The 288,358-nt window shown below is 36.4% G+C and overlaps 1 protein-coding gene across 2 annotated transcripts; it reads left to right on the top strand.

Annotated features, from left to right (window-relative positions):
* Nucleotides 1-128,484: 128,484 nt before the first annotated feature.
* RECQI1 (RECQ helicase l1) lies at nucleotides 128,485-279,842 on the top strand. Of its 2 annotated transcripts, none has more exons than XM_089813278.1 (10): nucleotides 128,485-128,781; nucleotides 157,919-158,358; nucleotides 209,778-210,068; nucleotides 210,413-210,576; nucleotides 224,419-224,515; nucleotides 224,685-224,728; nucleotides 224,922-225,036; nucleotides 225,148-225,501; nucleotides 251,247-251,471; nucleotides 279,548-279,842. In XM_089813278.1, the coding sequence occupies exons 1-10, from the start codon at nucleotides 128,670-128,672 to the stop codon at nucleotides 279,656-279,658; spliced, it is 1,953 nt and encodes a 650-aa protein (XP_089669404.1). In that variant the 5' UTR covers nucleotides 128,485-128,669; the 3' UTR covers nucleotides 279,659-279,842. The 2 variants fall into 2 exon arrangements, with proteins under 2 accessions (XP_089669404.1, XP_089669403.1); XM_089813277.1 differs by having other exon boundaries at nucleotides 128,530-128,781; nucleotides 157,919-158,364.
* Nucleotides 279,843-288,358: the final 8,516 nt, after the last annotated feature.

The following is a 288,358-nucleotide window of genomic DNA, read 5'->3' as shown; positions in this document are numbered from 1 at the left end:
CTACTTTGCACCCTACAGTGCCTAACGGTGAGACACTTAACAAATTGTAGTTTAGTCCTTCAACATAATATGTATTATCACATGAAATTTGCTCTGTAAGCTTAATGGAACCTTTTCCTTTGATTTGACATGGAGCATCATTACCAAATCTAACACTATTTCCATCATACTGAGTAAAGTTAACAAACTTACTTTTATCTCATGTCATGTCATGTGAGCATCCACTATCTATGATCCATCTGTCATTCTTTTTCATACATGTTACCAGTGCTATAGGGTCTTCTTCATCAAATTGGTCCTTCATGGCCACCTTCCTTGTATTCCTTTTTCTATGTACACCTTGTAGCAATATGTCCTACTTCATTGCAATTGAAACAAATGATAGGCAGCTTACCTTTGAATTTTCCTTTGCCTCTGTGAAATCTTCTAGCTAGTAGAGCTTCTAATTGATCCACATCTTCCTCATCAATGCTATTGTCACTAGATACATATTTCATCTTTCTTCCCTTCTTTGATTTCACTTGATCAGCATCTTTCAGTGATAGCTTGGCCTTGAAAGCAGATTCAACATTCTCAGGTCTGTAGTTGTCAAAGTTAGATAACTCAAATGTAGTGAGTCCACCCACTATACCTTCAAAACTTAGATTGTTTCCTGGCACACATCTTAGCTCTTGTATAACTGATACTCTAATAGCATAGATAGGGAGAAAGGTTCTTAAAAACTTACTATTAATAGTATCATCATCTAATTGACCATTCAAACATCTTATTTCACTTACCACTTCCTTTATTCTAGAGGCATACTGAACAGCATTCTCACTTTCTTGCATTTTCATATCATCAAACTTTCCTCTGAGGCTTTCTCTTTTTTCTCTTTGGACATTCTGATCTCCTCCATAAATGCCTGATAGGGCTTTCCACATCTTGAATTTAGTGTCACATTCTTTGATATCATCAAATTCAGCATAGTTGAGTGCAAAAGCAATTTCCAGTATTGTCTGATTGTGTTCCTATTTATTTTTCAAATCTTCTGTAGTAAGAGTACCAGTTGGATCAACATGTTCAGTAACAATTGAATTTTGGGCATAATCTCCTATGGATCCAAGATGTAGCTTCATCAAGCTTTTCCATGCAACAAAGTTGTCTTTGTTGAGCTTGGGAACTTCTCTCTTAGGCATTTTGATCTTTTCTACTTCTAGTCCCTTTGAACGAAGTCAACAGCAACACTCTGATACCAATTGTTATAATTCTTTAGAATAACTGAGAGGTGGGGGTGAATTAGTTATCAAAGTTCCAATGCCACTTTTTCTCCAAATCCTTAATAGCACATAACTAAAACTATCATGCATGAAATTTGAACATTTAAGCAACTATGAAAAGTAAACATGCATCACACCATAACACTAAGAATTTGATAACTCAAAAACCCTCTAGGAATAAGAAGGTAAAACTGGAGTGGGATGATACCCACAAAATAACTGCGCAATTGATTTCAACTACTTTTGATGGTCTACCCTGTTAAAAGCCTGCCCTATTAAAAGCTATGACACATTGTTAAATGTGACCTTGTTAGAGGATTTCACCATACTATTAGGAATGGGCCTGGTTAAAGGACTTTGGAACATTCACTTGGAATGTCACCCTATTAAAGGATTTACAACATGGCTATTAAACCAACCTAAGTCCATAGGATTTATCTTAACTATTACAATTGCTAGAGAGTAACAAAAATGGCTTTTGATCTGATACAACTTACAACATATCTTGCAGATTACAGATCACATTTTAGTTCAATCCTTTGCAGATAAGTGTACACCATTTTCACACTTGCTAAAGAAGAATGAGAACTTCAAGTGGGATCTTTTATGTCAGCGCAGCTTCGATCAGCTCAAGCAGTATCTCACCAATCCCCCTATCTTGGTTCCACCAATTCCTGGTCGTCCCTTGATCTTGTATATATCAGCAACACCTACTGCTCTAGGGGCACTTCTAGCACAACATGATGATTATAGCAGAGAGAGAGCCATCTACTATATCAGTAGAACCCTAGTTGGTTATTAACTCAATTACACTCCTATGGAAAAAGCTTGTTTGGCAGTTGTTTTCTCAACTCAAAAGCTTTGCCACTACATGCTAAGTCATACCATCCAACTAGTCTCTAAGATTGATCCTCTCAAGTATATGCTCTCTAGAACAGCACTCACAGGTCGGCTAGCAAAGTGGGTTATGCTACTAAGTGAGTTTGACATCCAGTATGTGGATAGAAAGGCAATCAAAGGGCAAGCTATAGCAGATCACCTAGCTGATGCACCTCTAGTAGATGCATATCCTTTGCTCACAAAATTTCCAGATGAGCATATCTGCCTAATTGAAGAACAGCCCCCATGGAAGCTTTATTTTGATGGCTCATACACCTCTCATGGATCAGGGGCAGGAATATTATTAGTTACACCTCAAGGAGATTACATTCCAAAAGCCTTCAAGCTACAATTCCCTAGCACCAACAATATAGCAGAATATGAAGCTCTTGTAGCAGGATTAAAGATAGCTACAGAATGGAATATCACTGAGTTAGAAATCTTTGGCGATTCCCAACTCATCATCAAACAAGTCTTAAATGAATATCAAACCAAAGATGAAAAGCTATTACCCTACAAAGAGCTAGTTGATCAGCTGACCCAGCATTTTACAAAGCTTCAGTTTACACAAGTGCCTCGAATGCAGAATAAGGCAGTAGATGCCATGGCCACTATCGGCTCGCTCTTGGAAATTCCCCAAGAAGCTACGCAGTATGAATTTTTAGTTGAGCAGCTCCTCACACCCGCTTATGCGAATGAGGATTCAAACCGTATTTGTATCTTGGTTGGTCCCCAATCCCCTTGGTACCATGAAATTCACACTTATCTTAACGATGGTATCATATCCCCTCACCTCACACGCACCCAACGCCAAAACCTTATTTGAAAATCATCCTGCTATGTTATCATAGCCAATACCCTATATCGTCGAGGTTATCATGATACCCTCTCTCGATGTTTAGATGAAAATGAAGCCATGATGGCATTAAAAGAAGTACATTCCAGACTCTGCGGTGCCCACACGAGTGGTATTGTCCTAGCACGACAAATCCTTAGAGCAGGCTACTATTGGCCTACCATTGAAGAAGACTCTTGTGACTTTGTTAGAAAGTGTCTCCCATGTTAGCAGCATGCAAATCTTGTGCACGCTCTAGCACATGATCTACAGCCTATTGCACCACCTTGGCCTTTTGCTTGTTGGGGCCTTGATCTAGTTGAAACTATCACACCTCTCTCATCTGATGGACATAAATGGATAATAACAGCTACAGACTATTTCACTAAGTGGGTGGAAGTAGTCCCCCTAGTCTCAACTACAGGAGTTCAAGTCTCCAAGTTCATCTTGTACCACATTGTTTGCCACTTCGGCATCCCATCCACCATCTTCACTGACCACGGAGGTAATTTTGAAAATCTCAACATGGAAGAATTATGCACTTCCCTCCACATCCATCATAGCTTTTCTAGCCCATATTTCCCACAAGGTAATGGCCAGGCAGAGGCAACTAATAAAACCCTCCTCAAAATCCTAAAGAAAGTTGTCAATGATTCCGGCCGTGATTGGCACCTCCAAATAAATCTAGCTCTATGGGCCTATCGAACTTCCTTCCGTACATCCACAGGCACAACTCCATACTCCCTAGTCTATGGTGCCGAAGCGATATTACCTATAGAAGTTGAACTTCCCTCACTACGCATATCTTTGCGAGGGCAAATCTCAGATGAAGAATACAGAGTAGCTTGACTCACCCAGCTAGATCTCTTAGACGAGAAGAGATAACAAGCCTATGACCATCTCATAGTCTATCAAACTCGTCTCAAAAGGAATTTCAACAAGAAGGTGCTCCCACGACACTTTCAGCCAGGTGACATGGTCCTCAAAGAAAATATGAAAGTCCAAGCAGATCGAGAAAAGAAAGGCAAGTTTGAACCTACATGGCTTGGTCCCTATGTGGTTACTGCCTCCTTTGGCTCCGGAGCCTATCAATTATCTACACCAGAAGGAGAACTCTTGAATGATCCCACTAACTTCATTCATCTCAAGAAGTTCTATGCTTGAAGATCCTTGGTATACCTAGCTTTTGAAAAATACAAAAAAAAAAAATAGTAAAAAGAAATAAGCATCCAATGGTGAAAACTTGGCAATTCAAGCGCCTTGGACAGGTACCTTGGTGAAAACCTGGTAATTCAGGCGCCTTGTGCACTAAAGACTAATCCATTATCTATCACTATCCTATCCCTCATCCATCCACCCACCATCCCATAAAACACCTGCTTGTTCCCTTGGTGTTCCAATCAAATATCCAAAATCTGATGGAGCTTGTCAATACCTCTTGTATAGCTTGTAAATCTTGTACCAAAGCTTGTATTATACCTTGTAAATCTTGTACCATACCTTGTATATATCCAAATCTTGTCCAAAACTTGTATCATATTCCAGCTTGTAAATAATCTTGTATCCTAGCTTGTATCCTATCACATGTACACACAGAATCCCATTTTCCTTAAGCTTTTCACAAACCATCTACCTATCCACCTATCAACTATTATAGACATCCCATCCTTCACAAACATTTCCATCTCACAAAAAAAAAAACATGAACAAACTTGTACATTTGTAACATATCTTGGTTCGTCAGCTTGTACATCCTCTTTATCTTAGTATCATTGTATCTATCCGGCTTTCATGTTAGTTCATCCTTGGTCAACATCTTGCACACATTGCACACCTTGGTTAGCTATTCCAATGCATCCTTTAGCTAGATCTCATGTCACCAAAGTGTTATCCTTCTTAGTTCAGCTTGCCAGATGCATTACTCATCCCGATCCATCAGCTTAGGTGCTCTCTGATAGGTCCTTACAGGATATAGCTTTCCTCATGTCTGATCTTGGTCCGTTAGTAGCTCGTCCTACCCATCTCGTTGGCAAACAGTTCTCTTTTGGATTTTTGCTTTCTTTTGATTTGGGATCTTCCCTTTTGGGTCTTGAAATATCTTTTCCAAGCAATCTCCTTGTTCCCTCCTCAAGGTTGCCACGATCTTCCATATCATGGTATGCTGTGAATGGGGCAATTAGAGTATAAGGTCTTGATCAGGTCTTTTGCTAGTTTTCTTTTTTTGCTTGTGGGTTACCTAGTGTCGTTTCCACACTGCTTCCTCTGGGATTCATGTGTGATACTGGGGCAATCCTTGCGTGTTTGTTTTGAGTCAGTTCATCAGTCCTCTGGACGGTTGGTAAAAAGGCCTTGATGTTCTTGGTAACCCTGGCAATTAACCAACAGTCCTATAGCAAATCTAGTGCTCAACTACATGGTGGTACTTCTCTTTGAAGTATCCCCCCACTCAAAAAGCTTCAATGGATTCCCTTCATCTCCATCATCCCCCATCCATATCCAACACCTATCCCAGCTTATGCATCAGTATCTCTTTGAATCACTCCTCACGCTTAGCTTTAGGGATCCACAATCCTAGTCATAAGGATCCACCAATCAAATCAATCCACCAAGCCTCATCTTTCGAGATCCACAATCCTAGTCCTAGGGATCTCCGAAACCCATCTTTCGCCAATCTGACTCTTTGAAATCCTGTTGCATTAGCTTTATCATTCTATCATTCATCTCCCTACCATGGATTCCTTTTATAGCGCTCTGCTCCTCCATCTCCCCCCCCAATCCTGGAAAGTCTTAAGCTTGCTTTACTTGTGTGCCTCTAATTTCCTTTTATCATTCTCTCGTAGTGAGAGTTTGAGCTAATTCAGCCCCTTCTCTTTGCCAACCGGTGTCTTAGCTCATCTCAATTTCTTGTACTTTTCAAGAAGTCGTCAAGCCTCATTTCTCTCCCCGTCGCCTTCTTGAGGGGGCATCATCTAAGTCTAGTCTCTCCTCTTCTTATCTGAGACTGGGGCAACCTTGTTGCTAAAACATCTTCCTCGTGTCGTCTTCATTCAAACTTCTTTGAAATAGTGTTGTCTCAACACTATGTCAAAGAGGGGCAAAATGTAGACACCTAAATTTGATTACACTATTTTAGTAATCCTATTTAGTTATCTAAAAAGGGCATTATTAATTAAATTTCTATTTAATTAATCCTTTGTCATCCCCTAGTTGATTAATTTAATTAATGATCTATAGTCCTAATTGATAAATCAAATAATATATTATTTATCAATTAAATCCTATTCTTCTATCTAATTCCAAAAATCCCCATTTATTAAATAAATCTATTTGATAAATGAAATCCTCAAATTCAAAAACCCCTAACCTATCTCTAATCCTCCATTTAGCCTAATCCACCCCATCCACCCATACTAACCAAGCTTAGCCACTAACTCACCCAACCTCATTAATGCCATCCACTTGCACATCTCTAACATCTCTAATCTAATCCTAAACCCAAGCCTAATCCACCCCCTAATGTTGTCACATTCCTTAAACAAGTTTAAGACTTTCTTAATCCAAACCAAAGTCTCCCCTCAAAAATCCCAACCACTAAGTCATGAGTGCTCTTACAAAACATAAAAGACTCTTACAAGCCCACTCATGACTCTTACACCCATCTTCCACACTCTTCCCTCTTCCACACTCATTCCTCTTACATCCCTCTTACATACTCAACCCCACTCATCATGCCTTTAACCAACCCTTTACCCTACCCTCTCACACTCATCCTCCTTGTGACAAGTGTCACCTTCCCATTGGTGCTAAACAAGCACAATCCATGTGCTCTCCTTTGAGTGCATCCTAGCCCTCCTTAACCCTTCATCCATCCTTGCATCTAAGCCCTCCATCCCTCTACCCCTTAGCCTATAAATTGAATCTCATCCCAAGACATTTCATCAACAATCTTTGAGCTAAAGTTACCATGCTATTTTGAGAACCAAAGCCATCAATCTTACCCTTATAATGCCAAATTGAGAGCTCACAAAGCTACCAATTTGCCATTACCCATCTCCATTGAAGCAGATTTTGAGCATCTTGAGCATACATCTACAGCAAAAGGACACATCTACAAAATCAAGAAAGCATGGAGTGTTTTCTCTTGTGAAGTTTGCACTTCTTGTTTGCTTTCTTTGTCTAAACATATATGTGAATTTAGTTTTTGGTTTGTGAATGTTTACTTTATTTGTTAATGTTCTTTGCATACTAAATCTTGTTCTACACGTCCAAGGGTGGAAGCACTATAGAAGGAACAATTTAGTGTCCTAACACCTTTTTGAGACATGACACATGAAAAACATTATGGACTCTTCTCTCTGCTAGCAAATCTAACTCATAAGCCACCTCTCCAACTCTCGTAATCACCCTAAATGGCCCATAATAATGTGACTTAAGTTTTTTAGCACCACTCTTCTTGAGAATGGACTGGTGGTAAGGTTGTAGCATCAAATATACCATATCACCTACCTCAAAACTCCAATCAATCCTCTTCTGATTAGCATACTACTTTTTTTTATTTTGTGCCTTAGTGATATTATCCTTAAGAGTCTTCACAATGTCCTGGCTCTCGTATACTTTATGTGGAAACATAATAGATTTAGCAATACATTTGACATAATGATTTATGTGGAAACTCAATTTGGAAAAAACCACTAGCAATATACTACCTTTTTCACTCTTCTAAAGTGATGCCTTATTAAAGGTTACAATACACATTGTTGAATGTGACCTTGTTAAAAGATTTTAATCACACTATTAGGAGTGGACCTTTTTAGAGGAATTTATACCATTCACTTGGAATGTCACTTGGTTAAATGATTTACAAATGATTGTTAGGTCAACCTTAATCCAAAAGATTTACCCTAGACTGATACAATTATTAGAGAGTAACAATAAGGCTTGATATGATAACAACTTACAACTCCATTTTCAGATTATAGATCTTTATTTTAGTCCTCCATTCTACTTGGGCTTCACACATTTCAGCTCTAACAACTTGTTCACCCTTCAAGCATTCATACCCTTAAGCCTTCTAGCTTAACATGTCATTGTAGACTCTTCTCTTAGGTCACTTGACGAAGCAAAACCCATGACTTCTTGTCTTCCTTAGGTTCTCATACATGACAACCTTTGCTTCTTACTAGTCATTCCTATATATGAAATTAAGAACTTTTTCCACTCATTCTCCATCATCCAATTTAGGGTTAGGATAGATGATCCGATGGATATTTTCAGTGAAAATTGAAGTGTCTCATTTCTCTCCAAAAATCTGCACCATGAGAAAGATCTCATCATCTTGATTCCAATGCAACTTGAACGGACAAAAATGGAATCCGAATGGAGAAGTTACGCTCGGTCAAAGTTTTGGTCAACAGGCAGACCAAAGGGCTAGATAAGAGGCAAAATCAGACCATCTCGAAAGTGGTCAACAATGTATTTCAAAATAAAGAGCCTGATTAGAGCTTTCCAATGGTGTTCATTTTGTTAAAAACGGAGCTCGTATGAAGAAGTTATGGCAATTTGAATTTTGGAGGCAAAAGTTTAAAATGGTGACATTAGCATGATGTCACAAAATCATAAAGAGAGGGGAAACATTCAAATTCAAATTAAAATGGATATTTAATTCGAATTAAAGGAATGAGATAATGGGAGTTGAACTCCTAACCATTGGCCTCCTAAAATTAAGGCCAACCAATGGGCTATTTATGGCATATGCAATATTAAGAGAAGAGTTGTTATCTATGCATAACAAATCCGCCCAATCTTAGTTAATTAAGGGTATTTGTTGAAAACAAACCCTTAATTTTGGTATGAGATCATAACAAAATAATGGTAAAAGGGGCAAATTCGAAAATATGTAATCAAAATAGGGGATTATGTTTGTTAATTGTTTTAGCCCATTTTTGGCTAAATTTGATGTATAAAATGGGGGTAGTAGACTTTGGAAAGGCATTCAGATGGTGAGAACAGGAGAATGTTTAAGAGATTTTTGAAGACTATTCTGCACGTCGAGGGCATGCTATGATGATGTGTTTAAGGGAATAATCTTGGTGCATTTGTAATTTATTTTGGAGATTAATCGGATCGGTCGTACTCTATTGGAGCCGACTCAGAGACGTAGTCACGTTTGTGGCGAACTCCGAAATCAAACTCTGTTTGCATCTTCTTATCTTCTCTCTCAATTCTGTTTCTCATCTTAAGTTTTGATTTCATTGATAGTAAATGAATTAAGACTTCCGCTAAGTTGTGATTTATTTAATTTGATTTTATTAAGCATTTATTACTGCAAATAGTCTAGATCCGTTATTCAGATCAAGTGGTATCAGAGCCCAGTTGACTATTATTGCCGTTATTTTCTTCAAAGCTAACAAGATCCAGGATTCAGAAGGGCGAAGGCAAGCTTGAAGAATTTAATCCTGAGATCAGGAAGCGAAGAACATTTTCGAAGATGTCTATTTCTGGAATGGAGGTTCCTGATGAGATTAGTGAGCAAGAATTTCGAAGATCATTCCTCGAGATGAAGGCTAAGGTGGACATACTTTTTCAAGAAAGACAAGAGCGGAAAGAACGTGAAGGCAAAAAAGGGAAAGATCATGGAGATGGTGATAAGAAACCAGATCCACCCTCTTCTTCTTCTCCTCCCTCTTCTCCTTCTTCTCCATCTTCTCCTCATTCTACTTCTTCTAATCCTTTCAAGAGTGGGTATAAGCCTAAGATCAAACTGGATGTAAAATTTGAATTGCCTAAGTATTGTGGTGAACTTAATGCTGAAAAATTGGATGATTGGATTCAGCAAGTAGAAGTCTACTGTAGAGTCCAAAACCTATTAGATGATGTTGATAGGATTCAATTAGCTACTCTTCGGTTAGGAGGTACAGCTTTAACTTGGTGGGAGAGTAAGACTAAGGCAGAAGTTTCACGGCATGGTAGAGTCAGTTTAACTTGGGAAGAGTTTGTTAATGCTCTTAAGAAGCAGTTTTATCCCCTAGGACATATGCAACAGTTAATGATGGACTGGCAAATGTTTAGGCAAGGGAAAGGACAAACTGTACAAGAGTACACCCATGAATTTAGGAAAAGGGCTATTGCTTTGAATGTTCCTTTGTACACCCAGGATACTTTGTTGAAGTACATAGGAGGTCTACATTCCTACCTTAGACATTCTACTTTGGTATTAAACCCTTGTAATTTGGATGAAGTGTCAGTTCAAGCTACACACTTAGAGTCAAGGGGTAAAGGATCTTTTATTGATAAGTTTGATAATGATGTAAAGAAATCTTCTAAGAATGCTGAGACAAAGAAAGGAAAGAAGGCAGCTACAGTTAAGAAGGATGAGAAGCTTTCTTGCACTCATTGTGACAAGAAGGGTCATGATGAAGAGCATTGTTGGCAGTTGCATCCTGAATTGAAGCCTAAGTGGGCTCAGAGACAGAATCAAAAACAGAAAGGTAAGGAGAAAGCCATGAATGTTGTTATGGATCTTGGTTCAGATTCAGATGATGAGACTAAGATAACAGCTATGGGTGTAAAAGGTAAAGCTCCTATCTCTAGTGTTTCTGTTTATAGTTGTGCTTCTTCATCTAAAGTTAATGATTTCCCTGAAGATAAAAAAAGGAATGAGTTGTTTCATTTAAGGGTTGTTGCTAAGAACACTAAAATTGATGCACTCATAGATAGTGGTTCTCAAGTGAACTTGATTTCTGAAAGTGTTGTAAGGAACTTGGGATTGAAAACTATATTACATAAGAAACCTTATCCACTAGGCTGGATTTGTGAAAATGATAAGTTGTAAGTAACAAGACAATGCACCTTAAGATTCACAATCACTAGTAAATTTGTGGATGAAGTACAGTTTGATGTGGTTCCACTGGATATTTGTGGGATAGTGCTTGGTAGCCCTTATCTTTATGATAGAAAAGCAAGTTTCTATAGGGAAAAGAATCATTATCACTTGTTTAAAGATGGCATTCAGTATATTGTACATTCTCACATGATTAAGACTGGTCGTTCTTTTGCAAACCCAAGGTAGTTAAAGAGGGTAATTAATGCAAGTAAAGAGTTAACTATTATGTCTGTCAGTATAGGTGGTTCTACACTTGAACTTGGAGTAGCTAACCAGGGTCAGATGTTGCAGGATGCACCCACAGTACAACATGAGGGAATGATGATTGAAAGCATTGATGGTTCTTTGGGTAAAAATGTTCCTGTTGTTAAGGATCGATATGTTGTTGACTTATTCTCTTTCATTTCTGCATTATTGTTCAGCTTGATGCTAGTCAATGTTTGTTGGTTAGTGGCTATGACAACTGATGCAGATGCTTATGGAAGTGATAGAATAATGTTTATGATCAACAATGTGGTTGCAGTCTTCATTGTGCTTGTGAGCCAGGTATTTAAATGTACAGATGATACAGGACAAGTGGGGAGGCCAAGTCCTCACTTTATGTTAGAGTAAATGTCACTTTTGGAGGTCCAAAAGGTCTTCAGTGGGGAGGCCTAATCCGATGGATATTTTCAGTGAAAATTGAAGTGTCACATTTCTCTCCAAAAATCTGCACCATGAGAAAGATCTCAGCATCTTGATTCCAATGCAACTTGAACGGACAAAAATGGAATCCGAATGGAGAAGTTACGCTCGGTCAAAGTTTTGGTCAACGAGCAGACCAGAGGGCTAGATAAGAGGCAAAATCAGACCATCTCGAAAGTGGTCAACAATGTATTTCAAAATAAAGAGCCTGATGAGAGCTTTCCAACGGTGTTCATTTTGTTAAAAAGGGAGCTCGTATGAAGAAGTTATGGCAATTTGAATTTTGGAGGCAAAAGGTTAAAATGGTGACATCAGCATGATGTCACAAAATCATAAAGAGAGCGAAAACATTCAAATTCAAATTAAAATGGATATTTAATTCAAATTAAAGGAATGAGATAATGGGAGTTGAACTCCTAACCATTGGCCTCCTAAAATTAAGGCCAACCAATGGGCTATTTATGGCATATGCAATATTAAGAGAAGAGTTGTTATCTATGCATAACAAAACTGCCCAATCTTAGTTAATTAAGGGTATTTGTTGAAAACAAACCCTTAATTTTGGTATGAGATCATAACAAAATAATGGTAAAAGGGGCAAATTCGAAAATATGTAATCAAAATAGGGGATTATATTTGTTAATTGTTTTAGCCCATTTTTGGCTAAATTTGATGTATAAAATGGGGGTAGTAGGCTTTGGAAAGGCATTCAGATGGTGAGAACAGGAGAATGTTTAAGAGATTTTTGAAGACTATTCTGCACGTCGAGGGCATGCTATGTTGATGTGTTTAAGGGAATAATCTTGGTGCATTTGTAATTTATTTTGGAGATTAATCGGATCGGTCATACTCTATTGGAGCCGACCCGGAGACGTAGTCACGTTTGTGGCGAACTCCAAAATCAAACTCTGTTTGCATCTTCTTATCTTCTCTCTCAATTCTGTTTCTCATCTTAAGTTTTGATTTCATTGATAGTAAATGAATTAAGACTTCCGCTAAGTTGTGATTTATTTAATTTGATTTTATTAAGCATTTATTACTGCAAATAGTCTAGATCCGTTCATCAGATCAATAGATTAGGTAGGATACAATGAATCTACCCCATATTTCATATCTCTTCTAGAAACTTCTCCTTCAATTCTCTTTAAATTCACCTCAAAAATAGTTTATCTTGAATTCTATGCCACCAGCTCATCAATCTTATCTTCCACCTAGTTCACACAATCCAAGAAAACAAATTTGTTGACTTAGATTCATTGAATTCACAATTTGTCAAATAATGCATCCACTTGGCATTAACTTGCTCCTAATGCTTGGCACATACTACGTTGATTAGCATCCTCTGTAAAATCACTTGGCACAAAATAAAATTTACTAGTCTTTGGCACCAAGTAAACTTTACTCAACATCCACTATTTTGATTGGCATATACTAGAATAGACTTTTACTCAGCTCTAACTAATTTTTTGCTTGGCTTGCATTGACTTTTCTCGGCACCTACTATCCACTCGGTCAATCTTGGCATAAAAACTTTGTTTAACTTGTTCTTCTATACTTGCATAGTGTAACAAGCCTTTGTAACCTTAAGTAGATTATTAGTTCATCATGTTATCACTATCTTAATTGATTCTTGTACTCCTTTACATATAACAACACAACCTTTCCTCTAGGTGTTATTGTTAAATCTTTTGATCAAATCCTCTTCATCAATCAAATAAGTGATAGTACTTAAATCATATACCAGTTGTCTTACTAGAAAATAGAAGGTTTGACATCAATGACAAAATAATGATTATTGATCATACTTGTGTCAATATGTTCTCAGCAAACTCTTTCTTCAACAATCTCCCTCTTTGGCATTGATGGCAAACCAAACTGATCAACCAAACTAACTAAGTTAAAACAGTAGGACCAACAAAATACCAAAAATAAAATAATTCATTGTATTAAAATCTCTCCCTCTATTAGAAACTTTCATCTTTTGAATAGGTCACAAAACTCCTTTATGTCATCCTTATAACTCCCTTTGAATTTCTTGCTATACCTCCCTCTTACTAGGTAGATGTTAGGATTTCTCCATCTTTGTTAAATCTCCAACCTCTTGTATATCTCCTAATCAATAACTATCTCTCTCTTTCTTGTATTTCCCTTAATCAATAATTATCTCCTTCTTTGACAACAATGCCAAAGACTTTTCATCTTAACATGCAGATATAAACTTCTTCAGTTTCTTCCTTTGTCACCTTGCTTGTAACTAATTTGTAGTGTCAGTTCTTTGATTACTTTAGGTAGCCCCTAAAGTAAGATCCTTTGCATCAATGTGTAACATATGAAAATTAGTTTGTTTGATGAAAGGAACTCCTTTTGTTACTTAGATAGCCTTTGATAGGGGTATAACCCCTAGTTTACCTCCTATATACTCATAAACGTCCTTAAGTAATTCTATTGTGAAGATATCAGCAATTTGCTCTTTTTTGTTAACATATTCCATCTTCACCTCTTTATCTTGAATTAATTCTCTCAAGTAATGATACTTGATTGCAATGTGCTTAGTCTTTGTGTGCATCATAGTATTCTTTGATATGTTTATAGCACTTGTATTATCACAATAAAGTGTCATTAGTTTTGTGTTCTCTTCCTTCATACCTTTGAGTAACTATTTGATCCACACAATGTTTGTACAATTTACAGTAGCAGCAACATATTCAACTTTAGTAGTAGATTGTGAAGTGTTGTTTTATTTCTTCCTAGTCCATGTAACCAGCCTCTTACCTAAGAAAAATGCTCCTCCACTGGTGATATTTCTGTCATCAATGTTTCCAACCTAATTAGCATCAATATAGGCTCTTAATTCAAATTTCTCATTTTAAATATAGTATAGACCATACTCCTCTATTCCTTTTAGATATCTCATTATTCTCTTTATAGCCATTAAATGATTCTCCTTGAGATTAGTAGAGAATCTTGCAACTATTCCTACAAATAATGCACTATCAAATCTACTATTACTACATATTGTAATTTACCAATCATAGACATGTACAATTTTCGATTCACCTTAGCTGAATCATCATTCTTTGAGAACTTGTGTCCTATCACCATAGGTGTACTTACTGGTTTGGAATCCTCCAAACCAAAAGATTTCAATATTTCTTTGACATATTTTGACAGAGTTATGTATATACCATATTTCATCTAATATACTTGCAAACCCACGAAGAACTTGATCTCTCCAAACATAGACATCACAATTTCTTGCTTCATTTCATTTGCAAAAGCATTAAATAAAGCATCTTGACCTCAAAATATGATATCATCAATAAAAATTTCAGATAACAAAATACCTTTGCCTTTTTCTATCTTCATGTACAGATTTTTGTTATCATTAGTCCTTTCAAATCCAATCCTCACAAGATAATTATGAAGTCTTTCATACCATGCTTTTGGTTCTTATTTCAAACCATATAGAGCTTTGTGTAATCTACATACCATGTTCTTATTGTTAACATCAACAAATCCTTTTGGTTGTTCTATGTAATTTTTTTCCTCTAATATTCCATTTAGAAATGCAGATTTAATATCCATTTGATAATCTTTGAAACCTTTGTATGAAAAATAAGCAAGTAAGGTTCTTACTCCTTGCAATCTAGCAACAGGAGTAAATTTCTCTCCATAGTCAATTCCTTCTTCTTGTGCATATCCTTTGCAAACTAATCTTGCCTTGTTCCTTGTGACTTCACCATTTTCATCTAGCTTATTTCTGAATAGCCACTTGGTGCCAATCACATTTTTGTCCTTTGGTCTAGGCACTAGAGTCCATGTTTTTTTTTTCTCAATTTGTTTAATCTCTTCCTCCATGGCTTTACTCCATTCTACATCTTGCAAGGCATCTCTTACTGGTTTGTGCTCCTTCATGCTGAGTAAACATGTATCATTTCTTAATCTATTTCTTTTCATTGCTTTAGCACCTTTGTCTCCAATAATTTGTGTAGCAGGATGGTGTCTCTTGATATATTTGGACAATCTTGGTTCAACTCTAGTTTCTTCATTTGGTCTTTCAACTTCAGAGTCACTGTGTACATCTCTATCAAGTAGCTCAGCATATCTATTAATCTTAGAACCAAAATGTGCTTCAACTCCATTTTTTAACTTAGCATATGGATGTAGCTCATTTCCTAAATGCAACTTGGAATTCATAGTATGTGACTTAGTAGTCACTGAAACTTGTTATTGGTCTGTAGCTTGATTTGTAGCATCTTCTTCAACAGGCATACCTTCATAAAATTATACAAATGGTTTGTATTCTTCTAGTTCTTTCATAGGTTCAGCCTCATATACTTTTGTATATTCATCAAAATTTACATTTTCACTTTCCACAACTTTGTTATTGTTAGCATTAAAACACTTATAAGATTTAATTCTTGTAGAATAGCCTAGGAATATACCTTATTCACTTTTCACATCTAGTTTACCATTCCTAAAGTCTTTAAGAATGTAATATTTGTTTCCAAATACCTTAAAATATTTTACATTGGGTGAGTATCCATACCATTATTCAAAAGGTGTTGAATGAGTACCTTTCTTGACTTGTACATGGTTTAAGATATAGATAGCTATACTTACAACTTCTCTCCGGTATTTTAAAGTAACAGTTTTCTCCATCATGAGTGTTCTAGCATAGTCCATTATAGATCTATTCCTCCTTTTAGTAATTCCATTTTGTGGAGGAGTTCTAGGGATAGATATTTTTCTTTTGATTCCTCTGTTATTACAAAACATCTCAAACTCATTTGATGTAAATTTTCCTTCTCTTTCAGATCCCAAACACTTTAGACTTTTACCTATTTCCTTCTCAACTCTTGCTAAGTACCACTTAAACATTTGGAAAACATCAGATTTTTTGTTTTAGAAACATAACTATCATCATTCTAGAATAATCATCAACAAATAGTATAATGTACTTATCTCCTTTGTAGCTTTGCACATCAATTGGTCCACACAAGTTAGTATGAACAATCTCTAGTATTTCTTTGGAGGTATAAGCTTTACTCTTAAAACTTGACTTTGTCATTTTTCCTAACTGACATTGTTTGTACATTATATTATCAGGCTTCTTCAACTTAGAGAAAACCTCTAACTTTTATCATGTTACTAATACTAACCAAGTTATCAAAATTAACATGAAATAACCTCTTGTGCCATAGCCACACATCATAAAATTTTACAACTATACAAGTAACATCCTCTATGTCAAGGTAGAATAGATTACTCCTAGTTTGATCACCCTTGCAATCAATTTTCCATTTGTGTCATATAACTTAGCAATCTTATTTTCAAACTCAATATTACATCCTAAATTATTCAGTTGTAACACACTCAAGAGATTATAGTTAAGTCTTTCAACATAGTAAGTATTGTCATGTAAAATCTTATTTGTGAGTTTGATAGAACCTTTCCCTTTTTATCAAACATAGTGCATGATTACCAAATCTTACACTATTTCCATCATAAAAATTTAGGGTAATGAACTTACTTGCATCTCCAGTTATGTGATGTGAACACCCAGTGTCAATGATCCATCTATGGTTCTTGTTCACACAAGTCACAAGTGCAATTGCCTCATCTTCATCAGATTCATCCTTCATTGCAACATACACCACTTCATCATCATGTTTAATAGATTCATCTTTTATTTTCTCTTCAGCAATGTAGTAAGACCTTTTGCCTTTGTCTTTATAATCCTTGTTGACTTCATCTCTTCTACTTTTGTATTTATCACCACCTCTGTAGTTCTTCTTCTCTAGACATCTAGCAGCAATATGACCAACCTCATTGCAATTGAAACAAATGACAGATAGTTTACCTTTGAACTTGCCTTTACCTTTGTGGAATCTTCTTGCTAGTAGTGCTTCAAATTGTTCTATATCCTCCTCATTTGTATCACTATCATTGGATACATACTTTATCTTCTTCTTCTTCTTCTCGTTAGATTAATTCAATGACACCTTAGCTTTGAAAGCAAATTCAATATTCTCAAGTTTGTAATTATCAAAGTTAGATAGCTCAAAAGTAATGAGTCTACCTACTAGACCTTCAAGTAATAGATTATTTCCTAGTATACATCTTAGTTCTTGAATTGTAGAAAATCTAATAGCATATATGGGTAGTAGTTCTCGTATCATCAAATAATAGCAAAAAGTCTAATTGCAATTCTCATATCATCAAACTTACCTCTAAGATTTTTAGCTTTGGCTCTTTGAACATTAGTGTTTCCTCCATAGATAGTGGTTAAGGCATCCCACATTTTCTTTGCACTATCAAGACCTTTGATATCATCAAATTCAGCATAACTTAGGGTAGGGGCAATCTCAAGCATTTATTGGTTATTCTCTTTCTTCTTTTTCATATCCTCAGTAGTTCGAGCTCTAGCAAGATCAACATGCTTAGTAGTAATAGTAGATTGTGCATGATCTCCAAGTCCTCTAAGGTGTACCTTCATCAAACTTTTCCATGCAATAAAGTTATCTCTATTAAGTTCGGGTACTTCTCTTTTTGACATCTTGATTTTTGTGCTTCTAGTACTTTCAAACTAGTCCTCTTAAGTAGATGGCTCTAATACCAATTGTTGGAATACTTTAGAATAACTAGGGGGGTTGAATTAGTTACCCAAGGTCTAGATGTATAAATAAAACTTTTCATAGCTTAGTGAACCCATAAAACATTTATCATCATGCATGCTTCCATAAGATTATGCAATCACTTAAAAACTTGTAGGTTACTATCAAATCAATTTGCAGAAATATAAACATGAAACATAATAGATTCAGCAACATATTTGACACAAAGATTTATGTGGAAACCCAATTTGAAAAAAACCATCAGTAACATGCTACCCTTTTTCACTCTTCTGAAGTGATGCTCTGTGAAATGCCAACCCTGTTAAAGGTTACAATACTTATTTTTAAATGTGACCCTGTTAAAGTATTTCAATCACTCTATTAGGAGTGATCCTTAGGAGTGAGCCTTCTTAGAGAACCATTCACTTCGAATGTCACCCAGTTAAAGGATTTACAAATGACTGTTAGGTCAACCTTAATCCAAATGATTTATCCTAGATTGATACAATTATTAAAGAGTAACAGTAAGGCTTGATCTGATAACAACTTACAATTACATTTACAAATTACAAATCTCTATTTTAGTCCTCCATTCTTCTTGGCCTTCACACATTTCAATTTTGACAGCTTGTTCAGCCTTCAAGCATTCATATGCTTAAGCCTTCTAGCTTAACATGCCAATGTAGACTCTTCTCTTATGTCACTTAATGAAGAAAAAATCTTGACTCCTTATCTTCCTTAGGTTCTCGCATATGAAAACATTTTCTTCTAACTAGCCATTCCTATAAATAGAAAATTAAGATCTTTTTCCTCTCATTCTCCATTGTCCAATTTAGGGTTAGGAAAAATTAGATAGGATACAATTAATCTACCCCATATTTCATATCTCTTGTAGAAACTTCTCCTTTAATTCTCTTTGAATTCACATCAAAATGGGTTTATCTTGAATTCTTTGCCACCAACTCATCAATGTTATCTTCCACCTAGTTCACACAATCCAAGAAAACAAATTTATTGGCTTAGATCCATCAAATTCACAATCTTTCAAATAATGCATCCACTTAGCGTTAACTTGCTTCTGATGCTCAGTACATACTGTGTTTCTTAGCATCCTCTATAAAATCACTCAGCACGAACAAAAATTTGTTGGTGCTTGGCATCAACTAAACTTTACTCGACATCCAGTGTTTTGCTCAGCATACACTAGAATAGACTTTTGATCAGCTCCAACTAATTTTCTACTCAGCTTGCACTGACTTTCCTTGACACCTACTATCCACTTGGTCAATCTTGGCAAACAAAATTTCTTTAATTTGTTCTTCTATACTTGCTTAGTGTAACCAACCTTTGTAACTTTAAGTAGATTATCAATTCATCATGTTATCATTGTCTTAACTAATTCTTGTACTCCTTCACATATCATAACTCAACCTTTCCCCTAGGTGCTATTGTTACATCTTTTGATCAAGTCCTCTTCATCAATCAAATAAGTGATAGTACTTAAATCATATAAGAAATTTTCTTACCAACAAATAGAAGGTTTGACATCAGTGACAAAATAATGATTATTGATCACAATTGTTTCAATTTATTCTCAAAAATCTCTTTCTTCAACATAATGTCATGAATGGTGACATCTAGATAGACATGTCATAAATGGAATTATAAAAATGTTCACATGGATATATCCACTTAACCCAAGCCTTTTACTACCCTACTATGTAATTCTAGAGGTATCCTTTCACCCATTTGTTTACTATCTCTACTTGACCATCTGTCTGGGGTGGTAGCTAGTACTCAAAGTGAGCTCTGTGCTACACAATCTGAACAACTCTAGCTAGAATTGACTCATAAACCTATTGTCCCTATTGATAATGATGCTCCAAGGTAAGCCATGCAATCTGAATACCTCTCTGAAGAATAAATTTGTCACCTATGTAGTAGTGTATGTAGAAATGATCGAGAAAAAGTGGGCAAACTTCATAAGCTGATCAACAACAACATATATAATCTCTGCCCTAGGCTCTTAGTAGTCCTTTAATGAAGTCTATGGACAAACACTCCCACTTCCTATTAGGAATCAAAAGTGGGTTAAGTAAGCAGCTAGGTAAGAGTTCTCATGTTTATGCTACTAACAAGTAGGACACTCTCTAACATATTGCAATACCTTAGCTTTGAGCCCTTTCTAAGATAAATGCTCACGAATCTATTGGTAAGTTTTGTAAAAACCTAGATGTCCTTCCATATGTGAATCATGATAAACTCTCAACACCATCCTCCTCACCTCTGACCTTTGCACCAAATAAATATACCCTTTGTAAATGATGATCTCATTCACAAGGGTGAAATTACTATTTTGGATTGATCCATCTATGAATCTCAATGCCCATGTATCCTTTGCATACTCTACAAGGATAAAATGTCTCCAATCCTCTGATGTATTTTTCATCAAGCTCAAGTGGGGTCTTCGTGACAAGGCATCTACTACTACATTCTAGGTCCCCTTAAAATAGGTAATATCAAAATGATATTCCTGTAATTTACATACCTATTTCTGATGCCTATTATTAAGATCTCATTGCCCCAAGAAATATTTCAAGCTATTGTGGTCAATTTTTATGCTGAATTTGCTACCCACTAAATACTACCTAAATTTGGCCAAAGCATGCATTATGGCCGACATTTCCTTATCATAAATGTTGAAGCTCCTCTTGGGCCTCTTGAGCTTCCTACTCTCACAAGCAATTGGGTGCTTCTCCTACACAAGCACCACTCCAAAACCTTTTCCAAATGCATCACAATGCAGCTCAAAAGGTTTTCTAAAATATGGTAATGCTAGAACTAGACAAGAAGTCATCAACTCCTTGAATTTATGAAAACATTCCTATGCCTCAAGATTCCATAAGAAAGCCCCCTTTCTCATCAAGTTCATCAAGGGTGCTACATGCCTAGAATATCCACTAACAAACCTCCTATAGTACCCACACAACCCAAAAAATCCTCTCAACTATGTTAGGTTCACTAAATTAGGCCACTCAATAATAGCATGAATCTTTTCAGGATCCATGCGTACTCCCTAAGCACTCATAATGTGACCCAGATATAATAACTTTGATAATTCCAAATCAAATTTGGACTCCTTTACATACAAGGACTCCCTACTCAAAATTCTCAACATAGTGTCTAAGTGCCACACATGCTCATCCCATGTCCTACTATACACCAAGATGTCATCAAAGAAGACTAACACAAATTTCCTCAGCTGATGCTAAAAAACCTTGTTCATTGTGGACTAAAAATTAGTTTGAGCATTAGTTAGTCCAAATGGCATAACTACAAACTATAAATGGCCACAATGATAGTTGACTTAGATCTAATGATAGCCTAATCTTAAATAAAATTTGGAGAAGAAACATTCTCCATGTAGCTCATCTAATAACTCATCAATCAATGGGATGGGATATCTATTTTTTTATAGTCTTCTTATTCAGGGCCCTATAAGCTATGCACATCCTAAGAGTGCCATCCTTCTTCTTCACCAAAACCATATTAAAAGTGAAAGGAGACTTACTTGATCTAGTGTGCCCCATAGCAAGTAGTCCCTTGCTGGTTTTCTCAATCTCATCCTCCAATCTCTTTGGATGCCTATAGGGTGTGATCATTATGGATTTAGCACCCTCCTCCAACTCAATAATATGCTCAATACCTCTATCTAGAAGTCTACCTGGTGGTATTTCACTAAAAACCTTATAGGGCTTGATTCTCAATTCATGTATGTCTAGGTGATAATCTAATATTTGCTACCCCTGTGATGTCATTAAAGTGCAATGGGCTACCAACTCAACCTGGTGATATCTCAACAAGCTCTCCATGCATCTGTAAGACATCATCCTAAACCCACTATCATGGATGGCCTTAAGTATATGGGTCTTCCCTTCTGAATGAAACCTCATCTCCATATCTCTCAAATTGAGAGTGAACTCCCCTATATCATATAACCAAGTCATGCCAAGAACTAAATGTGTATCACTCATTTTAACAACATAAAAATATGCTTTGAAATCAAACTTGTTGATCTTTAGGCGTAGACCTGTAATCTTCTGGTCACATTTGAGAATGTAGCCATTAGCTACCCTCACTCTTAGACCCTCAAACTATTATGTTTGTATACCATGCCTCTCAATCAATTTGGAATTTAAAAAATTGTGAGTAGCACCTGTATCAAGAAAAGTAATAACTTGCTAACCAACCAATACCCCTCTCATCTTGAATGATCCATCTTGTTGTAAACTAGTGAGATGGGCCTTCTTAATTCTACTCTTAGTCATCTCATCACCTATATCATCTATGTCTTCCTTTTCTTCAATTGATTCCTCATTTTTAGATTATCAATCTAAATTTTTAGAATTAGAATCCTCATAATAAGCCTATATAACCCTATTTTCTTCCTCCTTTGGCCTCAAAGGACAATCATGGTTCATGTCATAAGGTCATTTACAATAAAAATAGATTTTTTTCTTCCCTAAATCATTCAATGTCTCTCTATCCAAAGGAGCAAATGATTTATCTTTATTTTCAGCCTTTGTTTCATTCCTCTCAGGTTTCTTGAAGAATGGTTTGTCTTTGCTAGATGATGCAACCTTTGATTTAAATTTATTTACTAGGGCTTCTTGCTCCATACTTCTAGCCTTATAATTGCTTCTTGCAAATTGAATGGATCAAAGGCTTTTACCCAACCCTTCAATAGTTCTAATAATCCCTCTGTGAACAAAATAACCAATCTCTTATCTGATATATATGGCACCATAATGGATAGCCTCTAAAATTCACTAATGAAATACTCCAATCTACCTATTTATTTCAATTGTGCAATCTCCCTGAAGTAGACTTCTAGATCCTTCTTATCAAACCTCTCTACCAACCTATCCACGAAGTCCTGATATGAAGTCACTTGATTATGCTAAAGGTTAACCACCCCATGGTACCACCAATCATGTGCAGCTCCCTCTAAATATAGTGTGGCATATTTTATTGCCTCTACTTCTATCATAGGTCTCAGTGCTAAGAAGGTATCAAGCTTTTGAATCCAAGCTTGTACTGTCATTATGCTACTCCCATCAAATGTAGTCAAGGAAAGCTTCCCTATAGCATGCTTTAATTAATTATCTTCACCATGAGGTCTCCTATTCTATCTGATTACATGTTAGTGTTCTCTTCTTTAGTTTACAAACCTCTCAAAATAATTCTTTCTCATATATGTGGTGCTAATAATTTCCATTCATCATTAGTAGACATAAGGATATTTGAAAATGTCTCATCCTTTGCTTCCTCTGCTAGCTCCTATACTAGTTCCTCTCTAACAAAGGTAGGACATGTGTGTTTGTCTACTATTTTGGAAAGAGTTCTATGAGCTCTAGGTGATCCCACTGCACTACTGTAATCCCCTTGTTCTTGATTCTACCTGTCCTGTGGGTTCATGCACTCAACCATGGTGGTGATTGCCTACAAAGCCTAAGCCATCTTCTCTTGTCCTATAACTATTGCTTTGAAAAATTCTATTATTTCCTAATCCTCATTCCTATTATCTCTTGGTGGGCTATGATCTTGCCTATCACCCATGGTGTCTGGCTACCTATCAAAATCTTGTTCCCTATCAAACAAAGCTCACCTACAAGTGTAAAATCCATAAGAGCCAACCTTAGGTGGTTGCATGTGATTACTAAGCCCTTAGGATGGAAGGATTTAGCTTTGATACCAATGTAATAACCCCAACTGATTATAACTTTTTCAAACATCAAATTCTTCTCTAATTTAGTTGTTTGACATTTTGTCAAGCACTTTGCAAGCAAGCTTGTATACCATTGTAAGATCATGTGCAATTCTAATTTTATTTCTTGATAGCTAACTTGAGAATTTTTTCAAACACTTTACACACAAGGGATATATACATTACAGATCTAAAGTTTGATTACTTTCTAAATGCCAAACTTTAATTGATATACTTGTAAAACTCCAAACAACCAACAACAAATGTTTTTATATTTTTTTTAAACATAGAGCATTGACTATGATCCAAGTGGATCTAGTGAGCCTAAAATTTTCATAGTCTCAAAATCTCTCAAATTTGGTATTTGTACAAAGAGCTTTAAAAATTGTACCTGATGTAGTTTGAATGGGTGAAAAAGGAGCTCATGTGCAAAAGTTATGCTTCGTCAAAGTTCATGTCAAATAGGTGAAATAGGGGTTGACCAAAAAGGTAAAATTTGACCATCTCAAAAGTAGTCAACAATGGGTTCTAAATTGAAGAGATCATCAAGAGCTTTCAAATGGTGTTCATTTTGTCAAAAATAGAGTTCGTATATGAAAGATATGCTCATTTGAAGATAGTAAAGAAATCAAGTCAAAATGATGATGTCAGCATGACTCAGCTATTGGATGACATGGACCAGTACTATTTTGACATGTGGTAACAAGTTTTTGAGTTTTAAAAAAACCCCTTTCTTAGAGATTCAAACTCATAAGCTCCTATATCAAAATTAGCCCCTCCACCAATACACTAATCATGGCTTTTTAGATTTGAAAAGGAGAAGCCAATGTTTGTTATGTTATGAAATAGATAAGGTAAAATCCACATACGTGTATGGGGTGTGGGACCCAAGCCAATCTCCCATACATGGACTATAAAAAGGCAAATTTTGTTTGTTTTTGTTGGAAATTTGATTGAACAGCTCATTGTTGAAGATCAAAGAGGGAGATTATTGCAAAGAAGGAAGATTGTTGTAAAAGAATGTTTTCAATCATTGTTTTGTCATTGATGTCAAACCTGCTATTTGTAGGGATGATATTTGCTTATAAGATCCAAGTACCATCACTTAGTTGATTGATGAAGAGGATTTGATCAACAAGATGTAACAAGAGAACCTAAGGGAAAGGTTGAGTTATGATGTTGTAATGAAGTGCAAGGATTAGTTAAGACAATGGTTAAATGATATATTGATGACACACTCAAGAATATAGAGGTTGGTCACACTTAGAAACATTGGAGGAAGAAGTTGTAACAAGGTAGAATGCAAAGCCTAAACTAAGATCATTAGTGGGTGCCGAGTAAGTTAGTTGAAGCCGAGCAAAATTCTCAGTAGAAGTTGAGTAATAGAAAATTCTAGTGTGTGTTGAGTGATCTTCAAGTACTAAGTGAAGATTAGGTGTTGAGCATCAAAAAAAATTTAGTTGGTTTCAAGTGATCTTCAGGTGCTAAGCATCAGGAAAAACACAGTTGATGCCAAGTAACACAGTATGTGTTGAGCACCCGTATTTCAATAGTGTCGAGCTACTACATTATTTCAAATGGTGAAGATTTTCCAAATCTGAGCCAATATATTAGTTACATTGAATTTTGTGAATGAGTTGGAAGATAAGGATGATGAGTTGGTGGCACAGAATCCTATGTAAACTATTTTTGAGAAAATTCTAAAGGATTATTCAAGAAGTTTCTAGAGGAAACAGAATATGGGTTAGATGCAATGAACCCTACCCAATCCATGCAAATTAAAATTAAAGAATGGAATAATTGAGTAGGAAAAGGTAATCTAAGACTTCTATTTAAGAATTCATAGACCAAGAAGCAAAGACTTGCTAATATTGTTGCTGCTGAAGAGCCAAATTTGCGAAGTGGTTAGAAGGGTGCAAGGGGAAAGACATCTAGCAGAAGGAAGAGCACAGAGGCTCTGCTTCTATGAGTGTTCATGAACAGATGATTGCACTAGTAAATTGAGTATGGAGACTCAAGGAGACTAAGCTTGAAAGGAGGGCAAGCTATCAAGAGTTGCAAAGATTGAAGGCCAAGCAAGGATATGAGCTGAGAAGTGATCTGAGATCTACAAGATAAGTTGTATGTTGTAGTTAGGTCAAGATTTTCTAATACTCTCTAGAAATTGTATTAGATCTTAAAATCCTATGGATTTAGGGTGGCCTAATAGCCATTTGTAAATCCTTTAACAAAGTGGCATTCCAAGTGAATGTCCTAAAGTCCTCTAACTAGGCCCACTTCTAACAAGGTGGTTAAATCCTCTAACAAGGTCACATTTGACAGTGTGTTGTAAGCCTTTAACAGGGCAAGCCTTTCATAAGGCATCACTTCAAAAGAGTGAGAATTGAATAGCATGTTACTAGTGGCTTTTCCCAAATTGGGTTTCCACGTAAATCATTGTGTCATGAGTTGATTTCTTATGTGTCATGCTTGCATGTTGATTTACAGTGACTTGTTGATTAGAAAAATTAAAGCTTGGATGAATAAATGATTGATTGGGCTCACTACACTTACTGAAAAGTTTGAATAGGACATCTAGACCTTCAATAATTGATTCACCCCCCCCCCCCCCCACCCCACCCTCAGTTATTCTAAAGAAATTCTAACAATTAGTATTAGAGCCATCTGCTGATTTAGTTTCAAGGTACTAGAAGTAGGAAGATCAAGGTGTCCAAGAGAGAAGTTCCCAAGCTCAACAAAGACAACTTTTCTATATGGTAGAGTCTGATAAAATTGCACATTAGATCAATAGGTGACTATGTACAAACCTCAATTGGAATAGAACGTGTAACTCTAGTAGGACCTCTCACTGCAGATGATTTGAACAAAAAGGAGTGCAACCAAGCAATGTTGGAGATTGCCTCTGCACTTAACTATGCAGAATATGATGACATCAAAGATTATGAAACTACATTCAAGATGTGGAAAACCTTATCAAAAATCTATGGAGGAGATCAAAATGTCCAGAGAGCAAAAAGAGAAAGCCTAAGAGGAAAGTTTGATGACATGAAGATGGAGGAAGGTGAAAATGTTGCCCAGTATGCTGCTAGAATGAAAGAAGTGGTAAGTGCAATAAGAAGTCTAGGTGGACAATTGGAAGAAGAAACAGCCATCAAAAAATACTTAAGAACTCTGCTTCCCATCTATGCTATTAGAGTTTCAGCCATCCAAGAGCTAAGGTGTGTACAAGGGAACACATTAACCTTTGAAGAAATAATGGGGAGACTTACTGCATTTGAGCTATCCAATTTTGACAATTATAGACCTGAGAACCTTGAATCTTCTTTCAAGGCCAAGATGACAATAAAAGACACTAAGGAGGACACATCAAGAAAAAAGAGAAGAAAAGGAAAACATACATTCAATAATAGCAGCATAGATGAGGAAGATGTGGAATAGTTAGAAGCACTACTGGCTAGGAGATTCCATAGAGGTAAGGAAAAATTCAAAGGTAAGCTCCCTATCATATGTTTCAATTGCAATGAAGTAGGTCATATTGTTGCAAGATGTCCATAGAAGAACTAAAAAGAAGGAAGCAAGTACAAGAACAAAAGAGAAGATGACAGCAAAGATTACAAAGAGAAAGGCAAGAGATGCTACATTGTTGAAGAAGACTTTGATGAGAATGATGATGAAGTAGTCTATGTAGCCATGAAGGATGAATCAAAAGAAGATGAAGATGAAGCAATATCATTGGTTACCTATGTGAATAAGAATGATAAGTGGATCATAGATAGTGGATGCTCACATCACATGATAGGAGATAAAAGTAAGTTCATTACCTTTACTCAATATGATGGAAATAGTGTTAGATTTGGTAATGATGCCCCATGTCAAATTAAAGGAAAAGGCTCTATCAAACTTACAAAGAAAATTTCATGTGATAATGCATATTATGTTGAAGGATTAAACTACAACTTGTTGAGTGTATCACAGTTAGGCAATGTAGGTTGACAAGTTGAATTTGGAAATAAAACTACCAAGATCTATGACATTGATAGAAATCTGATAGGAAAAGGTGAACAAACTAAGAGTAATCTATTTTACCTAGATATAGAAGATGCAACATGTCTTATTGTTACACTTGATGATGTGTGGTTGTGGCATAAAAGGTTGTGTCATGTTAACTTTGATATTTTGATTAGTATCAACAAGAAAAAGAAGGTCAAAGGATTGTCCAAGTTGAAGAAACCTAAAAACACAATGTGTAAACAATGTAATTAGGGAAGATGACTAAGTCTAGTTCCAAAAGAAAAATATACACTTCCAATGAAGTACTAGAGTTAGTCCATATAGACTTATGTGGCCCAATAGAAGTGCAAAGCTACCTAGGAGACAAATACATAATGCTATTTGTAGATGACTACTCTAGGATGATGACTGCTATGTTCTTAAAGAAAAAATCTAATGCATTTCAAATGTTTAAGTGGTATTTGGCAAAAGTTGAGAAGGAAAAATGAATGAACTTGAAATGCCTAAGGTCAAACAGAAGAGGTGAGTTCACATCAAGAGAGTTTGAAATATTCTACAATGACAAAGGTATCAAAAGGCAAACATCAGCACCAAGAACTCCACCATATAATGATATTGCTAAAAGGAGGAATAGGTTAGTGATTGATTGTGCTAGAACCTTGATGATGGAGAAAAATGTTGCACTAAATTACTGGAGAGAAGTTTTAAGTACTACAGTCTACACACTGAATAGAGTTCAAGTCAAGAAAGGTACAAATGCAACACCTTTTGAATTGTGGTATGGTCACTCACCCAATGTTAAACATTTCAAAGTATTTGGTTGTAAATTCTATATTCTAAAGGATACTAGAAATGGCAAGTTTGATGCAAAAAGTGATGAAGGCATATTCTTTGGATACTCCACTAGAAGTAAGGCATATAAGTGCTTGAATATTAACACTAACAAGATTGTGGAGAGTGCAAATGTAAATTTTGATGAGCATGTAGAATTTTAGATTGATGAGTCAAAGAAAATAGAGGATTATAGATCCTTTCTATACTTCTATGAAGGAATGATAGTTGAAGACAATGCTACAAATCAAGTTGGGAATCAGCAAAAAAATTCAATATCTATCGAGTCTCAACTAGTGAATGTTGAGCTGCATTCAGAAGGCGAGTTGCAGAATGTAAAAAATAAAAATTCTAACTCTGAAAATAGTACACATGAAAGGAATGATGAAGTGCCTAATGAAGAAGAATGAAATGACTTAGAATCTGAAGGATCAAACATGGAAAGAAGGACTAAACCTAGATTAGCCAAGTATGTGAGAAGATATCACCTTGCAGAACAAATCATTGGTGACAAGGATGCAAGACCAATGACAAGGAATAGGCTCAGGAATGAATCATGTCTATTAAGCAAGGTTGAACCTAAAATAGTGAAAGATGCACTACAAGATGATGACTAGTATAAATCCATGGAAGAAGAAATAGATCAGATTGAGAAGAACAAAACATGGTTTGTAGTTCCTAGACTAGCTGATAAGAATGTGATTGCTACCAAATGGGTGTTTAGAAAAAAACTTGATGAGAATGGTGAGATAAAAAGAAACAAAGCCAAACTAGTTTTCAAAGGCTATGCACAAGAAGAAGGACTCGATTATGGAGAGACATTTGCCCCTATTGCAAGAATGGAAGGAGTAAGAACATTACTTGCATATGTTGCATATAAAGGTTTCAAAGTGTACCAAATGGATGAGAAGTTTGCTTTTTTAAATGGTATACTAGAAGAGGAAGTTTACATAGAACAACCAAAGGGATTTTTTGATGAGAAGAATAAGGACATGGTCTAAAAATTGCACAAAGCACTTTATGGATTAAAGAAAACACCTAGAGCATGGTATGAGAGATTGCACAAATATCTTGTAAAGATAGGATTTGAGAGAATAGATGACAATAGAAACTTGTACATCAAAGCTGAAAAAGGTAAAGACATTTTGATATTAGAAATCTTTGTTGATGATATAATATTTGGAGGGAAAGATGTTTTATGCAAAGATTTTGCTGATCAAATGAAGCATGAATTTGAGATGTCAATGTTTGGAGAAATCAAATTCTTTATTGGATTACAAGTACATTAGTTGAAACATGGAGTATTTGTGACCCAATCCAAATACATCAAGGATATACTCAAAACATTTGGGTTAGAAGACTCAAAACTAGTTAGCACACCAATGGCAACTGGACATAAGCTATCCAAGAATGATGAGTCTGCTGAAGTAAATTAGACATTGTATAGGTCAATGATTAGAAAGCTACAATATGTTGTACATAGTGGACTAGACATTGTATTAGATGTTGGAATAGTAGCAAGATTTTTTGCTAATCCAAAAGAAAATCACTTAATGGTAGTGAAGAGAATATTGAGATACCTGAAAAGAACTGATGACTTTGGTTTGTACTACAAAAGGAGTGAGAAATTTGAACTAAGAGCCTACACTGATGCAGACTAGGGAGGTAACATTGATGATAAAAAAAGCACTAGTGGAGGAGCACTTTTCTTATGAAAGAGGTTGATTACATGGACCAGCAAAAAAAAAAGTTGCACCTCACAGTCCACTGTTGAAGCTGAATATGTGGCAGCTGCTATAAATTGCACCAATATTGTATGGATCAAACATTTGTTGCAAGGTATGAAGGAAGAAGTAAATGAGCCTGTGATACTTTATTGTGATAATACAAGTGCAATCAATATATCAAAGAATCAAGTAATGCATGCTAAAACCGAGCATATTGCAATCAAGTATCACTATGTAAGAGAGTTGGTGGAAGACAAACAAGTGAAGATGGAATATGTTAGCTCAAATGAACAGATTGCTGATATCTTTACAAAAGCACTACCTAAAGATGCTTTTAAGTATCTTAGAAGTAAGTTAGGGGTGATACCCCTAGCTAAGGCTACCTAAAGCAAAAGCAAGACTGCCCTACATCAAATGAACTGAATGTTGAATATATTACACATTGATGCAGAGGATGTTTACTTTGGATTCATGCCTAAAGTAGTTGATGTGCTAAAGTTCCAAATCAGTCATAAGTAAGGTAATAGAGGGAGAAATTGAATGAACCTGTAAGAGCTACACCTGCATATTAAGATGCTAATATGTCTTTGGCATTATTGTCAAAGAGGGAGAAGATGTTTGAAACTAATCAATAGCAAAAAGGATCAATAGGAGAAGTTGTGAGATATTGATCAAATGAAGATAGAAGGAGATGTTGATCAGAACAGTAGAAGAAGAGCAATATAGAGGGTGAAAGACAAAGAATAAGAATACAGTAGCAAAAAGGGAGAAGCTGAAATGAAGCAATCAAAATAGTAGAAGGAGATGTGATGATATAGTTTACTTTTTGGCATTTGACTTAATTCTAAAGGATTATTCAAGAAGTTTCTAGAGGAAACAGAATATGGGTTAGATTTAATGAATCCTACCTAATCCATGAAAATTGAAATTAAAGAATGGAAGAATCAAGTGGGAAAAGCTACTCTAAGACTTATGTTTAAGAAGTCATAGACCAAGAAGCAAAGAGTTGTTGATACTATTGCTGTTGAAGAGCCAAATCTGTGAAGTAGTTGGAAGGGTGCAAGGGGAAAGACATCTTGGAGAAGGAACAACCAGAGGCTCTACTTCTACGAGTGGTCATGAAGAGATTATTGCACTAGTACATTGAGTATGGAGACTCAAGGAGACTAAACTTGAAAGGAGGGCAAGTTGTCAAGAGTTGTAGAGATTGAAGGTCGGGCAAGGGTATGAGCTGAGAAGTGATCTGAGATCTCCAAGATAAGTTGTATGTTGTAGTTAGGTAAATATTTTCTAACACTCTCTAGAAATTGTATTAGATCTAAAAATCCTATGAATTTAGGTTGGCCTAACAACCATTTGTAAATCCTTTAATAGGGTGGCATTCCAAGTGAATGTCCTAAAGTCCTTTAACCAGGCCCACTTCTAACAAGGTGGTTAAATCCTCTAACAAGGTCACATTTGATAGTGTGTTGTAAGCCTTTAATAGGGTAGGCCTTTCACAAGGCATTACTTCAGAAGAGTGAGAATTAAGTAGCATGTTACTAGTGGTTTTTCCCAAATTGGGTTTCCACGTAAATCACTGTGTCATGAGTTGATTTCTTAGTAACTTGCTGATTGGAAAAGTTAAAGCTTGGATGAATGAATGATTGATTGGGCTCACTACACTTAATGAAAAGTTTTAATAGGACATCTGGACTTTTATAACTAATTCACCACCCCCCCCCCGTAACAAACAATATAAATACCTCCAAGTTAGAAAAGATAAAAATAAACTTTGTTAAGATTGCTAAAGAAAATCAACTTGAACCCTTATCAATTTTACAAACCAGCGTATAATAAGGGGTTGTTATCTGTGAAAATAAGGGGTTAGTTAGTTTTGTTTGGATTTTATTATTTGAGGAGTGTCATTGGTTTTTTTTTTGAATCGCTTAAAATTATAAAAGCTAAAAAGATTAATTAATTTGTTATTTGGTTATAAACCAAATAAGGAAATAAATTAGTATAAAAGGAGTGGTATTGTCCTTGGAAGGAAATTTAGTCTTGGAAATAAAATTCTTGGAGAGATTTTTTTTTTAGAATTTGCAAGGTGATATTTTACACCAACAATTGTAAAAGAAGAAAGAGACTGTGAAGGTCCGCTGATTGAGAAGTGGAACCAGAGATGTAGTCCTACCCAGATGAACTATGTATCAAATTATATGTGTCTCCTTATCCTCTTTCTTATTCTCTCATCCATTATTGTTCTCTTTTATGTGCATTAAATATATTATTTAATAAATGTTTTAAGCATAAATATTTTTGTAATTTCATTAGTTAAAACACATAGCCATGTAATTACTACCTGGATCGGGAATTAAATCTATAATTTGGATTATTAAGTTGTAAAATTGTAAATCCTAGTTTATAGATCAGACTATAAATGAGAAAATATGCATCTACATCAATAAGACATTAGGGCAACAATTCTGATATAAAACTCTTATATAAATCATATTACAATAGATTTTAGAAACACTAACAATGCCCTAAATATCTACTCTCAAATAATGCAAAATGTAGTAGATAAAATCCTGGAATTGCTCCAAAAATATGAATTTTCCTGTAGCAAATTACTATAGCAAATCACTATAGCGATGACAGTATAGCAGCATCACTATAGAAAAGTTACTATAGCATTGGTACTATAGTAGCAATATTGTAGTAGCAGTATTGTATAGAAAAGTTATTGTACCAATATCTAACTTATTCCTTACTCCACAAATTTAGCCCTAGGCCACAAATTTGGCACAATGAAAAGATTGATTTGTCTTCTCCAACAGTTGCAACTCTTCAGAAGATATTTAACCACCTTAGTTATGCAAATCAATGGGAGTGCCCACTCCCAACGATCAATGTAACAACTATAGAAACCCTTAGCTCCACAAGCTATCCAAAAGAGTAGATGGCAACACATTCGATGCTCAAGAATGAGGTTGCCCTCCCTATTTATTCTTTTCCTCCAATAGATGGACCTCCTTCTAGAAGATTTTTTTAATTTATTTAATTAACTTTAGTTACTTTTAATTAAATTCATTACATATAAAGTCACCTTTTAATTTTAATTTATTTAATGATTTTATAATAAATTAATTTAATCAATTTCTCCTTATTTCTCCACTTAACCTATAGAGAATGTAAAGGCTAAGAACTCCACTAAGAGGCTTAAAAGATGGGGACATTACACTTAGCCAAATGTCCAAATCAAAAACTAGATCCCTTCTACATTTCCTTGTTTATCAATGGAAATAGATTGAGTAACCACATCATAGATTTAGGATCCTCTAATAATGTAATTCCTTCTTCTATAGAAAAAGCTTTAGGACTTCCACTGACTAAAGCTTTTGGTAGATATTATTCAATGGATGCAAAAAAAGTGCCCTTGTTGCCTATCCTTCCAAAAGGCTATAACTCGCTATTCTAGTAGCAGATATCCCTATAATTTATGGCATTCTCCTAAGTAGAAGTTTCTCTAAAGACATATATGGGGAGATAAATCTATATTGGTCGTGTGCTACTATCCAAGTTGGAGATAAAAAGATAAAGCTAGAACTAGAAGAGAAGACAAAATTTAGAGTAGTGTTGACATCACCAAGTGGGGAAATGAATTACTTTTCTTATAAGTTAGATTTCAAAAATAATAACAATGTTGTAGAGTATGAATCCCTTATCCTTGCTATAATGTTAACAAAACAAAAAGGATTCAAGATACTCAAAGCTCAAGGAGATGCAGAGTTAGTGGTGAGACAAGTCAAAAATCAATATGTAGTAAAGAACTCAAGATTGAGAAGCTATCATAATAAGGTGTGGGATGAAATTGAGAGTTTGTATGCTTTATCAATTACATCAGTACCTAGAGAATTCAATTCAGTAGATAATTCTTTAGCAGTTTCTACATCATTGCTTCTACGACATCCTGATTTCAAAGATCAAGTTTATAAAGTAGAAGTTATATTTAGGCATGATGTCCCTGATAATGAAGATTCATGGAAGGTGTTTGAAGATAATAAACATATACTAAAATTCATTGAAGGGGAAGTTCCTTTTCAATGCTTGTATTTTGAAGGAAGCACTAATGCAAATGGTGATGATTCAATGATAAGTGATAAAAAGGAAATAGAGTCTGATATGGTTAAATTGAAAGGTAACAAAGTTCCACCTCATCTATTCTCTTTATAAAAACTTTTTGATAGGCATGATGCATACATAAAGAGAGAAAGAGATCAGAAAGGAAAAACTGATGGTGAATATGATGGAATCAATATAGGGACAGAAGTCAATCCAAACATGATAAAAATAGAAAATTGTTGCACACTAGAGGAGAGGGTAGAAATTAGGAAATTACTCATTAAATTTCAAGATGTATTTTCTTGGAGCTACGAAGACCTAAAGAATTTCATTGGTGGGAAGTTAGTGTATGAAATCCCTCTTAACCTAGAAGCAACAATGTCAAGGCAAAAACAAAGAAACTATAACCCTATAGTTGAAGGAGAAATATTCAAGGAGATTGACAAAATGTTGTAGGCCAAGATTATATACCCTATTCCTTATTCTACTTGGATTGCTAATATTGCACTAGTGAAGAAGAAGAATGGAGAGATAAGGATTGGTTTATATTTTACAAATCTAAATCAAGCCTCATTCAAAGATATTTTTGTTTTCCCTAATATGGATCATATTTTACAAACTATTGCAAGATTAGAAATTATGTCTATGTTAGATGGATTTTTAGGATATAATCAACTTTAGGTAAATGAAGCAAATTAGTTCAAAACTACATTTACCACACCATGGGGTAATTTTTCCTACAATAGAATGCCTTTTGGCCTAATTAATGCAAGTGCAAATTTTTAGTGTGGCATGAATTTGGCCTTTGAGGATTTGAAAGATAGAATTATTGTCATATACCTTCATGATTTGAGAGTCTTTTCCAAGAAGAGAAAAGATCATATCAGAGATCTAGAAAGGGTGTTACAAACATGTAAAGATCATGGTATCCCACTGAATCCAAAGAAGTTAGTATTTTGTGTTACAAAAGGAAAACTACTTGGCCATATTGTATCTCAAGGAGTGAAGATTGATCGAGACAGAGTTAAAGCCATCCAGCAATTAATTCTACCATTGAGAAAAATTGGAGTAAAATCCTTCTTTTGCCAGGTAAATTTCTTGAGGAGATTTGTGCCTAACTTCTCTGAAATAGTTAAATATATAGTTGATATGATGAAAGTAAATAAAACTTTTAAATGTAGTGTTGTTGGGAAAAAGGCTTTTGAAGATATCAATGGTGTCATTGCCAAAGCCCCTGTGCTTGTCCATCCCAACTACACTAAAGAATTCATCATTTATTGTTATGCCGCTAAAAATACTATGTCAGCTATATTAATGCAAGAAAATAAAGAAAGAATACAAGCTCGAACATCTTTTATGAGTATACCATTAAAGAATCAAGAATTGAGATACTCACAAACATGTTTATACAGTGGTGAGAGCCCTTAAAAATTTTAGATTTTATGTGTTTCATTCTCATCTAGTGATATATGTGTTGGAAGCATGAATAATGATGATATTTCTATGGGGTAGTATTGTAGAAATATGATTACATCATTATCATGATGATATGTTACATTCATGACTATGTTTGTCATTGATGTCAACATAGCAGTTTTCTATGGTGTCTGATAGAAGAACAACAGAAAGATCAAGTTGGTATGCATAGATAATTGAGAATTTTCACTAAGAAAGGTTAAAGGGAGATACTACTGAGTCTCTAGTATATACAGATAACCTTGAAAGCATAAGTTATTAAGTATGGAAGAAGTTATGCAAGTTTCAATGCAGATTGTTTTGAGATAGAGTTTACAAAGGCATATTTTGGTAAACTCGTTATATCTCTTAGAAAAGTTGTTATTCTAAGAAGCCGAAGTTAAAGATGTGAAGAAGACATTTTGAAGATGATGTAGCTAAGCTCGCTCATCATAATGATATGTGTATGGAAAGATATTCAAGTTACAAGGCTAAAGATTAATGTTATCGCTAAGTGTGACGTGTTCTTAATGTTGTCCTATGATAATTAATTGAGAAGGTGTAATAGTTAACTTAGGGAATTGTTTTATGTATTCAGTATAAAGAAAGGACATTTTCCTTTATCATAAATGAGGAAGAAGAAAATCATTGTAAATAGCACAAAGAGTAGAATGTGAAGTTAAGTAGAGCAAAGTGAAGGTGAAGGAAACTTTGTTGCCAAGGTTTTATTGTGTGATCCAAAGTTTGATACTTGGATCTAAGGTTTGTGACCTAGTCTATAAGGTTAGATAGTGATTGGTCTAGTTGACAAGATAGAGGAAAGAAGTTAAAGTACAATACATATAAATATTCTACAAGGAATAGTTAAGAGATTAGTTAGATAGTGAGTTTAGTGATCTTCACAAGAAGCTATTTGGACAGTGGATCCTTCTATCTTCTACAACTCCTAACAGGGTTGGCATCTTCTAACAAGGATTCAAAGTTTCCTAATAGGGACTCTTATGTACTAAATGTTGTAATAGACTACTAACAAGGTCCATCCTCTAACAAGGAATATTTATATTAGTACATCATCTTGTGGGCATCATTCCCATTGGGTTTTACCCTCTAATCAAGGGTTTCCCTAGTTAACATATTTGGTGTAATTATATATGTACATCTTTATATGGTTGTGATTATTAAAGGTGTATAAATATTTTAATTATTGGATAACTGATTACCCCCCTACTCTCAGTTATCTTGGTGGACTACTGTTTCTAACAATTGGTATCAGAGCATTAGGTCCTTGAAGATAAAGTTTAACAACTTTGTGAGATCCATGATGAACATATTCAAAAAATGATGCAAGGAGGGAATGGAAATAACCAAGGCCAAAGGCACAACTAGCTATCTAAACCAACCTTGTCTGGTTAACACCATAGAAGCAAACACAAAAAGAGGATAGCACCATGGAGAGAGAATGAATTATTTTATTGATTCATGAAATAATTAGCATACATCCCCAACTGTAAGGCCTTCTAGGTTATAGCCAAATACAATATACATTCAAGATCAAAGATCAAGCTTCAAATTCGCAACTCTAAACACATATACAAAAAACTTTTTGAACTTTATATTATTCTCTTAACTCCCTCTAATTTCCCTAACTCTAAGCCTAAACTCTCCATTTATAATTGCCAAAATGGCTTACAGATCATTCTAGAACATTACATAAGAGGAAGGCTGACCCAACAACAGTTTGGACACATCCCAAAAAAAAATATTAACATAAATTTTGTGATCAAAACAAATCCGCAAGTTAGCTCACACCAAAAATGTAGAAATCATGTACAAAATGTTGATAGTCAACATAAACAAGACAACTTGGCACATGAAGAGTCACTCGGCATACACTAGGTAACTCAACACATGATGGATAGCTTAGCACATGAAGAATAGCTCAGCACACACTATAGAGATGGGATAACACATGAACTCAAGTGTTAACATGACATGGGATAACCTAAACTTGGCTTAAACTATAAAATTACTGGCACTCGATAATTGTTGCAACTTGGCAATATCTAAAACTTGGCAACAATTGGGAAAATAAACACAAATGAGTAGGATAACATGTCAACCTAGGATGCTCCTACATTAGACAACTAGGGTAGAAAGAAATGATTCTCCTAAATCATGCAAGTTTCGTAACTTGAGATGAATCCAACTCAGATTGAGAAATCCATGTAGCATCTTCAACTGGTTTGTTCTTCCACTTCACCAAATATTCATAGTACTCTTTTCCTCTTGTGCTTTTAACAACTCTCTAATCCAATATTTATTCAACCTCTTCAATCTACTTCTTTGGATAATCATCAAGTACAACAACTTCATCATTCGACTCATGATACTTATACAGATCAGGAACATTGAATAGGAGATATATCCATGTCATCAGGTAACTCAACTTCATAAGCATTTTCACTGTCAAACTTCATCAAGATTTTACAAGGTACAAACTTCTTCATCTTTAGCTTATTGTATGTTCCAACTAGAAATCTTCCCTTCTTGAAATGAACCATCACCTCATCACAAACTTCAAAAAGATGATGTCTTCTAGACTTATCAGCATTCTCCTTGTACTTCTGATTACTTTGTTCCAACTTTAGCTTCACTTCCTTATGCAAAAACTCCATGAAATCAAAAAATTCTTCTCCTACATCACTTCTCTTCACTAGAAACATCCCTTAAATCTGATACTCCTCTAGGCTTCATTCCAATAAAAATCTCAAAATGTGTCTTTTGTGTACTTCTATTCACAGAATTATTATGTGCAAACTCATCTTGTGCCAATATCATCTCCTAATTATGTGTTTCATCTCAAACTAAGCACCTCAGCAAATTACCCAAGCTTTTATTCACAACCTTTGTCTATCCATCAATTTGTAGATAGAATGTACAACTAAACTTCAGCTCAATACCCATCTTCTTCCACAATGTCTCCAAAAATAACCAACAAATGTACTCTCTATTATAAATAATACTTCTCGATAATCCATGCTTTGATGAAAAGTTAAGCAACATGCTTAGCATCTAATGTCTTCTTACATGGAATAAAATGAGCCATTTTAGAAAATCTATCCACAACAACAAGTATAGAATCATACCACTTTGCTATTTTAGGAAATCCAAGAACAAAATCCATACTAATGTCACTCCAAAGTTTCTTAGGAATAGAAATAGGTGTATATAACCCAATATTCTAAATTACTCCTTTTGCAACTTGATAAACTCCATGACTCGTCACGAATTTCTAAACATCCTTATACATTTGTGGCCAATAATACTTCTTCTTAAGCAAACTCAATGTCTTATCAATTCCAAAATGTCTAGCCAATCCACCACTATGTTCTTTCTTAATTAGATTCAAACTCATATAACTTCTAAGAATACAAAATTGAATACCTTTGAATAGAATACCTTCTTGAATGAAATATGCATCATAATTACTTATGTGATCTATTAAATTTGGTGCTCTGCACTCTCTCCATGCCTTTAAAAAATCAGGATTAGCATCATACAACTCTTTCATTTCATCAAAACCAAGAACTTCAACCTTCATTTCAGTCAACAAAGAACATCTTCTACCCAATGAATTAGCAACTTGGTTAGTAATTCCACTCTTATTCTTAATCACAAATGTAAAACTCTACAAATACTCAACCCACTCCATATGTCTGTGATTCAATTTATGTTGACTTCCTAGCTATTGTAAAGCTTTATGATTAGTATACAACACAAACTCTTTATGAATCAAATAATGTCTCCACTTCTTCAAAGCTTGCACAATAGCATAAAATTCTTAATCATACACATAATACTTCCTTTTAGAATCATTCAAATTCTCACTAAAGAAAGAAATATGTTTACCTTCTTGACTTAATATAGCTCCTATTGCACTACCACTTGCATCACACTCAACTTGAAATACCTTATTGAAATCAGGTAAAGCCAATATAGGTAATTTAGACCTTTTGTTTTAGAATTTCAAAACTCTTATCAACTCCTTTCGTCCACTTGAATTCCTTTTTATCTCCCCTCATTGTCTTATTCATAGAATTACAAACAGTACTAAAATTATTTACAAACTTTTTGTAAAAGCTAGCCAAACCATGAAATTCTTACCTCACCCACATTCTCAGGTGTAGGCCACTCCAAAATCACTTTAACCTTCTCTGGATCCATTCTCAAACCATCAACTGAAATAACAAATCCCAAATACACAATCTCCTCATGCATAAAAGAACACATTTTTCATATTGATCGACAACTTATCCTCTTTCAATCCCAGCAATACTTGTCTAACATGCTCAAGATGTTCTTCCTTAGTCTTACCAAATATCAAAATATCATCCAAATAAACAATCACAAACTTACCCAAGGATTTTTTTAGAACTTAATTCATCAACCTCATAAAAGTACTAATTGCATTAGTCAAACCAAAAGGCATAATGAACGATTCATAAAAACCATCTTTTGTCTTGAAAGTAGTCTTCCATTCATCACCTTATCTAATTTTGATCTTATAATAGCCACTCTTCAAATCAATCTTGGTAAAATACTTTGCTCCACTCAAACAATCCATTATATCATCCATCCTCGGCATAGGAAACCTATATTTCATTGTCATCTTGTTAATAGCTCTAGAATTAGTACAAATTCTCTATTCTTTTTCGGTGCTAACATAGTAGGTACAGCACATGGACTCAAACTTTCTCTACTTAATCCCTTTTGTAGCAACTCATGCACTTGCCTATTAAGTTCTTCATTCTCTATAGGTGTCAATGTATATGGTCTAATTAATCCCTTTTGTAGCAACTCATGCACTTACCTATTAAGTTCTTCATTCTCTATAGGTGTCAATCTATATGGTGCTTTGTTCGAAAAACTAGCTCTAGGAATCAGATCCATACAATGACTTATACTTCTTACTAGTAATAAAGCATCAAGAATATCTTCAGCAATAGTATCCTTATACTCATTCAAAAATTCTATGATTTCTTTTGGTACTTGGCTACCACTAGTTATTGTCACTCGATCATTACCAGCTTCTGTTGTCACTCAACCATTATTGCCAACACTCGGTCCCCTGGGAACTATGGCAAAATAGACTTGATTTTTCTTCACTTCTTTTTCAAATTTTTTCTCATTAACCATGCAAACTTTTATTGTAGTACAACTGACCTCATTTGGATTTTCAATCAAAGGCAACAATATTTGCTTCTTCCTATTTACCCAAAGAGTATATTGATTCAATCTTCCATCATGTACAGCATATCTATCATATTGCCAATGTCTATCCAAAAAAATATGACAAAAATCCATAGGAATAATATCACACAACACTTCATCAAAGTAATGTCCAATCTTGAACTTCACAACACATTCTACACTTACCAATATCTTATGCTCATCTTTGATCCATGAAATATGATAGGGTTTGGGATGTTTCAGCCTCTGTTACTACAACTTTGTAACCAAATCTTCTAATGCCAAATTTTTAGAACTTCCACTATCTATGATCACCTCACAATATTTTCCAACCATCTTACATCTGGTCTTGAAAAGACTTCTTCTAAGAACAGGTTCCTCATTACTTCCCTTATTATACAAGGTTCTTCTCACCATTATATTTTCTCTAGCCTCGGGTCCACTTGGTGAACTCATAATGTCCTCTTGAATCACAACATTTCTATTATTTTTCCCACTTTCAGAAGATCTACATTCAAAAGATCTATGCCCCTCTTTACCACATCTAAAATAATTACCACAGAAACCACCTCTAGAATAAGAATTACCTCTTCATCGGTAAGAACTAGTACCTCCTCAGTAAAAACTACCACTTTTCCACTTAGTCTTGTCTTTTCCATCATTCTTCCATTTAGATTTGCCTTTATCTTGCACAAAACTATCAAATCTACCATCTTTACCATAAGATCTTCCTCTGCCTCTCTGGAATCTACCACCTCTACCTCTTTGTCTTTGTTGATACTTCTTTGTCAAGATTTCCTCAACTTTCAATGCACATTGATATGCTTCTTCTACACTATCCAATTTCACAAAATTTATTTCATCTTGAATTCTAGATCTCAATCCATTTATGTACCTTGCAATTTTCTCAACATCATCATCCACATGTCCAGATCTGATGTCCAATCTATAGAATTCCTCAATATACTTTTTTACAATCATGTCTTTTTGCTTCAAATTTTGCATCTTTCTCAATAAGCTAACTTGGTAATCAATAAGAAGGAATTTATTCTTTACCTTGCTCACCATTTTTTACCAAGTCTTGATCTTCTCATTTCCTCTCCTTTGTCTATCCATTTGCAAATGCTCCCACCATAGTGAAGCATGACCTTTCAACCTAGTAACTACAATCTTCACCTTTCTATTATCATGAGTATTTTCATACTCAAATAACTTCTCCATATCTAAGATCCAATCCAACACAGCATTGGCCTCCAACTTTCCATCATAAGGAAAAACTTCTATAGTAGGCTTTGAATGTGCCCTAGATAATACTCTTAGCAATATTTCCTCATCTTGATCTTCTTCCAATTATGGATTAGGATTTGGTGCTACCACTTTATCATCACTCACATCATCAAGATGCACTCCTCTCCTATGGGTTGTCTCTATAGCATCTAATCTAGCTACAATTTATCTTAATTGATCTAATATACTATTATCAAAATTTCCTCTACCACAGACCATCTTTTCCACAAGATTGTAACCCTCTACAAGTTATAGGTCAAATCTATAGATCTTGTAACGCCCCGCCAAGGGATCCAAAAGAATTAACCTAAAGTTTCACTAAGTTTGCTAAACATTTTTTTTTTTTTTTTTTTAAAGTAAGAAAGTATGACATACACATCAAACAAGTAGTAGCGGAAGCAATAACATGTAATCATCGACAAACATACATTGCAAGTTACATTTCTTAAAGATCCCAAGACGTTGAGTCACGTTTAAATTTAATTAATTCTAAGTCTAACAACTAACACATACATATAAAAGAATAATCAGAAACTCCAATGTCCATAATATACATTTGTTCCGAATGCTCCTTGGCAAATTAATTTTGGAATGCTCATTCATCCACTATACATGTCACAGGGTATGAAAGGCTTAAAAGAATATACATATGTAAGGGTCAAGATACAACATCCTCAAATCCATGATACAAAGTACAGTAAAAATATATGAAACTATTCACCATACATGATACATCCATACATCCATAATGATAAAACATCTATCATAAAATCTAACCATCCATCATACTAATCCAAGAACATAGTGTAGGTAAATGTCAATCACGAAATCTCCAGCCACGGTGACCACGGAATGGATCTCAATGGTAAGAGTAAAAGCACTACCACCCGACCGCGTGGAACCTAAATGGTCCACTCCCACCGCGCTGAGGAGATAGTCTCAAGTCCCAAATAGGATAACAAAACCTATAATCATAAATACTCTCTAAGTCCAGGAAATCCTATAAGTATGCTAACTCAAGGGTTCCTAAAAAGACCGACATCTAAATCCCAGAGGTACCACAAGACACGTAGGAAACCTAATATGCAAGCGGGAAAGTGTCATCGCAAAAGTCATGTAGAAGTTACCCGAGCAATCCCTTAGAAATCTCGGGTCCCTACTGATCCTGCAGCCACTAGTATCCTCTCGTACTGACGAGGCATAATATGGAATGCAAGGTCGTAACCAAGCGTCCTCTCTACCCCATCCTAGTCTGTACTAGCACTCATGGCATGGGAGAGAACATACAATTATCTTGTTAGGTTCATTTTCTCTCATTTAGTGTAAATGTTTTCACTTATTAAAAATGACTTACAATGGGTTTCTCAAGGCAGCCACTTAGGGCTCCGACCCCCATTGCAAGCCACTTCCCGACTCTACACATAGATAACCTACCCTAACTCATAAATCAAAGAATCATAATAAAACCATCTCAGTCCTATGCGAGCAACTGAAAATATCATAAAAAGATAATCCACAAAATATATCAGTTCTTCATGAGCAACAGATAACATCAAATAGTAATCAAGTAATCACGACAGTTCTCTATCAGCAACTGGAGGCATCAATGATAAGTCACAAAATCCAATGGTTCTCTAATGAGCAACCAGAAAGTAATACAAGTATAACTGATCGAGACTCAGAAATGGTTATCAAATATAACTGATCGAGACTCAAAAATGGTTAAGTTAGGTATTCTCAAATACATACATCTCAGCTTCACACAAGGAACTGGAAAGCAATCACAAACAGTAAACACAATCATGTCATAGAGCACTTCATCACATTACCATGGTCAGGTTAAGAAAGATCGAGACCAAATCATCAAGACATCACATTCACAAACTCCGAGCCTCTGGTAACAACCTGAACTGGTCAACGCTAAACCAACCCCAAAACATTCAAAGTACAAAGTCAACATCAAAGTCTCAGAGATTGGATCTGAAAGTATATTATTTAAATTAAGGTAAGGTTTGTGTTTTAGTTCAATGTCGAATTCAAGTAACAAAGTTTTCACAACTACCCTTTTTCGAATAACCCAGTTCTATAATAATTTACATTAAATCAATATCCAAATTTATAATTTAGTCAAATAACATTCCTTATTAATTAACTTAATTAAACTAATTTTAATTAAATTAATCAATATTTATTAGATCTAATTAATTATTTTAATCCAACTAATAATTGTTAATTTATTAATATTTAAGCAAAATTATTAATAAATTACAATTTACAACTATAACAATGCAATTAATATTTATTTATTAAATATTTAATAAATTTAATATATTATAAAAATTAAATATATTATAATTTTTTATTATTTAAAATTTTTAATTAAATAAAATTCATTTTTTTAATAATTAAAAAAAAATTTTAAAAAAAATTTTAAAAAACGAATTCCCAAACGTTTATAGCCCGTCGGCTTTGGCCGCAGGCCTGCGGTCGCAGGGCCTGCAGCGGCAGGTACTCTGTACCTGTCGTCGCAGTACCTGTGACGCAGGTACTATCGGCCTGCGCCGACAGTGGGGGCGGGTACGGGGTAATTCCCTCCCCCCCACTTTAATAAATTTAAATATATTTTTTTTTATTATTTTTTTTTTTTTTTATATGAATTTATTTTATTCTAATACCAATAAAATAAGTTTTTATTTTAAAAATTAATTTTGTTTAATTTTTTTTTTTTTTTTTGTAATAAAAACAATTTCTTCCAAAGGGGTAAATATGTAATATATAAATATATATATATTTATATATATATATATTTATTTATTTTTTTATTTTCTTATTTTTTTTTAATCCAGAACTTTTCAATTCATTAAAACAAAACCCTTATTAAATTAGATCTTAATTTCTAAATCAAGAAAACAATGGTTCTAGTTAATTCATCCAGTCTCCATGGATACAAAAATTATTGACGAATAATTAATAACTTCACAAGATTTGAAAGCTTAAAACTTTTATCACAGAGAATTCAGATCTACAAACCCCAGACACGAAGAAGACAGGAAGGGAATAATTGCAAATTTAATGGATAAAAAACACAAGACCCTACCTGATCCTGATGCTATTATGCAACCTTCAGAAAACTGTATGCGAATTCGCTCCTCTCAATAACCTTTCCCTTCGAGACTTTCTTCGTATCAGCCTTCTGAAATTTGCTTCCCAAAAATTGTCTTCCTCCTAATTCTCGTCCAAATTCGTATCCCCCAAAAATGAACCCCCAAAGTTGTGATAAGCAAATTCTCCTCAATTCGGGGCACTAATTGTGCGTTTACCCGAGAAGACTCTTTTTACAACTCAGTTAACTCAAATTAACTTTTATTATCTTTTCTAATTCTTTTGCATTTAACTTTCATGCACATTAAGTTGAATGATTAAATAACTTTATTTAAAATTTCACTTGACTTCAATTCTTAATTAATTTATTACTTTAAATCTTATGTGCACTTTTAAGAGATTAAAATAACATTATTAATTTTTATAATTTAATCTTTTAATTTAATTCTTATATTTAACTCATGATTAGATCATGCGATCTAGAATTCTTAATAAATTTATATCTTTCAACTTTTTAATTTATTTTAGAACTTAATTGATAACATATTTAATTAATTTAAATAACAATAATATTTAGCATTTATTTAAAAATGAACTCCAAATATATTATTATTAAATTAAATAAATATTATCCTATTCTAAATATATCTTAAACTTTAATTCTTTTATTTAATTAATTAATTAATTAATTAAATATAAAGATATCATAATTAATTCCTTATTAAATTAAATCATTAATTAGTCTTTTTAATTAGACTTAATTAATAGAAAATACACCAAGGACTCATAAAGCAACATACGAAAACCCATCATAGAAAAATACATACCAAATCAAACACAAGGGTTATAATCACCAAATTACATCATTTGATGCATTCGGAGGGTACTTAACTCAGATACTTGTCCTAATTATCAATTAGGACAATTTGCTAAAGGGTTTAGGATTTGGACTTAAGAGTTTATCTCCCCTCTCTTACCATTGAGACAGTGCGATAGGGTACGCTCATCCTGACAATTCAGGGAAGTCGATACCCGGTACCTGCAACCTGCATAAAATCCACGCATGTACAAACACAATATTCTAAGCTAAACAGGCAATGGCAGGAAGTGGTGCATCATGTAGATCCCGACTAGCAGGTGACTACGACTCCCTTCCTTAACCATATCAGAAACACCATACATAATTAAAACAACATGCACACCATACACATGCAGTATGGGGTAAGTATCCATAAGAGGCACATGAAATAATAAGCCATCTAACTAATCATCATCGATAACTAAAACCATTGAATAATCATCATACATGTACGAAATATAGTGTACCAAGTAATCTCATCATATAATAAACTGAGTGTAAACATCCTCTGATAATCTCTAAAATAATAATACTACTCATCAAACATAAATTGGCCTAAAAGAGTTTGGCAATCATATCATAAATGTAGCTCGAAAAAAATGTAAACTAGGGACAGGCACTACATCCACCCCCCCTAGACTTAGGCTTACTCCTGGAAGCCTATAAACAAATAGGGATATAAATCTCGTAATCTAGATGCATCCTCCCATGTAGCTGAAGAGTCGTCAGTAGGGTCCCATTGGACCCTTACCTGCTCTATGGTTCGACCCCTGAGGGTCAACTCTCGCTGCTCCAGAATACGTATTGGCTCCAAAGCCAGCTGCCCGTCCTCTACCTGTAAAGCATTCCAATCAAGAATATGTACAACATCAGGAATATACTGTCTAAGTACTGAAACATGGAAAACATCGTGAATGCGAGTAAGGCTGGGCGGTAAAGCAAGACGATAGGCAACTGGACCAATCCTCTCAAGAATATCGAATGGTCCCACAAAGCGAGGTGCTAGCTTCGAGCCCTTTCCATAACGGATCGGACTCTTCCGCGGACGCACTCTCAAGAAAACCTTCTCTCCCACAGCAAACTGCTTATCTGACCTATGAGCATCAGCATACTTCTTCTGCCTATCCTGTGCCATTGTCAAGTGCTCTCGGATACGCACCACCTGTTGCTCCATGTCACGAAGCATCTCTGGGCCCAACAGGATGCGATCCTCAAGGCTATCCCAACTCAAAGGTGTACGACAAGGGCATCCATATAAGGCTTGGAAAGGTGCCATGCCAATAGAACTGTGATACCCGTTGTTGTAAGCAAACTCCACTAGGTAGAGATAGTCCTCCCAATGAGTCTGCCTATCCATCACGTACATCCTCAACATATCCTCGAGAACCTGATTCACTCTCTCTGTCTGCCCATCTGTCTCTGGGTGATATGCTGAACTGAAGTTCAACTGCGCTCCAAGATCATGCTGTAGTGATGTCCAAAATGCGGAAGTGAAAACATGATCCCTATCCGAAATGATCTTTCAGGGAATACCATGTAGTCTCACAATGTCACGCATGAAGACATTAGCTACTGAAGCTGCAGTGTAGGAAGACCTGATTGGTGCAAAATGTGCCACCTTGGTCAACCGATCAACGGTGACCATGATAGCATCATGACGACGAAGAGTCATAGGTAATCCTACTATGAAATCCATAGAGATGATGTCCCACTTCCATGAAGGAACGAGATTTGGTTGCAAAAGTCCTGCCGGATGCTGGTGTTCTGCCTTGACTCTCTGACACTCAAGACATCTAGCCACAAAATCAGCAATGTCGCACTTCATCCCGGACCAATAGAATAAATGTCGCAAATCTGCATGCATCTTCTTGACACCTGGATGTGCCGAGTAAGGTGCACGATGGGCCTCTGATAGGATCAATATGCGAAGCTCATCCAGTAGCGGCACATAGATCCTTCCTGAAAGTCTCAAAAGGCCATCTGACTCTAGGACATAGCCTAAAAACTTTCCCTCCAAGGATCTCCCTGAATTGATCTCACTGCACACCTCCAGATACCATGAATCAGTGGGGAGTGCCTGAAGTATCTGACATCTCAAATCGACACTAAGAGTCATAGATGATATCACATGTTTCCTGCGACTCAAAGCATCAGCTACGACATTCTCCTTCCCCTGGATATACTTTACCTCAAAGTCATACTCGCACAAAAACTCCATCCAACACCTTTGCCTAGCATTCAGATTAGGCTGCGTGAATATGTACTGAAGACTACGATGATCGCTATGTAGTTCAAATCTGTGTCAGTAAGAAATGTCTCCATCTCACTAAGGCATGAACTACTGCTGCTAACTCAAGGTCATGTGTAGGATAATTCAACTCATGATCCTTGAGTTTGCGTGACTCATATGCAATCACTCAACCATTCTGCATTAGAACTGCTCCAATACCCTCGAGGGAAGTGTTTGTACACACCATGAACTCACCTTCTGGATCAGGTACAGTTAAGATCAGTGCACTGGTCAGAAGCTCTTTGAGTTTCTGAAATGCTTCTACACACTTTTCTGTCCAAAGAAACTTCTTTCCTTTCCTCTGAAGGGAGGTAATAGGGTGTGCTATTCTGGAGAAGTTTTGAACAAATCTGCGATAATACCCAGCTAGACCCATGAAACTACGAATCTCCGACACAGTAGTGGGTGCAGGCCAATCTACTATTGCCTGGATCTTCGCAGGGTCTACAGAGATACCTTCGCCTGAAATAACGTGTCCCAAATACTGTATCTCTGATTGAAATAAATCACACTTTGCCGCATTGGCATAAAGTTGATTATCTCTCAAGCACTGCAAAACTAAACTCAAATGTTCCTCATGTTCCTTTTGGGACTTAGAATATATCAGAATATCATCGAGGAACACAAGAACAAATCTATCAAGATAGGAACGGAACACCCCATTCATTAAGCACATGAAAACTGATGGAGCGTTCGTCAACCCAAAGGGTACCACTGTGAACTCATAATGCCCGTAGCGAGTTCGGAAGGCGGTCTTATGAATATCAGCCTCCTTGATGCGAAGTTGGTGGTATCCTGACTTAAGATCAATCTTAGAGAACACTGTAGCTCCCTTGATCTGATCAAATAAATCATCAATCCTAGGTAAAGGGTACCTGTTCTTTATTGTCACCTTATTCAGCTGTCTGTAATCAATGCAAAGGCGCAAAGAACCATCCTTCTTCTTCACAAAGAGCACTGGAGCTCCCCATGGTGATACACTAGGTCAAATACTACCCTTGGCCAAAAGTTCCTCTAACTGCAAACGCAACTCACTTAGCTCCTGAGTGGTCATACGATAAGGCGCTCTAGAGATAGGTTCCGCTCCTGGAGTGAGCTCAATGCTAAAATCAATGTCTCTCTTCAGAGGCATGCCTGGAATCTCACTCGGGAAGACATCAACATACTCCTGTAAAATAGGGTGATCTAGGGTCTTCCTCGTAGATTCTTCCTCATCAAGCTCATTTACCGAAACGGCAAATACTTGACACCCCTTACGAAAGCTTCGCTTAAGTTGCATAGCAGAGATCATCCGTAGGGATATAGGCCTCGGTATCCCCACAATCTCCACATCCTTCCCTTGGTCATCCTGACACAAAATGGTCTTCTTTCTGCAGTCAATACTAGCCCTATGAGAGCCAAGCCAATCCATACCTAAGACCACATCGTAGGAGCCAAGAGGAATAACTCGAAAATCAACTGAAGTCTCGAACCCTCCTATGCTAAGTCCACACTTGTGAACCACCGAATCTGTGGAAACTTTAGCACCTGAGGCTAGTTCCACTTGCCAACCATGATCTTGCTTAACCGACTCCAGCTTACACTTATCAACTAGAGATGGAGAAATGAAAGAATCTGTAGCACCTGAATCAAATAATACAGAGAGAGGTGTACCTCGGATAGCTCCTGTAGTCTCAACTACTATCCCCTGATGGTCTGCCTGACGGTGATCCACCGCTGCAAATACTCTATGAGATCCACCTATATTTCCGACTGTAGGCTCAGATGCTGCTGGCCTGGGTCCTGAATACTGAGATGCTCGCTGTGGGCAGTATGCTACAATATGACCAATCTGTCCACACGAATAACATCCCGTGCCTCTACCAGATCCTCTCCCTATAGGTGGTGCATTCGACCGCTGGTGGCTACCCCTGCTAGCAAAAGACTGGTTGCTCTGTGCAGGCCGAGATTGCTGATTCTGCCTATTACGTTGAGCATTGCGATTGATCCTAGGGTTGGATCCACCGCCACCACTCTGTGCCTGAGGGTAAAATCCCTTATGCTGCTGAGGCTGCTGCTGAGAATGCGGCTGAGAATACTGATTCCTCCTAGGGAAGGGAGGCTTCCTGATTCCACCGGAATTGTGGTTGCCCTTAGATCCTGCTATAGTAGGCGCTCCCACAAATCCTCCTTGCCCAAAGTTGACACTCTGCTCTACCAGGATAGCTCGATGTACCGCATCCTTGAGGGTCTTAGGCTCAAATACCTTAACACCCCCAATAAAATGGTTGTTCAAGCCTTGAATGAAATGTTGTGCCAACTGTGCTGGGTTGTCACTGAATCCCGAAAAAGGCATGAGCTCATAGAACTTGCGCTCATACTCTACAACGGTCATAGTGAACTGTCTCAGGTTATGGAACTCATCTGCTCTATGCTGCTTCCATTCCTCTGGTAGGAATCGCTCATGAAAACTCTCCAAGAAAATCTCCCAAGTGACACTACCCATGTCAATGCCCAACTTCTTCTCCTCAATAGTCCACCAGGTGGCTCCAAATAACTCTAGATTGGTAATAGAAAACCTCGCTTTGACATTACTGTCAAAGTCCTGCATAGCAAAAATCCTGTCAAGGGCAATAAGCCACTGCTCAGCTACATACCCAGAACCTTGCCCATTAAAGGGTTTGATCTTGGACCTCTGAAGATCCTTCATCTGAGAAGATACTATGAATCTATGTCGGTCCTTCTGAGGACTCCTAGATCTGCGTCTATGCTCATGTCCAACCTGGTGTGCTCTATCCTGCTCAAGAACAGGAGGTAAGCGATCAATAAGGGTTCGCATCATTTGCCTCAGATCAACCTCCTCAGAGTCGGCATGTCCCTCATCGTGGTTCTCTTCCTGATGCTCACTGACATGCTCTTCCCTATTCTCTTCCTGAATGGGGCTCTCATGGATAGACTCATGAACACTAACATCTCTGCCTCATCCACGACCTCTGCCACGGCCAAGGCTACGGCCCCTAACGGAAGATCTCGTCCCAGATACCATCCTACAATAATATCCAAGACACAAGATGCTAAAATAATCATGAAACATACTACTGAAATACATAGATAAAAGACACATGTTTTGCAAACAAGATATTTTCAATTTTCAGTTTACCTATAATTTCAGTTTAAGTATAATTTCAGTTTTGAAGTTTTGAGTGTTGAAGTATGAATAAAATAGGTAACTAATAGTTTATATATAGTTTCAGTTCAACTAGCTTCAAGTCTTAGTTTAAGGTTTGTATTTTTATTCAACTAGTTAACACTAGTGGCGTTCCAATATACCCAGAGCTCCCAATGTAGAAACTTGGGCTCTGATACCAGATGTAACGCCCCGCCAAGGGATCCAAAAGAATTAACCTAAAGTTTCACTAAGTTTGCTAAACATTTTTTTTTTTTTTTTTTTAAAAGTAAGAAAGTATGACATACACATCAAACAAGTAGTAGCGGAAGCAATAACATGTAATCATCGACAAACATACATTGCAAGTTACATTTCTTAAAGATCCCAAGACGTTGAGTCACGTTTAAATTTAATTAATTCTAAGTCTAACAACTAACACATACATATAAAAGAATAATCAGAAACTCCAATGTCCATAATATACATTTGTTTCGAATGCTCCTTGGCAAATTAATTTCGAAATGCTCATTCATCCACTGTACATGTCACAGGGTATGAAAGGCTTAAAAGAATATACATATGTAAGGGTCAAGATACAACATCCTCAAATCCATGATACAAAGTACAGTAAAAATATATGAAACTATTCACCATACATCCATAATGATAAAACATCTATCATAAAATCTAACCATCCATCATACTAATCCAAGAACATAGTGTAGGTAAATGTCAATCACGAAATCTCCAGCCATGGTGACCACGGAACGGATCTCAATGGTAAGAGTAAAAGCACTACCACCCGACCGCGTGGAACCTAAATGGTCCACTCCCACCGCGCTGAGGAGATAGTCTCAAGTCCCAAATAGGATAACAAAACCTATAATCATAAATACTCTCTAAGTCCAGGAAATCCTATAAGTATGCTAACTCAAGGGTTCCTAAAAAGACCGACATCTAAATCCCAGAGGTACCACAAGACACGTAGGAAACCTAATATGCAAGCGGGAAAGTGTCATCGCAAAAGTCATGTAGAAGTTACCCGAGCAATCCCTTAGAAATCTCGGGTCCCTACTGATCCTGCGGCCACTAGTATCCTCTCGTACTGACGAGGCATACTATGGAATGCAAGGTCGTAACCAAGCGTCCTCTCTACCCCATCCTAGTCTGTACTAGCACTCATGGCATGGGAGAGAACATACAATTATCTTGTTAGGTTCATTTTCTCTCATTTAGTGTAAATGTTTTCACTTATTAAAAACGACTTACAATGGGTTTCTCAAGGCAGCCACTTAGGGCTCTGACCCCCATTGCAAGCCACTTCCCGACTCTACACATAGATAACCTACCCTAACTCATAAATCAAAGAATCATAATAAAACCATCTCAGTCCTATGCGAGCAACTGAAAATATCATAAAAAGATAATCCACAAAATATATCAGTTCTTCATGAGCAACAGATAACATCAAATAGTAATCAAGTAATCACGACAGTTCTCTATCAACAACTGGAGGCATCAATGATAAGTCACAAAATCCAATGGTTCTCTAATGAGCAACCAGAAAGTAATACAAGTATAACTGATCGAGACTCAGAAATGGTTAAGTTAGGTATTCTCAAATACATACATCTCAGCTTCACACAAGGAACTGGAAAGCAATCACAAACAGTAAACACAATCATGTCATAGAGCACTTCATCACATTACCATGGTCAGGTTAAGAAAGATCGAGACCAAATCATCAAGACATCACGTTCACAAACCTCGAGCCTCTGGTAACAACCTGAACTGGTCAACGCTAAACCAACCCCAAAACATTCAAAGTACAAAGTCAACATCAAAGTCTCAGAGATTGGATCTGAAAGTATATTATTTAAATTAAGGTAAGGTTTGTGTTTTAGTTCAATGTCGAATTCAAGTAACAAAGTTTTCACAACTACCCTTTTTCGAATAACCCAGTTCTATAATAATTTACATTAAATCAATATCCAAATTTATAATTTAGTCAAATAACATTCCTTATTAATTAACTTAATTAAACTAATTTTAATTAAATTAATCAATATTTATTAGATCTAATTAATTATTTTAATCCAACTAATAATTGTTAATTTATTAATATTTAAGCAAAATTATTAATAAATTACAATTTACAACTATAACAATGCAATTAATATTTATTTATTAAATATTTAATAAATTTAATATATTATAAAAATTAAATATATTATAATTTTTTATTATTTAAAATTTTTAATTAAATAAAATTCATTTTTTTAATAATTTAAAAAAATTATTAAAAAAAAATTTTAAAAACGAATTCCCAAACGTTTATAGCCCGTCGGCTTTGACCGCAGGCCTGCGGTCGCAGGGCCTGCGGCAGGTACTCTGTACCTGTCGTCGCAGTACCTGCGACGCAGGTACTGTCGGCCTGCGCCGACAGTGGGGGCGGGTACGGGGTAATTCCCTCCCCCCCACTTTAATAAATTTAAATATATTTTTTTTTATTTTTTTTTTTTTTTTTATATGAATTTATTTTATTCTAATACCAATAAAATAAGTTTTTATTTTAAAAATTAATTTGGTTTAATTTTTTTTTTTTTTTTTTTAATAAAAACAATTTCTTCCAAAGGGGTAAATATGTAATATATAAATATATATATATTTATATATATATATATATATATTTATTTATTTATTTTTTTATTTTCTTATTTTTTTTTATCCAGAACTTTTCAATTCATTAAAACAAAACCCTTATTAAATTAGATCTTAATTTCTAAATCAAGAAAACAATGGTTCTAATTAATTCATCCAGTCTCCATGGATACAAAAATTATTGACGAATAATTAATAACTTCACAAGATTTGAAAGCTTAAAACTTTTATCACAGAGAATTCAGATCTACAAACCCCAGACACGAAGAAGACAGGAAGGGAATAATTGCAAATTTAATGGATAAAAAACACAAGACCCTACCTGATCCTGATGCTATTATGCAACCTTCAGAAAACTGTATGCGAATTCGCTCCTCTCAATAACCTTTCCCTTCGAGACTTTCTTCGTATCAGCCTTCTGAAATTTGCTTCCCAAAAATTGTCTTCCTCCTAATTCTCGTCCAAATTCGTATCCCCCAAAAATGAACCCCCAAAGTTGTGATAAGCAAATTCTCCTCAATTCGGGGCACTAATTGTGCGTTTACTCGAGAAGACTCTTTTTACAACTCAGTTAACTCAAATTAACTTTTATTATCTTTTCTAATTCTTTTGCATTTAACTTTCATGCACATTAAGTTGAATGATTAAATAACTTTATTTAAAATTTCACTTGACTTCAATTCTTAATTAATTTATTACTTTAAATCTTATGTGCACTTTTAAGAGATTAAAATAACATTATTAATTTTTATAATTTAATCTTTTAATTTAATTCTTATATTTAACTCATGATTAGATCATGCGATCTAGAATTCTTAATAAATTTATATCTTTCAACTTTTTAATTTATTTTAGAACTTAATTGATAACATATTTAATTAATTTAAATAACAATAATATTTAGCATTTATTTAAAAATGAACTCCAAATATATTATTATTAAATTAAATAAATATTATCCTGTTCTAAATATATCTTAAACTTTAATTCTTTTATTTAATTAATTAATTAATTAATTAAATATAAAGATATCATAATTAATTCCTTATTAAATTAAATCATTAATTAGTCTTTTTAATTAGACTTAATTAATAGAAAATACACCAAGGACTCATAAAGCAACATACGAAAACCCATCATAGAAAAATACATACCAAATCAAACACAAGGGTTATAATCACCAAATTACATCATTTGATGCATTCGGAGGGTACTTAACTCAGATACTTGTCCTAATTATCAATTAGGACAATTTGCTAAAGGGTTTAGGATTTGGACTTAAGAGTTTATCTCCCCTCTCTTACCATTGAGACAGTGCGATAGGGTACGCTCATCCTGACAATTCAGGGAAGTCGATACCCGGTACCTGCAACCTGCATAAAATCCACGCATGTACAAACACAATATTCTAAGCTAAACAGGCAATGGCAGGAAGTGGTGCATCGTGTAGATCCCGACTAGCAGGTGACTACGACTCCCTTCCTTAACCATATCAGAAACACCATACATAATTAAAACAACACGCACACCATACACATGCAGTATGGGGTAAGTATCCATAAGAGGCACATGAAATAATAAGCCATCTAACTAATCATCATCGATAACTAAAACCATTGAATAATCATCATACATGTACGAAATATAGAGTACCAAGTAATCTCATCATATAATAAACTGAGTGTAAACATCCTCTGATAATCTCTAAAATAATAATACTACTCATCAAACATAAATTGGCCTAAAAGAGTTTGGCAATCATATCATAAATGTAGCTCAAAAAAAATGTAAACTAGGGGCAGGCACTACAGATCTTTAACCCTACAACCAAATCCAAATCAAGGTTCTACACAATCCAAAGTCATGGTACAAACTGCCTCACACTTCGTCAATCTTCTTGCACACTCAAGAACAACTTCACTCTAATACCACCTAACGCAAGGAGGGCATGGAAATAACCAAGGCCAAAGGTACACCTAGCAATCTAAACCAACCTTGTTGAGTAAACACAATAGAAGCAAACATATAAAGAGGATAGCACCATAGAGAGAACAATATTCTTATTTTGATTCATGAAATAATCAGCATACATGCCCAACTATAAGGCCTTCTAGGTTATAGCTAGATATAATATACATTCGAGATCAAAGATTCAACCTCAAATTTGCAACTCCAAACACATATGCAACAAACTTTCTGAACTTTCACATTTTTCTCTTAACTCCCTCTAATCTCCCTAACTCTAAGCTTGAACTCTCTATTTATACTTGCTAAAATGGCTTACAAATCTATCTAGAACATTACATAAAAGTAAGGTTGACCCAACAATGGTCTATACACATCCCAAGAAAATATCTTAACATAAATGTCACGATCAAAAATAATCTCACAAGTCGGCTCGTACCAAAAATGCAAAAATCACATCCAAAATGCTGACACTGAGCATAAATAGGACAACTTGGCACATGAAGAGTCACTCGACATACACTAGGTAACTCGGCACATGATGGATCACTTGGCACATGAAGAAAAACTCAGCACACATTGTAAAGATGGGATAACATGCGAACCTAACTATTAACATGACATGGGATAACCTGAACTTAGCTTAAACTACAAAATCACTAGCATTGGACAATTGTTGCAACTCGGCAATGTCTAAAACTTGGCAACACTTGGCAAAATGAACACAAATGAGTAGGATAAAACGTCAACCCAAGATGTTCCTTCATTAAAAAGGATAGTCTAAAGTTTGATGGAACAAATTATGATAGTTGGAAGGAAAAGATGAAGATGCATCTAGTGTGTATGGGTCCAAGATATTGGATTTTGACATAATCAAAAAAGACAGTCATTGCTGAAAAAGATTTGGAAACTTGTACTAAGGAAGAAAGGGAACTCTTCATGTGTGACATGAGAGCTAGAGAAGCACTATTTTCTATACTTCCTAAAAATGAATACAACTAGGTAAAGTCACTTGTTACTTCTCATATGATTTGGAAAGATTTGGAAAATAATATTAAAGGTGATGAACATTCTAAGAAATTGAGGTTACAAAGCTGGATTTGTGTATTTGAAGATGCTAAATGATGGAAGATGAATCTATAAGGACATATGTAGGTAGTATATCAAAAATTATTGTAGGTATTAGATCTCAAGGAGGAACCAAAGAAAATGATGAGGTGATATGGAAGATATTAAAGAGCTTAACACCACCATTTAAGCCAATAGCTCAAATGATATAGTTGTTGATATCTTGTACCAAAGATTTCACAAAGGAAACATTACTTGGAAGATTTGAAGCAGTTGAGAATGAGGTTAGACAATCTAGAGAATTGACCAGAATAGAGATAGCTTTCAGTGCCTTGAATATTTGACCTAGTTTATCAAGGAGAACAAGTGCTAGAGGAGACTTTGATAGTAGTAGTAGATCTAATGAGGGAAAAAAGATAGAAGAAGGAGTAGCCCTTTGTGTAATAAGAGAAGAGGATGGTAAGAAAATATTTAAATGTCGGACTTGTAATGAATTTGGTCATTATGTATCTAAGTGTCCTAAAAGAGAGAAAAAGTATAGAGGAAATTTCAAACCTAGAAGAGATGGAGAATGTTTATGTGTGAATGAAGAAGATGATTCTAATGAACAAGCAGTAAGTGCTAATGATGATGAAATTGGATTTATAACTATTAAAGAAGAAAGTCCAAAGAAAATGGCTTTGGTATCATAGGTTGAAAAGAAATATGATTGGATAATTGATAGTGGTTGTTCATATCATATGACTAGTGATATGAACAAATTTGTTAACTTCAAAAGTCATGGTGGAGGCATTGTCAGATTTGGAAATAATGCAACATGCCAAGTTAAAGGTATTGGATCTATAACTCTTGATGTATATTTTGTTAATGGTTTGAAGCACAATCTTTTGAGTGTTGGACAACTAGTGGATAAAGGTTATCAGTTGCAATTCACAAAAAATATATGCATGATTAGAGACAAAGATGGAAAGGTAATTAGAACATGAACCAGATCTAGAGGTAATGTATTTCAGTTGAATCCTACTAAAATGACATGTTTGGTTACAAAGGTAGAAGATTTTTGGTTATGGCATCAAATGTTTTGTCATATAAACTTTGATAGCATTATGAAGACTAGTAGTATATTCGTAGTTAGAGATTTGCCTAAGATTGCAAAGCCTACTGACATAATTTGCAAGAAGTGTGCATTGGAAAATCATAACAATGCTTCTTTTCCTAGTACGAAGTTTACTACTATAAAAAAATTGGAGATTATACATGCAGATCTTAGTGGTCTTATGAAGAATAAAGGATTTAATGGTGAAATAACATGTTTGGTTGCAAAGGTAGATGCCAGTTGATTACGGCATAAGAGATTTTGTAATATAAACTTTGATAGCATTGTGAAGACTAGTAGTAAGTTTGTAGTTAGAGATTTTCCTAAGATTGTAAAGCCTGCTAACACAATTTGCAAGGAGTGTATATTAACAAAGCATAATAGAACTTCTTTTACTAGCAAGAAGTTTACTACTACAGCAAAATTGGAGATTATACATATAGATCTTAGTGGTTCTAAAAAGACTAAAGGATTTTGTGGTGAAAAGTATTTTATGATTTTAGTTGATGAGTTTTCTAGAATGATGTGGGTTGCATTTCTTAAAGAAAATTTTGAGGCATTTGATAAGTTCGAGATAGTCAAGAATAGAGTTGAGAATAAATCAAGTATGAAGATTAAATGTTTAAGATCAAAAAGAGGAGAATTTACTTCAAATGAGTTTAACATCTTTAGTTAAGTTAATGGAATGAAAAGAAAACTATCAGCTCCGAGAACACCTAAACAGAATGGCATTGTAGAGAGAAGAAATAGGTCTATAATAGAAGTAGCAAGAGCTATGTTAGCTGAGAATGATGTATCCAAGATGTTTTTGAGAGAAGCTATATTTACAACAGTCTACACTATAAATAGAGCACAAGTTAGGAAAGACACAAATAAGACCCCTTATGAACTATGGTTTGGTCACTCACCTACAGTCAACTATTTCATAATTTTTGGTAGTAAGTGCTATATGAAAAGAGATGATGATATTGGTAAGTTTGATGCTAGAAGTGATGAAGGTATGTTTCTTGGTTAGTGATTGATAAGCAAGGCTTATAGATGTTATAATCTAAGAACTAAGACTATTATGGAAAGTGCAAATGTGAGAGTTGATGAGAAATTTATAATACTTGAAAGAATAGTTCATTACAATTTAGATGATGAGAATGTTGTTACTAAACTAAGGAATGATGAAGTATTCTTTGAGACTAACAATGATTTACAGAATGAAGGAGAGCCAAGGTAGAAAAAAATCTCAAAACCTTCAATAGAGCAAAGAGCTGAGATAACAACTCCTACTTTAGGTGAGAGTATGACAAAGAATCATCCACCTGAGAAAATCGTCAGAAGCAAAGATAAAGGTGTGATGACAAGTAGTAAAATCAATGAAGAACTATGTTTGATATCCCAATTTGAACCAAATAATGCAGATGAAGCATGTAAAGATGACTATTGGAAACAAGCTATGAAAGAGGAATTGGATCAGATAGTAAAGAATGACACATGGGAATTGGTCCCCAAACCAGCAAACAAGAATGTGATTCGAACAAAATGGGTACTGGGGAACAAGATGAATGAACAAAGTGAAGTTGTAAGGAACAAAGCAAGACTAGAATATAAAGGTTACTCACAGCAAGAAGGAATAGACTATGAGGAGACCCATGCTCCTTAGGCAAGAATAGAAGTAGTATGATTATTCTTAGCATATGCAGCATATAGGAAATTCAAAGTATATCAGATGGATGTCAAGTCAATATTTCTAAATGGAGAACTTGAAGAAGAGGTATACATAGAACAACCTGAGGTTGTCCTTTGACAAATGACAAGGACATAGTATGCAGACTAAAAAAAGCATTGTATGGCTTAAAGCAAGCACCAAGAACCCGGTATGCAAGGTTGGATAAGCATTTGACAAAGCTTAGATATAACAAATGTATGAAAGATAGTAATCTATATTGGAAATAAATTGATGATGGATTGATGATCTTGGTAATATTTGTTGATGATATCATATTTGGAGGAAATGATGATGAAAGTGACTATAGAAGTTGAAAAAACCAACTTCACAATTCACCAAGAACACTTGCATGCAAATAACCTATTGTTGAAGGGAAACCAGAGAAGAAAAAAGTGTAGCTTGGAAATCTCAAAAAAGTGAGAACAAAATGTATTCCAAGATAATGAAAAAAAATTTACAAGAGTTCAACCTTAAAGGTGAATGAAACCCTAAAAGGAGAAAAGAAACTAGGTTGTGCATTATAATTAATATAAAATATTAATTATATGCACCTAAGAGATAGCTTAACTAAACTAGACTAATAAAAAAAGTTAATTAATTAAATCAAGATGATCTAATTAATAAGTGTAAAAGAAAAATTACTCTAACACCCCCCCTTAAGTGAATCTCAGGAGGTAAGCTAACCTAGCAAAGCTTTGAAAGCAGGAAAATGGGTCCTGGTAACAAGGCCTGATCAGGTACCCAAAACAAGGAGATCTCTGTAAACTAGAGACAAAGGAGAAAACCTAGTGGGAAAAACCCCTCTCCAAAAAGAGATAGAACAAACATGTTGAAAAATCATGAAGGAAGGAAGGACTCAACAAGACCCCCTAAGGACAACTTTTGTAACCCCAAGCATAGACCGTAACTAAAGATAGCGTGGTGATGCAAAAGGTTTGGTGAAGATGTTGGCAACCTGTGCATCAGTGGGAATATACTCCAAAGAGAGAAAACCATCCTAAATCTACTAACAGATGAAATGCATATGAAGCTCAATGTGTTTAGCACACTAATGCTCCACTAGGTTGCAGAAATATAAATAGCACTTTGATTATCACACCACAGAATAGTGGGACAATCAGGTGGAAAACCAAACTTAGTCATCAATTTTCGAAGCCATAAAATATCCTAACTAGCATGCACTATTGCTCTATACTCAGCCTCAATATATGAAAGTGTGTGAGCATGTAGCTTCTTGCACGACCAAGTGATAGGACTAGAGCCAAGATAGAAGACAAAGCCAGAAGTAGACTTCTGATCCTCAATATCACCAGCCCAATCTGAGTTAGTAAAGCCAATAATGTGAGGAGTCGCTAATGTATAATGAATGCCATACATAAGTCTACCTTGAATGTATCTCAAAATATGCTTGGCAACTTGCCAATGACTCTCATGAGGCTCATGTAAAAATTGAGAGACAAGACCAATTGCAAAGGAGAGATCAAGATGAGTACATGTCAAGTACAACAAGCTACCAACCAACTATTGATACAATGTGGGATCCACTGAAGGTGAAGTGCAAGAGGTAGACAAAATAAAACCTGACTTAGAAGGTGTGGGATTAGGCTTGAAATCAAGCATGTCAAATCATTGAAGCATATCAAGAGCATACTTTCACTGGTAAACAAAGATTTTAGTAGAGAACTGAACAATCTGTAGACCAAGAATAGTGTAACAAACCAAGATCATTCATCTCAAACTATTCCATCAATGCTCAATGAACATCCTAAATAATGGAGGATGAGTTACCTATGATAAGAAGATCATCAACATATAGCACAAGGATCAAAACCATAGCCTCAAGACACTAAATGTAGACTATAGGATTGGAATGGTAGCAAATGAAGCCTATAGAAAGCAGAAAAGAGTCCATCTTCTCATACCAAGCCTGACGAGCCTATTTGAGACCATACAATGAGCATCAAAGTTTGCAAACCAAGGAGGAATCTTGCACAAATTTCTAAGGCTACTCCATGTAAATCTCCTCAGTAAGATCACCGTGCAAGAATGCACTCTTCACATCCATCAAAAAAATGGGCCATCCCTGAGAAGCTGTGAGGGATAAGACAAGGTGAATAGAGTTCATCTTGGTTATAAGGGAAAATGTCTTAGTGTAATCAATACCCTCAATAGAACTATCTATAGCAAACTTAGTACGATATATCCATTTGTATCACACTAACTTTCTCCCCTTAGGAAGAGAACCAAGACCCCAAGTATGATTCTTCATAAAAGAAGAATACTCCTCCTCCATGGCACTATCCTAGATCAAATGTCTTGTCACTACTTTAAATGTCTAAGGATCATCACAAATAGCATGACTAAGAAGACTAGAACCCGCAGTATGAGATTGGGTGCAACAGGAAGTGGAAGGGCCAACAGCTAGAGATCTTGCAACCTCAACTATAATACAAGCCCATTTAGGCATCTATGGAGGATCCTGTGGTGGAGGCAAATGGGGATCACCAAGATCATCATCCTCATCATCTAGAAAAGAGACTAGAAAGGATGAGGGAGTAGTGGTAACTGAAGTAGACTCTAGAGGTAGGGTATCTACTACAAGAAGGCATTCATCAAACTGGACATCTCATCAAAATAGGACCTCTCTAGAATTAGGATCAAACAACCTATAAGCCTTAACATCCTTGCAGTAGCCAAAAAAAGTGAGGTTTCAGCTCTTCCACTTCATTGCTCTCCTTTGAGCATCTGGTACAAATGCCCATGCCTCACTACCAAAAACTCAAAATGAAGATACATCAGGCTTGAAATAAGACCAAGCCTCCTCAGGAGTCATATGTCAAACTACCTTGTGAGACATTTGATTCTAAATATAGTTGGCACAATTGATTACCTCTACCCAAAAAGACAAATCCATGGACTTGGACTAAATCATATAATTAGCCATCTCTCAAAGTGTTCTATTCTTTCTCTCTGCCACACCATTCTACTAAGGGGTGTAGGGCACTAAAAATTGATGTTGAAGACCATGTTCAAAGGAAAAATCTCTAAAAAATTAGCTCATACTCCCCCCATTATCTATGCATATCCACCAAATAGAAAGACCAAATTGCTTCTCCACAAATGTCTTGAAGTCTCAAAATGAATCAAAGACATTAGACTTGTACTTTAAAAAGTACACCCATGTGCACCTGGAGAAGTCATCAATGAAAGTAAGCACATATCTAGCACTGGAAAAAGGAGTGGGAAATGACATGAGGTCACTATGAATCAACTCTAATGGATCCAAAGCACAAGTAGCTCATCCATGTGGAAAAGGATCCCTATGTTGTTTGCCAAGAACACAACCCTAACAAACACCATCTATGTAGGAAATTTGAGGAAGCCCAAGAACAAGTGCCTGTGTGCTCATTTGCTAAAGATATATGTAATTGAAATGGCCCAAACACTCATGCCAAAGTCTGGTTACTAAATCTGCATGTGCTACAAGACAGGAACCTAAGCCATTAGAAGACTCAAATCCATCAAATCTATATAGGCAAGATGCAGAGTCAACACTCCTAGTAACCATAATCAACTCAGATTCATATAGGTCCTAAATAACCATATCATGTGGTGAGAACTTCACTGTCTTACCAGAGCCAGAGTGGAAAATTTGATAAATAGACAATAGGTTCATCAAGATGTTAGGGACAAAAGGAAAATCCTAAAGAGAACCCCTAGCTAATGCAATAGAACCAGAACCCAAGACTGAAAGATGTGATGAGTTCCTAATAGCAATTTGTGAAGTAGCACAAGGAGCAAGTGAGGTGATCAACTACTAAGTGTGAGTCATATGGTGAGAGGAACCAGAATCAAGAATCTAGGTAGGCCCAAAAGTTAGTGCTCATGTAGTAAGAGCATGACCTTTCCTTGTTGGGGAGCTGAAGACTTAGGAGCAAAAATGTGATGCTCCTGCATGGCTTCCTCTAAAGCCTCCACATGTTTCCAACACCTAGAAATGGGATGTCCATCCTTTCCACAAAAATTATAGGTCTCAATTGATTTCTTCTTAGTCATGGAGGAAGACTCAATAGACTTCAAAGAATATTTACCCTTGGAAGGGTTAGTTGGAGCTTTAGGATCATTTTTTGTTGTACCTTTGTTCAGTTTGGCATTAGGTTTTGGTTTCCCCTGAGAAGACTAAGCAACCAATGCTTGGCTGGAAGAGCCAAAAGTATCCACCTGTTGGATCTTTGTCTGTTCCCTTCTCAACTAATCCTAGAATGTCTCAAAAGAAGGCATTTGATGTATGTTGCCCAAAGCATCCATAATGGAGTAGAAAGTGGAAGAAGATCTGATACTGTCTTCTCAACTTTGAGAGTATCAAAAAAATACACTCATCATATGTCTTGTTTTTTCCACATCCCTACAAAACTATACACAGATATTTGAACTTCATCAAGAAGTCCTCAATGGTGGGAAAGCTAGTAGGTGTCAAAGAAGTCAACTCTGCATCAAGCTATAGTGCTCAAAACTCATTCACTATGCCAAGAAAGTTGTGAAACTTGGTCCAAAAGCCCAAGGAGTGGTCAAACCATCTAGATGAAACATGAGACTATCGAAGATGTTCAATTCAATTAAGCCCATGGCCTTATTCATTTTTTTCTATGCTAAAGAACCTCAAAAGGGCACTACTGTACAGGTTGATTCTCATCCAGACATGACCATAAGCCATGTGACATAAGAAGTCAAGTCATGTGTGCTTTCCAATTGTGGTAGTTGTGTGGTATTAGCCGGGCCATAGAGGGGTTCAACATTGAGAGAAGAAGATGGGAGTAGAAGGGTTGATTCTGAATTAAAATATCAAAAATAAAATGCACTCCTCACAATGTATAAATATATCCCTCATAAACCAAAGTAACAACTATGGAAAGCACAAAAACTAAGAAGAAAACCTGGATGCTAGATGTAGAGAGGGAGGAAATTGAAGCCTCTACTTCAATGCCAAAAATAGGATCTCAAATGGCTATGTCATAAAATGAAACCAACATCATCTTTGGAAAATTATAAACATTGGAAAAATTTGACAGCCATATGGCCATCAAATGGTTGTCTACCAAAGAAAAAATCTAGTTGCTAGAAAATGATGTAAGCACATCAGAAAATGATGTCAGCACCTACCAAAAAATCTGTTGGAAATTTTTTCCAATGACCGGGAGATGATGTCACCTAACAAAAATATGCTATCACCTGATTGAAAGGTGAAATCACCTTACACAGTGGTCACTAAGTAGTGAGACTATGGTGGTAGTGGTCACTAGGTGGTGTGGCACCAATGATAGCAAGAGGTGAGTGGTGAGTGGTGTGTCAGCAGCAGTTGGGCATGAACTAAGCTATGGTGGTGCACCAGCAAAGGCAAGGCTCTGGCAAAGCATGGGCAGCCCGTTGGTGGTGTGCAGGTGGCATACGGGTGGTCACTGGTTAAAAGTACTTTAAAAGCATTTTTTATTTTTTTGAATCTGTACGGCCCCTGGGAGGCCAATAAATATTTTACAGAGACTACTATGGATGAAATTCATAAATTTTATATGAATTTTGACTATATCAGGCCTCCTAAGCACGATGGCAGCATCCTTTTTCGCCCAAAGTGCACCAAAAAAAGGTGCCTCCTCCAAATTGAAGAAAAAACCTCAAAAAGTTGGGTTTTCTATCTTCGAATTGTGGCTTCAAGATCTCCAAACCAGGCAGCAATAGGAAAGCTCTGATACCATGTAGAAGTTGAGAAAACCAACTTCAAAATTCACCAAGAACACCTACCTACAAATAACTTGTTGCTGAAGGGAAACCAAAAAAGTATAAAAGCATAGCATGGAAATCTCAATAGAGTGAGAGCAAAATGTATTCCAAGATAATGAAAAAAAATTAGAAGAGTTCAACCTTAAAGGTGACTGAAACCCTAAAAAGGGAAAAGAAACTAGGATTCACATTATAATTAATATAAAATGTTAATTACATGCACCTTAGAGATAGCTTAAGTAAACTAGCATAATAAACAACTTAGATAATTAATCAAGATGATCTAATTAATAAGCATAAAAGAATAATTATTCTAATAGTGACAAGTTTGTAGAAGAAATGAAGGAATTTTAAATGACCATGACAGGAGAAATGAAATATTTTCTAGGATTACAAATTGTGTAGGACAAATGAGGAATCTTTATTTCTCAAACTAAGTATTTGAAAGATTTACTAAAAAGGTTTGGTTTGGAAACATGTAAACCCATTAGAACACCTATAGTAACTGGACACAAGTTATCTGCAAAGGATGAGACACCTACTAATGAATAGAAGAAGTACATATCTATGATTAGAGGATTACAATATCTGACTCACACAAGGTGGGATATAGTAAATGCAGTTGGAATTGTTGCAAGATTTCAAGTTGACCCCAGAGAAGCACATTATGTAGTAGTCAAAAGAATATTTAGATATCTAAAAGGAACACAAGAGTTCAAATTGTGGTATGATATATCTAATGATTTCACTCTATATTCTTATACTAATGTTGATTAGGTAGGTAGTATGGATGACAAAAAGAGCACTAGTGGTGAAGCCTTCTTTCTTGGAGGAAGATTGGTCTCTTGGCTAAGCAAGAAGCAAGATTGTACCTCACAAAGTACAACAAAAGAATAATATGTGGCAATAGCAAACAATTGTAATCAAGTTGTTTGGATGAAGAAAATGTTGAAGGATATAAGGATAGAATTTAATGAACCTATTGTCATACATCGTGAAAACACAAGCATAGTAAATATGTCTAAGAATCTAGTGTTGTATTCTAAAACTAAACACATTTCTATCTATTATCACATGTTGAGAAAAAAAGTTGTAGAAAAGGAAATTAGATTGGAGTATGTAAGCACTAAAGAGAATATTGCAAATATTTTCACTAAGCCTCTTCCCAAAGAGACTTTTGAGTATTTGTGAGGTATGTTAGGGGTTATACCCCTTCCTACATCAAAGTAGATGATTCAAGAGTGCATTAGTCTAGTGGAACAAAACACTATTATTTGTATAGACTAAATGTTTGATGCTTCCTATAGGGGGGAGTATCCATGATGGACAAAATCATATAGGACTCTTGTTGGATGTTGTTTATACAATGTCTTTGGACACTTGAGCAGGTCAGAGATAGTTATTGTAGAGATTGTTAGTTGTTGAAACCTTTGACATTGATGTCAATGGGGGAGAACTTTAGCATAAAAATAGTTTTAAAATGGTAAAAAAGTTTGGAAATAATTCAATAGAAGAGAAATAGCTGAGGAAAAGTATAGCAGGAGAAGTAAAGCATGAAAGACAGTTTAGCATGGAAAATAGTTTGGGAAAAGTACAACATGGAAGAATGATTGATGAAGAGGATTTGAAAAGAAAGGTTAATAGTCTTTTGCAGTTTGTATTCTTGGAACTAGATGTTTTTCATCTATGTTTCCATCAATGCCAAAGGGGGAGATTGTTGGTAGCATGAATGATGATGATATTCCTATGGGGGATTATTGTAGAAACATGATTAGATCATTACCATGATGATATGTTACATTCATGACTATGTTTGTCATTGATGTTAACATAGCAATTTTCTATGGTATCTAACAGAAGAACAACAAAAAGATCAAGTTGGTATGCATAGACACTTGAACATTTTCACTAAGTGAGGTTAAAGGGAGATAATACTAATTGTCTAGTATATGTAGCTAACCTTAGAAGCATAAGATATTATGTCTAGAAGAAGTTATGCAAGTTTTGGTGACGAGTGTTTTGAGATAGAGTTTATAGAGCTATGTTTTGGTAAACTTGTTATATCTCTTAGCAGAGTTAGTATGTTGAGAAGCAAAAGCTAAAGATGTTAAGAAGAAATTTTGGATGACATGGCTAACCTCACTCATCATAATGATACATGTATAGAAAGATATTCAAGTTACAAGGTGGAAGATTAATGGTATCACTAAGTGTAACGTGTTCTTAATGTAGTCCTATAATAATTAATTGAGAAGGTGTAATAGCTAACTCATGGAATTTTTTTATAGATTTGATATAAAGGAAGGACATTTCCCTTTATCATAAATGAGAAAGAAGAAAATGATTGTGAGAAGTACAAAGATTAGAATGCAAAGTTAAGCAAAGTAGAGTGAAGGTGAAGCAAACTTCATCATTGAGGTTTTATTGTGTGATCGAAAGTTTGATACCTGGTTCTGAGGTTCGTGACCTAGTTTACAAGGTCAGATAGTGATTGGTCTAGTTGACAAGATAAAGGAAAGAAGTCAAAGTATAGTACATACAATTATTCTACGAGGAATAGTTGAAAGATTAGTTGGACAATGATTTTGATGATCTTGCCCTAGAAGCTATTTGGACTGTGGGCCCTTCTGTCTTCTACAACTCCTAACAAGCTTGGAATCTTCTAAAAAGGATTCAAAGTCTCCTAATAGTGACTCTTATGTACTAAATGTTGTAATAGAATTCTAACAAGGTCCATCCTCTAATAAGGAAAATTAATATTAGTACATCATGTTGTGGGCATCATTCCCACCAGGGTTTTCCCTCTGATCAAGGGTTTCCCTAGTTAACATCTCTAGTGTAATTGTGTATGTGCATATTTGTATGGTTGATGTTTACTTTGTTTGAATGGTTAAGATTACTAAAGGTAGATAAATGTTTTAATTATTGGATAACTGATTCACACACCCCCCCCCCCCCCCCCTTTCAGTTATCTTGGTGGACTATTATTTCTAATAATATGTGCCTAATCTTGTAGTGAAAGTATTTTGAAACAACAAGAGGTTAGTTGTATTAATAGAGGAGTTTGGATAGAAAAAGTCCAAGAATATGATATAGAAATTAAGCTAACCAAACTTGTAAGAGGTAGTGCACTTTGTAAAGCCTTAGCAAAAGATCAACAATTCAAGGAAGAAGATACTCCAAAAGTTCTTACGATAAGTCTTCAGGATTCTTGGTTCTCAAACATTGCTTATTTTCTTACATATGGTGAATGCCCTAATGGATTGACTACTAATCAAAGAAGAGATCTAAAAACAAAAGCCTTGAAGTATGTGGTTTATGATGATGTCTTGTACAAGAGAGCAATTGATGGAACATTTTTAAGATGTGTGGATAAGGAGCAACAGGTAAAGTTGTTGACATTTTTTCATAATGAGGCATGTGGCAGACACTTCTCTTCTACTGTCACTACATTTAAAATTTTGAGGTAATGTCATTATTGGCATGACACATTTAAAGATGCATATAAGTGGGTTGCTAATTGTGAGAAATACATGATGTTTACTAGTAAACCTCAACTTACTACCCTACCTCTTAGGCCAGTGATAATTGAAGCTCCTTTTCATCAATGGGATTTAGATTTTATAGGCCCAATCAATCCACCTTCCAATCAAGGACATTCTTACACACTGACTGCCACAAACTATTTCAGTAGTTCTTGTAAAGATGATAATGGATAATGCATTTTATTTTTCTTCTTCATAAATTATTGAGTTTTTCTATGATAATGGTATTCAAGTTGGTCATTCCTCTGATTATTTTTCTTAAGGAAATGGATAGGTTGAATCTAGTAATAAGAATCTAGTTAATATTTTGAGGAAATTGGTCTTAGATAATCAGAAAAGTTGGCATAAGAAGATCTATGATGCTTTGTGGGATGACAGAACCACACCTAAAATGGTCATTGGTATCTCACCTTTTGAATTAGTCTTTGCAGTGGAAGCTAATTTTCCATTGCCTTTGGAGCTTAATTCTTGTAAATTAAAGACTATGATTGAAGAGGATGTTTTCAAAGATGGATTAGAGAAGAGGATCTTGTATCTTACCAAGCTATAAGAAGAAAGAGAAGAGATGGTTAGTAAAATCACTGAACACTAGGGAAGAGTCAAAAGGTATTTTGATAGAAGAGAAAGGCCTAGAAAATTCATGGAAGGTGATTTGGTGTTGCTATGGGATAAGAGACATGAGCCAAGAGGTATGCATTCTAAGTTTTAGTCTTTGTGAAAAGGGACTTTTTAGATCATACAAGTGGATTGAAATAATTTTTTCAAATTGGTATATCCCACTAGAGAAACCCTATCATGTTCATATAATGGGTAGGATTTGAAGTTGTATCAAATGCAAAATTGAAAGCAGGTAACCCCTACATAGTAGCTAGATAGGTAGGTTTTCCTTTCATGTAGTTTACTTTAGCTTACTTGCTTGCTTTCCTAGGTAGTTTATTGCTATTTTCCTAGTTTAGTCTATTCTTTTTGTTTCCAAGTTATCATCTTTTGTGAAAAACTAGAGATTGCTAGAGTTATTTCAAGCATTATCATGCTTAAATCCCCAGACAGAGCCAGTTATTGCCCAAGTTTCAATTCATATCAATTTTTTAGGGTTTTTAGTCAAGTCAAGTGTCAATATCTTGAGTCTGAGTCTAGATTTCTCATTGGTTGGCCTTTCTTCTCATCATTATTTTGAGCTAACCTAATGTAGGAAAACATATGAGAAATGCACTAGTCCAATGGCTAGGTTATTAGGTTTTGGAGGGTTTTTTATCTATTTCCTAGATGAGAAGAAGGTCTTGATATCTTAATGATCCATCTTTCTTTTTTCTTAACTATGTTGGAGACAAAGATCCATGCTATGTTGCAATTTTCATGAAAGACATTGTAGATGATCAAGATAGAATGCAAGAGAAGCAAATAAATCATCAAAAATGGTGAAAGAACCTAGTCAAAGGTCTCTATCTAAAGGAAGGACACATTTAAAAGAGATCACAAGAATATTTAAAGCAAATGGTATTGGAGAACATCAAAGACTAAGGCTAAAAGATGATATGTATATTGTAAGAACAAGCAAAAAATAATATTAGTTGAATTCAATGCAGAAATGGTGAAGAACATCGTAAAAGGTGGTAAAAACTAAGTTGAAATCAAATCAACAATCCAAAGCACATCTAAGAATCCATGTCATTGAGTTGAATAGTCAAGTCACCTTGGAAATAAGACCTTTTCCCATGATCATTAGATCTTCTAAGATCAACGCTCGTCATTATGTCATTATGGAGAATTGCTCGACTATTAATTATAGTGACATAATGACAGAGTGATGCATGTTCTTGTGGGCCATTTCCTTTTGTGGCTAGTCCAATATTAGACAAGATGACAAGTGTCTTTATTTGATTGGTTCTATATGAAATAGAGTTAGGATTATGAAGAGATTCTTTTCACCATCAAACTTTAGAGCAATCTATACTTATTATTATGTCACTATGGAAAGTTTCTCAATTGCTAATCATAGTGATATAATGACAGAACAACCTATGTCATGTTGGGCCCATCACATTCCATGAAACATAGTTAGAACCTAGTCATGAAGTGCCATGAAGCAAAGAAGGTCAATATCAGATTCTCCAAGCAATGAAATTGTGCCACATGTTTGCCACAGTGTGCATAGATAGAAAGTGGACCTACATCAAAATTAAACAAAGGGTTAAGATATTTTATTGCCACTATCAGATCAAAAAGATATCAACACTCATCATTATGTCACTATAAAAGTTACTTGAATGATAGTTATAGATAAATAGCAATGATTTGACATGTGTACCTAGGTGGACCCATAGAGAAAGTCATAAAGGGAAATGGTTAGGTTTTAATCATGATCATTGGTTTAAGATTGATGATCAGAATTCAAAACTACAGTGACCGTTGGAATATGAATTACATAGAATTGGCACCAAATAGCAGAATATGAAGAATCAAAGAGTTTAATGAGGTTTTTTGAAGCTGCATGAAGATTAATGGTTTTCGGGTGTTCTTAGAGGTGCTAGGGGATTAGGACATCGCTTGGAATGATGTCACACATCTATACTATGTTGAAGATTAGATATTTTTCATGTACTATTCATATTTTGTGACTGTTGCCCTACTAGAACTAATGGATGACAAAAAACTATAAATGTGTTTTCTTTTCATAAGAAAACTTATTGGTGAATTGGTCTATAATTCCATTTACCCTATTTTCTTGTTATGTTTTACAGCTCATGCATAGAGTAGTTTTGCATTAAGAGTTGAAAGACAATCATGTATGATTATGTGAATAATTAGATGAATTCCATTTCACTTTGATGTTTGCAATATAGTGATTCTATTTACTTTCTTCATATATGGTTTTGTTTCTTCTCTTGTTACTTTCATAACATGTTAGATAGTTTCATTGGGAAATGAAAGATAAATGTGTATGAATCTATTAGTTATTGGTTGGATTTCATTTCATTCAAGGTTGATAGTGAAAGCAATTCCATTTTCCTTCATGTGCATATCTTCTTCATTCCTCTTCTACATTTAGATGGTTAATCTACATTTAGAATAGAAGTAAGGGTTAGAAATATCAAGATAATCTACTATAGTCATTCCATTAAGTGTGATAGATTATTCAAGTCCATCTTGCCTGAATGGTTTGTGCCTACAAATAATTTGGTTATCCTTTACTACTCTCAAGTTAAAAAATTATAATGTCAAAACTTTTGATCTCATTAAAACATATTCATTGCATATCATTGCAAATCATAAGGAGTTGTACCTAATATTTTAGAGGGTAGTGATAGAATACATACACTGACCCTTTTATTGGTAAACATCCTTTTGTCTCTCCAAACATTGGGTACCAAAGAGTTAGGTTATAAAATCTAATAGGAGGACAAACTGTTAACCAACAAAATGCAGAGAACTTTGACATCTTGCCAAGAACTGTATGAACAAAGGAAAAATTGAAGATGAAAAGAAAGTTAATGCTGACAATATCAAAAAATAAATGAGGCAACAATGGGTGTAGAAATGTCTAGAGATTGTAAGCCAAATTCATGTTAACACCCAAGTCAATGAGTTGGGTGACTCAACCATTTCAACTTAGACATCTATGGAGATTACTAGAACTGAGACTTAGAAGAAGACATCTCATACTAGTTTCAATCAGCAAGAAAAAGATCCATATTAGCATTCAAGATGCACAAGCATCACTGGGTGAAGATGGAAGTTGAAGACCTTGCCAAGTAGGTCAAGATGCATAACCTTAAGAAGTTATGAATGTAGATGTCAAGTTGGAGACTTTACCGAGTTGAAGGTGTCTTATGAGCAATAAAGACCAAACCAAGTGGAGGATAGCCTGTCACTAGTCAAACATTTGTGCGAGGCATTAATGGTGATGGTAAAGACTAAATTTTGTTTAAAAGAGGAAATCAAATGTATTGTTTCACCATGAATTCTCAAAGCTTAGAGAAAAGAGCAATTTTAGAGCCCCTCAATGATTCAACTAGTTATTGTTGAAGATTTCTCCCATGATCAAAAGTTTAACGAAGCACAATGACATCTTCTAGCAGCAAGGTGAAAAGGGGTTCAGAGATGTTGGCTCGTAGACTTTATTTCAAGGCTCCTATATTCAAGTTGAGTCTAGCAATTATAGAGGCACTTGACCCTACTAGAGTGCAATCTTAGATTCCACCAAAGGTACTTCTCATTCATGACATTAGCTCATTTTATCACTACTCAATTCAAGAACTGGGAAACCTAGAGATGAACTAGGAATATAATGAGCTATGTGTGGATGGTATTTTGAAACCTGAGCATAAAAATTTGGAGACAAATAGTTTGATACATATTCTACATATGTCAAGGGATTTCCAAGGAAAATGGATCAAAGTCATCCTGAGTTGAGTCCATGAAATGAATTTTTGGTTGGATCATCTTATCTAGATTACAAAGAAGATGATACACAAGTTAATTGGGTTGTTGATGTTAAACAAGGCAAAGACCAAAAAAACCCTAGCTTGGGTTGAATTGGGTAAAAGAACTCTTATCGAATGGAATGGAGGAGGAATGAAGTTGAACGGTGTCATAGACATGAAGCTAAAGTTTTGAATCCATGTGATGGCACACAAGATATACAGCTCAGGCCATCTGAACAATGTATCATGCAAAGTTGTTGACCTAGTGCTAAAGTTGGTGAAGAATAACCTATCTTCTGACCTTGTTGAGCTAAAACTGAATCAATTTAGCAAGAACATGGACAACATCTGAGTCTCAAAGAAAAACCCATGTAGGTTTGGTTCTTTGTTGACTTGTTTATTCTTCTATGTACAAAATTTTTTCCCTTCAAAAGGAACTATGGTGTGGAAAAAGGATACACTAGTGTTATATCAAATAAATGAGTTTATAGCAGAGATGAGTGAAAATTTTGAAAGTATAATGGATAACTACTTTGAAACCTTCAAAGAGAAAATGCAGAATAGATTCAGAATACCAAGGAAGTTGGTAGAAGACTATGAGAAGGATATTTTTTTACTAGTTAATTGTGACAAGGTCTATATCCAGGCAGTAAGGCCAAGGGTTACATGGGTTAAACCTCTAGGATATGAGGTTAACATAGATGACACCAAGGACATCGTTGAGGCTCTCTTGAATGACCCAGTAGACCCAAAGGCACCTTATTTTGGCACCTATCAGGAGGCTAAGGTGAGAATTGAATTTGAAATCAAGTTACCTCAGGCAATGAAGAGAGGAAGGAAGAAGGTAGAGAAAATATTAAAGAACACAAAATAATCAAGTTCCCCTCTCATGCTAACTGAAGGAACAGGTGATGACCTTAAAGAAGAAGAAGGTGAGGAAGAAGATGCAGAGGAAGATGAACCTAAAGAGGAAGAGCCTTCCAAGAAGAAATAGAAGGTAATTATAAAAAAAACTACAAAATCATCCCCTATTGTGTTCACCAGAAGAGCAGCAAAATCAAGAAGGAAACTTAAGCTTGGAGAGGATGAAGATGAAGCCAAACAAATAATATTATAGAAGATTTCCCCTACATTTTTAGAGAGATTTAAAAAAATAGAAGAAGGAGGTGGTATGGCATATGTCAAGTCTCTAGGTATGACACTAGGAGTGTAGAGGCGAAGAAACAAATTGAGGATGCCCTAGTGGAAAAAATAGCAAAATGGAAATACTCTCCTGATGAGCTCAAAGCTCAAGTTCTTGATGTAATTCTCAAGGAAGTTGGACTAGTATGGGAAAATGTAGTAAATGTTGTAAGAGACATCGGATAACAAACCTTGAGACAGCTCATGTTGTGTCTCAATGATAAAGAGGTAAAGAAATCATTAAAAGAAAATGAAATATAGCTGACTCCAAATTCAACGCATTTCTAATCCTGTCAAAGGATATTGAGTCAATTGTGAAGTCTAACACCATAGCATGGAAGAACATCTATGGGTTGCACAAACCTAGTGAACAAGTTGTGCAAATTGATGACAAGGATGATGAAGAAGAAGATGTGGTAAATGATGATGAAGAAATTGATGTCATTGATAATGTTGATGTTGAAAATGAAAAAGAGAAAGAATCTATGGGAGGGGATCTTCCTAAGATTCATAGTATTCAGGAATCTGATGTAGTGAAGCTTGTAGTAGAGGTTATGGCCCCCTTTCCTCATTCTTCGAGAAAAGCCTTAGTGCAACCTAGCTCAAAGAAGGCTTCTACCACGTTGGTTGAGGTAAAAATTGCATTACTAAGTACCCAACCAATCTTTGGAGCAACATTATCAAGTATCATGATGAATGAAGCTTCCTTCACTTCATCTACTGAGTAGCAAGCTCCATTCTTTCCAACATCAAGATTTACCAAGAAACAACAAGGTATTCCTATTGTTATTATTATTTCTGCTACACTTATTGTTGTTTCTACTTATTCCACTATTGTTTCTTTATCGAGTCTATAATAAGTGCAATTATAGTTGAGGTTAAGCCTCAACCAAGCACATAAGTTTTGAGCAAAGGAAAAGAAATTTTTCCTTCTGCTATTTAGAAAGAAAAGGGTAAAGAGGTTAAAGCCTCATGGGAAGAGATTGATCTAAAGGAAGACATTGTGATACTATATTAGGATCTTTTGAATCTAACTCTTGATCAAATGGATACCTTCAGTGAGCTTTGGAAAATAGGGCCAAATAGTAAAAGCTTAGAGAAGAGAAGAAAAAGAAAAACTAGGTACTTGAAGACATCAAAGGCATATTTGTGGATGTTCTGAATATTGAGGTTGATGAGAAACAACCTATTTTGGATCAATTGGTTAAATTTGTTCACAAGTACAATGAGGACATAAATGAGCAAGATAAACTTCTACAGAGGGTAGATAGAAAATTTGAAAACAAATTTTTGGAGAGGGTAGCACAAAAGATAGCTATTGACCAAGTAGAATTATCTACTATTCTTGCTACACTTAAAACTTATGTAAATAATGTTGTTTCTTTATTTTTCAAGTGATACATCTATCTTCACTAAGGAAATAAAGGATAAACTATCCAAGATAGATGAGGACATGAAGGAAAGTGCACAACAATTGTCACTTAATCCCAATTGCACCTCTACACATTTTATGAAGATCAGGTACTTGATAGATCTTTAGGTAGAATTATTAAGGGAAGAAGCCAGGATTAGAGCCACACTTGTAGATATTCAAGGCATGATCCTTCCCAACATGGATACAATATAGAATCATATTGTACATGCAAAGACAGTGATCCATGACAATAATTTCTCCATTGCTAACCACATGATGGAACTTTCAGCAGAAATATAGATAGCCTCGCATTCATCTGAGGTATTGCAAGAGAATTGGAACAAGACCATGGAAATCATTTTGAAGGTACATAGTGATTTCTTGTCACATTTTGGTATTGACTTCTAAATAATTTTGCACCTTTGACATTTATGTCAAAAGGGGGGAGAAGATTATTGGTATAGAAGATGAATATTATCTTATTATCTTACTCCAGATATACGTATGGGGGAGAGATATATGTATGGGGGAGTAGTAATATGAAAGGAAACACATGTATAGATAGCAGAAAATATGTTTACAAAAGAAATTTTGAAAAATAAAAAATTAGAGTAAGAGGTTACCAAGCTACGGCAGTAGACATCAATCAAAACCGAGTTTAAGATTCAGATTGTTGACAAGGGGAGTTTTGACTTGAAATTTTGAGAATTTAGAATTTTGGTATGATAAGTGTTTTGGTCACTAATGCCAAAGGGGAGGATTGTTGACACTAAGGACAACTTTTCTATTAGTGACTTAACACTTAGTCAACTAGTTTCAGTTGCTACCAAGATAATCAATCAGACTACAGTATCTACCAAGCATCTAAGATAGTTTATAGTATTGCCTAAGTGTAGTAGAGTCTACTAAGCTTTCTAGTGTAAGTGATGAAGATCTTAGTGTTAATCAAGCTATGTAGTATTAGCTAAGTATATCAGTTTCTACTGAGCTCACAGCGTTATCAAAGTGAATTCAATGTTGACCAAGCCATGCAATGTCAACTAAGTAATTTAGTATCTACCAAGTTTCTCAATATTCATAGAGTCATACAGTGATGACCAATTTCCTACTACTTGAAGTAATCAATATGGACTAAGCTTCAACATCAATAGAATGCTAGAGTATGTCGAGTGTTGATAGTGTTTTTGGAGTGTTAGAACATCACTGAGTTATCTTTAGAACCTGAATTACAACAGTGGGCCAACTTTGTGAATTATGATGAATTTGTATTATAGTTGAATCCATAAGGTAATTACATGGATTGATATATATATATATATAGATATATATAAAATATCATATCAAATATTTAAGAGTAACAAGTGTGTGAACAAGTAAGAAGTAGATGAGTGTGAATTAAAGAAGGCTACAAGTAGTATAAAGAAAAGTAGAGACTTATCTATCATGGTTAGTTGATCAATGTAATTCAAGGAATCTCATTCAACAAATCAAAGTTCTAGATTAGAGATCAATCACTGATTCATCCTAATAGGTGCATTAGTCAAATCCTCTAAAAGGTGGACTTAACAATCTTATTCCAAATTTCCTAATAGAGTGCATGCTACATTGTATGTTTGTAAATCCTTTTACATTTTGGAACTAATAGTCCTTATTGCTCCTAATAGGGCAGATCCCCAAAAGTAGTCAATTGTAAGCCTTAATAGGCCAACTTTATACTATAGTCATAAAGCTTGTGGGTATCATCCCCACCCCAATTTTACTTTCTATTTTGGAAGGTTTCTAGGTTACCAATATTATGTCAAAGTGTTATGAATGTCTTATTTTTAGAAACAATAGCCCACCAATATAATTGAGAGGGGTGGGGGGGTGAATCAGTTATCCAATAATTATCAACCTTAAATAATCTTACCCATTCAATCAAAGTAAGTAACAACCATATAAAGACATATATACATAATTACACCAGATATGTTATTTAGAGAAACTATTGATCAGAGGGAAAATCCCAATGGGAATGATGCCCACAAGATGATGTACTAATATAAATATTCCTTGTTAGAGGATGGACCCTATTAGGAGTCTATTACAACATTTAGTACATATGAGTCCCTATTAGGAGACTTTGAATCCCTGTTAGTAGATTCGAACCCTATTAGGAATTGTGCCAACCCTGTTAGGAGTTGTGGAAGATAGAAGGACCCACTATCCAAACAACTTCTAGGACAAAATCACCAAACTCACTGTCCAACTAATATTTCAATTATTCCTTGTAGAATAATTGTCTATACTATACTTTAACTTCTTTCCTCTATCCTATCAACTAGACCAATCATTTTTAGACCTTGTAGACTAGGTTACAAACCTCATATCCAAGTATCAAATGTCGGATCTCACAATAAAACCTTGGCAATGAAGTTCTCTCCAACTTCACTCTGCTCTACTTATCTTTGCATTCCACTCTTCATGATTCTTGCAATCATTTATACATCTCATACATGATAAAGGAAAATGTCCTTCCTTTATATCAAATCCATAAAATAATTCCTTGAGTTGGCTATTACACCCTCAATTAATTATTATAGGACCTCATTAAGAACACGTTACACTTAGCGATAACTATTGATCTCATATTGGTTTTGACTAATGAGTGCCTACACACTTAAGTCATTTACTAAGTTCATGCCAAACAAGTAGTACATTCCAAATACAACATATATATAATAGTGCATGTTGAGTCCACAACAAGGGCTCAATCACTCAAGTGTCGAGCAAACAATGTATACCAAGTGATTTAGGAGTTGAGTAAACAAAGCATGTCAAGTGATATAGAAGTCGAGTCATAGTATAGAGACCACTATATGTCGAGCATCAAAGACTTTAGATGCCAAGTAACATAGTTTTGACATAGTTGCTTGTAATGGCACAAACAACTATGTAAACCATTTTTGAGTTGACATAAAGATTGAGTTATGATATGTTTGGAGATAAAGACAAATCTTAAATTGGATTCCCAATGCATTACATGTAGCCAATCAAGTAAAGGGAAGGATTAAGTGGCAAAATGGATGAATCATAGCCATTGATTCATACCTTACCCTATGTTGAACCTAAGTCTTCTTAAGGAGGAAAAACCCTAAACTTTTAAAGTTGTATGGAGTGAAGAGAGAAGTTTGTATGCAAAAAATAGAGCATTCATGGTGGCTAAGGAGTTATAATTTGAGATTACATTGTAGAATCAATTAAAGGAGAACAAAGTAAGGAAATAACATACAATAAAAAAACATATGATCAAGAAGGACCAAGAATACATCATTTTAGAAGTGATTTGTCATCAGGCATCCAAGTTCTAATCACAAGATCAATGTTGAGTCATTCTAGCAAGTGAATCAGTTAAATCTTTTAATGGAGTAGTCCTAACAAGCTATATTGAAATCCTTTAGTAGGGTGCTTACTTAATTGTGAGTTAAAGTCCTTTAATAAGGCACACTTTTAACAAGGTGAGACCTAACAGTCTTTATAAGCCTTTAATAGGGTAGACCTTTCATAGGGTAGATCATGTCTCATGATCAAACATTGTAACCTTCAATAGATACACTTTATTACTACAATATTGAAGATTTGTGGGTGTCATCTACACCCTAGCTTTACCTTCTCATTGGAGGGTTTTTGGGTAATCATATCTAGTGTCATACATGTGTGAATGTTTACTTATTTACATGTTTTAGATGTACATTCTTTACATGGTATTTTAGTTTACTTATTGAATGTATGAGATGGATGTGTGGTGAATGTTTAAACTACTAATTCACACCCCCCCCCCCCTCTCTCTCTCTAAGAATTTTACCTTTCCTATTGTAACTCCAACAATTGGTATTAGAGCCTCATTCTCTGAAAGAGAGCTTTGCAACTTTGAGGAAATATCTTGAAAATGGAAGTCTATAAGTTGGGAAAGATCATTAAGAACCAAGGAATTGAAATACAACTCATTCTACATCAATTGAATGAAGCAAGAGAAGAACTAAAGAAATATTTGAAGAGAAGGAAGGAAATTGCTATTGAAGAAAGTGGCATATAATATAGAGAAATGGACACTACTAATCTTTGCTAACAAAGACTCCAATAAATTTGATGCAACAGTTGTAGATCTAATGGAAAAGAATAGATTCCAAGCTGAAGAAATTAGGAATCTCAAGTTGGAGCAAGAATCACAAACCATACTGCTATATGAAGTAACTGAATAGAAGAAGAAAGCTATGGAAGATAAAGCCATGATTGAAGATGACAAAAGAATTTTGATCAACAGATTGGAAGAGAGGTCAATAGAGCTAACCAAGATTTCCAACATGCAATTGGATACTTTAAGTCAAATGATGAATACTAACTATGAATTGAATAGACCAATGACATTGAGATAACAACATTAAAATTATATAATGAGAAATTGAAGAGTGATCTAAAAAGGGAAAAGGAACTTGCTGAAAGTTTTAATAAACCTAATGAAGCCATCAAATACTTTGAGCAATTATTGAGATCCCCAAGATCCAACAATGCTACATCTGAATTGGGATAGACAAGTACTGAAGAAGGAGAATCATCCAAAAGTGTTGAGGAAAGGAGCAACAAAATTAAGAACTCTAAACCTACTTGTCGTAATTGTGGTAAAAAAGGACATACTACTAATGTTTGCAGGAGTAGGACTGAAAATCAGAATGTCAAGCATAAAAGCCTGGTTCACTGCCATAAGTGGAACAAACAAGGTCATCGAGCACATGAATGTAGAACTATGACTATGCAAACACAAATATTTGAAGGACATTGTTAAAACTGTCAAAAGAATGGACATAGAGCTTTTGAGTGTAGATTCAAACCCATGTGGTCATCATACAGGAAAACAAAGGTAAGGAATAATGGAAACTCTTATAACTAAGTTATAATACAAGATACAGTTGTCATTTTTGTCAAGAATATGGACATATTCCTGAAAATTGTATTAGAACACACTGCAGAGGTGACTACAAGAGGTGGTTGAGTCAAACCATATGTTTTAGTTGTTTAAATATTGGACACATCAGTCGATATTGTCCAACAAAGTTTGAGGCACCAAGTTGTGAGTTTGATAAAGGCAAAGGCAAGGCGGATGTTGAAAATGTCAAAAATGAAATGAACAAGACATGGAAGAAAAAGAGTGATTCCAACACATCAAATGGAGAAGGGATCACTTCACCCAGTGGTTCAAGTGATCACATCTCATCAAACTAAGAAATCAAGAGGTATATGGGACTGTAAGAATTTGTCTTAGGGAAAATTCACCCAAGATCAAGGAACTCAAGCACAAGCACAATAGTAAACAAAAGAGAGTATGATTAGAATGAAAATATATTCATTCAATATTCCATATGAAAGTACACTAGGAGTGCCTATATATAAAGGCCTCTGAAGAGCTTCTAGAATGCATAGAAGTCAACATCATGATAAGTCATACAACCAGGCACATGTCCACCAGATATGGGTTATCCTCCATTAAACATGGAAGTAAGTGCGATGATATGAGAATAAGCCTACAATGGTGTAGCATGCAAAATAATGTTGTAGACAACATGTGCTAAAATAGGAGTGTGAATAGCTATGTTGTCTACATGACAACTTAGTGAATGATGCAAACTCTAGTGTTGTAGACACATTGTGCTGAATTAGAGTTGTGTACTTTTGTGTTGTCAACATGATAACTCATGAGAGTACACAAACTCCTAAGTGCCTCACCTAAATAAATAATAAAATAATGCATTAACCTAAGTAAACTTAAGTAAAGTGTAAATAGTAAATATGTATTTACACCAACACCGCCCCCTCCCCCCCCTTAAGTGCAACTTAAGTGAATGCACTTACGTTCACAAAAATTAGGATGAAATACATGATGGGTTCTGGCTACTGGGCCATGTTAGGTACCCATGTACATAATGAAATGAATTCTCTAATAAAGTAGAGAAAGAGGGAAAACCTCATGGGAAAAACCCTCCCCCAAAAGGAGAGATGAAAAAAATAGATGCATGGATGGCTAGATTAATCATGACCCCCCCATGATGACATACATCAAGTATATACAATAGAGAAATGTGAGAAGAGGAAGAGAGACAGGATAGGCTCCTCTCCAAAGAAGAATGTTGACCAGTGACTACTTCAATGTAGAAGTTGATCCAGGACTGCAGGATGGTGTTCCTCCCCTTTGGAAGAAACAATGGCAAAGGTATAATCCTGAAGATGTATGGTGGCCCTGAAACCTACTCAAGTGTCCCTATGTCGATGTTGATGGTCACCCCTTCCAACACTACTGAAAAGAATGAATGTAGATCTAGCAAGGATGTCTATAGAACCTATCCCAATGAGCCATCTGTCTCCTTAATTGATAAAGAGAACTCCTGTAACTGTAGTACATAAGTACCCATAATCACATCAACCTGTGAAGATCGATCATGTAGAGAATGGACATGAGGGTCAGAGTGAGCCCTTGCAACAACTATAGAAGGATCTTCTCCATCAAAGAGAAGATGTATATCATCAATGATGTCCCCCAAATCTATTATGTGTGACTCCACAAACAAACCTCAAATGTCTACCATGTAGTCATCCTGTATTGATGGAGATAGAAGACTAGGTGTACCCTTTTGTGTTGGACCCATCACTATGGCGATATATGCATGTGGACTATACTAATGTTGTGACCTCTCACTGCAACTCTCAATAAAACCCCACATGTTTGAATCTGTTGAAGCACTATCGCTGGTGTTACTATCAGTTTCCACAATTTACAATGTGTAGAGAGGATTAGAGGATAAGCTTAGTGAACTTTCCTCAAAGTGTACATCCTTCTCCACAAAAATCTCATGTGTCTCAAGATCCATAAGTATGCATGCCTTCACACTGTCTTCATATCCAATGAAGGTACAAGGCTGAGGTGGTGGTGCCTTGCATCCCTTGAAAGATATGTTTGCCCATGTAAGACAATCAAAGACTCTAAAGTGTGTCACAATTGATTTTCTACCACACCATACCTCAAAAGGTGTTTTGCCAGCTAAGGCAGGATGAGGAGACCTATTAAGTATGTGATTGGCACTGCCGATTGCTTCAACTTCAAGTGATGGATCTAGAGACTAGGCTTGTATCATGCAACTTTCCATGGACTTAAGAGACATAATCCTCAGTGCTGCAACATCTATCTTGTGTGGACTGAATGTTGGTGGATTTTGAAGATCAATTCCCTTAAGTTTGCAAAAGTCTTTAAGTCTTTTGTTCACAAATCTACTTTCATTGTCCATCCTTAGAACTTTGATGGCTTTCCTTGATTTCTATTTAACATGAGTTTTGAAGGCTAGAAACTTGTCCAACATTTCATTCTTGTTATCAAGAAAGTAGACCCAAGTATACCTTGAAAATTCATCAATGAAAGTAAGTATATAGTGACCCTGGCTGACTGATGTCACTACAAAAGGACCTACTAAAACCATGTGAACCAATTAAAGAACAACTGGTACTCTTGAAGACTTCCCTTTATGTAACCTCTCCTCTAGATGCATATCCACTGAACCTATTAAACATTCACCTGTGGAAAAGTTGATTGAAGGTAGACCTTTGACCATTTTATTTGAACAAAGTTGCTAAAGATAGCAGAAGGCAAGATGACCAAACCACTCATGCCATAACTGGGTGTGTGAATTGGATTAATTCAACAAGGCTTGTGAAGGAGACTTGGGCACAAAGTGAGAGAAAGAATGCAACCTTTTGTCATGATTAACTTTCCCTACTGCAACCAATGAATCATATTTTAGACTGCATACCATTACAGAGTTAGGAAGGAACTCAACTTTATGACCATCTCCAAGGTGATTGATTTGATAAATTGAGAGGAGATTAGGACTTAGGTTGGGAACATAGAGAACATTTTTGAACTCTCTATTTTCCATCTTTGCATTTCCTTTTCCTTCAACTACCATTTTTGTATCATCTCCCATTTTTGTATCATCTCCCATAAAGATGTGTAGTACCTTTGACTACATCAATGAAGAAAAATCTCCTTTTGAAGAACCCATATGATATGACGCACCTGAGTCAAGAATCCATTCCTTTGAAGAATTTGAATTTGCCATGAGTGCTTGTCCTTTACCCTTTGAATCTAAAGAAGATCCTTTCTCCTTGTAAGCATTAGGTAGTGGAACATTATGTTTCTTCATGATAGAGGTCAACTCATAAATCTTTTTATGATAACACTCATGTTCTTCATGACCCAATTTCTTGCAATAAGCACACTTTTTCTTTTCCTTATTAATGTCCCCCTTCTTATTGAATTTGAAGACTTGCCTTATTAATTTGAGTATAGTGTTGCCTTTTCTTCATCATCTGATTTGTTCTTCCACTTCTTATTCTTACTCTTTCCTTTATTTGAAGATTAACCAATTGAATTTTGAGAACCCTCATTATTGGCCACCAACGCCTTAGACTTAGGTGAATTGAGAATCCCCATTGATTTCAACTTCTTTTCTTCTCTATCCAACAGATCAACATAATCATCAAAAGAGACTTTCTGATAGGCAAACCCTAAAGTAGTCTTTGAGGTGTTATAAGTAGAAACAAATGTGGAGTACTCAAATAGTAGCTTGTTATGAATGAGATAGATCAATCTGTCATCTTTGATAGGACTCCCACAATCAATAGGCTTTATCATTAGTTCATTCACCTTAATGATGAAATCATGTATAGAATCAAATGACTTGGGATCTAAGGAGACAATCTCATCTTCAATTTTGAAGACATCCTCTTTAGACACTTTATCATATAGGTTTTTGAGGGTATCCAAAGCTTCCTTGGATGTATTAGACTTTTGAATCTAATATATGATCTTCTCATCAACCCCCAAATAAATATCATGTAGGGCTTTCCTATCCATTGTTTGCCAATCAGTAATTTCACTGGTAGATACTTGATCACCTGTTGGTTTAGGAAGGGTACCATCCACATATTGAGAAACTCCTTTATGCATTAAATGACACTACATTTTAATGGACCATATAGCATAGTTATGTGGAGTTAATTTTGGAAACTTAAAATTTCCCATGATGAAGAAAATGAAAGAAAACTATAGAAAAAGAAGAACACAGCATCAAGAACACCCCCCCTTTTCATTAAATCAAGAAACCCCCCAAAAAAGATGCTTCGGGCATTTTATATGTAGTGTGATTACAATGGCCACTTGCCAATTTTGGGCTTAGTGGACTTCTAATTTTGCTTCTTGCAACCTCCTTATGGAGTTCAAAACTAGAACATTAGATTGTATCTTAGATGTACAACAATTCTGAAGATATATCAAAGTATTACAATGTAGAAAAAGACCTAATTCTGAAAGTGATAGTTTTGTCCACACAACCCTATAATCTAATTGTAGATCTAGAAAGTAGATGAAAAATAATGAACTTTAAAAAAAAATAGAACCTATTTTCATGTGTAAATGAGCCTGTACAGAGCATTTGAAGTTGCAAAATGTAGGATTAACTAGGTAGAGTCACCAAAAGATGCAATTTCTAACAAATGCATGCACCAAAACCAAAAAAGAGCTACACTACTAAAAATTTTAGGAAATTCTACCCAATTTCAAAAAAAATTACACTTGATTTGGAGTTTGGATGACAAAGTTATGGCCTCCCAAAGTCGGACTACAAAATTAAAAATCAATCTAGAGAGGGGTTGCATTAGCAAAAGACAGAGTTAAATATGACAGTCATATGCTTGTCGCAGTAGTTCAATTTTTCCCTAGAATGATAGTTAGATGACCATCAAATTTAGGCCAGTGAACTTGATGATGTCAATGACTCCAAGCCCTGTGATGATGTTAACATGACATCATGATGAAGTTAGCATCGTACAAAATCATACGACCTATACAAATAGATGACATGTCCTATTACATGGAAGAAGTATGTAAGCTAACATGGATTGCGTAGATGGATGGCTAACTGGATCTAACATATTGCTGACTGTACTGTTGAATGTGCGATGATGTGGGTTTCCTACGCAGGCTAATGAAGCAGGGGTACTGACTCGAATACACAGCCCATGTAGCAGCTCAGTATAATGTAGCATGTTACTATATTGTTGATGCCACAGATTGTTGTGCTATCCAGATTTGGGCCTGACGTGGCAGGTGGGTACGTGAGCTCACAAGTAGCAGGAAAAATGTGGTGCTGAAATTAAAAAAGGGCCAAAAAATGAGTTTTTAAATGCCAAAACACTTTAACAGGCCACTAGGATGTTTTTTTTAATCCCACATTGGTGGGAAGTGTAGACTTTGTACTATTTAAAAAGAAGACCCATCGATTATATAATAAAAGAGAACGATAGTGGGATTGTAGGTTGTTGTCGATGTGTTCACTGTACTCGCCAGAAATAGGGCTCGGTCAGTCTGTTGGAAATTGTAATGCCTAATTTCGATGATTGAAGCTTGCCAATTGGAATATTCCCTAAAATAATAGACTATTCCTCCCAAATTGCAGAGCCGGGGTGTGACTTCCCGGTTCTGCAAAAAAAAATCTCTGCTAGCTTGACTGGAAGATTTTTTTTTTCTAAAATACCCAAATCAAAAAATAATGCAGAGAATTAATTAAATGCAAATTTGAAACAATTGAAATTTGTAGATCAAATAGATCATACCCAGTTTGCAAATCGGTGCCTTCAGGTGCCAGTTTGCAAAAAAGAAATTTGTCTCATGAGCAACTTTAACCCAACATAGGCAAATTTACAGTCGATCCTCACCAAATTGACATTTTGAACACAACGGTGAGGTCATATTTGGCTCTAGACACTCCCAATTTCTACAAATTCTTTGGATTTAGGTCAAGGTGTTGAAGCATCAATGGTCTCGAATGGCTGTGTAGAGAACCTCCTCGAGCTTTGATACCATGTAAGAATTTGTTTTAGGGAAAATTCACCCAAGATCAAGGAATTCAAGCACAAGCACAATAGTAGACCAAAGAGAGTATGATCAGAATGTTGATATATTCATTCAATATTCTATATGAAAGTACACTAGGAGTGCCTATATATAAAGGCCTCTGAAGAGCTTCTAGAATGCATAGAAGTCAGCATCATGATAAGTCATACAACTAGGCACATGTCCACCAAATATGGGTTATCCTCCATTAAGCATGAAAGTAAGTGCGATGATGTAAGGATAAGCCTACAATGGTGTAGCACACAAAATAATGTTGTAGACAACATGTGCTAAAATGGGAGTGTGAATAACTATGTTGTCTACATAATAACTCAATGAATGATGCAAACTCCAGTGTTGTAGACACCATATGTTGAATTAGAGTTGCATACTTCTGTGTTGTCAACATGACAACTCATGAGAGCACACAAACTCCTAAGTGTCTCGCCTAAATAAATAATAAAATAATGCAATATAATAAAATAATGCATTAACCTAGGTAAACTTAAATAAAGTGTAAATAGTAAATATGTATTTACACCAACAGGGACTAATATTCATAACTCATATCATACATCAGTTCCAAAAGAATTTAGTACAAAAAAGTCTACCTAAGCATGAATAAACATGCAAGATGTTATTAGAAATCAAAGAAAAATATTTAAGTTTTTCATGTTACTGTCAAGCATGAAAAGGTTCCTATGAGTGTCAAGTGAAGTAATAGAGGATGTCGAGCTAAGAGACTGGCTAGTTGATACTGAGCTCGTAATGGTTTTTGAATGAATAAAATGATAATGGATGTTGAGTGAACCTAAAATTGGTTGATGCTAAGCTTACAACTGTGTAAGCACTCAACATTTATTGTAGGGTTTTGATCAATTTTTAGCTCATTCTACATAATTTCAAAATCGAGAAAGAGCAAGGAGAGCAAGAGGTGATGAGAAAATTCATCCAAAGAAATTGAAAAAGATTTGAGTGGCAATTCAACACCATTTTGTCAGATCTTGCAAGGTATTTATCAAGTGTCGAGTTACGTTGTTTCTATTTTTGTAAACCCTAGTTTCACACAGTGTTAAGAAGTTCAAAGAATGTCGAGGGAAAGGAGGTTTTGAATGTTCAACTGGTTAGTAATGAGGTTAAACAACCGATATTCAAGGACATATCTAATATTACATACAAATAAGACCCCTCTAGTGTGTTATCCATGATACCACCAAAAGTTTTAATGGTGCAAGATGTCATAAAATGTTACAACTGTAAGATTGGAAGTATTGGAGATATAAAGATCAAGCAAGCATATGATGGACTTTTTGAGAATGGTTTGTTAAGGGAAGAATATAAAATTGTAGAAAAGAAAGGATTAACTCATGCCCTATATTTCTCAAATGTGTTCAAAACCAAATGGATTAGGATTATGCTAAGCAAGATTCATGATATTTCTCTATGGTTAGAGAATGGACCTATCAAAATAACCAAAAGAATAATACATAGGGTAATAGGGTATCCAACCCTAGATCAGCCTAAGACTCTAAGGAGTGATTTAAATGAGGTTATTGAGAAGAATACATGAGCTGTGTGGAATAAGAGAGGAATGACTATTGATACTGTCACGGGGCTGGATTTTATGCTTATGCCCAGGTTAAGCCTTCTCCTTGAGAATCTCCAAACCACGCGCGGCACTGGCGATCCCTACTTCTGATCCACCGAAAGATGCGACCATTTTCGTTCACCCAGACTACGCCTCCCTGTCTTCATCAAATGCCCACGCATCTGACTGCCTAAACATACACTCTCGTGGAATAGAAGCGCATGCCGAACCATCCTACTCCTGGTTCTCTTCCTTCGGTGCTCCACGCACACAACCTCGAGCCTCTGGCTCTACCCCTGTTCAACCTCCACGCTGAACCCTTACTTAGCCCTTTTGATATCTTCGCCTCGGCGACTCCCATAAGCCCACCTTACTCCGACATCGGCCACATAAGTGATCTCAACTCCCATGAGTCTCTTGACCACATCATGATCCTCTATGATCATCTTGCCACTCTTGAGAATGCACCGAGCTCCCAGAGCTCCTCATGTTCAACTCACCTGACTCCCTGAGCCCAACACTGCACCACGGCAACCTTGCATCGAGAACCTCCTAGATTCTCTTGCTGAACACTGCATCCACACTGGCTGACTTGGACCCCCAAGAGTACTCCCTAGCTCATACATATGCTTCCAAAGCATACTCAACACCATCTTGACATCTCTCTGAAACTTATAGCTCAATGCGCATACACCCTATGCATACTCGACACCTCCACGGTACCTCTCTGAACTTCCTGGCTCATACGCACACCTCCGCGGTATACTCGACATCCTTATGGCACCTCTCTGAACTTCATAGAGTGCTCCAGTCCAATCCTTAACATGAACATGCCTCCACGGCACTAAATTACTTGTTAGTCTCCCTAGCTCCCCATAGAGCCCATGGAAGCCCAACCCTTGCTCCCCACGGAACAATCGTCAACCTTAGCCAACTCTGGATCCCCATCATGAGCGCCAACTGCTTCGACACCCCAGTCTATGTCTACATGCCCTTGTTGGTGAACATCATGTCCTCGTACACCCGGTGCACACAAACCAACCTTCCATGCATCCACGTCGTCTCATGCTCAATCCACAGATCCTTTTGCGTTGCACAACCTACTTGAGTTCCACACCCTAGCTCCATGATCCACCCACCCTGTGGGACGCTGGCAGGCAAGACCAACTCGGTTACCACTCTGTAGCTTCACCTCTGAACCACTTCACCCATCAGCTTCACTCGTTTCACTCATGCACCACAAGCCTTTGTTCCTAGCCTTCCATCATGACTCACCTCCTTGAGCCATGCCCAATGACTACCTCTTCGGATACCTGACACAGATCCGCCCACTTGACTCGGCATCTCCTTGGCACCATTCCGAGACACTACATCCTGCTTGCCATACTTGACCACCACGGTCTCTGAGATCCTACCTCAATGCAAACCCATGCAACCAAGCACCCAGGATGTGCACCCATGGCCACACCCAACCGATACCGCACCACTTAGCCATTCAGCACAATGACACCATTCCCACACAGCTAACCTCAAGCCCACAATGCTCCTACTCGGACAAACCATATTGCCTCCTACCGCAAGACTAGGAAAACCGCTTCCTTAGCTTTCAGACACTGGACAGCCCCAAGGGGAAAGGCTGCCAACATTGGTCCAGCTTCTTTGCTATACTGAGATAAGGACCTTTGTCATAACACCAAACCTCACCACGTTGCGTAACGACGGAGCAACACTTCATTGCTCCTAAAGACTTCGCGTCACCTCTGTCTCCCGGAGACCAGAGGGAGGGACTACTCTGCTTCGACCCTCTCGAGGGAGATGGACTCTCTAAGCCATCCTTCATGCACACCAGCACTTACCCTCTGCGGATACACCTCAGCTCGGCTCCACGCCTCGCCTACACCACAACTATGCTAGAGGGAACATCTCATCGCACAGTCCCAAGTTCACACCTCAGCTTGGTTTCACACCTTGCCTACACCACAACTATGCTAGAGGGAACATCTCATAGCACAACCCCAAGATCACACCTTGGCCCGGTTGCGCACCGTGCCTGCACCACAACTATGTTGGAGGGGAACCACTCGCAACACAGCCCCAAGGCTACACCTCGGATCATGTCCCGAACAAGATCCTACACCACAACCATGTCTGCCCAGCACACGACATAGTCCCATTTACACCTCGGCTAGACCCACGTCTGCCTACACCACACCTATGTGCACCCAGCTTTGCAGCACAGGCCCATCCGGCCTCAAGGTCTCATATCACGAATCACCAACCCCTTACATCCTCCCCCACTTAAAAACAAGCGACGTCCTCGATGCCGACACCGCTGTCACCCTGTCACATTGGATCTACAGATGTCTTGTATCCCATACACTGGCTGTTGTCATCGCCTCATACCTCTGGTGCACACCTTCTGTTTCCACAACATACTTGGTGCTTGTCAGCATCCCTGATACTGAACCCACTTGCATGAAACCATATCCATGTCTCACTCCACTGAGCCGGTCATCCCGGATGACACCCCCGAAACTTAGCACTACTGCTTCATCTCCACTCAGTCCTGTCTTCCACCTTCAACTATCCAAGACTCCATTCTTGACATCCACTGAAAGACACACTTGCCATCCCTCCGATGCGCAAGTCACCCAGCTTTCCCAAGCTTCACACGGTCAACCTTCGGCCTCTTGACTCCTGCTGTGCCACTCTGATTGCCTGCTGAGGAACCTTCTAGCATGCCCTGCACCCAACTCGTCCACACACACTGCAAATCAACTCGGCCACCAACACTTGCCTACCGATTCACTTCCAGACCCTTTGTGCTATGCCTAGTACTTGCACAACCTTCCTCAGATCATAACTCAAATTTCTTCGAGCCACAATCTTATGCCAAACTGCCCTTGGCAGCTCCCAAATCCACTTTCCCAAGTCATCACCTTCAAAATTGGCTTTGTAACCGGTCTTCAACTGTGCCATTCTGACTGACTGCTGGCCAACCCTCGGCATGCCTTGCATCCACTCGTCCCCAACACATCAACTCAGAAACCAACCACATCCAACCACCAATACACTTCCAAAACTTAGTGACTTCTCAGTACTTGTTTCTTCTCCTCGAACCCACCCTTGGCAAGTTCTACACTGCACTGTTCTTGCAGCCCACTCCGCTTTCTCCTCAGATGATGCCCTGCACATCAACCTACACCTCACGATTCCACATCGCCCAACACCACTGACCCATGACACCGCCGCCTAGACCACCACCATGACTTCCAAGCCTGCCTGTCGCACCGTTAGTATTGCTCCTCGGACTTCCACTGCATGGAATCCTACACCTCACCATCTTAAATGGCCCCAAATGTTTAACATCAACGGACTTACCTTGTGCAAGCCCACATTTCACCTCGGATCTGCAATAAAGAGACCCTACACCGCACTGCTTCCTTGCAGCCCACACTAATCTATACCATGTAGCAGCTTGATTTCACCTTGGATAATGTCCGTACACCATCCTACACCACATTGAGACTGACCAAACAAGCCACCCTACAGCCCAATTTCCATACTCCTCGGAATTGCCTTTCCAACTCCTACACCCCACTGCGCCTTTGCAGCCCAAACTGTCATTAAGATGGTCTTAAAATGTTCCTAACACTGCCATCTTCACATAAGTTGCACTCCAATGAACTCACAACACCATGTTGCACTACGTCCATCTTCCTGCATTATGGCCTTGTGACCCCTGGCCACATCTTGACCCACGCCAAGTTCCACTGCTGAACCCAGTTCCAACAATGTCGATATCAACTCTCCACAAGCTGCATATCAGTTTGACCATCTCTATACCTTGATGCCAATTCCAAGAGTCGATGAAAACCCAAGCCAATCTGCCAAAGATCAACGCTCCACTGCCTACTCCCACATGAGCAATAACAAACTGAAGCAACACTCCGACCAGATCACGCACAATATCATCTCCTCACCAAGAATTGGGGTAACAAAAGCAAGATCACTCCAAGATTCACGCACATACTCTAACCATGCTTAGAGCAATCGGCTCTGATACCAACTGTCACGGGGCTAGATTTTATGCTTATGCCCAGGTTAAGCCTTCTCCTTGAGAATCTCCAAACCATGCGCGGCACTGGCGATCCCTACTTCTAATCCACTGAAAGATGCGACCATTTTCGTTCACCCAGACTACGCCTCCCTGTCTTCATCAAATGCCCACGCATCTGACTGCCTAAACATACACTCCCGCGGAATAGAAGCGCATGCCGAACCATCCTACTCCTGGTTCTCTTCCTTCGGTGCTCCACGCACACATCCTTGAGCCTCTGGCTCTACCCCTGTTCAACCTCCACGCTGAACCCCTACTTAGCCCTTTTGATATCTTCGCCTCGACGACTCCCATAAGCCCACCTTACTCCGACATCGGCCACATAAGTGATCTCAAATCCCACGAGTCTCTTGACCACATCATGATCCTCTATGATCATCTTGCCACTCTTGAGAATGCACCAAGCTCCCAGATCTCCTCATGTTCAACTCACCTGACTCCCTGAGCCCAACGCTGCACCATGGCAACCTTGCATCGAGAACCTCCTAGATTCTCTTGTTGAACACTGCATCCACACTGGCTGACTTGGACCCCCAAGAGTACTCCCTAGCTCATGCATATGCTTCCAAAGCATACTCAACACCATCTTGACATCTCTCTGAACCTTATAGCTCAATGCGCATACACCCTGTGCATACTCGACACCTCCACGGTACCTCTCTAAACTTCCTGGCTCATACGCACACCTCCGCAGTATACTCGGCATCCTTATGGCACCTCTCTGAACTTCATAGAGTGCTCCAGTCCAATCCTTAACATGAACATGCCTCCACGGCACTCCATCACTTGTTAGTCTCCCTAGCTCCCCATAGAGCCCACGGAAGCCCAACCCTTGCTCCCCACGAAACAACTGTTAACCTTAGCCAACTCTGGATCCCCATCATGAGCCCCAACTGCTTCGACACCCCAGTCTATGTCTACATGCCCTTGTTGGTGAACATCATGTCCTCGTACACCCGGTGCACTCAAACCAACCTGCCATGCATCCACGTCGTCTCATGCTCAATCCACGGATCCCTTTGCGTTGCACAACCTACTTGAGTTCCACACCCTAGCTCCATGATCCACCCACCCTGTGGGACGCTGGCAGGCAAGACCAACTCGGTTACCACTCTGTAGCTTCACCTTTGAACCACTTCACCCATCAGCTTCACTCGTTTCACTCATGCACCACAAGCCTTTGTTCCTAGCCTTCCATCATGACTCACCTCCTTGAGCCATGCCCAACGACTACCTCTTCGGATACCTGACACAGATCCGCCCACTTGACTCGGCATCTCCTTGGCACCATTCCGAGACACTACATCCCGCTTGCCATACTTGACCACCACAGTCTCTGAGATCCTACCTCAATGCAAACCCATGCAACCAAGCACCCAGGATGTGCACCCATGGCCACACCCAACCGATACCGCACCACTTAGCCATTCAGCGCAATGACACCATTCCCACACAGCTAACCTCAAGCCCACAATGCTCCTACTCGAACAAACCATATTGCCTCCTACCGCAGGACTAGGAAAACCGCTTCCCTAGCTTTCAGACACCGGACAGCCCCAAGGGGAAAGGCTGCCAACATTGGTCTAGCTTCTTTACTACACTGAGACAAGGACCTTTTTCATAACACCAAACCTCACCACGTTGCGTAACGGCGGAGCAACACTTCATTGCTCCTAAAGACTTCGCATCACCTCTATCTCCCGGAGACCAGAGGGAGGGACTACTCTGCTTTGACCCTCTCGAGGGAGATGGACTCTCCAAGCCATCCTTCATGCACACCGGCACTTACCCTCCGCGGATACACCTCAGCTCGGCTCCACGCCTCGCCTACACCACAACTATGCTAGAGGGAACATCTCATCGCACAGTCCCAAGTTCACACCTCGGCTCGGTTGCACACCTTGCCTACACCACAACTATGCTAGGGGGAACATCTCGTAGCACAGCCCCAAGATCACACCTCGGCCCGGTTGCGCACCATGCCTACACCACAACTATGTTGGAGGGGAACCACTCGCAACACAGCCCCAAGGCTACACCTCGGATCATGTCCCGGACAAGATCCTACACCACAACCATGTCTGCCCAGCACACGACATAGTCCCATTTACACCTCAGTTAGACCCATGTCTGCCTACACCACACCTGTGTGCACCCAGCTTTGCAGCACAGGCCCATCCGGCCTCAAGGTCTCATATCGCGAATCACCAGCCCCTTACAGATACCATCACAGTTCCATTGATAGACTTCATAGTAAAGGTTATTGCACACAAATTCTACCAATCCAATAGATTAAATAGTGTGTCTTGTATTGCAATAGATGTTGGTTATAAGATTGAAAGAAATATCACACATATGATCTTGCAAAGCTACAATTACAACAAGTGGTTGAAAACCTAGGAGCAATAAGAAAGGCAAAGAATGCTCAGTGCAAATTTAGTTCCATTTTGATATGTTTTTTTTTTAATGTTCAAAACACTTTTCCTACATTTGGCATAGTTGCATGGAAGATAAACGACAATACAAATTGGTGAGTTCATTGAACAATTGGGTAAGAACTTTGAGTCTGTAATAACAAGATACTTTGAGGACTTTAAGTAATCTATGAAGAAAAGATTGAGAATTCTAGTATCACTAGTGGAAAAGCATTATGATGATGTTTGTTTCTTAGTGGATGTTGATTACACTTTTGTTCAAACAGAAAGTCCAAGGGTAAGATGGCTAAGGCCATTAGGATATGAAGTCAATGTAGATGAGGCCTCTATAGCTATTACAACTTTAATTGTAGAAGAAATAGATAAAATTGTTGCTGCATTTAAAACTATGAGATGGAAAAATCTAAAATTGTCATGGAACTCAAAACTACCTTTATTATAAAGAAGAAGGAAAAGTTGGTGAAGAAACTGAAAGCTAAATTTGATGAAGGTGTCGAGCAGGAAGAGAATGAAGAGGAAGAAGACATCTAGACACAAGCACCACTTTCACTAACTCAAGGAATGGGTAAAGATTAACCAGAGGAAGAAATAGAAGCTATTGAAGGTAGTGAGGGAGAAGAAGTCAAGGAAGCGCCTACTCCCACAGATCAAAAGAAGAAAAAGGCTAAGGACCCACCCATGACAAAAGTCAAGAAAATTGCAAAAACAAGCCAACCCAAACCAACTACACCTACTACAAGGGCTAGTGCATGTGTCACTTCATAAGAGATGAAGGAGAAAGCCAAACCAGCAAAGTAGGAAGGAAAAATGTAGAAAAGACCTAAGAGGAAGTATATTGCACAAGCTGAATTAGATGACAATACCCAATTCAAAGTGGTGAGTCACAACCCATTATCTGATTTAGAAAACCTATGTGAAAATGTTAAGAATAGCTCAAATTTATCAGGATTTTCACATGTTGATTTTGATAACCTTGGTTAAGTTGAAAAGAATCAAGTAGAGGAGGCTATATATGCCATGATGGAAAATTTTAAGAAAGCCCCACTAGAAATTGCTAACTCTATGCCCAAAAGTTTATATGAAAGAGTTGAGCAAAAATGACATTATTACTTAAACCTTGAAGACAAATAAGGGAAACATCACTTGCACAAGTTATGCCTAAAATCAATAAGGCACAAATTGCTAAGGCTATGAAGAAATATGCAGTTAGATTTGTTCCAAAATATAGAACCTTTAGCATACTGTAAAACAATATTGAAGATGTTGTGAAGAAGTCCACACAAATGTGGAAAGTGACATATGGACTAGCAATAGTAAAGGCAGGAGAATAGGAACCCATTGAGGTAAAAGATGATGAAGAAGATGATGACAATAAAGATACTTTTGAGGGAGATACAAAAATGAAAAAAGATAACCAGGAAACAACCGAGGCAAAGCATCAAGAAGAACAGAGTGTACAAGATACACAACTGCCAAATGTTAGCCCTCAGCATGTAACAAGTGTAAATACCAAAACAATAATAGTGAAGGATGTTTTTGATCACACTACTCAGAACATCAATCCCCTTACAAAGGAAGATCTGACAAAGATACTTGATCAGTTTACATTGTAGGCCAAATTATGTGATAATCCTATATTGGTAAGTGTAGATGAGATACAAAAAATAGTGACTAATACTACAAGGGAAGAGGGGAATACACAAGAACCACCTACTATCACCCCTCAAGTCACCTATGTGAAACCTTTAGATAAAGCATCTAAAGCTACATTAGAAAAGGTTGATGCAATAGGAAAGGACACGGTGGAAACCCAAGCCACTACAAAAACATAGAGTGAAACAGGTTAGATAGACTTATTTGCACCTCTAGCACAAGTACAAGGTACATCACAAGGCATTGTGGAAGAAAAGGACAAGCCTAAAGAGACTGAGTTGACACCAAAGATGAATGAGCAAGTAGCAATTCAAGCCCTGGTAACTTTACCAGAATCTAGCACTCCTTCCAGTCACACTCTTCAGAAGCTAAGCACAAATGCAACACCATTTCAAATCTTAGTGTTGAGTCTAAGTTCATCAAAGGATGAAGAAGTAATATAATATGGAGATGAAAGCCTTGATGAATAGATTATTTTACCAAAATATGATTATTTCACAATAAAAATTGAGCAGATGAGCATTTGCAAGAAGCCCTAGCAAGAAAGAAAAGACAAGAACTACTTAGAAATGAGCATAGGCAGAAGCAAGCATTGTTGGAAATCAAAGACATCTTTTTGGATGCATTTAGTCTGCCTACTCTAGATGAAAAGAAGCCACTCATTGAACAACTAACAAATGTAGTGGATAGAAATGCTAAATTACTAGAATGATCTGAAAAGAAATTTCAAAGAAAAATGAATGAGAAAATATCAGGTGATATAGCACTTACACAAGTTGCATTGGCAACTAAGGTTGAGAGTGTGAAGAGGATACTTGAGAACATTTTCTCACTGTACATAAAATTGTGCAATCCAAAACTCTTCACACAAGAGACAAGAAGTCACATTTTGAGTTTAGAAAGTCAAATTAATGCATCAGGTGCAAAACTGCCTATGACACCAACTCAAAGCAAGAAGCACTTCATAACTTTGCTACAAACCCAAAGTTAGTTAGCTACATTACCAGCAGATGAAGCCAATATAAGGGCAAAACTGATTAACATCCAAACAAAATTGACCCCCCACATGGAAATTTTGCACAAGGAGTTAGGCTACACTGAAACACTTATGAAGAAAGACCCTAATCTTTTGACATTAGATGGCCTAGTCCATCTTGCTACCAAGTTGGCCATCCAAATTAAGTCTTTCGATGTGGCATGTGAAAATTGGGATGTAGCTCTCAAGATTATAATAGAGGTCCATCAATCCTTTTTGGAAAAACATACTATTAGTGTATAGCCCATTTGACATAAGTGTCAAAAAGGGAGAGAAATAAAAGGGGGGGAGCTTTAGGATTTGGGGGAGAAACTGAGAAAAGGAGGAGAATAAGAGAAAAGGGGGAGATGAAATGAAAGAGCATCAGTTAGCAAAGAATAGCAAGCATGTCAAAGAGTATCAATTGAAGCATTTCAACTAAGCAAAGTACATAATTTTGAATATAGAATAGACCTATCAACTCAAGGGAGTTATCAGATTTTGATGTATAAGTTGTTACAAAATTTTGAAATTTTGAAGTTTTCTACATAAGATATATGTTATGCTCATAAGAATAAGGACATCAATGCACGACAAAGTTTTTTTGACACTCATGTCAAAGGGGGAGATTGTTGATCTCATATTGGTTTCGACTAATGAGTGTCTATGCACTTAAGTCATTTGCTTAGTTCATGTCGAACAAGTAGTACATGTCGAGCACAACATGTATATAATAGTGCATGCCAAGTCCACAGTGAGTGCCGAGTCACTCAAGTGCCAAGCAGATAGTGTATGTCAAGTGATTCAGGAGCTAAGTAAATAGAGCATGCCGAGTGATACAGAAATTGAGTCACAGTATAGAGACCACTATATGCCAAGCATCAGAGACTTCAGATGTTGAGTAAGATAGTTTTGTCATAATTTCTTGTAATGGCACAAACAACTATGTAGACCATTTTTGAACCGACTCAAAGATTGAATTATGATATTTTGGAGATAAGGACAAATCTTAAGTTGGATTCCCAATGCATTTCATGTAGCCAATTAGGTAAAGGAAAGGATTAAGTGGTAAAATGGATGAATCACAACTGTTGATTCATACCTAACCCTAAGTCACCTAAGTCTTCTTAAGGAATAAAAAACCTAAACTTTCAAAGGTGTGTAAAGGAGTGAAGAGAGAAGTTTGCATGCAAAAAATAGAGCATTCATGGTGGCTAAGGCATTATTATCTGAGATTACATTGTAGAATAAGTTAAAGGAGAATAGAGGAAGGAAATAACATACAATAGAAATACATCTAATCAAGAATACTCATTTTAGAGGTGATCTGTCATCAGGCAACCAAGTGCTAACAGTAGGATCAATGTTGAGTCATTCTAGTAGGTGAATTAGTTAAATCTCTTAACAGAGTAGTCCTAATAGGCTATATTGAAATCTTTTAGCAAGTTTCTTACTTAATTGTGAGTTAAAGTCCTTTAACAAGGCACACTTTTAATAGGGTGAGACCTAATAGTCTTTGTAAGCCTTTAACAGGGCAAATCTTTCACAATGTAGATCATGTCTCATGATCAAACATTGTAACCTTCATTGGATACACTTTATTACTATAGTAGTGAAGATTTGTGGGTGTCATCCCCACCCTAGTTTTACCTTCTCATTGAAGGGTTTCTGGGTAATCATATTTGGTTTCATACATGTGTGAATGTTTACTTGTTTACATGTTTTAGATGTACATACTTTACATGGTATTTCAGTTTACTTATTAAATGTATGAGATGGATGTGTGGTGAATGTTTTAAGGGTCAAATTTTAAACTACTAATTCACCCCCCCCCCCCCCCCCCCCCCACAACCCTCACCCTCAGAAGTTTACCTTTCCTATTGTAATTCCAACAATAACATTAATCTTTCACCTTTTAAATTTAATAACTTTTCATGCATGTAACATTATGACAAGCAAGCTTAGCTACATCATCTCCAAAATGTCTTCTTCACATCTTTAACTTCAACTTCTCGGAATAACAACTTTTCTAAGAGATATACCAAGTTTACCAAAACATGCCTCAGTAAACTCTATCTCAAAATAGTGTTCACTGAAACTTGCATAACTTCTTCCAGACTTAATATCTTATGCTTTTGAGGTTAGCTGCATATGCTAGACACTTCATATTATCTCTATTTAACCCCACCTAGTGAAAATGCTCAACTAGTTGTCCATACCAACTTGATCTTTGTCATAGTTCTTCTATCAAATACCTCTGAAAATTGTTATGTTGACATCAATGACAAACACAGTCATGAATGTAATGCATATCATGATAATGATCTAATCATGTTTCTATAATACTACCCCATAGAAGTATCATCGGCATTCATGCTTCCAACAATCTCCCCCTTTGGTATTGATGGCAACATAGATGAAAAACATCTAGTTCCAAAAATACCAACTGTAAAAGACTATTGGCCTTACTTTTCAAATCTTCTTCATCAATTATTCTCCCTCATTGATATACCTCAATGTACTCTGTATCAAACTATTTTTCCATGCTCAAACTATTTTTCATGCTGTAATTTCTCCCCCATTGACATCAATGTCAAAGGTTTCAGCAACCATCAATCTCTTCAACAACTGTTTCAGTATCTAAAGACACTGTTCAAAATAACATCCAACAAGAGTCCTAAATGACTCTTTCTATCACAGATTCTCCCTCATATAGGAAGCATCAGCATTTAGATTAGACAAACAATAGTGCTTTGTTAAGCTGGACTGATGCACTCTTGCATCATCTACTCTGATGTAGGAAGGTGCATAACCCCTAGCATACCTCGCAAATACTCAAAAGTCTCTTTGGGAAGAGGCTTGGTGAAAATATCTACAATCTACTCTTTGGTGCTTACATATTCTAATCTTATTTCCTTTTCTGCAACTATCTTGCTAAACATGTGATATTTGATAGAAATGTACTTAGTCTTAGAATGAAAGACTGGATTCTTAGACATATTCATTGTACTTGTGTTATCACAATGTATGACAATAGGTTCATTGAGTTCTATTCTTATATCCTTCAGCATCTACTTCATCCAAACAACTTGATTACAATTGTTTGTTGTTGCAACATATTATGCTTTTGTCGTACTTTGTGAGGTACAATCCTACTTCTTTCTTAACCAAGAAACCCCTACCCAATCAACATAAGTATAAGCATATAAAGTGAAATCATTAGATTTGTTATATCACAATTTGAACTTTGTGTTTCTTTCAAGTATCTAAATATCCTTTTGACTACTGCATAATGTGCTTCTCTGAGATCAACATGAAATCTTGCAACAATTACAACTGCATTTTCTATATCTAGCCTTGTGTGAGTTAGATAAATTACAACCCTTTGATCATAGATCTATACTTCTTCTACTTAATAGTAGGTGTCTCATCATTTGTAAATAATTTGTGTCTAGTTGCCATAGGTGTTCCAACGCGTTTACATGTTTCCAAACCAAACCTTTTTAGTAGATCTTACAAGTACTTAATCTAAGAAATAAAGATTCCTTCTTTATCCTAGACAATCTATAATCCTAGGAAGTATTTCATCTCTCCTATCATGCTCATTTCAAATTCCTTCTTCATCTCTTCTGCAAACTTGTCACTTTCATCATCATTTACTCCAAATATGATATCATCAAAAAAATATTAACAAAATCATCAATCCATCATCTATTTCTATCCACTATAGATTATTGTCTGCCATTCCTTTGCTAAATCCAAGCTTTGTTAAATGCTTGTCTAACCTTTTATACCAAGTCCTAGGTGCTTGCTTCAAGCCATATAATGCTTTCTTCAATATGCAGACTATGTCCTTATCATATATTAAAGGAAAACCTTCAAGTTTTTCTATGTATACCTCTTCTTCAATTCTGACTTAACATCCATCTTATACACTTTGAATTTCTTATGTGCTTCATAGGCTAAGAATAACCTTACTACTTCTATTCTTGCCATTCATCATAGTCTATTCCTTCTTGTTGTAAGTAACCTTTACATACCAATCTTGCTTTGTTCCTTACAACTTCAACTTGCTCATTCATCTTGTTCCTAAATACCCATTGTGTTCCTATCACATTCTTGTTTGTTGGTTTGGGGACCAATTCCCATGTCTCATTCTTCACTATCTAATGTGATTCCTCTTTCATAGCTTGTTTCCAATAGTCATCTTTGCATGCTTCATCTGTATTCTTTGGTTCAACTTGAGATATTAGACATAGTTCTTCATTGATTATGCTTCTTGTCATCACACCTTTATCTCTACTTTCAATGGTCTACTCTGGTGGATGATTCTTTGTCATATTCTTACCGAAAGTAGGAGTTGTTATCTCAACTCTTAGCTCTATTAAAGGTTTTAAGCTTTGTTCCTACCTTTTCTCACCTTCATTCTATAGATCATTATTAGTCTCAAAGAATACTTCATCATTCCTTGGTTTAGTAACAACATTCTCATCATCAGAATTGTAATCAACTACTCTTTCTTGTATCCTAAATTTCTCATCAACTCTTACATTTGTACTTTCCACAATAGTCTTATTTTTTATATTATAACATCTATAAGCTTTACTTTTCAATGAATAACCAATAAATATACCTTCATCACTTCTAACATCAAACTTACGTATATCATCATCTCTTTTGATGTAACATTTCCTACCAAATTTTTTGAAATACTTAACTGTAGGTGAGTGACCAAACCATAGTTTATAAGGGGTCTTGTTTATGTCTTTCCTGACTTGTACTCTATTCATAGTGTAGACTATTGTATTCATAGCTTCTCTCCAAAACATCTTGGATACATCATTCTCAGCTAACATAGCTCTTGTTGCTTCTACTACTAGCCTATTTCTTCTATCTACAATTCCATTTTGTTTAGGGGTTCTCAGAGATAATAAATATCTTTTGATTTCATTAGCTTCACAAAAGATGTTAAAAACTCATTTGAAGTAAATTCTCCTCCTTTATCTGATCTTAAACATTTAATCTTCATACCTGATTCATTCTCAACTAAATATCTTGAACTTATCAAATGCTTTAGATTTTTCTTTAAGAAATACAACCCACATCATTCTAGAAAAGTCATCGACTAAAATCATGAAATACCTTTCACCATAGAATCCTTTAGTCTTCGTAGGACCAATAAGATTTGTATGTAAAATCTCTAACTTTACTATAGTAGTAAACTTCTTGCTGGAAAAAGAAGTTTTGGTATGCTTTGCCAATGCACACTCCTTGCAAATTGTGGTAGAAGGCTTAACAATCTTAGGAAAATCTCTAACTGCAACCATACTACTAGTTTTTCATAATACTGTCAAAGTTTATATGACAAAATCTCATGGCATAACCAACTGCAATCTACCTTAGCAACCAAACATGTAATTTCAATTGGATTCAGTTGAAATACATTACCTCTAGATCTAGTTCCTATTCCAATTTCCTTTCCATCTTTATCTTTGATCATGCATGTCTTCTCTGTAAACTATAACTGATAACCTTTATCCACTAGTTGTCCAACACTAAGAAGATTGTGTTTCAAATCATCAACAAAATATAGATCCTCAATGTTAGTCTTACCACCAAGAGTTATAGATCAATAGCTTTAACATGGCACACTGCATTGTTTCCAACATTATGAATTTTGAAGTCAACAAACTTGTCCATATCACCAATCATATGATGTGAACAACCACTGTCAATTATCTAGACATATTTCCTTTCAACCTATGATACCAAATACATCTTACCTAGACTTTCTTCTTAAATAGCTACAAACCCTATTTCATCATCACTAGTGCTTACTACTTGTTCATCAAAATCACCATCTTCATTTGCATACAAACACTCTCTATCTCTTCTAGGTTTGAATTTTCCTTTATGCTTTTTCTCTCTTTTAGGACACTTAGATGCATAATGACCAAACTCATTACAAATCCAACATTTATATTTTCCTTACCATCCTTTTCTCTTCTTACCACAAGGGCTACTCCTTCTATCTTTCTATCCTCCTTAGATCTGCTACTAGTAAAGTCTCCTCTAGTACTTGTGCTCCTTGATAAGTTAGGTCAAATATTTAGGGCATTGGAAGTTGTTTCTCTTCTAGTCAATTCTCTAAACTGTCTAAGCTCATTCTCAATTGCTTCAAGTCTCCCAAGTAATGTTTCCTTTGTGAAATTTTTGGTATAAGATATCAACAACTATATTATTTGAACTACTTTCTTAAATGGTGGTGTTAAGCTCTTCAATAGATCTTCCAAATCACCTCATTATCTTGTTTGGTTCCTCCTTGAGAACTCATACTTGTAGTAATTTATGATATCCTGTCTACATATGTTCTTATAGATTCATCTTCCATCATTTTAGCATCTTGAAATGCACAAATCTAGCTTTGTAACCTCAATTTCTTAGAATGTTCATCACCTTCAAAACTATTTTCCAAAGATTTCCAAATCTCATGAGAAGTATTAAGTGATTTTACCTAGTTGTACTCAATTTTAGGAAGTGCAGACAATAGTGCTTCTCTAGCTCTCATGTCACACATGAAAAGTTCCCTTTCTTCCTTGGTACAAGATTCCAAATCATTTTCAGCAATGATTATCTTTTATGATTTTTTCAAGATCCAATATCCTGGACCCATACACAACAGATGTGTTTTCATCTTTTCCTTCCAGTTGTAATGATTTTTTCCATTGAACTTTGAACTATCCTTTCTAAATATGTTTTCCATGGATCTCCCAAAGTTGTTAAACTTGATCTTCAAGTACTTCATGCTCTGATGCCAATTGTTAGAAATAATAGTCCACTAATATAACTGGGGGGGTGAATCAGTTATCCAATAATTATTAACCTTAAATAATCTTAACCATTAAATCAAAGTAAACAACAACCATACAAAGATACACATACACAATTATACCAAATATGTTAACTAGGGAAACCCTTGATCAGAGGGAAAACCTTGGTGGGAATTATGCCCACAAGATGATGTACTAATATAAATATTCCTTGTTAGATGATAGACCCTATTAGGAGTCTATTACAACATTTAGTACATATGAGTCCCTGTTAGAAGACTTTGAATCTTTGTTAGGATATTCCAACCTTATTAGGAGTTGTGGAAGACAATAGGGCCCACTGTCCAAACAGCTTTTGGGGCAAGATCACAAAGTCACTGTTCAACTGATCTTTCAACTATTCCTTGTAGAATAATTGTTTGTGTTGTACTTTAACTTATTTCCTCTATCCTATCAACCAAACCAATCATTGTTAGGCCTTGTAGACCAGATCACGAACCTCGAATCCAAGTATCAAACTTTGGATCTCACAATAAAACCTTAGCAATAAAGTCCTCTCCAACTTTGTTCTGCTCTAGTTATCTTTGCATTCCACTCTTTGTGCATCTTTCAATTATTTGTACATCTCATATACAATAAAGGAAAATGCATTTCCTTTATACTGAATCCATAAAACAATTCCCTGAGTCGGTTATTACACCTTCTCAATTAATTATTATAGGACCTCATTAAGAACACAAAACTTCTACCTTGTAACTTGAATAACTTTTTGTATGTGTAACATTATGATGAGCAAGCTTAGCTACATCATCTCTAGAATGTCTTCTTCACATCTTTAACTTTGGCTTCTCAAAATAACAACTCTGTTAAGAGATATGACAAGTTTACTAGAACATGCCTCTGTAAACTCTATCTCAAAATAGTCTTCACCAAAACTTGCATAACTTCTTCTAGACTTAATATCTTATGCTTCTAAGGTTAGTTGCATTTACTAAACACTTAGTATTATCTTCCTTTAACCTTGCTTAGTGAAAATGCTCAACTAGCTATTCGTACCAACTTGATCTTTGTTGTTGTTCTTCTGTCAGATACCATAGAAAAACTACTATGTTGACATTAATGACAAAAATAGTAATGAATGTAACATATTATCATGATAATGATCTAATAATGTTTCTATGATACTCCCCCATAGAAGTATCATCAGCATTCATGCATGTAACTAGACCAGATTATGTGGTGATGGTTTAATTGGCGAATAAAGTTTAAAGTTTTATTAGTTCCTGATTCACCCCTCCCCTCTCATTAACCTAGTCTATATTACATTTCCAACAATATCTTGATGGTGCAATGAAACTTGGAATGTAATCACAAGTTTTAATACAATATCATTAAATCCTTGCATAAAGATAACCCTCAACACAATGAATGTTATAGTTTGCTATAATGTTTGATGGAAACAAAGACAAACAACTTGAATACTTGAAGACTATAATGCTTGGATATTTGGATATGTGCATGGATAGATGCTCGTGCTATGATATTATTCCTTGAAGGTGGAATCTTTTTACTTTGGCCTTGAAGGAGGTAAATAAGCTTCCTCAACAATAAAGATTTCTTGGAAAATACCTTGAAATGCTTTAGATCTACCTTAGAATGCTTAAGATGCACATTTTTAGGAGAGAGCTTGAATTCAAATGATGTGATGTCAAATGATAATAGATATATTACTTGTATACCCATCATAAAAAATTTAAAATGGAAAACTTGAAGAGGGTTGATGGGATTTGGATTTCCCACTTAACCATAGAACCCAACCTTGGTTTTAGAGGGTTTATTCGAGAATAGGCCAACTAGATTGGCTTAATCACATAAATACCAATGAAATTAATATACATATATTAATTGAAGAGAGGATGCTAGAATGAAAAGTGGAATTGTGGTTGGATTTCTAGAAATCAATGCAAGAGCCCATACATGCTAAAATGGGGCCTAATTAAGCATCTAACTTTAGTTGCTTACAAATTAAGATGATACAGTTTGTTGTAATTATTTTTCTTATGACCATTCACTCTCCCACTAGTGCCATATAATATATGGAATGGTGAGACTTTTCTAATTGTTATTATGTTTGTGTCATAATATTCTACATGACACTTATGTGTGTTGGAAACTTACAATTAGAACAATTGTTGTTTTGTCATTGATGTCAAATCTACTGATGAGACAAATTGCTATCTAATCTAAATGTCATATCTATTTTATTGATGAAGAGGATTTTAGAGATTGCTCATAACAATAGCACCTAGAGGAAAGGTTGAGTTATGGAAAGGAAGCTACAATGGACATTTGATTAGCTAGAATTGATAGGACGTAGTGATTATTTATATCATGAATATAAAGCTTAACTGAGTATTAGAGTAAAAGAGTAAGGAATGTCGAGTGATGCTAGTGTTAACCAAGTTCTAGTGTAAGCTAAGAAAATATAGTATTGACCGAGCATCAATATCAACTAAGCAAGTTAGTTGATGCCAAGCTAAGAGATTCTATAGCAACCAAGTGATTACAATGACTAAGTGTGAAAAATTAGTGATTGTTGAGTGAGAGTATTTTGAATGTGTTTGAGAATCATGATTCCCAATAGACTCAATTGATTTCTTGGGATATGGAAACCATGTTGAAGATAAGATTGATGAGTTGGATCATTAAATTCAATATGAGGATTAGGTATAATACCTGTGACTGATTTTGATGGATGAGAAGTTTCTAGAGGATGATAAAAAAGATGAATAGATACAATGAACCTGATGGACCATATCACACACACTAAGATCTATGATGATCATGGAAAATGAAAAAGTAAGAATTACTTATTTAAGGAGGTATAGAGCCAAACTTTAAGGGTATGTGAATAGAGAAAGGTAGAACAGAGGTGTGCAAGGGTGAACACAAGTGTGCAAGAGTGAGAGCAAAGCAAAAGGAATTTCTTGCACAAATGTTGTTGAAGTTGATAAGTGAATTTGAGTAGAAGGATTAAGTTTTGATGTGAAGGGGAATGACTGCTTGAAGAGTTGTTGAGCGAGTTAAGAGATAGAGTTAACAAGGGGGCTTATCAGAGAATCATTACATGAACTAAATAGTGATCTAAACCTGCAAAAGTGAGTTGTAATCATATATATCAAAACCCTATTGTTTTCTTTCTAATCATTGTAAACAATTTGTGTTGAAATCCTTCTAATCAAAGGTTGACCTAATAGTCATTTGAAGGACTTAATAGTCTATATAAATCTTTTAGCAAGGTGACATTCTAAATGGAATGATCAAAGTCCTCTAACAAGGCCACTCCTAATAAGGTGATTAGATCCTCTAACTAGGTTACATTTAATAGTGTGTATTGTAACCTTTAATAATTTTGGCTCCTAATAGGGCTTACTTCAAAAGAGTGAAAAGTGGTGACATGTTGCTAGTGGTTTTCCCAAAATGTGTTTCCATGTAAAATCCTAGTGTCGAACTTGTATTGAATGTTTTATGGTGATTTACATTTACATGTTTACATTCAACAAAGTATGTTATGTTTAGGACAATAATTTGTTTATCAGTGCAATAGAGACCAAGCAACAACAAGACAAGAAAAATAGTGAATGTTTTGATGTTTAACTGTTCAAATGGTACTTATGGACCTTGAGTAATTGATTCACCCCCTCTCCTAATTATTCTAAACATTTCTAATAATTGATATCAGAGCTTAGTGCGTATAGAGAAAAGTTTGAAGGTACCTGAAGCTAAAGATCACGACTCACAAAAGAGAGGTACCAAAGCTAAACAAGGAGAACTTTCCTGCATTGAAAGGTTTGATGAGGCTACATATCTCTAGTATTAGTGATGTTGCTATCAATTATGTAGACAATGAGTATGTGAAAATAGCAAATACTCCTATGACAGTTGAACAACTAAAGCAAAAGCAATAACACAATCAAGAAATGTTGGAGATTGCCTTAGCCTTAAGTTATGTTGAGTTTGATGATATAAAAGAATGTGATAGTGCAAAGAAAATGTGGGACAAACTAAAGACTATAGTGCAAAGGAAATGTGGGACAAACTGAAGACTATATATGGAGGTGATGACAATGTCTTGAGAGCCAAATCAAAGACCCTAAGAGGTAAATTTGATGAAATGAGAACAATGAAAGGTGAGAGTATAGTACAATACTGCACAAGAATCAAGGAAGTTGATAATGTCTCGAGGTGCAAAGGGAACAATTGAAGATGAAACAGTGATAAAAAAGGTACTGAGGACCCTATTCCCTATATATGCCATTAGAGTTATTCAAGAATTGAGATGCACTCCAGTTAGCACTTTGACTTTGGAAGGTGTAATTGATAGACTTACTACTTTTGAGATGTCTAACTTTGATAACTACACACTTGCTACTATTGAATCTACTTTTAAGTCACAACTAGTTCTTAGCAAAAAGAAAAGAAAACATGTGAAGAGTGATAATGACAGTTCTGATGATGAACTTGATGAACTTGAAGCACTTATTGAAAAATGATTTGGAAGAGCTAGAGGTAAATACAAAGGTAAATTACCTTTTTTTTCATGCAGCAAGGTGGTCATATTGTTGCTAGATGTCTTGACAGAGAAGACAAGGATGAGAGAAAGGAAAGAAAGTACAAAGGAAGAAGAGATGACTGAGTCTACAAGAAAAATAAGGATGACAAAGGTAAGAAATTTTGTTATATTGCTAAAGAAGAAACTAATGCTATATCTAAAAGTAATGATGATGAATTTGTCTATGTTGTTATGAAAGAAGACTCTGATGGATATGAGCAAACTACATTAATCTCATATGTGAACAAAAGTAATAGATGGATAATTGATAGTGATTGCTCTAATCATATGACTAGTGATAGAGATAAATTTGGTAATGATATTCCATGTTTTGCAAAAGGTAAAGTTATTATTCAACTAATTGACAAGATCAAATGTGACAATGTTTACTAGGTTGAAGGACTTTACTATAATCTATCGAGTGTTTCACAACTAAACAAATTAGGATACAAAGTTCAATTCCATCTCAAGAAGGCCAAGATGTATGATGTTGATGGTAAGATAATTGGAAGTGGTGATTAGACAATAGGTAACTTGTTTCATCTAGATTTATCTAATGAGACATGTTTGTTTGCACAACAAGAAGATGTTTGGTTATGACAGAAGAGGTTATGTCATGTGAACTTTGACAATTTAGTGAACATTAGTAAAATGAAGAAAGTAATAGGGTCACATAAACTTAAGAAGCCTAAAAATGCTACGTGTAAATAATATAAATTGGAAAAAGTGACCAAGTCTAGTTTCAAGAGAAAAACATACGCTTCTAGTGATATTTTGGAATTGGTTTATACTAACCTATGTGGACCTATTGATGTTCAAAGCTATAATGGAGATAAGTATTTCATTATATTTGTTGATGACTATTCTAGGATGATGATTGTGATGTTCCTTAAAGCTAAATCTAATGTTGTTTAGCTATTTAAGTGGTATTTAGCTGGAGTTGAAAAAGAAACAGGAAAGAGTCTGAAGTGTCTGAGATTTGACAGAGGTGGTGAATTCATTTTAAATTAGTTCAATACATTTTGCAATGATAAAGGAATCAAAAGACATATTTTAGCACCAAGGACTCCTCCCCAGAATGAGATAGCTGAAAGAAGAAACATATCAATAATGGACTATGCAAGATCATTGATGATGGAGAAGAATGTATAAAAGAAGTATTGGAGAGAAGCTCTGAGTACTACTATCTATACCCTAAATAGAGTACAAGTCAAAAGAGGTACAAATGCTAAACCTTTTAAACTATGGTTTGGATATGTTCCTAATGTGAAATATTTCAAAATATTTGGAAGTAAATGCTATATATTCAAAGATAATATGAATGAAAAACTTGATGCAAAGAGTGATGAAGGTATATTCCTAGGATATTCCACCAAGAGTAAAGCTTACAAGTGTTTAAATTCTAACACTAACAAAGTTGTGGAAAGTGAAAATGTGAAAGTTGATGAGTTTACAAATTTAGTAGTGACATTGCATACAATGAAGAACCTGAAGATTATAGTACATTCATCTATGTTGAAGATGGTGCTCCCAACACTCCAAATGAACAAGCAAACCAAGTTGCAGTTTCCAAGTAGACAAGAAATGATGAAGTGCAACAAAAAGTTGTCAAGAAACATATGGTGGGTGCCAAGCAATAAAATGAAGATGTCAAATCATAGATAGGCAATGCCAGCCATCAGAGAGAGCATGCCAAGCATACTGAACTTAAACCAAAACTTGAATAAGCAAGAGTTAATGAGCTTGAGATTATTTTTCAAGATGAACTTGTTGAAGAACATAGAAGGAAACCACCTATGCTAGCCAAATTTGTGAGAAGACATCAAAAACCTAAACAAATCATTGGTGATATTGAATCAAGTGTTATGACAAGAAAAAGACTCAAAGATGATACATGCCTACTTTGTGAATTTGAGCCCAAAACAATAAAGGATGCTTTAGATAATGAAGCTTGGATTTAGGAAATGAATGAAGAAATTGAATAGATTGAGAAGAGAAATACTTGGACCCTAGTGCCAAAACCTAAAGACAAAAATGTTATTGGAACAAAATGGGTTTTTAGAAACAAATTCAATAAAAATGTTGAAGTTACAAGGAACAAGGAAAGACTGGTATGCAAAGGATATGCTTAGGAAGAAGGAGTTGATTATGGATAAACTTTTGCTCCTATTGTAAGACTTGAAGGAGTTAGAACCCTACTTGCATACGCAACCTACAAGAATTTCAAGGTATATCAGATGGATATTGAATCTACATTTCTGAATGGTATACTTGAGAAAGAAGCATACATTGAACAACTTGAAGGATTTTTGGAACATGGTATATAAACTGAGCAAAGATCTCTATGGATTGAAACAAGCTCCAAGAGCATAGTATGAAAGACTACATAATTATTTGGTGAAGATTGATTTTGAAAGGACAAATGATAACAATGACCTATATTTGAAGATTGATAAGAACAATGAAGTACTACTATCTGAAATATTTGTTGATGACATTATATTTGTGTTGGATATAATTGATTAATTGTGTATTGTCCTTGATGTTACACAAATGTCATATCATTTATCAGTCAGTGTACACTGAGCTCCCTTGGGTAGTAAAGATAGTTTTCTGTGTCTACCAAGCATTCCTATGTTTGCCTAGTTCAAAAGGAAGTGTCTAACGAGTTCACCTAGGCATCAAAGGAAAATTTGCAGAAGATGAGTGTTAACCAAGCTCACTCGGTCAATGAAGGAAATGTTGGATGGAATCAGTGTTAATCGAGCTCACTCGATTACCAAAGGATCTTCACAAATATGCAGTGTTAACCAAGTTCACTTGGTTAACACAGGAAAATCATTTATGAGTTAATGTCTACTGAGCAGGGTCGACTATTGAAGGATTTTCTTATTTTGGCATATTGAGTTTAGTTTATTTATCTGTTGGCTCTAGCCAGCTGAGGAGATGAATATTAATTATTCTAAGTTCTATACGAGCCAACTTGATAATATGATTGATATAAGTATAAGGTCAAGTTGTGAATTTGAAAGTGTGTAAGTATGTGAATGCATGGAAGATTTTGAAGATCTAATGATGCAGTAAGGAAGCAAATCAAAAGGATAAGCAGAATATCCTTGTGAAGCTGAAAAGCTATATTCGATCAAGAAGGATCAAGTACAAGCTAGAAAAAAGATCTGTAATCAACAATTCAATTGCATTGTAAATTAGGTCATCTTATTGTTACTCTCTAACCATTCTAGCAGTGATGTAAATATCTTAACTGAGTTGGTTTAATAGTTACTTGTAAAACCTCTAACAAGGTGGCAATTCTATTGAATTGTCTAAAGACCTCTAACAACGCCACTCCTAATAGGGTGATTAAATCCTTCAACAAGGTCACACGTAACAGTGTGTTTTGTAATATTTAAAAAGGTTGGCTCCTAATAGGGCTCACTTTAGAAGAGTGAAAATAGTAACTAGTTACAATTGGTGGGTTTTCCCAAATTGGGTTTCCACGTTAAATCTTGGTGTCAAACGTGTTCATGCTATTTTCTCTTATGTTCTTGCATCTAAGTTAAGATAATGGTAATTGTAGATAACATCTAAGATTTTCATGTTAAGTACTTACTGAGCATATTCAATATTTACCAAGTTACAACATTTTATTTGTGTTTTTTGAGCATCAATAGTATTCAGTTTTTAGAGTTTATTTTGTACTAACATCTAAGGGATTTGAGATTTATTTTTGTGGTAATTGATTGACCTTCCCTCTCAATTACTCCTCTTATATTTCCAAAAATTGGTATTAGAGCTTTTGGTGCTTGCAGAGAAGGTTTCAAGGACCTAAGCTAAAGATCAAGATGTCTTATAGAAGAGAGATTCCCAAGTTAAACAGAGATAATTTTGCAACATGGAAAGGATTTATGAGGTTAGATTTGGCTACCATCAGTGATTCAGGTTGCAAATATCTTGATGCTAAATACAAGACTCCCACTAGAACATTATCAGTTGAAGATATTGTTGAAAGGAAAAATCATAACATCATGGTGATTGTTATTGCATTTGCTCTTAGTTATGTTGAATATGATGAAGTAAATGATTGTAAAATTTCTCATGAAATATGGACCAAGACAAAAGACATTTATGGAGGAGATGACAATGTAAGAAGAGCTAAGGCTGAAAGTCTTAGAGGTCATTGTGATTAGATGAAAATGAGAGAGGATGAGAACATTGCAAAATATGTGGAAAGACTCGAACCAAGTGTGAGGGCAATCAAAGCATCTGGAAGAGACATTCAAGAAAAAATTATTGTAAGAAAGGTACTTAGAACTCTTCTTCCTATTTATGCAATTAGAGTGTTTTCTATTCAAGAGATGAGATGTGATCCAAATAATAAAATATCTTTGGATACTCTAGTTGGAAGATTGCCAACTTTTGAGTTAGATAACTTTGATTATAATGTTCCTAGCTCAAAAGATATTGAGTTTGCATTTGAAGCTAAACTCTCACTCAAGAAAAAGAAAAAGAAATCAAAGTCCAGTTAATCAGGAAGTGAAGAAGAAGAAATAAAAGAAAGCTTAGATAGTGATCTTGAAGTTGTTGAAGCCCTACTTGCAAGACAGTATTCCAAAGGCAGAGGAAATTACAAAGGTAAATTTCCTCTGATCTATTTTTCTTATGAAGAAGTCGGTCACATTGCTGCAAGATGTCCAAACAAAGATGAAAAGAAAAGTACTAATTACAAAGGCAAGAAGGATTCCAAGAACTAAAAGAACTACAAGGACAAAGGTAAGAAATCTTGTTTTATAGCTAAAGATTCTGATAATAGTGAAGATAAAATGGTATATATTGTAGTAAAAGATGAATCTGATGATGAAGGAGATAAAATGGCACTTATCTCTCATGTTAGCAATAATGATATATGGATCATTAAATAGTGGATGTTCACATCATATGATTGGAGACAAAACAAAATTTGAGCACATGGAATATTATAATGGAGGTAGTGCATGAGGTTTGGAAACAATGAACCTTGTAACATAAAAGGAAAATGATGTATTTCTTTGACAAAGGAACTTGTATGTGACAATGCTTATTGGGTTTAAGGACTAAAGCATAATCTACTTAGTGTGGCACAATTGAATGACATTGGATTCAAGGTAGAATTCATGAATGGACAGACCAAACTACTGGATGGAAAAGGAAACCTGGTTGGATTTGGCAAGCAAACACAAGGTAATCTATTTTATCTTGATCTCAGTGAAAGTTCATGTTTTATTGTTCAAGTAGAAGAAAGTTGGTTATGGTACAAAATATTATGTCATGTAAACTTTGATAATTTGGTTAAGATAAGCAAACATAAAAAAGTAAGAGGTATTCCTAGTTTGAAGAAGCTTGATATGGGTCTACGAAAAAATTGCCAAATTGGTAAGATGAGAAAGATTAGTTTTAAAAGAAAAAACTATCAGTCAGGAGAAGTCTTAGAACTTCTGCATACATACTTATGTGGACCTATTTAAATAGAGTGTTAAAGTGGAGAAAAGTTTTTCATTCTTTTTGTTGATGATTATTCTAGAATGATGACTATAATGTATCTAAAAGAAAAGTCTGAAGCTTTTCAAAAATTGAAGTGGTATTTGGCAAGAGTAGAAAAAGAAATTGGAAAGAGATTGAAATATTTAAGATAAGACAGAGGTGGTGAATTCATCTCCAATGAATTCAATAATTTCTACATTGAAAGAGGGATCAAAAGACAAGTATCAGCCCCTGGTACTCCACAGTAGAATGGTATAGCTGAAAGACGAAACAAATCCATCATGGATTGTGCAAGAACCCTGATAATTGAAAATAATGTTGCTATCAAATACTGGAAGGAAGCTATCAGCATTGCAATTCATACCTTGAACAGAGTATAGTTGAAGAAAGATTCAAACAAAACTCCTTATCAATTATGGTATGGCTACAAACCTAATGTAAGTTACTTGAAAGTGTTTGGCAGCAAATATTATATCTTGAAAGAATATAGAAAAGGCAAATTTGATATCAAGGGTGATGAAGGCATATTCTTAGGATACTCTTGTAGAAGTAAAGCATACAAATGTTTGAATCTGTCTACTCATAAAATCATAGAAAGTGCACATGTGAGAATTGATGAGTTTGCAGAAAAGAGTGAAGAAGAAAGTAGCAAGGAGTCAGAGGATTACAAAAGATTTGTTTATTATGAACCTAATACCCTACCAAATATATCTAAAAGAAAGGAAGCTTCACCCCCTGAGTCCCCAAAATCTCCATTAGTTATGGAGTTGCAAACAGTGCAACTTGAATCACAGTCTGAAGGACCCGAGTTGTAGTCAGAGGCTATCGAGCTAGTTCAAACTAAGTCTGAAGGACCTGAGTCACTAACAATGGGACCCAAGCTTAATATTGAAGTTCAAGATGAAATAAGTGGAACTTATTCAAAAACTAAAGAACTTGTGTTACCAAGATATGTCAGAAGGTATCATGCACCTGATCAAATCATTGGAGACAAATCTGATGGAACAATGACAAGAAGAAAATTACAAGGTACATGTTTACTTGCTGAATTTGAATAGATAAATGTTAAAGATTCTTTGGATAATGAAAGTTGGGTTGAAGAAATGAATGAAGAAATAGAACAAATAGAGAAGAATAAAACCTGGATCCTTGTTCCTAGACCCAAAGATAAAATGTAATTGGCACAAAATGGGTGTTTAGAAACAAGTTGAATGAAGATGGAAAGGTTTCTAGAAATAAAGCAAGATTGGCTTGCAAAGTTTATTCATAAGAAGAAGGTATTGATTAAGGTGAAACTTTTTCTCTTGTTGCAAGATTAGAAGGTGTTAGAACTCTACTAGCATATGCAACACACAAAGGATTCAAAGTGTATCAAATGGATGTTAAATATACATTCTTAAATAGAATTCTTGATTAGGAAGTCTACATTGAACAACCAGAAGGTTTTGTAGATCTTAACAAAAGAGACATAGTCTGCAAATTACATAAAGCATTATATGGTCTCAAGCAAACTCCTAGAGCTTGGTATGAAAGAATTCATAATTACTTGATATAGATTAGTTTTCAAAGAACAAATGATACAGTAGTCTATATATCAAAGAAGGACCAGACAAGAAGATTGTTTTGGCATAAATATTTGTTGATGATACCTTATTCACAGGAAATGATGACTCATGCAAAGTGTTCTCAGAAGAAATGAGTAAAGAATTTGAGATGTCTATGTTTGGAGAGATAGAATTCTTTGTTAGATTGCAGATTTAGTAGACTAAAAATGGTATATACATCACTCAATCCAAATATATCAAGGAGCTACTAAAGGAACTTGGAATGGAAGATTCAAGACCAATTGGAACCCCCATGTCTACTAGACATAAGCTTTCCAAAAATGATGATTCAAAGGAAGTAGATCAAACCACATACAAATCAATGATTGGAAAATTGCAGTATGTAGTGCACACAAGGCCTGATATTGCATTAGTAGTTGGTATGGTGGCAAGATTCTTGACAAATCCCAAAGAAAATCACATGATGGAAATTAAGAGAATCCTGAGATATCTTAAAGGTATTGAAGAATATGGCTTATGATATAAACTTGGAGGCAATATAGACTTAAAAGTGTTCACTGATGCTGATTGGGCAAGAAGTATTGATGACAAAAAAAGCACTAGTGGTGGAGCATTCTTTCTTGGTAAAAGACTAGTGTCTTGGACAAGCAAGAAACAAAATTGCATCTCTTAATCCACAACAAAGGAAGAATATGTGGCAGTAATAGTTAATTGTTCTAACTTTGTTTGGTTTAAACAACTGTTGGAAGGAATGAAGATAGAGATCAAAGATCCAATAATCATATACTGTGATAAAACCAATGCAATCAATATATCAAAGAACCCAATAATGCATACCAAAACAAAGCACAGTGTTAAAAAATATCACTTCTTAAGAGAATTGGTGCAAGATAAAGAAGTCAGATTGGAATATGTAAATACAAAAGAAAAAATTGCATACATATTCACCAAGCCATTACCTAAGGATGCATTTCTATATCTAAGAGGTAAGTTAGGGGTCATTCCCCTATCTAAAGCTCACTAAATGAAGTATAGCGATGCTTCAACTAGATCCTATTGAAGATCAATCAGTTGGTGCAGTATTGACAAGGGCATATTGTAAATGAATCAGTACTTAAGGTACATTGATATTAAAAAAACCATTGTCTTTAGCATGTGCTGTCAAAGAGGGAGAAGTTTACTATCATATCTCAAAAGAAATTTTTAATTAGAATGAGAAGTTTGCTATAAGAAGGAGAAGCATGCTATCATAGAGATGTCTAAGAGGGAGAGTGAACTTGACAGAAGTTGTTGTAGAATAAGTTTCTTAATAGAGGGAGAAACCAAAGATAGAAATAGCTCATACTAAGAGAGAAAGTTCTCATAGATGTGAATTAGAATCAAAATATTCTTGTTCCAAAATTTCATTATGTTATGACATGTTGTGTTGTCATCAATGCCAAAGAGGGGGATTGTTGGATATAGTTGATTAATTGTGTATTGTCCTTGATGTTACACAAATGTCATATCATTATCAGTTAGTGCATGTTGAGCTCACTCAAGTAGTGAAGATAGTTTTTTGTGTCTATCGAGCATCCTATGTTTACCTAGTTCAGAAGGCAGTGTCTATCAAGTTCACTCAGGCATCAAAGGAAATTTTGCAAAAGATGAGTGTTAACCGAGCTCACTTGGTTAATGAAGGAAATGTTGGATGGAACCAGTGTTAACTCAGCTCACTTGGTTACTAAAGGATCTTCATGAATATGTAGTGTTAACTGAGTTCACTTAGTTAACACGGGAATATCATTTCTAAGTTAGTGTCTATCGAGCAGGGTCGGCTATCGAAGGACTTTCTTATTTTGGCATATTGAGTTTGATTGATTTATCTATTGGCTCTAGTCGACTAAGGAGATGAATATTAATTATTCTAAGTTGTATACGAGCTAAATTGACAATATGAATGATATAAGTATAAGGTCAAGTTGTAGATTTGAAAGTGTGTAAGTGTGTGGATGCATGGAAGATTTTGAAGATATAATGATACGGTAAGGAGGCAAATCAAAAGGATAAGCAAAATATCCTTGTGAAGCTAAAAAGATATATTCACTCAGGAAGGATCAAGTACGAGCCAGAAAAGAGATCTATAATCAACAATTTAGTTGCATCAGAAATCCTGTCATCTCATTGCTACTCTCTAACCATTGTACCAATGATCTAAATCTCTTAACAAAGTTATCTTAACAACTATTTGTAAAACCTCTAATAAGGTGGCAGTTCTATTGAATTGTCCAAAGACCTCTAACAAGGCCACTCCTAACAGGGTGATTAAATCTTTTAATAGGGTCACACCTAATAGTGTGTTTTGTAACCTTTAACAAAGTTGGCTCCTAACAGGGCTCACTTCAAAAGAGTGAAAATAGTAACTAGTTGCAATTGTTGGTTTTTTCCAAATTGGGTTTCCACATTAAATCTTGGTGTCAAATGTGTTCATGCTATTTTATTTTATGTGCTTGCATCTAAGTTAAGATAATGGTAATCACAGATAACATCTAAGATTTTCATGCTAAGTACTTACTAAGCATATTCAGTATTTATCGAGTTACATCATTTTATGTGTGTTTGCCGAGCATCAGCAGTATTCAATTTTCAGAGTTTATTTTGTACTGACATTTAAGAAATTTAGGATTTATTTTTGTGGTAATTGATTCACCCCTCCCCTCTCAATTACTCCTCTTATATTTCCAACAATTTGGAGGAAAAGAAACACTTTGAAAATCATTTGCTGATGAAATGAAGAAGGAATTCAAGATGTCTATGTTTGGTGAAATCAAATTCTTTGTTGGATTGCAAATTATATCAAATGAAGTTTGGTATTTTCATTACTTAGTCCAAATACATCAAGGAGCTACTAAATACTTTTTGAATGAAAGAATCAAGGCCAGTAAGCACACTTATGTCTATAAGAAATAAGTTATCTAAGAATGATGAATCTGTTGATGTGAACTAGACATTATATAGATCAATGATTGGAAAATTACAATATGTTGTTCATAGTAGACCTGATATTACATTAATTGGGATAGTTTCTAGGTTTTCAACAAATCCAAAAGAAAATCACACAATATTGGTAGTGAAAAGGATATTAAGATATCTAAAAGGTACAAAAGACTATGGATTATATTACAAGAGAAGTGATAGATTTGAATTTAAAGTATTCACTAATTTTGATTGGGTAGGAAATATTGATGACAAAAAAAATACTAGTGAAGGCACATTCTTTCTAGGAAAGGGATTGGTGTCACGAACAAGAAAGAAATAAAATTGTATTTCCCAATCATTAGCTAAAGTCGAGTATGTGGCAGCAGCAATGAACTGTTCGAACATTATGTGGATCAAGAAATTACTAAAAAGAATTAAAGAAGAGATTGCAGATCCAATGGTTATATATTGTGATAACACTAGTGCTATTAACATTTCAAAGAATCCAATAATGCAAGCTAAGACCAAGCACATTACTATCAAGTCAATACTTGAGGGAACTAGTCCAAGATAAAAAAGTGAAGTTAGAATATGTGCACACCAAGGAACAAATTGTTGACATATTCACTAAAGCCTTACCTAAAGATGCTCATCAATATCTTAGAGTTAAATTTTAGGGGTGATTCCCTTACATAAACCAACTTAAGGTGAAGAGGTGTATTACATCAAATGTGCCAATCAGAATATCATACACATTGATGTAGATAGTTCTACTTTAGGAGGTGCCTAAGGTAGCGAAGAAGACCAAAATAACAAATCATTCGTAAGATAGATGACATAGAACTCATCCAAACATACAAATATCTACATATTCTAGATGTATGAAGTAATTGGTGGCAAGAATGCTAGGTTTCTTTGGCATTGTTGTCAAAGAGGGAGAGATAATTGATACACTAATGAGGAAGAAAGTCATTGAAGAACAAGAGAGACATAAAATAAAAAGGGAGAGATGTACCCCGAAGAGGGAGAAAACCATGAACTTGCAAAGATGAGGATCAAAATGAAACTAAAGATAATGACAGAAAAATCTTTTGGATTGCATGGTAACAAAGAGGGAGATTGTTGTAAAGAGATGAATTGTAAGATACATTGAAGTATTAAGATATTGAGGTGTTACCATCAATGTCAAAGAGGGAGATTGTTAGAAACTTACAATTGGAACAATTGTTGTTTTGTCATTACTGTCAAATCTATTGATGAGACAAGTTGTTATCTGATCTAAACGTCATATCTAATTGATTAATGAAGAGGATTTGAGAGATTGTTCATAACAATAGCACTTAGAGGAAAGGTTGAGTTATGGAAAGGAAGCTCCAATGGAAATTTGATTAGCTAGACTTTAACATGACAAAGTGATTGTTTATATCATGAATGTAAAGCTTAACCAAGCATTAGAGTAAAAGGGCAAGGAATGTTAGGTGATGCTAGTGTTAATCGAGTTCTAGAGCAAGTTGAGCAAATCTAGTGTTGATCAAGCATTAGTATCTATTGAGAAAGTTAGTTGATGTCAAGCCAAGAAGTTCAAGAATGACTGAGTGCCAAAATTTAGTGATTGCTGAGTGACAATATTTTGAATGTGTTTGAGAATCATGATTTCTAGCTAACTCAATTAATTTCATGGGATATGGAAACCCTATTGAAGATAAGATTGATGAATTGGATCATTAAATTCAAGATGAGGATTATGTTTAATACCTGTGATTGAATTTGACAGATAAGAAGTTTCTAGAGGATGATAAAAAAGATGAACATATCTAATGAACCTGATGAACCCAATCATAAACCCTAAGATCTACGGTGATTATGGAAAATGACAAAGCAAGGATCGCCTATTTAAGGAGGTATAGAGCTAAAATTTGAGGGTATGCACACAAAGAAAGATGGAACAGAGGGGCACAAGGGTAAACACACGTGTAAGAGTGGGGGCAAAGAAAAAGGAATTCCTTGTGCAAATGCTATTGAAGTTGATAAGTGAATCTAAGTAGAAGGCTTAAGTTTTGATGTGAAGGGGAATGACCACTTGAAGACTTGCCAAGAAAGTTAAGAGACCGAGTTGACAAGGGGACTTATCAACGAATCAGTACATGAATTGAACAATGATATGAACCTGCAAAAGTGAGTTGTGATCATATAGATAAAAACCCTACTATTTTCTTTCTAATCATTGTAAGAAATTTGTATTGAGATCCTTTTAATCAAAGGTTGACCTCATAGTTATTAGAAGGACTTAATAGTCTATTTAAATCCTTTAGCAAGGTGACATTCTAAATAGAATGATCAGAGTTTTCTAACAAGGCCACTCCTAATAGGGTGATTAAATCCTCTAACCAGGTCACATTTAATAGTGTGTGTTGTAACCTTTAATAGGGTTGGCTCCTAATAGAGCTCACTACAAAAGAGTGAAAAGTGGTGACATGTTACTGGTGTTTTTTCTCAAATTCGGTTTCCATGTAAAATCATAGTGTCAAACTTGTTTTGAATGTTTTATGGTGATTTACATTTACATGTTTACATTTAATAAAGTATGTTATGTTTAGGACAATAATTTATTTATTAGTATAGTAGAGACCGAGCAACAACAAGACAAGTAGAATAGTGAATGTTTGATGTTTAATTGTTTAAATTGTACTTATGGACCTTGAGTAAATGATTCATCCCCCCTCTCAGTTATTCTGAACATTTGTAAAAATGTGCTCATTGCAATGTAAGTACAACTCTTTGTCATATATTTGATAGTGGTGTTTGTTTTTACAAAATGTTCCATTGAGTTTTACCATCAAAAGGTTCTTCACAAAAAAAAAAAGATCATTTGAGAACCATCTTCTATGAAGATACATAGTCTTTTTCTCTCTCTCCTATGAGAAGGAACATTTCATGCATATCTTGTATCTACCCTCTTTTGGAACGTATTTATTTTTCTCATAGGAGATATTTTCTTTCTCCATTTTATAGGAGACTTTCACTATACATGCATATCTAACATGGATAGTAGACACAAACCACAATCATTATATTTTTATACATTACTCCCAAGTTACACTTAAAAGGAGGGTGGGGAGTATTGGCATATATGACATCATTTCATTACTAGTTAGTAGTTGACCACTTTCTAGGATGACCTATCTACATTAGCTTAGGTTTTCTGAGAGGATATTTAAATTTTTGTCTTGCCTTATGTAATTGAGACATGTGTCCTCACTCAGTGAAACACCTATTACATACACTATGGCACTTGCCTGTACACTTGTCAAGGTTACTCATAGGTGTCCCATAGGTGGAGGGGTAGTTAGAGATCATTATCTACATCTCACTAGATCACTTACTTTTTAATACAAGAAAGCATTTTATGTATATACATTCATCTCTTGCTTGATACTATTTCATATTTTTGTATGCTCATTGTATGTAAAAGCTTCTTTTCCTTATGTGTAAATCTTGAGAACTCTAATAGTTCTTCCACTTCACAAAAAATGGATATATCAGTAACCATTTTAATCCTCATCATACTATTATAATCAATCTTCTTCTTGGAATTTTTTTGGGGAGTGTGATGGGATAAGATAGAAAAGGAAACCATCTTTAGTTTGGAGAAGTTATATTATTAGTCATTACATTAGTCTTCAACACTTTGTTGAAAGGGTTTGGATTATCCAAGACAAATAAGCTTTTTATTGCTTTTCTGACTTAAAAAAGCCTCAAACACTATTTAGAGGAATATATTTTTGAGAAAAATGGAAAATTGTGTTATTCATAATGACTATATGACGACAACTCATAAGCCTTATGAACATGTGAGAGAAAAAAATAGAACTTAAAAGTGTATGTTCAGATGCTTGGTAGTTATGTTGGATTTGAGTAGTTGTAAGTATATCCTCACATTGCTTGATGTATTTATTGCTAAAATTTAAGAATGATGAAGAACAACTCTTTGAGAAGGGATAAAACTAGTAGTTTAGTATGGAGATGATGATTTTATTCTAAAATAAAATTATGCACATAGTTTTAGAGAGAAATTTAAGGGTTTAGAACTCTTCTTTGAAGAGGTTAGAATGAGAATGAACGTAAGAAAATGAATTCATGATTTTTTCTTTAAAAAGGAAGACACAAATTATATATATATATATATATATATAAGCGAAGCTCACTGTAAATAGTGGAATAATACAAGTACCTAGGAATCAATTTCCATGACTAAAACTATTGGGAGCCTTTTAAGAAAAATATACACAGATTGAGATATTCTCATATAATTCAAAAAGATGTATGCAAGTGAACTTATGAGACTAAAAAACCAATATTCAACCCTTTTTGTTGTGTTGGTTGTATAGATTATAAAATATTGTTTACTAGGTTGCATAGAAAAACTAGGAATCTAGGGCCTATCTCCTCTTATATTGAAAAGAAGATGATACACTAGGCTCAAATTCTGGTTGGATGCAAATCTTTCACTATTATTGAAGATGACTATAAAAAATGGAATGGTAAAATGTAAGATAGAAATGAAGTTGCAAGATCTAAGAATAGGTAGAGAGAGAAACAATATTTTAGTGTATAAAGATGATTAATAGACTAAGAATCCTTTTATTACCAAGTCTTGAAATTCAAAATATAAATTAGCCTAAAATCCAAATTATAGTATGGAATGGCAAGAAAAATGTGACCTAAAGGGTACAAGGTGATCAAACTTACCTGATACCCTAGAAGGTGCCCTAGTCTTAACAAGTTTTGATGAAACTTTTGACACATGTAACTCTCTATCAAATCTACCCATAACCTTTTAAGTAGCTACACCACTAGCCATTACACACATACAAAGGGAAAATATTATGGAAAGGGGTTTGCCTAAGTCAACCCCCTAATTTGGAATTAACCATAAAATTGAAATGAAAGTGCTTAAAAGGAAAGTGTACTCATAGAAAGTAGAGTCTAGATTTAGAAAATAAGATGTCATATACTTTGATGATGCAAATTCTCTTGGATTGGAATTGCAAGTGTCGATGCAATAATATGACTCCACAAAAACCTAACATGAGATCATAAAAACATGTTTACATAATGATTGTTGGAGTTTTCCATAAATAATGCTTGAATATTTAATTGCTCCTTAAATGCTTGAACTTCAATACTTGATTGAACTAGTAGATTGATAATGGGCTAATGAATGCCAAAATGGGGGAGGTAACATCATTTTTATACCTCAACATGCCATTTCAAGGCTAAAATATTAAAGGAGGTCTTTGTGGGTTTTAACATTAAGCTAGAATCAAAAGACTATTGCACCTATTCAAATTTGGGTTAAATTTTTAAAAATGGGGTAGCCCCAAGGTATGAGGTGACTTATCTCCCTTTGTACCCTACAAGATGCCATGTTCTAGTCAATCAAAGCTCAAATTTAAGGTGGGAGTCTATTAGGATATGTGGATATCTAAAATATGTGCAAAATAAAGGTTTAATAAGTGAAAATTTATGAAATGGACTACACATGATAATAGGGCCTATGCATGCAAATGATGATTGGAAAGGGAAAATAATTAAAGGGACACATCCATAATTAAGGGCCCTCATATAGATTTGATGTTATTTAATCAATAAAAGATTTGTAATTATCAATGTGCCCTTGCTCTATTGGTGAAGTTGAATGGTTCTGAATGAACTGACCAAGGATCAAGTCTTACTGAGTGCAAGGCTCCAATATCATAAGGGACGAGGCCAAGATGGTACCCTGAGAAAATTTGGCAAAATGGATACCCCTCAGCCCTTGGATCTTAGTTGAAGAGGTTTGAACATATAGATTTGTGCCTCCATATTAGGTAACAAATATTATTTGTGGTGGCCCTTGCTGGGTTAGTTTGCTTGCAAGATTTTTGCCTTTGCTTGGGAGCCTTGCTCGTTGTTCTTAACCCCCATTAAAAATTCCTCATAACTTAATTTTACAATTAATTAAACAGATAAAATAATTAAGCAAAGGCTTGAATATTTATTAAATAAATACATAGGAAAGGTCCTATGATGCTCAAAAATTTAAACACATACTAAAACAAGTGCTAAATAAGTATAAACTATACACCTTAGCAAGGTGCTTACAATTTATGATGCTAAAATTGTCCTCTATAGTTGTGAGGTTTGGTGGAGTAATATGCTAAACCTCGATTGAAGACAATTATGAAAAATCAAAGAAAATTAATCACTACTAGTGTTAATGTCAAATCAACAAACCCTTATGAGTTTCTCTTGGCTAAGACAATAATGTTTTTGATGGAAATATCAATGATAATTTATTTGCTAAGCTATTTAGAAAAGGTTCAAAACATGGATAATATTGCTAACCAAAATAGTTGTTGAAGAGGATCAAACTATAGGTAAAAGACTTCATGAAGTAACACAACAAGTGGATGAGTGAGCGAGACATTAATTTGTATGAATGTCCTAACACCAATGAAGATATAAAACATGTTTGTTCAAAAAATAGAGGATTACTATGAAGACAAAATAAATTGATTGGAAAAAGCATTCTATATTAAGGAGTGAGGATTACAATTAAGGGAAAAGACCAATATTTTAGCTCCACAATTGAAAAAATATTTATTGTGATATTGCTATAAGGATTTAACTGTTAAATTATCATTGATATTTCCATCAAAAACATTATTGTCTTAGCCAAGAGAAACTCATAAGGGATTGTTGATTTGACATTAAGACTATTAATGATTAATTTTCTTTGATTTTTCATAATTGTCTCCATTGAGGTTTAACCTATTATTAGTTCCTGCTAAAGGTAGGAATACTTATGCATTCATGTCAGTGCTAATATGACATTAACACTGACCAATCAAATCAAAGAATTTAAAACATTATATGACATTTCAAATGTTTATATATTTTTCTAATTTTTCATTATTTTATAAATCACATTTTTCAATCATTCTATTGGTCCATACTATTTGTGGTGGGGAAGAAATATAAATATTTTCTAATAACTTCATCTTGTATTAATGAATGCATTAATTACAACTTTATCCTTTCCACATTTGTGACAAGTTGATAAGATTTTTTTTTTCAATCATTTTATCTTCCACCCCACACATGTCTAATCAATATTAATTCTCAATAAAAATATAATTTCAATATTTTATATCTTTCTATTTGAATTTCTAATTTTTTAAAACTTTGATTTTTTAATAAAAGTTGTTAAATTATTAGTGTTATTTTACTTTTGTACAAATAAATTAAACAATATTATTTTTTAATTATATTTTATAATAGTGTTTGTAATATGTATAATTGATATGTGTTACAATTTGTAAATTATATCATTTATTATTATTAATATTTTATATTTAAATAATTTATCATTTAGTTTAAATATATTTAAAACTTAAATATATATTTTGATATTAAATTAATAATTATATTTTACATAAAAAAACATACTGAAGGAAATAACTACAAAAAATAAATAATTCAATTCTAAAAGATATGTAAATTATTATTAAGTTTTTATAAACTATGTATTAAAATTAAATAGTTATATTCTATTTCTTATTTATTATGTCATATTTATTCATCAACATCAAATTTATATGTATTGATCGTTGGGGGGGTTTTTCCAACTACTTATGGTTCTCTAGTAGCATGCATAACATGCTTAAACATATAATGTGATACTCCAAATGCTTCGTCACTTCTTCAAGTTCTATAATTCAAATATTGGTATGGATAACTTTCCTCATTGCACAATGTAGAAGGTGCAAATTTGTCTAAAGCATATGTATTGATCGTAGTATGATATTAGGTACTTAGTGCCATATTGGGGACTTTGGCCTCTTATTCTTGGACTTAAATGCCCAAATATATAATAACACGAGAACTTAACAACAAAATATGAGCCATCCTATTAGATCACAAGTGCATTTCTAGGCAAAAATTAATGCATTCACAATGTTAATTTAGAACTATTTAACCTTGTTCTCACTCATCTACACCTCTACAACCATTATGCATTGGACAGGAACTATGACGCATTGCATCTCTTGTTGTGATATTGCTATCAGTATTTTGATAAGTAGGAGATAATTTCTACAAGTTAAAATTCTGATTATCTTAGATGAGACTAATAGATAGATGGTCTCCAAGAAAGAGTGAAAAGTGAAAACCTTTATTTTTTACAACAAAGAACTACAGTTAAAAATCACTTCACTATTAGATGTGTAACATATCTAACTATTATTATTATTGAAAAAAATGTAAGTTGAGTGAACTTCCGAAAAAGACAAACATTACGAAACTACAAATTTCCTAATCGAAATTCATAATGAAAAACTGACTCAAAAGAAACTTAAAAACATATTGTGGCACTCTTTCGAATCGTCAACTGGAAGAAAAAAAGTCGATACCATTACTGGTTTTCCTTATCATAGGACAAAATTCAAAAGCAATGGTGCGCCTAAGGCTAGGGTTCAAAGACATTTGGCGCGCATAAACCTTTCAAAGCATTTGTTCTCTTAAAAATGGGCTTCGATTTGGATTCAGAGAAGATTCGGCTCTTAAGCTTAGCTTCAGAGTTTGGCTTCGACGAACAAGCTGCACACACTTGTTTGAATCAGCTAGTCCGTCTTTATGGTATCTTTTTTTTTTTTCTCTTTTTTCCTCTCCCATTCAAGGCAAATATGTGTAACTAACCAGTTGTATCTTATGCAGTGAGAAAGAAAAGGATGAAATGATTAGTCCACAAGAAATTCCAATTGCTAACTATTAATGCTGTAGTTGTTTTTCAGTAAAAAGCCTCATCGTAGAGTTCTTTTTTTTTTTCCTCCCGAAATTCCTTGTTGGATTTTCTGGTTGTTTGCTTTAGTTCATGTAAATTGTCACCGTTATGTCTCATTAACAGCACGGTGTCTGGCAAGTAGGAAGGTTTGGTGAGCATATAGCATTAAAACAATTATTTTATCATACGATCTCCTGTTGTTAGTGGATTGACCGGGTTCAGTTTTTCTTTTGAGCTTGGTCGCAAGTTCAAAACTCAAGAAGATATAATTTGAATTGTATACAAGACGAGCAGAGTTGAAATCCCCACCATTTACTAAGATATAGCTCATGAAGAAGGCCCTCACGACCAACTCTTGCGGGTATTTGTTGGTTATTTTTCCTACCATTAGCCCATCATGGATATCTACTCTGAGATTTGAAGTATACTGAAAGTGCGAATGAAAAATATAGAACAGCAAGATAAAAGAAAATACACAAATACACAAATTTATCATGGTTCACCACAATTTGTGGCTATGTCCACACTCTAGTGGAAATGTCTTATTGATCTTAAAGTCTGGTTTTATGTCACAGCCGTAGCTTCAGCTTGTCGAATACAACATACATAATGAACCTCCAAAACAGTTATTTATAGACTCAAAAGATTTGAGGAGTCATAATCATTTGCAGGGAAAACATAATAAAAAATAATAAATCATTATGGCTGTTGAGCTTCACACTTACACCCAACAAACTCCCACTTAAAAGTCCAACTGCTGTAATGTTTGAGACTCCCCTGAATTCCCCTACCGTTATTTCTTTACAATGCCAAGAGAAGCTCGATAGAACTCTAACTTCTCTCGTGGAACAACCTTTGTAAGTGCATCAGTTGGATTGTCCTTGGTGTTGATCTTCATGACTTGAAGTTTGCCCTCCTGAAGTTCACTTTGAATAAAATGATAGCAGGCTTCACTGTGCTTAGTCTTGCTATGAAGCACTGCATTCTTTGCTAAACCAATGACACTTTTACAGTTACAAAACAAAACCGAACCTTGTTGAGGACAATCAAAATCAAAAAATAAATGCTGCAACCAAATTAACTCTTTTGCCCCTTTAGCGAGAGCAATATATTCAGCCTTGGTAGATAAAAGTGAGACAGCTTGTTGCAACTTTGACGCCCAACTGATCGCTGCTTTAGCAAATGTAAATACGTAACCAGTAGTAGTTCTTCTATTATCTAGATTTCCAGACATGCTAGAATCAGTGTATCCTCTTAATGAAGCATCTTTGCCACTAGAACACAACACAAAATCAGAAGTACCCTTAAGATACCTCAAGATCCATTTAACTGCAGCCCAATGGTGTTTATCCAGATTGCTCATAAATCGGCTCACAACTCCCACTACTTGGGCAATATCTGGATGAGTGCATACTATTGCATTTGTAAGGCTACCCACTGCTGTAGAATATGGGATGTTCGTCATGTAGTTTTGCTCTTCTTGTGCCTTGGGACACATGGTTGAAGATAAACGAAAATGATTAACAAGAGGAGTGCTGACCGGTTTGGCAACCGCCATGCGAAATCTTTCTAAACCTCGAGAACATAATGTTCTTGAGAAAGTTTGATTTCCCTCTTGTGTCTATCACGGATAATGAATATTTGTTTTACTGTTTCTAAATCCTTCATTGCAAATCTTTGTGACAAATATTCCATCAATTCAGAAATCAACTTCATAGAGGAACCAATCAGAAGCATGTCATCAACATAAAGAAATAGAAGAACAAAGAGCCATTAAGTAACTTTTTATTGTAGACACATGGATCAGATTCAGACCAAATAAAGTTATTTTCAGTCATGAATCGATCAAACTTGAGGTACAACTGCCTTGGGCTCTGGCTGCATCATGTAGATTTCTTCATTTAAGTCACCACGAAGAAATGTGATTTTGACATTTATTTGTTCAAGTTCAAGGTTATGAACAACAACTAAACCAAGGATAGCCCAGATTTGTAATGGGCACCCTTGGATGTCCCAAAAAACTAAACCAATTTGCTGAAAGGAATTTTGTCAAACAGTTTGCATTCAACCTCTTATTTCTTCGTTTAATGTTTTAAACCCCTTATAACTCCGGAAATCAAACGTTTATTTGTTTGTTGTATTTTGTGCATGGAATTGGTATCATACAACATAAACAAGAAAGAAATTACAATAATATGCAACGTGGAAACGAACTGCTGCTAATAAAATGTTATTTTCAGAATTCATAAAACCAAATACATGACAAATTTATCAACTCACTAATTACTTCAGCAGTATTGACATAATACTCCAGCCCATGCTTTCGAACTTGCAGCTACAGTGCTTTGTCCTTCAATCAGTCCACTACCTTCGTAATATCATTCCCTCAAAGCAGCATAAACGTCGGAAAAGTAGTGAAGAAAATATGAGCAAAATACCAAATCTGCCTGTAGCTGGAAATGCAACTAAATTGCTTGATAATGAAGCCAATAACAAAGAATTCCAAAGGCCAAACCCCAAGGGAATGACGTCTAGAATGTTACAAGAGAGGATAGACGTCCTCAAATGGCAAGAATGGAGCTGCAACTCACACACCAATTTCGTCTCATATTCAACCTGGCTAATGAAGCCACAAATGCTTCCTTTTATTCTATTTCCAAGGGTCCGCTCAACTCATATGGGCAATGTGGGATAAAAGATATGTAGTATATAAAACATATATTAAAATACCCCTTATGTCGCCCATGGGTACACATCCCCATAAAATAAATATTAAAGTAACACTTTAATATTTTACAATTAAATTAGACGTTACTTTAATAAAACTTCAGGCATTAAAATGTATTATAATGCGAGTGATAGCTCATCGGAAAGCTCTCACCGAGGAGTATCAAATCCAATCACCAAAATTGACCTGCACTGTGTCCTGCTGACTTACTAAAAATAGTAAGTATGCCTGAAACTAAGTAAATCAACTTCGTTTTGGCCCAAACTGGAAATGACTAGGCCAAAACACTCCAAGATCCCATTAAACCCTTCGTTAGCCCTTGGGACCATGTAGAACAAGGCTAACGCACGCACACTTGGTCAACTGCTAAAATGGGGACATTATAGTCCGCCCCCCTTGAAATTGCTTGTCCTCAAGCAATCTCAATCCAGCCTGCTGAATAACCTGCTCACTCTCCCATGTAGAATCTTCCTCTGACAGGACTCTCCATCTGACCAAATACTCTTTCACTATCCTGTTTCCAAGCTTCCTCTCTCTGGTGTCCAGAATAGCCTCGGGTACTAACACAAGCTTTCCCTCCTCATCCAAAGGGGGTAAATCTGCAGAAGGCACTACATTCTGACCAATGGCTTTCTTAAGCCTAGACACATGAAACACATTGTGCCCTCGATTGCCCTCTGGAAGCTCAAGCTCATAGGCGACTTTGCCCACTTTGCGAATCACCCTATAGGGACCATAAAATCTAGGTTTCAACTTTTCAGCTCCGCTCTTCTTGAGCGATGATTGTCTATATGGTTGTGGCCTCAAGTAAACCATATCCCCTACCTCGAAGCTACGCTCTATTTGGTGCTGATCAGCATACAATTTCTGTTGATTCTGGGCCTGTTGTATATTCTCTTTGAGCACTTTCAGGATGTCCTGACTATCCTGCAATAAGTTTTTGGCTTTGGGCACTCTACTGTCCCCCAAAACTAAATCCATGAAGCTAGGTGCTTCATAACCATAGAGTGCCATGAAAGGAGTCAACTTGATGGACATATGATAAGTGGTGTTATAACAATACTCTCCCATATGCAACCATCTGATCCAAGCCTTTTGTTGTGCAGTTACATAGTTCCTCAAATATCCTTCCACCCATTTATTCACAATCTCTGTTTGCCCATCTGTTTGTGGATGATAACTAGTGCTAGGTGTAAGATCTGTACCACACAACCTAAACAACTCTTGCCAAAAAAACTCATAAACTTACTATTCCGGTCGCTGACAATGAATCTGGGCAGCCCATGTAACCTGAATATCTCTCGAAAGAAAAGATTTGCCACCTGTGCTGCTGTGTAAATGGACGGAATAGCAAAGAAGTGAGCAAACTTTGTCAAGCGGTCCACCACCACATAAATGTAATCTCTTCCCTGCACTCGTGGTAAACCAGTGATGAAGTCCATCGAAATACTTTTCCAGTTCTTATCATGATGCAGGAGCATCTTGCATCTAAAATAAAGGGGAGACATGTTGAATGTAAAATTTAAAATAATAATTTAAAAAAAAAAAAAAATAAAAAATTGTGGAGGAGAGAGAAAGTGACGAAAATTAGAGGGGAAATAAGAAAAAATAAAAAGGAGAAAAGAAAGGAAAAGAGGATTTTTATTTTCGAGGTGCATAGGTGGCATAAATAGAAAAATAAGAAAAATAGTTGTCATTACATTAATCGAGGTGTGTAGGTGGCATCTTAGAAGCTTGTGGAAAGTTTCTTGAATCTTGCATTTAATATTTGTTGTGATCCATAAAGGAAATGTAATTTTCTAATTGGGCCACATGGTGGTGCTTAGTTGTAATTCTAGAAGGTTATGGAAGTTTTAGAAGATTGTGGATATTGTGTAGGTGGAATTCTAGAAGGTTGTGGATAAGTCATGCATTGGGTGGTAAGTGCCTATTTAAGCAAGGCATATGAGCATTTCTAATCAAGCTCGAGAAGTAGAAGCTAGAAGGTGTGAAGACTTCAAGGTGTGAAAGCTCTAAAGGTGTAGCTCTTAAAGTAGAAATTCTTGGTGAAGCTCTTGGTGTGAAGACTCTTATTTGGGATTTCTCTTATGTTGAAGAATTTGTAAACTTCTTTTTGAAGAAGTCATATCTATGATATCATCTTGTGGGTGTTGTAAGGATCTTCAAGTATAATAAAATTTCTTGTGAAGCATTTTTTTTTATTTCTCTTGGTCTCCATATTGTTGCACTCTTGATTGCGAGTGGGTAAGGGTGGTGTGGCCCTCTATCAAGTGGTATTAGAGCAGTACCTTCATCAGTGGTATCAGAGCGTACCTCTATCATATCAGGAATGGGCAAGGGCTGTAATAAACTTGCAGGAAATGTGTGCTCTCCCTTATTCTGTTGACAAACCACACACTCCCTGACATACCTCTGAACATCATCCTTGAGCCCTTTCCATGAAAACCGCTCTCGGATCTGCCTGTAGGTCTTGAAGACCCCCGGATGTCCAGCTGTGGGTGCATCATGAAATGCCTTCAGTATCGCCTCTCTCAAATGTGATGACGGAATCAAATAAACCCTGTCCTGAACTCTGATCAATCCATCTATCACCTCATAGTGATCATCCTGTATGTACCTGAAATCAATCCAGAAGCCCAAGCATCTTCAACATACTCTGCTATAATCCGATCTCTCCAATCTCCTGAAATCTCTGCCAGAGCACATAAGTGAGGTCTCCGAGATAAGGCATTAGCCACCACATTTTTCTTACCTTTGACAAACTCTATGTCAAAGTCATAAGCTTGCAATTCAGTCATCCATTTTTGTTGTCGGTCATTAGGATCACGCTGGCTCATGAAGTATTTAATACTGTTGTGATCAGTTTTGATCACAAAACGTCCACCTACCAAATATGATCGAAATTTGGCCAATGCATGCATTATGGCCAACATCTCCCGGTCATAGACAAAATAACTCTTCTCAACTCCCTGGAGCTTCCTACTCTCGAATGCAATGGGATGCTTCTCCTGCATCAATACTGCTCCAATCCCATCACCTGATGCATCACAATGAAGCTCAAAAGGCTTCGTGAAATCCGGTAGAGCTAGAACTGGACATGAAGACATTACCTGCTTGAAATGCTCAAAACACCTCTGTGCTGCAATCTGTGAATATCCCTTAAAAAACCTCCTATAAAAACCACATAAACCAAAGAATCCCTTAAGCTGTGTAAGGTTTGTGGGAGTAGGCCACTCTACAATAGCTCTAATCTTTTCGGGATCAACCTGAACGCCATCTGCACTAATGATATGCCCAAGGTAAAGGAGCTCAGTCATGCCAAACTCACATTTAGATTCCTTGGCATACAATGACTCTCTCTCCAGAATAGATAACACCTCCTCTAGATGATGTAAGTGCTCCTCGCAGGTCTTACTGAAGACCAAGATGTATCAAAGAAGATCAAGACAAATCTCCTCAGCTGCTTCCTAAATACCTGGTTCATACAACTTTGAAATGTAGCGGGTGCATTGGTTAGATCAAATGGCATAACTATGAACTCAAAGTGGCCATAGTGACATCGGAAGGCTGTTTTCTCAATGTCCTTTGCTCTCATCCTGATCTGATGGTATCCGGATCGCAAATCAATTTTGGTGAAGAAGCATGCCCCATGCAACTCATCAATCAGCTCATCAATCCTAGGAATGGGATATCTGTTTTTAATTGTTTTCTTATTCAGTGCCCTGTAATCGATGCACATGCGCATCGTCCCATCCTTCTTCTTTACCAATACTACTGCTGAAGCAAAGGGGCTCTTACTGGGCCTGATATGCCCCATCTCCAACAAATCCTTAATCGCCTTCTCTATCTCATCCTTGTGTTTCTTAGGATGACGATAGGGAGTAATCATAACTGGTTTGGCTCCCTCCTCGAGCTCAATAACATGTTCCATCCCTCTGTCAGGAGGAACCCCATGAGGAATATCACTAAATACTTTAGCGTGTCTATCAAGTATCTTTTGGATATCTGGTGGATGACTCTTTTCTTGTGGCTCTGGTGAAGTTGGCATAATGTAGCACTCTGCCACCCACTTTATGTCATCATGACGAAAAAGTCTCTGCATTCTCCTCAAGGACACTACTTTGCAACCTCCATCTGAAAGACCTTTAAGTACCACAGTTCTGCCCTCATGCTGGAATCTCATCTCCAATTTCGCTAGGTTGAGTGTGAACTCCACTAGGGAAGCCATCCATGTCATGCCGAAGATGACATCATAATCTCCCATGTCCACAACATAGAACTCATCCTTCAACTCGTAGCCATCTCCAAACCTGATGTGAAGATTAGATATCTTTCGAGTGCATAATAATTTATTACCATTAGCCACCATGACTCTAAACCCATCATGCTCCTCTGTCTGTAACCCTCTCCTGGCTACCAACTGTGCATCTATGAAGTTATGTGTAGCCCCAGTGTCAATAAGAGATATCACTTTCTGCCCTTGGATAGTACCCCTGACCTTAAATGTGATTGCCTTTTGGGCCCCTGTCAAGCGTGCCAACGATCTATCATCCTTAGGAATGCTGCTCTCCTCTATAGTGTTACCCTCATCTGAATCGGAGTGCTGATCCTCCCCCTTTGACTCTGAATCTTCTGCTGAAAAATACTCCATTTGATTTGCCTTAGCCTTGAGAGAACATTTATGAGATAAGTCCCAAGGCTCTCTACAATGGAAGCATAGCTTCTTCTTTCGAAGTTCATTCAAGGTTTCATTGTCTAGTCCTTTTGATCCTTCTTTGGGTTTGCTATACTCTTTCTGAAACAGTTTTTTGTCTTTGTCCTGGCAGTAGGAAGAATCTGTTGAATGGTTTTTTCCTTTGTATACCGAAGGGGCTAAATCTCGTGCCTTTTTAGTTGCTTCAGCTAAGGTGAGTGGATCATGTCCCTTCACCCAACCTCGTAATGGATCAGCAAGACCATCACAAAATAACACCACCAATCTCCTAGGAGAGATATCAGTAACAAGTACAGACAAGCGTTGAAACTCGTCAATGTAAGCATCCACAGAACCTGACTGTTTTAACTGTGCTAGTTCCTTGAAATGTAACTCGGGATCCCTAGTGTCAAATCTCTCAATCAATGTTTCGGTGAATTCCTCATAGGATGTAATCTGATTATGCCCCAAAGTCACCATGCCATGATGCCACCATTCATGTGCAACGCCATCCAAGTGCATAGCCGCATACTTGATAGCCTCCTCCTCAGGCATAGGATTTAGCTGCAAGTATGTATTTACCTTCTGCACCCAAGCTCGTGCAGTCATCTTCCCTGAAGCATCATAATAAGGTAAGGAAAGTTTTCCAACTTTCTTTCTCAGCTCAAAGTTTTGATTCCTCCCTCCTGCTCTAGGCATGTGTCTCATCCTCAAGTCCATATAATCTCTGAGGGAAATATCTGCCTGAAACTCCGGTCCACTAGCCTCCCAGCCCCTCCTGAACTGATCCTGTAACTCGGTAATCTGCGGTTCGTTTACTGGTTGAACCGGATCTCTAGGTGGGAAGGTGGGTAGAAGAGGTCTTGAGCTCGCAGTCCGCGTTGGGCGTGCAACGTGTCTAAAGTTATCAGTCTCATTCCCATTGTTGCCGTGTCCATTATTACCATTAATGTTATTCTCAGGACCATTGTTGTTGCCTTGGCCTCCATGGTTATTGTTTCCCCCATTGTTATTGTTTCCCTCATTGTTATTGTTTCTGTTGTTGGCATCACCTGGATTAATATTGACACCCATCTGTCTAGCCATGAGCTGCAACATCATGTCCATTCGCCTATTCTGCTCCTGCTGCATACGCTGCCCCTACTCTAATGTATCCAGTAATTGTCTGAACATTACGTCCCCCTGATCTGGACCGGCATTCCTGCCTCCGCCTAATCCTGTATTCCTGTCATCTCGATCACCCATATTGTTGTCCTGATCAAAGAATATCTCCTCTGTGTCTGTATGGCTGGATTCAATGTCCCCCTGCACGGATGTACTAGATTGTTTGCTTTGCAAGTCTGAAATCCTATTTTGTCTTGCTCTGGTATCGCGGAAATTATAAGGCCCCTGTCCCATGCTCAAACATAAATGCTTAGCCTGTGTTTTTTTTAATTTCTGATTTTAGTGTTTTGACATTTCATCAAACACTTTTCCCTCTATCGGGCTGTTCCAAATTCCCTATAAGACCTCCACAGGATGGCAGGACTTATAGCTCTGATACCACTGTAATGGGCACCCCTGGATGTCCCAAAAAACTAAACCAATTTGCTGAAAGGAATTTTGTCAAATAGTTTGCATTCAACCTCTTATTTCTCCGTTTAATGTTTTAAACCCCTTATAACTCCGGAAATCAAACGTTTATTTGTTTGTTGTATTTTGTGCATGGAATTGGTATCATACAACATAAACAAGAAAGAAATTACAATAATATGCAAAGTGGAAATGAACTGCTGCTAATAAAATGTTATTTTCAGAATTCATAAAACCAAATACATGGCAGATTTATCAACTTACTAATTACTTCAGCAGTATTGACATAATACTCCAGCCCATGCTTTCGAACTTGCTGCTACAGTGCTTTGTCCTTCAATCAGTCCGCTACCTTTGTAATATCATTCCCTCAAAGCGGCATAAGCGTCGAAAAAGTATTGAAGAAGATATGAGCAAAATACCAAATCTGCCTGTAGCTGGAAATGCAACTAAATTGCCTGATAATGAAGCCAATAACGAAGAATTCCAAAGGCCAAACCCCAAGGGAATGACATCTAGAATGTTACAAGAGAGGATAGACGTCCTCAAATGGCAAGAATGGAGCTGCAACTCACACACCAATTTTTTCTCATATTCAACCTGGCTAATGAAGCCACAAATGCTTTCTTTTATTCTATTTCCAAGGGTCCGCTCAACTCATATGGGCAATGTGGGATAAAAGATGTGTAGTATATAAAACATATATTAAAATACCCCTTATGTCTCCCTTGGGTACACATCCCCATAAAATAAATATTAAAGTAACACTTTAATATTTTACAATTAAATTAGACGTTACTTTAATAAAACTTCAGACATTAAAATGTATTAGCAATCGGACTCCGATAATGCGAGTGATAGCTCATCGAAAAGCTCTCACCGAGGAGTATCAAATCCAATCACCAAAATTGACCTGCACTATGTCCTGCTGACTTACTAAAAATAGTAAGTATGCCTGAAACTGAGTAAATCAACTTCGTTTTGGCCCAAATTGGAAATGACTAGGCCAAAACACTCCAGGATCCCATTAAACCCTTCGTTAGCCCTCGGGACCATGTAGAACAAGGCTAACGCACACACACTTGGTCAACTGCTAAAATGGGGACATTACAAGATTGTAGCCATCTTTACCACAGGTGAGAAGATTTCAGTGAAATCTATTCCCTTTGTTGATCAAAGCCTTTAACAACCAGCCTAACTTTTTATCGGTTTTGACCTTGGACTTCATCTTTCAATCGAAAAATCCATTGATTTTTGAGAGCTTTTCAATCTGGTGGTAATGGAACATTATCCCAAGTTTTATTTGCCAATAGAGCTTCCATCTCTTCTTGCGTTGCTGCCTCCCATTTGTGAGAATCTGCTGCTTTACAAGCTTCTTTAAAGCTTGCTGGTTCAACTTGATCTGATAATAAAAGTTTTGGCTTTGCTTCTTCAAAAAACAAGAGTTCATAATCATAGAATTTGGCTCCAAGCCTTCTCTATTTGGTTGATTTTTTAAGTCCCTGAACATTATCCCCCTTTTCATATTCATGTTTCCACTATTTTCATCATGTCCTTTATCCACTCTGTATATTACTAGTATTGGTTTCTCTGTTTGAATTTAATTCATTCTATCCTTCATAAGGACTACCTTTAGAAAACGTGCTTCTTTTTTCCCCAATTCTTTGTTACCAAGTGAAACTTGTTTCTGAGGCATATTAGTCTCTGTTCTGTTCACAGACTGCGTGGAGTCCATGCAATGATTATTAGTAGCAGATGGGAATGTTGATTCGATTTGCCCATCGTGCTTCTCAACCATATTACTCGTATTCTCATCTAAAGGAAAGAAGTATCGAATGCTGAGATTGTCGGCTGGTTGTTCATGGACAGATAATGGACTAGTAGTTGAGCTAAGGTGTTAAGTGTTTTGAAGAGTTGCGTGAACCATCAGGTATGAGTTGAACATTAGTGGAGTAATGTGGGTGAGGCTCCAGATAGGTGTTCATGTCACCAGTGTGGATGGTAGCTTGGTCAATAGAATGATTCAACCATGAGTAAGTTTGAGATGGGCGAGTTGTAGGGGGTGCATTCCCTGTAGAGTTCATGTCAATTGTGGGTAGACACAGGCTTCCTTGGGCACCCGAGCCATGCCTTCTATTAGTTGTGTGCCAATCTTGTGAGGATCTTTTGTTTGCATTAGGAATATCAACAAAATCTAGCCTTTGTGGAATTGAAACAATGTGGCTGTCGATGTAACCAGTGCCATTAATACTACGATGCAATGGACCTTTGATGATTTCATTATTTGCAATTTGATTGAGTGGGACCTGTCTTTGATCGTGAACATCCAACTGTTGTTGGGTGTTAGGAACAGATCACAGAGCATTGTTTGGGGAAGAAGTTGGGCCAAGCCCACCGTCTAAGGAGGCTGTGGGACTATTATTGTCTAATTCTGAACTGTATTATCGTGCTCTGTTTTAATACATCTCCAAGTTCGAACAAAGAATTATTATCTCTGTTCATATTTATATTTGAAAAGTGTTTTTCACCATTATTAAATGAATTACTCCACATGCTTTTAGCGGATGAAGAAGACACATGGGTAGGAGCCAAAACTGAAGTGGGTGATAAAACATTTGGAGAAGAAGTCTGGAAATTTCTACTAGTATTGATGTTATTACCAGAAATGGAGAAAGGAACATATCCATATACTGATTTTTCTTCTATATTGAAAGCTGAAAATACCTTCTCATTGAAGACTACATCTTTGCTCCTTGTTATATTCTTCTCAACTGGATCCCAAATTTTGAAACCGAATTGGTCTTCTCCATATCCCACGAATATGCCTCTTTGTGATTTAGGATCATTGGATCAAGCTTCGTCCTCTTTTCCTTGGGGACATGAATATATGCTTCACATCCAAATACCCAAATGTGAGATTATGAGATTCTCTTTCTTAACCTTTCTTCCTCTAGTATTCTAAACTCCAAACGAGATGGTGGACTTTGGTTGATCAATTAGACAGCTGTATTACATGCCTTTTCCCAAAACTTCTTGCCCAAACTGGCATTAGAGAGCATACAACGAGCTCTCTGAACGATTGTTCTATTCATCCTCTTCGCTGCTCCATTTTCTTGAGGAGTGAATGGGACAATCTTGACTGTACAGATGCCATTATCCGCACAAAATGAATCAGATTATAGTGAACAAAAGTCTCCACCATTATCCGTTTGCAAACATTTTATCCTATGGCCAATCTGATTTTCAACTAGTGTTTTGAAAATTTTAAACTTGCTGAACACATCAAACTTTTTATGCAACATGTAGATCCACACCTTTCTTGTGCAATCATCAAGGAAAGTAAGAAAATAATCTTCTCCTCCAATGGAGGTTACCTTGGTAGGTCCGAATACATCCGAGTAAACTAGCGCTAAGGGTGTGGCCTTCTTTTCATGCCCAAACTTCAAGAAGTTGACTTGCTTTTGTTTTCCATAAAGGCAATGTTGGTAAAAGTGCAAATCAATTGATTTCAGCCCTGGTAATTGCTCCCTTTTATGCATAACATCTGTTGGTTCCCAAAACTGCAGATTGGAAATCCAAGAGCCTGCCACTTCTCCAATAGGACTTCTCAATCAGTTCTGGCCAACGAACGGGAACACTTCTCGATTCCCTTGCACTTTTAGGCTCCGCTACACCCAGGCGGGTTAACCTTTACCTTAAATGCTGACTGTCTGGTTCAAGGTTTTTCTATAGCAAATTTAAACTTGGAGTTCTTCGATTGGCAAGGTCCTCGAACTCGATGAAACTGAAACTGGATGTTGAATATTTGATAATTGAATGTTTTGTATAAAATTTGAAAATAATGGAATTGATGCTTGCAGAAGGAATATATATAGATCTTCTGACTTTAATAACAAAAGACTAGTGCTTTTGTTCATCGGAGCGATAGAGTCAACTTCGGTGAACTTTCACGTACAACTTAATAATGTTCAATGCACTTATACTGCTAATAATTTTAATAATCCAGATGTGACAGACCAATTATAATGCAATTTTAAATTAGTCCAAATTGAATTTTAACTCCGCTAAGAAGGAGACAAACTGGACAGAGGTACGGAAACAATTTAATATTTCACAACACCAATGATGATCAAATTTAAAATGCTAATTGACCATGTCCACTTATCTAATATCAAAATTATATACAAAATTTCAAAATATAATTACGAAGGACGATTTGCCTGTAATTTAAATCTCCACGCCATTTAAAAATAAACAAAAGACATTTTATTTTATTTAAAAAATAAAATAATGGACTTTATATTACAAAATCATAATAGACCCCTTATTCTTCCATACAATAATAAAATAAAAATACTTTTCTCCTGAGAGAATATAAAAAATGTTCAAATGATGAATGTTGTTGTTGTTATTTTTTTGAATAAAACAACTCCTATTTATATCTTCCTATTCTAAAGTTATGATTTTTAAATTTAAAACTTATACCCCTTCAGAAATAAATCGCACCGATTAGTTTCATCTGGTGCCTTTGTATTAGACTTTTTCAAAAGTTAATAATCCTCTTTAACTTTAACTTTATGACTTATCAAATAAAATCACACTTCCTCAAAATAATAATCGCTCCTTTTAATATAATCAACCTTAAACTTCAAAAGACTTTAATCGATGGAATAAGGAGCTTAATTATTTCAACCTTCAATTTATTTGCCAATTCGTAACATCTCATTTTTGGTTTCTGTTGAAGTGTTTTGGACCTCAGATCAATCTCTTGCCTTCGATATTGTTCATATTAATAACTTGCGACGGCTCCTGTCTTAGATTTCATCGTCCATCTCCCGAAGCAATTTGTGCGCCTGTTCTGCTGCAAAATATCTTCATTATTTTATGTATGCAATGAATATCATTTTCTGTGTGTTATACAGCTTAGGATGTGGGCGGCTTCATTTTTGGAGTTCGATATTTTTTTTACATATATTTCAATGACCATTAACGGCAATGAAAGGTCCAAACCTTATAACTCCGGGCAATGGAAGTATTTGGGTTGCCATTGTGATCCGTATTTTCCACGTGAACATCTTGTATTGACCTTTCATGTTTACCTTTGCTTCAATGATTTTGCAGTCGAATCTTCACTTCTGGTGATGATGTCTGAGAATAAACTATTTCTATCTGTAGCTTCCATTCATATGCACTTACTGGAACGTGACTAAATTTTCTTGGCATGGAATACATTCATATTTCTTAACTCCACCGCTCAGGCCTTCATGTTGCCTCTATTATTTCTTCACCAGCCTCAAAGTTGTCTCAGAAAAAGAACATTTCAGTAACTTATATCAATTTCAAAACTATACAGATTATTCCCGCGCTGCATATCCCATGACAGTGGTATGAACTATTCATCTGTTTGGATGATGTTTTTTGGACTAGGACTTTATTAGTGCAGACCATAAGCTCAACTTTTGTACATGCGAATTTGGCTCTTGATGTGTGAGAACGATACAACTATCTTCAGTTTTCCAGATCTCAGTATGAGGATTTGGGCCCATATAAAACATGAGCTCTAAAACTCCACCAATTCCTCTCTTAAATGATGAAATGACACAAAAAGAAGGTTCATAGCAACACAAGAGGGCCTCCTTCCAAAAAATAATCTCTTGATTGTAGTTTTGGCAAAATGTTTTAACTCCATAAATCTTTTTGAATATCAATTATCCACCAAAATATCAAATTCTTGATATAGGCATAATCACGAACAATATCTTCCTTCTCATTAGTATTTTTTAATTCTCAAAATTGTGATCCATAGATCAGATTATATGATCTTTATGACTGTATTAATCATCCTCAAGATTTCAGAGTTATATAGCAGAAAAATTTGGCCTCATGAATATGTCAGGTTACTTTAGTGGATATAGATCAATTTAGAAAGATATGTCAAGTCATTTAATTGCAAATGTTGTTGATTCTTTTGTCCACTTAGCTCAAACGGATGCCCAAAAAATTGAAAATTTGGGCTCCATCAACATCAACGCCCTTTTTGCTCATATGACCAAGCGTTTGATGCCATAGTTCAACATTTCTATCTACAACTGTCATGACTGCTCCCACTTCACCAATATTCTCCACAATATATAAACTCCCAATCTTGTTTCCTTTTGCAAATATTATGGATCCTTTTGTCTCCTTTTGCAACTATCATGGATCCTTTTGTGACTTTCCATGAGTCGGTTAGCGAAGTGAGAAAACGTTGTGTGTAGAGCTGACTTACAAAGATGAGATTTCTTTTTAATTTTGGAACGTGATGCACATCTTTTAATAACTATTTAACACCTCCTTTGAAAGACAGTAAAATATCACCTTTGCCAACTATTTCACATGTTTTATTGTCACCTAAATATACTTCACCAAAGTTATGTTCTTGATAATTCGTGAAGTATTGTGCACTCGGAGAGGCATGCAATGATGCGCTGGAATCTAATACCAGCCTCTCTTGTTGATAGTATCAAGACACCATCATCTTTGTCATAGGCCATGTTTGCTTCACTTTCCTGCACTCTTTCTTGTGCTTTTTAATAACTTCTACAATCTTTCTTCACAAGGCCAAACTTACCACAAAATCAGCAATCTCCTCCTTTTCTTTCCTTTGACTTTGAGTGCCTAGCCGATTTGGATCTTCTATGATGGTTGTTTCTCCCCCTATTGTGGTTTCTTCCTCTAGTTTCAGTGCTTACCGTCGTTAAGGCTTTGCTGGATGAGGATTCTTTGTTGCTTCTTCTCATATCCTCACTAAGTAGAGTGGCCACTACTTCATCATAGATCAACTTGTTCTTACCGGAAATTTAAGCGCTAGCTGCTATAGCTACACCATCCCAACTGTCAGGTAAGGAACATAACAAGATGACAGCTTTGGTTTTGTTTGTCTTGAGTCATGCCAATTGAGGCTTCTTGACATAATGTGCAACTCATTTATATGATTTGACATTGCAGCTCCTTCCTTCATCTTGAGCTTGTAGAGCTTCTTCATAATGAAAATTTTGTTTGCAGCAGATGCCGTTTCATACATTCCTTGGAGCTTGTCCCAAACTTCCTTTGTTGTCTTTTCGTTCGATACATTGACATCCACTTTCTTGTTTGGGAAAAAACACACATATTGGAGGGAGTTCTGCTTAGATCTCTTCGAGAAACCAACATGCTCTCATAGAGATGACATTGTTTCTGTCTTTCCAATGAGAAAATACAGTGTGTTTTCCATAGTCAATGTGATTTTTTTCTAGCGACCGTGACATGCTCTAGGACTAAAAATTAAATGCTGAACCATTTTTTTGCCTTGTACACGCAATGCTAGTGATGCCTCATGCTTGTTTATGGTTTGCAAGTGTCTTTCCTTTTGACAAAGGTGCAAATTAGTGCCATATCTTGTTGCAGTGCCTATTGCAGAGTATGGAATATTTTTCTTGATTATATAAGTGCTTTCATTTGGCCATTTCCTACCACTTTGTGGATTTGATGTACACACATAAATCATTTTTGTGATCTGATTTCATTGGCCTATTCTTTTGTATACACCAGTTTTCTTGGAGTTTGAACTCAATTGTTGTAACCAAAGTTATTCTATCTCTTTAAAATGTAGCTTTGCACATATTTTCTAGGTTGTTCTCCCTTGTTCTTTTGTAGTGGCTATGCCCTATGCTTGTAAATCTGCCTTTGCCTTCATTATGAAAAATCCTTGTCTTCCCTCTTCTCATCATTTTGATATTATGTGCAAATCTTTGTTTCCTTGTATTGATTGTTTCTTTTCTGTCTTCTGAGCTTATATGTTATATCTAATTGCTCGTGAATGTTGTATTGTAATGTCTCCAGTTTGGCTGACATAGATTTTGGATAATTAGCCTATCATTTTGACCTGCATAGGTTAATAATTTTGGATGAAGGGTCTTCAGAGGTAGAGGCTTGGTTAATGGAGGTTCTTGTCTTCTCTAGAATTCATATGTTACAATTTTGTCTTCCTTTGGTTTAGATTGGACTTTGTTTGGGCGCAACTTCATATGCATACTATTTATAGTAAGTCACACAATGATCAAGAAGGACCCTCTCTATTTTTAGTAGAGCATCTAGTGACATGGTGATAAGCAGTGTAATTCCCATTTTAGACAACATAGCAAAATAATAAGTATTTTGAGGAGATATTGATGTTTAATTGGCCTAAATGATAATTATTTATTATAAGGTGATAAAATAAATTATAACTTAGTGTTATAAGGTGAGGGTCAATTCATCATTAAAAGGGGGCCATTTGAGAAATTAATTATGAATGCCAAACTCAATAAAATATTGAATGTTGTGATGGGCACCCTAGAAATGCCCAAAAACTAAACCAACTGCTGATAGGAGTTTAGTCAAATAATTTGCATCCAACCTTTTATTTCTCCATTAAATGTTTAAACCCCTTTATGGCTTTGGAAGTAAAATGTTTGTTTGTTTTATGTTTTTGCATAGATTTGAAATTACATAACATGAACAAGAAGGAATTTATAATAATATGCAAATTGGAGATTGAACTACTGCTGAAATAATATTATGTTTCAAACTAATATAATCAAATACATAGTAGACTTTTCAATTCACTAATTTCTCCAGCATTTTAACATAATGTTCCACTAATGACTTCCCATTTTGCTGCTACAGTAACATGAATAGTGCCATGCTACAGTGATCACGCTACAGTAACGTGAATAGTGCTGCGCTACAGTAACGTGAATAGTGCCACACTATAGTATAATTTGTCTTCAATTAGTCCAAGATCCTCATAAAATCATCCCTTTAGAATGGCATAAGCATCAGACAAGAAGCGGGGATGATATGAGCAAACACCCAATCTGCCTGTAATTGGAAATGCGCCCAATCTGCTTGTTAATGAAGCTGATAGCAATGAATTCCAAAGGCCAAACCCCAAGGGAATGACGTCTAGAACGTCACAAGAGAGGATAGACGTCTTGTAATGCCAAGAACAAATCTACAACTCACACATCAATTTTCTTCTCATATCCAACCTGCTGAATGAAGCCACTAACGCTCCTTTTTATTCTTTCTCCAAGGGTTGATTCAACTCTCATGAGTAATGTGGGATAAAAGATGTGCAATATAAAACATATTAAAATATTCACTCATGTCTCCCTTTAAGAGCCCCTTTTGATTTGCACACAATCCCATAAAATTTAATAGTAAAGTAACACTTTAATATTTTACAACTAAATTAAATGTTACTTTAATAATACTTCAGGCATAAAAATATATTAGGTATCGGACTCCGAACAACACGAGTCATAGCTTGTTAGAAAGCTTTTGCTAAGGAGGATCAAATCCAATCACCCCCTTTTGATTTGCACACAATCCCATAAAATTTAATAGTAAAGTAACACTTTAATAATTTACAACTAAATTAAATGTTATTTTAATAATACTTCAAGCATAAAAATATATTAGGTATCGGACTCTGAACAACACGAGTGATAGCTCGTCAGAAAGCTTTTGCCAAGGAGTATCAAATCCAATCACCAAAATTAGCCTCTCCCGTGTCCCACTGACTTACTAAAAATAACAAGTATGCTTGAGATTGAGTAAATCAACTCCGTTTTGGCCCAAACTGGAGATGATGGTCAAAACACTTTAGGACCCCTGTAAACCCTTCGTTAGCCCTCGGGACCATGTAGAACTAGGCTAACGCACACACACTTGGTCAACTGCTAAAGTGGGGACATTACAATCCGCCCCCCTTGAAATTGCTTGTCCTCAAGCAACCTCCATCCAGCCTGCTGAATAACCTCAACTCAGCCTTAGTGGGGGCTTTAAACCCCCAACCACATCAATCATGCCCTCCCAGTAAGGAGTCCTATCACATATATAGAAATATTTAAATTAGTAAACTTCAACATCAAGTTATAATTATAAAATTTGATTTTCAAAGTTCAATTTAAAAGTAAAAGTTAAAACAATTAAATATAAATTAAATACTTGGCTGGAATAAATGGAATGTTGTAGAATTACCAAAAGTTGCAAATTAATCTTCTTCCAGCAACATGGATCTCCTTGAACCAACCTGTGCTCTTAAGGGAGGGTTGTGTTCCAGTAGTGGTGCGTGGTAAAAAATAATTGTCCAACCTAGAAATAGAAGTAGATTTTCTGACTCTAGGACAAAAGGTAATGCCAATACTACTATCAGGGGTAGAGCTATTGGCAAGGCTAGGAACAAATATGGAAGCACTAGCACAAGTAGAAGCACTATGATGAAAGGGAGGAAGAAAAGAACCCTCTCCAACACGACCTAGGGGTGTAAAACTAGATGCAGATGCAGATGTAGATATAGATGAGAGTGCACGAGAACCAATCTGAGCTAACTCTTGTAATTGTTTTTGCCTTAATTCATTTGCTTGTTCATATTTTTCTAAAGCAAATGCCTCTTTACAAGGCTCAGTATCATGGCCATGTATCCCAACAATATGATATTTCAATCTATTTATCCCCCCACTATTAGTGATCTTACAAAATAAGCATTTTGTTTGATTTCTATCTCTACCTGGAAAGTTTGTGGTGTACTTCCAACACTCCTCTCTTTGATTGCTTTTGGGTTTTTTAGGAGGAGGAGCCATTATGACTACAGAAAAAATGTATTCAAAATGTTAAGGTTGCTGCAATAAGACAATTTTTACCAAAAACTTTAAAAAATCAGTAAACACTACATTTTTCTATAAAAAAACTTGTAAATACTTGAGACTATAAAATGCAATGTAGAATATAAAGTCAAGCATGAAAAAAATGACAATACAGTTATAAACAATTAAAAACCCATAAACATAGAGAACAAATTCAGGTAAATCCAAAAAAAAACAATTCTTACCTCTTTCAAATGAGTTGATAAATGTTGACAAGAGTCCTATAAACTCCTCGATGATCTTAATGCAAGTATATTGCTGCTTTAATTTGCTTTGTGCGAGCTTTTCTCCTCTTCCTTTTAGATGGTTGCTAAACAATGGCTCCCTATTTCTCTTTCTTTCTCTCTTTCTTTGTAGTTTTCATATAAGAATGTTATGGAAGCCCTTCTAGGGTTATACAAAAAAAAACATAAAATAAAAAGTTAAAAAAAAATTAATATTTGCTGTTTTGGGTGGATGAATTTTTGCCAGCCCTGGTTGGGTTAGGCATCACAGACTCGTTGGCTCATAGGGTGACTCATGGGTTAGGTGAGTCACTTCACTTGACTTGCCGAGTTAGAGTCACGAGTCAATTTGACCTGGCGAGGGTGAAATGACTTGCCGACTCGCACAACTTGTAGCGAGTCTGGTTACTTTGAGTAAGACACACAGATATCAAAGGGAGTTTTGCTCAAATCACTTTGACAAACCAACATTCTCTCATTGGGGTGACATTCTTTTTGTCTTTCCAATGAGAAAATTCAGCGTGTTTTCCACACCCAATATGATTTTTTTACCAGTGATTGTGATGTGCTTGAGGACTAAAAATTCAATGTTAAACCTTTTTTTTTTTGCCCTTAAACACTTGTTTTGCCTCATGCTTGTTTATCATTTGTAAGAGTCTTTCCTTCTAACAAAGGTACATACTAATGCAATATCTTGTTGTGGTGCCTATTTCATGGTATGGGATGTCTTCCTTGACTACAAAAGTGCTTTCATTTGGTCATTTCCTGTCACTTTTTGGATTTGATGTACAAACATAGATCATTTTTTGATCTGATTTCTTTGACTTGTTGTTCAGTAACTTAACTCTAGTATGTTTGGAGTTTGAACTGAATTGTTGTAACTAGAGTTATGCTAGTTCTATAAAAAATAGCTTTGTACATATTTTTTTGGGTTGTTTTCTTTGTTCTTTTGCGTGGCCAAATCCTTGTTTTACCTCTTTTCACCATTTTGATATATTGTGCAAATCTTCTTGCCTTGTGTTGATTGTTTATTTTATTTCATTTAAGTTCATATGTTGTGTTTATTGTTAATGTTGCAGCTTTAGTCGGATTGAGTTGACGTAGAGACAATTCCTCTATGGTTTTCGATCAATCATTAATTACATAAACACTCTTATATTAATGATATATAGTATATATTATTATATATATTATGTATTATTATATATAATTATATAGATATGTTATTAATAATGACTAATTAATGAGATATGTCTCTTCTATGAATCTTTAGAAGTCTTCAAAATCTACATTTGTAGATACACCAATAACAATTACAGTGCTATTTACATTTGCAGAAAAGATCCATGCTACCCAACATGGCATTAGAGCCAGACTGCAAATTTAAGATAAAGAATAAAAGATAAAACGAGAAACGAAACACCCTTAAGCATGTCCTTTGGAAACTATGAAGTTTTCATCAGATGAAAGGGCATATGCAGTTGGACATCAAAGAGTTCTTCCGTGGCTTTTTGGTAAACCAATATTTGTATTATTGCTTGGTCATCGGAGATCAAGCATATGGTAACTATAGTGTTACATGACTAAGACAATGTCGCCTGTGCAATTTTGAAGAGCTCTCCTTTATGGTGTCTTGTTTAAACGCTAATAGTCATCCTTCGAGTAACAACCTTTGTTTCTAGTGCCACATGTGTCTGTGGCTACTACGTTACTAAACATTATTGAAGAGTCCTCAATGTTAAAATATGAAAGCACATGAGCATGTCCTTGTTGCTGCCTGAGTTCCATAGTGAAAATTCTCTTCAAAGACATTCTTTAAAAATGGTGGAAAATAATAACATATAAGCGACACAAAATAAAAAGAGATATTTACATTTGGACCAAAGGGAGCAGCAGTTAAATAATGAGAAGATATATTCTAGTTTTGAGAACCATAGGGAGAAAGTAAAGGGTATCAAAGACTATTGTGGGAGAACACATTATTGACACCAAACGGGGATATTGGAAACATTGCTAATAAGAAAGACCAATATAAATTTAGTGCCAAGTTTGTAAGACCATTAAACGACGGGTGAAATAATATATTTACAAATCATAAATACATATTGCTATCAATCTACTGTGTGGTCTCAACAAATGAAGCTAGGTTTATAGGCACTGACCACATAGTATAAAGTCAAACAAATTAATACACAATGCGGATGTGAGATTTATCCCTCAGAATGGACGAGGATGAAGTCCCACAAGCCATTGAAGTCTCTGAATAGGACCTATCCTGACAACACAAGATATGAATAGGACAAATCCTGACCTAACAGATATGATAGGACGAATCACCAAAAGCATTGGCTCGACCATCAAAAACTATGTCTACAACAATTTAATATGGCCTAGGCTTGATGATGGCTTTTTGCGTGAGCTGGCAGTGAACTGCTACGGGTAGCAGAAGATGATTGTGAATGATTCATTGCCTACTAGCAAACCCTTCGTAACGTTGAAAATAGGAAATCTCTGCACAAAATAGAAATCAAAGTATGCCACATCGCTGTTTTTGTCATCCAAAATAGGTTTAAGGCCACATCTACAAAAACGATTCGTTCGCCCACTTTCCAAGTTCGCCGATCTAAAATGGTATTCCATTAATGATGAGGAAACATTCACGAAGATGAGACCGAGTCATCATATGGTATGATCAGCCTTGGGCCATGTGTTATAGGTGGAAGATTATTGGACTTAAAAGGCAATTTATACAGATAGAACATTTCTTCCCTTAATAAGTCAAGAGGTACGTTTATGAATCTATTTCATTTTTATGAACTCATGTTCATTTATAAATAGAGATGTAAATGTTCATATATAATTTTAAAAGGATTTTATATATATATATATATATATATATATATATATATATATATATATATATATATATATATATATATATATATATATGGTGATTATAAAGTATATATATTTTCTAAATAATTTCTTATAAATATAAGTGAATATAAATTGAGATATTGATTATATAAGGAAATAATATGTTGGAAATATAGATTATAGTATGCATATAGAAGATGCAACATATGCATTTATAAAATTATTTAGATATTTATAATATTGCAATAATACGGATCATTCTAAAAGTAATAGATTATCACATTAGTTTCAAATTATCTACATTTTGTTGGAAAGATCTTATATTGAATATAATCTAGGTCTCTCTCTTATTTTTCCAGTATGTACTACAAGAGCTACGTGCCTTGATCTTTTCCTTCGAGAATGTTCTTGTAGGAAAAAGAAGGAGATTGAGATTCAAAGGGAGACTGATAGCTCAGTAGAGCCAACCTTAAAAGAAAGGGAGGATATGATACAGTAAACTTTTGGTTATCTTCATCATATTAATTCAAAGGGGGTAAACCACATTGTGATAGATTCATTAATGATATAAATTTGACATACATAGTTTGCAAGATGTGCGTAATATAGGTTTAATCAAAAGATCAAACAAATACCTTTGCATGAACAAACAAAATTTGATTTGTTGTGAGACGTTAATGAAGCTTTTAAGAATTCATTTGAACCATCTACGAGTCTCTCTTTGATGAATGGAAGTTGACGTATGAGTTGCAGATTCATTCACGTGGCACAATCATACTCGATCAAGATATTGGCATATTGTGGACAAGTTTGAGAAAATGGAAGGACATGTTCGCTTCTACTGTTAAGCTAAATGAATGTTTGGACCTTCAATGGACGAAAAGAGCAAGTTAGAACTTAGAAAGCAGTTTTCATAATTGATACAAAATTGTTCAAAAATATAAGAATGAGTGGAAATTTTACATTGTGGGGGGGAATAATAGTCAATGTTCCATTCCCACTTGAACATTATTTAGAGAGGAGATGTTCCATTCTCAAATAATCTACGAAGACAATTTTTGAATCTTCATGTGCAGATAAGTATTCTCATTTTTTATATTTATCTACTCATTGTAGTCTCTCTCTTATCTGTAATTGTATACATACTATAAGGGTTATTTGCCTTGATCTTTTTTTTCCCTTTATGATTGTGGATGTTCTTATAGGAAAAGAAGGTTGTTACTTTACACATGCTATCAAATATTGTGCAGACTCAATTTAATGATAGTAGCTCCAAAGATCCTGATGATCAAGATGGATAAAGTGAGGCTCTTGAAGCAAACATCTTTGATGATTGAGATTATGAGTATCCTTCTACATTAAGAGGGAGTATGGCACTTCTTCGAAGGCAATACAGGATCTTAGAAGTTTGATACTCAGAGGGGGTTTAGAAATACATGTGTGTGACTACATGGTTTTGATGGGCCTACTCTTGAGTGCATCATGAGGAAGTATTGACTTATTACTAGAAAATCGAAAGATTAATATCAGATTTAAAGTAATTCTGACAAGTATGCTTGAAGGAAGAAAAATTCTAAGGGAGTAACTAGAGGATCTGACTTCCCATGATCATTGTTCAACGAGAGAATTTTGAGGTGCAATCCTTTGTAAATAATATCTTCTCTATAAGGGGAAGTTCTAAGTGAAATTCCTTGTAATGCATTTTTCTGCGAGAGAGAATTAAGGTGAAAGACTTTTTACCAACCTCTGACTGGGTTCATGGTGGTTACTATTTCACATATGATATGTAAAGAAAGGTGACGATCTTTCATTGACATATATAAACAAAGTTAATCATTGTAAGATGACGATCTTATAAATGGTAGACCTGTTATCATGACAGACTTCATTAAATTGTTGTCCCAGAGTGTTGGAAATCATGATAACAAACATACAAAAGGTAACCATTGTACAGTGGCGATCTTATAAATGGTAGATTTGTTATCATGGTTCTTTGGGCCGGATTTCACCGGACACCATGATAACCAACTTGTTATGGTTCTTTGGGCCGGATCTTGCCGGACACCATGACATAGTTACTATTATAGACCACAGTTAAGGTGGTGTTTAAGCTTATATTAAAGTTATGGAATTTGTTTCAATTGTGTATTATGAAAGGTGAGATGATATCTCTTCATATACTTGAGAGCATAATGTGTTCTACAAATTCTCTCTAGCTAAGGAGTGTTAATGTTGTAGCTTCAATCGGATTGAATTGACGTAGAGACAATTCCTCTATGTTTTTCGGTCAATCATAAATTAGATAAACACTCTTATATTTATGATATATATATTATATATTATTATATATAATATGTATTATACATTATTATATTTGTAATATATATATATATATATATATATATATATATATATATATATAGAGAGAGAGAGAGAGAGAGAGAGAGAGAGAGAGAGAGAGAGAGACATGTCTCTTCTGTGAATATTTATAAGTCTTCAAAATCTGCATTTGGAGATACATCAATAACAATGGCAGTGTTATTTACATTTGCAGAAAAGATCCATGCTACTCAACATTTATTTGCTCATGAATGTTGTATTGTGAAGATTATCCTTCCTTTCTACACCTCATTATTTCTCACGTGCATTTGATTTCTTTGGAGGGTAGATTAGAGTTGAAATTTGTGTGGTAAGAGAGGTTTTATTAGTGTTATGTGCAACTATAGACATGGAGCAACCATAGTCAATCTGATGCATCATCCTTCCCTTTCTGCAATCCTCTTTACCCTTTTCTATCAAGTTGTTAGTCTTAGTTGCACCCTAAATCATGTTTGGATGAAAGCCAACCTTCTTTGGAGATTCGACCTCACATGCTTAAGTCCCACATTTGGAGGCTCTCAGTGTTTCATAGGGTTGCTTAGGGGTCATACCCCAAGCATGGATGCAAGTTTTTGTGTCAATAGTTTTCACATATATTTATGTGAAAGTTCAAGTTTATATAATTTTTTGTAGATTGCGAAACAATTGTTAGGATTAAAGAGAGAGAAATAACAATTGCATGCAAATATAACCAATATTAGAAAATGAATAAAGTACGCATAAGAGAACATAAGACAAAAAGATTTAACACGGTTCACCTAATCCTTGGGCTACGATCATCAAATAACAAGTCCAATATTTTTATCCAGCGACTGCAACCTGATTGCAATCTGCAATTCCTTGCAAGTTTGCAACTCAATACCGCTACAAGAAGCTAGTAAATCATCATACATCGCAAAATCCCTAACCCTAAGACATTTTATACAAGACTTGTGTCGCTTACAAAATTAAGGCTAGAATGTGTTATCCAATAGAAAAATAACTTCTGACGCATTCTAGAATAGTAAATTCATTTTTGTCCTCCGAGGCGTTGCTCGTCGACCTTGTCCTGTATTGCAATGGGGAACCTCGCCTTGGGTTCTGCCTTTGGTCTTTGCAAGGGGTGCTGCACCTTGACCCCTATCATGGGGGCGTTGCTCCTAAACCCCTATAGAAGAAAATTGTGGGGAAGCTGTGTCAAAGAAAGTGGGAAAAATTAACCTATGAGTCTGATTAGACTCGACATAACAACAACAATAATATATGTTCTTTCAAACACATTTTTCAGTGTTGGGAACAAATGACAATAATATTGAGTCAAAACATAGCACCAGATAGTGAAAACTAAAATCCCTTGCATTTAGGAGAGAAGCACCATGCAATCAAAGGAGTAGCACAACATGCTATAAGAAGAATCCCTTTGGAAGTACTCTACATTATATAAAGATAACAATAGCTCCTCATGCTTAGGAGGGAAGTGCTTTTAAATGAAGGAATTTACACTATATAGTGGCACCATTACAAAGTTTGCAGCATACAAGAAGTGGTGCACGCTATAAAGTAATTAACATCTTTTTGGAAAAGAAGCATTCTACATTTAGGAAGCTTGCTACTTGAATTTTAAGTTAGTTAATGATTTGATTTTATCCCAAGTTTTAAAGGTTTAACATTAGACACATCTCATCTTGATGATGGAACACCGAGTGTGATTTGAAATGTTGATGCAAAAACATCAAACACAATCAAATCCCAGAGACTGCATCGATCTTAATTATGGCTCATGGAAATCTCTCTAGATTAATTAGACACACATGCTTAAAATTGATTTTTTTTGCATGAATTTTACTATTTTTATCCTTCTTCATTATGTTATGATCATCTATGCATTCTATAATGTCCAAATTTTGCCCTTCATTGCTTTTTCCTCTTCTTGGAGTTTTCTTTCATTACAAATTAATATTTTAATCTTATCACAACCTTTCTTTGCATGTCCAATTACAATTGTTGTGTTTTGGGTGTTGTCATTATTGGTTCCTATTTTGGAAAACAATCTGTCCCACAAATTATTAAATAACTATATTCCTTAGAGTTTTTGGGTTAGGGATGGCGGGACGGGCTTTTGGGATGGTAAATTTTTCTGCCGATTTGGCGGGGGGGTGCTAGGTGGGTGGGGAGGAGGGACGACAAACGGGGATGGTTATATATATAGGAATATTTGCATATATACATTACATTCATACGAAGACATGGATAAACAATGTCATTTAAACATCATATAACCTTAACATACAACATTTTAATAATCAAACTCAATGCTCAATATGCTATAATTCATTCATAATTTGGAATTATTGTCAATGTGCATGTAATATTAAAATAATAACATAAAAAATTGAAATATATACAAGAACATAATTTAGAATTCATTTTCAATAGCAACAAGAACAATAACTGACCTTCCAAATTGAAACACACTACCATTATTTAATTCTGAAACTACACTTCCAATTCATTGTAAGTGGATTGATATTAATACAAAGGTCCTCTTAATAGTTTTGATCATGATATAGTTTTGTTATAGTAAGACTGTATCTTGATGCAACTTATAATATTCACCATATCTTCCACAAAGGACCCAGATCAACCCAAGACCAACCAAGCATTGATGCATTGCCAAAAAATGATATAAGGATGCATGTACTAGGTCTATAATGCATTTTTCAGATTTTCCCAGCACCTTCAAACAGTTTGCTATTTAATTTTGAGCATGTAGCTTGATTATAAAGCAATATTAATTCCATTGTTCTTAATGTAATGTTGTCAAATACTCATTAGGCAGGAAATAACTACCAAACAGTAATAATCATTTAGGAGTGAATTTGGAAGGAGGGCCCGACCCAACTTTAAAATTAAAAAAAAAAATGTTTAATAAAAGAAAAATATTTTATAAGTGTTGATGTTGTCTATAAAATCAAGGACGCCCATCCGTTCCGAGGACTTTCAAAGCATCCCCAATAGTTCCCAGGATGTACGGATGTCCCCCCAAAAATTCCCAAAGTCGCCAAGTTTCCGGGACATTTCTTGGGAATTTTGAGAAACTGGGGACAGGGTGGGGACATTCCCTAGCCGTCCTCAAGTCCTCGAAACCTTTTTGGTACAAGGACTAGGGTTTTTAGGTTGGGGACACATCCATGGGTAACACATAATGAATTGTTTAAAATAAAGCCCAAATTAGGATATCAATTTGCCCTATGTTGATATGGAAATTTGGTCAAAAGAATTGTCTCGAAAAGAATCAAGAGGTTCATTTTGTTGATTCTAGTCTGAATGCTATGTCACACCTTCTCAAGCACAATCACATGTCCTCGTACATGAATGTACAAAGTACTATGATCCACACATTTATATTGTTATGATTGTAAATGGGCATAAAATTGCTAAGCTCAATGTAGAATGCTATCAATTTCTAAATAAATTTTGTTTAGCAAGCATCGAATAATCTTTGAACACCTTCCATACCAAGCATGAAGAATGTAGGTAGCTTATCAAAACTATGGGATAAGAATGTGACATGTTAACTCCATCTACACTTTCTATAAGACTCTGAAATATTAAATCCATCTACACTTTTTAAATGTTAACTATTTCTGTATTGTTTTCTTGTATAATTTCCTTATATATATATTTGTATTTTTGAGGACTTTAAATGGCATTTTTCTACTACTATGTCACAAGGCTTTGGCAAACTACTGGTTTTGTGATTTTGGATAGCTTTAAGTTATATAGTGAAAGATATGTTTTATTTATTATGTCCTTTTATTCTTCTTTTAGGGGACGATGGACAAGATTTCATTTCAGTGGAACATTGTGGCGATGATTTCCTTGCAATGCTGGCAGACTGTACACAACTTAATGAAGACTGGGATGTTTTGGCAAGTTCCGAGTATGATTCTTATGCACTTGAAAACAATAATTCTGATGGAAATTTTGAACATCAAGATGATGACCTTCATGAGGCTAAATATAACTCAATAGATGAAGAAATTATACCAGACAGTGATGAGGAATATGTTCCTAACAATGATAAAACTGTAAGCAGTGGATCAGATCAGGAAAGCAAAAAAACAGAGGCTAATTCCAGTGATGATGATGTTATGATAATTGAAAACCCAAAACAATGCAACCAACATTCTAATAATGAGGCTCCTATTTTAGCTAATTGCAATGATGTTAACTTTGCTACTAAAAGTTCAAGCATGGAGTCTGCAAAGGTCAGGGTTCGTAAATTTTATCCTTGCAGATTTATGTGGTATAATTTTTTTTTTCATATTAAATTTCATGGCTATATTCAAACTACTGTACAATACAAAGAAATAAATAATGTGCTAAATCAAATGCTTTTTTAAAATTTTACCTTCTAATTTTCAACACTGTGATCTACTGTGCAATAATCTTTAATTTTAAAATAGTTATTGTCCTTAAGCCACAAACAAAGACTATTGCTATGTTTCACAAAGTTCAGTTACAAATTTTGGTGCTGAGGCGATGCAAAAGATATTTATTTTGGAGATATCTGGAAAGAGGCTACACAACACTAAAAATTATGTAAAACATATTGATTTTATATGCAGTTGTTTTGATTAAGTAAAAACAGGTTTTGATAGGACCCAAAACCTTTTACAAAGAGCAAAGCATATATAAGCATTAAAAGTCCAAATGAAACTCTGCATGAACAACTAGAGTAGTAGCATCCAGAACCAAAGAACCCTCAACAAAAGGGCAAACAACAGAGACAGCTAAAAACCCAAAAAAAGACAGCAAAGGAACAGCTACAAAGTCTTCAACAGGTCCATAGCCTGATCAGCCAGAATGTTCATTTTAATTGCAGAAGCCCTTAGCTCGTCAAGCTCTTTATCTTTCATAGCCTCAGGTTTCTTTGAACTTGCCCTAGTACGTTTAGTAGGTCCTTGATCATTCCTCAACTCCTTATTGCCATGGTCCTTTCTTCCCTGTTCCAGCTTCTCCAAAAGAATCTTAATATTTTCAATAGTGGCCTCTAAAATTGAGCAGCTTTGTTCAACGATCTTTTTCATCATGTCCTCAATACCCATGCCTCTACTAACTAACTTATCAATCCTATTTTGCAAATCTTTCACCATTTTGTTTGTATTTCTAACTGTCTCCTCCTGGGGTGGAACTCTTTTCATCATATTTGTTACATCTTCAGCAGTACCAATAAGATCAGTAAGTCTATCTAGGTGCTGGCCCAAAGTTCTCTCCCCCCTACTGATTTTACTAAGATGCTCAAACTCCCTCCAAATATCTTGCATTTGATCCTTAATCAAATCAATATCCCTCCTCATCAAACTTGGGTTGCCGAACACACTAGTCACATTCCCATGATCTTTAGTATGAAAGCTTTGTCTCAGATTTTCCTCCCCCGGGTTCACATTAACATTCATAGTGTTATCTTCTAGGTTCAAACTGACATCCCCTTTGGGCATCTTCTTCTTACCCTTAATGTCCATAGCCCCCATATAGGAGAGAGGTTCCGCATCCGATTTCCCCCCTTATCCTTCTTACCTTTTTTCTCCACAATCTCCTTATTAGTCCCCAAATCAGTATCATAAACCACCTCATCATTGTTCCATTTCCTTCTCTTAGAAGACGAACCACGGTGGGCAGAAATCTTCCTCTTATTCTCCGCCGGCTGAAACTCCTCCTCATCTGTCTCATCCTCATAGACATCTTCAAACTCACTCCCTTCGCATCATAATCCTCAAGAGTCTTCTTGCTCATACGAGGATTTTCCACTTTCTTCATTTTCAACAAATTCATGATTAAAGTCATAAGCCCTTCATGATAGGCATGGTCCTCATCTGGTCATTTTGTAAGCTCAAAATAGTGCTATCCAGAGATTGCATGAGGTAAAAAGGGAAATTAATCCTAACCCCATGCCTAAAATGGTTCACTAGCATGAAATGATGACCATAAATTTTGGAATTGCGCCCATCTAGCGTAATGTACTTGATCAAAACAAACAAGACAAATCTCCAAGGTCTAGAAATATTTTTAGGGCTAAAGTAAGAGTTATTGATTTTAACCAACCTTTTTCTTTCCTGGTTCGACTCCGTGAAAACATCAACTACTCTGTCTGAAACTTTTTTGTCCTTGAAGAAATTTATTGCCTCCATTTCCAAACTTGTAGCTTCAGCGGTAACATCCTCAGTGACCTCCATGCGTTGATTCACTACAAGAACTCTTCCATTCTTCTAGGTTTTGAGAAATTGTCTAGTGATGGAGGAATCACTACCCTTAAGCTTTTCTAGGTAGCCCGTAATCTTGCCCCTTACTAGAATGCTTCCGACTTCAGGTTTCTGTTTCCACTCCAAGCAATTATCGGGCCCACATCTCTTCTTCCTGCTACCTATATCTCCGTTCCTGCTGAAATTACTTCTCTTCTTCGAAAAAGCAAGGAAATTCACAGTCTTGGCCTCAAAGAAACAACTATCTCTTCTATTCGCCAAAAGCACCCACAACTTGTGTGACAAAAAGTAAATGTTCACATCATAATTTGTACCCCAGCCAGTAACGCCTTTTCCAACTCACCCTCATAATTATACCTCATTGTAAAATTAATCATTTAAAATTTTTTTTTGTTTGCTGCCTATCTAATCGTACTTCATCAGAGATGAGCCTTCAATAGGGATGTCACTACCATTATGATTATACCAAACAATCTTTATGTGACTTTTACAAGCGACATTAGTAGCCCAATCAATCGCCATATTAGCTTCTCTATAGTTATGGGTAATAACACATTCATCAAAGGAATTAATCAGATTTATGGCTTTGTAAATAATATTATGAATAATCCATGAAGGGGTAGTGACCTTATTAAGACAGTTGGTGATGTTTAAAGAGTCCCCTTCAAGCCATATTTTCTGAAGATTCTTACTCTTAGCAAACAAGAGACCATGTAATGCAGCACTAGCGTCCACTATATGATTAGTTTGGTTACCTATAGGGATCGCCATAGCCCCATTACTATAACTATTTTCATCTCTGATAATGATCCTGCATCCTGCAATCCTTGGGTTGCCCTTTGAAGTGCCATCAAAATTGATTTCATACCACCTCTTAGGAGGACAATCCCATTTAGCATTGCTTCTATGGTTGTTCTCCATGTGAAGATGATGAATGCCATCCACCTTCCAGTTCATAATGATGGTAGTCTCCCAATTGCCTTTAGGCTCTTGATCTTTACCACTCATCCTAACATTCTCAGTCACTGCTCTCCTGATCTTGTAAAATATTTGGTTGGAATTTGACTCCTTACCTTTAAAGACCCCATCATTCATTTCTAAACAAACCCCCCAACAAAATTGAGGTAGGAAAAAGTTCCAAATATTGATGATCAGAATATTGTGAGGAGTCTTCTAAGCTGTAAAAATTCTTGGATATTGTTAGGAAAGGCCCACTCAATACAAAAGAGTCTAAGAAACTTATCCGATAACTTTCTGACATATGAAAAATGTAAAGTCATATGATCATCAGATTCCTCTCCCTCCTTGCAAAGGTAGCATCTATTGACAAGGCATAAACCTTTATTTTTTAAATTGTCCGTGGTGAGAATTTTACCCTTCAGCAAAATCCAAAAAAAGATGTTAACTTTAGGGGTCATGCCCTTGAACCAAGCTTTCCCCTAGCAAGGTTCATGGCAATCTTCAAAATTTTGAACATATAGAGAGGAAATTGAGAACAGTCCATTGGGGTTAGGCTTCCAAATGAGAGAATTCTCCTTTTCGATTTAAAAGACAACATTCAACATTGTGTTGAGATCCCTGAGAGATAAATCCACTCTAGAAAAGTCTACCCATTTACCATCTTCCCAATAATTAGGAACATAAGTAACAAAAGCCATCTTACACTGCATCATATAGCCATTCCAATGCTAATCCGTACTAATAGGGTGATCCAACACCTATATATCATCCTAGAATTGGACAGTCTCACTTTTGCCCACTTTCCATCTTATCCCCTTATTAATCATCTGTTTTTTTGTTTGAGCATTTTTCCAAATTATGGATCCACCTTGAACATTGTCATTGTTAAGAAAATGGTGAAGACTCCCATTATGCATATTTGTTATTCCAAATATTCTACCATTCTCCATAATATTTGTTATTCCAAATATTCTACCATTCTCCATCATCATTAAAAAATTCTCCAAATAAGTTTAGACAACAAATAATCATTCATATTACTAATTCTTCTCAGCCCCAAACCCCCTTTTCTATAGGCTTGCAAACCTTCTCCTAGGCTATGAGATCCAATCTTTTCTTTTTTTCCATGGTTGTCCATAGGAATTTTTTTTGGATTCTTTCAATAATATCAACATATTTCTTAGGAATCTTAAACACACTGAGAGCATACAGAGGGATGTTTTGAATAGTAGTTTTTAACAGAATAATCTTACCAGCTTGGCTAAGGAGAGATCCTTTCCAAACTGCAAGCATGTTATAAATTTTATCTATCAAGGATCTCCAAAAGGAATCAGGGGGATCAAGGCAAAGGGGCAGACCAAGATAAGACCTTGGGAGAATGCCAACCTCATAGCCCATAATTCTCTTGATCTTTGCTTTCCTATTCTTATTAACATTTATGAAGTAGATAGAGCTTTTAAGCTAATTAATAAGCTGACCAATAGCATCCCCATAATTATCAAGAGCCTTCCTAATATTTCTAGCAATTTTCATCGTAGCTTCTCCCATCACAATAGAATCATCCACATATTGCTTGTGAGAACGAATTTGATCCTTAGATGAGGGTTTAAGACTGACAAAGTCGCCTTTTTGGACCATTTTATCAATGAATCTACCATAGCACTCAGCCATTACAATAAATAAAATAGGAGATAAAGGGTCACCTTGTCTTAAACCATGTGAAGCTCGAAAGAAAGGAGTCGGGGATCCATTAACCAACACTGAGTAAGTGGCAGAAGAGACCAAAATATGAATGAGATCCAAGAATCTATCATTGAAACCAAAAGCTTGCAAGCCTAATCTCAGAAAGTCCCAGTCCACCCTATCATAGACTTTAGATAAGTCTAATTTTAGTAGGAACCCTTGTTTGTTAGATTTCGTCAAAGAGTGGATTATCTCATGAACAAAAATAATAGAATCTAGGATTTGTCTTCCTAGCACAAAGCCATTTTATTGTCTCGAGATCAAAGAAGGGAGAAAAGTCATAATCCTTAAAATAAAAACGTTAGAGATAATCTCATAGAAAGAGTTACGAAGACTAATAGGTTTGAATTGATCCATACTATCTGCACCTTGCTTTTTGGGCATCAGAGTAATGAAAGTTCAATTCAGTTCTTTCAAAAGTTTCCTAGAACCAAAAAACTCCTTGACACCATTAATAACATCTTCTTGTATGATATACCAATAGGTATGAAAGAAAAGAAAGGGAAAACCATCTAGGCCTGGTGCTTTTTCCCACTCAAAAGAAAAGACAACCTTAAGAATTTCCTCCTTGGAAGGAATAACAGTAAGGGCTCTATTTTGGTCTTCATTCGGGATGTTAGGAATATAGTCTACGAAATCTTTCTACTTATCCCTATCAAGATGGATATCCTTTTTCAATAACTCATTGAAATACCTGGTAGCTTCACCTCTAAAGTATTCTTCTTCCTCAGTAATAACCTCAGCCACCTTTAGTCTAGAAATTCTGTCAGCCATTCTATGTTTCATAGTGGTCATGTGAAAGTACTTCGTATTTCTATCCCCTTCTTCCAAAAAAATCTTTCTCGAGCGTCGTATCCAAAAAGTCTCTTCTTTAGTGATAATGTCATGTAAATCCACCAATTTTGCGTCCTCCTCCTTAGACACATTCTCATAACCATTCATCTGGATATTGTCTTGTATCTCTTTCAACTCCTCCAAATCTTCCTTTTGCAGTAAAAAATGGTACCAAAAGTTTCTTTCTTCCATCTTTTAATGTTATCATTTACATTTCTCAACTTATTTGCAACTTTTAAACATTGCTGTCTCCTCAACCTTAATCATCCACCATTTCTTTATAAGATTTTCCAAGCTAGGATGTAAGGTCCACATTTTTTCAAAACAAACGGGAAAATTCCTTTTCATAGATACAGGATCAGCTAAAAGAGAAATAGGATAATGATCAGACCCTGCTCTCACAAAAGCTGATAAAGAGCAACTGTAATTTTGAAATCAAGCATTGCTTATCAAGGCCCTATCAAGTCTAACTTGTATGATATCATTTCCCGATCTTCTATTTGTCCAAGTGTAGTTTATAGTATATACCTTGTAAATCAATATCATGAAGTTGGTGTTTATCAATACAATCCACGAGATCAATTCTGCTGTCCAGATTAGGCTGGCTTCCTCCCATCTTCTCATTTTCCTTCAAAGGAGTATTGAAATCTCTCATAATAACCCATCCCTCGTCAATGAAGTCCCTCCTTTGATAAGATATTTCAGACCAAAAAGCTTTTCTTCCCCACTTCGTGTTAAGAGCATAGACATTAATTTGGACCCAAGAAGTACCATCCTTGGCATTCCAACATTTGGCATTCACCATATTATTGCTCTGTGATATAATCTCCCCTTTGATATTACTACAATTCCAGATCACAACTATACCTCCAGAAGCGCCATCAACATCAACCTGTATGGTTTTATCATTACTGAAAAAAGTCAGATTCTCATCTTTATCTTTAGGCATCTTAGTTTCTTGAAGAAGCACCATATCTAGTTTATTGTCTCCTATCATATTCCTGACCATATCTTGCATGTAAGGGTTATTCAACTCTCTTACATTCCATGAGATGATCTTCATTACTTTTGGAATGATCTCGACTCTAGGATGGTTCTTTGACTACAATCCGCTATATTCCTATTCGCCTCCATAGTTTTTTTTTCTGATTTGAATGCCTTCCTGGCGTAGTGTGATTATAACCAACATCTCCTATTTTATTACTCCTGGTATTTCTAACAACTACCACATTCTCCTTCTTGCTCTTCTGATTATCATCTCTCTTCTTGTTTTTATTTCTTTTCTTGTCTACAATGGCTGTCCAATCATTTCCATTGCTTTCATCCTCTCCCTATAAAGCCTGAATCATATCTTTTAAATCCCCCCATTTGGTGGTGCTAACCTCATTTAGATTGGGTATTCCCACCTTTTGGGGTGACTTTATTCCCATCATGGAATTAGTTTGAGAGCACTCAGAAAGTCCAGCCCCAAGAACAATACGCTTTCGGGCATCTTGAAAGTCCATCTCATTACTAGTGAGAGGATTCTCATAGCTAGCAGTTGACATTTCTCTCTCAATAATGCTCATGCCATAGATCCCTTTATCCACTAATGCATCTGCTATTTTGCTTTGGGTTTCCTCTTCAGAGGTATCCTTCACAATTTGAGAGGTTTTCATAAAATACTCCCTATCTAAACCTAGACCTTTAACTATCAAGGGTGGGTCTCCATTTTCATTATCATTTTTCTTCAACTCTTCCAACTTCTGGTCATTATTGCTAGAATCACTCTTTTTCTCCTCCAACTTTTGATCATTACTACTAGCATCACTGCTCTTCTCATTATTTGTTAGGGTTTGTCCCTTAGGATTAGAATCTTTGATGCCCTTTTTGACCCATTCTTTCTTGAACTTCTTAGGTATACTGGCTCTGCTCGAGCATTTCTTTGCCAAGTGTCCTACTTTTTTTGCAATGGAAATATGCAAATGGGATAGACTCATTCAATCTTCTGGACATATGTCCCTAGTTTTGACTATAGCGTAATGCATTCAGGCATATCCACACCTTGAATGACACCAACACAAATTCATGCATATGTAAGCTGTTTCCTCAACACCGTAATTGGGTCCATAGAAAGGAGCTCTCCAAAAGTGTTTATGATTCCTTGAAAAACATCTTCCACCCAGAATTCCAAGGGCATACCTGATAGTTTCATCCAAACCGGTGCTTGAATTGTCATTTCATCCTGAATGCTTAGATTGGGTGGCCATCAATGCAGGATCATGGTGTTCTTCCCAATTAGCCACGGTCCACCACACAAAATATTTCTGCGATCTTCATCACACGAGAAACAGAAAGATAAACTTCCTTTTGACATTGCAGCCACATCAACTTGCCCTTTTAGAACCCATTTCTCTTTACAAAGGCTCTGACAATCTCAATATTTGGTCTGGCTCCCAAGAACTGCCCAATGAGCGTATTATCTATTCAGGAGATATTAAAATCACTGATTAGGTCCGGGATCTCTAAACCAAAAGAACCTAGCTCACCATTCGAAATGTTTTCCATGGGGGGTAGAGTGGACTTACCGATGGATTTCATGCCAAACAAACCTGACCATTTTTTTGTATAGACCGTCTGGAATGGATTAGAGGCTGCATGACTGGGTCCCCCCCCTCGGATATCCAGGCACATTGCCACCATCAGGATCAAAACCCTGTTGACAATCCCCATCAGTCATTCCTTGTTAAACTCCATTTCCAGACGATCCAGCTCCATCTTGTACTTTCTCGCTTCCCTTTGCATTTGAATTTTGAACTCGTTTCCCACTTATTGCTCCTTCCATCCTGAAGTGAATGCAAATGCTTTCTCAAATTTTATATACAGTTGTTTCTAAACTCAATCAATCAGTATTTCTCCAGGTTTTTGAGACACGGGGATGTAGGAGCAACACATGTTCTCCAAATTTTTTGTATATACCCTTAGTCTACCTCTATTTTACATCTGACGATGCCATGATGGTTTTGTTTGTGTTTTGTGCTTTTTTGTATTTTTTGAACAAATATATATGAAATATATGCAATGCAATGCTCAGAAAATAACTTACTGCTAAATGCAGGTTTAATTGTTTGCACAAATAACAACTAAAACAAATGGCATGAATTGAGCTTAATTACAATTGGAAACTGGTGAATATGCAGTCCATGAGGTTCGTAAATTGCAAGGAACTCCTCAGCTATATTTTGCAAACCTCACATGAAATAGCAGCAACCTCAGACCATTCCTTACAGCACTCACGATGGGCAAAATAACATGCCTGCTGCTTGTCAACTTGGACGCAGATCCTTGAGGATGCTGCGCAGGCTTCCAGATTTGCAATGTGGCCTCAAAAAGGTCTGACACAGGCATGTAAGTTACCACACAGCCCCCCACAATGAAACATAGACAGTGCAAAAGCCAAACACTGCCAGTATGGATGGCAGCTTACCAAGTCACAACATGAACTCCCTATCAGTAACGCAGGTGTATTTAATGCAACAATAGTCTTTCAAACATATCAAACCCTCTTGTGACGAATGAATCCACCATAAATTCTCACAACTCCCTAAATAATAAATATAGAGTTCGAATAACTTCAGCACTTAGTAGTCCTCCCAGCCACAAAAGAAACAGTAATGGTAGGCAACAATAAGTCTCAGAATATAATCCACAATACTTCAGATGTGGATTAGATGCTCACTTAGAATCAAAACCCTTATACCTCAGCAAGGGAATTGAAATAAAAAAATCAGAAAACCCTCACAAGACAACAAAAAAATAGACAATTGGATGATCCATTCACATAATGGGAGCCATATTTATAATCTCCATTGTGCAATTTAGCTTTAATATTACAGCTTTCACTTAAAAAGTCTTTTTGCTTTATACTTAGGCACATAGTTAATTTAGTAATTTTCTTTTGGCTTCCAAAAATGACCTTTTCAATCATATCATGATTTACTGTCTTGTGCCCAAGATTTAAAACTTTTAAACTTGGTTCCAATGAGCTATGACACTAAGGTGGCCAACATATAATACCAACAAAAATAACAATCTTAGCTTATTTAGTTGAATAATAATAATAATTCACCCATCTTGCGAAAATGATTTAAGAAGCATCATAATTGAAATTTGACAACACAGGAGTGATCTTGATGAAGAAAAATGATGAATGAACCTAACGAGGCAACTTACTAAAAATAGATGCTTCTTTCAAGATTGAACTGGAGCATAAACCAGAAGCTAGGAAAAAACTAAGAGCATCACTCAACTCCTCTAATTCAATTGAGCTCATTGGAACCAACTCTTGACTTACTAAAAATAGTAAGCCCCTCAAAATAGAGCCAAAACTCACCATAGGCCATGGAAAGCCTAATAACTCCACAATTGAGACTCTCAAAACGAGGGTCGCAATGACGAACTAACCAAGCCAAGTGCACGAACTTGTTAAAAAAGGGACATCATAGTTCTCCCTCCCTAGGATTGCTTGTCCCCAAGTAATCCCAGAGCAAAAATGTACACCACAATCCACTTGGATCCAAAAGGTGAAATTTTGTAACATCTCTATCGCACACAATTGGCTCTTGTAGCACCAACACCCAAATAATGGATATCAATAACAGAATCATCAGAAAATTGACTATAGGTGTTGATGAAGGCAACAAACAATTCATCAATACTCAACCCAATTGAAACACCAACTATATCAACATCGGAGTCCCCATCTAACACTTATAACCAACTGCACTGAGAAGATGCTAACAACCATAGGTACTTGAAACCAAAGTAACGAGAATCGGAATAGTATTGGAATTGGCACGGCCAAATCGAATCGTGAATTGGGGGTAAATCGCTGGTGAATCAGCGATGAATCGGAAAATTTGAAAAACCCTTTAAATGTAGAGATTTTAACAATTTAAGACTTATTTCATGCACCCTTTATTGAATATAACTTAAACACACTATAACATCATCAAATAGAAGTTAAAACTTAACATACATAAACACGAAACATAAAATCCATCACATACGTAACTATGTTATCATTATGTACTAAAATGTAAATTGTAGGCTAGCTGAAATAAATAAAAATCAAATGATCATAATGATTCAAATCATAGAATGTATGTAAGATGAAATCATGAAGATCTATAAGACATCAAATCATAAATGTATGTATAAATCTAAGATGAAGATCCATGAAAGTTTGAAACGTATGTCTATCAGTGATTCAGTATCACTATCAATATCTATATAGTGTAAAAAAAATATAAAAACAAGGCTCCAGCTCAAGCCTCTTCTTCTCTCTCACTTTTCCTCTCTTCTACTTATGCTTAACAAATAGAAGGCCCTTTAGGGTTATAACAAAGAGAATAGGTAAAAAAGAAAGTAAAAAAAACAAGTTGTTCTTTTTAAATTTACAACTCCATACTTTTCTAGCTATAGACTATTTCTTGCCCATTTTTTCATCCGATTCATGCAATTTTTTTGATGAATTGCTGATACTGGCGATTCATCCAAAAAAATTGGGTGTGGCGATTCCCAACTCCAAAAAAATCGCCCACCTTGAATCTTATCGCTGAATTGCCGATTTATGTGATTTTCGAGCGATTCTTGTTACTATGCTTGAAACACTACCATCAACTTTAACCTCTGCTAAATTGCCCTGGGTGTGTCGATATTGCAAGTGTTCTAACTTGCAACTGCTTATCCCATCTGCAAGAGATGGTGCTAACCCATCCCATAATGGATGGTATCAAACTGGAGCAACCCACATTGATGTGAATACAAATCCTCTACCTGTGGGTCAAAAGCGAAATGATGAACACTCCCCACTGTGTAATGCGGGTAAAAACACCCCAATCTCTATCACTGGCTCTTCATTACGAAACTGGGAATTTGAAGACGACTCCAATCTGTGACTTCAAACCACTGTTCTAGCAGGATCCTAGGCAACCCTCTTAGCAAAATCGACCACGAAATCCCTAAGGGGAAGCATTGTAGTCAAGGTCTCTACAATCTTTCCCAGCAAACGTCATATAGCACGAGAGCCTTGGATGAGAGTACCCTCAGACACTTTGTATGGTCCCTATGGCAAATCTACACTCTCAAGTAAATGCTCCATGAATGATTTAGTGTAGTAGAAATTATATGTGGAAGCGTCGACCTACTCCCACGTAATCCACAATTGATTCCTCTGGATGTGACACTGCCAATTGTTCAATGCTATCAGTTGTATGAGATGAAATAACTCTCTTGCTTCTAGTAGAAGGAAAGAAATTTCCATGAGAGCGTCTTTCCACGTCAAGTGATCCCCTACCCAAATCTTGAGAAGAAGAGGGATTAGTGTTAGGAACTGGCACACATCCCTCCAAAGAGTCCCCCATCGCCATGCTGACTACTGGAGAACTTAGCACAATAGGAATCACACTATCGTCCTACCCAGAGCATGGACAGATGTGATTGCCACATCATCACATCCTTCATCCCCAACTGTGGAAGCAATCACCAACAACCACCACAATTTGTAACTAAACTGAGTTTGGGGTTGGTGTCGACTGTACTTGCTCCAACTCCACAGTAACCTCCTCCAAATGTGAGCTCGACTCCTGGAGAGCCATGTAATATCCTGGTCACTGGTTGGATAAATTTTGCAATCTCCGGTCTAATGGATCTTGCAACTATGTTAGTTCTCCAATAATTATGATAATTTTTTTTCTTATCTAAGCATTATATATATATATATATATATTTATATATATTAGAAATTTAGCACAGATCCCATTTCCTATTTGGAATTTCCTTCTTGAGGAGAGATCATGATCTGACACTTAGCTCCTAGGGGAGTGCCTCCTAGAGCTCCTATATTGGACTGACTCTCCACTAAGTGACATCATCTCGCAGACTTCTCGATAAGCCTCATGGATGAGTAACCATATCCATCCATCCTTCTTAGGAGAGATTATTCTCAACCTAAGCCTTATGAACAACCTTGGTAAGGTTCATCCTATTATATGGACATGATCCAGTTATTTAGTGCTACTGACCTTCAGAGATATTTTATCTCTGCCTCAATTCTTGATAGGAATTTCAACCTTCTATGGAAAATATTCTCCTTCCTTGCTGAAAATATCCTTTATTTCAATTCCTTTGAATTAAGCCTTTGCTCTAATTTACTAACTCCTAGTGCTGGAGTCTCCAGGTTCTATTTGTATTTGTTTAATTAATAGAGATCACCGATGTTAATTCTCTCTAACCTTCATCCAGATGAGTGTATTTGGCTGTGTCTTGATGGGATGGTTTGCTGTCTTGCAATATGTCAATCCTGGCTTGAATACGTTGGGTTCAGACTCATTTGATGTATTCTATTTGTTAAGGATGGTATTTTGGTGTTCTGGTGGCATGTACCCCTGTGCGTGTGTACTGCCTTAGTACCTTTTTTCTACTCGCATATGATCTGTTTATTGTCCTGCATTCTTGGTACTGAGTTTGTGCCAAATGGTGTTATAGATGTAAATACAAGTAGGTAGGGTGTGTCTTTGAGTCTCTGTCTTCCTACGGGTTGATAGTAATTTGTTGTGTCCAGTTTGATTATCGTATTTGGTGTCCTTCGAATGTTTTCGTCTTGTCCTCATCTTCCCAATGTTGTAGTTTGGATTAAATAAGGTGTTCGGGTATCTAGGAGTCACAACCAGTGGTACATATCGTGACTTTCCAATTTGTGAATGATTTGAATAAGTAGGTTTATCAATAGTTTGATGTAATATTGATATTTGATTATTTTGTATAATAATATTTATAATATTCATTTGATTTGATTATATATATGTATATTTATATATATATATTTTTATATGTAGATTTGTGATAGCCAATATGATAATTATGTCATAATTAAAACATTATTATTTTTATCAAAAATAAATAAATTTATTATTTATTTAAAATTGTGAACCACCATTAATTGTTTACCTTGATTCCTAGGGGTTATTACAGTCCCTCCCGCTCAATTTTTGCTTGTCCTGAAGCAATTTGATAGTTTCTTCCTTTTCCCAAGTGGCGTCGTCCTGAGATAAATTTTTCCATTGGACCAATTACTCAGTAATAGTTCTATTTCTCAACTTCTTTTGTGTCTCTAGAATAACCTCAGGTTCCAAGACAAGTTGACCTTCGTCATCTAGTAGTGGTAATTTTGCACAAGGCTCTATTTGTTTTCCCAATACTTTCTTAAGCATTGAGACATGGAATATATTATAGATTCTACTACCCTTGCATAGTTGTAGTTCATATGCTACTTCTCCAAGTTTCCTCATTACCCGATATGGTCCATAGGATTGTGGTTTTAATTTTTCTGCTCCATTTCTTTTTATTGAAGTTTGTTTATATGGTAGTAATCTGAGGAATACTAGATCTCCAATATCAAATGTTCTCTCAATGCGCTTCCTGTCAGCATAGATCTTTTGTTGATTCTAGGCTTGTTGTAACTTTGTAAGTTTTCCTTAGGAGTTTTAAAAATATTTGCATTTTGCTGAATAAAATCTCGTGTGCTTGGCACCTGACTTAATTGTGGAATTAAGTCCGCAAATGTTGGTGCTTCATAACCATATAAAACTTTGAAAGGAGTCATTCCAATGGACATGTGATAGGTTGTATTAGAGCAAAATTTGCCTAAATGCAGCCATTTGATCCATGCTTTCTGTTTTCCAGTTACATATTTCCTTAAATATCCTTCTAACCACTTATTTACTATTTCGGTTTGCCCATCTATTTGTGGGTGATAACTCGGGCTAGGAGTTAGACTAGTTCCTGCTAGCTTGAATAGTTCTTGCCAAAATTGATTGATGAATTTGCTATCTCTATTGCTGATATGTTTTGTGGAAGTCATTGAAGTCTAAATACTTCTCTCAAGAGCAGTTTTGCTATCTGACGTGCTGATGATTTAGTATTGATTGGAAAAAAATGAGCATATTTGGTGAGTCTATCTACTACCACATAAGTGTTGTTCTTCGCTTGAACTTTGGGTAGGCCGGTTATGAAATCCATTGAAATGCTCTTCCATTTTTGATTAGAAATGGGTAGAGGTTGTATTAAACCTGCAAGGAGTGTTTGTTCAGACTTATTTTATTGACATGTCATGCATTCTTGTATATATTTCTAGATGTCTTTCTTCAACCCTTTTCATGAAAATTTCTCTCTTATTTGTTTATATGTTTTGAAATATCCTTGATGACTGGACAAGGGGTTATCATGATACTCCTTTAAGATGGTGCTCTTCATCCTTGACTAAGGGGTCGAGAATACCCTTCCCTTGTAAAATATAACATCATTCTGTATTTTGAAGTCTTCATTGGGCATTTTCCATTCTAACATTTCACCGGCTACAAGGTTCTTTGCTTATTCAACAATAATATCCCTTTGCCAATCCCTCACAATATTGGTGACCATATTGAGATGGGGACGTCTAGATAGAGCGTCTGCCACTATGTTGTTCACCCCTTTGACATATTCTATATCAAAATCATATGCTTGAATCCTGCCTACCCATTTTTGTTGCCGATTGTTAAGATCTTTTTGGCCCAAGAGGAAATGTAGACTGTTACGGTCTGTCTTAACAATGAACTTCCCACAAACTAGGTATTGTTGGAATTTAAGGCATGCATAATGACCAACATTTATTTGTCATAGATAGAGTAATGCTTTTCTGATTCAGTGAGTTTGTGACTCTCAAATGCAATTGGATGTTTCTATTGCATGAGGATTGCACCAATTCCTTCTCTTGAGGCATCACACTGTAATTTGAAGGGTATTGAAAAATCAAGTACGACTAAAATAGGACATGGGTTCATAGCTTCTTTTAATTGTTCAAATGCTTGTTGCGCTTTTTGATTCCGAGTGAAGACTTCTTTCTTAGTTAAGTTTGTAAGGGGGGCATCAATCTTGGAAAATCCTTTTACAAACTGTCGGTAATAACTGCACAAACCAACAAACTCCCTAATTTGAGTTGGGGTCTTTGGGTTTTCCGATTCCTTGATAGCTTGATTTTCTCCTCATCTAAACTTACCCCTTCCATATTAATCTTATGTCCTAGGTAAAGAATCTCAGTTTAATCCAAACTCACATTTTGAAATCTTGGCATATAAAGTCCAAGGGGTTTAGCTTAGTTGATTCAAGCAATGAATTCTCATTATGGAGACCCTGGTTCAAATCTCAAGAGGGACATCTTTGTGGAATTTTAAGTTGTGACCCTTGGTCTTTTGTTACTTGTATTTGTCTCATTGTAAAAAGTTGGATTCTAAGTTGTGACTCTTGGTCTTCCAAATGTTGTTTCTAGTGTGGTTGCTCGAAAGGAGCTTGAATAAGTTTGTAATTCTCATGTTGTTGCTTGAATGAGCACAAGATTTGTAAATGATTTCAATATAAAAATCTTGGCATATAATGACTCTATTCCCAAAATATTTAAGACTTCTTCGATATGTTTCAAATGTTCTTCGCAAGTTTTAGTCTAAATGTGTATATCATCAAAGAATATAAGAATAAACTTCCTTAATTGCTTCCTAAAAATATGATTCATGCATGATTAGAAAGTGGCCGAGGCGTTTGTGAGACCAAAGGAAAGTAAAAGGAATTCGAAATGCCCATAATGACATCTAAATGTTGTTTTTGGAATGTCTTCCTTCCTCATTTTGATTTGGTGGTATCCAGATCTTAAATCATTTTTTGAAAAATATCGAACACCATGTAATTCGTCCATCAATTCATCTATTTTTGGGATTGGATATCTATTCTTGATAGTTTTTTTATTTAAGACTCTATAATCAATGCACATTCTCGTAGTTCCATTTTTTTTCTTGTTGAGTACTACTAAAGAGGCAAATGGGCTGCTAGTTGGCTGAATGTGCCCCATTTCCAGTAACTCTTAAATAGTTCTTTCAATTTCCTCTTTGTATTTATGTGGATGTCGATAAGGAGTTGTTATGATTGGTTTGGCTCCTAATTCTATGGAATGCTCAAAACCCCTTTTTGGTGGTAAAATTGGGGGAATATCTTCAAAGACCTTTTTGTATTTTTTTTAGGATGGGACATATATCTGCATGTAGCATAAGCACTTTAGTGGGTATTTAATCCGTAATCATACACTCGGCTATCCATTCTCCTTGCCCATGTCTAAGGATATATTCTATTCTATTGCAAGACACTATTCGGGGGGATCCATCAGGTAATCCTTTTAAGCCCCTATTGGTCGGAGGAATTGGGTGGGAATAGGTTAATCAAAATACCTGCATTCACCAATTTGATGTTTGTTTGCAAAATACAAAATTGAAATTAGAATTTGCTTATCCTAATTTGACCCCAAAATTAGCATAGCAGAATCCCTAAAAAAAGGTGGAATAAGAATAGCTTATTCTTATTCTAGTTTTTAATAAACCCAATTTGATAGATTGACGGGTCCATGACTTCGCCGTTTGTTTGTATGTTGCCACTCAAATGCATTTTTGGACTATTTTCTCCGTTCATCATAAGATATAAACTACGTCAACATTATTTAATGTTAAATATGTGTTTCTTTTAAATGACAAAAAAGACTAATATTAGATTTGATGTCTTTTCTAAACTTTCATAAAATTATCTTTATAAATAAATCTCTTGTTTAGTCTTATAATGAAAACTATGTTGCAAGATTCATTTAGATATCATATTAATGATGTCAACTTATTTGTAATTTATATTTTCTTTAATATATTTAAAAATAAAATGATTTTAGTTTTTATCTTATACTCATTTAAATAATTTGATTTAATTTAGAATTAAATTTATAATATACAATATAATATGTTCTTTGAATTTCAATGAATTTCAAAGGTTGTGGTATATCTTTCACTTATAAAGTCAATTTAAAAAATAAAATAAAGGTTAATTAAAATTATTTGGCTTTTAAAAAATAAATAAAAAGGTCAGCTTTTATAAATAAAAAATCTTGTTTATTTAAAATATTACCAAACTAAAAAAATAATTTAATTATTAAAATTTTAAAACAAAACTTATTCCAATCCTATTTCAATTGTTGCAACCAAACATAGAATATTGTAATGGACACCCTAGAATTGCCCAAAAACTGAACCAATTGCTGATAGGAATTTAGTCAAATAATTTGCATCTAACTCTTAATTTCTCCATTAAATGTTTAAACCCTTTTATGGCTTCGAAAATAAAATGTTTGTTTGTTTTTATGTCTTTGCATAGATTTGAAATCATGTAACATGAACAAGAAAGAATTTATAATAGTATGCAAATTGAAGATTGAACTATTGCTGAAGTAATATTAATTTTCAACTAATAAAATCAAATGCATAGCAAACTTTTCAACTCACTAATTACTCCAACATTATAACATAATTTTCCATGTATTGACTTCCCATCTTGCTGCTACAGTAAAATGAATAGTGCCGCACTAGAGTAAAATCTGCCTTCAATCAGTCCAGGATCCTCATAAAATCATCACTTCACAATGGCATAATCATCAGACAAGAAGCGAGAATGATATGAGGAAACACTCAATCCGCTTGTAGCTGGAAATGTGCCCAATTTGCCTATTAATGAAGCTAATAGCAATGAATTCAGAAGGCCAAATCCCAAGGGAATGATGTCTAGAATGTCACAAGAGAGGATAGACATCCTCCAATGCCAAGAACGGATCTACAACTCACATCAATTTTTTTCTCATATTCCACCTGCCAAATGAAGCCACTAACGCTCTCTTTTATTCTTTCTCCAAGGGTCCATTCCACTCATATGAGCAATGTGGGATAAAAGATGTGCGATATAAAACATATTAAAATAATCACTTGTCTCCCTTAGGCGCCCCGTTTGATTTGCACACATCCCCATAAAATTTAATATTAAAGTAACACTTTAATATTTTATAGCTAAAGTAATTGTTACTTTAGTAATACTTAGGCATAAAAATATATTAGGTATCGGACTCCGAATAGCATGAGTGATAGCTCGTTGGAAAGCTCTTGCCGCAGAGTATCAAATTCAATCACCAAAACTAGCCTCCCATGTGTCCTGTTGACTTACTAAAATGGTAAGTATGCTTGAAATTGAGTAAATGAACTCTGTTTTGGCCCAAGCTGGAGATGATTAGGCCAAAACACTCTAAGATCCCTTTAAACCCTTCGTTAGCCCTCGGGACCAAGTAGAACTAGGCTAGCGCGCACACACTTGGTCGGTTGCTAAAGTGGGGACATTACAAATATGCATCTTTCGACTCCTCTTCCAGGTCAACCAAACAGGTCCGAATGATATTCCAGAATTTATTTTAAGAATGCATGAATACCAGAAGAGAGCTTAGTCTGGCATAGATGAATGTTGCATTCGGCAATTCTTGCAGCCAAATGGACCCTTAATGTTATATCCTTTCCTTCATGCTTGAAACACAACTCCAGGTTAGGGTTGTTGATAGTGAAGTACCATAAGGAGTCGATCCATCACATTCCGAGGATGATATTATTTTGTAGTTTCACAACAAAAAAAAATGTTTTAAGGATTTGCTTACTTAGAGTAATTTCTGATTGGGGAATGATTTCCATGTATTGATCAATGGTACCGTTATCCATTATCACCTTGAAGCTTTCAAATTTTTGAGTTTTTAACCTTTTCTTTTCTAGTAGGCCTTTGCTGATGAAGTTATGTGAGGCTCCTGAATCTATTAACACAATCACCTTTTGGCCCTTTAATGTTCCTTTTACACAAAAACGTCTCTTCCCACCCTCTTGGGTGACTACGGCTAATGTCCCAAATTCCTTCTCATCCACCTTTATTCTTTTGTTTGGTGTCCCCTCCTTGCTTGTTTCTTCCATTCTATGAAGTTGTTCCCTATTACATTGGTGATCTCGAGCCCATGGTTCTTTGCACTTGACTCACAAACCTTTCTTAGATTATTCATCCCTATTCTTCACTGCTTCTTTACCTTGACATTGATGCCCTGGATTCCATTGTTCTTTGCAAAAGTATCATGTTTTCTTTTTATTTTCCTTTCTTGATCCTTCTTGTTTGTTTGTATTTTAGGGGGGTAAGCTCTAAAACTTTTTTTGGGTATATTAGATTCCACTTTTTTGGCCTTTTGGATGGCTTCTTCCACTTTTTGAGGTTCTAAAGGGTTAACTATGTTTGCGTTGTGGGCCCATAACCCATAGGTCCCTAGTTTCTACATTGGGAGCTCTGGGTATATTGGAACGCCACTAGTGTTAAACTAGTTGAACTGAAAAAGGACTTAAATGTTGGTTGTATCTTTTTCATACTTCAACACTTAGACTTCAAAGTGAAATTATACATAAACCTAAACATAGGCAAAATTGGAAACTAAACTTATTGTTTTCAAAACATGTATCTTTTATCTATACATCATAACTTGTATATTTTCCAATGAATTTGGGATGTTGATCCTTGTTTAGAATGTTTTAGGGAATCAATTTCAGTATTTGTTAAAATGAATGTCGGATCAATATGGTTTTCAGTTTACTATTAAACTAGAATCATATTGCTCTAACTGTGTTGCAGTGTTCTCAGTAGAGCCATATCCTCATATAGGGGGAAAGGGTTCAATGGGACCCGCACAGTGAGTTCTTAACTTTACCATCCTTGTAGGCTTCCAAGAGTAAGCCTAAGTCGGGGGGGGGGGGGGGGGGGGGTGGATGTAGTGCCTGCCCCTAGTTCACATTTCTGTTATTTTTGTCGACCTCTTTTAGGCTAATTTTATGTTAAATGATTAGTAGTATTGTTTGGTGATTATCAGATATTGTCTTGGATTCAGTTGATTTTTACTCTATATTTCATATATGCATGATGATTATACAATGTTTTCAGATATTGATGGTTTATTATCACGTGTTTTCTTATTGATACTTACCCCATACTTGCATGTGTATGGTGTGTGTGTTTATTTTCTTTATATATGGTGTTTCTGATGTGGTTAAGGAAGGGAGTTGTAGTCACCTGCTAGTCGGGATCTACACGATGCGCCACTTCCTGCCATTGCCTGTTTGGCTTAGAATATTGTGTCTGTACATGCGTGGATTTTATGCAGGTTGCAGGTACCGGGTATCGACTTCCCTGAATTGCCAGGATGAGCGTACCCTATTGCATTATCTCAATGGTAAGAGAGGGGAGATAAATCTTAAGTCCAAATCCTAAACCCTTTAGCCATTTGTCCTAATTGAAAATTAGGACAAGTATCTAGTCAAGTACCCTCCGAATGCGTTGGATGACGTTAATTCATGATTATAACCCTTTTGTTTGATTTAGTATGTGTTTTTCTATGTTGGATTTTCGTATGTTGTTTCATAAGTCCTTGGTGTATTTTCTATTAATTAAGTCTAATTAAAAGATTAGTTAATGATTTAATGGAAAATTATTATGATATTTTAATTATATTTAATTAATTGAATAAATTAATTAAATAAAAAGAATTAAATTTTGGAGATAAAAGTTTAAGGATGCAACCTGTTATGTATGTTTGTTGATGATTACATGTTATTGCTTCCGCTACTATGTGTTTGATGTGTATGTTATACTTTCTTACTTTAAAAAAAAAAATGTTTCGCAAACTTAGTAAAACTTTAGGTTAATTCTTTTGGATCCCTTGGCGGGGCGTTACAGTTAACTATGTTTTTGATAGTCTTTTAGGCCTTCAACAAATAAGTATGTAAGCCTTCTTTGGGATAAGTTAGGGACCATGACTGGAAGTTTTTGGATTTCGTCAGAAAATTCTTATACAGTTCTATGTTGTTTTAAGTGGGTTAGTTCTTTGAAGTACCATTCCAGTTTGACTTGATTGAATCGCTTGATAAGCTTTTGAGAGAATTCTTGCTAAGAAGTTATGATGGCCTAAAGAGAGAAGCCCATTGTGCCACCATTCATCTGCTGTTCCCTCTAAGTAGAGTATAGCAAATTGAATTGCGTCTTCTTTAGTCATTGGGCTAAGAGTAAAATAGGTGTTTAGTTTTTGGAGCCATGCACGGGCTGTTGTTATTCTTGATCCATGAAAATTTGGTAGCATTACTTTGTTCACCTTATGTTTAAGCTCTTTGTTTAGATGCTTTCTGGTTCTTTTAGGGGCCAAGTGTTTTTGTCCCTCACAAAATTTTGCAAATGTTATGAGCTCCCTAATTTTGGGCTCAAGGCTTGCATAGGCTCTTGCATTTTCTACTGTGTTATTGGTGGGTTGGTTTATTCCTTCCCCTTCCCTCTATATCTCATCTCTGGGTAAGAATGAAGATCTTGGGATTCTAGATGAAGATGACTCGTTAATATCCGGCTCATTTGAACTTATGTTTTTCCTGTGGGAAGAGTTGTTCTTTGAGGTTCTTAATAGAATTCCCCATATTTTGCAACGCTTTTAGAAGGGCTTGGTTGGATTGATCCAATCTTTTGTTTTGACTCATGATTGTTTGATTGGTTCATTCCATGAAAGCTCTTAATTCATTGGTCATATCATTCATAGTATTTATCCTAGTTCTTCTTTCGTGGGTTAGCATAAAATGTTGTTCTCAGGATGGCAAGATCGATAGGTCTGATACTACTGTAATGTCCATGGTCATTGGTTGGATAAATTTGGCAATCTCTAGTCTAAAGAATCCTGCAAATATGTTTGTTCTCCAATAATTATGATAGAACAAAATATTATCTAAGCATTATACAAATATATATATATATATATATATATATATATAAAATTTAGTATAGATCCTATTTCCTATTTGGTACTTCCTTCTTAAGGAGAGATCATGATCCAACACTTAGCTCTTGGGGGAGTGCCTCCTAGAGCTCCTATATTGGAACGACTCTCCACTAAGTGATGACATCTCACAAATTTCTCGATAGGCCTTATGGATGATTAACCATATCCATCCATCCTTCTTAGGAGAGATTATTCTCAACCTAAGCCTTATGAACAACCATGGGTACATTCATCCTATTATAAGGACATGATCCTGTTATTCAGTGCTACTGTCCTTTAGAGATATTTTATCTTTGCCTCAATTACTGATAGGAATTTCGACCTTCTATGGAAAATGTTCTTCTACCTTGCTGAAGATATTCTTCAATTCAATTCCTTTGAAGCAAGCCTTTGCTCTGATCTACTAACTCCTAGTGCTGGAGTGTCTAGGTTCTATTTGTTTAATTAATGGAGATCACCGAGATTAATTCTCTCTAGCCTTCATTTAGATGAGCCTATTTTCCTACGTCTTGGTGGGATGGTACGCTGTCCTGCAATATATCAATCTTGGGCCTGAATAAATTGGGTGTGAACTCATTTGATGTATTCCATTTGCTAAGGATGGCATGTACCCTTGTGTGTCTATACTACCTTAGTACCTTGCTTCTACCCACATATGATCTGTTTATTGCTATGCTCCACGGAGTTTCCGGGACGGGAATGTTTTAGGGGACGACAACGTGTTTCCGGTATGGGTACGTGTTGAAGCCAAAATTTAGGTGACGGGACCTCAGGGGACGACTATAAAATATAGGGGATTTTTAATTTTTTAAATTTTTTATATATGGAGTATTAGACTTTAGAGATATATTTCAAATATGCATATCACAACATTGATAAACCATTCACCATAGAATACATGGAAATTGAAAACTATCAAGATTAAAATCAAAATGAGAATATGATATGGTGATATATCTGAATATCGTATACAATTAGCAAAAATGCCCAAAGGCTCCAAGTATCAATGTATCATCATCATGCATGAAATCAAAATGACATAATGAAAGTAAATACTAGAAGTGTAAATGAGATGTCCAACTCCATAATAATCAAAAGCAATAATGTATCTTCAAAGCGGAAAGCCAAATGTATGGCTGTCCTCTAGGAATCTAAATCTATATCTAAATCAAGATCAACGTGGGTCTCTTCCTCTGAATCACTAACAGGGGTAGGCAGAGGGTCCTCATGCAATGGAACACCAAGCAGCCCTGGAGGTGTCTTATGCTCATCAATTTGCAATGCATCCTCAAGACTAACATCCCAAAGTAGTGCTGGAGTCTGTCAATACTCAAGACTCTGTCGCTCTTGTAGTCGCAATACATTGTGAACAACCACAAACTTCTTTGATTGTCTAGAGGTAAGGTTGTTCCTCTTGACTGATTGGATGAAGCTATATGTAGACCAATTCCTCTTTGCAGTAGAGGGATTCACACCCTATGAGAGAAGATGGATGGCAAGACTTTTCAGCTCAGATGCATCTCTACCATGCCATGTCCACCATCCAATCGGGTCGCTTTGAGCTAATGTAGCTCTATTAGTCCTCGCCTGTGGTCTACCAAATGTTGGACCATGAAAATTGGCAAAGTCAAGCCTTTGTCCTCGAATTTTTGCAGCATCCTCTACATTATACATTTTTGAAAGGGCCTTGAAGAAGTCCTCCACCTATATTGAACAAACAAAAATTTAAAAGTTAGAGTTTACAAACTTTACAAATAAAATCAAAATTTTAAAAACATATTATAAAATCAGAAATCTTAAACATAAATTAAACTCACCTCCTCATCACTAGACACTAGATGGAGGCACTCTCGTAGGCTTTGGTGCATACCATTTCGGATTGACTGCATAGGCTACCATATGAAGTGGGATTTTCATAGTGTTTTACCTTTTCGTTATAATGGGCTTAAGATGCTCCTCATAGAACTCTAAAGTAGGTTCCTTCTCTTCAATAACTTGCTTGATTTGCCCAAGCATGCTATTAAAGGTCTCATAAATCTCTCCAAGGCTAGAAGAGTCAGTATTATCATATCTAATGACCTGTACAATAGGGTCAATGAAGGAGCAAATGCATCTACAAATGAAAGAAAATTGCAAGTGAGAAACATCATATGTTAAAAAAATCAACAAGTGCTTAAATCAGAAATATTTTATTAAATCAGCAATAACAATTATGATGTCAATTATTTAAGTTTCTTACCTCATTGTGGTCCACCAATTCTCATCCAGGATTCTTCGTTTGATAGTTTTCCATCCGGGGTGCTTGATTCATGCCATCTATTCCACTCTGCATTGATCACCATGGATTGTAAGTCTTCTTGGACCACAAGCATCTTTTACAACAAAATGAAGTAGCTAGCATATCTAGTTTCCGTAGGCTTGAGGAATTCTTTTTTGGAAAATGTCCTAAATAATGCAAGAGATGTGTGATGATTGCAAATAATCATTTGCATGTCTCTAGCTTCAGACATCATAGTCTTTATCCAATCAACTTTCCTAAAGTCTTTCAAGGTGTTATTCAATGCATGTACACAACTTGGGGTTCAAAAATGTGTCTATAGCTGCTCTGTACTATCAATCCAGCTGATTTACACACCTAGGCTGAATCAATGACTACTTGCACAACATTTGAAGGCCCTACCTCTTCTATAGCATCCTTCAAAATCTGAAATTGGAAGGATGCATCCTTCTTTTTTCCCAAACAATCAATGACTTTAAGAAAATAGGCCCCTGTTGTACTGGTGATAATAAGATTGATGAGTGGCCGATGTTTGATATCGGTCCAACCATCCATGATGATATAACATCCATCACTCATCGATGTTTGTCTCGTATCCTCCATCAAAATGTTTACTTTTGAGTACTCTTTGTCAAGGATAGTGGTGCGTAATTTAGTCTCTCCTAGTGGTACAAACGAGGGACCAATAGTATAAATATTTTTGCACATTTGTTTATAGAATGAGGAACGAGAAACATGGTATGGTATGCCATGAGCAACAATAAATCTGCCAAAGGACTCTTCAACTCTCTCTTTTGCTTGTATGTTAAATAAATCAACTACATTGGTATCTCTCTTGGCCTTTCTCTTCCCTTTACTAGTAGTGCTAGTGGGAGTGATTGTGGGAGTGAATGAGGGTGTGGGTGTGCTATACCTATAGAGCCCCCAGATTTCAATAACTCCCCCTCCACATACAACCTATTGGCCTCATGTTTTTCATTATCCTTAATTTTTTTGCAACCTTTCACCCCTTGCCCACCTATCCATAAAAGATAACAATACACTCTTGTGTAGCTGCCAAAATAATGTTTCTTACATATATGACACTCCCATTCCCTACTACCCCCCATATTTTTTTTTTCTTATTGTCTACTTTTGTGGCAAATTGTAGGAGAGGTTTCTTAGGGTTGAATGGGCCTTTGGCATTTTTTTTAGGGCTTTGGAAGGGCACTCAAATGGATTAGGCATTACATCTTCCATAGGGACATCTATATTAGACTCACTTGAAAAATCATCTATGGCTGCCCTAGATCTTTTTCTTGGTCTTTGTAAATGTGACACTTGAGTTTCTTGCATGGAAACATCCATGCTATCACTACTTCCCTCACTCTCATTGCTGCTCATGTTTTTGCCTTTGGAATTTACAATGTATTATACTGCTGCAAGTTATGAAAAAAAATAAAAATTTAAATGTTCCATTCATAATGCTATCTCTATGTCATTGGAAAAATGAAAAATGGCAACAAACAACAATAAAGTTCGAATCAAACAAAAATCAAATAAAATCCATACCTGGAATGAAGAAGAAATGAAGGAAGAACCTCCTCTTGCACCTCCAAAACGCACTCCTCTTTTGTTGTTGTAATTTTCCTCTTCCTCTTCCCAACTTGCAAACAACTCCATATGAACAATACTCTTTTACCTTTTGTTATTTAAAGCCACATTAGGGTTCCCTTATTCTAGTAATCACCAATGCCCATGTAGGGCTTGGGCGGAGCTGAAGAAACAATTGAAAAACATTTTTTTTTGGCTTTTAACTTAGTCGTCTCCGGGCTGGGAAAAAGGGGACAGCGTTGGCAAAAGGGGACAGTTGAGGGACGAGAACGGAGTCCCGAAATGGGATTACGTCCCCCTATTTCTTGGCTAATTTTTTTGCACGTTTCGGTGACGGTACCCCTTATCCACAATTCGAGACGTTGCAGGGGACAGTGAAACTAAGTACCTGCTCCCCGTTTCGTACCTGGTACGGGGATGAGCCTAAAAAGGCCGAAAACTCGTCCCTGTGGAGCATAGGTTTATTGTCCTGTGTTCCCTATAGTGAGTTTGTGTCAAATGGTGTTGTGATGTCCCATCTCAAAAGCTAAATATAATAAGTAATATTAAACAATAATAAATAAATAAATGTTATAATTCATTATTAAATATACTATTTCAATAAGAGATCAAATTGATAGAATATTTATATAATATAAATTAATAAAATAGAAATAGGAAAATAATATAATTATATAATATAATCTTTAATTATATTATAATACCATCAACTGTAAATAATTAGTTGATAAATAATAAATATATTTATCAATGCTAAAAATGAGATTACCAATGACTATAATCTAATTTTAAATAATAATTTATAAGTGTAAGAAACAACAATATTAAAATCTCACTCAAGACATTTCCTCATTGACCCTACCAAGGTCAAGATTAAATAATCTATGTAAAAGAAGTAAAGGCTTGGATATACAACTATTCACTTACAACCAATATTAATTTTTATCAAAGACTTTTTCTATTATGGTTAGTGTGACCATGAGCTGAAGCGATAATAGAGTCCAAGTTGGAAGGCTCCAATACAAGACAAAACTAAATTCATTGATTGACTGTGATTCAGTAAATTACTAAATCAATGATATAATAGTTAACAAAGACAATGATTTAAGAAGAGACGCGAATTGCACAACGAAGAGATTCATTGCCCAAGGGACCAACTCTTCCCATTGTAATATATATTGATTAACGACTTGGGAAAAGACTTTGAACATTGGTTTTGGATATAACGAGACCAATCATACCGCACTCTGGGAACCATTACCTCCTGTATGATTTTGCAAGATACGTCTGATTACAAACAGTAATCATTCAAGAACAAGGCCAATTCCTAAATCCCAAAAGCAGAGGGTACTGAATAGTAATGATTAAAGCCACCCAAATATAATAAGTGAGAGTATAGATTGAAAATTGTATCAGTAGTAAATAAAATATGAGATTATAATACACAGTCAGCGTTAATCAGTTTGAGCAGGAGTCAAAAACATTTTTTTTACATACAAGAATAGGAGTCTAGATATTTGCACAACATTAATATTATGGAATTTCTATGATGGAATGACTCTGCAGTCTTGAGGAAAGCAAATCTTTTAAAGGAAATTCAGAACTTATGCATTGAGAGACATCACAATAGGGAAAGAGAAACATTATATTAGGTTGGCATTTAAAAGTTATTCACAATCAATAGAGAATCCAGTCAAGGTATAACCGACCAACACATCAATAGAAATTACATATTATTCACCCTTAATAAGGCATCATACACATTTGCATTGAATAGTCATTCGAGTAATATACTCTTATTAAGATAAACTCCACATCCTCTATAAATAAGGTTTGTAAAGTTGAGTAAGTCATAAAAATACCAACCTTGTGGATTAGGAACTCATTTCAATTGGAGTTACATGAACGTTGTCCTGGAATTTCCAAACAATCTGATTGGGGACATTACAGTGTTATCAAAGCACAATCTTGCCATCCTGTGAGTGAAGTCTTATGGAAACTTACGAGAGGAGGACAAATAAAACTACAATGAACGACTTAGCAAGTGAGTTGAGATCCTATATGGAGCAAAACAACCAAACCAACCAAACTATATTGAAGCAAATGAAAAAAATTGAAACACTTCTCCAACCATTGCAAGATATGGGAAATTCTATTAACAATTTGAGCGGTCATCCCAGCCAATCAAGAGAGACTAGCTCCACTCACTCAGAAAATAATAATGTGTTTTCTGGAACTGGAATACCACAACCATCATTCTTATGCAGAGAAGAGCTACCAAGAGAAGAGGAGGGAATAAAACAAAGGATTGAAGATATTGCCAGGGCATATGTATCTCTAGAACCTAACATTAAAGAAGTGGTATCATTCAGAGAATTTTGTGATGATAAATGAAGGGAGCCATCTAGAAGGATTGTAAATGAAGAACTCAAACATAAAATCAACAAAATAAAGATTCCACATTTTGATGGGTTGGGAAAAATTACACCGCGCCAATGGTTAGAAAAATTAAACACATTTTTTATTCTAAATCCCATTACTGAAGAAGATGCCTTGCACGTTGCTATAGTGCATCTAGAGGGAGTAGCACATGATTGGTGGACCTATGGGCGTATCTCATTGGGACATAAAGATGTTAAATCCTATGAAGAATTCTCCCAAAAGCTCATAAACATATTTGATGATATGGACATCGAATGGTATTTCCAAGAACTAACTCAACTCAAACAAACTGGAACAACGAAAGAATTTGTTAATGCATAGGATCTCTAATAGAAATAAACTATAATTTCAGAGTGTGATCAATCAAATTACTTACTTGATCTCAGATTGTGTATTGTAGATCTTCAACTTCAGAATGGTATTCTATGCTTGGAGAATCTTCTACTTGAATAAAGGATTGATAATCTGGTCTTCAATAATTTGCAATAGATAGAGATCGTTGGGACTGCATATAGGACTTGTGATTGATATATGTTTTGTCCCCACTGATGCAACTAAATATATTTACAATGAAGAGTCATGTCCCTGTAGGGGCATGACTCTACGTGGCCAAAGGCCATGTAGGGCGATGACCCTACGTGGGCATAACTACTCGTTTATCTCCTTAACAATAATACAAATGTATGTTAATGATCGACGACAGTAACATGCCCGATAACAGATTATAACCGATGAGTGAAACTCGATATGAATCAGTGACATTAATATATTCAATAACAAATGGAGTCTGATATGAATTGTGGTAGTAATATTGATCACACACACACACACACATCTATCTATCTATCTATCTATATATAAGCAAATATGTGTGTGTGTGTGTGTGTATCTATATATATAGGTATATATTTGTTATTCTTACTTGGCAATATAATTCATAAAACCATATTCAAATGTTCAGTATTACTTTGATTGATGATATACTTTGACAAAGTTTGCTCGCAAATTTCATGAGTTATCCGTAATGGTTCCAAATCTTTCCCAAAAGAAACTCACTCATATGTTTATAGAAGGATTAAAAGACTCCACTAGGCACTCTGTTAAACCGCATGAACTTCAAAACTTGGAATAAGTCATTAGAAAAGCAAAAATGGTAGAATCAAATCCTTCAAAAGAAAGGTCTAAGAATTTTCCAGCAAAGACAAAACATAGAAATGACTCAAGAAAAGATCATACAAAAAAAGAATGTTATTTCTGCAAAGGACAGTGGAGTGTTGGGCATCAATGCCAAGGCAAGGACACTCTCAAGCAAAAAGAGGATGCAATGAAAAAAGTCCTATGTTTCAAGTGCAGAGAACCATGGGCATCAGGACACAAGTGTAGCAGAAGGAGTCAAATCAATAGAATAGAAGTAGCATCGGAGAGAGAAACAAAAGAGTAACACAAGGAAGCAAGGCATGACCCAAGATATCTCAATAGCATCCAAGCACAAAATGAAGGAGAGGAGCAATGGTCTTTTGAAGAAATTCTACTTGATGCATAAATTTGAGAATGAAATAACCAATACTAGAGAAGAAAGGAAAATAAAATAGAATAAGAAATTAGTAAATTAATTCACTTTCCAATTAGTGAAAACTATTATGATCGACAAATAAGATGGTGAACATTTGATTTCCAGATTGAATAAAGGAATTTGTAATAAAACAAGCAAATTAATGCAAAATATTTATTTACATTTACTTACACTCAAAATCCTCTCAAAATATTTCCTTTTAGGAAACTACAGAGACCACACTCTTCTAGAGACCTTGGAAGGGATAAAGTCTCTCCCAAGGATTAAAGAGATGGATAATCCTAAAGGGATATCCATAGAGGGCTTAGGATGAGATAAGGTCTCCCCTAAGGAATAAATGGAGAGGGATAATCCTAAAGGGATATCCTTAGAGATCTGGGAAGAGATAAAGTCTCTCCCAGGGTTCATATGGATTATTTGTTAAAAGTCATAACGGAGAAAGCAAAAGTTTTATCTTTTGAATTGTTTTAAAGATTTCTATTTTTTTTTAATTGAATAGTATGATGAAACAGTTTCATGTTGATAAATTTATTTAGTTTTAGATACTATAGTTCTGATCTCCAATTGAAATTGTCATATTAGGATCATCGGAAAGGAACCACATGGATTAGAGGTTTAAATTGCTTGAGGTCAAGCAATTTTGGGATGGGTGGGCTATGATGTCCCATCTCAAAAGCTAAATATATTAAGTAATATTAAACAATAATAAATAAATCAATAAATGTTATAATCTATTATTAAATATACTATTTCGCTAAGAGATCAAATTGATAGAATATTATATTATATAAATTAATAAAATAGCAGTAGAAAAATAATATAATTATTTAAATAATTATATAATATAATCTTTAATTATATTATAATACCATCTACGGTAAATAACTAGTTGATAAATAAAAAAATTATTTATCAATGCTAAAAATGAGATTTTTAATGACAATAATCTAAATTTAAATATAAAATAATAATTTACAAGTGTAAGAAGCAACAATATTTAAATCTTACTCAAGACGTTTCCTCATCGACCCTACCAAAGTTAAGATTAAATGATCTATGTAAAAGCAGTAAAGGCTTGGATATACAATTATCCACTTACAACCAATATCAATTTTGATCAAAGACTTTTTCTACTATGGTTAGTGTGACCATGACCCGAAGCAATAATAGAATCCAAGTTGGAAGGCTCCAATACAAGACAAAACTGAAGTCATTGATTGACCGTGATTCAGTAAATTACTAAATCAATGATATAATAGTTAACAAAGACAATGATTTAGGAAGTGACACGAATTGCACAACGAAGAGATTCGTTGCCCAAGGGATGCAACTCTTCCCATTGTAATATATATTTATTAACAACTGGAGAAAAGACTTTGAACATTGGTTTTGGATATAACGAGACCAATCATACTGCACTCTGGGAGCCATTACCTCTTGTGTGATTTTTCAAGATACGTCTGATTACAAACAGCAATCATTCAAGCACAAGGCCAAGTCCTAAATTCCAAAAGCAATGGGCACTGAATAGTAATGATATAAGCCACCCAAATATGATAAGTGAGAGTATAGATTGAAAATTGTATTAGTAGTAAATAAAATATGAAATTATAATACACAATCAGCGTCAATCAGTTTGAGCAGGAATCAAAAACATTCTTTTTACATACAGGAAGAAGAGTCTAGATATTTACACAACATTAATATTATGGAATTTCTACAAGGAGGGAATGACTGTGCAGTCTTAAAGGAAATTCATAACTTATGTATTGAGAGACATCACAAGAGGGAAAGAGAAACATTATATTAGGTTGTCATTTAAAAGTTATTCACAATCAATAGAGAATCCAATCAAGGTATAACCAACCAACACATCAATAGAAATTATAAATTATTCACCCTTAATAAGGCATCATATACATTTGTATTGAATGGTCATTCGAGTAATATACTCTTATTAAGATAAACTCCATATCCTATATAAATAAGGTTTGTAAAGTTGAATAAGTTATGAAAATACCAACCTTGTGGATTAGGAACTCATTTCAATTGGAGTTACATGAACATTGTCTTGAAATTACCAAGCAATTTGATTGGGGACATTACAGGTGCTATAGATGTAAATACAAGTAGGGAGGACGTGTGCTTGAGTGTTTGTCTTCCTATGGGTTGTTAACAATTTGCTGCATCCGGTTTGGTTATCGTATCTGGTGTCCTTCGAATGTTTTCGTCCTGTCCTCATCTTCTCAATGCCTTAGTTTGGATTAAATAAGGTGTTCGGGTATTTGGGAGTCATGACCAGTGGTACAGGTCGTGACTTTACAATTTGTGAATGATTCGATTAAGTAGGTTTCTCAATAGTTTGATTTAATATTGATATTCGATTATTTTGTATAATAATATTTATAATATTTGTTTGATTTGATTATATATATATATATATATAGATTTGTGATAGCCAATATGATAATTATTTCATTAAGTAAAACATTATTATTTTGATCAAAAGAAAATAAGTTTATTATTTATTTAAAATTGAGAACCATTGATTGTTTACCTTGATTCTTGGGGGTTATTACTAACTTTAGGGTTGGTGTCAACTGTACCCGCCCCAACTCCACAATAACCTCCTCCAAATGTGAGGTTGACTCTTGGAGATGCAGCTGAGTACACTGAAGAGAGTCCACAGTCACCTCAAACTCCTGGGTGAGCTCAACCACCTCTTTCTCTTGCCCTAAGAATGTCTAAGATAAGTTGCTACCCCACTCAAGAAGGTAATTCTTGTCAGCTACCAATTGAGAATAACTATGCTTCAAGATCCTGATAGCCTCTCGAAGTGCATGAATCTTTGCTAGGGAAAGACTAATATCGCCGTGCTCATCTGACAAATGAGCACCTCAACAATATGTGGCTAACATATGACGAATAGCATCATAATGCTTAAGAGTTGAAGAGATGTCACTATTACTCACCTTCAACTAACTAGTCACATGATGCCTTTGTAACCACTGACTCCTATGCAAGCTCTCTATCTCACTGACTAAATTGTGATAGGAAACTGAATCCGAATTGCTCACCACAGGATCATTGACCTCATGCCTGTTACAATCCTCACACACAACTGTAACTATAGCATAGCTACTCGGTACTTGTGGTGTCCCCACTATTAGGGTTAACAATAACCTGCAAAAGTCGTCGTTAGAATCACAATAATAACAAATATCACTATACGATTCTACCCTCTATCTTAATCCCAACCTGAAAGATGTCTATAGATTGGGTTTCTAATCCTTAATTATTCGACCCTCTTCTCTAGAGTGCACCCCTTTAAGGTTCACATATGCATATGTTGACACCATCAGAATATTCTATCCATTATGCCAATCTTTGCCATGTTGGTCACATGGAGATTATATCAATCTCACATACCAACATTATAAAGATTATATGCATTTAAATTGTATTGGCCAAATGGGAATGATGCCCATCTCTGATACCGACACTAATTATCCATCTCTTTTGTGTTAGCCAAATGGGTAATTACACCCATCTCTAATACTTACACTAAGAGATTGTATTCCACCTCCATCGTGTTAGCTAAATGAGCATTTCACCCATCTTTGATATTGCCACAAAGAGTTTGTAATACCTCCTTTATAAGAAATTTCATTTATTCTTCTATGAAATATTAACTAATTTTAATGAATAAAATTATTACCTACATATTCTTTCTTTGATGTTTCATATATATACAATTCTAAAATAAATAAACATATTCTTTCTTTCATATGTCATATATACATTTCTAAAATAAATAAACATATTAATTATATAGAATTAATATAGCTTTGAAAAGAAATGAATATAATTATATCTTTAATTACTTTTAGGAAAAGAAGTAAATATAATCATACTTTTAACTACTTTTAGAAAAGAAAAGAAATATAATAATTAAAGAAATTAACAATATACATACCTTTAATAGTATGTGATTCTTCTTCCCAAATTCCTTGCCTTTTCCACTTTCTAAATGAAATGTCCTTATCAAAATGTTTTTTACCAATTTATAATCCTAGCTGTAATTATTTATATTTATTACATCTTCCATGCACTCTTATTCTATTTCATGTCTTACTTTACTTTCCTTACTTTTGGCACATGTCAGGGAGATTAAATGAGGGCAAGATCATCATATGAAAAACTTAATACTTTCCATTTGCCTTTTTTGTTTCCACGTGGGTACTTTGCCTTCTCCATAATATGGTGTTTGGTATTGTTTATATTTTATGCTTAGTGAATGGTAATATTATAAGGTGTCACTCTTTATTATATCCTTTCTTATATTGGAGAATATTGCATTGTCTCTTTCCTCCGACAATATTTGTGTATTATGGGATATACCATTGTTCTTAACATGGAAATCAATAAATAAATATCATTATCATTTGAATGTGAATTCTCAAGCAATCCCATTACTATTCTTTGGTAATCTAAGATGGGCTTCGTTCTTTTTTTTAATCCTTCCTCATTTTTTTTCTTTTTGTGTTCTTCCATGCCTTATCTCTAAAGACACTTGGTATATATACCTTGTTTGAACCATGGGTCATGTCCTTTCTTAACGTCATGTCATTCGACGTGTAGACGTACCCCATCATTATGTGGCGTACTAATGAATGTTTCTGTATTAGTGCTTAGGAAGTAAATAGTAAGTTATGGCTATTTAGAATATGGTTAGTGAGTATTAGTGTTAATATTTATTTTAACTATTTAATGTAGAATTGATTTATTGAAAATATAAATTACTGATTTAAGTGATTGATTTATTTATTGATATTTATATATATTATAATCAATATAGTTTTCTTTTATTAATCATTTAATTGGTAAATACATTTAAAATTGATAAATATTTATTACAAATAGGACTATTACAGTACCTCTACCGACACCTCATCTAAAGAAGTGAAAGCCCTTGTTGCATCGAACTCTTTGAATAACTCTGCTTCCCCCCTCTATAAGTCTCTATAAATATTGATCCTAGGAGCCATCCAAAACCTCCTCGGAGTCATCTCCAAACTGCTGGCAATGAACATGAAATATTCTCAATGGATATTGACTCGATTTCTTGCTCAAATTAATATTTAGAACTTAAACATCTGAAGTTGCATTATAAACCAATAATATAAGACCATAGATTGTCATAAAATACCTTGAAATATGCTATTGTATTATACATCAACAATACAATAACCAACATTCAAAAGTCCAATATTAAACACAGTTTAACAGTCAGTTTGGAATTACTGAGAAAGAAACTGTAAGCACACGGGAGGCACTTGATGTGATGTCTCCATGGACAATGGGTTTGCATCCACTGCCTACCGGCATGAGGGTTTACGTCCTCCCACTGGATGAAAGTTGAAGCTTTCTGAATAACTCTTGGAAGAGAGAAACTGAAATCTGAATCATAAACCAAGCATCCTCCAAATGTATGAGTCTCTCCTTTTAATCCTCAAAGTTGTGACTCTTCGACTCCCTTCCTGTCTTTTTGTCTTATCTCTCCTTGTCATATTTAGCCCACTTTATAATACTAAATTGACCTTTTATAATTTTAATCCACGCTCTCATAGTCAATTTTAACATTATGTGAATATCTTTAAATTTTCTAATGTCCCAAAAGGGGACATTACAAATCTTCCCTCGATATTGCTTTATCTCAAGCAATCAGTACCAGGATCCCATATGAATCTATAGGTAGCTCTGGAGCCCAATCTGAAAACAAATCCTTCCACACTGCGAAGCAAGGTGTGAAAATGCAACCCATCCATGAACCAGAGTCCTGACTCCCATGTTAATGCATGAGGTATCGTTGCATCTGTAGGCTGTACAACTCTAATCATCATTGCATCCAATCTCAAACTGTGTAGAATTACAACAAAATCCTCAAAGTGCCATAGATACATATGGTCAACACCTGGATCCCAAACCATCCCATGTGCATGTTCAACTACAACAACCTGACGTGTGCTACCATCATATACAAGAAGATCCCTAATCCGACTGAGAATCTTACTCCAATTGAGATCGCTAGTACCACTGTGGTCAAATAATCGTGGGAACTTGACTGTGTGCCAACCTACTCTTGGAAACATTACGAACCATGGGAATGTTCCTCCTAGATCTCACAAACAAAAGGGCCATCCATCTTCCCAATTATCTGTACTATATTGTTGCTTTGTGCCCGTAGTGGGTGGAGTACTCTAGTGGCTCGATTGCCACAATGTTTCCCCTCTCATTGTTTGCACTCTAACTATACTGCTCACGACATTGTTGTCTAAGGCTGATTTGTAATAAACTTTTATGTCCCTCTTTCAAGGCAGCAACCGCTTGGTTGCAACAATTGTCAATCTCGAAACTCCTAACCAAAATCAATGAGTGTACCATCATCAGACTTGAATAGCGGTTTCTCCATTATCCAATCAGCATCTACTTCAAACAAAGGATTGTCTAGAAATTGAATGTGATTTGAAGTTTTGGTACTTGGTCTTTTGGGAAAACTATCCTAGTCATAAGTCTGCTGAATGCTATCAAGTTCATTAATTACTTCTTGGAAAAAGCCTTGCGTCTCTTTACTCTCATGCTCTCAAGAATGATTTGTGATCCTAACCTGATTTTCTGCCTCCCGAAGAGCAATCTATGTATTATCCAATGCCTCATGAGCATATTTAAGCTCCCTGTTGAACTTCATGATTTCATTCTTTCCTTTACTCAACTGATCAACATATATTCCAGCAACCTTAAGAATGTAGTCCTTGTCGGAAAACAAACATAAACAATCTGATTTCATTTATTCAAGGGTTGTTTTGACTACCAGCAAATCAACAACAAACAAATCTCCTTCCACTCCCTTTTGAGCCTTCCTATGGAGATCACCCACCATCCTGTGATTGCTGTCATAACATACCAAAGATGCCACAACCATATCTTCACTAACCTGCAGCTGGTTCTTTAAGGCATGCATCTCATTATTATCATGTTGATACAATTCATCGTCTTGTAGTGTCATCTTGGACTGTTCATTGGAGTTAATATCATGCGTATAAGAAATGTATGGTTCATTGTACCAAAACTCCTACATGCTGTTACTTCGAGTACAACCAGCTTCATCAACATGTTTGTCAAGGCTAACCTCCAAATCACCAACGTAAAAACTTGTATCCTGTGTAACATGATCATGAGAAGGCTGCAAATCAATGGTAGTTGACTGCCCTTCTTTTTCAGGATCATCTATAAGATGATTTTTGTCTACTGACAACGCCTCATACAAATTTTTCCACTTGTCTTTTGCAAAGAGATCTTGGACCAATTCAAAATACTTCTTTTTTTGCCATATCGGTCGTGTTTTGAACTTTTGGATGGAAGTTCATATAATTAAAAGTAAATAAAATTGCTTTGAATTCGTGCTGGAAATTTGTTATACTCATCATAAATGTCATGTATATTTGCTCTTATATCAGATTGGAAATTATGGGTTAACTGTTGTTTAATTTGAGCAAGGTCCTTCGTAACCTGTCTTGATTAGGTGTTTTCCTCAACTAATATTTCAGACTCGGCTATGGCCAAAACTTTCCAATTTGCTTAAACAATTCTGTCAAGCAATTGGTGGACATACAACGTCAATAGATTGCTTTACTAACACCACAGTCCAACTTTTAGATAGACCTAAATCTTTTGCTGTAAGGAATTTGTACATTGTATCATCACTCTTTCGGAAAGAGAAGCCATAGGTGGTTGGTGCTAGTGATCCAAAAACAAGGTGAGAAAGTATTGCTATAAATTCATTTAACCAAAAGTTGTGTCCAACTGTTTCTGTGAACTCGTTTTGGTGAAAGTGACATAGATACTTAATATTTGTTATGATCAGAAGGAATCCGACAACCAAATTTGCAATGCTAATCACAATCACAGTCAAAGTTTTTGTCTTCCCACCAGTTGCAGATGAAACAAAGACCATATACAATATTTTTGAGCAAATCCCAATCAGAAACTGATGTGCCTGTATTTGCTGGTCGAGAAGCCTCCGGTTGTGCAATTTTTATCACAGTTGCAACCTTGCCATCACTTGGGTTTTGAGAATCTGAAGCGATCTCTGAGCTTGTGAAACAAAATCATCTACTTTGTTTAGCAAAATAGAATCACCAATTTTTCTTTGTTCAATAGTTGTAGGATCAAGTGCTTCCAAGGTTCTACTTGATTCAACGTTGTCTAATTTTGAAGGCAATATTACCTCCCTTTGTTGATCATCTCTCAATTCCAATGGTGCCTCCTTGTCAATGGTTTGTCTGTCTTTAAAACCATGTAAGAGAGGTTCCTTTAGTTGCTCATTTGTAAATCATTGTAAGCCTTCTGGCAATCTCTTGTTCATTATGCTTCTTTCTTTGATATTGTGTTGATGACTTCCCAAAACATTGCAATGATTCCAAAATCCTTTCATGAATTGTTACTCTGACCGGTAAGGTTCGTCCATTGTCTATATAGAATATGAAAATGCTTGCAACCTGTGTGATGAGCTAACCATTAAATTTCAAGAGTCTTAAGAACTCTGGAAACTGTCAAGATAGGAGAGTCCCTAATATCTCATGGTAAGGCATATATCAGAAGTTTACAAACTTCAAGTGACCCACACAACACTTTCATTGTCTTGTGCCTTTTTGTGCTATGGATACTGCTTCCCACACTTGTCTTTCTTTTGTCATATTGTCTTTCTTCTGTCATCTCCCACCTTACACGACGTCTCATATTACATTGGGTCCCACACTACATCATGCGATGATCGAAGATGAAGCTTGTGTTACACGGAACTTGTCCAACAAGATAATAACACCCAGACATAAATGCCTAGGTGGCCTCTTCCAAATTTTTGTATCATGTTGTGTCATTACTTCACCCCTCTATGTCATAATGACTGCTCATTTAGTTATGCTCCTTCCATCTGCCGCTCCAACTTTGGATGAAGAAATATGGAGTATTGCAAAAAGCATTACTTGTAACTATTGTTGTTTGTTCCTACCGTTTGATAATGACAAGTAACGTGTTATAGTGTTATGCGCTTAGGAGCTCTGCTTCACCCAAATACATTCAACATGCAACTACACTTGGCTAAAAGAAAATTTAAGAAATCAATTCAACCCTTTGTCCAACTATTGGTGGCAATCACAGCACACTGTGGATTCTTTTGGACGAGATTCAATACCTAGTTACTTTGTAGAGTCGTTCCTCAGCTTGAATTCAAGGGTTACCATCGTTCATTGCATTCCAGTACAAAGGGAATTTGCACATAAATTTTCAAATGTTGCCATGTAAAGAAAATCTCCGGACTTTATGGTGCGATTATAGAGGGTCGACTATATGGTGTTGTTGCTGATGGAAAAAATTCAAACATCTGCCTCACTAATAAAATTTAGACAATTCTCGAAAAAACTCCTTCACGGTAATAACTTGTAGCTGCGCTCAATATACTTTACAATTTTTTTGAGGGTTATCACCAAGACTATAGATGGCTTGCGATATGTATTTCAACGACACATAAAAATTTGGAGGAAGCCACAACAATAAAACAAATATAATTTTTATCTCTGTAAAGAATAATCATATAGCTTCGACCTTACAATGTATAGCTCACCAAGCAGAATAATCATTTTGCTTTGTAATTGATTCAAGGGCTCTGCGTTAGCTAACAAAGTTCTTCCATTGCTAGTTGGTGCACACACAACAGAACACCCAGTTAAGAAGACGATGGACTCCGGTAGTTCTCTTTCAGAAGTACCTAGACTCAATTCTTTGAGTGAAAACATTGAATCTAAAGAATATTCCAATATTAAGGGCTCGATAGATATAGATTCCTTCTAGCACTTATTCTCTAGGACACATACTTTGGACTTAAATATTCATTTCTAATATCGATATGCTCCAAGGTTTCAATAACCATCCAGAAATTGACAATCTTCAGCACTCCTTGAAAGTATATGTTTTAGAAACTTGGATAGTATAGTTTTTTTGCCTTGTGCAATTAGATTTAAAATTCAGACTGTAAATAACTTCATTATTCATGAAACTTCTGATTGGACCCAATAGGATGGTAGGGTTGATGCTCTGATACCACTGAAACATCCCTAATGGATATTGATCCGCTTTCTTCCTCAAATTAATATTCAGAACTTAAACATACGAAGTTGCATTATAAACCAATAATATAAAACCATAGATTCTCATAAAATACCTTGAAATATGCTATTGTATTATACATCAGCAATACAATAACCAACTTTCAAAAGTCCAATCTTAAACACAATTTTACAGTTAGATTGGAATATTAAGAAAGAACCTGTAAGCACACGCGAGACACTTGATGTGACGTCTCCACGGACAATGGGTTTGCATCCACTATCTACCGGCACGTAGGTGTACGCCCTCTTGCTAGATGAAAGCTGAAGCTTTCCGAATAACTCTTGCAAGAGAGAAACTGAAATCTGAATTGTAAACCAAGCATCCCCTGAATGAATGAGTCTCTCTCGTTTTAATTCTCAAAGTTGTGACTCTTCGACTCCTTTCCTATCTTTTCATCTTATGTCTCCTTGTCATATTTAGCCCACTTTATTATACTAAATTGACCTTTTATAATTTTAATCCACTCTCTCATAGTCAATTTTAATATTATATGAATATGTCTTTAAATTTTCCAATGTCTCAAAAAGGGGACATTACAGAAGACTGGACCCTGTGCAGCTCATAGCATCCTCGGATGGATCATTAGATGTGTTCATACGATTTGTATTCACATCCGCTAACAGAGCCTCAACTATTGTCACTTGACTCTGCACACAACTCAATGTCAGGCTGTGATTCAATAATGCTAGAGCATGAACCAACACCCACTGACTCCGTTGTAACATCGAGATCACCAACATCATAGCTGGGTGACTCCATACATGCATTGGTCCCTCTTGAGGAAGCCACTACCTCTTGCGCTCAATCATCACTGTGACAACTATCATTGACATCAGCGATCACTCTCTGCACAGTCTCCAATATCAATCCCCTTCTTAAGAGAGATTGAATGATCAGTGGTCACAACTACCTCAATAGCCTCTGCGTTATTTGTAACAACTGTGGTATCCTCAACTTGTTGATGCTTAGTGCTGCTGGCCACCAGTGATAATAATACGTCCACTTGTTGCTTTGTAGAAATTCCCCCATCATGACACCGAATAGGACAAATAATTGTAGTACTAAGCATAGGCTCTATTGAATCTTGAACGCCTGCGAGGAGAACTCAAGCCTTCATCCTTCTAAAAAAAGAAACCATGTACCTCACTGCCCTATCAACTATTGCTGGATCCGACAGTCTTGCCTCCAAGCTTTTCTGGTGTAGGTTAAGCCTTTTCATGCTAGCCCTCAAAGAATATAATTTGTCACTATTTTCCACACTACTCTGTAATTTTCCCGGGTATGAAAGGATTGGATTTTGGTTGGAAAGGAGCACAAAATTTTTATATAGTGTGAAATGGGTAATCTCGCATGTGTTGATAGAGGTATCCGTATGGTGGAGGGAGAGGGCAAGTACAAATTATGGCTCCTAAACTGTTCGTACGGTGCCAAGACAAAGGCCATACGACATTGCCAGGATGGCCGTACGGTATATCCTTAGTCTGTACGGGGAAGGTAGTAGGCTGTACAGTAGGATAAAGTGCAGTACGGTGAATGATGGGTAATGGTTGTACCTAATATGGGCCGTACGACGTCAGGGGAAGGCAAAGCGTGGAGTGTAGGCCAAGTATGGATGGAGGGGAGAATGTGCGGGAGAGTGAGAGACGTTGCTAGAATGGGAGGTCGTATAGTGAATGGTGGAAACTGAAGATAGATAAATAGCAAGATTCGATGCACCTACCGTACAATGAAAGTTAGATAATGAGGGTGAATGAATGGATGGATGAAGGCCGTACGGACAAGGAATGAGCAACACGGGAGAACACACAGTTAGGTATTTGAGATCGATACGAAACACAATCTTGTTTATACACAAACATAGAAAATGTTGATGAAATCCACACAACAATAGAGACTCGAATGCGAATAATAATTGCTAGTAGATAATGCTCCAATTTGCCAGATCCGAGAATGATATTACATGCAACAACGGAATAGGGTGAGGGTTGAATCCCACTGAAACCGCATGAGCCAAATAGGAAAGATCTTTCACTTTCGAAATGGCAAACAATCCAGAACCCCAACAGGAATTCGCGATACATAGAAAATAATCCAAAAGCATACTGACTACAACTTACAAGCCGTGCTCAAATACCTGTCAGGAAACTTTTCGAGGGTGTACAAAGATAGCCGACGGCGACACAAACTACGGAAACAAAAATAAAAATGGGTCTGAGATATATTAAATCAATCGGCCCGTTGTAAAATAATAAATTAATAATTTATTTAATAATGGGAACATTATAGTCCTCCCGTCCCAGAGCTTGCTTGTCCTCAAGCAAATGCAATGTCAAGTGTTGGAGAATGTGCTTGCCTTCCCACATCGCGTAGTCCAATGGCTAGCATACCAAGTATTCCTTCACAATGGGGTTCGATGGGGTCTTTTCATGTACTTCGAGGATCTCGGCTATTTCCAAAATGAGCTTTCCTTCTTCACTGAGTGGCGGAAGGTCGGTAGCAATTGTGACATTTTTCCCTATGACTTTCTTCAGACAAGAAACATGGAAGACATTATGAATATGACTTCCCTTCGAAAGTTCTAGTTCGTACAGTACTTCACCAATGCGATGAACCACACAATAGGGGCCATAAAATTGTGGCTTCAATTTTTCCTTTCCTATTCCCTTTAATGAGGATTGTCGGTATGGTTGGAGCTGGAGATAGGCCAAATCCCCTACTTCAAAATTCCTCTCTATTTCGTGTTTGTCGGCGTATCTCTTCTGTTGATTTTGTGCCCATTGTAGGTTTTCTTTCAAGCACCTCAATATGTCCTGTCCCTTTTGAAGCTAGTCCCTCGCCCTTGGTGCATGATTGTCACCCAGAATTGTGTCGATGAAGGAGAGGGGTACGTACCTGTACAGAGTTTTGAATGGTGCCATTCTGATGGACATGTGGTACGTGGTATTGTAGCAATATTCGCTGTTGTGCCGAAACGTAGTTCTGAAGGTATCCTTTGAGCCATTTGTTCACAATCTCTGTTTGTCCGTTTGTCTGTGGGTGGTAACTTGTACTTGGTGATGATTTTGTCCTTGGCATCCGAAACAATTGTGTCCAAAAGATACTGATGAATCGTCCATCCTGATCATTGACGATATTTTGGGGTAACCCATGCAGATGAACGACTTCTCTAAAGAACAGATCGACAACTTGTGCGGTCTGAAGGTCGGAGGGGATGGCGAAGAAATGTGCATACTTTGTCAATCTGTTGACCACCACGAAAATACAATCCCTTCCGTTCACCTTGGGAAGCCCTATTTTGAAATCGATCGATATACTTTCCCACTTATGTTCTGGAATTGACAAAGGTTGTAGCAGCTCGACAGGTAGAGTATGTTTGAACTTGTTCTGCTAGCAGACTGTACACTCTTACATACTACAACACGTCCCCTTTAAGTCCTTTCCATGAAAACCTCTCTCGAAAACTTCTATAAGTTTTGAGGAAACTTGGGGGTCCAGCCAGGGGTGAGTCGTGTACTTCCTTTAAGATTTTTTGTTTCAATTTGGATTCTGGCACCAAATATATCCGATTTTTATAGCAGATGATATCATCCACCACTTTGTACCGATCATCGTGAGTGTGACCATCCATTATTTCATAGGCAAATGTGTTTTTGGAATATTCCACTAATAGATGTGCCTTCCAATCAGCTAAAATCTGGTCTAGTGAGTAGATGTTGGGTTTTCGAGACAAGGCAATTGCAACCACATTGTTTTTCCCTTTCACATATTCAATGTCAAAATCAAAAGCTTGAACTTTGCTTACCCATTTTTGTTGTTGTTCGTTCAAGTCTTGTTGCTCCAAAAAGTATTTGAGACTATTGTGATCCATACGGACGACAAACTTGGCACCCACCAGATATTGCCGGAACTTGGTTAATGCATGAACGATGGCCAACAGTTCTTTGTCATAGATGGAATATAGGCGTTTTTTTGGCGTAAGCTTCTTGCTCTCATAAGCGATGGGGTGTCTATCTTGCATCAGTACAACTCCAATGCCTTCCTCGAACACGCCGCACTCCAAAATGAACGATCGAGTGAAATCAGGTAGTGCAAGTACGGGACAAGTGCTCATGGCCTCCTTCAGCTTATCAAAGGTGAGTTGTGCCTTTTCATTCCACTGGAAAGACCCCTTCTTTGTTAGATCCGTTAAGGGTGCACTGAGCTGAGAGAATCCTTTAACGAACCTCTTGTAGTAACTGCATAGTCTGAAAAATCCTCACAAATCCGTGAGTGATTTTGGGGGACGCTAGTCAAGGATAGCCTAAATCTTCTCCTGATGCACTTGAACTCCGTATTTATTGACAACATGTCCCAAGTACAATATTTCTATCATACCAAATTCACATTTGGACTGCTTGGCGAACAAGGCATGTTCCTCCATGATACTTAGAACTTCATTCAGATGCTTTAGGTGCTCCTCTCATGTCCTGCTATAAATAAGATCATCAAAGAATACCAATAAATACTTACGCAATTGTTTGTTGAAGATGCGGTTCATGCATGATTGAAATGTAGCAGGTGCATTGGTCAATCCGAACGTCATCACCAGAAACTCACAATGTCTGTAGTGACAACGGAAAGCCGTCTTCTCTACATCTTCTTCCCTCATGCGAATCTGATGATATTCGGAACGGATATCTATTTTTGAAAAATAGACCGCGCCATGCAAATTATCCAACACTCATCTATCCTTGGAATGGGATATCTATTCTTTTTTTTTTGTTCAACGCGCAGTAGTCCACACATGCGCATCGTCTCGTCCTTCTCTTTGACCAATAGCACAGATGATGCAAATGGGCTAGAACTGGGATGGATCCATCATTTCTCTAGCAATTCCTGAATCGTCCTTTCGATCTCATCTTTGAATTTCTTGGGGTGGCGGTACGGTGTGGTTATGATCGACTTTGCTCTTGATTCCAACTCAATAGTGTGTTTAAACCCTTGATGAGGTGGTATGTCAGGAGGAATATTCATGAAAACTTTTTCATGTCTATTTAAAATATCCTGGAGTTCATCATCTTGAGGAGGTGTTTGATGCCCTTTAATAGGTTCTGTCGAGATAAAACAATGCGCAACCCACGCAACGTCATCGTGCCGAAAAATTGCTTCCGTTTGATGCATAGAAACTTCTTTCAGACCTTCATTTGCCATTCCTCGGAGGACAACCTTCTTTCCGTCAACAACAAAAGTGAAGTCCATCCGTTTGAAACTCTGAGTGTATTCATCAAGTGTCTCCATCCATTGTATGTCGAGAATAACTTCCATGTCAGCAAGGTCCACTATGAAGAAATCCTCAGTCACCGTGTGATTTGCCATTGTGATACTCAGTTGAGGGACAAGGTGCGTGCAAGGCAGGAATGTCCCTCTGACGACCTTGACTTGAAAGCCTACATGCACTTCCATAGGTAGACTTCTTCGTTTTACCAAAGATGAGTTTATGGAATTTAGAGTAGCTTCGCTGTCCAACATCACTGTAACCCTTTGTCCTTGAAGGGTATCCCGTACACGAAAAACTATGCATCTCGGGTTGTTGACCAAGGCAATGGTTCCTCTGCATTGTACCAAAGCGGCAATTCTCTTCGTACGTTTTAAATTGATGTTGGTGTCATTGTGGGGTTGGTTATCATCGACTGAAATTTCTTCCTGTTCGTCCTCATCATCAGACGCGGCCTCAATGTAATGGATCTTTCCCTTTCTGAGGCATCGGTGGCCAGGCTCCCAAGGTCCCTTGCAATTGAAACATAATTTCTTCCTTCTGAGTTCCTATTTGGTAGCGTCATCCAACGACTGCCTTTTGGGCGGAGGTTTGTCCCTAGGAAATGTCAGCAGTTTAGAATGTGAGTAACTTCAAGAGGATGATGCTGGTGATGATGCCATACTCTGTGCTTTATTGATTGCTTCCGATAGGGTGGTAGGATTGAACCCCGTTACCCAACCTTTCAGAGATTTTGTCAGTTTGTCCATGAATAGCACTACCCGTCTTCTTTCGGAAATGTCTATGACCAAAACAGAGAGTTTCTGAAATTCCGCAATGAACTGATCGAGCGATCTAGTTTGTCTCAATTGTGCCAAATCTTTGAAGTTGAGTTCCGGATCCTTACCGTCAAATCACTCTATCAATCTCTCCGTGAATTCCCCATAAGTATTTATTTGATCATGCCCTAATGTGATGGTGCCATGATGCCACCATTCGTGCACAACTCCTTCCAAGTGCAGTGTGGCAAATTTGATTGCTTCTTCTGGCGTAGGATTCAACTGGAAGTAGGTATCGGCTTTCATTACCCATGCTTGCGCAGATATGGAATCAGATCCATCAAATGGAGACAAATTTATCTTACTCAACTTTCTTCTAAGATCATCGTTAAAATATCTTCTGTTTCCACCTTTCGAATATCTCATTCTCAGATTTGCGTAATCTTTGTGGGATATATCTTCTTCAAGGTTTGCATTCTTCCAGTCTTCTCTTAGTTGTTCTTGCATCTCTTCGAAGGTTGGTTGTTTCCCTCCGTGTTGTGCCTTTGTCCGTGATGTCAAAGTTGGCATGGAAGGTCGAGAGCGTGCTGGATGAGGGTTTGATTTACCCGACATCAAGTCTGCGCTGTGACCATTTTGTTCCCCGGATATTTTGTTTTCCGCCAACTTCTTGAGAGTTTCTTCCATGAGTCGTTGCATATCAGTGATCCATGCCTGATTCTTGGCAAGTTCCCTCAGTAGTGCCATGAGTTTGACAGCTGTCGGTTCCGGTTCAATAGCCATTCGATCAATGGAATGTGTCCTTCTCTTCCGGCTATAAACTCTCATTCATTGTCCACAGGCTGGCAGGATCAAAGTGCTCTGATACTACTGTAATGTTCCTTGGTATGGAAGGATTGGATTTTGGTCGGAAAGGAGCACAAAAATTTCGTACAGTGTGGAATTGGTAATCTCACATGTGCTGATAGAGGTATCCGTATGGTGGAGGGAGAGGGCAAGTACGGATTATGGCTCATAAACTGTCCATACGATGTTAAGACAAAGGCCGTACGGTATAACTAGAAGGGTTGTATGGTATATCTTCAGTCCGTAAGGGGAAGTTAGTAGGCCATACGGCAGGATAAAGTGCAGTACGGTGAAGGATGGTTAATGGTCGTACCTAATATGGGCCATACAGCGTCAAGGGAAGGCAAATCATGGAGTGTAGGCCAAGTACGGATGGAGGGGAGAATGTGCGGGAGAGTGAGAGACGTTGCCAGAATGGGAGGCCGTACAGTGAATGGTGGAAATTGAAGATAGATAAATAGTAGATTCAATGCACCTACTGTACAATGAAAGTTGGATGGATGGACGAGGGCTGTACGGATAAGGAATGAGCAGTACGGGAGAACACACAGTTAGGTATTTGAGACCGATACAAAACACAATCTTGTTCATACACAAACATAGAAAATGTTAATGAAATCCACACAATAATAGAGACTCGAATGCGAATAATAATTGCCAACAAATAAGGCTTCGATTTTCCAGATCCGAGCGTGATATTGCATGCAACAACGAAATAGGGTGAGGGTTGAATCCCACTGAAACCGCATGAGCCAAATAGGGAAGATCTTTCCACTTCCGAAATGGCGAACAATCTAGAATCCCAACAGGAATTTGCGGTACATAGAAAATAATCCAAAAGCATACCGACTACAACCTACAAGCCATAATTAAATACTTGTCAGAAAACTTTTCGAGGGTGTACAAAGATAGCCGACAATGACACAAACTACGGAAACAAAAATAAAAATGGGTTTGAGATATATTAAATCAATTGGCCCGTTACAAAAGTTTAATTTATTATCTATTTTATAACGGGTACATTACATACTCTGCCGACTTCTAGAACTACTAGTTATCCTGTGTCTATCCATAACTAGAAACAACAGGAGTGCTGGTCACTCAAATCACAAGTGCAGATTTGAAATAAGAATGAATTTCCTACCGCATAGGATGACATGAAACCGCACTGACACCACTGTAAAGACCCTTAGTCTACCTCTATTGTACAATTGATGATGCCATGATGGTTTTGTTTGTGTTGTGTTTTTTTATATTGTTTGAACAAATATATATACAATAAATGCAATGCAATGCTCAAACAATAACTTATGGCTAAATGCAATTTAATTGTTTGGACAAATAACAATTGAAATGAATGGCATGAATTGACCTTAATCACAATTGGAATCTGGTGAATATGCAATCCACTCGGTTAAGAGATTTTTCTGCTACAATTGTGAGAAAGTAATAGTCAAATGATCTGTTAGGTTTTAGTACTACCTTGCTTGTTCATATCTCTATTTGCTCTGTCTTCTTTCTCTGATCTCTATTTGTTTGAGTCACTTCTCACACTTTCACTTTGCTCTAACTCTGCTTGAACTCACTTCTGCTCTCCTCGGTTCACCTTGCTTCTTTCCTTCTTTTTGCTTTGCACAAATCGCCAACTTAACAATCACGATCAGCAACCAAAAACTTGCTTGAACATCTCCTTAGATAGTGAACTCTCTGCTTCTAGATTCTTCCAAGTTTTGCTGCTTAACCACATCTGTAGATCTCATATTCAATGTATTTTGTAACTTAAAAAATAGAACTTTCATTGAACTTTGTGCTCATCCTTATCTTCCTTAAATCTCCATCGTTAGATCTTCATTATATTTTTCTAGCCGTAGATCTTGTAACTAACTATGAGTTTCACCTTCGAACTTCTTGAACATTCTTTATATTCATCATAACTTGGCGTCAGATCTCATCGTTCTTAACTTGTTCTTCCAGCTTCATACTCTGTGAACATTACATTTCACTCGGACAATACATCACTTGGTTAACACTGAATTACTCGACCAACATTGAACTTTAACATCTCTTTGCCAATCGCTCGGTTAATACTGTACTCCTTTCACCTTGTTACTCAGTGAAGCTTGTATATCTCAGTGACTACATAGACTTCATCATTACATTACATGATTACATGATTGTAAAACAATCAAACCAATATTACATTATCACTGTTCAACTCATTTGAGTGCCCATTGAATACCATACTTATCAACTCTGTCATCAAGATACTTTCTTCAAATCCTCGCCATAAATGAAATTCTCTTCATCGATACTTTCTTCAAATCCTTGCCATAAATGAAATCCTCTTCATCAATCAAATGATATGACACTCTACTGAATTAACATAATGGCTAGCCAACTAAGACTTTGACATCAATGACATCATAACAACTGAAATGACTCTTTCACACACATTCATACCATTCTCAATTATATCATCAGTTGGGGTTAACACTGAGTACATACTTAAGTTGATAAAGTTGTTGCTCTATAAAAGGGGTTGTTGCTCCTAAGAGTTGGAGCCCTTAAAGTTGCAGCAGAATATAAAGATTTATTAGACTGGATTAGGACACAAGATCCTTGCAGCCTTGGTGTTGCTGGTTTTTCTTGTATTGGGTTTCCATGTTACATCTTGTGCATTGCTTCTTTTGTGGTCTTCTCAATTTACTTTATTGTTGATATCAAGATAAAAGTTTTTCTGAAGACAATAGACTTAACAACAAATTAAATTGGATTAAAATTGTTTTGAACAATCCTATTTCTCCCCCTCCCCCTCTTAGGATTGTAACTGTGTTCTACATTGAGCACCAACAATACCTACAACAAAGGAAACAGCCTTTCCTTCATACCTTGTGCTAATAACTGATTGTGTCAACCTGTGAGGGCTTTCCTAACATACAATGAGTAATATAGGACCTCAATAAGAAATTACAATAGAGTCCCATGTGGTACAATACACTTTACAGCTCCCAAAATAAATCACATTACAAGAGTAGGCTGCCAGTGAACATATCAGACGTTACACTTCAGCGACCTCCGCAAAATAATCTCCACCATCTGCTAACATGAACCTAGCATCACGAACATGTCTTTAACCACGATCTAAGCTTGCTCATCTTCATTCCATCTCGTTTATTAGATACAATTGAAATACCAGTAAACTGTTTCCTACACATTGGTCTATTATCAGTCTTCACTAAATCAATTGTAACTGATCCAATCCTTCATATTAACATTTATGAACACAGATGTAGCAACTGAACACATCCATGAACATGAATCTAAGTCTGCATCGCTTAACTTTGCCATACCCAAACCTTGCTGATCAAATCTGCCACTGGGATGTACTGAAACTCTGCCTGTCACATACCCAAACACATATATGTTGACACCAATGAAAAACCTGTCATGAATACAACATAAACATCATATCCAAGTGCCAACAATCTCTCCCTTTGGTGTATTCTCAACTTCTTCATGGGCTCAATGTGGTGCCGCCTTCTTTTATATGTTTTTGGTATTATGGCGGAAGTGAATATTCTTGAGTAGTGACGAATGTTTACAGCGACGACTTAGATATTGTGTAGAGCTTTTCATATGCTATGCTTTAATGACATCAAAGAGGATTCATGAACTGCAATTTATCTGTAGATTCAGTTTCTTTGCGAGATTTGTAATCAGATTCTTATTATTATTCAATAAAGTCATATTATTGTGTGTCTCTTTCCCCTCAAGGTGGAGGGCTTTTCCAGGATAACAACTGTGTTTGTGTCTTGTATTATCTATTCCTTCTGATTGTTTACATTCCTGATCCTAAAACCAACATGAATAACATTGCATATTTTCTCTGATTATTTGAAAATAATCATCGCATAATTCTCCTGAAGTCTTTCATATAAGTTAAATTATATTAATGTGTACGGATGAACAAAACAAGAGAGAACAAGTTCTATCTATTAGTTTCCTTTCTTCTTGATATTCCATCTTATTATATGCTTGTGATGGTTTTGATATTTGGCAGTGTTTTAAATTTCATTTCTAATATCAATAGTGCTATTTTATGCTATACCTGCAAATATGTGATTTCCTAACACTAAATTCTAAGTGCTGGACCAATTTAGGGAGATGGAGGCAAGAAAAACAGGGGCCTAATTTCAACGTACTTCCAAATAAATGAAGCTTCTGAAGTCCCCAGTGGTAAGGTAGAAACACCGACTGTGCATAGGGAAAAGAGAAAATGCTTAACGTACGAACAGTTACAACATCTGGATGATTTTGAACTTGTAAATGTTGTAGTCTTTGGTCATGAAAAATTTCGACCAATGCAACGTCGAGCATGTGAGGTAGCTATGGCTGGAAAAGATTGCTTTATTCTTATGCCTACTGGTGGTGGGAAAAGCTTATGCTATCAGGTATTAGATTGCATTTTCCTTATAACATTTTGTTATCATTAATGTGGCAAAGGTTGATATTATATGTTTGCTAACTAGAAGATTGGGAGGTCTTATATATAGTTCATGTTTAGGTGGTGATCCTAGTACTAAACTGAGGTAAACTTGAATCTTCTATTAAAGCAATCAAATTCACAATTGAGACAATGGGTATCCACACCAGAAACTATAGTGAATTTGGATTCAAACTGATGATAATAATTTTGAATGACTGTTTTATATGTTAAAGTAGGACAATGAATGTTTATTTTATGTTTTTGGTGTCCTGATTGTTTCTCTCCTAATTTATTCTTTCTTGTGAATAGCTACCTGCAGTGCTGTCTCCAGGTGTGACAATTGTAGTATCACCTCTGCTGTCTCTCATTCAGGACCAAATTATTACTTTGGTTGCTAAGCTCGGCATACCAGCAACATTTTTGAACTCTCAACAAACTGGTCCCCAAACTGTGGCAATTATGAAAGAACTAAGGTGAGCCAGGTTTCAGTGTAATGTTCTTCATGTGATACAGCCTTTACTTTTTTCAAAAATTTAAGTTATCGTAATCCAAGGCAGCAGTTTAATAGTTGTTCACAACATTAGAAAAGGATAGTAATTCTTTCATCTCAAATTTGTACTTCTGTTATCTCTGATTCCATGATAGGTTTCTCTTTTTAGTTATGTCATGGTTGGCTTGGAAGCAGAATGAAATTCATTATATAACAGAAATGTAATTATAAGTTAAATGCTCAATACCAATGTCAACCCTCATTCAGTATTGTACCTATGTTGCACATATATTGTAAGTTCTTGTATTTATGTTGAATTCAAAAATAAAATAATATGTTATTTATTCTATTGCAATTGTGTTGTATGTGAATTGTAATTTTTGGCTTTTATATTGAAAATAATTATAAAATGACGCATTATTTGCTCCTTATTTGTAAAAGTTTCTTTATTTTATATTACCTTCTTTCATCAAAGAAATTCATCATGTACAAAATGTTGTGAACTTAGGGTTTTGACATCAATATCATAATGCAAGTTATACCCTTGTACATTTCTGAAACATTCTACTCTTGACACATTCTTGGGATGAAGTAAATGCATTTGCGATACCTATTTTTGACCGTGGTGCAGTTTGCAATTCTTCAACACACCATTGAACGACAATATAAAAGTGATCTTTTGTTACTATGTTACAGAATCTCAGGGACTTTTAGCACTGGTCTTTGATGTATCAGAGAGGAGACTTGCAATTCTATTTACGGAGGGTTGTTTGAACCGCTCAAGGATTTGGTTAATGATTTTGATTTACAATCTCTATAAGCTATCAAAATGGTTTTGAATTTGGAAACATCGATTCCCAGGAGCAAAGTTAAATGAAGGCACCAAGTTTGGACATCCAAGGAAGCCATTTTAAAGAGAAAATGCAAATAAAGTCTTGGGAAATCTACAAGGGTGGGAAGCCTAAGAATAAGGAAAAAAAACTAGGACATAGTTGCCTTAGTTGGGGACAAGTTGTAATGCTCTTCTTGTTAGCACTTTGCACAAATCTTGGCATTGTTTTCCGACTATGTACTAGGGGAAGCATAGGTTGTACTTGTGTTTGTTGCCTTGGGTGTTGATTAGTGTTTCAGATTCACCATCTTCATTGAGTGTTGATTATGGCTGTTGTTATTGTTCTAAATGGTTTATTTAGATGAACCACATTTTGAGATGTGGTTCCTCAACATGTCAGTTGTTGACATTCTGTATGCTATTAGCTCGTTTTTTATTAATACTTCAGTTCATAGATGTGAATAATATTACTCATGTTTTGGTTAAATGATATCATGATAAAAGATCATTTGGATTCATTGATTTATATATTGTATATGTGTATATGATGAATTTACCCCATTGGGGGATTATGCTGTCCTGTTGGAGTAAACACTACTTAACGAGTTTACTCTTTATCTAAGTTTACTTAGAACAACTCCTTTATGAGCTATATAGATATTGTTTAGTCCTATTATGACCCTAACATATCCTAGAGAATATTGTTGAGCTCTATCAAAACTTTGCTTTCTCTAGGTTGAGACTCTTGTCTCAACCCTGTGCTTTCTTTCTATCCGCTCTTGCCTATTTAAGCAAAGCTTTTGTATGTTTATAATCACCTCATTTCAATATAGTTCTTGTGTTGATTACCTCTCTCTCTTCTGAAGAATGTCTGTAGATTGGTTCTTGGGTAGAGGATGACCTATATTAACATGGTATTAGAGCCTATGATCTAACAACTCCTTCTAGTTCTTCTTGAGAGTTGTCATTTATCTAAAAGTTTCGAGCTCTGTGGCTTCTTTCTGTAGTTTACCAGTGTATTTCTTATCTATGTTTTGATCATTGCATGAACCGTTTTTGTACCCTTGGCTATAGTCTGCTTTACTATCTATAGTCTCTGTATCAGGATCTAAACAGCCTGTAGAATCAAGCTTCCTTGGTCGTGAATCACATGCTCCATGTTTTTACAACATGTTTATAATGTTTCGAAGGCAAACTCTGAGATACTCAAACTTAGTGCACAGGTTGCAAGTTGAACACACTTCGAAACAACACTCAATGTTGTCCACAGGGTAAACAAACAGCTCGTACAGTTGACCCAAGAGATTGTAGGGCTAGAGCCAAGGCAGTTCCTATGGTGTGGAGTGCAGGCCATACGGTAATGCAGAAGGTCGTACGGTAATACAGTAGGGTGATCCTGTGTAGTGTATCAAGAGGGTACGAAGCAGTGGAGAGAGTGACGTACAATGCTGGGTGAGTCCATATGGAAGTGACTGATAATTTGGTGAAGTACGCGGAGTCGTACAATGCCTTTACGTCAACGAGTTCGCCAATATTGATTTTATGCACAGATGATTTCAAATGATCAATGATATTAAATATGTACTCCAGATTGCAAGAACAAATGGATGTCAACAAAATCAAGGAAGTTTCACAAACAATATTTATAACTGCATATGAAAATGGTGCGTGGATTTGCTAGATCCGAGCAAAAAATCGGAATAGTGTGAGGGTTGAATCCCACCGAAACTGCACTAGCCAAGTAGGAAAGATCTTTCACTTCTGAAATGGAAAACAACGGAGAACTCCAATAGGAATTTGTAGTACAAAGAAGATAATCCAAGTTGCATGCTAACTACTACTTACATGTTGTGCTTAAATACCCTTCGGAGGGCCTCTCAAGGGTTTACCAAGATGGCCAATGACAATACCTACAGACACAATTGAAATAAAAAATGGGTCCAAGATATACTAGAATCAATCAGCCCATAAACAAATGCTTATTTATTTATTTATTTTATGATGGGAACATTACAGTCGTCCCATCCCAAAATTTGCTTGCCCTTAAGCAAATGCAATGTCAGATGTTGAAGAACGTGTTTACCTTACCAAGTTGCGTCGTCTAGCGGCAAGTATTTCTAGCGTACCAAGAATTCCCTTAGGGTATAGTTCCGTAGAGTCTTCTTCTATGCATTAGTGATCTCGGTTGGTTCTAATACGAACTTCCCTTCTTCATTGAGTGGCGATAGATTTGTGGTTATTGTGATGTTCTATCCCACGACTTTCTTTAGGCAAGAAATGTGAAAAATGTTATGTATGTGGCTTCCTTCTGGAAGTTCCAATTCATAGGCAACTTCACTGATGCGTTGAGTTACATGATAAGGACCATAAAAATGTTGCTTCAATTTTTCTTTTTTGTTTGCCTTCAATGAAGATTTCTTGTACAACTGGAGCCTGAGATAGACCAAGTCTCCCACTTCAAAACTTCTCTTTTGTTAGCATAGATCTTTTGTTGATTATGTGCCCTTTGTAAGTTTGCCTTCAAGAATCTTAGGATGTCTTGCCCTTCTTGAAGCTAGTCCTTCGCCCTAGGTGCGCAACTGTCACCCAGGACCATGTTGATAAATGAAAGGGGTTTATACTTATACAATGCTTTGAAGGGTGTCATCCTAGTAGATATGTGATGAGTTGTATTGTAACAATATTCCCCCAGATGCATCCATTTGACCCATGCTCGTTGTTGTGCTGAAACGTAGTTCTAGAGGTAGCCTTCCAGCCACTTGTTCACAATCTCCGTTTGTCCATTTGTTTGAGGGTGGTAGCTAGTACTTGGCGACAATTTTGTCCTTGCCAATCAAAGCAATTATGTCCAAAAAATACTGAGAAACCAACCATCCCTGCCACTAACAACGTTTCGAGGAAACTTGTGCAGACAAAGAACTTCTTTGAAAAATAATACGGCTACCTATACAGCCTAGAAATCTGAGGAGATGGCGAAGAAGTGTGCATCCTTCATCAATCTGTCGACCGCCACAAAGATACAATCCTTCCCATTTACCTTAGGAAGTTTGGTGATGAAGTCCATAGAGATACTTCCCCACTTCTGTTTTGGTATCGATAAAGGGTTGCAATAGACCGACAGGTAAAGTCTATTTGAATTTGCCAATAGTCTGTTTGAATTTGTTTTATTGGCAGACTGCACATTCCCGCATGTATTGCAAAACATCATCTTTAAGTCCCTTCCACGAGAACCTCTCTCTGAGCTGTCTATAGGGTTTGAGAAACCTCGGGTGTCCAGCCAAGGGTGAGGCATGCATTTCTTTCAAGATTTTCAGCTTCAGTTTGGATCTAGGCACTAAGTATATCCATTCCTTATAGTAAATGATGTCATCTACCACCTTGTATTGGTCATTGTAAGTGTTGCTATCCATTAGCTTATATGCAAATGTGTTTTTGGAATATTCCACAAATAAGTGTGCTTACCAGTCAGGCGAAATCCGAGACAATAAGAGGATGATGGGTTTTCTTGACAAAGCATCTACAACTACGTTGTTCTTTCCTTCACATATTCAATGTCGAAATCAAAAGCTTGAATCTTATTTGCCCATTTTTGTTGCCTCTCGTTTAGATCCCGTTGTTCCAAAAAAATCTCAAACTATTATGATTGGTACAAATGACAAATTTTGCACCTACCAGATATTGCCGAAACTTGGTTAGTGCATGCACGATGACCAACATCTCTGTCATAAGTGGAATATAGGTGCTCATCTTGTATAAGCTTTCAACTCTCATAGGCTATAGGGTGTCTATCTTGAATCAATATCGCGCCAATGCCCTCTCTGGATGCATCACACTACAGAATGAATGGTTGGGTGAAGTCAAGTAAGGCAAGAATTAGGCAAGTGCTCATTGCTTCTTTTAACTTATCAAAAGTGTGTTGTGCTATTTCATTCCACTAGAAGGAGCCTTTCTTAGTCAAATCTGTTAATGGTGCACTGAGCTGAGACAATCCTTTTACAGACCTTCGGTAATAATTGCATAGTCCAAAGAACCCTCGCAATTTAGAGAGCGATTTTGGTGGGGGCCAATCAAGGATAACTTGAATCTTCTCTTGGTGGACCTGCATTCCATATTTACTTACAACATGCCCTAGGTATAATATTTTTGTCATTTCGAATTCACACTTTGATTGCTTGGCGAATAAGGGCTGAGCCGGCCAATCAAGGATAGCTTGAATATTCTCTCGGTGGACTTGCACTCCATATTTACTGACAACGTGCCCTAAGTATAATATTTTTGTCATTTTGAATTCACACTTGGATTGCTTGGCGAACAAGGACTGAGCCTCTATGACCCCTAGGACTACATCCAAATGTCTTAGGCGTTCCTCCTGGGTTTTACTGTAAATAAGAATATCATCAAAGAATACCAACAAGTACTTATGCAATTGTTTGTCAAAGATGTGATTCATGCAAGATCGAAAAGTAGCTGGTGCATTCGTTAATCTGAACGACATGACTAGGAACTCATAATGCCCGTAGTGACAACAAAAAACCGTCTTCTCCACATCTTCTCGCATGTGGATCTAATGGTATCCGAAATCGAGATCTATTTTAGAAAAATAAATTGAACCATGCAACTCATCCAACAATTCATCAATCCTGGGAATAGGGTATCTATTTTTTATTGCCTTTTTTATACAACACATGGTAGTCCACACGCATGCACAACGTCCCATCCTTCTTTTTTACCAATACTACTAATGATGCAAAAGGGCTAGAGCTGGGATAGATCCTTTCTTGAACAGCTCTTGAATCGTCTTCTCAATCTCATCTTTGAATTTTTTTGGATGGCGGTATGTCGTGGTGATAACTGGTTTGGCACCAGGTTCCAACATGATGGAATGCTCAAAACCACAATGGGGAGGTATGCTATGAGGAATGTCTATAAAAACTTTATCATGGGTACTCAAGATAGTCTAAAGATCATCATCCTGGTGGGGTGTTTGTTTCCTTTTATCGGTTATGCTGAAACAAAAAAATTTGTAGCACATGCAATGTCATTATGTCGAAAAATGGCCTCCATCTACTGTGTTGAAACTTCCTTCAGTCCCTCATTGGTCATCCCACGAAAAACAACCTTCTTCTCATTGACAACAAAAATGAAGTCCATCCACTTGAAATTCTGTATATTCATCTAGTGACTCCATCCATTGTATGCCTAGAATAACCTCCATTTAATCTAGGTCTACTATAAAGAAATACTTCGTTACGGTTTGATTAGCCATAGTGATACTCAGTTGGGGAACAAGGTGTGTGCAAGGTAAAAGTGTTTCTCTGGTGACCTTGACTTGGAATCCTGTGTGCGTCTCTGTAAGTAGAGCTCTTCTTTTCACCAAAGATGAGTTTATGAAGTTTAGAGTAGTTCCGCTATCGAGCATCACAATGACCCTCTGTTCTTGAAGGGTTCCTCGTACTAAAAATCCATACATCTCGGGCTTCTAGCCAAGCGATGGTTCCTCCACTTGTACCAATTCAGCAATCTTCTTTGTACGGTTCAAATTGACCATTTGGGAGTCCCGTTGGTGATTGTCCTCTTTGGGTAGATTCTCTTGATTGTTGTCATCATCAGACGTGACCTTGATGTAGTGTATTTTCCCTTTACTGAGGCATCTGTCCCCAGGTTCCTACAACTCCTTATAATTGAAACGTAATTTCTTCCTTCGGAGTTCTTGTTTGATAGCTTCGTCCAATGAAGGCTTCTTCGACAGAGGTTTGTTATCTTTGTCCTTTGAAAGCACTAGCGGTTTGGAGTGGGAGTAACTTCGAGAGGATGATGTCGATGATAATGCCATGCTTCGCGCCTTTTTTATAGCCTTCTAGAGGGTGGCAACATTGAAACTTTTTACCCAACCCCTTCAGTGGTTTTGTCAGTTCGTCCATGAAGAGAACTATCTTTCTTTTGTCAGAAATGTCCGTAACCAAAACAGAGAGTTTCTAAATTTCTGTGATGTACTGATATACCGATCCAGTTTGCCTCAAATGTGCCAACTCTTTAATATTAAGTTCCAGATCTTTACCATCAAACCGATCTGTCAATCTTCTAGTGAATTTTGCATATCTATTTACTTGGTCATGCCCCAGCATAATAGTGCCATGATGCCACCAATGTGCCACTCCCTCCAAGTGGAGTGTTGCAAATTTAATTGCTTCTTCTTTTGGCATTGGATTAAGTTGGAAGTAAGTATCGACCTTCATTACCCATGCTTGGGCAGATATGGATCCGGATCTGTCAAATGGTGACAGATTTACTTTACTCAACTTTCTTTTGAGATTGTCGTTAAAATACCCTCGATTTCCGCCTCTGGAATATTACATTCTCATTTCTATGTAATCTTTGTAGGATATATCCTCTTCCAAGTTTACATTCTGCCAATTTTCTTTCAAGTATTCTTGAACTTCCTCAAAGGGTGGTTGCTTTCCTTCGTGTGGTACCTTCGATCATGGAGGGAAAGTCGACATGGAAGGTCGAGAGCGAACCGGATGAGGATTTGCCTTTCCGAAAATCGAGTCGATACTATGACCATTTTGTTCCCCATATATCTTATTGTCTGCCTATTTCCAAAGAGTTTCTTCCATAAGTTGCTTAGTGTCATTGATATGTGCCTAATTGCTCGAAAGATCCCTCAATAGTGCCATGACTTCTGCAGGAGTGGGTTCTTGATCTTCCATTCTATCTACTGAGTGGGATCTCCGTCGATTTCGGCTGTAAACTTTCACTGTCCACAAACTAGCAAGATCTTTGGCTCTGATACCATTGCAATTTTCCAAAGGAAAACTCTGAGATACTCAGACTTAGCACACAGTTTGCAAGTTGAACAAACTTTGAAACAACACTCAACGTTGTTCGTACGGTAAACAAATAGCTCGTATGGTTGACCTAGGAGAACATACGGCTAGAGCCAAGGCACTTCCTATGGTGTGGAGCGCAGGTCGTACGGAAATGTTGAAGGTCGTACGGTAGGGGGATCCTGTGCGGTGTATCAGGAAGGTAGGAAGCAGTGAAGAGAGTGTTGTATGATGTTGGATGAGTTTGTATGGAAGTGATTAGTAGTTTTGTGAAGTATGTGGAGCCGTACGGTGCCTTTATGCCAACGAGTTTGCCAATATTGATTTTGTGCACAGATGATTTCAAATGATCAATGATGTTAAATATGTACTCTAGATTGCAAGAACAAAGGATGCCAACAAAATTGAGGAGGTTCCACAAACAATATTTATAATTGCAAATGAAAATGGTGCGCGGATTTGCTAGATCCAAGCGAACTAATACAGAGAATCGGAATAGGGTGAGGGTTGAATCCCACCAAAATTGGACTAGCCAAGTAGGAAAGATCTTTTACTTCCGAAATGGCAAACAACAGAGAACTCCAATAGGAATTTGGACTACTAAGAAAATGATCCAAGTTGCATGCCAACTACTACCTACATGTCGTACTTAAATACCCTTCAGAAGGACTCTCGAGTGTTTACTAAGATAGCCAACGACAACACCTACGAACACAATTAAAATAAAAAATGGGTCCGAGATATACTAAATCAATAGGTCCATAAACAATGCTTTGGTTATTTATTTATTTTATGACGGGAACATTACAATGTATAGCTACTCCTTTAGCGTGGCCCATTTAACAAACCAATGGTTCGTTGGTAGATCCAAATTTTGTGGATAGTGGATGGTTGTCGTCATTATTTGTATGCACACAAGTGTTTGTTATGCACAATGGTTGTATTATTTGCCTTTATTGAATTTGGTGGCGTTTTGCAATTTGTGATCGACTTATAGTGGGCCTTTTTTGGTTGTTTCACAACATTGTGGAGAATTTGCATGTAGTGGTTTGAATCATATTCATTAATTGACAACTCGTGTGTTTTGGTGGGACATCGTTCTACTTGAGGTCTAGTTTGCTATTCTTGGTGGCCATCACAATAGTTTTGTTTGCTATGCCAGTCCTCATCTCTTTGCCTACCTCACTTGTGGGAGCTTCGCTATTGACCAGCTACATTTTCTATTGTGGATCGCGGCCTTAGCGATATGTTAGTGCCCTCACTTAATTTGGTGACAAGGCATCTTGGTGATTTCATTTCAATTTGCTTGGTGTAGTTCCTTGGCTGGTCAACATCTATTGTGAGCAAAGGCTTACTATGGTCATTTAGGCTATTGCGTAGATGTGCTACAATATTTTTTTGAAATTCACATGTTAGTTCTTGTAGGCTCAATCTGCATCATTCTTTTGGGCGCATGGTGACTTGTACTCATGATAATGCTCATATTTTGTTATTTATAGCTCATGATAGCCACTCTTGCTTTTTCATCTTGATTGGCCTCCTTTATTGAATGACATTTGCTCTACAAATCATGCTGCACATACATTGAGATGGAACCGAAGCTTGCCTGTCGAGTTTAGCTTGTAGGGTACTAGGCATTTTGATTCAAATGCTTGCCAATGATTTGGCACAACAACATCTAGCAGCCAACTTGACTTCATTGGCTTCGAAGAGGAGGTGTGGTTGAGAGATCTTGTATACAGTACCTTTCTCTAATTTTATTGAGCTCGTGAATTTGCTATTGGGGTCATAACCTTGCCATGCTTGTGATTATCAGAACTTGATATGTAAATGCTTTTTTCAGTGTAGTGGATTTATTGTCAAGCAAGCTCATTATAGTTGTTTGTTTTTCTTTACCAACTCAACTGAGGTTTATGCCATGTTATATGCCACATTGTTGCCCTCTTGGAATATATGCAAGACAATGAATTTCTTGAAGGAAGCTTTAGCGAAGAAAATCTGTGTCAGCCAGTGGTCCAGTTCCCACTTTGGACTTCTTCCTACCTTTGTTGCTATTAATGACTATTTGTCAGTCCCCCTCTACATGTAGCTTTTGAAACTCCAGTCTTCTTTTGATGTTTTCTCTCATTAAAGCTTCTTGAAATTTGCTTCAATATTAGTAGCTTCGCCTAACTTCTTGTCAAGTAATCTCAAGATTTTCCCTTCGTGGTCTCTGATAACACATCTTGCTCAAGCAAAGCTTGGATTACCTTTGACTGCCCTGTCAACATATATCTTTACCCAGCCCTTGTTGGAAAGCTTCCACTTTACGTGTTCACTCAAATCCTTAGAGAGATTAACTTGTTTGATCCCATAAATGGTGGGGAGGGGTGTAATGTCCCCATTTTTGAGATGGATTCTAATAATAATAGAGTTTAAATATAGATTAAACAAATTAATTAATTAAATGTAATAATAATTATGTTGATTAAAATTAAATAATTAATAATAATATCCTATAATATATTATTATCCAAATTATACAGTACAATATATATTCAATAGCAACTAATGTGTGTGTATATATATATATATATATATATATATATATATATATATATATTTAACATATAATTATGTTATTTGAAAAATATGGATTGCAAACATTATAATAGGGTCTAATAAACATAAAACAACTAATATAAATAATTGCAATGCAAGAATGGGTCGCAACCTTTCCCAGCTCACACGGGCACATATTTAAGAAAAGAACCAAATAAGCGGAAGGGGGGAATCATCTGCATATCACCAAATTCAGGCAGCATATTATATTATCCAACGCGAAGATAGTTATGGGAGGAAGACTTATAGATATCGACCAAGCATACAATCAAGAAGGCATTGATTCACATCAGCTTGCAATTACAGATTCAAACTACTTCATCCAGACATATAACACATATGGAGAATGTAATGGAGCCAAGGAGATACCTAGTTAGGGACAGGAATGAAGAGAGAGCAGGAGCATTTTAAGGGACCCGACTCCACGTTCAACACTAAGAGTTCATACGCATAAATAAGCGCAAGGAATGACATATAGATAGGATATACCAAACGTAGTAGTGCAAGATAGAAACTAAGTGGGAGATTGAGGGGAGATTAAATAATGGATTAAACTTCAGAAATTACATAGGATTCACGTCGTTTCTAATATAGAGATACTTGGGAAGGAACGAATGTTAGAAAAGATTGGAAGAAAGAGTCACAATGATCACACTATTTGGCCTTGTCCCAGTAGGTATCACCTTTTCCAAATCAATCTAAGCATAATTATTGCCCCATTGATAAACAAGGAAATGATTTATCGAGACATCGACATATGAGTTGGGAAGGGAATCCCAAAAATCTAAGAGTTCAAATGGTATGCCAAGTAGTGGATATCTTCAAGTTTGAGTGACAAAAAGCTAAAGGAGAATGTAGGAGAGACATGGATTTGGTAGCGAAAAACATTTCTATCAGACGGGCGATAAACAAAACGAATTTTAATCTGCATAAACTTTGACCATTGAGCAGGAGATTTTTACAGAGGCTTTAGGGATAATATAAATACTCAAAGTCGGCTCCAATAGAATTACCAAAAAAAAAGGAACAAAGTTCTTGATTTTATTTGATTTTCAGTGGATATGGTGAGTACAAAACAATTCTTCTCAACGACTACCCTTTTAACATCACTTGTAACTAAAAGAAAATGATAGAATCTTATACAATATTATAACTGAATTTCCAACTTAAAACAGTGGTAGAACCTGATCAAATCCGTAGTCTATAATCTTGCTCTTGCCGGTTGAAAGGAAGAGGCCACGCTATGTAATAAGATGATTCCTCAACGCAGCATACATTGAAGAAATACTAACGCCAAACTCACAAGTGCATTTGATAACCCTGCGTGTCACACCAGATGTGAATTAGCGGCCAGGTGATACCGTCCAACAATGACGTTTTTGCAGATTCCACAGTCCTTGCGTTGGGCATTGTAAATTTCAGTCTGTCTATGTGTTTGATCTGCCAACCAGAATATCAATCAATCCGTCTACCACCTTGGGCGTATAGCAGCAACAACTCCAGACGTGACTCCCAACAATGAATCTCAGACGCAACCTTCAGAGTGGGCAGTCACACAATAAAACCTTACAATCGATTTGCAAATTGATTATCAACTTGCAATCCCAACACCAACGATTTCCTTCAGAATGAGTAATCTCCGAAGCCACAGTAGATACAGTTTGAGGTTTAGATAATTGTTCACCTCAGCACAATTATCGATGGAAAACTCAAAACTTCTTCAAAACCCTTAGGCAATGAAAAGAGCAAGAAAATATATAATATTCAAGATGATCTCTCCTCATCAAAAAGCTGCATTTATACACAATTGAGCCATCCAGCTTCACTCTCACACTTTCTGCTTAAAAAGTAACTTTATAATATAAAGTCATGACACTTTATAATATAATGTACTATGATTATTAAATGTGAATTAGATAATCATTAAGCCGACAAGCTCACCAATTAAAATGCAAAGAGATACCAAATATCCAAAACCAGATGACCATCTTGAAATAGCAACTGGCCATGAGTAACTTACTAAAAATAGTAAGTCCAAAAATAGCAATCTCAGGACAAAGATCCCCAAATCTAGATATAAGCTTACAAGGGTCATGATAATGAGCTGACAAACCCACACTCCGGAGACCTGCTAAATCAGAGACATTACATATAAGGATCTTATGATGACAAAGGTTGAATATCTAAACATGAGACACTACCAATTGGGGAATAATCAACACAGACAAAGAACATTATGGATCACTTAAATAAATTGAAGGTTATTTGGATTCAAAGCAACTGATTATAAAGATCAGAGGAGGAATAGAAACATAGAGACTGGTCAATATCTTAAATCCAGAAATATATACAATAGTAAGTGGATATGTTCAACAGTGCTTCTCATCTGGATAGATGAAAGGAATACATGACAGTAGGAAGACCATCACATGCATAGTTATATAAATTAGATTAGTTTAGAGTACAATATACAAGGTCATGAAAAAGGATGACTATTTTGTCTATAGTTTATACTGTAGCCAGTGAACATTTTTATTCTGGTATCAAGCTCTTAGACCAAGTGATTAAGTCAGATTCATTGCATTAATAAGAGAATATAAAGATAGGGGTAACCAGATTCAAATAATTCTTTTCCAAGATCATCAATTGGGTCATCACACATATCAACAATCATAATCTAGAAAACAAGTGTTATTCATTAGAATTCATGGAATCCATACATGATCATAGACTAATCTTTCTTGGTAGCAATAACATCAAGGTAGTAGAACATAAATAAGGATATTGTCATTTTACACCGATATGTTTGGCATTCAATATAATTATTCATATAAGGGTGAACAAATTAACCATCTCATACAATTTTCTTTATAATAAGTTAGTCAAAACAAGAGATAAAGGAAGGGGACATTACAAGGGGGGTGTTTTGGTAAATAGATGTGTTGTAGTTGTATTACATAGAGGAGATGGAAACTCCTTATATAAATTTACAAAGATGATGATGTTTCTAAAAGAAACAATCGCGAACAAAAGATGAAAAATAGAAATTACCTAACGAACTAAACACTAACTAAGATGACCATTAAAGAAACATTATAATATACAACAGTATTAATCTCATTATAATAAATTACCAATGAGATGGGCTGCAGACAATTATATGCAACTGAAGTGTAACAGTTTGTTGTTACAACTTATATATATATATATATATATATATATTTTGAAAGTAATCTAATATAGCAAAATATAGAATTTATGGCATTTTTTGGCTTTGAAGCTTACTTTTTGCTGGTGAATATCACATGTTTGACTGAGATTTGAATACTTAACTAGGTGCATTTTAAATGTTTGTTTAGTGCTTTAAATCATCTCTAGCTCGCATACTACCATTTTTATTTCAGGCAGCTCTGTCATTATGTTTATGATATAACCTCGCTTTCATACGAAAATCTTTCAGGTTTTATTTTTTTGGATAGGACTCTACATGTGCTGGCAGTTACAATCTTTCTGTTTATTTACTTGATCTAACAGGTCATCTTAATCTCTATGCTTGGTCTGATAGGAAATTTAAACCATCATGCAAATTATTGTATGTGACTCCTGAAAAGATTGCCGGAAGTATGTCTTTTCAAGATATTTTAACATCCTTGCAGCAAAAGGTATATTTTCTTACTCAATTATGTGTGTAGAAATGATAGCCTGGATCAATGAAGTGTTTGTGGCAGGTATCCTTATAATATCACTATGATAAGCCTGGAATATTTTTAATGAAATATTGAAATTGCGATGTTTATTGTATTTTAATCTATCAAATTGTCATTGTCACAGGGACAACTTGCTCGTTTTGTTATTGATGAGGCACACTGTGTGAGGTAATCCTTTCAAATGAGTTTAATACAGCTCGCTTGTATAGAGTGGTATACTCAGCTTTGCAGTAAATTCAAGTTACATAGATCACTTCCAGAAATGGCAAATCAATCAAATACATGTTCTTTTAAGATCTGGTTCCTTAATCTCACATTATGCCATCTGACCTTCTCTTACAAGGTTTTTATAATTTTGCAGCCAATGGGGTCATGATTTCCGACCCGATTATAGGGAGTTAGGACGCTTGAAACAGAGATATCCAAATGTGCCATTGATGGCACTCACAGCCACTGCAACTCGAGCAGTGCGGGAGGTACTGACAATGATGTTATAGTGAATGCTTGATTTAAAGATTTTTTTTTTGAATGTCGTTGATGCAGAGAATAAGTTTCATCGATTCTTGATTAGTAACTCTGTTATGCAGGACATATTGAAGGTTTTGAGAATTCCTCATGCTCTTGTGCTTGAAACAAGTTTTGATCGTCCAAATCTCACATATCAGGTAGTTGGGAAAAGTAAGGACCCTTTAGATCAGCTTGGGAAAACAATCAGGGAGCGTTTCGATCAACAGTGTGGAATCATCTACTGCCTATCAAAAAATGAGTGCATGGATGTTTGCAAATACTTAAATGATAAGTTTCAGATCAAGACTGTATACTACCATGCAGGGCTTTCAGCTCGTGGGAGAATGGAAGTCCAGAAAAGATGGCACAATGGTGAAGTGCAAGTGGTGTGCGCCACTATTGCCTTTGGAATGGGCATAGACAAAGCTGATGTTGTAAGTTATTTGAATTGTTGCATTTTGATCATTTTTATTTATGTTTTATGCTTACTTATTCTTTTATGAGTATGGTGTGTGTCATAATTTTTCATGTATGTGTTTCAAAAGAAGGGTATGTGTACTCTAGCTTGCAACTACAAGCTATATTCCAATTTTTGATGCTCATATTAGTTGTCAAATGACATTAAATAGTGTCTTTGATCAGACGATCTACTCTTATAGGCCTCAGATTATCTCTGGAAGAAACAGCAAATTCATCTTGACCCAATGTGATGGATACACTTGGAATTGTTGGAGAACGATACACTTGACCCATTAACAGTGGGGGGATTTAGGAGAGGCCATGACTTACGAATGGACAAGTCCCCAGAAGAATTAGAGGAGGCTGAAGAAGGTCCTAGCAAATCTCACTTCAAAGATGGCGTTCTCAATTTTTATGAATAATGGTCTCAACATGACACAATTCTTCTTTGAAAATTCTTTAATTTTTTTCAGTGTAAAACTGATGCAGGGGGATGATAGGGCGGCGGGATGACTTTCAGGCGTAAACAAAAAAGACTTTCAATTTGGGGACAACAAGAGAGACGGCGATAGGGGTTCGGGGAGGGTTGGGGGGGGGGGGGGGGGGGGGTGGGGTGGGGGGTTGGGGGGGCGGGGTGCGGTGGGTCTCCTACACATTATACATATATAACTTAAATTGGTAATTAGGAAAAGATGTTTCAACATAACACAATGAACACAATATAATTGAAGTTTGTACATAGCAAAATAAACAAGAACTATTCAACATTAAACATAGTAATCAAATATGCAGTAAATATTATGCATCACAAAGTGTAAAGCTGATCATGATTTCAATATCTGAATAATGAGAGTACCATGGCATGATATAATGAATCATGGTCAATATCAAACTCAAAGTGAGTACAAACCTAGAACTACAAAGTTCTATAAATGTGACAATTTCAAAATCTAAAATCAGCAACACATCAAAATGACAAAATGTATCAATTGGAGGCCTCTAATGACTAATCATCCCCAATGCCAAAGTCCTCATCACGAGAACTACTGGACTCAATATCCCGAGCCTCCTCATCCATAATTGTGAAAGGAACACCAACTAGCCCTACATTAGTTTTTGCTGCAACCTTATTCTCATCAACCTGAGCTGGATCCTCCAACTCTACATCCTTGCACGCTACTAGGATCTCTTTGTTCCCACGTATCTTGCGATCTATGATACACAAGGTATTGTGTACAAAAGCTAGCTTCTTCTTTGTCTAGGAGGTAAGTCTATTCCTCTTAAGAGAGTGGATGAAGCTGTATGTAGACCAATTCATCTAAAGCCAAGGAACTAGAAACTTCAAATAGCAAGCAAATGGTCATTGTGAGAATCAGTAAATTAGAAAACTTGAATAGTTTATAAAGATGACGAACTACAAACTTGAGAAAGGAATCGGGTGGCTAGTGTGGTAATCTTTGCCCTTTGTGATCCATGACATTTCCGCCACAATATGGGATGCTTTTGTGTCATAGTTCTAAGATTCATTTTGCCCAAGTATCCTAGAACATAATAAGTTTTAACATACTGTCATGTCTCATAAATATACCCGAGTAAAATTATTAATTAATTAAAAATTTTAATTTGTAATATTAGTAATCTCTAGATACTACTAGTAATGAATATTGAATTAACAATTTGAATTACCTGTAAAAGTGACAAATTCGGTCCACTCTAGGTGAATCTGGGCAGTAATCTCATCATCAAACATCTTCCCAATGTATTAGAAGAATCCGACCTTCACGTCATCATCTTGAAGTGGTGTAACTCTACCAGGCCTAGGAATGTACCACTTAGCATTCAATGCATAGGCAGCCATGTGCAAAGGAGTATTAAGCTTCTCCCACTTGCGGTGAATGATAGGCTCAATGTGCTCAGTATAGAATGCCAGTGGGGTCGCTCTCACACACAACAACCTTCATCTAGCCAAGCATGGAATCGATGCACTTGTAAGCCTCTCCAAGGGTAGGTAAATCTCTATCACCATATCTGATGACCTCAAAAATTTGAGAAATAATGGAGATTGTGTATTTTGCATCAGCCCAAAACTGATCACTCTTCACTATCTCCTTCATCCTCTTCCCTTGCTTTGTTTTGGACTTAGCCCACTGATTTCTCTCTTGTGTCATAACCATAAGTTGCAGTGGCTCTTGGAAATTCAAGCATTCTCTCCAAGAGAATGTAATAGGAGGCATATCTAGTCCCAATTGGTTTCAGGAACTCCTTCATGAAGCCCCTGAAGAGTGCATTTGAAGTATGATGATGCATGTGCACCTCTCTACCATCATTAACCACTTGTCTAATCTAGTCAATCTTTCCCATGTCTTTGAGTGCATTATTAATGGCATGCACACAACATGGAGTCTACCAAATATGTCTATAGGTTGCCTCAATAAGCTTCCCTACAACTTTGCACACATTTGCAAACATCTGTCACCACTTGGACCACATTTTGTGGTCCAACCTCCCCAATGGCCTCCCTAAGGATGTGAAATTGAAAATCAACATGTTTATGACACTCTAAACAATCAACTACCTTTAGAAAGTATGGGCCCTCAACACATGTGACCATGATGTTGATGAGTGGATGACATCTAATGTCCATTCGCCCTCCATAATAAAGCTGCAACTAGACTACATCCAATGTGCCTTCATCCTCTCCATCAAAATCCCAACCTTCTTATACAGCCTATCGAAGACTCTGGTTCTCAACTTGTGCTCACCAAGTGCCACAAATGATGGCCCTTTGTCCCTTGCCACCATGGATATCATCTTCTTATAGTAGGGAGATCGAGCAACATGTAATGGGATGCCATTGGCAAATAAGAACTCAACAATGACATCCTCTAGCTTCTCCTTTTCTTGCACATTAAACAAATCAGTAGTGGGGTTATTTGTGCTAGAGCTTCCTGCCTTTCTTTTACACTTGTTGTTGTCCCCTCCTAAACTCTGAATAGATGAAGGAATGGAAGCGGAGTCTAAATATGTCCCAACTCTCTAATGCAAGATACATGTAGAAGCATCTCGCTGCCCCTATAACTGCTAAATTGTCGAAACTTGCTTACTACCAGCTAAAGATTTAGGCACTGGAATTGTAGTATTGTCAGGAGTTCCCCACAATTTGTTTAGTCCAATTCTGTACTCAACATGTTTTAGCATTTGCAAGGAATATGACACACCATATCCAATCCAAAAGAGAAGGTGTGAATTAACTCTTGTAATGCTGCCATGCCATTTTGCACCACAAAAATTGCATTTCTATTTATGTGTACCGCCACTTGTAGCTCTAGGAAGTGATACACTGATAGAAAATTGTTTTAGAGGGGATTTGGGATCAAAGGGACCCCTAGCAAATGATGCCAAAGTATCAAAGGGGCAATCAGTAGAAGCTGGTCCTGCTGTAACATAAGGAGGTTTAGATTCTTCCTCCGGATCATTCTCATGCTCAGGATCGTACTTGGATAAACTAGCACTTTGACTTTCCTAATGCACATCCATGTCTTCTACACTTTGACTATAGGGCATTTATACACTGCATTTCACAAAATCATATGTTTCAGCCCAATTAGTAAATTTAAAAAAAACTACTTTCGGCCTAGTTTAGAAATTTAAAAAAAAACTAACTACTTTCAGCCTAGTTTAGAAATTGAAATAAGTTTCAGCAGAAGTTAAAAAGTTAAAACTTAATAACCAAAAACTATTTCGTATTTTCAGCATAATGCCATTATCATTATGCATTCAAAATTGAAATTTCAACAAAAAAAATAATAATAATGCATTCTAAATTTCTAATGACAAATTTGAACATGTAGTTTTTGAAAAAAATTGCAACAAACTAGAATGCAAAACAAAGGAAAACTAAAAAGAATTAAAAACCTACCTTGTGCTCGCTGAAATCACTTGCAAGATTGAATCTTCTTGCTCCTCTTCTAAGAGATCTTGCAATCACTTGCGAAATCACTCTCCAAGCTCTCTCAAACACTTCTCACTCTTCCAAACTCTTCTTTTCACTTTGCTCTCAGCTGTTGCAAAAATAGAAATGTCAAATATGAATGCCAACTGAAGTTTGAATGACTTTTCAAGACCTAGAGGGTCCTATTTGGAACCCACATAGGTTAGGGAAATTTGGAAACTAAAATAATGTTTTTTTTACTTTTTTGGCCTCCACTCTTAGTCATACCCTGTCACATCCTAGTTGCGATCGTGGGTGCCTAGGCAGTCCCTAGGTACTGCCCCCCCCCCCCCCCCCCCCCCCCCCCCCCCCAAGTACTTGAGTACTGTACAAGGATGTGGACGGGTGTGGCAGTGCTGTGCCAGCGGTGGGGGTGATCGGGTGCACTGAGTGTGTTAAGCATTAACTCATCTTTGTTGGGTTGGATACTGAGGAAGCGAGGGGATGCGTTTGTTGGGTTTTCCCAACCAACTGACTATGTTATAAGAACTGTGAGTTATGAGCAATGTACTCATGTTGTTTTGGTATCAATAAAGTTGGAATAATTCCTTGACATTCTGGAATTCTTGGTAGGAGTGATAAAGTTTTATTGGTACTATTGAATCTAAGTTGCATTTTTTCTGTGTTCATAGCCATTCTACATTTTGGCGTTGTTACCTAAGTTTGAACCTAGAGGTTGTCGGCGAGACAGGATGGAGTATTTGGAAGATCCTTTCTACCACATATACAAGTAACGAATAGTGACGGTGAAGAGGAGGAAATATCCAAAGAAGATCAGTTGACATGCGATCTGGTGGCCTAAGAAGTTTCTGTCGACCAGTACGTGCAAAGGGAAGCCCATAGGAGAGCGGTTCCAAAGAGCACGGTACAGGACAAACTTTCGGTACCACCAACGGTGTATGATCTACTTGGACAAATCCCTCGACTATTGCTAAGAAACTTGGTACGTGTGGAAAAAGAAAGAGCAGAAACAAAAAGAGACCGAAGAAGACAAGTAGTGCTCCAACAGTTCGCCAAAAGGACATGGGAATTGGAGGAGTGTGATAATTCAAGAAAGATAAATAGGCACTATACCAATTCATGCCTCTACTTCCAAATAAATATCTGAGGTGAGTGCTAGAGGAAGAAACTCAGTAGGAGGTCGTCTTGAGAATGTTAGAACTTCAACAGCAGGAGGAAAGACGTCATCATTTAAGAGGACAAGTGGACCAATTCCAAATTGAAGAAGGGTTGATTGAGAACACAATCAAAGGAATAGACAATTTTTCTATATCTAAGACACCAGGAAGGAAGGGAGGGTGTAGAAACCCTGAAACCCCTGCACGTAGAGAGCATCTACAAGAACAAAACTCTAGCCTAGGAGAAGGAGATAGTGCTGGGCAAGCAACGAGGAATCTAGTCCCTCAGGAGGGAGGGTTCCTTCAAGAGGGAGCATTCCGACAGGAGGGAGTGTCCCAACAGGAGAGAAAGGAGGAAAAAGTAGGAGAATGGCAATAGACAAACATAAACTTCCTAGATTCACAGGGGAAGGCTCGAAGGACCTTGCACGTCATTGCAAAACATGTATAACCATATGGTAAGCCAATGGAGAGAATGATGCAAATGAATGGCTAAAAGCATTTCTTGCCACTCTAAGAGGTATAGCCATTGACTGGTATATTGACTTGGAGGCAGGCAAGAAGAACACATGGAATAATTTCCATGCAACCTTTGAGGAAGAATTCAGACGCCTTCGAGACGATGATGAAATAGTAATAGAGATCTATAATACAAGGCAAGGAAAGAATGAATCTGTCAGAGCGTATAGTAGAAGACTGAAGGAATTAATAGGAAAGCTTGAAGGATTGACGTCATCCCTAAGAAAAAAGATAAAAATAGTACAACCATCATCCCATGTGGACGCCTATACCCGTGCAATAGATATAAAAAGTGAAAACAAAACTTCCAAAGCCAAGAGGCATGGAAGTAGAAGTGAAAGCTCAAACAAAAGAGGGAATGAATCCAAGACAATCCAAGCATCGAGGAAAGATATGATGAGGTTATTAAAGAGGTAGCAGGAAGTAAAGAAGAGAAAAGAGAAGTGAGGGAACTATGGTGCACAAATTGTGAAAAGGAGGGCTACACAAAAGGGATGTGTTTGCGTAAAGCATTTTGTGATATCTGTTAGGATGTGTTCGCATATGGGAAGTTGCCTTCTGATTTTCCGTACACAAGTTTGTCGTACGCAAGGTTGTCATATGGTGGTCTTCTCTGTCTTGTTCGGCCTTAATAGTTTTTCTTCTATCCTTTTTGATGGTTGTACGGCTACTGCTCCATCCACCCTTCTCGCTGCTTGTACGATCGTCTGTACAAATTCTTGTGTCTGCTCTGATGCCCGTACGGCTACTGCTCTCCTTCCCTCTTGTTGTACGATAGTCTGTACGGTCACTTCAACTGCCTCTTCTTGTCCTTCTCGAGCAATTCTGTTTTCGTCTTTGGCAATTATAGGAATTTTTAAAAATCCGTCTCTTTATAAAGACTTAGTGTATCTTTTCCTTTTTGGTCACTTTCACGTTTTTGTTTTTTGTCTTTTTTCCTCTTCTGTATTTATAAAATAGGTACTTGCCAATTTACTCCGTCTCTCGTACGCCTTTAACTAAGACCCATTTATGAGGTCTCTGATAGGTTTGTTATCCCAAGTAGATGACTTTACTGCCCCATTCTCTTTATACTCCGTGTACTCCTCCGGATACCTTCCTACCGGCTGAGAGTCTTGTATTTGTAACGTATTACATTTTGCGTGGAAAACTTCATAGTCTACTATTTGCCATTGGAATAATCCATTAAGGGAATTTGTGTCGTCATCTAAGCATTCCCCTAGTCTGAGCACCCCTTCCTCATCTGGTTCCATCCCTTCATAGTTTTCTCCTTCAGAGTCTAATGCCAAGTCTTGACTTACTGACTGGTTCCTAAGATCTATGATGTACTTTCTTCCTTCAGTCTCAATAGATATCGTGTTCTGTTTCCAGTTATGGGCAGCTTTTGCTGCGACCAACCATTCTCTCCCTAATAAAGCATCATATCCTTTTTTCTCCACGGTTATAACCATAGTCTAAAACAAATTGTTGGGTTCCTATTATTACCTTTTGCCCTATCAAGCGTTTACCGTACGGTAAATTAAAACAATGCATACAGACAATGAACACGAACAGCAGAATTATATTCGCATATGCTAGACATACATTATGCTTCATAAGATGAGTAATAGAAGATGATTTACAATGATCCCAGACGGGATATAAATACTATCTGTCGAACCTTCCCGAAGGAGTCCGTCGGCCACAAATATTATGTCCGATACAAACTATTTACTCGTCGGTTACAAAATACAAAACACCGACGACAATCATTCCGTTCGCCGAGACTATCCAATCGGCTGACACCATCTCCCCCAAAAAGAAAAGTCGTCTCCTGACGACTAACAAAATTAGGAGACGACTTACAGACAACAAAAGAAATACTAGAGAGAAGGGGGCGTCCCAGAAGAGTGTTGTTGGCGACGTAACTCATACATCTGCTCTGTCCTGATGCGGAGATATGTTTGAATCTAAGAATTAACCTCGACGGCCTCCTTTAGAAGAAGCGCAGCGTCCATAGCCTGCCTCCTAGCTAATTGCATCTCGTGCTCAGCCGCATCCTTATCTCGGACAGCCGCTTCTGTACCTTGCCTAGCCATGTCCCTCTCCTGCACCACTGCTACCATATCTGCCAATAGTGCCGCCCGCTCTGCGGCCCATGCTGCCTGCTGGGTGACCAAGTGGGCGGCTAGCCTTGCTTTATCCTCTCTCTCAGCTGCCAATGATCTCTCTGCTGCAACCCTGTCCGTCTCTGCATGTCGACGAGCATAGTAAACATCCTTGTACAATCCCACAATCTCATGTGCCAACTTCATCAGAGGGGTGTCACTGGGTCCCAACTCTGGCTCAGTAGCTTAGTCTGCCAACATCTCAGTTGTCTCCACCGCCGGCCAACCCCTGTCTACAAAACAAGTCTGAAATCGTCGAGGACAAACCCTAGAAATATATGCTTGAATCAAATGCCACTCTCTCTGCCGAGTTAGAGCCTGAATTGCCACATCGTGTCCCTTCTTCAATGCAGACTTCATAGTCCTGAGGTAATCCCGACACCTGTCCTCATTCGACTCGTAATCCTTCTGTATCCAAGTGTCGCCAATAGAATATGGGAGGCTCCCCGTCTGCCAACTTGCCCCTTGGAGGAGCCTCAAAATGTAATAACCCCAATAGGTTATAACTTCTTCAAACACCAAAAATCTTTATACTTCAGTGGTTTGACATTTCGTCAAACACTTTGCAAGCAAGGGTCATCTAATTGATATAACTTTTTAGATTGCTGCAGTGGTTCATGTTTGGATTTGCCTCAAAGAAAATGCTTACAAAAGACTCCAAATTGTCTAAACAATGACCTAACATAAATATGCAACTAATTTTGGCAATGGTGAATGCATATATGAGTTCTGAAAATGATCACCTACAGCCAACTGGTATTTTAACAAATAGTTGGTATGCAAGCTAACTGGCTGATAAAAAATGATATATTAACGCTCAAAGACAACTATTAATGACCAACAATTGTATCTCCTTAATTGAGAATGAGTATCCAATACAATATTCATACTAAGTTAGCCAAGACTCTTGGCATTTACAAAGATATCAAAATATGATGATTGCTGGTAAAGTAATATGCACCTACAGCTACCAATGAAAACTAATGCAACACTAAATATCTAACTTCAATACTCCCCTACAACAGTATGCTAATCACATGCATGATTAAATACAACTAAAGCCATGGATTGCTGATACCATTGTGAGGAATGTAAAAATGAATGATGTATCTATTAATGAATGATAGGTCTGATACGAAATGACAATTACAACAGCACTCTATAGTGAAAGGCAACTATGAAAAATACATATCAGACCTGGCATATGAAGTCGCCTTAGAGAATAGATGTATTGCAATACCACTGAACAGAAAATAACCTCCTCAAGTGCCCAAGTCGTGCCTCTCTAGCTGCTGCCCCTGATTGTAGATGGCTGTAATAATTTTCTTTGCTTTTTCGAATTTGCTTTTTCGGATTGCTTTTTTTTTTTTGAATTGCTTTTCCGGACTTGCTTTTTCGGCCTGCTTTTTTCGGACTGCTTTTTTTCGAACTGCTTTTTTTGGCCTGCTTTTTCGAACTGCTTTTTTGGCCTGTTTTTTCGAACTGCTTTTTCGGCCTGCTTTTTGTACTCAAATATTTTTTCTCAATGTAGCACAAATAGAAGACTGAAGTATCTTCCTCCCAGCTGCAATAATTCAAGTGATATTTCACACCCTCAAAATCGCGTACCAATTGAGAGTTTTCGTTCTCAATGGCCACAAATATTTTTTCTCAATGTAGCACAAATAGAAGACTGAAGTATCTTCCTCCCAGTTGCAATAATTCAAGTGATATTTCACACCCTCAAAATTGCGTACCAATTGAGAGTTTTCGTTCTCAATGGCCAGTTGTGACTATTGCAGAAACCCTAGGCTCCACAATGCACATCAACAAACATCAACATCAACAACAAATCTGGATGATTAGAATGAAGCCCGGGGTGCCTATTTATTCTTTTTCCTCCACTTTCTCCGGAAGCTTCTAGAACATTATTTTGTTTTATCTATTAAGTGACTTTATAAAATATCTTATAATTCAAGTCACTTTATTAAATTAATTAAATATAAAGTTACCTTTTAATATTTATTTATTTGATAACTTTATAAATAATTAACTTAATACCACTTATTTATTTAATTAAAATAATTAATTAGTCATCCTCATAAAATATTCATTATTTTGGATAACCTAATTAATTAAATTAATTAAATCAAATTGCCTCCAAAATGGGGACATGACACAAAATCATCCAGTGGAATCTGGCTAGCTACAGCCTCTAGAAACAGCCCGATGGCATGGTGCGGCATAAAAAATGTTCACTGCTGAAGGGTCATAAATTCCTCCATCCTGTCAGCCAGGACTGAGGCCCAATCATATACCACTCCCTGCATAATACCATTCATAAACACAACTTGCAGCAATGCTATATCTGATGCTCGAGTGGCACCTGTCAACCTGCTTTTGATGACGTCCATGATACACTGCCAGGGACCCTCCCGAATAAAGTCCTTGTGAAGCCCTCTGCACTTTGTCCCCTGAACCGCTGCCTCCCTCTCCACGGGTGTAAGATCCTGGCACATTAGATCTATCCAATGCTCCTTCCATTCCTGTGAGAGTTTATGGTTCTTGATCTCCAATTTCTTACCATCTGGGCCAAGGATGCCAAAAACCCTATTGAAATCCCCAGGTTTAAAAGACACCGTCATCTGCTGCTTCTTGTACAAGAACGTACTTGATCTACTTCGCGGGCTATATGTCTTTATCATGGTGCGCAATACTGATTCGAACAACCGGATGGAGAAGATGGGAAGTTGGATGGCCCAATGTACTTTTGCCCGCCTCAGAATCTACTTAATCTGGTCTGCCTCCGAGGTCTCCTGCCACTAGAGACTTGCGAGCAATATCTTCCGGGCAGTGGTGTCGGGTCCCATGTGTCCGCCAGTGGGACCCTCATGTGCTTCTTTTAACACCTGCAGTATCTCCTCTTCCAACACACACCACCAAAGAATATGATCTGGCCCCATTTTATACAATAATCTATTGATCAATTGAAAGGTACGGCTCCTGATTATCAACTTGCGCCTTTCACTTGGTGGCATCCCCGTGGGAAATTGTCCTGTTGACAGGTACTCGCCGATACTCCTGTACCATTTTGGTAGTACCCCAATCTGAAACAGCTGTGCGTCAGGGAAGTCGTCATTCACACCCTCTGCCGGTTCCCCTGTTTTGATCTGCGACAGGTGCTCGGCACTGACATGTTTCTTTCCTGGTTGGACAATGATTTTGAAATTAAATTTCTACAACAGGAGTAGCCATCTGCTGATCCTCCCTTGGATGACAGGTTTATTAATCATGTACAACAGGGCCTGGTGATCAACATAGAACACAAACGGTGTAGCGAGCAAATAATGACGGAATTTTTGCACAGCATAGACCATTCCCAATGCTTCTCTTTCAGTCGTGCTGTAGTTCTGCTCGGCCTTTGATAGCAACCGGCTGGCAAAGTATATTGGGTGATCCAGTCCGTGATTACCTGTCTGTGCTAGGGTCGCGCCGATCGCATAGTTGGAGGCATCCACATGAACATGAAACTCTTTATTCCAGTCTGGATATGCCAGGATGGGTGCCGTAGCCAGTCGTACCTTTAGCCCTTCAAATGCCTCGTCCTGCTCTTTATCCCATCTAAATGATTCTTCCTTGCAGGTTAAATTATCTAACGGTTGGGACACCTTGGCAAAATTTTTAATAGATCTCCTGTAATAACCTATATGCCCAGGAAAAGATTTTACTTCCGTCACATTAGTAGATGGCTACATTTCAAGAATGACTCACCTTGTTGGGATCTGTCTTTAACCCTTCCTTACAGACAATGTGTTCGACCAGTCTTCTGTGTGGAACCATGAATCTGCACTTCTTGGGATTCAACGCTAGCCGAGCTCTACAACATCTCTCCATGCATTCACCAAGTGCTGCTAGGTGTCCATCCTTCGTGCTAAATATTGACCAATCATCCAGGAAGGCTTTGAAGTTTCCCACGGACATCCTGTTGAAGATATGCAGTATAATCCGTTGGAATGTGGCCAGCGCGTTACACAACTCAAATGGCATCCGGTTGTACTCGTAGACCCCATCTTCGACGACAAACGTTGTCTTCAACTTATCCTCCTCCGCTATAGAAATCTGATTGTATCCGGCGAACTTGTCCATAAAGGAGTAAATTTCATGTCTTGCAACCTCCTCCAGAATGCTATCTGTGAATGGAATCGAAAAAGGATCTGTGATCGTCACTGCATTCAGGCATCTGAAATCGACGCATATCCGGATCTGAGTAGTATCCTTCTTCAATGAGATGAGTATCGGTGACACCCATTCACTGGTTTGCACCTTGAAGATAATGCCAGCTTCCAGCATCCGGTTGATTTCCTCCGTAACCCGTGCCGCATAGTTCTTGTTCATCTTGTAGGGTCGCTTTCGTACAGGTACGGCTCCTTCCACCAGCGGAATGTGGTGCACACACAATTTCGGCGGTATTCCCTTGAGGTCCTTGTATGTCCATGCAAACACATCCTTGTATTCCAGAAATATCTTGAATGCCGCGACCTTGAGTACTGGATCCCAGTTATCTTCGACTAGTATGTTCTTCAGCCCTGTCTCATCCCCCAAATTCATTGTTTGTAGCGTAGCTTCATCATACTTGATTGTGTCCCCTTCACTGAATGCATGGGCGGGTGTAACATCCAACGATGCCTCCCCCTCCTTTACTTCAGTAAACTCCTTTGAATATTCGTTCTCAATCGACAGAACATTGCAGCTGTGAAATAATTCATAGTCGTCCATTTGCCAGTGGTAGAGACTGTTGACGGAATCCAAGTCGTCATCCGTTGATTCCCCGTCCAATCGGAGGACGCCCTCCTGATCCGGTTCCATCCGTTGTTTGCCTTCATCCTCCTCTCCCTCAGAATCTGACGACAGGGCCTCTTCCCCTACCATTTGAGTATGCAGATCAATGACGAATCAGCGGCCTTTACTTTCCAGTGATAAGGTATTCTTCCAGTCATGTCACGCTCTTGCTTCGATAAGCCACCCGCGGCCCAGGATGGCGTCATACCCTTTCCTCTTCAACGGAATCACCACGAAATCCATCAGGAATGGCTGAGTGCCAATGGTTACCAGTTGTGTCATGAGAATACCCAGTGGTTTAATGCCATGTTGATCGGCTGTCAGCAGTTGAAATCTCGGAGGCCACAATGTCGTCTGTCCAAGTTTCCTCCAGGTTTCTTCCGGCAATACGTTTACGCCGGACCCTTAGTCAACTATTGTGTCTGTTAGAACATGTCCAAGGATCCCCATCTCGACGACTGCAAGGTGCTGTCTGGATGTTAGCGCCAGCAACATCTGATCTTCTCCTCCTACAACAATTTCCTTTTCCTTCCCTCGACTTGGTTCTCCCGGTGACTTTTCCTTCCCTTGACTTGATTCTCCTGCAATATTTGAAAGAGCAGATCGAAGTTGAGGCATGGTGAGAAGCAAATCATTTACCTTTACTCGCACCTCCGTTTGCAAAATTTGCCGTACTATGTTTTGTTTCGCGGAATTCCTTGCTGAAGTGTCGGCAGTGTCCAAAGGTGTTGCTACTTGGGATACTTTTCCAACCTCCACTTGTGCTTCCGCAAATTTCCTCTTTTCTTCGGTGGGGTCCGGGTATTCTTTTGCTTGTTGCCGCATAATTGCCAGAACTTCTTCCTCATTCGCCCCGATAGTGATCAAGTTCCCTCCAGATTTTGGACACTTTGAGTCGTGATCGACGGGTCCGCACCATCGGCACAATAGTTGAGGTGTATTTGTCGTTGGACACTCCCGCACAAAATGCCCCCACAAGTTACATGCACGGCACTGAATAATAGGCCGTCCATTTGCATCATACTGGATTCGGCTTCTGCTCGTATTGTTATTGTTATTGTTGTTGTTATTGTTCTTTCCACGCCGATTATTCTTGTATCCTCCGGATGTAGTGTCAGCCGACTGGATGGTCCCGGCGGTGTTTCTGTAGCCGACGGAATGATTGTTGTCGGTGTTTTGTATTTTGTAAAAGTCATCTCCAGAGGACAATTACAAAATATCTGAGACAAATTAACAAACAAAATACATTATCAGAGTGACTACAAGAAAAATTTGCTTCTGTCACATCACTTCCACATTCATCCCGCTACATCTGTAGCCTTTGCTAACACGATACTGTCTCCTCAAGCTAACCTTGATAGCCACCCGTGCTGCTTTCTCTGCTTTCAACATTGGGTCCACTGAGCTAAGTGTCGTTGCACTGCCTCCAACTGGATGATTAGCTCCTTTCGAGCTCTCTACACATCCACCAAGACAGCCTCCCGGCCAACACCTACTCCCAGTGCCTCTGGTACACAGAAAGTCCATGCCTACAGCAATTTCAACTCTTCTCAATTGGTCAGAGTCCCACGACTGATATTCGCAACGACTGGGGGTCTAGGGGGCAACGCCCCTGCGGGGTCCTGTGGCAGCGCTCCGGGTGCTTTTGTTTTCCTCGGCCATGTTCGGTGCGGAACACCGACAATACCTCTGGCTTAATCTTTCTTTTTCTCCCACGGAAGCTTACAACAACTGAAACTGTTAACATTCACCCATCCGCAGACTGGAAAGAGGTCTTCGCAAGGTGCGTGAATACCCAGCGGGAAGGACCTCCGGACAGGTGCCCGCGGGACACCTCCCGCAGACGTCTAGATAGGTGCTCGCGGAGCACCTCTGGACAGGTGCCTGCGGAACACCTCTCGCGGACCTCCAGACAAGTGCCTGCGGAGCACCTCTGGACAGGTGCCTGCGGGACACCTCTTGCGGACCTCTGGATAGGTGCCCGTGGGACACCTCTCGTCGACCTCCGGACAGGTGCCCATGGAGCACCTCTGGACAGGTGCCCGCGGAACACCTCCCGCGGACCTCCGGACAGGTGCCCGCGGAGCACCTCCTAGACAAGTTTTTTTTATATTTTTTTATAAATTTTGTTTTTTGTTGACAAAAAATAAAATAGAAAGACAACACCTCAATTTTGCCTCTAGGCGTCACCATTCTACAACGACGATAGAGTTAGCTGGCCATTCTGTGACAGTGATGGAGTCTTCCTGGCACCATATATTTGCAACTTAAATCCATTAACTACCGGAAGCACCTCTTGCTCGTCCAATGTCTCCAATTTTATCACCCGATTGTCGCCGACCTCTCGGGTCTAATATGGTCCAACCCATCTTGCCTTAAACCTTTCCTGTTTGATTTCATCCCGACCGTCGTACTTGAGTACCAACTGCCCCGGCGGAAACTTGTTGAGTTTGAGATGTTTGTCATGCCAGGCCTTACATTTGTTCTTTGTCACCTCCGTTGCCTACTGTGTCTGCGGTCGTCACACATCTAACTTATTTCCTTGCTGTCGGCACCCTTCAACCAATTTTATGTTGCGATGCGTTCTTTTCTTCTTGTGCGGTCCGTTCAACGTGTACCAGACGATGGAATTTTTCTTTTTTCTGGGTCTGTATTGTATGCCCTTCCCTTTTTCAGCCGTAACCTCCTTTGCGTCATCTGCTTCTCTGTATTCCTTTGGACACTCATTTTCCTCCTTTTTCTCACCTTCGTCGACCCTTAGCATATTACAACTCGGAAAGAGTTTGTAGTCTTCTATTTGCCAATGGTAAAGGCCATTCACCGAGTCTAGGTCGTCGTCATTTGATCCTCCGTCTAGTCTCAATATTCCTTCGTCTGGTTCCATTCTCCTCTTTCCTTCATCGTCATTTCTTTCGTCGTCACTGTTGCCTTCACCTTCTGAGTCTGACGATGCTGCCTCCTCACCTACCATTTGTGTGTGTAGGTCAATTATGAATCTTTTGCCTCCGCGCTCCATTGATAGGGTATTTCGTTTCTAATCATGTTTTACTTTTGCTTGCACCAACCAATCCCGTCCTAGAATAGCATCATATCCTCTTCTTTTCAATGGAATAACCACAAAATCCAATAAAAATGGTTGCGTTCCAATAGTTACCGATTGCGCTTTCAAGATTCCCAATGGTTTGATTCCATGTTGGTTTGCCGTGAGCAACTGAAATGTAGGTGGCCACAGCGTCGGCTTTCCCAACTTCTTCCAAGTATCCTTTGGCAACACATTCACGCCGGACCCTCCGTCCACAATTGTGTCTGTCAGAACATTTCCCAAAATCCCCATCTTGATGACCACCGGATGCTGTTCGGATGTAAGTGCCAGTAGCATCTGATCCTTTAACTCACTGCCGCACTCTGAGTTCCATGCGGGTTGTCTCCTTGTTTGAACTGCCATGGAATAATTTTTTGCTTTATTTGCGAAGGTCGGATTCAAGATTCCTCCTGCGGTTATCTGCTTGTTGGAGGTCGGAGGTCAGTGGGAAATGTGTGCTTGGTTACGGCATAATTTTGTTGGCCTCTTCCGCGAGATAACGGGCGCTGCCCCTTGACCCCGCCGGGGGCGTTGCCCCCTAGACCCCCAGTCGTTGCGGATATCAGTCGTGGGAGTCTGACCAATTGAGAAGAGTTGAAGTTGCTGTAGGCATGGACTTTCTGTGTACCAGAGGCACTGGGAGTAGGTGTTGGCCGGGAGGCTGTCTTGGTGGATGTGTAGAGAGCTCGAAAGGAGCTAATCATCCAGTTGGAGGCAGTGCAATGACACTTAGCTCAGTGGACCCAGTGTCGAAAGCAGAGAAAGCAGCACGGGTGGCTATCAAGGTCAGCTTGAGGAGACAATATCGTGTTAGCAGAGGCTACAAATGTAGCGGGATGAATGTGGAAGTGATGTGACAGAAGCAGTTTTTTTTGTTGTAGTCACCATGATAATGTATTTTGTTTGTTAATTTGTCTCAGATATTTTGTAATTGTCGTCCGGAGATGACTTTTTTTTTGGGGGGGATGGTGTCAGCCGATTGGATGGTCCCGACGGTGTTTTTGTAGCTGACAGAATGATTGTCGTCGGTGTTTTGTATTTTGTAGCCGATGGGTAAATAGTTTGTAGCGGACATAATGTTTGTGGCTGACGGACTCCTCCAGGAAGGTTTGATGGATAGTATTTATATCCCGTCTAGGATCATTGTAGACATCAATCATCTTCTATCTACTATTACTGATCTTATGAAGCATAATGTATGTCTGGCATATGTGAATATAATTTTGCTGTTCGTGTTCATTGTCTGTATACATTGTTTTAATTTACCGTACGATAAACAGTAGCACCGGCGGTATTCGTGTTTCCGCTACTACCCGATGGGGAAGCCTCCTGTGTGAGAAGCACCTGCGGAGATCCTCTTGTCTTCATGTTAAAGGGGCACTCTTTTGTCGAATGGCCCATGATCTAACAAATGTCACAAAATTGATACTTTGGACACGATCCTTTAGTATGACCGTCGGTCTTACACTCCGTGCACCACAGTTCGCTGCCTTTTGGCTCCTTCTGCATGTTTTTAAACTCCTCCATCATGCGAACCATATCCTTCTGTAGGGCACGAACTTTCTTGCTGCTACCTTCTTCACCGCTGCTATCATCTTCGGCATGCTCGTCGTCATCAGAATCAGAGGAGCTAGTTTTCTTCTTCTTTGTCTTCTGCTCACTTTCAAGGTCCAGTGCTCTGTTATACGCGTCTGCCTATGACGACGGTGGCACAATTTTCATTTTCCTCCGCAACTTCGAGCGTAGGCCGTCCACGAACCATCTTTTTTGCAATCCGTCTGCCGGCTTGCTTTCCATTTTGTTTATTAAGTCTTTTAATCTCCTGGAGTAGACACAGATAGTTTCGTGCTTCCCCTGTTTGGTATTGAAAATCTTTGCTACAATTTCATTATCATCTCGCAAGAGTTTAAATTCCGCCAGGAACTCCTTTTTAATGTTATCCCAGCTATTTAACTTTTGTGGGTCTGTATCCGAAAACCAATCAATTGCCACACCTCGTAGGGTTGCCAGAAATTGCCTGACCCATTCGTTGGCATTTGTGATTCCATTTGCCCGCTAGATCGTCTCACATGTCTTACAATGTCGGATGGGGTCGGCTGTACCATCGCCCTCAAACTTAGGCAGCTTTTCTTTGGGTCCTGCCATCACAACTGAATTTGGTAGAGGCGTTATTGGGTCCTGCAACACTGGCGTTGTTTACTCCAACACCGGAGGTTTGCACTACCACACCGGCGGTCTGCACTCCCACACCGGAGGTGTTGACAGCTGCGAACCTTGGTGAAGAAGAAGGATCTTCTGAAGTTGTTTCCTGCGGAAGTCTATCCCGGACGAAGAGGTCACTCCACGCTCGTGCTCCCTCGGCACTGCGAGCTGTGCGAGTTGATGCTCTTCTGTCTGAATTTTCTTCCCTCAGCGAACACAAATTCAAGAACTCCTCCCGTGCTTCTTCTACCAATTCCACCCGCTGCCGAGTCTCCTCCAACAATTCTTCGGCGCTCCAGTTTCCGTCGGCAATTTTCTGAAATCTCCGTCGGCGTTCGGCTTGCTGTGCCAAAATTAAATTCTCTTGCGCAGTGCGGATTCCATCTTTTCCCTTGACCTTATTTTGATCCTTGTTAAGCTGATTTGGCATTAATCTTCATTCCTCCCACCTTCCAGATTCATAAGGCAACGATGCCAAATGTTTACCATACGGTAAATTAAAACAATGCATACAGATAATGAACATGAACAGCAGAATTATATTCGCATATGCCAGACATACATTATGCTTCATAAGATGAGTAATAGAAGATGATTTACAATGATCCTAAACGGGATATAAATACTATCCGCCGAACCTTCCCGAAGGAGTCCGTTGGCCACAAATATTATGTCCACTACAAACTATTTACCTGTTGGCTACAAAATACAAAACACCGACGACAATCATTCCGTCGGCTAGAGAAACACCACCGGGACCATCCAGTCGGTTGACATCAAGGTGCCAATCGGTTTGATGCCATGCTGATTTGCTCCTACGCGCTGGAATTTGGGCGGCCACAAGGTAGGTTTCCCAATCGCCTTCCAAATATCTTCCGATAGAACATTCACCCCGGAGCCTCCATCAATTATCGTGTTTGAGAGTTTGTACCCCATGATCTCCATCTCTACCATTGCTGGCGCTCTCCCTAGACCTATTGTAAATAAGGTGTTTTCTTTCGTTTTCATTGAAGTTTCTTCTTTTTCTACCCGCTCTACTGCTTTTGGTTCCACTTGTTCTATTGTTTCTGGTTCCCCTTGGGGATCCTGTTGAGTTGGCAGCGTTCCTTGTGTCAATGCGACTTGTAACTGGCGTAGTGTATCGAGTAATTCCCCAATGGAGACTGAAATGGTAGTTTCTAATACTTTCCTCATGATGTTAGGCGCGCCCTTGCCCCTAGAGGTCTTGGCTGGCTTAGTGTTGTTTCCCCTCTCAACTTATTTTGGTTGTTCTGCTTTGCCTCCTCAAATCTTGCTTTTTCCATAGTCACCTCCGGGCTTTGGGTACATGGCTTTCTTGGCTTGCATCTTTATTGTAAGTACCTCACTTTTTGATCCTGCAATATGCAACATGTTCACACCTTTTTGCCTTGGGCAATTCGCATCCTCATGGTTGCCAGGCCCACACCATTTGTAGAGCATTCCTCCATTCTATTCCCCTCTGTTTTGACATTCTCGAGCAAAATGGCCCCATTTGTTGCATCTTCAGCATTGGATCATGGGTCGTCCTTGAGAATCATATTGGATTGCCCATCGAGGTGTGTTCGTGTTGCTATTGTTATTACTACTATTGGCACTGCCTCTTCAGTTACTTCTGTACTCCCTTGGCGAAGCCTTTGTATTGTTGTTCTTTGGGGGAGTTGGTGGTGGTGTAGACTGGTCTCCAGTAAACGGTATCTGGGCGTTCCTTGTTTTTAGGTTATAAGGGTAGTCTTTGATTGCATGACCCCCCATTTGTTAAATCTCACAAAACATCTTTCTTGGGCACGCTCGTTTGGTATGACCCTCTTTTTCGCAATCTGTACACCATAGGTCTTTACCTTCCTTCTTCTCATCCTTAGTTCTGGCTACTTCCTTCATTAGCTGTTTGAGGTTCTTCCTCAAGGCTTGGATCGTTTTCGACTCTTCCTCACTCTCCTCTGAACTCTCACTAGAGCTTCCATGCCGTCTCCTCTTCGAGGTTTTATTTCACTTTCAATGTCCATGGCATGCGTACAAGCATCTCCAAAAGTGGATGGTGGGACTATCTTCATTTTTTTCCTTAAGGACGAGGTGAGTCCTTCAATAAACCATCTTTTCTTTAACCCGTCCGCAGGCTTATTGTCCAATTTGCTGATGAGTTCCTTCGGTCACCTGGTATAAGCCTTCACCAATTCCTTCTTGTCTTGCCTGGTGTTACAGATTTTTGTGACAATTTCATCATCATCTCTTAACAATTTGAATTCCTCCTCAAATGCTCCACACAGGTTATCCCAAGTGTTCTTCTTGCCAACATCCAAGTCTGCATACCAATCTATGGCGATCCCTCTTAATGTGGCAAGAAATGCCTTCAACCATTCATTACTATCATTCTCCCCGTTCACTTGCCATATAGTTATACAAGTTTTGCAATGGTGAGCAGGGTCCTCTAATCCATCCCCTGTAAATTTAGGCAATTTTTGTTTATATAATACCATTCTCTTTCCTTGTTGCCTACTTCCCAATAGAACCCCTCCTCTCGAGGGAACATCACCATCGGATGGAACTCCACTTCCCAATGGAACACCCTTCCCGTTGGAACACCACTTCCCGTTGGAACTCCACTTCCTGATGGAACTCCACTTCCCGATGGAACACCACTTCTTGATGGAACTTTACTTCTCGATGGAACACCACTTCCTGATGGGACACCACTTCTCGATGGAACACCACTTCTTGCTAGAACTCCACTTCTTGATGGAACTTTACCTCTCGATGGAACACCACTTCCCGATGGGACACCACTTCCCGATGGAACACCACTTCCTGATGGAACTTTACTTCTGGATGGAACCCCACTTCTCGATGGACTAGACTCTTGACTATTTATCTCCTTCTGACAGAATTCTTGTCTTGTAGGGGTTTCTGGGTTTCTGCACCCAAACTGCCTCCCTGGTGTTTATGAAATAACCAAATTGGCTAGTTCCTTAATGGTATGTTCAATCCACCCTTTCTGATTTCAGTGGGAATCCCCTTGTGTTCTCAGGTTACGGCGCCTCTCTTCTTGCTGCTGGAGACGTAAGGTTCTTAGGGCGACGTCCTCCTTAGTTTCCTCCTCTGGTGTTGTCCTCTAGTATTTATTTGGAATCAGGGGCATGAAGTAATTCAGTGCCTATCTCCCTTTCTTGGCTTATTGGGTTCCTCTAATTTGTGATCCTACATCCTCCTCTCGGTAGACTGTTGAAGAACTTGTTGCCTTCGTCCTTGCCTCTCGATCTGTGCTCTTTCATCCTCAATATGTACTAAGTTCCTTGCTAAAAGCCGAGGAATCTGTCCTAGGAGATCATGCACAGCCAGTGGTAGGAGAGTTCGTTGCGTACCATGCTCTCAGGAATCGTCCTCTCACAGGCTTTCCTTTGTACGTACTGTTCGACTGCAACTTCCCATGTTGTCACCAGGTCGCGTGTCAACTGATCCTCCCTAGTTATTTCCTCCTCTTCGTCACTGCTAGTAATTTGGATGCAAGGTATGAATGGTCTTCCCACTAGCCCATCCTGTCTAGTAAAATACCTCTAGATCCAAACTTAGGCAATGGCGCCAAAAGTGTAGAGTGGTAATATCACTCAAGGTCACATATACAAAATAACACAATTGATATACACATGCATAAAACATAGAATGTACCAACAATACCACAATCTAGTAGGCAAGGAAATGATTTCTTTATTAATACCTGAAAACCCACACCTGTACAGTACCAATTTTCCAATTATTTATTGATGAATCAGTTAGTTGGAACCCAACCGATGCATTTCCTCACCACCTAACTACCCAACCCGACTAGCTTTAACAAACACTAAACATAAAAAGTACTTTATTCCGACTACATCGTGACCCAGCTCGGACTCGGCAGTGACTTGACAAAGTGATAAAACCTCAAAATTTTGAGATTTTTTAGGATTTAAAAAACATTCCATGCACCCATTATTGAATAAAGCTTAAAGACACAATAAAATCATTAAATAGAAGATAATTTGATCATAATGCACATACTTAAAAATTTAAAAGTTAAACATACATCGATTACATAAGTACAATACTACAAAGGTAAATTGCTAAATACTAGTAACCAAACAGTAGCTAAAGGAAATATTATAAAAGTAAAACATAGATATATAAAATGATAAATCCATGCAACCCATCAAAATGTATATGTATTATGAAATCCAACACATCAATAGTCATCATCAAATGTTCCAAATTCCAATCATATGTTAAGTTAAACAAAAAGTTAAAACAAGAGTATAGCTATGGCTCCTAGTCCTCATCGTCATTCTCATTCTCATCCCCAATCTCAACCTCAAGCTCAATATAATCTATAAAATGCCTCTTAGTAAGGCATCTAAGGTAGGTCCTGGATGACTGATTAGCCATAGCATCAGCCTGTGAGGTGCCTCTAGGATCAACTATAGTCTTCGGCTCTGCCAATGCTTGTGAGGTGCCACTAGGAACAACTGGAGCTCTCTGGTCCTTTGTTACCATAGCAACGGCCTCAGCCTCTCTATTTGCCTTGTCAACCCACTCTAGGTCCTCATCATCAAAGACAGGATCAGTAGCCTCAGTGATCCACTCAGACTCTAAATCAACCTCCTCTAGAGTAATCAGAGAGGTGCCACTAACCAAAATCTTCTTGGTCCTAATGCGTAAGTTGTAATACACAAAGACTAGCCTATTCATTTTCTCCACAGACAACTTGTTACGCCTCTTCGAGAGGATGTGCTCAAACATGCTCTAGTTGTGCTCACATCCAGAAGTGCTACTTGGTTGGCACATTATGTAGATGGTGATTTGCTAAAGGTTTTTGGTTGAAAGCCCAAACATTTGCCACCATCTATCTAAATTTTGAAAAAAGGAAAAGAAAAAAATATTAGTCTGATTTCAAAATTTGAACTTTAAAGCTAGAAATTTACAAACTAGATTGTATATAGGCTTAAGCTACAATTTTTACTTAGCTGCAATTTTGTACGACCTTCTTTGCAAATTTGACTTGAAAAAATGGGCCTTGATGCATTATTATAGGCATCCATCTCAAGCAATATATCTGTGCAATTAGTAGCCATCTTTGATATCACAGTGTATAAGCCACTAAGAACCTTTTCATCTGCCTTGAAATCTTCACGGAAATGGTATGTCAGATTGAGGTAATAGGCTACCGTGTGGATGGGCTTATTTTGTGGTCCAAAGTTGTAGGGAAGCTTATTGTGTCTATTCCCATCTCTTCGACCTCTCCCAATTCCTTCTCGTTCTCCGCTGCCATCTTTTCTTTTTCCATTAACAGGGCTGTCCTCTCAGATTGCCAGGCCACCCTCTCAGATTCCCAAGCTGCCCTCTTCGAGGCTAACCTGACAGTTGACTCCTCTCGAGCTCTCTCAGTTGCTACCTGATCCACCTGACTCCTTCAAAGAATGTAGTACGTCTCCCTGTGTAACTACGCTATCTCCTGAATCAGTCTCTCAATCCGACTCTCCATCTCAGGTTCCTTCGTCATGGACTAGTCCTGCCGCATCTCTATGGTCTCCATATCGGGCCATCCTCTCTCCTCAAAACAAACTGTAAAGGCAACTGGACATCCCGTCCACATGAAGGATATGACTCCCTCCAGCTCCTTCCCCATTGACTCCAATGCCTGCGTCTTTGCCGAATCTAAAACCTGGCGAGCCCGAGATGCTAGAGCTGCGACATCATCAAGAAAAACTGCCTCTGTCTCCTGTGCTAGTGGGCGTTCCTGCTGTGTACCCCTAGCCTTCTCCATTGCATCCGCCATACACTCAACAGCGCTATGCAGTACTTCGTCACTCTGTGCTTGCGCAACCTCTTGTAGTGGGTTCTTCGAAATTGCTTCCCGCGTGGGTGTCAGCAAGGGTGTCTGCAAGTATGTCACTCGAGGTGCCGGAGTTCGGTGGAACTTTGTACTCAAAAAAGCATTGACCCTCTGGGTTAGGTCCTCTCTCTCGCTATTTTGCTCAGGTGATGCTAACAGTGCCGTGTCTACTGTGACCACCGCATCAGATCCTACTACATCCAGTAGGACACTTGATGCCCCCAACTCCTCGCCTGTGGGTACCTCCAACACCCCTATCTCTGTGTCTATTTCCATCTCCATGTCAGGTACCACAGTCTCTCCTATATCTGGTAGAGTCTCACAAGCCGGCTCCCTCAGTGCCTCTGGAGCTACTATCTCTGTCGGTGCTAAGTGTGACTCCGCTACAGCTCGTGTCTCTATGTTGGGCTGCGTCGTAGCTGAAATTGGCATCATCACCACCGGCTGTCTGAACTGTCCAAATCTTGGGATACCATGTATACCTACAGGATCCAAGTGTGTCGTAGTCGAAAGCATAGGCCGTGGAAATCTCAAGGGCGTAGCCGTGATCACTTCTACATCTTCGTCATCCTCCTCTTCCCCCTCAGACCCATTCTCCTCTGAAGATGTCTCCTCTCTGCCCTATCTGTGTCACCACCCTCCGACCTTGGTCGCTTCTGTCCTACGGTTTTGGTGCCGAGAGTATCCAAGTGCTTCCACTGCATTATAGGTGGTTCGCCAGGCATGAGTGGTCCCGGTTTTGCCTCTAGTGCATCATTCGAGATCATCTGCGTCGTCGCATCCAAAAATAGACCAGTAGCATAATGTGGCATATAGAACGTTTTGTGTTGTAATGTCATAAACTCTGACATCTGCTCGGCCAATAGTGCTGCCCAATCATAAACTCTGCCGTGAAAAATTCTGTTCATCATGGCTACGTGGGGAAAAGAGATATCTGAAACGGCTTGAACCTGTGAGACGGCTTTTAACTATGTCCATCAAACAACGCCAATGCCCCTCCTGGATATTAGATTTCTTTAGTCCTTTGCCTTTGGACGTGTCTGAAAGAGTCCCCTGTTCTACCTGCGATAGGTCTCCGCAGACAAGCTGTATCAACTTCATCTTCACTTCACGGCTTAACTTTTTCGGTTATTCTAAATCAAATTTCAGTTATTCATTGAGCAAGAGTGTTAACGAACAACTCAAAACCAAACTATGGTCATGCTGTTTATGTGTGATTCAAGTTTGAATAGGTGTTAGTAAATGACTGCATATAAGTTCAAGTTCACTGTCAGCAATCTACAGTTATCTGTCATATTATTTAGCATTTTTAAATTTGTATCAAGTATATCAAACAACTGGCTAAGAACTTAAGGATGATGTAAACCCCTGACTTGTGTCATTGCCTATGTAGCTTCAAGTTCTAATTTGAATTTTTTTAAAGAATTATTTATGTCCTTTTTAAAGATTTCTTTCAACCTATTTTATTTTTACTATTTGTATCAATTTTGCATGATTTTCAATACAAATATAGATATTCTTTTCCCCATTGTGGTTCATGCTTAGATGCTATCTTTCCTTGCTTTTATTGATTGAGGTCTTCCTCGTATTCACGTAGTTCAGACATTATACCTTACCCTTAGATGCAGAAGAGTATTTCTTTCAAGAAAAAATAATTTAGGTGCCCAAGCAATACCTTTGATCAAATTCTTTGAAAAATTGACTAGTGCAACTTGGTGCTTCTTTGAGCTACATTTACTTTTCAGCACAGAGCATTACATACAGTTTTTTATAAAATCTGTCATGGCATATTTTATTCATAAAAATGTCCACTTGTTACTAGTGCATGTAGTTTGTTAAGTAGTTTTACTGGCAACATTTATATTTGAATGAGGAAGTTTGGTTTTAACTCTTCTCTGAATTGTAATTTAAATACACTATTCAAACCTGTCGTTTGTTACATTAAGAATATCTATTATATTGCAGAGGTTTGTGATCCACAACACGCTGTCCAAATCAATTGAAAGTTATTATCAAGAGTCTGGAAGGGCGGGTAGAGACAACCTTGCAGCAACATGCATCACCTTATATCAAAAGAAGGATTTTAGTAGGATAGTTTGCATGCTACGACTTGGACAAAGATGCATGAATGAACGGTTTAAGCTTGCAATGAAGCAAGCCAATATGATGAAAGCTTACTGTGAAGAAAAGGTACTTTTTTTTTAGCCCTATCATCCCTTTTGCAATAGAAGAAAACTTATGAATCAAATTCATTACGACTGGTCCCACTATTGAAGAGGTTAAAAACATGTTTGGAAGAAGTGCATTCTTTCAGGAACTTATGTTAAGTGTTCTCGGGAGTCCAAACAAATTTCATTTCAGAAGGTTGGGAAATCTGCAAAGATATTTCCAAATGCAAAAATAACTCAATGAATTCAGAACTACCTTATAGTTAATAAGAAAATCTTGAGTTGCTCAAAAAGGTTCTATCATCATTGAGTTGACATATCATTTAGAGAATTTTGTTCTAGTGTAATGCTCTATCTTTGTTCAAGTTTCCATCTTTCGATTTCCTGCTCATTGTCCTTTCCAATCCTTCTTTTCTACATCCATAATAGTAATCTTCTTGCCTTTCACGAGCTTCTCCAAAATTAAACATGTAGCGAATCACTTTTTACAGTCTGAACACAAGGCAAATTATCTGTCATGGCCTCAAGTTTCTCTTCTCTCTGTTTATTTCCTTATCCATTTTCGTATGTAATGATCTGCTACAAGGACTCACATTCTGTACACTGAGCTTTTCAAATACTGACATCAGTCTTTTACTCATTATTTGAAAATTTATTGTCCCTTCCATATTTTTCCCTGGGAACAAAACACTAGAGATCTTGTCTCTAGAAATATGGACGTTATTATTGTTATAGTCACCTTCAGATGAAGATGACACTTATGATTAAGTTGTACTGTTAAATATAAAAACATGTGGCACTTGACATGCATTGAGGCATGGAAATACGGAGATTATATTTGAAAATAAAGAATTATGTTTTGGGAGAGACCTTCGGTTGTAATGTAAAGAGTCTCTTCTCTTGTTATATGTATTGCATCAAGCAAAGGAAATTGTACTTCTGAATTTCATTATTAATAACATGATCTTTTGTTGTGTGCAACTGGGTTTTGCCCTTCATTATCGAAGAGTTTTCGCAGGATATTTCTGTGTCTCTTGCATCTTTTCTGGTTGTTTGTTATTGTTGTTTACCTAATTTTTGGGCTAAAATCTAACATGGTATCAGAACCAGGTTAAATAGCAGCAAAGAGTCTATACATCTGTTTCTTATTGGTTCAAATATTATGTGTGCAATTTTGATGTTCGAGATGTCAAGAGGGTTCTCAGTTGAGACAATGATAAAGCAGCATCGAGCGGATGATGTGCATTAATAACAATATTGGTGACCCAGCATTTCCTTCCTAAATTTCTTTTTCTGAAGGCTGTGATAGATGCAATCCTTCAAGTCTACTTTAGCAAGTGGTAGGCTATACATTGCAGAATCTGAAAAGAGTAAAGATCTACGGGTTGCTGGAGGACTACTGATCTAAAGCAGGTCTGAGAAACGGTGATCACGAAGAGGCATTGCTGGCTTTTGACACTATTGTTGAACCATTCAAATGGATTAGCACAACGGGCATGAAGGCCTGAGGACATATTCATCATCTTAGCACATTCCTTGCTGCACTTCGTGCGGAATTGTAGACTTGAATTGTCGGGAGTGAGGAGGCTCTGGAATATTTTTCGACATCCTCTGTAGTGTATTGTCAAGTTCTTTTTTTGGCATCATGTATGCATATGTGCTATGAATGGAGAGCCGGATGTATTTTCTTGGTAGCACGATAATAGCCAGTAGCAAAGCATGATAAGCAGCTAGCTAGACCAAGTTCAGTACCAGATACACCAGCAGCATCTAAGGCAGAGGTAGCTACTAGAGCTGCAGCAGCCCTACTATTCGCCAGGGGAAGCCGTGGATTCGGTTGGTTAAGCAGCAGCAAGAAGCTTTGCTCCGGCAGGCACCCCTATCTATCCATATATGGGGGATGGGGGCACCGGTAGGCCTATCTATATATGGGGAGGCCGAGCCTTATAAATATAGGCACCCCCGCCTCTTATCTAGGGGTACTCGACTCTAATGCAATGCAGTCCGTCCCACTTGGCTTTAATGCAGAATTATATATAGGGATGACACAGTCCATACTGTGTACGGAGTGGAGTGGTTAATGCAGTGATGAAGAATTATGGTAGGGGAAGTTTTCATGGGTAGGTTGTTTAGGGTAGGGGAAGTTTGGGAGAGTTGGGTAAGTCTTGCTGGCAATGTGTGCCCAGCATCATGTGCTTTTATTATTCTTGTTGGCATGTTTCAGTTGCCACATTCTCTCCCTTGTTTTGGCATAAGCAGCTTTTTCTATGGGCAAGTGCATGCATCCCTTGGTAATGGCAGTCTTTGCGGGGGGTAAAGAGTCATCATATTTTTTGTAAAAAAAAATTATGGTCTCCATTTGTAATATTGGAGAACTGATGGAATTATCATCAAAGATATCAAAGTTCTGCAGTCTAGATTATTGAAAGTGGTGTATATAAATGGCTTGATTAAAGAATGAGATTAGATGCAAATCATATAATGAGTTGTCAATACATCTTTGTATGTATAGGATGCACAAAAGAGCTACATGTCATCATTGACTGGAGATAAGGGAATTGCCAGGGAATTAATTGAAGCAAACTATGAAGTTGTGACAAAGCAATTACAGAATGGATGTGAAAGGCATAGAACAGGCTGCCATGATCGTTAATCTAGCCCAGTTGAATATGAGTGTGTGAGTTTACATAGGCAGAGTATTTGCTTGAGCAGATGAAATAATGGCCACTGATTGGGAATCAGTAGCCATTGGTTGACAGGATTTTGGAAAATATAGGCCGACATATGTATATAATCCTTGAGAAGCCAGAGGAAGCACTGCCTATCCGTACGAAAAGTAATGAAATCAAGAATGCATCCTTGGAAAGAACAGTCCACTATTGGTTGCCATACTCTTGTATTTAGCTGATACAGACAACCTTCTTGATGAATCAAGTTCTGATAGCAGATACAGAAATCCAAGAAGTATATTCACTATGCAGGACATTGGCTATAATGGAGAAATCATATGCAGCATAATTTGATTAAGTCCAACATGGAAATCAAACTCTTCCTCAGAACAATGTATCCTTGATTCGTATGTGATAGAAATTCCGTAAGCCATCTAATGATTCAATGAGAGCTTATTAAAATGAGCTAGCGTACATATATCCACTGAGTGTATCACCAAAAAGAACAATTAGGCCACTTGTAAAAGACGAAAATTATGATTTGCTTAATGATATAAGAGGTTTTTGTGGTGCAAAAAGTCTGGAGAGTCAAAGGGGTGCTCATGTTGTACAGAATTAGTATCTCTGTGAGCCTCTAAATTGACAAGTAGCACTACAGACAACAACAGTGAACTTTGAATAAGAATGGATGAATGTTATCCACAGTGTATTGATCGTATAACAGCCAGAGGACCATGATCACTGACAAGCAGAAAAGGGAATGATGTATGAATGAAGCCCAATTAAAAGGATTAAAGCATTTATGTGCTATTACCAACAAGTAATTGCTAATGGATGTCACTAGGAGTATTCAAGTTTCGAAGGCATGAATAGGCAGTATGACAAAACAATACTATCGCTATAAATTTAAAAAGATTAAATCCTTCATTAGAATTTGTGATTAGAGTAAAGGAGGATGATTTAAAAGTGTGAGAGACGTGACTTCTCATTTTGAAAAGTTACATTTCCCTATGTAATTAAATCTATAAATAAGTAATCATTCTCCAAGAGCATAACATCATTGATCATTTTGGAGCAAGCAATTACCAAAAGATATTCAGTTCTTGTAAGGAGGAATAAGGAGAAGGCATGAATTAAAAATAAAAAAATATATATTTTTTTCATGATAAATACAAAGACAAGGAGAATAAAATTACAGTTTATTCAAAAGACAAAGATAGAGACAAAGAGAATAAAATTGCAGTTTGGATTAGTCCCTTATGGTCACCAAGGTGATTGGCAAATTATTCCTAACCATACATGTTTATAGATCCTTCATAGCATTTTTGTTTGATAATCAGGGATTGTGTGAAATTTACTTATTTTTCCACATCCGCGTCTAATTGGACTTCTCTCTGAAGAAGTTAAAAATCCTTCTAGACTAACATTAATTGCATATATGATTGGTCTTCCACATATAGAATACAAGAACAATTGATGATATATGTCATCCCATAAGGTTTTACATAAGAGTCTTTATTGTAAACTCCATTGCCCAAACAAACAAGGCATTGGTTATTTAGAATCATTGAAAACTAGTCATAAGATTCAGAGTCGAAGTTTATGGTCCCTATATTCCATTCCTATAGAATCAACTCAATTATTTATAAAATCCTGTATAAAACATTCATTCATTCATTCAATTTTATTTTGATCGAGTTCAAGGACCTTGCAGCCTAAGGATTCACCAAGTTAACATTCACTATAGAAAAACCTTTGAAGTAAGTAATTAGGATTTAAGGTGAAGGTATACTTGCCTAGGTATAGTGAAGCCTAAATTGTAGGAGAATCAACATTATTCCCGTTCGTTGGCCAAAACTGATTGTGGAATCCCGCAGGAGAATTCACAAGCTCTTGGATTTCCAATCTGCGATTTTGGGAACCAACACATATCTCCATAATGGAAAAGCTATTAACGAATTAGTATAGGAAAGCTATAAACGCAACCGGAATGGAAATTTTGGCTATTGTAAATCCAAATGACAAGTTCCTTATCAGGTTTTATAGAAAGACAATCATGTATTAAGTTTTTCTAGTGTGTTGCATTGGGCCTGATTAGTAAAGACGTCTTTGCAGATAATATAGAACAATTTTCTATAGCAAAGAAAGTGTTTTCAGTTTCTAAAGTCTCGAGGATGGCTTCTGAAAGATTTTAGTAGTGTCCATCGGAATGTCTTGTGATGAATGTCATGTGTTAATTAAATCAATGCCCCGTGTTGAGCAATTGATGAACATCACACTTAGTTTGCACTCGAATCAGGTGAATTTTATGTCGCAAGCATTTGTTGGAGACCTATTCAAATTGGAAGAGGCGTCAAGAAACTTGCGATTTGGAGTTTTTGTTGAGATTGGTTTGTTGGAGCTGTTAACTATGAGTATTCTCATTGCGATTTTTTTAGATAAGTGTCGATGATTTCATTTCATTGCATACTCATTTGTTTTTTTCATTATTTGCCGAAGAGGGAAGTGCATTTGTTCATATAACATCAAGTGCTTCATTTTCAGTAACACATCCTTATCATTTTTTGTTTTCTTCTATCTATCAATAATTTATATCTGTTAAAGACCTCTAATCATGTCATCTTCAAAGGTGTGTAGTGGGGATTGTGTAATAGTGGAACTACTTTGTTCGATTGATCTTGGGTGGGATTCACACCCGTCCCACCGAGATGCATATTCATTGGCCATGGATCGCTTCAGAATTTCTCAATCTTATAGTGAACTCTCACATGAAATTCTCCAAATGGCAAAGAGAGCAGAGACTTTTGATTGGCTTAATCTCACTTGCAAAAGAATTCACAAGAATCTTGAGGTAAGTCTTTTAATTTTTTGCACATTTTATTTTGAGATTTAATATTGCTCTGGGCTTTTGGATGCCCATCTTATGATAAATTGATGCTAATTTGATCTCTACTAGTTGCACAGATAAGATGAAATAGTACGTAATTGGTTTTGTCTCTCTAATAGCATGACCTTATGTATTATTATTATTTTTGGTTGCAGAGGATGCAACAAGAAGAGATGAGATTATTGCGTTGATGATACATATCTGCATTCAGTTATGAAATTCCGAGGGAGCTTGTGATTCAGAGGGAGATGTTTAGCCTCAAAGGGAGGTTGCATCCTCTTATTGTTGTGATCAAACTAACTCTTGATTAAGAGGGAGTATTTATGGAATCCCTACCAATTTTATGCATACTTTGTATTGTAGGATTTGAGACTCTTGTTGGAAAAGAGTTTCAATTGTGATTTCTCTTCTTGTTGATTATGAGTTCTTATTCATGATAGTTATAAGGTCAACCTAATAGCTCTTTCACTCTGGGAGTGAACATCATGTTGAGAGAGTCCATGATGTCATCATGTTGAGAGATTTTGTGATAGGAGTTGGAAATCATGTTGAGAGAGTCCATGATTGTATCACGTTGAGAGAGTTCATGATAAAAATATTGGTTGTAAACCTTACCAATTTGTCATGTTGAGAGAGCCCATGACATCATCACGTTGAGTGAGTTCATGATGAAAGATGATTATGTTTATTGTAGGTTTGTCATGTTAGATATTCCATGACAACATCACATTGAGTGAGTCTGTGATGAAAAGTGAATGTGATTTTTGTAGGTCTTTTTGTTGAGTGATTCCATGAATTTTATAGGATCTACATGATTAGATTTTCTCATTGACATTTTGGTTGTAGCCTTGTGTGATTGTTAAACAAAAGATCTCTCTTTAGATAAGAGGGAGTGTTGGAGATTCTAGCTGCTGTTAGAAATAGGAAATACTAAGAAGGGGGGTGAATTAGTATTTCACTAACTTTTGCCCAGCTATGGATATCTTTTAAAATTGTAAAACATGCATGATGAATATCTAGAAAAGTAAATATACCAAAAAATTAATGCAACTCATAACACCATTATTTAGGGAAACCCTGGCCGAGCGAAAACTTCGGTGGGGATGGTACCCACAAAATGATCCACTAATCACAAGTATCTTGTGAAAGATATTGACTTTGTTAGGAGTCTATTACATCAGTATAGTGTCTCTGCCTTTGTTAGAGGACTAGGCCTTGTTAGAAGCCTCAACCCTGTTAGGAGTTGTAATTGCAATTACAAAATGTATGCAAGATGAGCCCACTGCCCAAACATGCAATATACAATAAAGTTCAATACACAAAAGGTATAGATAGAAAAACCTCTTGTCAATGCTGATATCTTCAATATCTGATTTGACCTTTGTAGTTCACTATACTATCTTCGCATGTACTACCTCTTACTGCTCTCAACATCAAATTTGCATCACAAAACAATAGCATAACAACGTCATAGATATTGCAAAAGCATTACAAAACTTCGCATCCAAAGTTTTGTCCTTTAGACCATATTATTTGTTCTGTCAACCTTCATGCTTTCACACGTTTCCCAAAATGCAAAACTGACTTTTGCTCACTTAGGGTTAACATCTAAGATGTTGTCCCTAATTGGTTAAGTAATTGTTTTGCTAAACAAAACATTTCCTTAACATAAAATACCTCTTCTCTTAACTCTATCTTGTTCGGCCTGTATATACATGTAACCACTAGATCATTAATAACTCTTTCCATACTGCTCATAATGATTCGCACACTTGGGTACAAATTCTTGACACTGTGTACTATCACCAGGTAATTGTGCATATGCCAAAACTTTGTTTGTGAACTACGCCAACCAAAATTGTGTCTATGCTGACAAATAAACTTTGTGATACTTAGACAATTTTCGAAGTCTTCAACCCAAAACTCTATCTCCATGATATGTTGACTTCATACAAGTATTATGTTGCCATAAATGACAACTCCAAACTATCTACCTAGCCAAATTTCCAACAATCTCCCCCTTTGGCATTAATGGCAACATATGGGGAAAATTGGCTAAGTCCCAAAATCTCAAATTCAAAATTTGTGAAGTTCTTCACATGGTGTAATGGGCACCCCTGGATGTCCCAAAAAACTAAACCAAATTGCTGAAAGGAATTATGTCAAACAGTTTGCATTCAATTTCTTATTTCTCCGTTTAATGTTTTAAACCCCTTATAACTCCAGAAATCAAACGTTTATTGTTTGTTGTGTTTCGTGCATGGAATTGGTATCATATAACATAAACAAGAAAGAAACTACAATAGTATGCAAAGTGGAAATGAACTGCTGCTAATAAAATGTTATTTTCAGAATTCATAAAACCAAATACATAGCAGATTTATCAACTCACTAATTACTTCAGCAGTATTGACATAATACTCCAGCCTATGCTTACGAACTTGCTGCTACAATACTTTATCCTTCAATCAGTCCACTACCTTCATAATACCATTCCCTCCAAGCGGCATAAGTGTCGGACAAGTAGTGAAGAAGATATGAGCAAAATATCAAATCTGCCCGTAGCCGGAAATGCAACTAAACTACCTGATAATGAAGCTAATAACAAAGAATTCCAAAGGCCAAACCCCAAGGGAATGACGTCTAGAATGTTACAAGAGAGGATAGACGTCCTCAAATGCCAAGAACGGAGCTGCAACTCACACACCAATTTCTTCTCATATTCAACCTGCCTAATGAAGCCACATATGCTTCCTTTTATTCTATTTCCAAGGGTCCGCTCAACTCATATGGGCAATGTGGGATAAAAGATGTGTAATATATAAAACATATATTAAAATACCCCTTATGTCTCCCTTGGGTACACATCACCATAAAATAAATATTAAAGTAACACTTTAATATTTTACAATTAAATTAGACGTTACTTTAATAAAATTTCAGGCATTAAAATGTATTAGCAATCGGACTCCGAATAATGCGAGTGATAGCTCATCGGAAAGCTCTCATCGAGGAGTATCGAATCCAATCACCAAAATTGACCTGCACTGTGTCCTACCGACTTACTAAAAATAGTAAGTATGCCTGAAATTGAGTAAATCAACTTCATTTTGGCCCTAATTTTTTCTTATCCTCCACTTAGACTTTGGAGAATGTGAAGGCCAAAAGATGGGATCATTACAAATCCGCCCTCCTTGAAATTGCTTGTCCTCAAGCAATTAAGTAACATAATGAACTCCAACCTCCACCTAGATCCCAATAGGTGATATCCATATGGAAGTTAAACCAACTGCAAATCCGCATCCTCAGGACCAACCCCTGTAGCCTAGCATTCAAAACTTGTGCTGATGAAGTCAGAATGTCACCATAAGGCAACTACATAGAAGATCTATGAAACGTCTTCTTCCCTTTATCCATCCACATAATATATATTGGACTGGAATGCATATTATCACCATCATGCATTGAAAAAGATGTAGTTGTAGGTGAACCATATGTACTCATGCTAACTGTATCAACAATAGGTGTTGCTGCATCGAAATATATGGACATAGGAACAACATTAACTGCTGCAACAGAAAACTGAACTGAATTTGTAGTTGATGAAAACTCATAATCATTAACATGTGTGGCTTTATTAGAAAATACATCAACCACTGCATTTATACCATTAAATTCCTCATTGGATGCTTCAACTGACATAGAAGTGGCTGCTAATATGATAGTCTCCTCGCATTCTCCTAATTCTACTATTGCTACGTCATCATCCCCTGACAAGGCTTCATATGTGGTCTCCTGACTTCGCACGCATGTCTCTACTGACTCTGCCGAAATGCCCACATCACCAACATCATAGCTGGCTGGCTCTATACGTGTCTCGATCTGAAATGTCCCTTTTCTGATTTTGTATGAGATTTCCAACCTCTAATCAGATCTTTAAGATCAAACAACTAATATCACAAAGATCCACCAAATTTCTCAAGAAACCCCAAATCGGGTATGCCAGAAATAGTGCCAAAAGCTTCAAAACTTCACCTATTCTTAATAAATCTGAAAGTGAACATTTTTACAGAAATTTCAGCAGCATAACAGCCTACAAAATGACATTTTCAGATCCATATAGCCTTTACACAACAGTTCTCAAATGTAGAACAAAAACTATGCTCAATCGGGCTTCCGAAATTAACACACAATGCCCGGAAACACCACAAAAACACTCATAAACTATCTCAGAAGTTTAATCACGACCCAATACATATATTCAGCTCTATTTTAACATCTTAAAGTCTGAAATACAGCAGCAACTCAAACTGATATGAAACACTCAACTGTAAACACCAAACTCATACCAAAAACACACCCGAAAACCCACAAATCTGCACTATTCAGCACAAAGGCAAACTCTGTATGAGCATGCACATGGAATGGCTTCAAACTCCCGTCCTTAGCCTTCTTGGAAACCTGCAAACTCCCGTTCTTGGGTCTCCCTGGAAACCTGCAAACTCCCGTTCTTGGGTCTCCTTCTGCACAGGTTTGGCAGCCTCTGAAGAATAACAAAGAATGAGCAAAAATCAAGTTCTCTTCTCAGCCCAAAATGCCTCCAAACCCCTTAAAAGAGGGCATAACTGTAACTCACGTCCAAGAGAGGTTAATGAAACATATTTTAATAATAATTTTCATTTATTAGTCCAACGGTTTCCAAAGATTAACCCCCTTTTTCCGAAACTTCACTTTCTTGGGCCTGCCTGCCTTAGCAAAGATTATTATTTTTTAATTATTTGAAAAGGGGACATGACAAGTCCTCCCCTCCCAAACATTGCTTGTCCTCAAGCAATGGTTGAACAATAAACCAATCAATCCACCTGGATCCCAAATGTAGTCATGAACTATACTACTACCAATTAACACAGGCTCCTGCAATATCCTCTGCAATATGACCAAGAGGAATCCATAATCAAACTGACAATTATAGCTCAACCAAACTTCGAAATCACCACTACCACAATCAAAAACCCATGAGGCACAAACTCTTAGAACATCAGAACCCAAGCAAAGTGGACAAATCAAACTACCAACACAGTAAATACCATCAACGCATCCCACTGGCCTATACGGAATGCACAATCCAACTTTGCAACAATGGTGAATGCTCTCGAATGAAACTGTACCAAGTATGGAGAATCCACACACTGTACAACTCCTGCAGTCAACACAACTTTGCAAATCACCGGCCACTATCTCATAACCATAACTACCATGCACCCCTGATGGTGAAAAGCCATCACAAGATAAATAGCAAAAATTGGAACCCAAACCAAATTTTCCTGCCATCAACTCCTCAACACAAGGATCAAATGCTAACTGATGTACATACCTTGCAATATAATGTTGATAAAAAAAACCAACCTTAGTCAACAACTCACCATGAACAAGTGATACAACCCACTGTGACTGATCACCAGCTAAGTCAGGAGATGTCATAGCCAAAGGAGTAGAATCAATAACAACACCCGCTGAAGCATCACTCTGAAACTCCTGCTCTAAGTCATGTATTATCAAGCTGTCAACTGTAGAACCTATCGCCATGTCATGCCCATCACAACTCTCATCTTGAGGCATCAAATTGTCCCATAACTGATGATAAGCACTAGGAACCAAAGTACATCTCTGTATCATTATCTCATCAACATGGTCATCAAAGGTAAATTGATGAGCATACCTCACAGTGTAATGCCGATAGAATGCACCAATCTCAGTCAGTGGCTCAGACTGTAATCCAGATGAAACTAACTGCAATTGATCATTAACCATGTTGGAACTAACTACTACCTCTGAAGATATCACCAAGGGAGTAGTGTTACTAGTAGGAACCATGCCAACTGCCGACTCACCAACATCACACATGATCTTTGATACATCTCTAGTCTCTGTGCCATCAATACTAGAGGCCACCACCATGTCAGGCATACAACAATCTGCTACAACACCCAACTCAACTGAACCTAACTCTAGTGGGAATGAACCTGATATTCCAATGTTAGTATCAAGAATGGATGCATCCCCATCTCCACTGTCTCTGACAATCTCGGCCATGGACATCCTCGGATCACCAAACACCACAGCTTGTGACTGTATAGAATCAAGTGAAGACTGTAGTCGCTCTAACTCCATGGTCACCTTAGCCAAATGAAACTGTGACTCCTTGAAAGCCAACTGTGTACTCTCAAGAATCTCAGAAGTCACCTCAAGCTGCTCAGTAAGCTCACTCCCCTCATCTTCCTTGGCCAACAATGCATCATATGCTGTACTGCCCCACTCCATAAGATAATCTTTGTCAGCTACCAATTGCATATAATTCTGTCTCAAAATCCGAATAGCCTCCCATAAAGAGTGGATCTCTGTCAAGGAAAGATAACTGCCTTCCTGCTCATCACTAGTAGGAGAACCCCATCCATAAACTGCTAACAACTGACGAGCAGCATCGAAATGCTGGCAAGTGATAGCAATGTCTCGGTCACTAACTCTCAACTGATTAGACACATGATGGCATTGGCTTAACTGTCTGCTACAACCCTCCTCTGATGCACTGTCTAAAGGAGTATCCTCAAAGTTACTAGTCTCTAGAGTATTACCATCCATATCCTGTGAATCAAATCTAAAGCTCATATCAACATACGAAGTATCAAAAACATTAGCACTACTGTCCAACTCCTCTGTACCCAAGGAAACTAAGTCTTCAAAATTTCCCACTGCATCCTCCTGAATGTCATCAATGCCAATATGATCCTGGGACTCATCTATACACACTGCCAAATATGAAATATCATCAACACATTCCAACAAGTATGGTCGACTGGATATATGAACAAAGCCCAACATCAGTGTATAAAAACTAATACCAACATCAGACAAGATACTAGCACAAGAAAAGACAACACCGTGTAATCTGGTAATCAAATCCATGATAGCACCCAAACAAACACTGCTACGAAAAAGTGTTAAAGATCTCCAGTCAACTGAATCCCAAACGCCAATATAACAATCTCGAGTCCATATCCGTAAACTAGAATCAACTGGTAACTCAAGCAAACTCCTCACTTGAGTAATATGACCAATACCAACTAACTCCACATACCTGTCATGATGAGATAATGAAGTCACAATACTATCTTTGTTCACCTTCAGCTGGCTGGACAAATCATGTGAAGTACTACCAGCCTCAACCTCATGTGATGAAGCATCTAACTGTGCCTGGTGTTCTTTCTCAGCAAAGTCATGAATGCTCAATGTCTGCTCATCTCTACCAGGTATCTCACCATCCTGCACAACAACATCCTCATAATCATCATCTGAACCCACTACACTGTAATCACTGCCTATTGTAACTATACCATCCTGAATACCTGTGGCATCACCCTTTGACGACCTGTAAACAATTGTCTCAATTTGAGTATCAAGTTGACCATTACTATCAATATGTGTAATATCCTTTCCCACCACCTCCTATGGCAAAGTAGAATCTGAGACCTCTACCTGGCTATCAACTAGTTTCTCAAAATCCTCATGCAAGTTCTTAGGAATTGTGTCATCTGTCCTGTGAGAAAATCTGCCAAATAGAAATCTAGTCAACTTATCCACCTTAGCTGGGTTAGATAACATGTCATTCATTATACGGTGGTGCTCAACCAACTGTTTAGACATGTCATGGCTTATTTTCATAAGTTTATCTCGAATGTCTAAATAACCATCCTTTCTACTATTTTGACTCTGGCTATCAATTGTCCAAGATCGTTTCCTCTGAGACTCTGTACTATACCTGTCCATTCTGGATAAAGTAGAGTGTAACCCCAATAGGATATAACTTCTTCAAACACCAAGAACTAACATGCAAATGATTAGAAGTAGCATGCAACCATAGATTTGGACATGCAACTGATTAGAAGCAACATGCAACCACCAAATTATGACATGCAAGATCTGGGTAGTTGTCAAAACTGACATGCAAGATTTGGGTAGTTGTCAAAACTGACATGCAAACTTCTACAACCACCAAATTCACCAAGAACTAACATGCAAATGATTAGAAGTAGCATGAAACCATAGATTTTGACATGCAACTAATTAGAAGCAACATGCAACCACCAAATTATGACATGCAAGATCTGGGTAGTTGTCAAAACTGACATGCAAGATTTGGGTACTTGTCAGAACTGAAATGCAAACTTCTACAACCACCAAATTCACCAAGAACTAACATGAAAATGATTAGAAGTAGCATGCAACCATAAATTTTGACATGCAGCTGATTAGAAGCAACATGCAATCATAAATTATGATATGCAAGATTTGGGTAGTTCTCAAAACTGAAATGCAAGATCTGGGTAGTTGTCAAAACTGACCTGCAAACTTCTACAAACCCTTAGGCTGGCAAGATCATGGCTCTGATACCACTGAAATGTCCCTTTTCTGATTTTGTATGAGATTTCCAACCTCTAATCAGATCTTTAAGATCAAACAAATAATATCACAAAGATCCACCAAATTTCTCAAGAAACCCCAAATCGGGTATGCTAGAAATAGTGCCAAAAGCTTCAAAACTTCACCTATTCTTAATAAATCTGAAAGTGGACATTTTTACAGAAATTTCAGCAGCATAACAGCCTACAAAATGACATTTCCAGATCCATATAGCCTTTACACAACAGTTCTCAAATGTAGAACAAAAACTATGCTCAATTGGGCTCCCGAAATTAACACACAATGCCCGGAAACACCACAAAAACACTCATAAACTATCTCAGAAGTTTAATCACGACCCAATACATATATTCAGCTCTATTTTAACATCTTAAAGTCTGAAATACAGCAGCAACTCAAACTGATATGAAACACTCAACTGTAAACACCAAACTCATACCAAAAACACACCCGAAAACCCACAAATCTGCACTATTCAGCACAAAGGCAAACTCTGTATGAGCATGCACATGGAGTGGCTTCAAACTCCCGTCCTTAGCCTTCTTGGAAACCTGCAAACTCCCGTTCTTGGGTCTCCCTGGAAACCTGCAAACTCCTGTTCTTGGGTCTCCTCCACAGGTTTGGCAGCCTCTGAAGAATAACAAAAAATGAGCAAAAATCAAGTTCTCTTCTCAGCCCAAAATGCCTCCAAACCCCTTAAAAGAGGGCATAACTGTAACTCACGTCCAAGAGAGGTTAATGAAACATATTTTAATAATAATTTTCATTTATTAGTCCAACGGTTTCCAAAGATTAACCCCCTTTTTCCGAAACTTCACTTTCTTGGGCCTGCCTGCCTTAGCAAAGATTATTATTTTTTAATTATTTGAAAAGGGGACATGACACGATCCCACCTGAGAAATCGACTACCTTCTGCTCTGGAGCAACATACAAATCATCAATGTTGATGCCCATCTGTCTAGCCATAAGCTGCAACATCATATCCATTCGCCTATTCTGCTCCTGTTGCATATGTTGCCCCTTCTCTAATGTACCCAATAACTGTCTGAACATCACATCTTGATCTGGACTAATATACATCTTTATCTAGCTATCAATATGATCTCCATAGGATGGCAGGACTTATAGCTCTGATACCACTGTAATGGGCACCCCTGGATGTCCCAAAAAACTAAACCAAATTGCTGAAAGGAATTATGTCAAACAGTTTGCATTCAACTTCTTATTTCTCCGTTTAATGTTTTAAACCCCTTATAACTCCAGAAATCAAACATTTATTGTTTGTTGTGTTTCGTGCATGGAATTGGTATCATACAACATAAACAAGAAAGAAACTACAATAGTATGCAAAGTGGAAATGAACTGCTGCTAATAAAATGTTATTTTCAGAATTCATAAAACCAAATACATAGCAGATTTATCAACTCACTAATTACTTCAGCAGTATTGACATAATACTCCAGCCTATGCTTACGAACTTGCTGCTACAATACTTTGTCCTTCAATCAGTCCACTACCTTCATAATACCATTCCCTCCAAGCGGCATAAGCGTTGGACAAGTAGTGAAGAAGATATGAGCAAAATACCAAATTTGCCTATAGCCGGAAATGCAACTAAACTGCCTGATAATGAAGCTAATAACAAAGAATTCCAAAGGTCAAACCCTAAGGGAATGACGTCTAGAATGTTACAAGAGAGGATAAACGTCCTCAAATGCCAAGAACGGAGCTGCAACTCACACACCAATTTCTTCTCATATTCAACCTGCCTAATGAAGCCACATATGCTTCCTTTTATTCTATTTCCAAGGGTCCGCTCAACTCATATGGGCAATGTGGGATAAAAGATGTGTAATATATAAAACATATATTAAAATACCCCTTATGTCTCCCTTGGGTACACATCACCATAAAATAAATATTAAAGTAACACTTTAATATTTTACAATTAAATTAGACGTTACTTTAATAAAACTTTAGGCATTAAAATGTATTAGCAATCGGACTCTGAATAATGCGAGTGATAGCTCATCGGAAAGCTCTCACCGAGGAGTATCTAATCCAATCACCAAAATTGACTTGCACTGTGTCCTACCGACTTACTAAAAATAGTAAGTATGCCTGAAATTGAGTAAATCAACTTCATTTTGGCCCTAATTTTTTCTTATCCTCCACTTAGACTTTGGAGAATGTGAAGGCCAAAAGATGGGATCATTACACATGGCCATTACAAAATTTCAAAATTTGCATCATTTTCTATTTGTACCATCTTTACATCCTGATATCTCCTAATTACAATATTACTCTCCCTTCACCTTATATCTCCTTTTACATATACAATTTTCTTTACCCTTACTCTCCCTTTGACATCAATGACAAAGGTGAGTCAAAAACTATATTCAAGTTACAAATTTGGTTTCTACCTTTCTTTTCTTCATGTTGATGAATTGTTCAACAATGAGATGCAATCAGCAAGACTGTTCTTCAGGCTGATTAGACTTTCATTCCATGCTCCTTTCTCTGAATCTGATACTGTTAGAAGTGCACGCAATCCATATGATGCCACTTTGTTGCTTGGAAGTCTGGATAAGTAAAATTTTCATATGATGTTTTTGCCTTCAAGCAATCATCCAATCGTTTCTGAACTGTATCTATCTTTAATGTCAGATGTTCTCTCAACAAAAAAAATATTTGCAGTATCTACTCCTTAGGCTTAGATTCTTCCAACAATCTGAGGTCATTCCATAGTTTGCTGATTCTTTGTTCCAAGTTAATCACTTGAGCATCTGCATTCTTTATTTCCTTTACCACATCTTTTAGCTCATTTTCCTTTTCTCTGATCTTGGTGATGAAGGTCTGAATGTTATGTGACAAAGTACATTTCTCATAAAGTTCTTTTCCTTCATGCACACATCTTCTTAATTCTTTAATGGAAGCGTCTAAATTAGCCAAGTCATTTTTGACATTTTGGCATATCTTTCTAAACATGTTTGCATCATGCTCGGCGTGAGCCTTGACTGTAGCTACTTTTACTAATGTTTTGCAATAATTATCAAATTCTTCCAAAACTTTAGCTGCCTTTCTCTATAGATTGCTCTCATAAATCTGAATGTTCATCAGACTTTATAATTTCCGTGTCATCTTCTCAAGAATTTCTTGAGTCCCTTTTATTCCTTTTCTCTTTTCTATTATTTTGTTGGTGGCTAGTGCTGATAATTTACTGAGCATTTCTATTTCAGGGTCTTCTGTTGCTTCCAGTGGTGTTCCACTCATCATGTTTGCAATTAAGGTCTCCAAGGGTGACTTTGAGGAACTAATTGTGTCTCTATCTGTGTCCTTGACTGGAGTGATCAACTGGCCATCAATTTTTTGCTCCAAAGGTTGAGGTGCCAACCCATCATTTGTATTGTCCCTCTGTTGTTTTGGTTCATCCAATTGTTGCCTGATGGCTAATTCCTTCTCTATCTCTGTGTGCTTCAGTTTTGGTACACATAAAGATGTTTCACGAGTACTTATCTTCCAACTAGCTTGGAACTTCTTATCAACATTTTTAAGTTGATTTGTTAATGTGGCCAGATCCTCCTTCTCATTCCTCTTTTCTTCTCATTCATCTTTCTTTTCTTTTTCTTCATTCCTTTCTTCTTCATCGGAACTTGTATAACTTACCAGATTGTGAACACTAGGGCCATAATCCTTAAAAGGATCTTTTGATGTATCGACAATAATATGATGTCATCTCTGTTGCTTTGCTGCCTTCTACATCTTTCATCTCAATATCTTGTGTTGCTGTTGAAGTGGTAGGGGCTGACGATTCCGCTGCTCCCCCTAACACTGTGCTTACTTCCTCTTTCTGACCAATCTTTGTAGCCATAGGAATGCTTGACACTGCTGCAAATGATTCTATTACTGATGCCTCTTATTTTTCTGCCTCATAAATATAGGCTCTTCTAACTGGTTCACTAAGAAGTAGGTCAATAAGCTGTTCAGTTTCCTTAAGAACTTCTTCTCTTTGTCCTCCCATAATCCTTATTACTCTCATCTTGTCTTGCACATGGGAATTTAGCACATGCCTTCTCTTTCCATTTGTGCATTACTTTTAGAATTTTCTTACTATTTCCTCTCTCAATGTCTCTTCTTCTTTCTTTGACCTTAACCTTTCTTCATTCAGTATGTCATATTGCTCTTTAGGTAGCTCACCATGAATAGTAAGAAGTGATTTATTAAATTTTATCATATACTGAATCACTGTTGCATCCAAATTTCTCTTCTTATAGATGGGATACCTGTCATAGAATTGCTTCAACTTCTTAAGATTTTCTTCATTCAATATAAGGTCATTAAGGTTCTCAATCCTAAGCTTCCAAGTAGCTGTCTTTTGGCTGCTTTCTTCTTCTTGTTGTGGTTGTTGTTTCTCTGGAGTAGCAGCTTGTCCTCTCATCTTCTTCTTGCCTTCATAAGAAACAACTACTTTCTGTCTTTTACTTGGTCCAGTTGCCATTTCCTTCACTCTCTTGGACTTGGATGCTTTTGCTGATTCTTGCTTTACTTCTACCAACCTCAAGGATCTTCTTGTGCCTTAAGATGTCGATGGTTGAACTTTGACTGTACTGACATCTTCTTCTTCCTCGGCTGATCCATGGCTGCCGCAGGTGCTGAAGTATGTTGGGGTGCAGGTGCAGAGCTTGGACCTTCAACTAATAAAGGTTGAACAAACAAATATCTACTTGTCCAATTTGCCTCAAACCAGATATTGTCTATTATAATGCTGAAAATTCTTACGAAGGCATTTGTGCTTCTGCCATAAATTTTTTCATTGTATTGTCTACTTTCTTTCTAGCAGACTTCTCAACCTTAGCTTGATAAGGCACCTGCATATTCTCCTCACAAGTTCCAAATCTTACACTATCAAGGTCTAAATTTGATTTAAGAAGTGCTTGCACATAACCTTCAGTGGATTTTTCTTATACCTCATAGGTAAGAGGGTCAACATAAACTCTAGGTGTGATTGCTTCTATGTGGGTCAAATCTCTATCAACCATAAAGCATATCCCATCTTTATACTTTCTCACAAAGTGGGTGGAATTCTGAATCTTTGCTTCATCTTCGTCTGAAATGTTTTTACAACTGCTGCACTGCTCTCAATTTTATCAATAGGATGCTTCTATACAAGTCTGTGATCTTGTCCATAGTGCATTTGTTATTGTTCCAATCAGCAAGGGGCATGGATAAAAATCTCTTCAACAGATGAGAAAACATGTAAGTGATCAAAGATTGGAATCTAACTTGTCCATTCCCTGTCTTCTTAATTCTTTCCAAATTATCTATCAACTGAATTCTCAGAATCTCACACAAGTTAACCTTGTTTCTCTCAACACATAGTTTGTGTGTTGCATGAACAAATCCAACTTCTAGTTCATCATCCTTAGAACTAGAACATAACTTAGATGGACTAATCTTGCTCACAAATCTTAAATCGTCCTGCTTTATCTTGCTTATGACTATGCCTCTTCCATTGTAAATTGACATAGTGTTCTCAATCACAATTATCTTGACATTTTTCTCATTCAGTGCGATAGATCCTTCATTGCTCAAACCAGTTCCTATCCAAAACTTTTCATCATGAATTCTTAGAATTATCATTGTCCAGCCGTCATTGTCAAATTCGTGGTAAAACATATATTTCACTACATCATTTTGACCTAGGTGTTCATATCAATCCTCGAATGACATATCTTGTTTGTAGATTTTCTCAAGTTCATCAAGAATGTTTTGTTCATCTATTGTCTCAAATTTGCATTGTGTTTAACTTCCAATGTCTTCCAAATACAACACTTCATCTTGGGTTTGCAAAAATGCGGTTGCAGGGTCATCCTCTAATGGTGGAGTAGGGCTTCACTTAATCTTAGGTCTTGGGATGTCCTCAACATTATGAATCATTGATTCTTCCATTTCAATGTTCAAACACTTAACCTTCACAAATTAACTATGTTAGATCGTAAATACCTTTAATTGATTTTAGAGCTTCGGATCAATTCATGGTTGATTGCCTTGACAAATCTCTCAAATGGTAAATTGCTTTTAATTCACCATCAATTGCTCCTTAATTCTTGACTCGATCAAATGGTGTTAAAACAATCAATTCCAACCTTCAAATCTACTTCAATTTACTTATGCATTAACTGTGCAAGTACACATATCTCAAAAAGTTGTTATTATTAACTAGAGAACTTGTTTCTTTTTGCGCAATCACATGTGAAATTATAATCTCATGCACACTTAGGTATAGCTTCCTTGCATCCACATCTACCTCATATTAATTGTGCAAACCTTAATTCACCCTCTAAGGGTTCAAACAATTTTCCGATGTCATCTCCCTTATAATTGCTTAGATTGGTAAAGGTTGGTTTGCAACTATTACTGATTTCAACTTATTTTTAGGTGTTTCACTTGACTTCTTTTCTACCCAAGTTTGTGATCTTGCTAGTGTCTTTGCTTTAAGAAATGTTTCATTGAAGTTTTCTACATGTTCTTTAACATTTTCTTTCTGATTGTTACTGCTATTCTCATTCCTCTTGACGTTGTTCACATTCCTTCTAATGTTTGGTTTTCTGATGTTGTTTGGCATTATCATGTTGTTCATTCTACAAAATCTTGTTGTATGTCCCATGCTTTTAGAAATTTGACATGCTATCACATTGTTTTCGTATCTAGGTCATATTCATGGGTCAATATTTTACTCTTATCCAACCAAACTTACATGGTCCTAAACGCTTTCTCCTTTTGCTATTACCAATGAGCCTGTCATGACTTACAAATTGTCTTCACTTTGTAGTTGTCCTCTTGAAATTAGATTTGTCAAATCAAGAACACGCCTTACCTCTTTTAGCAACCACTTTTTTTCATTTATAAATTTTATTTGTATCTTATCCTTTCCAGCAATTTGGCATGGTTCATCTTCACCCAAACTAACTTGCCTACAATAACATTGGATGAAGTTTAGAAAATATTTCTTACAAAGTGTGGGCATGAAATGAAGCCCCTTGAGTGTAACACCTAAGAATCATTAATTGGTTTAACTAAATAAAACATTTATAGGAAATACCTTGTTAGAAGTTGAAGTTTTTACACGTTCGTCTAATGGCAACATTAAGCTTAGCATTGTTTCTTTTGATATATTGTAAACTATTAAAATTATCAGACCCGTCCACATTGTTCATAGCTAACAATTTTGATTGTTCAAATTTCCAACTTTAATCTTGAATTCTTTCACCATTGCGCACACTCAATTGATAAATGATTGAAATACATGACTATGATACAATTCTTAGGTTTTATATGAACCAACACAATAAATGATATTAAATATAATATTGAATAAAAGAGGAATACAATTATTCATGATAAAACAACTTTAGCGCAATTCACCTAATACAAACTACAACCTTAAAGATATTATCATCCACTTTATTTTTATTATGGATAACAAACAACAAATTACATTGTAATGATCTTTCACATTGTATAATTGCTTATTGATCAAGCCCTTTTTGGTGATTTACAAGGGTTGGTTTACATACTAAAATAATAGTTGATTCCTTTATTAAATAATGGGCAATTTTATGCTTTGGACACATCACCGCCAATAACCTCGCTAAGGGCATTACCCCCATACCCCTATTATGGACTTTGCCCTTCGAATACACAAGAAGGGCTTTGCCCCCATGTAGTCCCTTGTTGATTGACCTCCTAAAAAAATTTGTCTAACAAAGTAATAAAAATTCAAGCCAATTTGGATGATAAATTGTCGAGGCCAATAATCAACATCCTATCTCTAGGGAACCATGTTAGTAGTTGTTTTCTTATTTTGTGTGTTTTGTTCTTCAATATAAAATTATTCATACAAGTCATAGTGCCATAAATCAAGGATGGACAAATATAGGCGTCCCAAAATTGACTAATGAAATTAATGCCTTCAAATAAATACTTTAAATTTATTTCTTTTAACTCCATAAAAATACATGTTATATTCCCTTGTAAGATTAATTAAATTATTTATTTAGTTAATATTTCTATCATCTCATAGTTGATCAAGTTATATGCAATTAATTATATTCTTTGTATTTATTCTAATGGTTGGCTAAAATCAAATCAACCTTAGATCCCATCCACCTTATTTTTTCTAATCCTAATTTAGGGATTGATTTGAGATTAATTAACGAATATTTCTTATAACTACCATCAACTCTTTCTCTAATTTTGAATTCTCTAAATCCCCAAATTTGTATTCATAAGACATTGTCATCCAAGCCCTCATAAATGCTTGCATGCACATGTCATTCACACTCTTCAACCTCATCCTTTGACCAATTATTTGAATGGTTGTTCATATGTGTAAGTGTTGAACATGTTGAATAACCGGGAGTGGTGTGAATTAGTTATCCTTACACACTTATAAAAACTTTCGATATGTTATTCTTACACACTTATAAAAACTTTTGATCTGTTGGTTGATACTTAACAATCATTAACCATCACTTAAGATATATGGGTTATAGTTTTTAGTCCTAAGGCATCAGATTACTGAGAGGGGGGATGAATTAGTAATCAACCAATTAAGAAATTTTTCAACCACTCAAACCCTTATCACAATATAAGCAGATCCACAAAATAATGCAACACTTGACATCGATATTTTGGTATGGTGGAAAACCATCTTGGGTGAAAACCATAGTGGGAATTAGTACCCACAAATTGTGCACTCTTATGAAGTATGCTTTGTTAGGAGCTTAACCTTGTTAGGAGTTACAAAGACAGTGTTAAGTGCCACCTGATCAAGTGATTTACCTCTAACCCTTTGAGGAGCTTCACATTGTCAAGAGTAGCCTTGTTAAAGGACATAGAACACTAATTAAAGTGCCACCATGGTAAAAGATTTGCAATAAAGGACCTATTAGGGTCCACCTAGTTAAGGGATTCTAGAACACTAATTAAAGTGCCACCATGGTAAAGGATTTGCAATAAAGGACTTGTTAGGATCCACCTGGTTAAGGGATTCTACTACCACAACTGTTAGGGAGCAAGTAAAATGATTTGTTGAACAACACATCTTTTGCCCAATTAGATCCTATGTAGCGTACACAAACACTTCACTTCATTCCCAACAATCTTTTGGTTTGATCACACCTTCACGCTTACGACCACACCATGATCAACACAATTCTTTTACCTTAAATTAAATATATAGAGATCTACAAAACCCTTCTCTTTTCATCACCATAAACTTGCCCTAACATATTTCACTTTTAATTTCAAACTCTTTGATATGGTGTTTAACAAACTTTTTCCCAACTGTGGATATCTTTTATAATCTTAAAACATGCACATGTGAATATTCTGAAAAGTAAACATAACAGTAAATCAATACAAATCATAACACTATGATTTGTTAACTAGGGAAACCTTGATCGAGTGATAACGCTATTGGAGATGGTAACCACAAAATGTTCCACTAATCAAAAGTATTTTGTGTAATATAGTGACCTTGTTAGGAGTCTAGTACATCCATATAGTGCCTTTGTCCTTGTTAGAGGACTAGGCCTTGTTAAAAGCCTCAACCTTTTAGGAGTTGCTATTACAATTACAAAATTTATGCAACATGTGCCCATTGCCCAAACATACAATATACAATAAAGTTTAGTACACAAAATGTATAGATACGAAAGCCTCTTGCCAATGTTGATATCTTCAATATCTGATTTGACCTTTGTAGCTCACTATACTATGTGTGCATATATTGCCTCTTGCTGCTCTCAACATCAAATTCACATCACAAAACAATAGAATAACAATGTCATAGACATCACAAAAGCATTAGAAAACTTCGCATCCAAAGTTTTGTCCTTTATACCATATTATTTTGTTTAGTCGTTCTAAATGCTTTCAGATGTGTCTCAAAATGCAAAATTGACCTTTGCTCACTTAGGGTTAACATCTAGGACATCGTCCCTAATTGGTTAAGTAATTGCATCGCTAAACAAAACAATTCCTTAACATAAAATACCTCTTCTCTTAACTCTGTCATGTTCTGCCTGTGTATACCTGTAACCACTAAATCATTAATAACTATGTTCGTACTGCTCATAATGACTCACGCACTTGGGTATAGAATCCTGACACTATACTATCACCTAGTAAACTACGCACATGCTTAAACTTTATGTGTGAACTGTGCCAACCAAAACTTTGTCTGTGCTGATAGATAAACTCTGTGATGCTTAGACAATTTTCCAAGTCTTCAACCCAAAATTGTATTTCCATAATATGTTGACTTCATACAAGTAATATGTTGCCATAAATGACAACTCCAAACTATCTACCTAGCCAAATTGGCAACAATTGCGATAGAGCTTTTTTTCTAAAAATATGAACATTATTATTGTTATAGTCATCTTCAGATGAAGACGACACTTATGATTAAATTGGTGTCACTTGACATGTGTTGAGGCATGGAAATACGAAGCGTTGTATTTGGAAATAAAAAATTATGTTTTAGGAAATTGAAGAGACCTTCGGTTGTAATATGAAGAGTCTCTTCTCTTGTTATATATATCGCACCAAGCAAAGGACATTGTACTCAATTTCATTATCAATAGAATGATCTTTTGTTGTGTGTGGGTGGGTTTTTCCCTTCATTCTCCAAGGGTTTATGCAGGATATTTCTGTGTCTCTTGCATCTTTTCTAGTTGTTCATTATTCTTGTTTATTTGATTTCTAGGCTAAAATCTAACATGATGAAGACCTATTTGTTTGTTAATAAAAAAGAAATATCTATAGTGTGTAGGTTATAAATTTTGTAGCTATAACCACATAGATATAGCTAGGGAAAAAGAAGCAAAGCTTGCAGAATTGAACAAGAAAAACTGAGCTGATAAAATTCTATATTGATCACACTCATAATATGTAAATTACAATGAATTTATATCAATAGAAACAAAAATTATGTAATAAATGCATGCAATTTTTGAAGAGGTGGAGAAAACAAGGTGTACTCTTTAGTCAGCCTTACATAGAGAATGCATGTGACATAAACCTACGGAAACGACAAGAAAATCTACTGTTCCCAAATCCTCCATTTAAGGAGCGAACTGATGTATGCTGATAATGACTGAGTTTGAAAGCTTTGCACATTAAAGGAAGCTAAATATGAATGCTTTGCATGTTAACGGCAACTGGAGTGAAAAATTATAGTAACATCCCCTCTAACGTTGAGGAGATCAAGAAAACAAATGAAAGGAGAGAGGAAAGAGGGAAAACCCAATTGGGGGAAATGCCCCCCTCAAAATTTACAAGAGATGCAACAAAAAATCTTTTTTGACATGAAGCAGTTCCTCTGAAACCAAGATGAAGATCAGGGTCAATTTGCACGAGTCTCCCATCGACACTACTTGAACAATGAGCAAATGACGACACAGGAAAAGTATCTGTGAGTCAAAGTTAAAAAAAGATAATAATCTTCATAGGTGCCCCGAAACAATAAATAGATGGCAAAAAAAGGCAAAACATCTATCAATCAAGAATGCAGATGACACATGAATCTTTACGAGTGACCCTAACAACACTACTCAACTATGCAAAAACAAAATGCTAATTGAAAATACTGGTGTCAAATGTCTATAAAAGTGATTAATTGCAGAACCGAGTATCAATGCAAACAATAGAAACCCCTACATAATGTTGAAAAGAGAGGCATGACAAGTCCACTGACATGGTGTCACTAAAGAGGAAAAGATGGCAAGGCCCATGCAGTAGGAGCATGAACCTGGCCTATCTACAATGAAGAAGACCCAGGGGCTGAATTTTGACTGCATGTCCCACCTTAACACAAACTACAAGGCTCACCCAACTTTATATTTGTCTTGAATCGCTGATTGCATTCTGAATTTTGCTTCTCACTTTTATGCGTAGCAAGAGCATGAGCTTTGTAACTTTTAAAATTACCCATCTTTATGAGCTTATCCTGCTCATTTATCAGAGACTCGATGAAAGCACCATGAGTGGGCATCTTCCAACTTGCTCTTGTTGTAAGCCAGATTGTGTGAAAAGAAGAGACAAAGACAACATATTGTGGACCAAGTTTTGACAAAATAGCAAGGGTTAATTTCCTTTCACACGTGGAATTATCAATTCCATATTCTTTCAAATAGAGTAATAAAACTTTGAACTTTGCAAAGAAGTCTTTAATATTCTCAAAACTACTTGGATCTAATGAGTTGAGCTCATTTTCAAGGATGTGACCCCGCATCTCATCTCACTTGCCAAAAAGAGCCTCCAACAAAGTCCAAACCTAGTTTAGAATTTTCATGTCAAAGCATGAAACAATAATTTTGGAGGCATGGATAAGCATAAAAGACCAAAAGCTTCATCTATGTGGTTGAAGTTTTTAGACCTTTAAACTTTTAAATTGGATTCAATCTCTATTGCCATGACTATTAAATGCAAGCCTTTACTTATGAGCTGAAGCAAAATCTTTGGCTTCCATTCAAAATAGTTGTATGGGGCAAGAAGAGCAGAGGTTGGAAATTCCATTCTGTCTAATAACTCAGGTCAGCAATATCTGTAATATGCCTTAACCACTGTAATATCCCTTGCCATTTCACTTTTAAATCTTCACTTTTATGTCGTGCATTTTATCAAATAGCTGTCATGGTTAATTGAGAATCATTACTCCATAATGCTGTTATAAAAAAAACATAGTGGCAACATATACGAAGTTTGAAATCATTGAACAAGAATCGTAGGCATTAAACCCGACAGTTGGGGATGCAAACCTTCATTTATAACCAAAGCATTCATAGTGCATGCAAATACCAATTCTGGTACACTGAAACACTCTTGCAGAATTAAAAAGAAACTGGTAATCTTAATTTCATATGATCATTGAAATTCCTCAAAGTTAGATGCAGCTCTCTGGAAATGGAGGATGTTTAATATCAAAGCTGAAACAAGTTATGAATGCACTCTCCAAGCAAAATTTACCTCTTTCTTTCAAAATGCAAGCTCTCAATCTATGTTCGCTGCCTCTAAAACAATGCATGTCGTCCCAAAATGAAGCCGCAAGAGTGAGTATAACCAAACACAGCTTCTTTATACTGCTGCAATTTGCATTATGTCCAATTTTCTGCCCTTGTAAATTGGCTGAAATCAAATGGGGTTGCAAAGTGTTGATCTCTGCAAACAATGATATAGGAATAATCATTACTATCCTTCTAATTGTCCTTCCAATAAAGTTCTCCTTGTCATCAACTAGGTTGGGTAGAATATACTCCTCCTTTTCGGCCTCATGGTTCACCTGATTTGCTACGTGGTCCTTAAGTTTGTTCACTAATTCCATTGTTGTTTTGATTAGCACCTGCAGCTTCAAATTTGACATGGAATTGCTTTTGGGGATGTTTATAAGAATTGTTGTCCCCTTCAATTTCCAATTAAACAATGTTTAATTTTAAACATAGTTTTGATTCAAGACTGAGTGTGTAGAACTTTATTGCATTATTTATTTCATGATTAATGGTTTTGACACTGCACATCATATGACCTTCATGTTTTGGCACTCCACATCACATGACCTTTCGACCTTGACAATCTTTGATGATACAACCGGTGCTGGATACAATCAAGTTGTCTATGGATTCGCCATTAAAGTTAACTTATGCCATCTGTGCTGTGGAAGCTTCCATGCAGCTAGGGATCTTTTTTAACTAAACTCAATTCTCCAAACCTCATTAATAGGGACATTGAGATTTCTTTTGTTTGAAGGTTTATCTTTAATTTTATCGTGGTTTTGGAATCTGCACTTATTTTGTGTGTGTGTGTAAGCCCATGTATGATATCTAGATAAAACAACCTCAATTTGAAATAGAGCCAATACTATTAGTAGTCCTTGTAATATAGATGAAAATGATGTAATTCATTAATAGAATATCATAAATAAAATTTATAATTACTTAGTAATTATTTATTTTTGCATTTTAGGTTACTTATACAATTTACATTGGAATGCTCATGCAGGTAAAATGTAGAAGACAAGCACTTTTAGAGTACTTTGGTGAGAACTATGATAGTTCGAAATGTAAGGATGGGCCCAATCCATGTGACAGTTGTTTGAAAGAGACTAAATAAATTGTGATCTAGTATATTTTGTAATGTATCTTATTTTTCATGCATTTGTGTATATGTCTTTTAACAAAATTTCAGTTCAATAATTAATTTTGAATATTTCAACCTTTAAAAATATCTTCTTTTATTAAAGAACAATAGGCTAGAAACATAAATTAAATTTTATATATGTATGATTCTTGGTGCATTAAGTTAGTTCATTTAATTTGAGCATGTATTTGCAATAAACATAAACATTGAATTTCTACAAATGAGCATATTTTTCATGTTTTAAAGTATAATAGGAATTATTACATGATAACTAGTTATTCTGTGGAGATATGTAAAGAGGTCTTCTTCTTTTTTTAATGGTAAGTTTATTGCTTTATTTTTAGTTTTTACATAATATGAATTTTTTTTATAAGTAAATATAGGTTCTCATGAATAGCTAAAGAGTTTCAAAAGACATGTAAAGATTATATTAAACACCCAAAAAACTCAATCGTTTAACCAATATATTAGTCACAAGGTACAAACCTATATACAAATCAAAGATTAATCACAATAAAAATGATTTATTAGCAATAATAGTATATCAATATGAAATGAGACAAGGAGAGAAGGTTTTGCAAAAATTATTTTTACACCAAATTTTGAGGAAAATGTTTTGCAAAATTGTATTTGTTTTAACAATTACTAAAGAGGAAAATAATAAATTAAACAGTACACCATAACACATGTACATATGGAAAACTCTTTCAATAGAAAAAACCTATAAAAAACAAGTCTACATATTATCCAATAAATAAGGCATTTTAGTACATTTGTAAGCAAGTCTTTATGGTAGTATCACCAACTAAAGGTTTTGAGGAATTTTGTTGGTTTGTTAATATTTACAAAATTTTATACATTAACTCCATCTAATGTACTTATATATTGGAGATGCAATACATCAAATTGTAAAATGACAATTAGAAAATCATGAATCTGAACCATCTTTAAAATGGCTATCATTTTTTATTGCAATGAGTTCATAGGCTAAAAATAACATATTCCTATCACCTATCATAATTTTATTATAAACTAGCAATTGAATTGGGTGTTTTATTATCTTCTATTATCGATGCCTTGTGATATGTTGTAACATGCATTATAAGATTATTGACAAGTATAATTTCTTGTACAACTCTTCTATGTTGTAAACATGTTTATACATTTCTTATACAAATTATAGAGGCCATATATTTTGACTGGGGAGCAATTTGACCTTTGTTTTTTCAATTGTCAACATTGAAGAAACATACACAATAGCAATGTTTAACAATTTAGAATACTTTTGTTGGTAAAACAACGTACACTTGTTTCTTGCATAACTTGAATTTTCCACTCTTTTTCTACAATCTTATTACTAGGAGGAAAATTGAGACAATTTTCCACAAGTTAAATGTGATGCTAGAGCAAAGGGAGTATCAACATCATAAATAAATTGTATAATGGCTTTTGTTCAACAATACACTCTTAAACTAGATAACATCTTTAGAAGTACAAGTGATTGTCATCCTTTATTTCTATATTAAACAAAATGACCATAACTTGTTTATACATCTAATTGATTGCACTCCCAAACAAAGTGAAAACATGTTCATGTGTCAATCTTTTCCTCTTATCCAACCAAATTTACAAGGTCCTAAACCCTTTCTCCTTTTGCTATTACTGTTGAGCCTTTCTTGACTTACAAATTGTCTTCACTTCCTAGTTGTCCTGCTGAAATTAGATTTGTCAAATCAAAAACACAACTCACCTCCTTTAGAAACCACTTTTTTTTTCATTTATAAATTTTATTTGAATGTTATCCTTTCGAACAATTTTGCATGATTCATCTTCCCCGAGACTAATTGCCTACAATTAGGTTGGATAAAGTTTAGAAAATATTTCGTATAGGGTGTGGCATGAAATGAAGCCCTTGAGTGTAACACCAAAGAATTATTAATTGGTTTAAATAAATAAAACATTTATAAGAAATATCTTGTTAGAAGTTAAGGTTTGTACACGTTCGTCTAATGCCAACATTAAGATTACCATTGTTTCTTTTGATATATTGAAATCTATTGACATTGTCAGAGACATCCACATTGTTCATAGTTGTAATGTCCTCGCTATTAGAGTTATCTTGGGACAATTATTACTTATAAAATAAATATTAGAATTAAACAATAACAAGACTAAATATATTATCTTACCCTCTATCCTAACCCCAACCTTAAAGACATCTCTAGATTGGGTTTCCTAATCTTAGGTTATTAAACTGTCTTCTTTAGAGTGCATCCCTTAAGGTTCACATATACATATGTTGACATCATCAAAATATTTTGTCCATTATGTTAATCTCAGGCATGTTGGTCAGATGGAGATTATATCAATTTCACATACCAACATTATAGAGATTATATCCATTTAAATGGTGTCATCCAAATGGGAATTATTCTCATCTTTGATACTGACATTAATTATCCATCTCTTTAGTGTTAGCCAAATGGATAATTACACCCATCTCTAATCCTAACACTTAAGAGTATGTATTCCACCTCCATTATGTTAGCCAAATGAGCATTTCACCCATCTTCGACATTGGCATTAGGATTTTGAGTTACATCTCTTTCATGTTAGACAAATGGAAAGTACATCCATCTCTGATACTGACACCAAAGAACTTTAAGAACAATCTTCACCATAAGAAACATATTGATCTTTCATAAAATGTCAATTATTATAAACAAATAATATAAGTGTTTTCCATTTTTAAATTTCATGTGTATATTTATTTCATATTTACCATATAAAATAAATGTATTACTTACTAACATAAAATATATCATGGCCTATTTTAATTTATCATATTTATATTAATCTTATTCATTTTAGATTGTAATTTTGTGTGTGCGTGTGTGGAAATACAAAAACATTAAAGGAACCATTCATAACTCCAAATGTCCTTTGATTTATACTTGAATCCTTCTATATATTTAATGAAAGAGAATAAGTTTGTTTTATTTATGTTTTTCTTTATCTTTATTCCTCTTAATCATACTATTAAACATATAAAAAATAATAAATAAATAACTTGATAACTATACATAGCTTTTAAGATGCCTTAATTTATAAATTTTTGTTGCCATCTATTAGTTCTTGTCTTCACGTGAGATAGCCTTTTCTTAAACCCCCTTTTTCCTGTTTAATTTTCATTTTTCTTATTTTTTATTCTCTCCCCCTTTTCACTTTAAGGTCGTGCACGTGCATGTGTGCGTGTGCGCGTGTGAGTGAAAAAAATTAAAGGAACCATTCATACCTCCAACTGTCCTTTGATTTATACTTGAATCCTTCTATATTTAATGAAAAAGAATAAGTTTGTTTTATTTATGTTTGTCCTTATCTTTATTCCTCTTAGTCATACTATTAAAGATATTAAAAAATAAAAATTAATAACATGATAATTATACATAGCTTTTAAGATGCCTTAATTTATTAATTTTTGTTTCCATCTATTAATCCTTGTCTTCCACGTGAGATAGCCTTTGCTTAAACCCCCTTTTTCCTATTTAATTTTCTTTTTCTTTTTTTCTAATCTCTCCCACTTTTCACATTAAGGCCTAGTGGTGGAGAACTTGTACTCTTGAAAGAGAGGTCACAAGTTCAAATCCCATTGGGGGATAGGATATGTACGCCTTGTTTGTAGTGCAATTAGGTACCTCCTCCAAAAGGAGTATGAGGTAGTCCCACATCACTATCACCATATGTCAACCCAAAAACTATGGCTAGTGTCGTGGACTATAAAAACCCCTTTCCTTTCCTATTTATATGCTCACCCTATGAAGAAGTGCCTCTTAGGTGTATGGCTTAAACAATGATTCGTGTCCTTTTGTTATATTTTTATATTTTTGTTGATAACTTTGTTAACCAATTAATACTTGTTAATCCTAATAATTTTATGGACTTTTGTTGCTCATTATATATAGCATGGATTAACATTTAGGAGATTATAATCAAGTTTGTATATAGACCTAAACTAATATTCTAGTATTAATCATAATTATTAAAGGTTGGTTATATTCTAATATTTGATGTATAAGATATCATTGTAGTGGTGGAAATGTTTGATTTCTATCTTTCTATAGTTGATAGCAATAGTTTAGACAATATTATATATTTTTAATAATATAGTTGATTATTGTTATTTAATTTATTTAAGTTGATGTGGATTAATTTATATTGGTTAATATCTTTTACTCATTAAATTTTAGGCAATTAGTTATATAATTATATTTAAAGTATTTATATTTGTTATATATATATATATATATATATATATATATATATATATATATATATATATATATATATATATATATATATATATATATATATATATATATATATATATATATATATATATATATATATATATATATATATATATATTCCATATTTCACTTTGGGGTCTTGGCAATAGCTAACAATTTGGTTGTTCAAAATCTCAGCTTGAAACTTGACTTCTTTCACCATTGCTCACACTCAATTGATAAATGATTGAAATACATGACTTTGATATAATTCTTAGGTTTTATACGAACTGACACAATAAATAATATTGAATAAAAGAGGAAATAAAATTATTCATGATAAAACATCTTTAGTGTGATTGACCTAATATGAGCTACAACTATAAAGATATAATCATCTACTTTATTTTAATTATGGACAACAAACAACAAGTTACATTGTAATGATATTTCACTTTGTATAGCCACTTATTGATCAAGCTCTTTTTGGTGATTTACAAGGATTGGTTTATATACTAAAATAATAGTAATTTTATGCTTTGAATGCATTACCACCAATTACCTTGCTATGGTCCATACACCTTTTATGGATTTTTCCCTTGGATTACACAAGAAGGGCTTTGCCCCCTTGTAGTCCCCTGTTAATTGACCTCCTAAGAAAATGTATTTGACAAGGTAACAAAAATTCAAGCCAATTAGCATGATAAATTGTCATAGGCGAACAATCAACATCCCTATCTCTAGGGAACCATGTTACTACTCCTTTTCTTCTCTTATGTGTGTTTTTCTCTTCAATATAATATTATTCATATAAGTCATAGAACCATAAATCAAGGACAGACAAATGTTGGCATTCCAAAACTCACTAAAGAAATTAATGCCTTAAATAAATCTTTAAATTTAATTCTTTGAACTGCATAAAAATACATGTTATATTCTCTTGTAAGATCAATTAAATAATTTATTTAATTAATCTTTTTTTCATCTTGTAGTTGATCAAATTATATGCAATTAATTATATTTTGTGTCTTTATTCTAATGGTTGACTAAAATCAAATCAACCTTAGATCTCATCCACCTTATTTTTTCTAATCCTGATATGGGGATTGATTTAAGATCAATTAACAAATATTTCCTATAACTACCCTCAACTCTTTCCCCAATTTTGAATTCTCTAAATCCCTAAACTTGTATTCATATGACATGGTTGTCCAAGCCCTCATAACCATGCACATGTCATTCATACTCTTCAACCTCATCTTTTGACCAATTATTTGAATGGTTGTTCATATGTGTAAGAGTTGAACATGTAAAATAACTGGGAGTGGGGTGAATCAGTTATTCTTACACACTTATAAAAAATTTTGATATGTTGGTTGATACTTAACAATCAACAACCATCACTTAAATCTATCGGTTATAGTTATTAGTCCTAAGGCATCAGATTACTAAGAGGGGGGATGAATTAGTAATCAACCAATTATGCAACTTTTCAACCACTTAAACCATTATCACAATATAAGCTTAATAACAACAAATGAAAGCATTGAAATATAAGCAAATCCACAAAATAATGTAACACCTCACACCAATATTAAAAAAATAAATAAATATATATATATATATATATATATATATATATATATATATATATATATATATATATATAACCCACAAATTGTGCACTCTTATGAAGTATACTTTGTTAGAAGCTTAGCCTTGCTAGGAGTTACAAATATAGTGTTAAGTGTCACCCAATCAAGGGATTTACCTCTAGCTCTTTGAGGAGTTTTATACTGCCAACAATAGCCTTGCAGAGGACTTAGAACACTAATTAGAGTGCCACCATGTTAAAGGATTTTCAATAAAGGACTTGTTAGGATCCACCAGGTTAAGGGTTTCTAATCCTACAACTATTAGGGAAAAACATGAAGAATCATTTGTTTAAAAATAAATAAATAAATAAATAAATAAATATATATATATATATATATATATATATATATATATATATATATATATATATATATATATATATATATATATATATATATATATATATATATATATATATATATATATATATATATATATATATATATATATATATATATATATATATATATATATATATATATATATATATATATATATGTAACCCACAAATTGTGCACTCTTATGAAGTATAATTTGTTAGAAGCTTAGCCTTGCTAGGAGTTACAAATATAGTGTTAAGTGTCACCCAATCAAGGGATTTACCTCTAGCTCTTTGAGGAGCTTTATACTGCCAACAATAGCCTTGCAGAGGACTTAGAACACTAATTAGAGTGCCACCATGTTAAAGGATTTTCAATAAAGGACTTGTTAGGATCCACCAGGTTAAGGGTTTCTAATGCTACAACTATTAGGGAAAAACATGAAGAATCATTTGTTTAACAACAACTCTTTTGCCTGATTCAATCCATTGTAGTGCACACAAACACTTCACTTCATTCCAAATAATCTTCTGGTTTGATCACACCTTCACACTTATGGTCACACCACAATCAACACACAATTCTTTTACCTTCATCAAATATATAAAGTTCTACAAAACCTTAAACTTCTCACCACCTTAAACTTTCCCTAATACATTCACTTTTAATTTCAAACTCATTGATCACATTACGCATGCCCACACACACACATCTTGATGCCATGTCATCCCATAATTAACTTTACATTTGAATTCATGAACAACAGTCAAATTTATTTTGACCAAACAAATCCTTCTAAATTCTTCATGACATGCTTGCATTGGACCATGTAATGCCAGATCATCACCTACAACTATTGAGACATGTCACCATATCATGTCCAACTCGATTGAATTTACGACTTCATCTATACCAGTCGTTGATCCTCAATCTACCATTGGTATCTAGGGAACACACACAAAACTTATCCAAAATTTTTTTTTATCTTCTCAAGTCTCACTCATTGACTATCCAAATGAGTTGTGATCGTAACCATAACATCCACTTAAGACTTCATAGATTTGATAAACCAATTAAATCATCTACCCATCACTAACTATTCTAGCAATTGCATTGTCACTTCTTCATTCGGTCATAACTTACTCAAACTTTCACATCAAGAGTAGGCGTCATACATTTTATTGGAAGATACACTTGTAAGTCTCCCATAAGGATAACAACTAGTAGTACTCATTGCAACACCGTGTTCATCACAATTATAGTTAGCAACCTGCTAGGAACACTATGTCAATACCTGACATCAATGACAACACAATAATTGATCATCATGCAACCAAATATGTACAATGATTGCTCCAAAAATCTCCTACCATCATTGCATCTGTTATGCCAAAAATCTCCTCCTTTGACATTGATGGCAACGCCACATGACTGCTATAATTCTTCTTCTTAATTACTCATGCCCTGGCACAATAATTTTACTCTGACATTTGTAGGAAACTGTCACTTTCACTAATCTTCTATCCTCTTGTTGTTTCTTTACTACACATTCTCTTTTCATATTTTCTCCCCCTAAAATTTGTATTATATTCCTACTCGTGCATTCAATGCTCTCTCGCTCTCACTCTCTCTCTCTCTCTCACACACACACACACACACACACACACACACACACACACACACACACACACACACACACACACACACACACACACACACACACACACACACACACACACACACACACACACACACACACACATGCACACACACTCACTCTCACACACAACAATGTCAAAGGTGCCAAACATTCCGACTAGCCATGTACCTCCAAACCATTGACTGATTCGCTTCCTTTTACTGCTTTACTATGTTGACTATTTGACTTGCTACATTGATTTTCCTCGTGAGTAGTCCCATAACATCAATTAATGCATAATATATTTAATAAATACAATGGACTAATGCACCAACCTCTTCTTTTAGTTCAAATTAAGTAGGGGAATGAACCCAAACCTACCTCTTAGATACTCAAATGTGTCCTTAGGCAATGACTATGTGAACATATCATCTTGGTTGGCTCATTTTCCAACCTCACCTCTTTCTCTTGTACCCATTCTCTAAGAAAGAAATATTTGATAGAAATATGCTTGGTCTTAGAGTGCATCACTGGGCTCTAGGATGTGTTTATAGGATCTATGTTTTTTATTAATTTAAAAATAGATTTCAAAAGGACCCCATACCCTTTTACAATATCAGAACAAAAATATATTGAACAAGGGCTCCAAATTGCAACACCTCCCCAAAAAATCACACACTTAAAACACCAACAATATACAAAAATAAGCATTAAGATCAAACTACCCCTAATGGATTTTCAAACCAAGAATTCACAAACTAAAAACAAGATG

Source organism: Cupressus sempervirens, chromosome 2 (genome assembly GCF_028749045.1).
Source record: "Cupressus sempervirens isolate cs-2001-9-10 chromosome 2, ASM2874904v1, whole genome shotgun sequence".
Taxonomy (NCBI): Eukaryota; Viridiplantae; Streptophyta; class Pinopsida; order Cupressales; family Cupressaceae; genus Cupressus; species Cupressus sempervirens.
This window is presented reverse-complemented; position numbering and strand designations above follow the sequence as displayed.

Coding starts and splice junctions, on each gene's coding strand:
- RECQI1 (XM_089813277.1), top strand. CDS start 128,670: ATGGGCTTCGATTTGGATTCAGAGAAGATTCGGCTCTTAAGCTTAGCT. Junction 224,729..224,921: donor GATGAGGCACACTGTGTGAG/GTAATCCTTTCA, acceptor ATAATTTTGCAG/CCAATGGGGTCATGATTTCC. Junction 225,502..251,246: donor GCATAGACAAAGCTGATGTT/GTAAGTTATTTG, acceptor ATTATATTGCAG/AGGTTTGTGATCCACAACAC.